This window comes from Harmonia axyridis, chromosome 4 (genome assembly GCF_914767665.1).
Source record: "Harmonia axyridis chromosome 4, icHarAxyr1.1, whole genome shotgun sequence".
Lineage (NCBI taxonomy): Eukaryota > Metazoa > Arthropoda > Insecta > Coleoptera > Coccinellidae > Harmonia > Harmonia axyridis.
Window position 1 is genome coordinate 23,419,601 of NC_059504.1, and position 288,358 is coordinate 23,707,958.

General features: G+C 33.2%; 32 protein-coding genes and 1 long non-coding RNA gene across 34 annotated transcripts; 28 read left to right on the forward strand and 5 right to left on the reverse strand.

Moving 5' to 3' along the window:
* The first annotated feature begins 1,823 nt into the window (after positions 1-1,823).
* Positions 1,824-13,497, forward strand: LOC123678174 (propionyl-CoA carboxylase beta chain, mitochondrial-like). Its single transcript, XM_045615043.1, has 9 exons — positions 1,824-2,284; positions 2,612-2,725; positions 5,582-5,854; positions 8,115-8,234; positions 8,821-9,008; positions 9,063-9,268; positions 9,375-9,583; positions 11,971-12,169; positions 13,336-13,497. The coding sequence occupies exons 1-9, from the start codon at positions 2,090-2,092 to the stop codon at positions 13,455-13,457; spliced, it is 1,626 nt and encodes a 541-aa protein (XP_045470999.1). The 5' UTR covers positions 1,824-2,089; the 3' UTR covers positions 13,458-13,497.
* Positions 13,498-17,976: 4,479 nt separating this feature from the next.
* Positions 17,977-26,095, forward strand: LOC123677592 (cubilin). Its single transcript, XM_045614213.1, has 6 exons — positions 17,977-19,322; positions 20,094-20,233; positions 23,026-23,309; positions 24,968-25,073; positions 25,130-25,237; positions 25,292-26,095. Exons 1-6 carry the CDS (start codon positions 18,025-18,027, stop codon positions 25,315-25,317), a joined length of 1,962 nt encoding a protein of 653 aa, XP_045470169.1. The 5' UTR covers positions 17,977-18,024; the 3' UTR covers positions 25,318-26,095.
* An 812-nt stretch (positions 26,096-26,907) lies between these two features.
* On the reverse strand, positions 26,908-35,298 carry LOC123677953. Of its 2 annotated transcripts, none has more exons than XM_045614703.1 (4): positions 34,685-35,298; positions 28,689-28,814; positions 28,333-28,570; positions 26,908-27,602 (listed from the first exon to the last, which is right to left on the reverse strand). In XM_045614703.1, the coding sequence occupies exons 2-4, from the start codon at positions 28,789-28,791 to the stop codon at positions 27,431-27,433; spliced, it is 513 nt and encodes a 170-aa protein (XP_045470659.1). In that variant the 5' UTR covers positions 28,792-28,814; positions 34,685-35,298; the 3' UTR covers positions 26,908-27,430. The 2 variants fall into 2 exon arrangements, with proteins under 2 accessions (XP_045470659.1, XP_045470661.1); XM_045614705.1 differs by lacking the exon at positions 34,685-35,298 and adding an exon at positions 29,126-30,731.
* Positions 35,299-40,054: 4,756 nt separating this feature from the next.
* On the reverse strand, positions 40,055-116,327 carry LOC123679228. Its single transcript, XM_045616687.1, has 5 exons — positions 115,983-116,327; positions 58,781-58,931; positions 58,551-58,691; positions 41,354-41,602; positions 40,055-40,291 (listed from the first exon to the last, which is right to left on the reverse strand). Exons 1-5 carry the CDS (start codon positions 116,216-116,218, stop codon positions 40,181-40,183), a joined length of 888 nt encoding a protein of 295 aa, XP_045472643.1. The 5' UTR covers positions 116,219-116,327; the 3' UTR covers positions 40,055-40,180.
* A 1,292-nt stretch (positions 116,328-117,619) lies between these two features.
* Positions 117,620-120,276, reverse strand: LOC123679229. The gene is made up of 2 exons (XR_006747369.1): positions 119,567-120,276; positions 117,620-117,853 (listed from the first exon to the last, which is right to left on the reverse strand). It is a non-coding gene; the product is annotated as an uncharacterized LOC123679229 (long non-coding RNA).
* Positions 120,277-121,519: 1,243 nt separating this feature from the next.
* LOC123679226 lies at positions 121,520-124,304 on the forward strand. Its single transcript, XM_045616685.1, has one exon. The coding sequence runs from the start codon at positions 122,056-122,058 to the stop codon at positions 123,364-123,366; it is 1,311 nt and encodes a 436-aa protein (XP_045472641.1). The 5' UTR covers positions 121,520-122,055; the 3' UTR covers positions 123,367-124,304.
* Positions 124,305-135,625: 11,321 nt separating this feature from the next.
* On the forward strand, positions 135,626-140,736 carry LOC123679227 (tyrosine aminotransferase). The gene is made up of 4 exons (XM_045616686.1): positions 135,626-135,907; positions 136,843-137,159; positions 139,268-139,945; positions 140,417-140,736. The coding sequence occupies exons 1-4, from the start codon at positions 135,733-135,735 to the stop codon at positions 140,528-140,530; spliced, it is 1,284 nt and encodes a 427-aa protein (XP_045472642.1). The 5' UTR covers positions 135,626-135,732; the 3' UTR covers positions 140,531-140,736.
* Positions 140,737-145,565: 4,829 nt separating this feature from the next.
* On the forward strand, positions 145,566-148,867 carry LOC123678599 (RE1-silencing transcription factor A-like). Its single transcript, XM_045615728.1, has 2 exons — positions 145,566-145,926; positions 148,035-148,867. Exons 1-2 carry the CDS (start codon positions 145,566-145,568, stop codon positions 148,865-148,867), a joined length of 1,194 nt encoding a protein of 397 aa, XP_045471684.1.
* A 1,511-nt stretch (positions 148,868-150,378) lies between these two features.
* On the forward strand, positions 150,379-151,188 carry LOC123678600 (RE1-silencing transcription factor-like). The gene has a single exon (XM_045615729.1). The coding sequence runs from the start codon at positions 150,379-150,381 to the stop codon at positions 151,186-151,188; it is 810 nt and encodes a 269-aa protein (XP_045471685.1).
* A 1,536-nt stretch (positions 151,189-152,724) lies between these two features.
* Positions 152,725-153,534, forward strand: LOC123678601 (RE1-silencing transcription factor-like). Its single transcript, XM_045615730.1, has one exon. It carries the CDS (start codon positions 152,725-152,727, stop codon positions 153,532-153,534), a length of 810 nt encoding a protein of 269 aa, XP_045471686.1.
* Positions 153,535-155,070: 1,536 nt separating this feature from the next.
* On the forward strand, positions 155,071-155,880 carry LOC123678603 (RE1-silencing transcription factor-like). Its single transcript, XM_045615732.1, has one exon. It carries the CDS (start codon positions 155,071-155,073, stop codon positions 155,878-155,880), a length of 810 nt encoding a protein of 269 aa, XP_045471688.1.
* A 1,943-nt stretch (positions 155,881-157,823) lies between these two features.
* Positions 157,824-158,633, forward strand: LOC123678604 (RE1-silencing transcription factor-like). The gene has a single exon (XM_045615733.1). The coding sequence runs from the start codon at positions 157,824-157,826 to the stop codon at positions 158,631-158,633; it is 810 nt and encodes a 269-aa protein (XP_045471689.1).
* A 1,944-nt stretch (positions 158,634-160,577) lies between these two features.
* LOC123678605 (RE1-silencing transcription factor-like) lies at positions 160,578-161,387 on the forward strand. Its single transcript, XM_045615734.1, has one exon. It carries the CDS (start codon positions 160,578-160,580, stop codon positions 161,385-161,387), a length of 810 nt encoding a protein of 269 aa, XP_045471690.1.
* Positions 161,388-162,919: 1,532 nt separating this feature from the next.
* LOC123678606 (RE1-silencing transcription factor-like) lies at positions 162,920-163,729 on the forward strand. The gene has a single exon (XM_045615736.1). The coding sequence runs from the start codon at positions 162,920-162,922 to the stop codon at positions 163,727-163,729; it is 810 nt and encodes a 269-aa protein (XP_045471692.1).
* A 4,237-nt stretch (positions 163,730-167,966) lies between these two features.
* LOC123678607 (RE1-silencing transcription factor-like) lies at positions 167,967-168,881 on the forward strand. The gene has a single exon (XM_045615737.1). It carries the CDS (start codon positions 168,072-168,074, stop codon positions 168,879-168,881), a length of 810 nt encoding a protein of 269 aa, XP_045471693.1. The 5' UTR covers positions 167,967-168,071.
* A 1,536-nt stretch (positions 168,882-170,417) lies between these two features.
* On the forward strand, positions 170,418-171,227 carry LOC123678608 (zinc finger protein 64-like). The gene has a single exon (XM_045615738.1). It carries the CDS (start codon positions 170,418-170,420, stop codon positions 171,225-171,227), a length of 810 nt encoding a protein of 269 aa, XP_045471694.1.
* A 1,535-nt stretch (positions 171,228-172,762) lies between these two features.
* LOC123678609 (RE1-silencing transcription factor-like) lies at positions 172,763-173,572 on the forward strand. Its single transcript, XM_045615739.1, has one exon. It carries the CDS (start codon positions 172,763-172,765, stop codon positions 173,570-173,572), a length of 810 nt encoding a protein of 269 aa, XP_045471695.1.
* A 1,531-nt stretch (positions 173,573-175,103) lies between these two features.
* On the forward strand, positions 175,104-175,913 carry LOC123678610 (RE1-silencing transcription factor-like). Its single transcript, XM_045615740.1, has one exon. It carries the CDS (start codon positions 175,104-175,106, stop codon positions 175,911-175,913), a length of 810 nt encoding a protein of 269 aa, XP_045471696.1.
* Positions 175,914-177,444: 1,531 nt separating this feature from the next.
* LOC123678611 (RE1-silencing transcription factor-like) lies at positions 177,445-178,254 on the forward strand. Its single transcript, XM_045615741.1, has one exon. The coding sequence runs from the start codon at positions 177,445-177,447 to the stop codon at positions 178,252-178,254; it is 810 nt and encodes a 269-aa protein (XP_045471697.1).
* A 1,534-nt stretch (positions 178,255-179,788) lies between these two features.
* On the forward strand, positions 179,789-180,598 carry LOC123678612 (RE1-silencing transcription factor-like). The gene has a single exon (XM_045615742.1). The coding sequence runs from the start codon at positions 179,789-179,791 to the stop codon at positions 180,596-180,598; it is 810 nt and encodes a 269-aa protein (XP_045471698.1).
* Positions 180,599-182,830: 2,232 nt separating this feature from the next.
* LOC123678613 (RE1-silencing transcription factor-like) lies at positions 182,831-183,640 on the forward strand. The gene has a single exon (XM_045615744.1). It carries the CDS (start codon positions 182,831-182,833, stop codon positions 183,638-183,640), a length of 810 nt encoding a protein of 269 aa, XP_045471700.1.
* Positions 183,641-185,175: 1,535 nt separating this feature from the next.
* Positions 185,176-185,985, forward strand: LOC123678614 (RE1-silencing transcription factor-like). The gene has a single exon (XM_045615745.1). It carries the CDS (start codon positions 185,176-185,178, stop codon positions 185,983-185,985), a length of 810 nt encoding a protein of 269 aa, XP_045471701.1.
* A 2,236-nt stretch (positions 185,986-188,221) lies between these two features.
* On the forward strand, positions 188,222-189,031 carry LOC123678615 (RE1-silencing transcription factor A-like). Its single transcript, XM_045615746.1, has one exon. It carries the CDS (start codon positions 188,222-188,224, stop codon positions 189,029-189,031), a length of 810 nt encoding a protein of 269 aa, XP_045471702.1.
* A 1,536-nt stretch (positions 189,032-190,567) lies between these two features.
* Positions 190,568-191,377, forward strand: LOC123678616 (RE1-silencing transcription factor-like). Its single transcript, XM_045615747.1, has one exon. It carries the CDS (start codon positions 190,568-190,570, stop codon positions 191,375-191,377), a length of 810 nt encoding a protein of 269 aa, XP_045471703.1.
* A 1,536-nt stretch (positions 191,378-192,913) lies between these two features.
* Positions 192,914-193,723, forward strand: LOC123678617 (RE1-silencing transcription factor-like). The gene has a single exon (XM_045615748.1). The coding sequence runs from the start codon at positions 192,914-192,916 to the stop codon at positions 193,721-193,723; it is 810 nt and encodes a 269-aa protein (XP_045471704.1).
* A 1,257-nt stretch (positions 193,724-194,980) lies between these two features.
* Positions 194,981-195,790, forward strand: LOC123678618 (RE1-silencing transcription factor-like). Its single transcript, XM_045615749.1, has one exon. The coding sequence runs from the start codon at positions 194,981-194,983 to the stop codon at positions 195,788-195,790; it is 810 nt and encodes a 269-aa protein (XP_045471705.1).
* A 1,536-nt stretch (positions 195,791-197,326) lies between these two features.
* On the forward strand, positions 197,327-198,136 carry LOC123678619 (zinc finger protein 64-like). The gene has a single exon (XM_045615750.1). It carries the CDS (start codon positions 197,327-197,329, stop codon positions 198,134-198,136), a length of 810 nt encoding a protein of 269 aa, XP_045471706.1.
* Positions 198,137-206,679: 8,543 nt separating this feature from the next.
* LOC123678621 (RE1-silencing transcription factor A-like) lies at positions 206,680-207,489 on the forward strand. The gene has a single exon (XM_045615751.1). It carries the CDS (start codon positions 206,680-206,682, stop codon positions 207,487-207,489), a length of 810 nt encoding a protein of 269 aa, XP_045471707.1.
* Positions 207,490-209,020: 1,531 nt separating this feature from the next.
* LOC123678622 (RE1-silencing transcription factor-like) lies at positions 209,021-209,830 on the forward strand. Its single transcript, XM_045615752.1, has one exon. The coding sequence runs from the start codon at positions 209,021-209,023 to the stop codon at positions 209,828-209,830; it is 810 nt and encodes a 269-aa protein (XP_045471708.1).
* Positions 209,831-236,250: 26,420 nt separating this feature from the next.
* Positions 236,251-242,092, forward strand: LOC123678623 (RE1-silencing transcription factor-like). The gene is made up of 6 exons (XM_045615754.1): positions 236,251-237,056; positions 240,098-240,308; positions 240,488-240,703; positions 241,149-241,319; positions 241,379-241,843; positions 241,886-242,092. Exons 1-6 carry the CDS (start codon positions 236,251-236,253, stop codon positions 242,090-242,092), a joined length of 2,076 nt encoding a protein of 691 aa, XP_045471710.1.
* A 189-nt stretch (positions 242,093-242,281) lies between these two features.
* Positions 242,282-243,456, forward strand: LOC123678624. Its single transcript, XM_045615755.1, has 3 exons — positions 242,282-242,292; positions 242,407-242,914; positions 243,073-243,456. The coding sequence occupies exons 1-3, from the start codon at positions 242,282-242,284 to the stop codon at positions 243,454-243,456; spliced, it is 903 nt and encodes a 300-aa protein (XP_045471711.1).
* A 9,245-nt stretch (positions 243,457-252,701) lies between these two features.
* Positions 252,702-270,623, reverse strand: LOC123679339 (Y+L amino acid transporter 2). The gene is made up of 6 exons (XM_045616897.1): positions 270,271-270,623; positions 263,185-263,449; positions 260,350-260,574; positions 257,284-257,608; positions 253,906-254,152; positions 252,702-253,523 (listed from the first exon to the last, which is right to left on the reverse strand). The coding sequence occupies exons 1-6, from the start codon at positions 270,515-270,517 to the stop codon at positions 253,375-253,377; spliced, it is 1,458 nt and encodes a 485-aa protein (XP_045472853.1). The 5' UTR covers positions 270,518-270,623; the 3' UTR covers positions 252,702-253,374.
* An 8,549-nt stretch (positions 270,624-279,172) lies between these two features.
* On the reverse strand, positions 279,173-287,036 carry LOC123679340 (dnaJ homolog subfamily B member 13-like). Its single transcript, XM_045616898.1, has 5 exons — positions 286,884-287,036; positions 286,611-286,832; positions 284,411-284,733; positions 280,196-280,367; positions 279,173-279,503 (listed from the first exon to the last, which is right to left on the reverse strand). The coding sequence occupies exons 1-5, from the start codon at positions 286,949-286,951 to the stop codon at positions 279,239-279,241; spliced, it is 1,050 nt and encodes a 349-aa protein (XP_045472854.1). The 5' UTR covers positions 286,952-287,036; the 3' UTR covers positions 279,173-279,238.
* Between the last annotated feature and the right edge of the window lie 1,322 nt (positions 287,037-288,358).

Here is a 288,358-nt window from a genome sequence, read left to right on the forward strand (position 1 = left end):
AGATCAGCCATACTCAACGTGCGGCCCGCGGCCCGCATGCGGCCCTTTGCCCATTTTTATGCGGCCCGAGCAACGGCCTAGTCCAGTATTACAATTTTCACAATAGTATTACAAATGAAGTTTCGAAATTACGCAAAAATAACGGTATCAATATTCACTCATTTACCTTTGTTTTCTCCCTTATTGCGTACATACAGAACACTTTATCCATAATAAAGGTTGTTTTTTTTAGAGCTATAGAACTTTAAATTGCAATAAAACAACGATGGATTATTCGATTGACATGAATTTTATTTATCCGCAAGATAATCTTGTGGCATTACATTTTAAATATGATTTCTGGCATATGACCGCCACGGCTGGCTCGGATGTAGTCCAATCTGGACGTCCAATTTTCGGTGACTTTTTCCAACATTTGTGGCCGTATATCGGCAATGACACGGCGAATGTTGTCTTCCAAATGGTCAAGGGTTTGTGGCTTATCCGCATATAGACCAATGACTTTACATAGCCCCACAGAAAGTAGTCTAGCGGTGTTAAATCACAAGATTTTGGAGGCCAATTCACAGGTCCGAAATGTGAAATTAGGCGGTCACCAAACTTGTCTTTCAATAAATCGATTGTGGCACGAGCTGTGTGACATGTTGCGCCGTCTTGTTGGAACCACAGCTCCTGGACGTAGTGCGCGATACCTATTCCGCACAGAACCATTATTTCCAAATAAAATTGCAGTTTTGTGCAGCAGAAGTGCGCTTCATCGCTAAACAAAATTTGCTTATGAAAATCGGGAACAACGGTAATCTCTTTTTTTTTTTGCACTATTTGCAAGCGTTATTCAGGCGTGAGTCTATTCATGATGAGTTGCCAAACCAAACTGAGAATAAATCCCTTGACAGCTGTTAAATCGGTCGCCATCTTGAACAGTAATGCCAACTTAAGTTATATACCTCGAAAAAAAACACCCGTTATAAACAATGGATTCTTTATGTACATACTATACCTAATCTTCTTAGCGAGAATACCTTATCTCGCGTTTTTGCTCTTGTAGTTTTCATTTCTATGGATTCTTGGGTGCGTTTTTTTAGCTGATTATACGGTTAAATTGTCATATTATTGGGTAATTTTTTTTCTGGTCAGTACCATGATTTTTAAAACCTCTTATTAGCATTATTGCGTGAATTATGCTAATAAAAGGGTTTAGAAATCATGGTACCTACCAAAATAAAAAATTGCAATAACAAAAATTATTCCAATTCTCTTAAAATCGTCAATAGTATCCCCTGTTTTCGGTGTTGGGAATGTTTCCCTAACACCCTGTATATTTTATTTTCGCATTCCCTACTAATATTACAAATGCAAAAAACGTAATCTGCCTGTCTGTTACGCTTTGACGCATAAACCACTGAATTGATTTTGATAAAATTTGGTTCACAGACAGGAACTACTAGTGCTTAGGAAAGGACTAAGGCTACTTTGTAACCAATTTAAAAAAAAGTTTTGATTATGCGCGATAAACGAAAACCTCGCGGGCTGAAGCTAGTTTTACAACTAGGTAAATTACTGCGGCCCGCAAGAATGAACAGTAGCAATTATGCGGCCCGAGATGAAAAAAGGTTGAGTATGGCTGTCCTAGATAATCAGAAATGTTCACACGGAAATTTCGAGTCTTCAGTACAATTTCAAAGGTTTATTATCGGAAATAATTTTACAACGTTAACTTCTTGAAATATTATCTACGCCTATGAATTCAGCCTGCAATGTCGTCATTTCTGGAAACCTTGCGTAAAGATAAATTGATAAAAAGAAATCTTCTTTCTTAAATAGAAGTAACAGCGCCGTAGTTTCATATTTCGAATAAAATTTTAGTGGTCATAATTTCTGAATATATCATAATAACTGATAAGAGCTCAAATAAGATTCCATTATTCTATTGGACTTAAACCGGTTCTGGACATTCTAAGCGAGTTTGCTCAGTTAGAAACGAACGTAAACATTTTCACTGAAAGACTGAATATATGAATAGTGTTGTGTGTTGTGAGAACTTCTTCAAATATTTTTTCATTTAAAAAACGTTAAAAAACAACATAAAATGCTCGTGAGGAGTTTAAATCCTCGCTTCTTTGTAGGAGGTAGATCATTGAAGATTGCTTCGTCAAGTTTGAGTTGTGATTCAGTAAGATGTAGTAGTAGTCATACTTTGAAAGTATCTGAGCAAATAAGAGAAAAAAGAAAAAACGCTCTGTTGGGAGGTGGAATAGACAGGATAAATACTCAACACAAAAAGGTAATTGAAGATACTTTTGAAAATTCTTTAAATAAAGGAGGTTTTACTGGGATTTAACAATACTCACACACATTGATTATCAAGCAATAATCTACGTAACAGCGAGTAAACTGATCGAGAATGAATGCGCCACACGTTAGGATATTGATGCGATATTTCGTAGGAATATACCTATCTGACTCTACTTGTACCTGTTAACAGCCCAGTGGCGTAACAGTAGCGTGGCAAGTAGGCTCGATCTTAGGGACGTAAGTATAATAATTATGCTTTAAATTTTATGATAATTATTATAAAATTAACCTGAAATAAATTTTTATTCTTCAACAGGGAAAACTAACAGCTAGAGAAAGAATCCATTTATTTTGTGACAATGATAGTTTTGTTGAGTATGACATGTTTGTTGAACATACTTGTACAGATTTTGGAATGGAGAAACAGACAGTGAGTAGTACCTATATCATAGATAGATATATACAGGGTGAGTCTTTGACTTGTACATATATTTTAACCGAAGGTTCTTGAGGTCAAAAGAAACACTTTTTTCATTTACCATTTTTTCCGATTCGGCCCTGTTACAAAGATATAGCCATTTTAAATTTTCAAAATGAGCTAATTCACCCCTGCAAACCGGAACACTGAAGTTTTCTCAAGCATAAGATATACCTCTTGAACCTTGGAAATAAGCTACTAAATTAGAAAAACCATCATAAACTCACATTTAACATTCCATTTGTTGAACAAAGTAGTGTTTATAATCAAATAAATGAGTTATTCCAATTTCGTTGACGCTAAAGATTAAATATTCTTCTCTTGATTTCTATTTCATTTTCGATAATTATAACGAATTGAGCTCGCTACCACCCATATTAGCTCTGATACTCATATCCATTCATTCATTATATTTCATTTATATGATATCGTTGTTTATTTTTCGTGCAAGAATTAACCTTAAAATCTCAAATAAATAATATTCATCTATGAAAGATCTAACACAGACTATAGTAATCTGTGGTTTTAAGTTTGAATTTCAAATTTCGAGTGATGCCAAATATAAACACAGCAGTTCGGTTCGAGTAATCTATGTTCTAAGTTCTAACCTAAAATTTTCATTTACAGTTTACACTGTTATTGTTATAAGATATTTGTTATGAAATGAAGCATTTGATTTGTTCCAACTATCTCATAAAAATATTGAAATGCATCAATATTTTTGAAACCATCAGTATGAAAATATGGAAATATGTAAAATATTCTGGCTCTGTAATCAATGGAAAATGTTAGACTCCACTTGTAATCAAATTTGTTGTTAATGTGTACCTACATTATAGCCAACTTTACTACTTAATTCATCTTGATTTTGGCATTGAAAATAAATGAGAAGTATTCAATGTAAATATCCACAATAGAATATTTGGTTTCTTTCAACTCACCTAATTTGTTTTCACATTAAAACAATTATGGCCCTCTTGGAAGTATGTCAATCATAAGCTCTTAGGATGAATTTATGGAATAGCAAAAGAATAAAAGTATTCAATCTCAATCACATGAAAATTTGTCTAGTATGTACCTAGTCCTAGTGATATGTTTTGATGTGAGTTTGAATGAGCCGAAGAAGAATACAGTATTGTTCGATAGCAGCAGTCTTTAGTGGGATATTGATTGTTGTCATTATAATGGGACTATTTTGTGAAAACTTTTTTAAACATGGGTTTTATGAATAATCTGGACTTTTCAAAAAGAATGTTGATTTTAGTGAAGTATCTTCTTATTATCAGAGCTGTGCCAAAGCTCAGTGATTTTTAATCAAATCGAGGAGTTGAGGTGAGCTTATTCAAATAACTTCATTTTCAAACTAAGTTGGCTAGTACTTCAATTCTTAAATCTGAGACATGACTTCATAGTAAATATTCATTTCTGTGGTTTTTTTTTCCACAATAGAACAGAGTTGCATTCAGCCAAAGTACCCAATTTTTTGAATTTCACAGATAATTTTTTTTTTTTAAGATCAAGTTATTCGAAAACGGCGCTTTGTACGAGAAAATATGAAGAATACTTTTATTTTTCAAATTAGCCAAATATTCTTCAATGAACGTTCAAATTACTATTAAGAGTTGGTTTCTTCGAATTTCTGGTATTTTTATGGTATGTTATGTTCATAACAAAGAAACAGAAGAATGTGTATGGAATCTGGTGTTCGGAGAAGATGTATCACATCAAAAAAAAGCTATATTTCAAAAATCATTTCCTTCGATACAACCATTTACGAGATATAGCCGAAAATCACATTTTTTTAACGATTTTCAACAGCCTGTATCTTTTTAACCGGGCCGAATCGGAAAAAATGGTAAAGGAAAAAAGTGTTTCTTTTGACCTCAGGAATCTTGGGTTAAAATATATGTACAAGTCAAAGACTCACCCTGTAGATAAACATAGATAGAGGGAGTAAACGCAAGTTTTACATGTCCCCAACACGGTTAGATTACGTTGTCGGATTGTGATATATTTTCAAATCCACAATTTTACTATATCATTATGAACGTATATTAAATTGAATGAAATATATTTATTTGAGTGATTCTCAATTAAATATCCAAATTTGAATATTTGGAATCCGATATTTTTAATAATTGTCGAATTTATAATAGGCAGAATATTTATTATTTGCTGTATTTATACCTACTGAAATCCAAGGTTTGGCAACTTTTGCTCTCCTAGTGTCATCTGTTGTTTCACGTCGTTTGGCGCGCTTGAAGTTTGTTCTCTGAATTTCTGATATATTAAGGTATTTATTTCAATATATTTTGAATTGATACGAGTATAAAACGTTGATTCACTATGGGACATAAGAAGTGCGTTCCTTGTGGAAAAACTCACTAATTGAGTGGAATATCGTATCACTGATATGTTTTCATTTCCGCGCTTAATGTCAAATTTGATAGTTCATGTTGGGGACAAAATTTGCTTACTGAAAATGACATATGCTCCCTCTATCTATGTTTATTACTCTGAGACCTATATCAAATCAACGAAAACCTACTGTAACTGGTGAACATAATTATTTCATCGGTACAGGTTGATTCTGTCTTGCAATATTAACTTTCACAGCAATATGTGATTATCTCGATCTTTGCTTGATATAAATTGATTTTGAGAGAATGAATATTATTTTTATCAGAAAATTTACAAAGATTTTCAATACAAAACACATTTACTCTTCATAAGATAATTATAATAGTAATAAAAAAATTATATATATGTCCCCTCATAGATAATCAATTTCTTCTCATTATTAAGTAGTTTCCAGGAGATTCCGTAATAACTGGTCACGGTCTAGTCAACGGTCGACCTGTCTATCTCTTTAGCCAAGATTTCACCGTTTTTGGTGGCAGTTTATCAACTGTACATGCCAAAAAAATATGTAAGATTATGGACCAAGCTATGCTGGTGGGAGCCCCAGTGGTAGGACTCAACGACTCTGGGGGCGCTAGGATTCAAGAGGGAGTTGATTCTCTAGCAGGTTACGCCGATATATTTCAACGTAATGTCTTAGCTTCAGGTGTTATACCACAGGTAAACATTGAATTATATCTTAAATTCATATATTAGGCCAATTGAAAAGTCCCCGGTCTGATGCACAGATGGCGGTGCTAGTATTAAATCCATATGATTTTTAGTTTGTACCAACCTTCAAACGCTACGTGTCAAAAATTGACACTGGTCCGACCATTAGTTTGTGAGATATTGCGTTGTGAGTGTAGCTACTTTTGTTATTTGAAAAAAGATGAAAAAAAGAATTTCGTGTGCTGATAAAATATTGCTTTTTGAAGGGAAAAAATACAGTTGAAGCAAAATCTTGACTTGATGAAGACTTTCCGGGGTCTGCACCAGGAAAATCAACCATCATTAGATTGGTATGCGTGTATAGTTTAAACGTGGTGAAATGAGCACCGAGAACGGCCGAACGCAGTGGCCGCCTAAAAGAGGCTGTCTCCGACGAAAAAATCAAAAAATAATTTTGAATGACCGTACAGTGAAGTTGATCGAGATAGCAGACATTGTGAAGTATCATCTGAACGTGTACATCATATCATTCACGAGTATTTGTACATGAAAAAGCTGTGTGCAAAATGGAATCCGCGCGAGCTCATAACCGAACGAAAGCAACAATTAGTTAATGATTCTGAGCAGTGTTTGAGTGCAATAAACCATAAACCTGAATTTTTGCTTCTATATGTGACAATGGATCATTTTTCATCCATTGTCACCTGAAAATCAACTTTGAATGACATTGTATGATATATCGTTGAATTCAGCGTTAAAAGTTAATTCGAAAAATGTCATAAAATATGCAGGTCCGTATTGAAAAAAATGAGGTTGAGGGTGGCCCAAAGAGAACGAAACGTTGGATACGAAATCTGATTACGTCAAATTGAGGATAATTTACTATCGAATAAAAAATTCCTGTAACATTTTTTGATAATATTTGAAATAAAATGGAAAAAAAAGAAAAATCAAAATGACATAATTTACTTTTCTTATGATATCTCAATAACCGGCCCTGATAATCTTGATTTGTTTGAACTGCTTGATAATGCTTCTATGCATGCATTCTCCATTTTACCGACCTTCTAACTCTTATGGTTTAAAAGTTACCAATACAATCCCATTAAAAAAGTGGCCACCCTATATTACTAGTCGATAAACATCAGAAGAAAATAATACCTATCGACGCAGCAATACCAAAAACAACATAAGTCAAAAGGAGGTCGAAAAAATTTCAAAATATAGAGACCTCGAATTTCAGATAGAGCGCCAGTGCGGAATTATATCAACGAGAATTATTCCACTTATGATCTCAACAAAATAATACCATTCCGTAAGCACCACCCATAGACAAACTTTATACTCGATTGAAGACTCAAAATATCAGCAACTCGACAACTTGACAAGTAAAGCTTCAAAAAATTCGCATAGGCCAAAGTCTTGCAACTAAGAGAGCATAGAAGTTATTTTATAAAGATGACAAACAATAATGGATCTGGATTAGAGCCTTGTGGAACGCCAGTTTGATCTCATACTCCTGAGACTTGAAGCCATAATTTACAGAATATATACTACACCCTCCACCTCGAGTAAGAACGCATTAGAACCAGAAAAGGAGCTAAGCCAAATGATGCAAGTTTGTTCAAGAGCAAGACATGATCAAAAGTATCAAAAGCACGTGGAAAATCTACATGACTTTCGTCATCCAGAGACTCAGCAAAATTTTGTGATAATGTGGCCAAGTTAGTTAGTTAATATTTTGTACGTTACCAGTATCGACGGTCAGGCCGGAAAGAACTTAATCTTCATTCAAGAAACTGTAAACGTATTGAATTATTCAAAAAGTAAAATAGGAAATGAGAGATTGAGTGAGCTCTCTGTTGAATACTATTTTTATGACTTTGAATTCAATATTGAGAATGTATTAGATATCCTAGAAACATCTAAAAGAAAACCGAATTTTTCAAATCATTTATATTTAGTATCTTTTGTACTGACACCTTCAGCTCAACCCCCGAATTATAGAATGACTTTTTTATATTCAATATTTTTTATACAACCTGCAGCCAAAAAAAGTTATTATTATTATCACATACTTTCAATTGTGATTTTATCAACTCGCTAATTCCTTCTATTCATAGCTTTATATTCATTATAGTTATATGTTGACTTAAAACTTTCAGTTCTTCAAATTTGTAATAGAGGTTTAATAGTTGGAAATCAATCGCTGTTCTTCCTCTATGTTTAGTGCATTTTCATCTAACTGATCTACAATAATATATTCCAGATTTCTGTCATTATGGGACCCTGTGCAGGAGGTGCAGTGTATTCTCCTGCTATGACTGATTTTACATTCATGGTTGAAGATACTTCTTATCTTTTTATTACTGGACCTGATGTTGTTAAGGTAGGGAGGCTTTATTCGCAGTTATATTTTCATTTACAAGTGGTTCCTAAAATGTAGGTACAAACGAAAATGATTTATCGGAAAATTTTAAGAAAAAAATCTTTTAAACATGTGGCGGCAAACGCTTTGTTTTCGAGATATATGGTGTTAAAGTTTAATTTCCCTATTATAAAGATCCGGAGAAAGATTCAGTTAGTAAGCTGTGATGAATAAATTGATTAAATAAAGCTTTTGCAGACCTATGTTTATAGGTTCAAACCATACATTTCTTGAGAGATCATCATTAATATCTGGCATTTAATTATGTATATGATGTTATATCGAAATATTTGAATGAAAAACGTCCAAGGGAGTTCAGTTGTTGGCTGAGGTACATTCTTGCCATTAGCTTCTATTATAGAATCAGATAGTTTGTCTCAGCAATGAGGTTTCAGTATCTATGATTCTATATAGTATTTGTGTTTTTAAATTTATTGTTCTCTTGAGTTTCTGCTCATTATACACCTTTTTCAATTATTCGAATCCAATGTATATTCAACGAAATGAAGTTATTTTTATTATTATACTACTTTTCTCTCTAAAATAGTCAGTTACCAATGTGGACGTAACACAAGAAGAGTTAGGGGGTGCCAATACGCACACATCAATATCAGGGGTGGCCCACAAATCTTTTGCAAATGACGTGGAGGCTCTACTTCAACTCAGAGATTTCATGGGTTTCCTACCACAATCAAACAGTCAAGCTGCCCCGATAAGAGCATGTGACGAAAGATGGTACGGTGGAAATATCCAATTTGAACTTTAACTTATAATTATGTTTTGTTCCAGTGATTTGGACGTGCGAATACTCGAAACTATAATTCCATCAGAAACAACAGCAGCTTACGATATGCTAGATATTATTATAAATATAGTGGATGAAAGAGAATTTTTCGAAATAATGCCGAAATACGCCAAAAATATAATTGTTGGTTTTGGAAGGATGAACGGAAGATCTGTTGGAATTGTTGGCAATCAGCCAAAAGTGGCAGCTGGTTAGTGCAAGTGCATAATTTAAATAATATACCTACTTATAGTTATTCTACGAATTATCAATTAGCCTTAAGATAAATGAATTATTCAATTCTTTATCCTTTTTAGGTGTATTGGACATAAATGCTTCGATAAAAGCAGCTCGTTTTGTTAGATTTTGCGATGCCTTCAATATTCCTATCATTACACTGGTAGACGTTCCTGGTTTTCTACCAGGAGTGAATCAAGAACACTCAGGAATAATCAGACATGGAGCAAAACTTTTATATGCATACGCAGAAGCTACTGTGCCAAAATTGACTGTGATAACAAGAAAGGTAAGAACTGTATATAAAAAATAATAATATACTTTCAATGCATTTCTCCGTTTTTAAAATGTTGATACCCAATATGATTATATGTATTTGCATTAAAGTTGATGAACGCAAGGTAACCATACGGGGTCTTGCTGTAGTTGAAAGACAAGAGCAAGGTCTCTCTTGGTTGATTTGCCGTCTAGCGTTTTCATCTGATCAGTAGATGTACTTAGATGGTAGATCCATCTTTCTCACAAAATCAACATTCCAACAGATCCAGCTAGCTCACAGATCTACCTTGTCCAAACATCTACCTTCAATTCAAACAAACTTATGTAATGAAAAAGAAGAATATCAAAAAAACATTTATAATAAAAAAACAGAAAAATCAATGCTAATTCCAACTGGTGGTATGAGTATAGAACCGAATTATGAAATGGTGGAATCAAATTGGACAAATCGTTAATAGTGTACCATACATATACTGAAGGTATACCATCAAAATACCAAGTGGATCGAAAATTATGATTAGGTGAATAATTGAAAATTCTTCCACCAATACTGAATGTAATGTAAAAAAGGTTTGAGGGGGAAATGAGTATTTAATGAGTTGGTATCTATTCAGAAATGAAAAAGAGGTATGTGATAGAGAAGGTGCGTTTTTCAAAAAGACGATGTCTAAACAGTAGTAAAATGAAATACAGGGTGTCCCAAACTCGATGGCCTATTAGACGTTTCTGGAAAACTAATCATAATTTTGAGCTGAAAATTTGCATATTGGGGTTTGAGACAATGATCTTTCTCCCTAAAATATTTTCAGATCTCTACAACTTCCGGTTATACCGGAAACATACTACTACGTTCTTATTTCAAATGGCACACCCAGTATATTATTGCATCATTAGATAGCTTTTTCGATGGGAATTTCGGCAATATGCCATACCTTGAGTAAAAATTCAACGGTTCATGAGTTATTGGGATTCTTATGAAAAAAAAGGTGGCGATGAGGACTCACATTTTTTTGAATATTTCAGCAGAAAAAGCCTTTTTCGAAAAAATATTGTTTTGTTTCGATTACGCAAATACGTAGTATTATAAGACTGTTTTCGGCTTGGACCAAAAATGTACAGGGTGTTTATAAGAGGATCATGAACTTGGACAACTCAAATTAATCAATACTCAAGATTTTCAAATTAGAACCTATATTTTTTATTATTTCAGTCGATTCTACGTACAAAAATAGTGGGGGTTACTTCAGCAAACCCTATACCTAAAATGAATACTTCAAGAGTTATCGGGGAAGAACTTTAAATGAGGAAAAACCGCTATTTATAACTGTGGGAATAACTGTCTGTTACTTCCGTAAAACACAGAAAGAAAATAAAATTCGATGTTTTCATAACTGAATTTGACATATCAAGAATCGTAATGAATTATTCGTAATTGAAAATTGTATTGGTTTATGGATTTCTCAACAATACCAACGAAAAATTAATTAAAATTCATGAAATGTAAAATTTAGTTATCCAAACATCGAATTTTATTTTCTTTCTTTGTTTTACGGAAGTAACAGACAGTTATTCCCACAGTTATAAATAGCGGTTTTTCCTCATTTGAAGTTCTTCCCCGATAACTCTTGAAGTATTCATTTTAGGTATAGGGTTTGCTGAAGTAACCCCCACTATCTTTGTACTTAGAATCGACTGAAATAATAAAAAATATAGGTTCTAATTTGGAAATCTTGAGTATTGATTAATTTGAGTTGTCGAAGTTCATGATCCTCTTATGAACACCCTGTACATTTTTTGTCCAAGCCGAAAACAGTCTTATAATACTTCGTATTTGCGTAATCGAAGCAAAACAAATTTTTTTCGAAAAAGGCTTTTTCGAAATATTCAAAAAAATGTGAGTCCTCATCGCCACCTTTTTTTTCATAAGAATCCCAATAACTCATGAACCGTTGAATTTTTACCCAAGGTATGGCATATTGCCAAAATTGCCATCAAAAAAGCTATTGGGTGTGTCATTTGAAATAGGGAAGTAGTAGTTTGTTTCCGGTATAACCGGAAGTTGTAGAGATCTGAAAATATTTTAGGGAGAAAGATCATTGTCTCAAACCCCAATATGCAAATTTTCAGCTCAAAATTATGATTAGTTTTCCAGAAACGTCTAATAGGCCATCGAGTTTGGGACATCCTGTATATAGAAATAATATTATTGCTTTATTATAACAATAGGTATGGTGAATTTTGGGACAAGGTAGATCTGTTGAATATGTAGATTGGAAGGCGAAGCGAAATTACGGTCTTGGTATGACTACCTACTTGATGGATCTAGCCGCCAGATAGATCTAACATTTAATAACAGAGTAGATCCAAGAGATTTTTAATTAATTATTAATTTTCTAGGGATATGGAGGTGCGTACGATGTGATGGCATCAAAACATCTCAGAGGGGATGTAAATTATGCTTGGCCAACTGCCGAAGTAGCCGTGATGGGTGCTAAAGGAGCAGTTGCCATTTTATACAGGGGAAAGTCTGATGTGCAGAAATATGAAGCTGAATACATTGAGAAATTCGGGAATCCGTTTCCAGCAGCGCAGAGAGGTAATTTATCTTCGGTCATCATTTTCAATCCTGTGGATTTGTTCGAATACAAAAAAATTTATAAATTTCTCATCCTCATCCTTTTGGATGATTTCCATCTATCTAAAGTTTATATATCTATATTAACACAAGATTTTTTCACATGCGTTGAGATATTTTAGCAAATAACAGTGATAAGACATAGTGTAAAATATGAAGTGTTTTGAAGTGCTGTTCGCTTAATAGATCGCTCTATCATATTAGAATTTTAAGCCAGGAATTGTCTCAATTCAAATGATAAGGCTCAGCTCGTTGATAACGAACTGTCCTAAATCTAATTCTGTCCGTCCGTCTATCCTTAAACACAAATCACGATAGATAGGTAACTCTCAAATGCAAATAACTAGTATCTTAAATTTTTCGGGTTAGCTTCGGATCTGGAATTCCGCGGTTAATTCCGATGATGGGCGAAATGTAAATCTTAAATAAGCTGTGCGAAATTTTGTTTTTTCTATAGCTTCAAAACAACGAACTAGATGGTTGTACAATAGGAATGTTGCGTCATATAATAAAATCAAATGAATTTAGGTTTTCCAAATTAAAGGCCGTTTTTAAAATAATGAAATAGCATTTTCATCACCTTATTTCTCGAATTCAATTTAATAAAATTGATTTAAATTGTGTTAATTCTTATCGACTAGCACGTGACTGCGAACGCCAATCAGGGCAATTTGACATAGACAAACTAATCTTATCTAGAACTAGTTTATCTATGGTTTAGAACGTCAGAGGATATAAATAAACTGACTTGACTGTCAGCTGATATTAGTTCAGTTTGACAGAGCGTTAGCACGTGATGCTTAGTTTGTCTATGGTGGTGACTCTTTTATGCAGTGACGTCACCATAACACCGTGACAGAATGGAGCGTTTCAGCGGAAATTTTGAAAAACTTTTTTATTTACGTATTTTTATTGAAACTTTCTATATTTTTCTATGAAAAAATTTTTTTCGTGTTTATATAGGGTTTATCTACAAATTAAAAGCAATTTCAAAATATAGGCAACATCCCTATTATGTATTAGCTACACCGCTGTTAATGAATGAGCGATCTGTCCCTAAATTCTAAGTTATTGCTTTCCTCATTGTTTTGCTTTAGATGAAGTTTGAAGAGTTCTCTTTTTTATAGGTTTCATTGATGATATAATAGAACCAAGGACAACTAGATGGAGATTATGCCGTGACTTGAATTTGCTGGAAACCAAAAATTTGAGGAACCCACCCAAGAAACATGGAAACATTCCACTGTGAAATATTGAAGGATTAAATGAATAAACCATATAGATCTAAATTTGAGTTGTTTTTATTACTTTACTAGCAATGTGTTCGAAAGTTCCAAAAATTTAGTGACATTTTCCCAATTGTCATGATAGCGTTAATTCTGAATTTGCATTCATTTTGATTTTGTGTGGAAATGGCTTGATCGATTTTTTCAATGTTTGAGAGAAACAATCGTATCTCAATAATTTCAATGACAAATTTCAAAATTTTTATATTCTGATGAAAAAATAAAGAAATAAGCCACTTAGAGCTTCGAAAAAAATTAGACGTTTTCGTGTATTTTAATATTATCAAATAAAAAAAGCGATAAATGAAAATTGGATGATGGTAGTGTTTCAGAAAAATTGTTAATTCCATGATAATGAAAAAATTCTGAAATTCATCATTGAAATAATTTTTTAATGACAGGGGGACATGATCTGGGATACAAAGCTTGTTTCTACTGGAAAGGGTTGCACTGCAACCCTATCAGGAATTTGAATAGGGAAAGTGGGTATTTTTGTAGCACAAATGTATGCATGGATTCAAATTTGTATGAATCTGCAGTTTGTGTTCTATGAAGTGAGTATTCCCAAAGTTACATGGTGTTTTTTATGGAATTATGGTACCGATATTGATCGTATAATTTCTATTGAGGGAAAAACATTTTTAACAAACAGTATTAGTAAAAATTTACCACAAATTATCAAATTTCTCACCATTAGATTGCATGCAGCGATGAACCGTGATTATCTTTTGTTTGAAGACGAAGCGAAAACAAACAAACAAAAGTATTAACTGTCTTTTTTCACTTCATGTTTATCTGAATCTGCACTGCCAAGTGTAGACAATACGCAAAGAGATTATTGCTTCCAGAAAATTTCGTTTCAGTATTCTGTATTGCAGAATTATTAGAGATGCGTTTTATCAGTTCTTAATAAAAATTACAATATAGTTTACACGTTGGGGGAGAGAAAGGAACTGTTGAAATTTGAGGTAACAGGATCAGTTGCAGATGTAGTTGGTCAACTAATGGCTGAACGGAAACAATGTGGAAGTTTTAGAAAGTTGTCACAGGAAGCTGGATATTCAAGGGCAAGTGGATACAGAATATTGAAGCTGGCTAAGTTCCATCCTTAAAAAATGACACTTTTTCATGAACTGAAAGAAGATGATGGTGATCCAATCCTGTGTTTTTGTACAACGTGTGCTTTTTGGATGAATGCACTTTTTTCTTAACGGAAACGCAAACAAACATAATTGCAGGTTTTGGTCCGATGAAAATCCTTACCTCTTTTGGGAGCAACCTTCTCAACTCTCAAAAAATCTCAACGTCTGGATGGGTATTTTGGGAGATCACTTGATTGGTCCTGTGGTCATTCCTGGAATCTCACTGGCGATGTGTATCTGGATTTGCTCGAAAACATGATTGATCTTCTAATCACCGAAGCTTTGGAGGCAGATGAAAACCTTTTAAGAGAAGTTATGCTTTCAGCAGGGTGGAGCTCCGCCGCACTTTGCAGCTCAAGTGAGACAGTACCTGAGCAGTGGTCGCCGGATCTAACACCGATTGATTTTTTTCTCTGGGGCCACTTGAATTCACAAGTTTATAAGACCCAAGTTGCAGATTTAGACGACCTTTGAGCACGAATTGTGGCATTATGTCATAACATAACTCCTAAATGCTACAGCATGTACGAAATAATTTGGAAAATGATTGTATCGCTGCATGCAATCTGATGGCGAGCATTCTGAGCATTTGCGGTCAATTTTTACTGATACTGTTCGTTAAAAATATTTTAAAATATTAAATGAGTTTCAGGGTATCCTATGTTATGAAGAATTGGATTTTTGTATAATCACACAGAAGGAATGTGGATGTTTTTTCCATATGGTCGTGTTTTGTTCTCTGCCTATTTCAATATACCTAATGTTGCTAGCTCTCCGAACCTAAATCACCACACACAGACTCTATGACATTCTATATACATTCTGGATTTTCCGAAAAACCCTCGTTCCCTAGCCATTTGAAAGTGTTAAGGAAGAAAAATCTGTTGCTGATCTTGGACGTCATTCAAGTCATGAATTTTTATTGGTTAATATTTTGTATTGACCCAATCTGTACCTGATAGAAATTTATTTTCCTCAGAATTGAATGAGAGTTATTCTCAAACTGTCATTTAAATTGGTTTAGATATTACAATAATACAAAAAAATATTGTTTTTTCTTTGTTCTCGAAGAACTGTGGACCCACCCTCGATAAATACAGTCCTCTCGAAAAGTTTAAAAATGGCATAGGTATATCAAAAAGGAAAATTCAAAATTTTTAAGGATGCATTTATAATATATCTTGGTTGCGTTGCTCAGTATCTTCATGAAGTGTAGAACAAATAACAATCATATTATTGACTCATAATAGTTCTCCAGGTAGGATATTACCACCTAGAAGTTTAGCAAGAGAAGAAATTGAGTTTCTCGAAAACACGGGCGTAGCCAGGTTTCAGTTTCGGGGGGGGTTTTACATATTATAAAAAAAATCTTATGTTTTTCTTTTTAAATATATCAACTTTAAGAGAGCCAACCCATTCAGTCTATTTTCACAAGTTTTATTTTTCAAGTATGTTTTGAGAAAAAAAAACATTTTCAAAATCAAATTTAGTTTATTTCTTTACATCGATTCCTATAAATATATTTAGGAAAAAAATACCGTCGTAGTCTTTATACAACATAGTACTCAAATTCAAATTTATGAGTAGAAAGTTTATATGCAAAAAACCGGTAAAAAATGATAGTTATCACCTTTTTTGCATTTTTTTCAATGTTTTATCATGAAATTTTGGTGGCAAATTTCAGATTCGAATTCTGTACCCCAGAAACAGAGATAATAAATCGAAGAAATTAAAACTACCCCATCAACTGAGTTTTAGCAGAGATAGATATAATACGCCAATTTTGAACTATCGTTTGAGCCAGGTTTTTCGGAAAAAAAACTTTATGGAATAAAACGTCAAAAGATTACATTTTTTTCGTATTTTTTTTAATGTTCTGTCACAAAATTTTGGTGCTAAACCTCAGATTCGGATTCAGAATCCAAAAAAATTCTTTTTCTTCTTCAGGTGCCATCTCCTCTCAGAAGGTTGGCTATCAAAATGGCTTTGACACTGCAGCCCAAAAAAATTAAGGATGTTTTTTAAGAGCTATATAACTTTAAATTGCAATAAAACAACGATGAATTATTCGATTGACATGAATTTTATTAATCCGCAAGATAATCTTGTGGCATTACATTTTAAGAATGATTTCTGGCATATGACCGCCACGGCTGGCTCGGATGTAGTCCAATCTGGACGTCCAATTTTCGATGACTTTGTCCAACATTTGTGGCCGTATATCGGCAATAACATGGCGAATGTTGTCTTCCAAATGGTCAAGGGTTTGTGGCTTATCCGCATAATCTAATGACTTTACATAGCCCCACAGAAAGTAATCTGGCGGTGTTAAATCACAAGATCTTGGAGGCCAATTAGCCCAAAACGTGAAATTAGGCGGTCACCAAACGTGTCTTCCAAAAAATCGATTGTGGCACGAGTTGTGTGACATGTTGCGCCGTCTTGTTGGAACCACAGCTCCTGGACATCATGGTTGTTCAATTCAGGAATGAAAAAGTTAGTAATCATGGCTCTATACCGATCACCATTGACTGCAACGTTCTGGCCATCATCGTTTTTGAAGAAGTACGGACCAATGATTCCACCAGCCCATAAAGCGCACCAAACAGTCAGTTTTTCTGGATGTAACGGTGTTTCGACATACACTTGAGGATTAGCTACACTCCAAATGCGGCAGTTTTGTTTGTTGACGTAGCCATTCAACCAGAAGTGCGCTTCATCGCTAATGGACGTAGTGCGCGATACGTATTCCGCACAGAACCATTATATTCGAAATAAAATTGCACTATTTTTAAGCGTTGTTCCGGCGTGAGTCTATTCATGATGAATTGCCAAACCGAACTGAGAATAAATCACTTGACAGCTGTTAAATCGGTCGCCATCTTGAACAGTAATGCCAACTTAAAGTTATATACCTCGAAAAAATACACCCGTTACATACGATCGAAAAAATCAAACTAACCCATAACTTTTCTTTGGGGGGCACATGTGAGCACAAATTGACTGGATTAAGTAGAGGTAATTTAATTCAAATTTCACATTACAAATTAATTGAACTGAGAGTGATAATTTCATTCACTTTTTACAAATTCCATTAAAAAATATTTTCGATATTTTGAAAAAAAATAAGTTTTTTGACATCTTTAACATTTCGGGGGGGGGGTTTGAACCCCCAAAACCCCCCCCCTGGCTACGCCCGTGCTCGAAAATGCTACAATGACATCAACATGAAGACTTATTTAATATTTGAATAGGATCGTCGGTTTGGATGTGAATTACTCATTTGTTTTAATATAAGATCAAACATTAACATCCTGGGTATATGTTGGATATTTAAGACCGTTCCATATAAATATTCCAGCATAATGACTCTAGCAAATTCAAGAAAATGTCAAGTATTCTTACGTACATTTGGTTGATAAGTATATTTATTGTTATAGATAGAGTGATAATAAGTAGTGCGAATTATGAAAATGAATTGAGAACATTTGAGTTTGGTGAATTGTGTGATGAAACAATAACAGAGCCACAATTTATAATTGAATCTTTTAAATACCCAAAGGCATATCCTCCGAATTTGGATTGTCAGTTGATCTTCAAAGGAAATAATTGTTCAGCACACTACAAATTTCAGTTCATTGATTTCAACATCGAACAATCAAGTGGTTGTGTGAAAGATAGATTGGAGGTTGGCCTCTTAGATGCTTTATGTGGAAGAAAGGATGGCATAAAATCCTATTTATCTCATGATGGGATCTTAACCTTACGATTCAAAACAGATAGCAACATTTCTGAAAATGGATTTAAAATATTAGTGACAAGAATTGAAGAATGTACCAAAGATGATTTTGATTCTCAAAGAAAAACGATTCTCAAAGGAAATGCTGTTGGAAATCGTGTGAATTCAAATCTGAGAGAATGTTGCCCGGGAAATTCACAAATATCCAACAGATTCATCTTGAAGTCTCCTAATTTCCCTGTGAGTTTGAGTTCATTTAATGATTGCGTTCTTCAAATTCACAAATCGAGTCCAGATGTCTGTAGATTGAGAATTATTTTCCAATTCTTCTGGTTTGGGAACTCTTTGGACTGCAGTGAAGGATTTCTTCAGATAGATGGAAAAATTATATGTGGATGCAAAAAGGATTTAAAACTTATTTCAACTTTCGATGAAAACGTCAAAGTTTTGAGGTTTAGAAGTGCAGGGATAATAAAAAACTCCTACAGCGGTTTTAGAGCTGAAGTTTTCCAAGATAATTGTCCTAAAAAATTAAAGACAGACCTAATTGCTATTAACAATTCCAACATATCCGAACAACTAGAAGAGAAGAGAGATCCAAAATTATTTGGATCATTTACTAGCAAAAGAGACGAAGGTTCAATATATCGTAATACGAGGGATAATATTGTTGGACACGAAAGAGAGCAAAGGGATTTTTTGACAACCGAAGAAATCGATGGTGTTTTAAGAAACAATGTTGATAATTTTCAAGAATGCTTAAAATGGAATCAAGCCCAATTTGAAAACATTTTTCATGATAGCAAAATAAAATTAGATCAATGTGAAAATGTTCAGAGGAACACCAATGATGAAAAGAAATGTTTGGGATTCTCTGATATTAGAGGATTTTTATTCAGTCCAGGATATCCGTTCTTTTATCCTGGACAATTGAGGATGTGTTACAGGTACATTGAAAAAAGTGATTGAATTCACAATGAAAATGGACAAAATATAAATGCAACACAATATTTGAAAAAAATGCAAAGTGCTATTGGAAAAGAAATCTAAAATTACATGAATACTGAATATATAGATACCTGCAGCATCCGAAATTATGATTGCTTTAAGCTTTCAGCTGCTAAAAAAGCTGAAATGAGGAAATCACTGATGCGAAGTCAGAAGCTTAATGCACTTGTTAATTCATGTTCAAATTCGAACTTCGTGCGAAATCACAATTATATAACATAACCATAAACAATTCGAGAAAAATATTGGATACGAGTTCATTGAATAATAATAATCTATATATTTCCGTTATAACAAATTCAAACTTTTTGTGATTTTGCGTGTATATACAAAATAAGTATATCAGGCTACCGAATTCAAGACAGTGTTAATTATTTCCAATATTCTTTATGAATCTTTGATTATGGGATAATCGGATTTCCGATATTCATCTTGAATTTTCTCTGGTTCTGCGCTATCCAATATATAAAATCACAATATTATCCGCATTGAGTTCATAATTTTGAAAATATGAGAAAAACAGATATATTCAAGATCCGAACAAGAGCCACCGTGTTTACAGTAGGGCAGACTTAAAGAAAATTTGAAATTTTTTCTCTTTTCATATTCGATATTATAATGTTTATTACTTTCACAATTCCTCCCTATCTTTGAAAAACTTTTTAATTTAATTGATTGTAATAGCATTATTTATATTATTATATTTTCAGGTTCAATAGATTACCAAAATCATGCGGAGTACGAGTACACTTTTTTGATTTCAGGATTGATCATAGTGAATTTTGTTCTAAAGATAGATTGGAAATAGAAGGTAGATCTTATTGTGGGGTAGCTTTATGGAGTAAATCAGGTAAGTAGAAATATGTTGCGATCTCCCCAATTCAATAATTTCATCCATTCCAATCAATTCGAGGATTTATTCAATGAAAAGTTCTTATGAAATAATTACTATTTTTCATACAATCATTCCTAACAGCATCACAATACCTACTAAATATAATGATATGCAGAGATTCTATTGTGATAGCTTTTAAATTTTACTAATCATTCTTCTTAATCATATCTCCAATATTTAATGTGAAGCCGATCTGGGCAAAAAGTATATACCGCTTGTGACTATGAAGTGGCAAATGTGTTAACTAGTTATGAATTAATTATCATTATCTTCGTGGCTGTAATAATATAAATAATTATGCATTACATTATACAGGAGGGCCGCTCATTTATAGTATCAGTGTGTCAATTAGAAAAAAGTAACTCCTTAATATCTCGGCCCCTAGGCAAAATCAGAAAAAATGCAAAAAGAGGTACCTAATCTTTGGTTTTTTACTGTTATTCCAATCAATTCGTATCAACTCTCTCAACCACTTAAATCTTAAGTAGTAATGGGTTTGAGTGGCACCTTCTTTTGAAGGTAGTTCAATGGGTTTTTCAAAAATGCCGTACATTTGACGTTTCAGGTTAGTACTTCCGAAAAAGTAACTTAATGAGGATAGAAATATGATTTTAAATTTGGTAAGGCAATGGTTAACAGATAATTCCTAAGAGAAATGGATTGGTAGAAAAAGGCCGATTGAGATGTAACCACGCTCCCCAGACTTAACACCTTTAGATTTTTTCCTTTCGTGGCATTCTGAGTCGGTTGTGTATTACACTGCCTTGCAATATATTAGACAGCGCCCCCTATTTTCTAAGATTTTTTCTCATCGATTATATATTTTTTCCATAATTTAAGTCATATATTTTCGTTAAAGTTTTCAAATAATACCGATATTATACAGAGTGTATATGAATAGTTGCGAAAATATTCAGGAAGTAATTCCTTGTCAAAAAATAGGGTGGGTCTTTCGTATAAACTTTTTTTTTGAGCCTTTCCCCTAAATATAGCGCACGAAAAGTAGTTTTTATTTGTAAAAAGTTCATAATTTTTTTCTGCCACAATTACTTTATATTTGTACCAATAAAAATCTCGATAAAAATATCGTTTTGACATGCGCCTATTGCAAAAATTTGAATTCAAAAATAATTTCAACCTCCACAGCTCAGACGTATTAATATGTTGATATTTCCTTTTCTCAAAAACCGTGAATTTAAGCAAAAGATTACACGAGACCTTATTTGTTAAGAATGGATCAGTCTATGCAAAATTGATTTTTTTATTGTAAAATTTCTATTCAATAAAAGTCCTTTATTATTATTATCATCATTAAATATGAATAATGAAAAAGTTATTGCGAAAAAAGTATGAGGGGTGGCCTTTCCTACTTCTTGCAATCATAGAGGAACACCACCAACAATTTTTTTGAATGCCTTTTCTCCCTCTCAAAATGTTAGTTTTATTTCATTTTTGTGAATTTTTTGGTTTTCAAGAAAAAAATTGAGAACTAATTTTCGGGCGCCGCGCGCCGTCTTTAGGGGACTATAACTAAGCGGGATCTGTCGAATTATTTCACCTGGTGCTCCAATATTTTTTTTTTGTTGACAGTTTTGGGCGCCCCTGCAGATTTTGCGCCTGTGGCAAGTGCAACCTTTGCCACGCCCTAGATACGGCTCTGCACAGCCTCGAGATATAGAAGAATTGAAAATAAGAATAAGCACAGCATGTAAATTTTGAAAATAGGTTAGATTTTTAACTACAAAATAATGGACATCATTCTGACGATCTTTTATCGTGAACATTTTTTATTATTTTCATGTTCCATGGCAACTCTTTCCGCTGCAGGTAACTATTCTACTCTTTCTTTTACTTTTCAGAAGTACTAAAAAAATAGTCAAGTGTATGGTATTTTTCAAAAGCCAATCGAATTACAAAATACTACTGAAATCCCTTTACATTCAAGATTTTAGTGACTGCTGTCATCACTCTCTAAGGCTTGATATAAACTGATTTGGAACAACCGCATAAAATATTGCCTACGAATCAAAGTTTATTCCTATTTTAATTTTTTCTAATTTTGCATGGGGCCGAGGTGGTACCTTTTTAAAATTGACACAATATACAGGGTTAGAACTATTAAGAGGAGCACTGCAGGGATATCGAAAACCGTTAGAAATACAGGGTGGCTTGAATTACAAAAAAGTGCGTAATTTAGGGATTCAAACAACAACAAATAACTTTGTTGACAGTTGTTATGTGATACCATCACTTGAGTTTTTTAAATTATATGGAACAATTTCTACGCATTGCCAGTTGTACACTATGTAGAGTATTGATATCAGAATGATTATGTAATTAATAGGACGTTACTTATCAAACAGGATTTAGGTTTTTACAAAAATTCTGTGATGGTTTCACATAACAACTGAACAAAGTAACAAGTTATTTGACAATTCTTGCTCCAGCCTACTACTCAAACAAAAATATAAAGGAAGTTCAAATTTGCGTAGCTAAACTCGATATTTTTCTAAATGTGATACATTGTTGAATTGGTAATTTTTTTTTTTTTAATCACCTCTTAAGGAGAACCAATATGGCGTCCACAACAAAAATATTTGGAATTTTCCTGGAATCTTGGAATTTTCCAATTCAATAATTTCTTTTCAATATTTCTGAAAAAAGTTGAGATCTAAGGAATCTACGATCATTCAAATAAGGAGCATTTCAGATAAAATAATTTCATACACAATATGATATTTTTTCAGTCGTTCTGGATCTTCGGAACAAGAATTTTGTAGATTTCAACTTCATAACATCTACCCCAAAATGTGCCTTAGGTTTCAAAGCTTATTATGAATATCTGCCATGTGAAGAAGTAGTAACCGAAAATCCCTTTCCACGTCCAATAACAAAAATATTTCCGGTGCCTCCATCTACAACCTTCAGACCAAACCAAAAGTGTGGGGGGGTTGTTAGAGAAGAAATGTTCACTCTGACAGAAGAGAGAGGAAGCCGAGAATGTGTTTTCATAATCGAAAAATTTATTGAGGTAAATCCAAAAGTTCGCCTAATCTGAAATTAACTAAGTTTTCTCAAATTCTTGTATGATATTATATTCGACATCATGGAAAATTTTAGTTGGATTATGAAGTAAGCTTTCACGTGATGCAGCATGATTTCGGGAAGTTAACTTATGCTTTAACACGTAAACATACAAGGTGGTCCAGTTAAACAGGCGAAAATCCCGGAGATGATTCGAGAATAATAATCAATTTTCTAAATGAAACTATATCCGAGAAATACCTTTTTCGTTTACAAAGTAGAACATCTTTCAGTGTTCCTGATATTTACTCTACGATAACTGAGCCTTAGATTTTCTTCAAAAGTAAAGAGAAAACTACTATGATTATCTATTATTGCCACGCTTCCTATTAACTTCGTTTTTTCCACAAAGGCCAAATCTAAGAAAATTCGATGTGTTCTAATAAAAACATGAGCATCGGGAATTCTTTTATTAGGAAAACTGTCACTTCCGTACTTCCATCACAAAATCCATAACAAACATAAATATCTGCATATTCTTCGTTTGATACTCAAACTAATAAATATTTTTTGGGACGAACAAAAGGCTGATATTATTAACTATCACGGAAATAACTTTGTCATACATTAACTTTCAATTAGAAATTAGACTGTAGGGTTTATTACTAAAAGCAATTATAATAAAGTCTTGAATCTGCACATGGAATAAATTACCAAATAAGGATAGAATAATACTTTGGCCTAGTGCCTACTACCATTGATGAATTGTTTGACATTTCGAGCCTCCTTTGATTATTTGGTTGCAAGTTTTCCAATATGCCTCTAATGATATACGGAATTATTTTTGAATTTCCATTCTTTATTAAAGGAAGGTGCTTAGTTGACAAAAAATCGAAAAATAAAATTTCTACTGAATAAGGAATTCCAAATTGATATTTATTTTCAAGAAAGGTAGTGTCGTAACAATTTTTTTTCACTAATGTCCAGTCACGTGCTCATACGGACTCCTCTGGAGAGAAAAAAATAGTTTGCATCACAAAATTTCTACTATACTCGACATCGATGCCTAAAAAATTTCATTCGAATTTATTCAGCCTTTTTGCAAAAATCCATTAATTTCATTTTTTCCACTTTGTAATCCGTAGTAGGTAGTATTTATCGGATATAGTTCCATCAACAAACTCATATTATTTTTCGATTCTCTATCATCTCCTGGATTTTCACAAACTGGACCATCCTTATATATTATCTTGAATAGCCAAAGTTTGAACTTTATGAAATTTCAATTAGTTTTCATCAATTTAATTCTCTTTTAACCCAACAGAATTTCTAAAGGCTCCTTATTTTTTATTCTTCAATCCTAAATCGATAGTTATCACTTCTGCATCGAAACCCTCCAAATACTGATTAATGAATTAAGATTCTCATTGTTATAAAATTTTATATGGCTGCATTTTCAAAATCATCAAACCTATTACCGAAATTCACAGGCTTACTCAGAACTCAAATCCAAATGAAAATCAATTTTCTGTATCAACCATTTCCATGAAAAGAGCTAAGAATCGAGGAATCGAATATGGAATTAATTGATTATTATAATCTTCACACTGCTTTTGATCATTTTCGTTCTCAAAACCACAATAAATACAGATTCGATTTTTGCAGTATGTTTGCCAGATAGTGTTGAAGTTTGAAAAATTCCCAATAGATTGTTCAGAGGAGGTTATTAAAATTAATGGAAAATCATACTGTGGTAACCCAGTTGAAACAGGTGAATCTGATATTCAAATTGATTAATTTCGATATACTAATTATAAATTTCTACAGTTATCATTGGTGGTGAAGATTTTCCAGTAGAGGTAGTTTACTTAAAATTTGGACCTGATGGAAATGGATTCAAAATAAAAGGTGTTCAAGATGCAACGAATTGTCGATGTATGTTGTTAAGTGAAAAAATTCGAAACATTATACTAAATAATTGTTTTTCAGTGCCTCCTGCTCAATTGACTAAATGAATTCCAGAGAAGCTATTCATTTCGGTTAATAAGAGTTTTATGAATACTACTCCATATTTTCAATTTTCAAAAAAAAGCAATCATCCTTGAAATCAATTGATAGGTACATTGAATTAATTCTGTTCTGCAAAATAATCTATTGATGAAAAGGGCTCAAAATTATTTCATTCTATGGAATCATGGATAATGCAGTATTATTCAAGATATTATGTTTTATTGAAGGTAAATAATAAATATGAGAGGTAGGAATAGTCAACCAATTAAAATACCTATTCAATATTCATTTATTTCTACTCTTTGGCTTGTTTATGTTTTATTCGATTGTAAAATAAACATCTTCTATTCTAATTTATTCTATACTATCTATTCTATACAACGTAATTTATATGATTTTCCCAGTAAGTTATGAACATCAACAATCAACAACATAATATCTTACGCTATAATAATATCAATTCTACAAAAGTTATTCTATTCTGTAAGATATGTAGTACATACTCATTAAAATCATTTAAAGTTACACATTGATACAATCATTTCGTTTATCATTTTTAAATAAGAGAAATTGAACTCAGATGTGTAAACCAACTTCAATCAAAATATTTCATAAATTTTTGAAATTTGATATGTTAAAAATGGAGATACAAAAATTCCCTCATGTTTTCTTAGAATATCTTATGTTGGAAATTCTCAATGTTATACATTGATATGATAATTTCGTTGATGATTTGTAGGGGAGAGGAATAAATTAGTGCTTCACAAACTCAGTGTAAACTCTCTTCAATTGAAATTGAACATAAAGTGTTTGAATTTTGATATGATTCGAAATGAGATAACATAAATTGAAAAACATATACGCTGTGTCCGTAGAGTATGGAACAAACTCATTTTTTAGCTAAACAGACCATTTTAAGAAATAATCCTGAAACACGTCGATTTTTAATTTTAATTTACCGTATTTTAAAATAATCATTTAATATACAGGGTTAATTACTTTCGAGTAATAACGTCACCGTCATTTTTTCAAATGGAACACCCCCATTTTGACTCAATTTTCCGATTACTCTAGCTGAGCTGATTCCAAAAATGTATCACATGTTGATTTCAATTGGTACAGGGTGGACAAAAATACAATAGTTATGTGTGTGCTCATAAAGTAACGCGTAATATTCTTTATTAGTTAAATTAACAATATTATCGAAAATACTTATTGTCTAGCGGCAATAAACAAATAATCACATTTCACAAAAAAACTAGACTACTATGTTTTTTTCAAATTGATAAGGAATAATTTCATTCATATTCTGTCTGCTAGACCAAAAGTACCACACATGTTTGGAAATAGCTCATTTTTATTAATCTAAAAATGTAACAAACTACAGGGTGTAACATTCAAACCAATTGCCGGTAGACAATAAGTATTTTTGATAATATTGTTAATTTAACTAATAAAGAATGTTACCCGTTACTTTATGAGCGCACACAAAACTATTGTATTTTTGTCCACCTTGTACCAATTGGAATCAACATGTGATACATTTTTGGAATCACCTCAGCTAGAGTAACCAGAAAATGAGACAAATGGGGGTGTTCCATTAAAAAAAAAATGACGGTGACGTCATCACTCGAAATTAATTCACCCTGCATATTAGATTATCATTTAAAAATACGGTAAATTAAAATAAAAAATCGACGTGTTTCAGGATTATTTCTTAAAATGGTCTGTTTAGCTAAAAATGAATTTGTTCCATACTTTACGGACATAGTGTATTACTAATATGTAGAAGTGAAAACTCAAAAGTATTTTCGAGTAGAAACATATACCATATTCAGTTTGGCACAAATTAAAGTATGGAAACATTACCAAAACATCTGTTTTTTTTAAATAACCTCTAAAATGTTCAATTAAAGTTAGAAAAAACATGCTTCTTTAAAATAAGGCGTTTAGATATTCACTGCAATATGATTATCTACGTTTCCAAATTCCAATTCAACTAATAATATTAATCGAAATTTTTTGTGCTAGATTTCAATTTTCTTATGAATAAAAATATGAATTATGTTCTTTTCTAGTTGTTCGATTCAAAATTTTTAATATCATAAGCGTTCATTCCTATTTACCCAAAAATCGTAAATTTGTGAAAACAGCTCCCGCCAGTCTCTTTCTGTTGCAAAAATTAACTCTTTGTCCTCTTTTTCCTTGTCGAGTTTTATGCAAGGCCACCAAAAGATTGAAAACTTCGTCTTTGGAAGGAAGGCACAAGTATCGGTTTTCTGCATCATATCTAGAAATGGAAAATGGGATGTTGTAGATTAATGTTGAAGCAATTTATGATTATATTTCTATTCGAGTTAAAGTAGTTAATCTATTTCAATTCTTAATATTGTATAGTTTTAGATCAATTCTGTACTGTACGCTCAATAGTTCAATGTTGCTTTAAGGCTAGGTGTTACACCTTGTTGTTAGTTTCTCAGTCTAGTTACAGTTAATAATGAATAAGTGATATTTATAATATAAAGAACGAGATACAAAAAGAGGTATTCCGACATTAGAAAGAGTCCAATCGAAGAGAGAGGAGCTGATGCAGAGTAATTACATGTGAAAAAAGAAAAATCCGATATGGAATGTCAAGAGGACAAACTCTTTGAAATTGCTGAAGTTGGATAATATGAAAATTATCGGATTAAACTACAGTAACAAAAAATTAAACCACCCAAGGAGCAGGAACTACTACTGAGAATCAAAATTATCCTCAAATCTTCAAGTTTGTTGCTTATTGTATATGGCAACATACCTCTGTTTGCGGCATCGATCTGTTTCCAAGCAATAAGTTTTCGAAATCTGTTATAAATTTTTTATTACTGCTGTGAATAAAATATCCTTAAATGTCTTATCAATATTGGAAGAGTATCTCCTTTTAGATTTCAGGTATATATTCTGAGTACAAAATTATTATTTGCTGTCAAACTAACTTAATATCAAGATTTAGGCACTAAAACTATCTTCATTCTCACCTTGAATATTTTTGTCGTTTCAGGGGAAATTTACGGTAATATTTTGAGCGTTTATCTTGTGATGAAGTAGAAGAAGAATCTGTGTATACCAGTTGTTCCCCATTTTGAAGAATTTGTTCTACATCTTTCTCTACATATAATAGGGGACTTATGCCAGATGGCCAAGACTTCATCAATATTGACGATAAAAATTGAATGTAGTTTTCTAGGCTGACATCATTTGTCGAAGAATTGTTTTCTGAAAAAATAATGAAAAAATGATAATGTTCATTGATTCCCTTATATATTCGGCTAGTCTATATGTATTATGGCGAGTGTGATTATGTAGGTATCTAAGGTATCTAAATCATTCTTACCATATGGGTCTATTGAGCTCTGCAATAAGGCATAAGTTGGTGGAATATTCTTCAGGTATAGTTGTGCTAGCAGCGTTATGAGTAGTTTTTCCATCCAATTCATGTTATTTCTTATTCAAGGCAACACTGAAAAATTGATTATAAAATAACTTTTGAATCAAATAATTGAAGTGTAAAATAGAGAGTTCGCAAATATTACACAGAAATCATTATTCTCAAAAAAATTGATTTCCAATTCATGTTTTATAAAATTGACGCCCAGAAGTCAGAGAATGATACAATATCTGAGATTTTCAGTTCAAGGTTAGAAATTTGAATTCTTATCAAGAGAACAAGCTACATTAATACTGTTTATGATTTATCACATCACCAAAAAAGCTCTTTCACGTTATAGTGCTGAAGAACAGTGTAAAAAACCGTCGAAAAATGTTTTTTACCTCTTTTGCATATTTTTCAATGATGTTGGTATCATCATCAATCCACCCACTGACGAGTTGAGGACCAATCTGATTTGACGTCTCATTAAAAGAAGATTTCACGCCTTCTGGAGCGTGTAGAAATGGGGGACTGTAAGCCATCACAGTTTCTTCGCCATTTACAGGGCCTGTTGAAATCCAAAAGATGAACCGTATGTCCAAGAGAGTCCAGGTTTCGTTGGACATCGTGAAAGACAGCAGAATAGGGACGCCAAGCTGCAGTATCTGGTCGACACAGGAGCAGATCACAGTGAACTTAGGACTACCCCGAGATTTCACCTGGAGGCTCGTCATAGCAGATATATCCAAACCCCTCCAATGATGGGTTTGGATACACCTGCTAGGACGAACCTCCAGGTGAAATCTCCTTACGTAAAAACTCAAGAAGTCGATACTGATATATCGACTTCTTGAGTTTCCACAACCTTCTAGTGGACGTAAGGAACCAAAAATTTCTGGACAGCACCACCCAACTCACTACCCGAGGAGAAGTGGCTGAGTGTAACATCCCAGAAGTCAAGGCTGTCAACGGATCCTTCAGATACCATGAGTTGATAAAATCTTTTTCAGGAATTACCAGGCTAGAAGGAGAACACAAGACATCATATCAAAATGACCCATGGATCCCCAGTTGCAGTGAGACCACGACGCTTGGCACCTGAGAAGTTCAAAGCAAACAAGAAGGAATTTGAAGCCATGCTCCGACTAGAGATCGCCCGTCCATCTAACAGTCCATGGTTGTCCCTGCTGCACCTCGCACCAAAGATGTATTCAGAAGAATGGATACCGTGTGGAGATTACTGAGCTTTGAACGCCCGGACTATCGTCGACCAGTATCTTGTGAGTTTGTGAGGCCCAGTCAGGACTACGCTCACATCCTGCAAGGAAAGAAAATCTTCCTACCCTCGACCTAGTGCGAGCGTACACCAGATTCCTCTAGACGAAGAACACATGAACAAGACAGTCATCACGACTCCATTCGAAATATTACAGTTCCTGCTCATGACGTTTGAACTCAGGAACGCTGCCCAGACCTTCCAGAGATTCATCGATGAAGTTCTACGAGCACTGGACTTCTTCTTCAGTTACATCGATGACTTGTTGATCGTCTCATCGTCCAAATAGGAGCATATGAATCACACACTTTTAAAAGGAAGGCTTGTGACTTGATGAAAAATCCCCTAGAAAGCATGAAAGACCGAAGATGGCACTTCCCTAGGAAGAGAGTGTTAAAGCCAAACTTTGACTGGCACAGAGATTGTGTCATGATTGCACAAACCTTCTGTGTGGCATAGTGCCACCTGCTAGAGCAGATCAAAATGGCTCACTAGAGGTGAATTATATTGAGATTGAGCAGTAAAAGGTTCAGTTATCTCAATTGTCAATTCCCAACTTGTGAGTGAATTTAAAATTGATATTTCTTTTGTGCTGACACTATTTTGTTTAAATGCTTGACTGCTGAGATTTTCCTCAAAATAAAGATTGTTTATTATTATTAAAGACTAATATAATAGTCTAATTGCAAAAGAGAAACAAGTTCCAAGTGAGAAACAATTTACACCGATCAAGAAAAATATTATCTTCATACTCTCTTAATAGGTTAAAAATAAACTGTTTAATTTTGTATCCCTTTTTCTATTTCCCTTATTTGTCCTTCACTGTATACTACTAGTTGATAACAGTACAAGGGCACATTCTTATTGTAAAGGCACATCAGAAGTTAGACATATACAGTTAACTCTCGTTAACTAGAACCTCGTTAACTCGAAATCCACGATAACTCGAAATCCTCGATATCTCGAAATCCTCGATAACTCGAATTATTTTCAATCCCCTTGGAAAAACCTGTCTAGGCCGAAAAAATTTCCATGCATAACTCGAAACAATTTCACGGATATATTTTACCTCTATAAGTCGAAGACGCACTAAATTTACCTCTATAACTCGAAGTCAGTGGTTAATTCCAAACTCTGCCGTACAAGTTGAAACGAGTCGATGAATTGAGCGTATTTAATGATGCAATAATTGTTTGTGAGGTTTTATAGAATTTTGTTTCATTTGTTCTTAGTTATGCGAAGGTTGTTGGAAATACATTTTTTGTTTAATGTTTTCATCCCGACTTTCCTAAGCCTCTGAGAGGCCTCTCGGTAGATTGGAATTTTCACGAAAAACTGAGAGTTTTCACTCTCAATTTCTGAAACAAGCTTAAAAAATTTGAATAAAATGCTCCTGCGCAATAACTGCAATAATTTGTCAGGATGAAAATTGTTACCAAAAAAGAAACGAACAATAACACTATGAATTAATTAACTCTTTTGACGTTTTAGAGTCTAAATCAGACTCCTTCGTCAGATAAACTCTTAAAATATTCAGAATTTGTCAATTGGCTTTTGTCAACACAAAGACACGTTGATCTATTTCATTGTGAAATTTTCTATTGTCAATTCATTTTTCAGTAAATTCATCAAATATGTACGATCTTTTCTTATTATAGGGAATAAATATCACTATTCTCTATAATCCGAATTACCATTTGGTTTACCTCTCGGCTTTACCTCTATATCTCATTACCTCTGTAAGTCGAATTTAATCAAAAATGACCTGTATAACTCGAACTACGCATATGTCGAACTATTCTTAACTCGACGAAAAATCTTGGTCCCGTGGTGTTTCGAGTTAACGAGAGTCCACTGTATTATCTTAATTAAAAAAAAAATTAAAAAGGGTTCAATGAATGAATGCATCAATAAAATGAAACAAAGTAATTTCCACAAATATTTTATTTTCTACGACAATGAAATATTTTTTTTTATATAATGAATGTCCGTCAAGTAAGGACCGAATCCATTGAATACTGCCCTGACTTTTTGAGAAGATAAATTATTCGAACTCTTTCAAAACTATAAATAATTAAGTCCGCTGACGTTATAAGTGAAAATCAGTGTCGATCAAAATCAATATTCGCCAAAGTTGAATAATTTTTCACATATGCTGAGAGTGAGAAGAACAAAGCAGACAAGATTATAAGATTATCCGTCTTCATGAGTGTTGTATCAGAAAATCCCCGATTCCTTATACCCAAACATAGAACTCACAAACTACAAAACTTTCCTCGTTATTCAATTATGAAGAAATTTAATCATCTACCATCTCCAAAATTTTACAATAAATTTTGTTCACGAAAGACATTAAGAATATGTTATTAATGAAATAATCTACTAAAGTGATTTGAATTCAGTTATTTTACATTTAATCAATATGAGATTAGAATTCACGAAGTTTCCAATTACTTCGATTTTCCTCAATCAACGAGTGCAGGCGACAGGCAGATAGAGTTATTGAAGTTTCAATAATTAAATATTGACTATCTCGCCATAGAGTTCACCTCGGAATCTGGATTATGAAATATTGTACAGGGTGTCCCAAATTCGATACTCACTGAAAGTATCTCGAGAACTATAACTATTTTGCTGTATCTATCTTAGTTTCTGTTCAAAATATTCGAAAATTTCTAAAACTTTTTTTTGATAATTTTTATAGTTTATATGATACTTACATAAGATCATAGAAATTAATTGTCGTTTCAGAGACATACAGCAGAGGAGAGTTGTTTATTTTTCATTTATTTTGAGATTCAATTCATTTTGTGTTCATTGTATAATTGTAATCCAATTATATACACGGTTAGATCTATTTAGAGGGACACTACAGGGATATCGAAAACCGTAAGAAAAACAGGACGGTTTGAATCAAGGGCGAAGACCTTTTTTTCTTGGGGTGGTAATCGAAAAAAACGTTTACTCATATCTCTAAATTGAGAAAAAGAAGTTTGAACATGGGAAATGAGAGATTCCTTGGATAATTTTAAGAATAAAAAGATCTATGAATATGTGTCCGCAAACGATTCGTTTTCGAGATACAGGGTGTTTCTATTGTGTCGTATTTTTTTGTAATGTTTATATCAGTTTATCAAATCTTTATTGATCTTCGCTACAGATTGAGTAAATAAGGATCAAAACTTATAATCAATTATAATATTATAATTAATTATAATATTATAATTCATTCATTCATTACACTCTCACTAGCTGGATCTTTATAATAATTCGGATTTTCCTGAGGATTACTAGAGAGCTATTTGAAACGACAACAAACCAAAAAGTGTAATACTGAACCAGAGATTCTTTTTAAATTTTTCTAAACTACCAGTGGTTCACAAAAAACTAATTCTGGAGGAAAGAAACGGACACCCTTTCAGAAAAAATTCTTGTAGATTTGCATTCAAAATGAGGATATCACATGATGAAAACTTCAAATTGGAATATTTATGCCAATTCAAATTGAATACCTTTTGAAGTGAAGGTGCTATGAGAGAAAAACTTGAACTTTAACACCAGTATCTCAAAAACAAAGCGTTTGCGGACTCATGTTATAGGACTTCCTTTCATGAAATGATCCGAGAAATCTGAAATTTTCATTTGTACCGTCAATTTACGAACACCCTGTAGATATGGTCAGTTCAAAACTGATGTCTTCACAAATAAATTGCAATTTGAATGAGACACAGAATAATAAATTGTACAATACAGCACAGACAATTTTTCGATGCGAATAACTCAGATCAGTTCTTTGATAACTACAGTATTGAAATTTTGTGAAAAGAATGATACAAAAAACCAAAAACAACGGGTAAGTGTAAACCGATGACGAATGCAAAAATCACAGATTACAAGTAAGGGGCGATGCCGAGAAAGCGGATAGATAAAGGAAAATAATAAACTTCGGACAAAGATGAGCTCGTAGTGCAATAAAAGTACTCATATTGAAACAGATAATAAACTCATAAACCGTAAAAGAATCTGATTTTTTAATGACGTGTTGATTTCAAAGGAAAGTGAAATGATCATTATTGGTTCATTTTATGGAGAAATTTTCGTTCTTCGTCTTCGCGAGATTTCTGAAATTGTATATCTGGAAAATCTTGGAGGGGGGGTAATTACCCCAGTACCTCCCTATTTCTACGCCCTTGCATTTCAAGATATCTATGAACTACTTTCTGAAATCTTATTATTTCGAAAGAAGAGATCGGATGTCTTTGAAGATTTTATAGTTATCGAGATGCTTTCAATGAGCAGCAATTTTTGGATACCCTGTACAAAAGGTAATCGCTCACATTAATTCATTATTTATCTCAATCTCAATGAATAACTTCGGGTTCAAACTACGCTATAGAGTATAGAGTACGTTTATCATAAGAACATATTACTAATAACGTGCAAAGATAATAAATCTTCTTGTGAAATTTTAATTTTTTTTTATATTTTGTTAGAAATTGATAAGATGAATGAGTGAATGAGGAATTATAGAAGGGTAGAAATATTTTATCATCAATCTTTTGATGATAATAAAGACGGTTATTATTATTATTATTATCTATCACAAAAAACTCTTGTTCCAAAATCATACGATAAATCAAACGAATCTCTCAAATTCTAAAAACTCATAGAATTACCTACTCACCTCTATCTAATTATTATTACTCGTCATTATTCATCACATTATTCACTGTGAGCGCAAAGTCCGGTAACACGATTTTACCGCGTTCAGTACGTAATTCCTAATTGTCAAACTTCTTCAGATCACACTTTTTATATGAGTTCAGAATTTGCGCAGCGATCTCTCCTTCAACTGGTGGGAGTGTTGTAATGTGTGCTTTTATGTTCCAGAAGCTGGAGCAACAAGTTCCTCTGATGAGGAATGGTGGGGAGAAACTCTTTATCCCATTTATCCTGGAGGAGAAAGATAGGTATTCTTATCTAGGACTAAGGCGTTCCAGTTGAAAACACGATTTACTCTGGCAGAAAACGTTTCCGTCAATAAAAAAGATGTATTTGATTGATTTTCAGAAGGAAATCTTTGTTTCCTGATTAATAGTTTTTGCCGCCCTTGTTTTATGCTTTCGCCCACTTTGAATTACCACAAAATTGTTGTTTATTTTGACTTGACTTGTAATTAACTCTATAGTTACATTCTTTGAATTTGATATTGTAGATATGAATACTAGATTACCAGGGAATATATTAATTATATTATCCATATTTCAAATCAGAATGAAAAATTGAAAAACCGTTAGCAACAAGAAACCATAACCAAAAAAATAAATCTGAATTCATTTTCAAACCAAAATTTTTTCCGGAATTTATTCAGTTATCAAATGTTAAATTCAATTCCAATGAAACAGAACTATTGAAAAAAGGATTTGAACATCATCTAAGGGACAACTCAAATAAAACTGTAGAATACTTATAAATGTGTCCGTCCACCCACTTTTTTGAAAATCGAACAAAAATTTTGTTGCATTCGTTAGTAACTCGATAGTTACTATTTGTAACACAAAAATTTTCGTTTGTATCACACTGGTAGAAAAACATCGCATTCCACCGGGGTGCTAACTTCACGTTTTTTTTTCGATTTTTTCGATTTTTCCGAAAAAAAATTTAGTTGGAAAGTCTATCGTTAGTAACTGTTTGTAACACAAAAATTTTCGTTTGTAATCCAATCTATAATGAAAAAAAATTTCCTACAATGCGAAGTTAGCACTCGAGCGGAATGCGATGTTTTCTACCAGTATCCTTGAGGTACAAACGAAAATTTTTGTGTTACAAATAGTTACTAACGATGGACTTTCAAACTAATTTTTTTTTTGAGAAAAGTCGAAAAAAAACGTGAAGTTAGCACCCTCGCGAAATGCGATGTTTTTCAACCAGTATCCTTGAGGTACAAACGAAAATTTGTGTGTTACAAAGAGTTACTAACGAATGCAAAAAAAAATTCTTAAACATCGAAAAAGGGGGTGCTAACTTCGCATTTTAGAAGTGACATTTTTTTCATTATAGGTTAGGTTACAAACGAACATTTTTGTGTTACAAAAAGTTACAAACGATAGAGTTCCAAACTAATTTTTTTTTTCGAAAAATCGAAAAAGTCGGAAAAAAAAGTGAAGTTTGCACCCCAGCGGAATGCGATGTTTTCTACCAGTATCCTTGAGGTACAAACGTAAATTTCTGTGTTACAAACAGTTACTAACGAATGCAAAAAAAAATTTCGAAAAAGTGGGTGCTAACTTCGCATTTTGCTTATAAATTGGTTTACAATTTGCTTTAAAATCATACTTAAACTCAAAAAATTCGGAATCAAATTAAGATAAACATAATGTTACATATATTTTGAAACAAAAATACAATACTACAATTGCCGAAAAATTTTCAATGCAATTACAACAAGAACCAACAAAAATGATTCAGATTCTACTCACGCCGATAGAGAAAATAGTATATTGCCGACATATCACTATCGGAATATATTGAAAAATTCAAAATTTTGTCCCTGCTAAGTGAGTAATCCATTTTCTCCATTTAAGTATCGTAATGAGTTCATTACATTTATAAAAACAGTGCTGTAATGAACTCATTACAGCAATGTTTTCAGTTATATTTTTGTGGTTGTCCTGGCTAACTTCTGATCCTATTAAATTTCAACACACGTTAATTGTAAATATAATAATTTCGATAAAATGAAATGATTTGCCACATTATTCGCAATTTCTATTAATTCTGGTGGTGTTAAATCGATTTCGTCAGACATAATTCACGAATTTGATGTGTAATTATAAATTATTTCAAAATTCGAAACGTAAGATTCAATTTCAAATAAGGTAATCTATCAATTTTAGTAACAGTCACACCAACTGCCAAGATACAATACAAAAGTCATTAAGATGTACAATCTGAATTTTTCATTGAATTTCGACCGTATTTCACAAAACTTGACTGAAATAGAGAAAATATCGTCTAATACTCGTTGCAGAAGGCAATTCCAATACACGTGTTTTCGAAAACTCGCTCCTTCGTCGCTTGTTTTAGAATTTCGCATTCGTGTTGGAATAGGAGCCCATTCTGCAACTTGTTTTAGAATATACTATTGTCCTTTTTTACAGGTATATCACACACGTCAAAAGAATAAGAATAAAAAACTACAATATTATAGTTATTCGACAAACATAGGTATTCTTTTATGTTTATTATCAGTAAAAATGTTGCGGGAAATAACGTTTTCCTACAACTGCTATGAAAAGTAGCGATTTCTTCATAGCTTACTCAATTTCAAAACTATGTATTGCTCATACTATGGGAAATATTATTTCTCACGGCACTTTGCTCACACCTCGCTTGGTTGACCAATGAAATTGGGCTTTTGAGTCGTTTCTATGGAAATGCAATAAATTAGCACATACTGTCAACGAAGGCCATTTTGATTTGAATCAAGTTCATTACTTGAATTATTGAAATTTGGGCAGTTGTAGGGAAAGTATAGTGTGCAACATGTGGAGAAAGTCCTTTTCTCGTTCGTGTGTTTGCGGCACTCGCCTTTCAGGCTCGTACCACAAACTTTCACACTCGCGAGAAAAGTTGGACTTTCCCCACTTGTTGCACAATATACTTTTATTTGCTCGAAGTATTATATCTATACCTATTTAACGTTATATCTAAACGTATGAATAAGGTTTTATCATGATATCAATAGAAACTTTGATCGAACACCTTAATATATAAACAATGGTCTATGTATAAGTATTTTACATAATAAAAATTAGGCTCGTATGAATTATTCTGGTTATATCACTGGTATATTCTGAATACAATACAATGCTTGGCGAGATGTACCCGACCCAAGCTAATTTTTTGAGGGGATTGCTTCGTTTCTGCCAAATACACCTTCCATTTCTAAAGCGGAGGACTTTGCCTGAAGGAAATAATTTTTAAGCTCACCGTACGCGGTGTTTTTAAGCGGTCCCCATAAAACTACCTACTGCTTGGCTTCAGTATTTAAACGTGACCAAACAATTTCAGAGTGTTATGGGCAACATTGCTGGATTAGCAAAGAGTGACTGAGCATTTTCATACGCTGATAGCTTCAGCTCCATTGTGGGTGGAATAGCTGACGCTGATTTTGCTTATTCTTAGATATTGAATAACTACCAAAATTAAATTTATCCGGTACAGAATTCCTAGTGAACTCATAACCTCATAACAACATTAAAGGTTCTCGATCAAGATAGTAGTATTAAATTTTTAAGGAGAAGAAATCATCATGAAAGTGGGGTATCGTAAGGCGATGTCAGACACTTTATTCGATTATGTATATATAAAATTCCTATTATTCAAAATGTAACACCGCCTTCTCTACTATAGGGAGTGGACGAATTTCCAATATTGTTATTTAAAAAACACCAATATGGTACCCAATTACTCCAAATATTAGAGTTAAAACTGTTGAATTCAGGTGGCTAATATTGAGCAATTCGCATGAGTCACTGAATACTTCTCCTAAAAATTCCGTACCTAGATCCGTAACAACTTCGAAGGGTATACTATATCCAGGTCATCAATTTTGACTTCAAGAGAACGACTACTTTGACCTATAGTATGAAAGGCAGCGTGTAACTCAATTGGTCGATTTGAAAAACGCTCAGATTAGATGAAACCAAACATACCAACTCCTTGGCTTCTGTTAGGTCGTATTGGAACAGCTTCAATCAGGAAATATTTTCAAGTCAAATAACCATTCACAAGATTCGTCTTAAATGGTTACAGAGGGAATATTAATATAAAATAATTACAGTTAGTTCCAAATTGTCTTTATTATTATCCAACAGAAATAAATCACATTATTCAATTTTTGTAAAGAATGTATAAATTTTTGTTTATGAAGGAATATTTTGGTTTTGGAAAATTATTGCAATCATGTGTATTACTTTTTTTGTATTATTTCATGTGGGGATAAATAAAGCATATTATTATTATTATTATTATATTCGTCACTGAATAGTTTATAGATATACAGTATTTTCGGAATCATTCAATCGTTCTCTTTCATTGATCTCAAATATTTTTTTTGTAGAGTATAATTAACATATACCTTCAAATTTCTTTGTTTGCTCTTCAAGTTGAGCCAGGTAGATTGAGTATAAGTATAATACTTTCGCATGTTGTATCCTGAATATTAATTTATCTATTTTGTCAAGAAAGAACCCATTTTTGTTGACCAACAAATTCGATATCCCAAATTCTATTTTGGAGTTTTGTTTGAAAAATAACAAAAATAAAAGTTCCTGACATCACAGGTCAACCTTTTTCACAATTTTATATTATATTATATATTGCTGCAGCCCCCTGATATTGGTTAATCATCTCACATAGATTGAAACTGAATGTTCTCCATTAAAAAAATATAAATTCAAAATGGCAATTCTTGACATTAGTCAAAACAATGTTCTGAGTATGGACGATAAAATGACTCTTATATATTATACAACAAAATAGTCTTTTTGAAATATTTACGCAGCTCTCCCAATTAAATGCTTTTCAGTTTTGGAAACAATGAATATCACTAATATTGTTTTATTTTCACTAAAAATCAACAAACACAAATTCTGCTGATTCCGTCATATCGATACAAACCTTCATATTCCAATGAAATATTTTCTCATCTCATTCCGATATTGATCAGAAAAATGCAATAGCTGTCAGCAATGACCAATTTTCCTTCCATCGTTAAATAAGATGATCAATCAAATCCTGTATCTCTTCCATAAGATAAATTAGTAATAATTGATGTTTTTATTGGCATTCTCTACTGATGTGAAAAATTATTAATCGGATGTATTGAGATGATACAATTGCTCAAATTCTGCGGCTTTAAGTTTGTTAGGATTCAATAGAATAGTACAAAAATATAATCCTATCATTAAAAATACTCAGTTTTTCAATCTAATCATACAACTTTTAGTGCCAATGGCCCTAATATTTTCGAAATAAAAAACATGTCGAGTCCTAGGCGGCATTATTGTTATTTCACGAATGACCATGAACAAACAAAATATTTTTACTCTTACATAAATTTTATGCCTAATGAAAATGAAAAACATTCACCACTTATATCTAATGTAGCGAAATTTTACGTTGTTTGTGTTGACATTTTCGATTCTGTCTCTTCTGTATATCTTGATTCCATCGTTTTCAAGTTTCCAACAACTTCATCGGATAGCTGATAGAGTTCTTCAACAGTCTGTGAACCAAAAATAATTTTCAAATATGGATATAAATTTACGGATTAGGTAGTGAAGAAAGAAATTGAAGAATGGGGGGATTTTCGCAATTATAAGTCACCACTAAAAAATAATTGATACCTATTCAAAAACTACAAAATATATATTTTGGAAACTAAGAAAATTTTGTAGTAAAACTAAGAAAGAATTTGCACACCATTTTGTAGTGAATAACTTCTATTCTTAGTTCCTGATGGAGAATCTGAAGAAGCAAATAAAAGAAATCCAGTGTGTGATCGTGGATAAAATTTACATAGAAGCAATTCCGATTACAACCAACGGATACAACGTTGAACTAGTACCACAATTCAAATATTTGGGTAGCTGGGTGAACTATGAAATAAATCAAATATATCAAAAATAAAGGCAAAACACATTGTACTGTAGTGACTCTCAGCCAATGTGGCTTTAAGAGGGATTACTACCACGTGGTTTATAGCGTATCAGTCAAACTTTGGTACCCATTCATTTCCCTTCTGGTGCTCCTGCGATGACTAAACTTTGTACGGTATACTAAGATGTGTATTCACTCCGTCTTCTTTCTTTTTTCGAAGCAAATAAGTAGAGAGCAGCACTGTACGACGACTTTCACGAAATCATGGTTTTAGCTCTTTTGTAATGATTTTTGGTAGTTTTTTTCATGAATATTCCAAAAATATATCAGTGCTTTGTATGAAGTACATATAATCAATTTTTTGCAAAAAATTAAAAGTTATCAATTTTTTTTTGATTCTCAAATTAAAAATATTTACTATATTCCATGTAGATTATTGTTCAAGGAAGTTATGTGAAACCCCATGACAATCGGTGATTTGTAAGAAGAAATATCGTTTTGAACTGAGCAGCCACGTGGTAGTGTTCCCTCTTAAGGGCTCAGAGTCATACGGCAACCAATCGCACTACGGCAGAGTCACCCCTCTGGGCCCTCTATGACACAGAGGGAAGGTGTCTCCCAAGCCCAAAGCTGCCGTACGAGAAGTGCTGGGATGAGTATCCCATAAAGAGCCTGCCGACAGAATTACCTGGCAATCTCTCAGCTTCCTTATATTGATATCTTCATATCTCAAGGTTTCAAATTCGGCACTGGTTAACATGTAACCTGACTCTATGTCTTCTTCGTCCTCCACGGACAAGAATCTTAAAGGTGGAATACAAACTCTGTCTAAAGAATCTCGGAACATGTGTCCCTTCTCTATAGATAGACCTGAAGGAGGATCTATCGTGTCGTCCCAGTAGAGATGGTTTGGAATGTTGACTTTAGGCACTTTGATCTGAAAAAAAATTGGTAATTAGAGAAATACAATAAGAAATGTTCGTTTGTCAATGAGAAATTCTTTTTATTTTTGTTATTCATTTGTATCATAGATCCAACCACCACGGGGGAAGTGCAATATTCAATTCGCAAGTCAAAGGAAGCAAAGTCCCCAGACGTTATGGTATCTAAAAAAAGCAATCCTACACATTTCCGTTGAAGTTATAGAGGTATATGTAAATAATAAAATTCTTCTTCTCCCTTCTTCCTCCTCAGCCATTCTTCATCCACTCCTGGACGTAGGCCTCCTTCAAATGACTCCACTCCGATCTGTTCTGTGCCACTCGATGCCAAATAATTTCAAATATTTTCCAGATAGATATGAGTTAGCAACCGTGATTTTCATCTCCAAGCCAGTAAAAAAAAAACAGAAATTCTTGCAAAAACAAAGTATGTTCAGCTTCTGTCATCAATTGAGAAAGTCACAGAAAGGATTACCCACTATTGCTTGGATAATATCAACAGGCTCAAGAACATTTTCCCAGAGTTTAGATTTTTTCACCTCACCACGCATCATCTGCTCAAGGTCATGGAATATGCATCAAACAGTTTCGAATAGAAGTAGAAATGGCACGATGGTCTCGTTTTCAAACTTAATGGACTAAAGTGCATCTTTCGCCAACGCATCCACTCTTTTCTCCAGATTCACTCCTTCAGAGAAGAATCTCCGAAAGAATCTCATACGGTAGAGCGGTGTGACTTTACCAACGGAGGTGACTTTGCCGAACTGCCTAATATTTTAAGTTTCACTTTTTTTTCGTAAAGTTGGTAACATCTTATAAAAATCACGAATCGGAACCTTTAACCACACTATATACCCACATGTTGCAAGCGTCGCAGTCGTCTTGCGTACTTTGAACGTTGTGCTACGGTATGTTATGTGAGCGGGTAATTTTTTAACGTGGGTATATATGCGAAATACTAAGAGTTGTGGAGAAAATATGGCGAAAGGTACTTCAAAATATATTTAGCAGCTTACTTTATATTCATTAAACGTCACGTTAAAAAAAAACCGAAAACATTTGGTTGAGAAGATTTCGACATGTCGGAAAATTTTTCTATTGTGGCCCATTGGCGGAAGACATTGCCACATACCAAATTTATTTAACCTGTTTCATTTTGAGGCACAATTATTGGTCGTCGATACAAAAAGAAGTTGGATGTAAGGAAATATAGTAATTATACGGAAACAACACTAATCCGAGCAACCAATGCAGTTCGAAATGAAAACATTTCAATACAGACAGCTTCCGAACTGTACAAGATTCCCAGAAGAACGCTTTGGAATAAAATCAACAGAGGATATATTGGCGAACCCGGAGGTTATGTTAGTGCACTAACATATACCGCCAGCACTTCATTTAATTGCCAAAAAACGAATTTTTAAGGCATTGGCAAGAACTACGAAAATTTTCAATACCTAACCCTTAAAAAAGAAGGAAAAATTTAAAGTTCCTACATGGGAAGTTTATAGCATTCTTTCGATTGATACGATAACGCAGATCGCGAAAAAGCCTGCAGTTAACCAATTAGTCCATTATTTCAGGATTTATAGGCTGTAAACTGAAATTTTCAAAGAAAATTTTAATAATATTCTCGAGGCTCTCAATTCTCCTAGAGGCAAGATACGGTCCTGAAACCCCAATATGTTGTAGATCTCATCTCGATCTATAAAAAACGTTTGTGTTTGAGGGGGCTATGACCAATATTTCGGGAGATATTACGGTTTTTGTGTAGAAATTCAATTTTACGGTTTTTTTCCAAATTTCGAGTTCAAAATTCTCATAAACTGTGAGCTCTACGAAGAATCGGTGAGCGGTGTTAGAATGAACGATCTCCAATTATCCGAATTTCGTACACACATTTTCAATACCTAACTCTTTTTCGTAGATCTTGATCAGTTTGACTTTTTTGCAGGGCCGTTGCTAGGGGGTAGGCGATCGCCTAGGACGGCAAAATTCAAGGGCGGCATTTCAAGCTTGATCAACAAATATGACATATGTAGAAATTGGAAGTATCAAATGATATTAAATTCAGTCAGCAACAACAGGAAGGAATACCGACAAATTCAATTAACATCAAAAACCATCAAAGGTGCCGCATTTTACATTATACTCATAAATATTCAGATGTGGCGTGATCCCCTCATAGTGCTGTTTACGGGTTATTGACTATAAAAAAATACATATGCACTCATCAGGCTTGTCGGCGTTCGCTTTACGTTGCCGAATTTTATTGCCACTTGGAGTTCTGGATTATTTTCTTTTCAATTATCTAATCAGAATGTTGGTTTCTTAAAATGGAATGCAAAATATAAGAAAACAATTCCATTTCATCACTTCCAAGTCCAAATGATCCTTCTTAAGAAATATAAGAAGTTTTATTATTTCACACCACATTCCATTCTTTTATATCATTCTTCATTTTTTATATCAAAATATTTAGTGTTGGACGTGGGCACATTCGAATTAAATAATGGTTAATCCGCATCATCCTATTATTTTACTCGATAATCTTAAACAAAAAATTAATTGTATTTTTTGCAGAGGCGGTAGAAACGCTCGAGCAGGCACTGGACCCCGATTATCCAATATTAATTTTTAGCATTCGGCATAGTAAGCTTCTGCCTAGGGCGGCAAAATGGGTCTTTGCCTAGGGCGGCAGTTTGGCTAGCGACGGCCCTGCTTTTTTGATATTTTACATGGACGTACAACTTTGCTTGGTTATACATTTATTATTAAAATATTGTCCATAGCTGCCCACTATTTTTTCCCATCTTTCGGGCATCGTACGAATCCCTCGTTGAAAAAACTGTCATCTTTTAAAGCGGTTCTCGGATGGATCCAATTTTTTACTTCTTCATAAGACCAGAAGTCCTGGTCGTGTGCTATTGATAGAAACAAGTGATAGTCGAGGGAACAATGTCTGTAGAATTCGGCGGGTGGGGTAGGACTTCCATTTCTACGTTTCCAAGTATGTCTTGACCACTTTTGCAACATGGGGTCGAGCATTGTCATGCTGTAAAATCAATTTATCATGTCTGTCGATGTATTGCGGCCGTTTGTCGTTCAATGCTCGGCTCAAACGCATTAATTGCATTCGATAACGATCGCCTATGATTGTTTCAGTCGGTTTTAATCAATCATAATACACTGGTCCCTTCTATACTGAATATGACCTTGGAACCTTGTATATTTGGTTGAGACGTCGACGTGGATGTAGGGCCGGGATATTCCCATGATTTTCTGCGCTTGGAATTATCGTAATGCGATGCAAAAATGTCTTTGCCTTGCAAGCAGCTGCTCACAAGCAAACAAACGTCGTTCAAAATCTCTCGGCTTCAACACGTACGGCACCCAATTTCCTCGTTTCTGTGTCATTCCCATGACTTTCAGACATTTTGATATGGCTTGTTGCTTCATTACCAATAATCCTGCCAATTCTTGTTGTGTGTGACACGAGTTTTGATCAAATGCTTCCAATTCTGTATCTTCTCACTTCTACCGCTATGCTGGTCTTCGATCGTTGAAATCACCGTTCTTGAAGCGTTGAAACCACTCTTCACCACGTTCTTTAACTAATAGAGGCCTCACCATAGGTATTTGAAAGCATTCCATGAGTCACAGCCGCAGATTGCTTCATATTGAATCAGAAAATTAAAACCTCTCGAAAATGACGAGAATTTGGCTCGTAAGTTGACATGTTTAATCGAGAATAACTTATTTAATGGATTCGGTCCTTACTTGGCGGAAATTCATTATAAATAAAATAAAACGAAGTAATTTCCACTATATTATTTAATTGTTAGTAACAATTGTTTCGCCACACTGTGGCTTCAGTTCAGAAATGTAGCCTGATGAAGCCACAGTGTGGCGAAACAATTGTTACTAACAATTAAATAATATAGTGGAAATTACTTCGTTTTATTTTATCGAGAATAACTTTATAATGCAGACACAAACCGACTAATATTTCGATGGCGTTATGTTTAAAAATACCTAAGCTTATTGTATGACATCTAATATCGATTTATTTCGACTACAGTCATGTATTGCTGAGCGGAAGAAGGAAAGTTGTACACCTAATACAATTTATTTAATGAATCATCGGGTTACTCTATAGAATATATCTCTTAGCACGTCAGTTCAATACATCCTGATTCAGTGAACCTATTCATCTCATAACTGGGTAGATGATAGCGATATCTCCCCTAAGTAGAACAGACAGCTCGAAAAATATATCCATCAGCCTAAATCCGAAGACGTGTTAATTTACACCTTGGAATTAATTTACACCTTAGAATTAATTTAATTATTCCAATATAATAGCATCCCCAGAGGTTCAAACAAAGACAGGTAGCTAACTAACCCTGCGATTCCACTTAATTGCTGAAATTATCAGCGTAAAGTTTCAAGGAAAAGTGAGGATGCGATGGTGATAGGATCCTGCTGTAAATCATATGTTCCCGCAGGATTCCTGGTAATTCTGTTAACGTTCCCACGCAATACGAACGAACAATGAGGGAATGATGATGTCGGGTGAGATTGATAATGACTAATGGTTAATTTTCCAAACAGTCATCGTTGTCCATGCATTCATCCAAATTAATTTGGCTTATTAAAATCGATTTCTCCGTTCTGAGAAGAGTTTTTAGGTCAGGGCCTCAAGGTGTCCTGTAGAAGGAAATTGATTTGAATTCGACAAGGACGAACGAAAGCTCTACACTCATTTGATATAAAAATTGTTAGTTGAATTATTGGATCGTATCAAATTGACCTACTTCAACAGAGGATATATACGTAGGTAACGTAGAAACTTGATATTACTGATTTTTTCAAGTGAATTTTGAGCCTAAATTTCATGAGATGATGAACTTTAATTATTTTTCGATTCTCCTCATCAATATTAGGTACTGCCAAAGTAAGTTCCGGTTATTTTACTAGCGTTTCGGAAGTATTACTTTCCGCACGCATATGCATGCGGAAAGTGAATAGCAAGGGTTTTTTCCGCACGCAAATATTAAAGAGTCGCATCAATCATAAAATTTTGGCATGTCTCTATGTGCCAATCATAAAATTCAAAAGTTTCTCTATGCAGCTAAGCGCACAAAAATATAATTTCTTATAATGTCAGTTGGTATCAACACGAAAACTCTTTGAAAGTGTTTCATTTTCGCTAAGTAGTAGGAAAAATATTGTTCCTTTCATGTGGAAAGTCCTTTTCCGCACTCGACCTCTTGACGGAACTCCGCCTGGGGCGTTTTGGTGGTGGATTGAGTAGCTATCAAGCGTCACTGCCGGTCCCAAGCCCGGATAAAGGAGGAGGGTTGTCAGGCGAGGGTAGCATCCTACCTGGCGTAAAAACTATCCTTGCTCACAGATCCAATAATCAGCCTCGGAATAGGACGGATGCAACGGTAATGAACATGGCTAGAAATAGGACAACGAATACGGTTTTGAGAGAAAAGAAGAGAAATTGGAGGAAGAGAATTTTAAGGGTTGCCTGCTGGAATATCATGTCCTGGAATAAGAGATGCCATGAGATACTTCTAGAGATGAGGCAACACAAAGTTGACATCTGCGCACTGTCTGAGACTAAGCGGAAAGGCAGGGGCACTATGAAGCTTCCTGGTTACATCTTCGTTTATAGCGGCGTAGACCATTGTAAGAGAGCATCAGCAGGTGTAGGAGTCTTGATTGCGGAAAAATACGAGCCATTCATCAACGATATCCGATACATTGATGAAAGAATCCTTGTGATGTCATTAAATGCAGAGTCCGGAAGGACACATATTATAAGTGTTTATGCCCCAGACAGTAGTCGGAAAAAAGAAGAAACAGATGCCTTTTACGAAGTTATTGAAGCGGAACTGAGAAAAATACCGCCAACCGAAAGAATAATAATTTTGGGAGATCTGAATGCACGAGTGGGCAACAATGTGCTGCCAGGGATAATGAATCGATTTAACGAAGATCAAATCAACGATAATGGTGAAATTCTTGTCGACTTCTGCGCACGTCACTCTCTGAGGATAAACAATACTTTTTATCCGCACAAACTTCAGCACAAAATAACATGGCAAAACTCCCGAGGTCAGCACTCTATGATAGATTATGTCATATCAAACAGAGCCATACATCCATCCCAGGTCTTAGATATCCGAAGCATAACATCAGCAAATATCGGCTCGGACCACAATCTTGTTTTGTGTAAACTACGAATGAACATGCAGAGAAAAAAACAGGATAAAAATAACATCATAAAAACTAAATTCAACATCGAATCTCTCACCAACGCATCAACAAAAAGCCTGTACCAAACACGTCTCCAACAGAAAATTGAGATAGATGGGATTGAGGAAATAGATGACGTAGAAACATGCTGGATAAAGATTAAGAATAACATCAAAGCAGCGGCGATAGAAGCAATGGGACAGAGACAAATAAAAACAGTACAGAAATCCAACAACAAAGAATGGTATTGCCCAGAAATAAAAGAGTTAGCGAACGAGAAAAGGTCAGCCTACGTCAGATACAGAAGCAAGAAAACATCAGAAGAGAGGAGTCGATATATAGAAGTCAGAAATCGGGTCAACGAGGAGATAAGAGACATAAAGCGGAAATACTGGGAACAATTCACTTCGGAGATGGAACACGACCTTTATGGAGCTCAGAAAAAAATCTGGAGCGTGCTGAGGAGAAGAAGGAAAGAGGTGGCGGAATACACTAGAACTGAGCAGATTGAGAAGAAAACGTGGGAAGAACACTTCAAAGGGTTGCACTGTGCGCATGAAGAGCAGGATGATAATCGCTACAGTGAAGATGCGGAAAATACTGGCATGTCTGAGATCACGAACCAGGCAGTGAATGAAGCGATTGAAAAATTGAAGAATCGTAAATCCCCAGGTCCAGACGAGATACCAAATGAACTCCTTAAGTATGGAGGGCCCGTACTTGGCAACGAATTAAGATCTCTCTTCAACAAAATACTCAACACAGGAAAGGTTCCAGAGGAATGGAAAAAGAGTGTAACAATACCCATTTTCAAGAAGGGGGACAAAAAGAAACCCGAAAACTATAGGGGAATCACCTTGCTGGATTCTACTATGAAGCTGTTTACCAGGATTCTGACGGATATGATACAGCGGCACATGGACATCTCTGAAGAGCAGCAGGGGTTTAGGAAAAACCGATCAACTCTGGACGCCATATATATAGTCCGACAGCTAATAGAAAAGTCCATAGAGTACAATAAGCCCATGTACATGTGTTTCATAGACCTGACGAAGGCTTTTGATCGCGTCCAACTGAGAGATGTCACTCGTATCATGAAGAAGAAACATGTTCCCAGTGATATTGTAAGGATTGTAGGGGAACTAAATCATGAAACATCCACTAGGATTATGACAAACAACGGTCTCACAAAAGAAATACCAACACCAACAGGAATAAGACAAGGAGATTCCTTGAGTCCCCAATTATTCAACATAATAATGGACGATATAATAGAAGATTTGAAGGATACAGCAAGAGGATACAAGCTAACAACCGGTGAAATAAAGATAATCTGCTACGCCGACGATGCAGTAATTGTGGCTGAGAGCGAAGACGATCTACAGAGGCTCTTGTTTAAATTCTACACAAAGGCAAAAAAATTGAACATGGAAATATCTACCACAAAAACCAAATCACTCGTCGTTTCAAAGGAACCAATTAGATGTAAACTTGTAGTTGAGGACCGACCAATAGAACAGGTTATGAGGGTTGCATATTTGGGCGTGCAGATCTCGTCCAATCAGGACAGAACTCGGGAAATTAAAGAACAAGCAAATAAGGCGGCAAGAATATCGGGTGCTCTTGGAGACATTGTGTGGAACAACAAACACATGCGCAATCAAACCAAGGTCAGAATATATAAAACTATTGTGAGACCAATTATGACATACGGTATCGAAACGAGAGCCGATACTAAAGTAATGAAGAACGCACTGCGAACTGCTGAGATGAAGGTGCTCAGAAACGTCCTGGGCCTCACATTACGAGACAAAAGAAGAAATGAAGATATTCGCAGCGAATGTGGGGTTCCGGATGTAGTCCGATGGGGTCGCAATAGGCGAAGATTATGGAATGCCCACGTGGAAAGAATGGGCGATGGAAGAATTGCGAAGATTGTGAGAGACGGAACACCGGGAACACGCAGACCGTTGGGGAGACCACCAAAACGATGGAGAGACTCATGGACTTCGATCTCACAGGAGGCATAATAATTGGAGAATACAAGCCACAGGCTTAAAATATGAAGAAGAAGAAGAAGAAGAAGACCTCTTGACGGTTTGAACTGCAGTCTCTTGCGGAAAAGTATCACTTCCCACACTTGTTAGGAAAATAACTATTTTCGTTCACCTATGATAGATAAGTGACATTTTTTGAATAACAATTCTGCTATAAGTTGAAGAACTTCAATCAGGATGTGAGAAGTTGATCTTGTAACCTTCTCATTAACCCAGATTCGTCTGTAATTCATCATTCCTCATAAAATGTTTTAATTGACAGAAATAGTCCTTTGAGGGAAAATTAACCAGTCCCACATAAAGAAAATAATATCCATGTTTAATACTCGCAATTAAATGGGTTTCCAGGTAATGAAAAACTTATTTTTATTAAGAGGTGGTCTGGTAATTCACGATTGTCGTAGTAAACGTGGGAAAGAATTTTATGGTCTTCGAATGTAATTTTATTTCACTCAGACCATGAACAAACCTTTCTCTCCTTCAGAAAAGACCTAGATTATAATGATATTTGCGTTAAGTGTAAATTGAAAATGCAAGACATATTGAAGAAAAAATAGTAATCGCACTTCAGTGGCGTCTTGTCCTATGAGGCAGCTGAGGTATTGTCATATAAATTACCAAATAATTTCTGGAAGTCACCCATATCAATCGAATATTTTATTAATTCATTTCAACCTCAATTTCACATCAATCGGTACTACGAAACTGGATTTCTGTTCCATACTATCCAACTTAATCAAATCAAATCAAACCAATCTCACGATTCTTGTATATTCATCTCACTTCCTCTTTAAGGAGTAGACGGTCTGCGGCATGCCTAACGCGCTTTCTTGTCTAGCGCTTTATCTACATGGAGAATATTCCTACGCCTTTGAAGGCGGCTTCTACAGGTGTCCCGGGAAGAATGAGATAAACGACTACCATGAATTAAGGTCATCATGGAGGACCCGTATCAAGAAGTTTCAATCGCCTGAGTGCCTTCGTTTGGGATATACAGGGTGATGTTCATCTTATGAGTGAAATTTCACTGTTGAATAACTCTTCAACTAATCGACTAAATAATTTAAAATTTTGAAGTTTTATCACCCTTTACTATCGTCTTTCTTCAATATTTCTGAATTCAAGTAAATCAGATACGGACTAGGAAAATTTCAGACTTTTCCTATTTTCGTGAATATTGGATCACCCTGTAAGTGAACATTATGATTTTTTCCATTTTCGTAACCACAAAGAATTAATTCATTATGAAAATTCTAAATATCTACTTGGCACGGTCATACAGTCAATAAACATTCCCTTATGCGTGAAATTTTGTTAGTTCAATAACTCCTACATAAATCCACCGAATAATTTCAAGTTTTGAAGTTTTGTCACATTTTACTATCGGCTATCTTCAATAATACTGAAATAGAAAAAATCAGGCCCGGATTAGGAAAATTTTAGACTTTTTCTATTTTTGTGAATATTGGATCACCCTGTGAGTCAATATCATAATTTTCTCCTTTTCGTAACCACAAAGAAATAATTCATAATCAAAATTCTAAAACTCTGTTTGCCACCGTCATACAGGGTTACCAATAAACATTCCCTCATAAAAAAAATTTCATAGTTCGATAAATCTTGAATTTATCGATAGAATTATTTCGAAAATTGCAGTTTTTTCACCCTTTCAGTGAATGCCTTACCTGAATTTTCCTCAAATTATTTAAGAACACTCTTAATCAACAAACTGGATAAAGAATAGAACAAAAATAGCAAATAAATTGAAAGTATTTGATCTTGAAATCAATGAATCAAAAATAAAATGAATAAAATATTGTCAGTTCAGCAGGTAATGTTCAAAATTGTATTCTTTCATTATAATACATTTTTGAGCACGTTGATATAGTTGTTTCACAGATTTCGCTATGGTATTCGGTTGAAATTCAATAATATCGCAAACATCAATAATTCTTTGTAGCAGTTGCTCATTACTGTCAGTCTGTACATCATAGACCTTTCCATAATAAACAATCCAAGGGTGTCAGATAAAGGGATCGAGGAGGTCAAGCCACATTTCCATTCTGCCAATCCATCTGTTTCTAAAAGTCTCAGCCAAAAATATTCGCGCACTTTTTTTTGGTTAGTGCGCATTTGCTCCATCATGTTGCAACAACAATGTTTCCATTATTAAATTATGTTCCAAAAATTTCCTTAAATATCTCCTGTTTACCTATTTTCAAAAATATTAGGGCAAATCAAACGATTGTTGTAGATATCGCACCAAATATTTATCGAGAATATAACTTGGGAATTTTTATGAATCACTGACAGAGGATATACGTGTTATGTGAGGAAAACATGGGCGATACACAGTTCGGGTTCCGACGTGCTACAGGTACTCGGGAGGCTCTTTTTTGTTCCCAGGTGCTGTTTCAGAGATGTAGAGATGTGAATGCAGACATATATGCCTGTTTCATAGATTACCAAAAGGCGTTTGATAGAGTGAAACATCAAAGGCTAGTTGAGATATTGAAGAAGATAGGAATAGATGATAAAGATCTATGCATCATTAAGAATCTATATTGGGGGCAGATAGCAAAGATCACCTTTAAAGGTGAAATGTCTGACAATATCCGCATAAAACGTGGCGTAAGACAGGGCTGCATTCTGTCACCATTGCTGTTTAATGTATATGCCGAAGAGATTCTCAGTTCTGCGCTTCGTGACGTTTCGAGTGGTATCAGTGTGAAAGAAAACTGAATAATATAAGATACGCAGATGACACCGTATTATTTTGCGATAATCTCTCGGATCTGCAAGGGCTTGTGAACAGATTGGTCCGGATAAGTCAGGAGTTTGGTATATCCATCAACATCACAAAGACGAAGTTCATGATAGTCAGCAAAAATTCCACATTACAAGGACAACTTAACATCGACAACAGAATGGTAGAGAGAGTCAAAACAATTTCGTACCTCGGCACTGCGCTGAATGATGAATGGGATCATTCGAGGGAAATCCGCTGTAGAATTGAAAAGGCAAGAGCAGCTTTCATTAAAATGAAAAAACTTTTCACGAATCACGACCTGAACAAGAAGACCAAAATACGACTTCTGAAGTGCTATGTCTTCCCTGTGCTTCTCTATGGGATGGAGTCATGGACGCTTACTGAAGCTTCGTGTAAGAGGCTTGAAGCATTCGAGATGTGGCTCTACAGAAGAATACTCCGAATCAGTTGGACAGAGCACATGACCAATGAGAGGGTGCTAATATTAGTCAACAAGAAAACTGAAATTGTTGACACCGTGAAGAGGAGGAACCTGGAATACTTGAGCCACATCATGCGGAATGAACAAAGATATGGCCTTCTCCAGCTAATACTGCAGGGCAAGGTTGAGGGAAAGAGAGGTCCCGGCAGGAGGAGAATTTCGTGGCTGAGAAATTTGAGAGTATGATTCTCGGAAACAACAATTGGACTGTTTCGTGCAGCAGTGAATAAGGTCACAATAGCCAGAATGGTCTCCAATATCCGATAACGGATTGGCACTATCAAGAAGAAGATTTTGGATTATCCTGAGCCCATATGGAAAATATCGCGAAGTGTTGATTTCATTCCTATTGAATGGCAAACTGCAAAATTCCACTAATAGGGAAATGTTTATTGATCATCCTGTATGACGGTACCAAGCCGGAGATTCAGAATTTTATAATGGATTAACATTTTGTGGTTACGAAAATAAAAAAAAATCATAATGTTCACGTACAGTGTGACCCAATATTCATGAGAATAAAAAAAGTCAATTTCAGAAGTATTGAAGGAAGGCGCAAAGAGTGAAAAAACTGCATTTTTCAAAATGATTCTACCGATAAATTCAAGATTTATCGAACTATGAAATGTTTATTGGTCACCCTGTATGACAGTGGCAAATAGAGTTTTAGGGTTTTGATTATGGATTAACTCTTTGTTCTTTTTTCGAAAACGAAAAAAAATTATAATATCGACTTACACGATGATCCAATATTCACGAAAATAGAAAAAGTCTAAATTTTCGTAGTCGAACTATTTTTTTTTCGATTTCAGAATTATTGAAGAAAGCCGATAGTAAAATATGTCAAAATTTGAAATTATTGGGTCGATTAGTTGAGGAGTTATTGAACTAAAAAAATTTCACTTATAAGGGAATGTTTATTGATCACCCCCTGTTCGACCGTGCCAAGTAGAGATTTAGAATTTTCATAATGAATTAATTCTTTGTGAATATACAGGTATGTGATTCTCAAGTGGACAATGATGTCTTAGAACCTAACCGTTAAAATTTGATCTTGAAAGAAAAAAGTTGAGAGACGTATTGGGACTGAATGTGTTGATACAACAGAAGATCCTTTCAATGGGAATGGTGATGAAAATGACGACGTTGCATGTATATACTGCAATGACATGTTTTCTTGATCTCGTTCCAGAAAAATATGGTTCAAATGTAATGGATGTGGTCAATGGTGACATGCAGAATGTGCAGGAGTTGACAAAAAGAGAAAAAATGTTTGCGAAATATGTAGCTAGGTCATAATTTATCATGTACCTATGCCATCCCATCCACAGTGTTGAAGGTGAGATGGCATATGAAGACCTTGTTTGATTGTTATTTTACACTTTCATATTGTTATTATATTCAATTTTGAACGAACCATTGAATAGATTATACATAATTACTATAATTTTGTCTTGTCCTAACCTTTTTAAGTGATTTATATTGATAGGTATGAACCCAGTTAAAAAAGTATGCCATCTCAGACACATTTCCCACTCGATACAGTGAAACTGTCATTTTGTTTTTTTTTTCTGGTTTCTTCGAATGAGTGGAATCGATAATTATTGCAGCGAAATTAATATAATTGTTGCCTCTATTATTATTATATTATATTTGTGAAACCCTCAAAAAAGGTTTTTTTCACTAAATTCCTGATTGGAGTTCCTGATAAAAGCTGAAAGTTTGATCATTACATTAAGAGTCCTTCGTCAAAAGAGAGCCCAACATCATTGGCAATTCTCAGCTTACAAGCTGAAGTATTTTACTCTACTTGCTATCGAAGAACTGCCGGACCAAAGTTCTTATCAACTTCGGTGGACGAACATTGGCTCAGTATAGAGCTAGGACTTATCTCTTCAGGGAAGTAATTTGTCAATTTGAAAAATTACATTCTTTATTCTTGTACATATAAAAATTTCGGATTCACTTGCTATTGAAGAACTGTCAGACCAAAGTTCTTATCAACTTCGGTGGAGGAAGATCGTCTCAGTATAGAGCAAAAAAGGGGTGAGTTGTATATTTTTCTTCTCGTCACTTCTATATTTTTTAATTGTATATATGTAATTGTTGGAGAATTGTATATTACTCACAATTCTCCAATATGTATTTTGGGTTGCCCACCCAAATACCTTCACTTTTCTCATTTGGATTTGTTTGCATAATTATTTAAGTTCATCTCATTTATCTGATACTATCACTTTGCGATATTTATTACAATTATTCATTTACTTTTATATAATTTTCTATAATAATATGCAAGAACAAGCATTGAGTATGAAACAGCTGAGTTTCTATGGCCAAACTTAACCTAGTTTAATATTCATGTCTTGTATATTGCTCGTATTCAACTAGTATTCAACTTGTATTCAACAAAAGTATTCAACCAACATATTTTTCCACCTCTCAGAAAATAAACCTTTTACCGAGTAAGTCGTTTTGCATTTATTACTGTTACCCTTTGAAATAATTCAAGTAGAAATTGTTGACATATAAAGTGTGTTGAATAGTCCATGATAGAGACTATTTCATTTGACAACTTACTTGGTGTTGAAGTCTAGACAAATAGGCACAAGTGTTGAGGAAAGGATAAGAATTTCCCCATCAGTAATATATATGAAAAATTTTGATATTCAGATATAATCTGAAAAAGCAATGCATGAAAAAAATATATGTGTAACCTTTTTGTTACAACTCAAAATGCCCGAGCCCAGTCTCTTATTTTGAGTCGTGGTTCTGATCTCTGAATTCACCACAATGAAAGGGATAAAAACCCAGAACGATCAACCATCTCTTATATTCACACAAATATTTTACAATCTGAATTTTTAAAATATCTGGTACCAGAAAAATTTACATACAAGTATTTCACAAAATGGAAAATATATATAAGTGAATCCCAAATTTTTATATGTACAAGAATAAAGAATGTAAATTTTCAAATTCACAAATTACTTCCCTGATGAGATAAGTCCTAGCTCTAAACTGAGTCAATGTTCCTCCACCCAACTTGATAAGAACTTTGGTCTGACAGTTCTCTCAATGGAATGATTAAACTTTCAACTTTTATCAGGAACTCCAATCAGGAATTTAGTAGCAAAAATAACAAAAAAAAACCTTTTTTGAAGGTTTCAAGAATATAATAGAGGAAACAATTATATGAATTTAACTGTGATGATTATCGATAGCACTCATTGAAAGAAAACAGGAAAAAAAATAAAATGACAGTTTTACTGTATCGGGTACACATGCACGAAGATACGCATTGGCGTACGCCCAGATTCTCATCAACTTTCTTGTTAAGTTGAAGATGCAATCATGCTACACACTCCTCATTCCTTCCAAAAAAAAAAGAAGTTCCTTGCTCACAATGAGCTTTTTTTTCTCAAAGTTAATCAAACGAGAAATTTATGGGCGCCAGTGATCCAGGGATCACAAGGTATATCAAGGAAATTGACTTCGAATAGAGACATAGAACTGTATCTGATAAGACACAAAAAGACTTTATTACTTCAAAACAACTAAACAGTTACACAAAAGATTCATGCAATACACGTTAGATACCGTAAAACTGCACGTAGATTCGAACAGAGGTAGAATCATATAATAAAAGCTGACAAGAAATTATACTAGAGCAGAAGATGAAGATAATTGCTATGGCAAAGACTACTTTCCATTACAAGAAGATAATTGCTCGTTGTACAAAGAGAAGTGAATAAAGATAGAGATAAATAAGAGAAAGAGATAAAGATAAATGCATCAAATGCTTCAATTTATAATTCTTGTCTCAATTCAAGTCAATCAAATACTAAAAGGGAAAGAGACACAGGATTCGTCATTCCAGGCGATAGAAACCAACACCTTATACAAACAAAACACAAAACATTCAGGTCATTATTCAGATTGAACATCTGAGAAATAATCAGGATCATTTACTCTACTTAAATCGGGCTTAATATTTTTGATATGAAAATTCCCAAGGTCTTTACAAGACAAATCAATGAGATACACTTATAATTAGTTGAGCATTAACAGGAGACAGAGAATGATGCAAACCTGCGGATTTCACAGGAGTTGAGGTCTACCTCAACCAGAAAAATGAGCTTCAGAAGGGGACACCTTTTCCGCTATATCAGACTTCAACATAAGGTCTTCTTCATAAAGATTCTGACTGATAGCAGATTCATCATCTTTATCAACCGATAGCCGTTGAATTCTACCAGTTACATGAGTTAAACGAGTGAGTATACTCTTGTGTCTAATTTGAGAGGAATTTGAATTGAACTAAGTGCAAATCTCCCTCAAATCAGTCAAACTCTTTTTAATGCCTTCGACATTTTCTTTGAAAGAAAAAGGATCAGATAAGAGAGTGAAACTACGATCCGAGGATTCTTGGGAAAGTAAACCTCTCAAAATTTTACGTTTGTCATCCACTGATGACAGGATCTCAATAACTCGAATAGCAATCTCATAAGTGAGTTCATTCTGTTTTAGAAAATTTGGGTTAAGAGACATTTTCCAGAAAATTCAAAGAAATTAGATAAGGTAAAAGGAAAAATTGAAAACTTAAAAAAAAATCCAATCTAAAAAATCAAAAATGATAATTTGAACTATCCGAACCAGGATAATGATCAACCCCGAATTAACAGTCACTTCCACCAGGAAAACTGAAAGATCTAGTGATCGAATGCCCAAAAAGACCTGAACTGCCCCACGCTGGGTGCCAAAATTGTGTAACCTCTTTGTTACAACTCAAAATGCCCGAGCCCAGTCGTTTATATTGAGGTGTGGTTCTGATCTCTAAATTCACCACAATGAAAGGGACAAAAATCGAGGTCGATCAACAACCTCTTATATTCACACAAGTATTTTACAACCTGATTTTTTGAAATATGTGGTACCAGAAAAATTTACATACAATATTTTACAAAATGGAAAATATGTATAAGTGCATCCGAAATTTTTATATGTACAAGAATAAAGTTTTACGAATATAATAGAGGGAACAACTATATGAATTCCGCTGCGATAATTATCGATACCTCTCATTCAAAAAAACCAGGAAAAGAAATAAATGACAATTTCACTGTATCGGGTACACATGCACGAAGATACGCATTGGCGTACGCCCAGATTTTCATCAACTTTCTTGTTTAGTTGAATATGCAATGTAGAATGCTACAAAATTTGTCCGTAAACTTAAAATAGATATGTTCATTACAATAATAATAATAATATTTTTTTTTTCTAATGTGCTTCTCCATCTTGGAATTTCATTTGCTGCCACTGTGACACTGAATTTCAGAACTTTCTAAAATACAGATACTCACCTTTGCTCTCCTTTCTGCAATTAATTTCTGACAATATCGCTCGATAACCATAACAGGATGATCAAACATTTCTGGTGGAGCTTTGGAAAATGGAACTTTTCCAGTTAGAACTAAATTTTTGACTCTCTCCATTTCGTCCATCTGAAATAAAATAAGTCGTCAATCATATAATGAAAACTCTTATCCAAAAAAAAAGAATAGAAAAAAAAAACGGAAGTCCGATCATTTACCTCTCTGGATCTGATCCTTTTCTCTGCGGAGTTTCCATATTCGATCAAAATCCTTTGCTGCAATTTTTGCATGAACTCTCTATCCGTGAGGCTCACGCAATTAGATCCCATCAATTTTTCTAATCTCGATGTAACCAGAGGATGGCGAAATCTTAAAATAAAAAGAAATATCCAACTCTAGTAGAAATCAATGGTTTCCAGCAATTTCTCGAGAAATAATGCAACTCGAAGCTATTTGAAAAATAATCTACTTTGCAACTTCTCAAATTAAATACATTATACGAGACATTCCCTAAAATTGCTCCAGTCATATGTCTATAAAACATAATTGTTTTTCACAGAAAATTTTGAAAAATTCGAAGTGAAAAGTTGCAAATCAGTTTAGTGTAATACACCTAAAGAATACCTAAAATTAGTTTTAGATAATTTCGATTAAAATTTTGCAATCATTGAAAAATTGTTGATAATCTAGTTTCAAAAGAATCATGGGACCGCGTTCTTGAATGTAAAAGTTTTTCCTCTTGGCTTTGAGGGTGTCTTTCAACTCGAACATGAAATAATTATGATTAATGATGATAAATGGGGGACTGAAATGGCTGAAGATTTCACGACTAGATCCTACAATATGTATATATCAGAGAGTGAAATGGAAATACTTTATTTTCAGATGATTTAGATCTTAATCGGAAGAAATTTAATTTACTTACTTTATACAACTGTGTAATATATTTAGATAGATAATGTTCCAACGATGCTTTATTAAGGCTAAAATTTATAATTTTTTTTTGACACAGTATCATTATGTTCCATCAGAAATACATTCCCTAATTATTTGGAAATACACAGGGTGTACCCAAAAAGTGTATATGACCAATTTTCTTAGGCTCTATATTGAATTTTCCGACGCATCTAATAAATGTACCCTAGTTTGTTTCAAGTTCCATATGCTTAAGAACTTATCGTTTTTGAGGTATTTAGATTTTCATAAGCTGGAGGGTCTTTGGAGAAACCTGATTACTCCCGAATGAATGAATTTATTCATTTTATTTTCAAAGTGGAAACTAGAAGAACGGAGGTGTGTGGGTAGGTACTGAATTTTTGATGAGCATTGTTAAAAATGGGAAAATTCATAAATGACCTATTCAAATGTTAATATCGGGCTTATTCCGAATATATATGTTTATACAGGGTGTCTCAAGTTTGATTTCCTATTAGACGTTTCTGGAGAACTGAACCTATTTTAAATCTGGAAATTGGGAGGATTATGATATTGTTCGACATCCTCTACCAAACTGAAATATTCTCGAAACCTGAGCACTTTCAGTTATACAGGAAATCTCAAAAAATTTTCATTTTTTCTTTTCTGATATGATCAAGTTATTGATTCTGAATATACAGGGTGATTCCGGGGGAGACCGTCAGATTATAGGAGAAGTTTACACTAGTCAAGGCAGTTTCGAAACAATGTTTGGTTTATGGTTTGGGGCCTTTATTGAGAGTCTACAGGGTGTTTTGTCCGATTCGAGCAATTTTTTTTCATTCATAACTTTGGTATGGCTTGATTAATATTGATGAAATTTTCAGTGTAGAACAATATGATTGTCTTCTTTCAATAATTCCAACACTTTATCGGAAATACAGGGTGGGAATTATTAAAAGTTCAGATTAAATTTGCAGATTGAAAAAACACCCTGCACATTCCGTTTTCGAAAATTCGCTACCTGCTTCAGATTCTACCATAAGTTTACATTACTGGAGCGTTTTTCTTTTTAGAATCGTTGCATTCATTTTAATGATTTTCAAAATATACACAAAAACCTTAGAAAAAAGGAAATATGCGTAGTGGGGATTATGTTCGTCATTCCTATTCTCAATATCTCAAGTATAAACCCTTTTCACATGTTAGAAGTAGAGGAATGTGGGAACATTGTGCCTCACCTGAATTTTGGAAAACTCGTCACAGGGTGTTTCAAATATTGTATCGAAAATTATGATCAAAATTAGCCCATAACTTCTGTTTTCATTTTTTCATGATAAAGTTAGATTCTGCAAAGAGAAAAAATGACAGTGTTCTAAACTTACATATGCTCTTAAATTCAACGATTTCTGAGTTGTTTTAGGATTTTCTGGATTTGTGTTGTACGTGGAGTCAAATTCATGAGATCTTTCATAATAACAATAAGCTGTGTTCCTAGAAGATAAATTGTTAATCAATATTCATATCACGGATCCTCACAAAACGAATGAGATCACTTTGATTAATTTTTTCGCTGGTCCTGCAAAGAAGCACAGGCCAACAAATCAATTAAATCATTTTTACGATGTTTATCCAACTCGTTTATCATGGAGTCTGTAGGTATTCTATGACACCTGGGAATGCAATGAATCAAGTTTATAAAACGATTTCACATTCCAAATACTGTTATGCTTCGGATAACGGGTCCTAATAAGTTATAAATTTTTGAGATATAAGACATGAAAAATCACCCCCTGCATCCCTTTGCGAAACGCTGATTTTCGATCTTCACTTGCCAATGGTTATTTTCTGGAGAACGGTTTCTGTGTAATAAAAATTTGAAATATAAGGGATTAAATGTCGATCTCTGTATCATTTTACGATTCGCTGTCTTTTATTCAAATTATTTTCAAATATGGTTTTGCTCCGACGAATTACCTACTTTTTGAAATACTGAAATATGGATAGTCAAAAATGAAACTTCTTCAATTCCCAGACATAAATTCGAAATTCAATTTTTCTGTATTGCATTCCATTCTTTCGCTTCAATTCCATCAACTCCGAGATCCCCATGTTTTTTATTGTATGCTGTAACGTTATTCTAAGATAAATTTTGGCTTCTATGAGTGCGCTTTAGAAAATTAAAGCGAAATATTGGAAAATATGAGCACTTCTGAATTACTGAATTCATGCTTCAATACTACTCTTAGTGGTGTTCAAAGTGATTCACTCCTTGAATTTTGGTGTCAAATTGTTTAGGGTATTTTGTGCTCATTTTGTGCTAATTTGTATCGTATGTTATGTATTTTGTTTCCATTCACTCTTCGAGATATTTCGAGTGTGAGTCATCAACTTGACACAGCGTCAAGTTGGTGACCACGGGAAAAAATCGAAATATCTCGAAAAGTGAATGGGCGCAAAATGAGCAACATTTTTTTGAAGAAGAAAATTTTCAAATTTGCTTATATGAGTCACAGCGTCAAGTTTGGGACTCACAGGAAAAACTCGAAATATTTCGAAAAGTGAATGGCACAAATGTCATAATATACGGCACAAAATGACAAATTGAGCTCAATTTATCGATAAAAAAAATTTTCATATGTCACAGCGTCAAATTGGCGACTCACTGGAAAAAACTCAAAATATCTCCAAAAGTGAATGGACACAAAGTTCATAATATACGGCACAAATTGGCACAAAATGAGCACAAAATACCCAAAATAATTTGATACCAAAGTACCTATAAAAGTTTTTGGTTGTTGAAGAATGGAAAGCTAGAGATTTCTGAGAATAATAACACCAATTCAAACGAATATCAATAAGATATTCAATTTGTTCAATGATTTGACAAACACAGTGATGATTATTATAACGCGTTTAGCATGCAATAATGTCTTCAAATTTTCAGATTCAATGATTTCCACTTCAGAATGACAACAATCAAATACTTCAACATAAATTTCATTTACATCACTGATTTCTATGACATTCACAATTTGTTCAAAAAGTTCAATCCCTAATTTAGTCGATGGAACAAATGAAACTTCCCATGAAAATAAATCTGAAATGGAAATCGAGGTGATTATTAAATCAACCTGCCTACTTCTAGATTGGGTGCCGGATATTAAAATATGATAATACCTGCAATTTACTTCTTATTCCAGGAGTGGAAGACGTACATTTTGTTTTCAGAAAGAAATCATAGCTGGGTTTTCCAACAGAAAAAATCACTGCTAAAAGAAGGTAACGTTCATGTTATTGCTGAACACTTGCTTTCAGCTACTTTCGTTTTCCATATTCGTATTCGAATCGACTAATGATATTGGTCTGGGGGTTTTCGTGTAGGATTTGGATTTCTGCGTAGCCTGTTTGTCATTTATTATATTGGTACATGAGGTGGTAGAATGCCAGGACAGGGTTGACTTAGTGAGATTCAAATTAAATTGGGTAAGCGGATATAAAACTGACCGAATAAGGGTGTCATATTGTATAGTTATTTTTCCTGAAAGAATTAAAATTCTTCCTCAAGCTTAAGTAAAGACGATATTTTGGGATTAGTCAGGTTAGTTTATTTTTTGGTTACTTTGAAAGGGTGATTGAATTGACCCAATGAACATTTTAAGATTTTGATTATTGGGAAGGAAGAAAACTACATTATATTCAAGGGATATTCACAGGTTTAGGACCAAGCAAAAAAAACAACTTCTTAAAACTTCATCAAGACTGAAAATGGAAACAGAAATAACAAAAACAAATCATAACAGTTATATCTTACCTAGTTCTGTTAGTTGTTTAAAACATGTATAAATGGCATATATGTAAGAAGTAGCAATGGTCAAAGAGTCAAGAAATATTTCATTCAATTCATTTAATATTATAATATTTCGTTCAATAGCATCTAGAATAACACAGAGCGTGAGAAAAAACACATGGGCGAAGAACAAACACAATGTCGCGCATTGGACGCACAAACTAACCAACAAAACAACTACTATAGTAGTTCACCTCAACGGTACTTGAATTGTCTGAACAAGGAAATCAAATAATTTCACGATTGATGTTATCCTTGAGTATCACTCCTATGATTCACGGTATTGTTCAAATTAATATGAATCATCTCGCTCAAATTTCTCTTCATCCAGTTTCTCTCCCAATCCAAAACTGAAATCTTTTGGAAGTCAAATTGATCTACTGTACTGAAAGAGTGTAAAGCCAGCCTTGTTTCAGCTTCTTTAGCTCTAAATTTCTCATGGCAATCATTTTTATGTTGTTGGGCTCTATTTGAAAGCAACTATTTCGTCTGTCCTATGTAGCATCTATCTGCGCAAGGAATTTTGTATATCACGTTACAACGATCATGAACGCTTGTTTTATCTTTCAAATTGGAAAAGAGTGATCTAACACTCTTTATATTGTAAAATACCAGCTTGGAATTTGTGGACACTTCACGGATCAAGTGGGAGGACAATTTCGGCACGAAAGGAAACCTGAAATAACTCCATGTCTTCTGTGGTTCACCCAACCGATCTCTACTAGGTGGAGGCTTGTACTCGTTGATGATCCTATTAACCAGAAGAGAGGGATAAGCATTAAGTTTCAAGATTTGCTTCATCTTCATCAAATTCTCATGGAATTCACTGCTGCTTAGATTGATAGCACTGTGTAACAATTTTTTTAGTAAGGAAATTTTATATTTTCTCCACTTAATGCTAATCCCTCTCTTCTGGTTAATAGGATCATCAACGAGTACAAGCCTCCACCTAGTAGAGATCGGTTGGGTGAACCACAGGAGACATGGAGTGAAAAATGTGGAAACGGTTAATGTTTATTTCCCTTTTTTTTAATTCTTAAATTTCAACGATTCGAATAGAAATAAATTCAAACTCGAATACTCGATCATATCAGAAACGAAAAAATTTCAAAAAAATGTTTGGAGAAATTTTTATCATTTCCTGTATAAAGTGAAAGTGATCAGGCTTCAAGAATATTTAAGCTCGGTAGAGAATGTCAACAATATCTAATAGGCACTCGAACTTGGGACACCCTGTATAGTGATGGCCCTCAAATACAACTTATCAAATTGGCACACCTGCGGATCCTATTTCATTTCTCACCACTATTCCACCCTTGATACAGTTCCATGTTCGGGAAGGGTGTCGTGACAAACAGTACTCGACGTCTAGAGTGCCAAGCGACGCCGTTCCTGGCGCCGAACGTCGCGGCGGTCCCTACCTTGTCAGCCATACAGGGGTGGAGTAGCTACTGCGAATTTTTTTTTGAAATTTCTATAAAGTAGATTTCGAATAGATAAGTTTTTTTCTGTTACGAGAATTAGGATTGACAAGTAACAAAATATCACTACCTAATTAAATACTTCTTTTCCCCCGGAAAAAGTGTTTTTCAATATTTATAATTCATATGCTGATATGGTTCTTAAGGCGCATTCAACATAAAGATTCTTGAAATCTCCATGTGGACTATTTCTTATTTCTCCAGTTATTACTCTCCGCCTGGAATTTACTCTCAATTTTTCGATGTATCGTCTATTCTAATGGTGTTAGAGCCGGACTTATCGCTGGTAACGGAAATCATTCAAAGTTGTAATCAAATTTAGACGTAGAAAAAATCAACGAAAAGGTGAGAAATCTTTTAAAAGGCACAAGTACTTAAATATCTCGTAAACTGTTGATTTTTGGTTATCACTAAATATGATTCAAACGACAGCCAATGAGTCATACTACATTGATAGAACATTAAAATATTTAAACATTTGTTTATTTATTCGAGTATGTTACATAACAAAAGATAGACACGTTGTTTTTAAACGTATTAATACGCTTTTATTATGATACCAACAGAAACATTGATAGAACATTAAAACATATAAACATTTGTTTATATATTTGAGTATGTTACATAATAAAAAATAGACACGTATGAAATATTCTTGTTATATTATTGGTTCATTCTGAATATTTCGAACACAATGTTTGGTGAGACATACTCGACGAAAGCTAATTTTTTGAGGGGATTGCGTTTTTTCATCCCGCGGTCACTGATAGAATAGTCAGTTCGGCATTCTGTGATCTCTGTCAAATACACCTTCCATTTCTGTAGCGAAGGAATTAATTTTCAAGTTCACAGTACGTGATGTTCCCAACACCGCTCGGTGCTGCTTCGCTTCAGTTATCTAACGTGAGCTGACAATTTCAGCGTGTTATGGACGACTTTGCTGGACTAGCTCAGAGTCACTACAAGTGTATATACAGGGTGTTTCCAAATTCGACGTGTTAGTATGACTCATTTGCTGTCGTGTAAGCTATATTTATTGATATCCGAGAATTAACAGTTTCCGAGATATTTGAGTTCTTGAGATTTTGAAAAAATTTTCCACCTTACTTCGTTTTTCGTCAATTTTTTTCTACGATGACTATATTTGATTATGATTTTGGATTATTTTCATCAGAAAAGGATTTGATATGTATGAAGAAAGCAAAACTATGCTGTATTTCATCTTGAAAAAGAATTTGTATGGTTTGAAAGTTGGTAAAAGAAAAAAAGAAAAATCAATTCCTAATATCAATTTGCCGGCAACTTTCGAAATTCACTATTAATGTATGACAAAATTATTCGAAAAAATTGCCAAATTCCTTCTTTATTACCTAAAAAGTTTTCGTTAGAATGCAGTCACTAGTTTTGTTTCAGCAGATTTTTTTTTAAATAATCTTCTGAATGTTCGGCATAATTATAGTGAATGTGGGTAATCAAATGGGATCAAGATCCCAATATACTGCTACTTATAAAGTATTCTATTATTTCGTACAAGATTATGTCTACGTTTATTAATGCTGAATATGCAGATAGTCTTTTTGTGTATCGATACAGCAAAGGAAATGCTTCCGAGGCTCAGAAAGATTACTCACGTAGATTCCCAAACAGGCGTATTTCCCACATGAGTGTCTTTTCAATCAAATACAAAAAAGTATGTTCGATCATGAAGAAAAACCGTTTGCATACCTATCACTACACTCCAGTACAAGGATTAGAAGATGGTGATTATGCTAGAAGACTTATTCTGAAATCTGACATAGAGAATGCTAGATTTTTTTAGAGGATCCTATGAATAGAAGAAGCAAGATGTAGTAGGGAAGGGGTGACTAATTTTCACAACCTACAATACTGGTTGAATGTAAATCCGCATTTGATAAGGAAACACCATTTCAAAGGAAATTGAGCGTTGATGTTTGGATATGAGCAATAGCTAATTTTTTGATAGGTCCTTATTATCTACCTGATAACTTAAACGGAGAAAATTATGAAGAATTTTTGAGAACGAATATGGACAGCTTTTTGGACGAGGTTTCTTTGATTGACAGACGTGAAATTATTTTTAAACAGGATAGGTGTCACACACAACATAGGATAAACGTTCGTACGTTTTTAAACGAATTGTTTCCTAATGGGTGGATAGGTAGGGGAACATGTATGAACACCCTGTATTATATAGTAAACAACCGCTTAAGTAAATTGTGTGAATGTTTGAAAATGATAGATAGATAAAAAGGAAAGATCATTCCTGTATTTCCAGGATACTTTACCGTAGTGCGGTCTGCAAGACTGCAAGAAAAGTTTGATTTGCTTTAACTAATACCCTCTTTAATCTTACTCCACCTACTCTTCAATACCTTCAAATGGTGTCATTTTCCGTCAGTATATGCAAGGAGTCAATTCTGTTAGTTATTTTCTGTGAAAAAATATGACTTGAAATTAAGAAGCGGTCTGTGAGATCGCACCACGGTGTTTGTGTCTCTATTCAGATTGTGTTCACTTTACATTCGAAAAGCAATTTTTGGAGATTATAGTGGGTACGTTCCAGACTTTTGAAATGAGCGAAATACCTCCCTCATCCAAAAGAGTCCAGTTTGGTGATCCAGACTTCGAAAGTGTCTTACTCCAATGGACAGAAGAGAAAGAAGTAATGACAGTTTTTGGGAGATGATACTGATGGAGAAAATGCTGATGAGAAAAATTAGACAAAAGAAATGAATGTTTCACTTGGTCATCCAGAATTTAAAAAAGACATAATATCATTGCAAAATTTGTTATAAACCGACTTCTGCTAGTATTCTACGATGGCCGATGGACATGTTTTTTTGTGTATTTGATATCAGTGGTTTTAATGCTCATGGTCTCCATTGAGCTTTCAAGAATAAACAGAGAATGAAGAAGACAGATTTTCTGAAAATACTTACGGACAAATTAGTGAGGACTAACTTGCAGAAACGTTTAGTGAATAGAAAGCTGAAACGTCACTCCGCTCTAAAAAACGTAGAATTTTATTCCTTCTCTATAAAGCTGGAGTTAGAAAAAAAAATGTTAAACTTGTCCAATCAGAATTAAAAGAAACACATATTCTATTCCTTCCTGAGTACGATGAAGCTGAAGTTACACCCCAGAGTGTTTCCAAATTAGCCAACACCTTTTTTGATCTCAAACCGCAGTACAAGTACACATTCTCCAATACCAGGACACACATCAACAGTTGATCATGTAGTCACCAACAGATCTATACATGCATGTCAGTAAGGAGACCTGACTAGGCGAGAAGGCGAAGAATGAACAGGCAACTTGCCTACATTGGAGAATGAAGAAGAAGCAGATTTTTTCATTTCTGGAGATCCTCGAATATATTCAATGAAAAAATCAACTCCCCCAGCAGAATAACGACTTTACAACTCTTCCCTGAGATCATTTAAATTTATTTGATGAGGGTTAACCATAACTCCAAAAACCTACTTGATAATTGGTGGATGCGCTTCAACTGAAGATAACTCGATGTACGAGTGTATATAATGTTAATTGTTTATAACATTTTATGGTGAATAAATTGAATTGAAATAAATTGAACTGAACGATTTCCTAGTCGATTGACTCCGTGAATCTTACTACGGTGGCAACCCCACTTCACACTTGCATTTGCCTACCTACGCTTATTCAGCGATCCCTCAGCACCTCAGAGCAATAAACATTATAGCGTATTCGACTGGCTGATGCACCAGTGCGAAATAAGTCGAGTTAATTATGTAATTTTTTTCTGTGAAGATAAGATGAAGGTTGAATAAGAAAAATCTGATTAATTTTAATATGTATTGTGTGTACAACTTTGCTTCCGCCCTTTTGCATTTGTGTGCTGCAGTGGTAAATGGTAGTTGAAATAAATAGATTGTAATACAATAAGCTTAGGTATGTGTAAGCTGGAAGAGATTTCTGCATTGCATCGTGACTGGATACGAAAAATGGGTTCATTACGATATCCCAAGCGCAGAAAATTATAGGGATATCCCAGACATGGTTCAAGGTCATACTAATACTTATGAGTTGTTAAAACCGACTGAAACAATCACAGGCGATCGTTTTTGAACGCAATTAATGCGTTTGAGCCAAGCATCCATAAATAAACGGCCTCAATACAACGAGAGACATGATGAAGTGATTTTGCTCGACCGCATATTGCGAAAGTGGTCAAGGCATACTTGGAACGTTGAAATTGGAACGTTGCTCCCTCGGACTATCACTTGTTTAGATCAATGGCACACGGCCTGACTGACCAGCACGTCCGGTCTTATGAAGAAGTAAACAATCGGATCGATTAGTGGATCGCTTCAAAAGATGACCAGTTTTTTCAACGCGGGATTCGTACCCGAAAGATGGGAGAAAGTAGTGCCCAGCGATGGAAAATACTTTGTATCATAAATGCATAACCAGTTTTTCAAAATGAAGCCTCGAATTTTGGAAAAAAAAACGACGAAAGCAAAGTTGTACGTATATGTATAAGACCACTAATGACCTACACTGCTAAAACTCGGCCAGATACTGCAAAGATTAGAAGATTACTAGAAACGGCAGAAATGCGGTTGTTCAGAAGAATAACTGGGAAGACATTGCTGGATAGGGAGCGAAGCGAGGCAATCAGGAGAACATGTAGAATGGAGAATTTAAACGAGTGGATAATGAAGAGAAAGGTCGAATGGAACAGGCACATCAACCGAATAGTGAAAATTGCTCGAAAGGAATGATGGAGCGACAAACTATGACCTAAGGAAGCGAAGAATGAACAGGCAACTTGCCTACATTGAATAATGAAGAAGAATTTTGTTGAAGAAGTTGAAATTTATGTATGGATTTGAAGACAGGTGGGCCTCATTGATGGAGTCTTACTTAGGCGAGAGAGTATGTTTTGTTGAGATCGAGCAATCTCGCTCATTTGAATTCTATGCTACATCTGGCGTTCCTCAGGGCTCTAACTTGGGACCTTTGCTCTTTCTCCTGTTCGTAAATGATATACTCAATGATAAAGACATTTCCATTTTGATGTTCGTTGATGATTTGAAGCTCTTCTGTAGGATATTCTCTATTGCTGATTGTGTTCGATTACAGGGGGCGCTTGATGCTCTCTTCAGATGGTGTAAAATGAATATTCTGTTGCTAAATGTTTCTAAGTGCTATGCAATGTCATATACCATAAAAAATAATATGATTCTTTATAATTATCGGGTTAATAATCATGTTTTATCCTGTGTAATTGAGTATAGAGATTTGGGGGTATTGTGTGACAGCCAATGTTCTTTTGTGCCACACTTGAATCAAATAATTTCCTCTCTCAGTAAAACTTATGGATTCATTATTCGTAATGGTGGGAGATTTTAAAATTTGTACTCGTTTACATTATTATTTAATAGTTTTATTCCTAGCAAGTTAGAATATTGTAGCATTATTTGAAGACCCATTTGTAATTGTCATAGAAAACGAGTTGAATCTGTACAAAGAAAGTTCTACAAGTATTTAGTTTGGAGAGAAGATGGCGTTTATCCTCTTGTAGGTTTTAATAATATTATGCTGATTAGTAGATTTGGAGCTGTGCCCATAGAGCATAGGGTCAATATAATAGCACCTATATTTCTTTATCAGATTGTATATATAGTTTAATTGATTGTAGTTCTTTATAAGATTGTATATAGTTTAATTGATTGTATAGAATTACTTGAACATATAATAATAATAATAATAATAATAAAAGTTTATTTTACCCAACAGGAAATTTCCCAATAACAGGGTAACATATTGGCAATATATATATATATATTCTTTTGAGAAAGAGCAATACAAAATATTAATTTCAAACAATCAAGCATATGTGTCGATGAATCTCAGTATTAGCAGAGGAAATGTAACGGGGCATCATACATTTCAACGTATGATACAAGAGAACAGATAAAAACCTCAGCAAAAACTCTGTCTCCCCGTAGTGACTGGTTTGTGTAAACGTTTACAGAATAAGCTGACAATGAATAATATGAACAATTATCCAAACAAAATTACACATTCAATGATACAACAATAAACAATAACCGCCCCGAACTAAAAAAACAAATTGAACTCAAGTTCATCAGCAGCCCTGCACAATCGATAGACTGGAGCCTGCTCAAGTATGTTAGTCCGAGGTTTAGGGAGTCGAAAAGTTGATGTGGTCCTCGCTTCAATTCTTGGTACACGAATGTCAACCCTGGACAGTAGATGAGGTGAATCAATTCTTCCAGTGACAAGCTTTTGCGCAAATTTAGCGCACTGTTGCTTCTGTCTCTCCTGTAACGTTGAAACTCGCATCTCCCGCATGATCTCCGACAAATCCGCACCACGTTCAGGATACCTGCCGGTCTTTCTATATTCAGCACACTTCAAGAATTTTCTATGAATGCGTTCAAGTGATGTTAGGTGGGAACTGTATACCTATCGGAAACCAAACCAAGTTGGCGTACTCTAACTTGCTGACGACAAGAGAAAAATAGAGAATTCTGAGTACTGAAACATCAGGGAACTCCCTGGAACACCGGAACACAAAGCCTAAAGATCGACTAGCCGAAGAACAAAGCTCCTCGATGTGAGGAACAAAGCTGAACGTCGAATCAAATAACACCCCCAAATCGCGAAACCGATCTCCACTAGCGATAAGACAATCACCAATAGAATAATTGAAGGTGAGAGGACGTAAGCTTCTCGTGAAAGTCAGCTTAAAACACTTTTGTATATTTAAAATGAGTCCATTGCGCGAGCACCAAACATTAACTAACTCCAAGCTGGACTGGAGCAGCTCCAAATCAGCAATTCCGCGTATCCTCAGGTAAAGTTTGAAGTCATCTGCATAGGCCAAGGCTAAGCAACTGAGACGAGCCAGAAGATCGTTGATAAAAACTATGAATAACAATGGTCCAAGATTAGATCCTTGCGGCACACCAGATGACAGACAAAATTCAAAAGACTTGAAGCCATTATAAAACACATGACTCATTCTTCCCTCCAAGTAAGATCTCATCAGGTCGACATATGCTGGACTGAGGCCAAAAAAAGAAAGTTTATTCAGCAACATACGGTCGAAGGCTCGTGATAAGTCTGTATAAATTACGTCGACCTTACCTCCATCATCCAGAGTCTCCGCGATAAACTGCGACAATGTTGCCAAATTCGTGACCGTAGACCTGCCCCGCATGAAACCATGTTGCATTGCTGATACATGTGGTCTAACATTATGACTGATATTAGCGTATAAAGCTTCTTCATATACTTTAGCAAAGTTACACAGCACAGAAATTGGTCTATAGTTCCCTACTTGTGATTTATCGCCTTTTTTGAAAATCGGAACTACTCGGGCTCTCTTCCAAAAGGTGGGAAAAATGGAAGTACGCAAGCTGACAGAGATGATTCGATGTAGAGGCTCAGCAAGCACAGTGCCACAGTTTCTGATGAAAAATGAGGGTAGCTGATCGTCACCAGCAGTTGTTTTATCAGGAAATTTATCCATAATAGATCTAATTTCATCTTCAGTTATAGAGGGCAAGACAACTGGAGGGAATTGGGAGAATGGAGTTTCGCTATAATCCCTGACTGCGTCCGGCATACGAACGTTTGAAAAATGCTTTGCGAACAAATCGACTATATCTCTTGGATCGTCATGTGATATTCCGTCGCTATGAAATACACCAGGAATTCTTATGCCACTCTTCCTATGGTTGATGTATTCCCAGAAAGAGGAAGGATTTGACTCCAAATCGCCTTGCACCTCAGCCAAGTAATCGTCGTACGCCGAAGAAATTCCAGACTTGACCAACGACCGCAAACGCCTGAAATCTCGGAGATATTTAGTTCTTCCTGTGGACCGCCATTTTGAACGATAATAATTCTTTAATCGGATGTTGCGCCTCAAGTCAGGAGTAAACCACACTGGAAAGCAGCGTTTCCCAGAGGCATAAGTTACAGTAGGTACATGATCTTTTATGACTTCGAACAATTTATCATAAAAATAGCGCAGAGCGTCATCAACATTATTGAATGTTCCAATCAACGGAACCGAGTGACGAACGCAAGGCCGGAAAATCAGCTTTCCTGAAGTTATAAAACGTATTGTTGCGTGTTGGAAAATTTATTTGGCGTTTAAAGGAGCTTCGGCTCACAATCATGCTCAGCGCGGGATGATACAGATCCTCCGGGACAAAGGGCGACTCAGAATGAACCACAGACACCTCGACAGTATCTCCTGCAAGGACCAAGTCAAGCAATTTTTGGTCTCTGTTGTAGATGAAGTTGAACTGCTGCAACTTGAGGAGGTCACAAAAATTTCTGAGCAGCACCGACTTAGGACAAGGAGGCCCAACACTAAAATTGGGAATATTAAGATCGCCGATTAATACGACCGTCTTTCCAAGAAAGCTCATCTCAAGGGCAGATGTGAAGGTCTCGAGCTGAAAGACAGAAACATCAGGAGGAACATAAACCACGCATATGATGAAATCGTAAGGACAAGTACACTGACACAAAACCACATCAATCAGCGGAACACGATCAGTCAAGAATTCAGTATTCAACGTTTTGTAAGAAATATTATCTGAAAGTGCAACCAGCACTCCTCCTCCACGAGATCTGCCGACCCTGAGAAACTGTCTGTCACAACGCACCACACTATATCCCGGCGGAACTATCTCGCAATCAGTCACCGAGTCACCAAGCCACGTCTCACCGATACAAATAATGTCATATGTATATTCACAGGCTGATTTGAAAAATTGAGGTAATTTAGAATTGAGCCCCCTGGAATTCTGGTAATAAATAGAAACACCAGGACGCTCACCGGCCGAAACAGAAGAAATATTCCTGTTGGAAGATACTAGTTTTTCGAGACAGAGCTCACTATCGTAGGAACACCCCTACATGTTTTATTTTGAGACCAGTCTCACCCTCGGCCACGCGCAGCTCCATCTCAGCCTTAACAGCCCTAAACATCCCCATCTGCTGTGGAGTCCTGTCCGGAGTTATGAATACTCCCGCATATTTATCCTTGACTTTCTGAAACCTGCGCAACACCATAGAAACCAACTCCGGGGAAGAGAAACGCACCTTCATGGGACGAGATCGTACCTGTTTGGTGGGATCGAATTTTCCGAGTCTAATGGGAGTAACAACTTGATCAGGAACATTACACTCCTTCAACAGCGACTGCACAAGCGCCACGTCCTCCCTTACCTGTTCCAGCCTGCTGGAGCCCCCCTCAGAGCTGCCATGAATTACTACATTACTAGCACGTTTTGTTCTTTCAACAACTTCCGCAATCACCTGCTCACTCGATGGTACCGATATATACATATATCTTTTTTGGTGCCTCGATACGGTTCAAGAAGTAATTCACGATAGATTTGTGGTGTAGGATCAGAGAAACAGGAAAATGATACTCTGTTAGTTAGCCGACGTTTCGAAAAAATTTATTTCCATCCTCAGGGCTCTACAAAATTTACGGAAAACATTATTTGTAACATTGATGAAGGTGTTTACAAGAATAAAGGAAAGATGAGCATTACCAAAAGTTATTGACTAGAAAATATCACAGAAAAGATGGTATAATTTAGATATACAAAGAAACATTATATAATTCAAAACATTTTTAGTTTAAAACAAGAATAAAAATAAAAAGTAATATACACACATATAGGTACAAACAAAGTACTTACAAGCTAGACAAATGTACCTTCCCATGTATCATTTTCCTATTTCTCTGATCCAACACCACCAATCTATCGTGAAGTAAAATTTTTGGATCACCACTTCAGATTTTGTCAAGAAGTAATGCTGTGTTCTACTGTAGGGCGGGTAGAACGAACGCCATTTTTAGATCACCGGTTAATTTCATGTGCAGATTGTTCAATTCCATAGCCAGCAGATGCGATATACATAATGATTCTCCCCGCTCTATAGTAGCTGCCTTTTTGGAAGAAATTGGTGATGTTCAGCCATGCTTAGGATAATTTTTTTTTCCTCACAATGTTTTTGTTAATTTCTAGTTCTCAATATTATGTTGGTATTTTTGAATTATATATTCCTGTAATTGGGTAATTGTTGGAAAATAAAATAAGTACTTATTATTAAGATTTTTTTTCATTTCTGGAGATCCTCGAATATATTTAATGGTAAGATCAGCTCCCCAGCAGAAAAACAACTTTACAATGCTTCCCTAAGATCATTCAAATTTCTTTGCTGAGGATTAACCAGAACTCCAAAAACATACTTGATAATTGGTGGATGCGCTTCGACAGAACGATCTCCTAGTCGATTGAGTCCGTGATAATTACTACGGCGGCAACCCACTAGCATCCGCCTTCCTATGCTCATTCAGCGATCCCTCAGGGCCTCGGCAATCTGAGTATTATTATAATATTTTTCCGGTAGCGTCTTCGATGGGCCATTTCTTGAAGAATCAACTTTACTAATGTTTTTGATCTTTGCTATCATTATAAATTTTCTCCTTCTTGAAGGATTCGATGGGAGTTCTGAAATCCGAAAGCTGGCCAAACTTTGCACTGTAATGAAATCACTTCATTTGGGGTGTTGTAAATCGATGAGCGGTGAGATCTTCTCTTATCGCTTTGCTCCTTATGCCTTCAGCTTACCCCTTTAATAGTTCTCAATATTTTCATCTCTGCTGCCCTCACCGTATTCTTCGTTTTTGTTATATACGGACTTTACTATCGGCGAACATGTATTTGTTTTTCCATATAAGTTCCTTCAGATAGCCAGAGATTCTTGAGGCTTTATTTACTTGGATACGTAGGTACTTCTTGTTGTAAGTTTTTGGAGCTTGTGATCTCGACTCCTAAGTATGTACAGGGTGGGCAAATAAGCGAGGTAAGCGGTTATCCACTCATCGTAGAGACGGTGGTAAAAATTTTTACCACTAAAGTGTACAAGAAACACACTGGAAATTGTTTTGAAGTTCACACCTCTACCGCTAGGGGGCGTAATAGCTAGCGTCGAGTAGAAAAATGAATTTTACTCGAAAATGTTTCATATAAAGTTGAAGAAAAAATATCATCACTGTAATCCTTCGAAAATTCTCTATCTTTTTGAATTGTCACTTTCGAATTTACGACATCAAATAAGGGTAGGGGAAAGGGAGAAATCTGACTGATTGAAATGCCTGTAACTTCAGTTTGGCTCAAAATTTTTGAGCATATTAGATCTCGTCTGAGAGGTAATAGCTTGTTGATTGAGGACAAAATATACTCATGATAAATTTGTTTTTGCTGCTTTCGATAGGGGGCGTTAAGTCCTAGGAGGTGATGGACAGATCCAAGGATCGGTAGGATCGCGAGGAATAGGACCAGAAACTCGACGAGGGCCAGAGGGACCATAAGGACCAGACACGACCGAGCTTTACCCTACTGATTCTGAATATCTGGGATTGAGTTAATGTTCCTCTCAGCGAGGAGTGAGAAAGCCAACGGCGAGGAGGGTTTTCTATCTTACTATTATAGGCTGAAGTCATAATGAGTCATTATTCGGGTGTTTTTAATTTGTTTGGCACACCGTTTTTTTGGGATTTTTTTTTTGAACAATATGAAAATTTCGTTTCCATGCAGTGAGAATATACTGACTTGAGTAATAAACCTCTATCGTCTAAGGATACAAATCTGTTTCTGAATTCTGAAATAGTGTTTCAAAATTTGGAATTCATATTCAATTACACATTTTCTGAATGAAAACATTAGCACATAAATCTACGCAAATAAAATTAAAATGAAAAAATGAAAAGTTATTTGGTAACCATCATAGTAAAAAACTGAATATGATTAATTTGCCACAAAAGTACCTATTACAACCTGCCACAATTATTTACTGCTGCGAATATGATACTTGTTCATGATTTTTGATTGAAGTTCGATTGTAGATTTGATAAAAAGGGTGCAATATGTATTCCAAAAAGGGAAAACCATTTCGAGAATTCATTGTAAATTTTCTGTTGATCCCTAGTTTCGCCTTTCATATATTTCATTTGCTTATTCAATATTTGTTTCCATTGAAAAAAAAAACTGTATTTCGAAAAAGTGTTGAATGTACTTATTCATATCGTACTACACTGAAAATTTAATCAGAATTGAAAGGGCCAAACAAAAGTTATTAATTAAAATTGAATCGGATGAATCAACCTGTCTCATTACTTATTGAGAGATGAATGACTAAATCTCTGGCTCCGTGGCTGACATATAATCTCAAATTATTAATGGAACAGAGGGACACAGCATTTCAAAAATTCAAAAGAATACGTTCATCAGGTGATTGGAAATTATAGAAACAAATTCGTAATCACACAGTATCTATGATTAGAAATGAGAAAAAATGACTTGGTCCTGCACTTTCGTTTTTCTTCGACGAAAATTGCTTCCAATACTTTTCCTACATTTGAGTTGTGTTGTCTTAACTCAACTTTTTCTTCAAAGGATGGTAATCAGATACAGTAAATTGTTCGAAAAACTGACAGACATCAGTCAGCAGAAATATATAGTCCTTTTCGTTTTCACATTTTTTTAATTTTTTGTGGAAATTTTCAGGAAATACCTTCTTTTACATGCGTGAAGCACAATATTTTTGATGTCTGTGAAGTTGCCCAAGAGTAGCCCAATATTTTGAACATGTTTCCTTTGGAAAAAAATGAAAGTACTGTGGTGGCTTTTTCTGATTTTCATAATTTTCTTGGAAATACGAAGAATTATCGTGGGAATTATTAACTACACAAGACAGCACAAATGTAGCACACATTTTTTCATCCATTTGTGAAAAAAAAACGTGCTGGGCTATCTTTTTCCAGTTTCGATTTTTCAGGATATTAGAGAAATTTTCGGAAAAATTCGACCAAAACAACTCAGTACATGTGTAGCACAAATTTTTTTTATCATTGTAATCCAAATTTCGAGAAGGCTTTTTCGATTTTTGGAATATTTCCAGGATAATGTGAAATTAAGAAAAAACATTCAACGGCACAACACAGCACAAACCTAGCACAATTGAGCATAACAAATTTTTCTCGAAAATCCAAAAGTGCTGGGTCAACTTCACACTCATAATTCTTGCTCAATTTTTCATGGAAAGACACGAAAATACTGAGCTGATATATATTTTTATTTTATCGATTTCCTGAGAAATCCGAGGAATTTTGTGAAAATATTAGCGGCACGAGTCAAACGAAAATGGAAAATGCCTTGAATAATTTTAAGAAAAAAAAGTCTTATGAAAAAAGAGCCGAAAACAATTCGTGATTGATCAACAAAAATCACTCATTAAGAAATTTGAAATAGGGCATGAAATTTAATTCGGTTATAAACAGGCAGGAATACCGACAAAGTTAATTCCTATCAAAAAGGTGCCGCATCATAGTCATAAATATCCAGATTGACGCTGAAAGACACGTGTCGGCACTCCTTTTGCCGACGAAGGAACAACATACAATTGGCAAACACGTTCGTGAGATACGAATATACGTCATACAATCCCCGTGAATAACAGAGTGAAATCAAAGGTCGCCTTCCACTACTACCCATGTCGATCTAGCTCAAATCTGAGGAATTAATTTGATTCTAACAAGACTCCCATATTGATATTTCTTATAATTTCAATAATTGAATTGAGAGAAAAACCAATGATTATTTCATCCTGACGTTGCTGTGAAATGAAATGAGGAAATCGGAGACCTTAGACCTTAAAACAATGCAACAAGTACGTCCCTCGATAAGAGAAGTGAATGGAACCTTGTCAACTGTACAATACCCCGTAATTTCAAAAAATTTTTATTTGACAGAATAATGCACACAGCTACACCGTTCATGTATGATATGTGATATTTATCAATTTTTTGGGAAAAGGGAAGGAAGTGATGTTTTTTTGTGTTATAGTTTTGTATTTATTAATTATTTGATACATAATTCATTTGAGTTTCGCAATTTTCAATTCTAGTTCGACGTTAATAATCTTCATCAGAAGAAATAAACTGAAAATAATAATTTTTTTCCTCATAAGTTGCCGAAATACAAAAATAATGATTATCTACTTATCAAGAACATCGAATTTTTTTTTGAACATTTTTTTTGTGAAATCTGATATCTTTCTCAATCAAATTCAACTGAATGGTCAAGTTCTTATTCGATTTTTTATGCAAATTCTTGAAATTTTGCTTTAATGATTCATTAGATGCACTCTTTTTCCTTCACAAAGAACGACTTGTTTTTTGACAGTTCTTAATGAACACAGACGATATAAGTGTTTATTCCAGAATCTCCTCATTAACACTTCATAAAAAGACCATAGGTTTATTTTTTTATTTATTTGTATTGTTTACAATGACCATACAATATTTAATCCATCATATCCTACATGGGTAGACAATATATTATGAAAAACAATAGCATAGAAGAAAATAAAAAAAAATAGATAAAATAATATAAACTACTAAATATTTAAGTACAGTCAAATAAATAAATAATATTTACACATATGTGTAGTAGTAGAAGGATGATAGATGACACGTTGGTTGACTTCTCATTGGTAGAATATTTCTCTTTTCCACTCTTTACACTCCAATTCATTGGCTTCCTCCATTTTATTATTATTTTTATTAGCCCTTTCGTTTTCGTCTTCCAAAATAAGGTTCTTTCAGTTTTTATCATCATTTTCTAATTCATAATGGCCCTTTCACATTTTTTATTCTTCTCCAAAATTCAATGCAGACTATCTGACTGGTATGAATCGCTTCCAGAAGAGTTGAGTTTTCTGATGCAATCGTCGAAATTCTTTGCTCATTCTCGTGGGATTTCTCCAATTATATTTCTCAAGCTCATCTTCTGCAGTTTCGGATATGCTTTCCATCGAAGTTATTGTGTTGTTCAAATAATTATTCTTTAATCTGGATATTTTCAACGCCCTGGTGAGTTAAAAAATTATCCGATCTGCCTCCTCCAAATTTCTGACAGCTCGCTGTAACTCAGTACTCCACACCAACGGTAGTCAGTACTGTTCTTAGACTAAAAGTCTCAAAGCTGTTAAATACCATATAATTTGAATATTTTGTGTTGTGGAACATAGAGAAAAATATGAAAGCATTAATAAGTTGATATTTTATGTAACTTCCTGAAGAATGGACTTTTGTTTCCGGTTGATGAGCATTAAATTCAACAAATATAATATATTCTACTGTGTTCTGTTCATACAAAAATTGACGAAATTTTTCGTTATACAAGGTGTTTCATAAATAACTGTACGTGCTAGCAGTGCAAATGCAGGATAATTGGAATAGTCCGAATCAGTGTTGAAACATGTCTATCCTTTCATGAGGTACAGGTTATTTTTTGCATTTCCTCAAAAATTTTCCACCGATGTAACTCTTAATGCGTTCATAGATATATTTTCATAGAATGATTATCAGTAGCGCAGGCCCGATCAAGGAAAAGAAAAAAGAACGAATCTACGGAATAGTAGACACAGATTTCTTGAAAAGAAAGGCTGAGAATATTCTTTTAGAAGCGAGTTGACATCCAAATGACGAGCTAAAAAGACTACAGCCCAGATGTGATTAGGACCAACTTTCACGAAAGTCATAGATCAACTATACGTGAGGGGAGAAATTGAGTAAAACTCAATTTCAAATACTTATCAGAAAGAAGAGATTCTTCTATGAAAGACAAAAATCACCCAATAGAAATCGTTATATAGTCACAAAAAAATAGAGTCAAGGATTTTGCAAGTTTTTAAAATGATTTTCAATATATAAATTGTGAAATTCGAAAGTTTATATTAAAAAAATACTATTCTTTTCTTCATATACCAACTTTCAAATTATATTAGTTATTTTTCAACATCTAATACAGCATACTTTTGCTTTTTCCATAAAATCATATCCTTTTCTGATGGAAATCCAAAATTTGAATCAAACTTAGTCAACGAATATGAAATTGACGAAAAGTGAAGTAAGGTTTTTAAAAAACACAAGAACTCAAATATTTCGGAAACTGTTGATTTTCGGTTATCAATCCTTCAAGGTTCACGTTTAATTTGGAAACACCCTGTATATTATATTTTGCTTCATATACTGTGAAATATGTCTCGATGAAAGGAGTAATGCCCCCTTCAATTCTATCAGTGATTGGATTTGATCAGGATAACTAAGCGAGTAGCTTCCGCAGACAGAGGATGACTGCTTCAGATAGCTGTTGAAAATCTTCTGTGCAGAACACGTTCTCAAGAGCCTGATTCAGTCAGACTGAATAATTCAATTTCACCACGTGCCTAAGACACCAATAACTAATTGGAAGAGACCTTCCTTACACTCCACCTCTTGAACGTATCCAGACGCTACTATTCCAGTTAACAGGGTCGATTATATAAGAAGAATTTTTTGGATGCACCTGGGGGACGAATTATTGACGTCATTTGAAAAAATCAACAGCAGAAGATATCCCCCATGAAGTCTCCTTGTACCAACATTAAAATAGTATTCGATATTATTTATTTGTTTGCCATCGGAAGGATTATTACATAGATGAAATGGTTACTTCAATATGACGATATAGTTGTTTATACTGCAAATATCAAATTTAGTTATGCATACGTCGAATTTTAGTTTCTTTTTGTGTTTTCCGGAAGTCGCAGACTACTCCACACAGTTATAAATTGTGGTTTTCCGTCATTTAAAGTTCTTTATCGATAACTCTTAAAATAATAGAAAATGTAGGTTCTAATTTGAAAAACTTGAGTTTTGATGAATTTTTTTAGTTCATGATATTTTTATAAACACATTTATATGTACATTTTTGATCCAAACAGCAAACAGTTTTATAATACTACGTATTTGCAGAATCGAGAGGAAAAAATTTTTCACTGGTATATTGCCGAAATTGTTGTCAAAAAAGCTATCTAATGATGCAATAATATACTGGGTGTTCCATTTGAATTGAGGAAGTAGTAGTCTGTTTTCGGTATAACCGGAATTGTAGATATCTGAAAAAATTTTAGGGAGAAAGATCATTTTCTCAAACCCCAATATGCAAATTTTCAGCTCAAAATTATGCCTATTAGACAAATGTCTAATAGGCCATCCCGGTGTATCACCCAGCATGATACCCTATTTATAAATTATTTTCTATAATTCACTGAATTGTTATAGGAATTAATTGAATGTTTCCATAAATATAGTTTAGTGATTTTTATATTGAAAAATTTTGGTTGGTATATCCGTTTTCTGTATCACGTGACAGGATCATTAGAACTTCAGTATAGGGAAAACCGATGACGGTGAATGAGGTTTTTTGATTTCATTCGAAGATGGTCTCCTCAAGAATAGGTTGAACCCGCTTATTTTGAGATCAAATTCAAGCTTTCCAAGAAGAAAAAGGATGGAAAGACTTTGTCGCAATGGTTTTTATATCAGATTACCTTCTGAAAAATCGAAAACTCCCGCTTGATATAAAATAAGAATTTGTTATTGCTAATAATCCTGACTCAACTACGATCATTACCAATAATTGAGTTTATGGAATTGTGATAAGATAACGAATCCCAATATATCTCTAACCTTATGACTCCAAAAATTTCCAGTTTATTGGGCATTGATACAATTATCAGTATAGTTATTCTAAACAACTTTGGCACTTATTTTTCAGGCAATAGATTCATAGTCAGGGTCGCCGCCAGACATTTTAGCGCTCTGCAAAATAAAATTTCGACTCCCAGCTTTGCCTAATTTATATGAATTTTCTTTGAAGCAGTCTGTGTTCTTCTTCTCAGGGACCTTTTCAATTTCATTAAAAATTATTATTATTATTATTTTTCAACTTGCAATCAACATTCCAAATGTCCTGCTTTGTTTGAAAGTTTGTATTTTCATAATACCTCAGTTCAGAGCGCCTATTCGATTTCAATAGAATTTGCTCTTGGCAATTTTTTATTTTTCTTCAAGTGCCATTTTCAGTAAGAAATTTTTTTCTGTAAAAAGGTCTTGTTTTATCAACTGACTTTGCGCCCCTAGAATTTGGCGCCCCGGCAAAAATGTCGGGTATGCCGGTCCTGGCGGCGGCTCTGTCCATAGTTGCTAATGTTGCTCTATTAGCTGTTTTCAAAACATCTTCTGGTTATTTCTTATCAGATAATACATTTTTAATCTTGTTTTTATGAATATTATTCGAAAAACAATTCAATAAGGATGAACAATTTTGGCGAATATTCGTTTTGAGTGTTTTGACACATTGATTAACTGTTTTCTATGGAAAATCGTAGACCATGACAGAAAAACACTCACAGATTCATTTATGCCAATCATAAATTTCAGATGTCAAGTTCTCTCAAAAAATGCAATCATTCTCAAACGAAAAATTGCATTAATTATTAGTTTGACATCAATGAAACTGCATAATTTGAAATATTCAATTAAAGACCTAAGTAGGTAGATCAAGAGATTTTATGTTGAGGGTACATATTATTAGTTACAGATTTAACAAATATTCAATTAGGAAAGTGAACACTTTCCGAATCAAAAACAATGCGGTTGTTTAGGAACAGTTGTAGAAAAAGTTTGCTTTTGAGCGTTCATCCCCGAGCAGAACTCTTTATCAATTCGTCACGTAAATAACTCTCGAACTGAACACAATAGAACCTTGAAATTTTAAGGGTAGGTTCAGATCTCGAATGCCACCGTTAATATTCGTTAATATGCAAAATCTGACCAGGGGTTCCGTGAGTGAAGCCGTTTGAAATTGAATAGTTTTTCTTGAGAATTTCACAATTTAGGATTCGTTCAAATCGAATCCTGCTTTTCGAAATATAATAACGATTTCAATTCTGACAGAAATGGAAAATTGCGGGGATTCAACCGATATTTCACCTAACGTTTCGCTTAGTATTAGGATTTCGCTGATATTATTGATGGTGGAATATTAAACTTCAATCTCTTTTGAAGTTAGTCCATCAGCCTTTTACAGCTCTATCTCAGTGTTATTCATCTCACGAGAAGTAATGAGTTCTGCTTTAGCAGGTGGCAATGTACGAATAAAAATTTGTCAAAGGACGTTTTGTCGATTGAAAAAAAAAACGTCCTGAATTGTTTCAAAGTACGACGCTCCATAAGTCGACGACGTAATTCTTAAAGGTGCATTTTAGTACCTATTTGTAATTCCATAACTACATATGTATTTTAGAGCGGCTATTTGATTTGAAAAAATTGACTTTTGAAAATTTTATTATTTTACTACTAAGAAAACATTTTTGTGTCAAAAAGTATGTCTTAATTTAATAACTGACTTTGCAAAATGTTCGGTTTGCCGGTCATGGCGTCGGCCCTGGTTGAAGGTCTTCACACTCAGTTCAATCAAATGATCGTCTAGGAATTGTATTTGAAGGGCTTCAGGTATCCTTACGTTGTTGACAACCCACGGTTCATTTACGGCTCTTCTGGTTTTGATGTCTGATAAGTTTGAAAGATTGCACGAAGATAAAATTGTTATTTTATATTTAAGTACACTCAAAATCTCAATTCCAACGGTGATGTGGTCACGAAGTTTTTTTTTCTTTATTAATCTTGAACTTTTTCTGTTTCTGGTGACGCGATAAAATGATATTTCGCATGAAACTTGCCATCGTTTACACGCAAAATATCAAATGTGTCGGATATAGTCTCTTCCGATAAAATCTGTAACCTCATGTTTTGAGAACATTCACGGCTTGAAATATGCCAATTACAGATATTTTGATGAAAGGATAGAGCGATCAGTTCAGGGGATGAGCGCTCAAATAGGAATTCAAGAAAAATATGCTAACGTCAATAAGGAGAACTTTCCTGTTTGTACAAATTCGTATTTATATAGGAATGCAATTATACATTTAACCTACAAAGTGAAAACATGAAAACACATAATTAGGTGATACATTCAGAATAAGGTTATACCTGAAATAATTTGAGTTCTCTTGTGGAGTTGGTTCTGAACTGAAAAGCTGAAGTGTGCTATCAGATCACTTAATACCTTAAAAGCACCTTGCATTTACGAGAAAATGGCGAAAAATTGGAAATTATGAATTTTTAAATTGTTTATTAATGAAGAAACCAGTTGCGCTGCCAATTCAGACTATGTTTTTTCGGGTAGACATATCAGCTACTTCTATACAGAAAAAAAAGTCAAATCTGGATTATACAGAGTGATCATAATTAATATTCAAACAATAACTACAAATGATGGCCGAAATCTTCCTTATTTCAAATGAGACACCCAGTTTTTTTATATCTGATTAAAAGTAAAAAGTAATTTCGAAACAATTCTTATTAGGTTTTCCTGAAATTAAACCTTATCACTCATATTTATGATTCTACGAATTCTATAAAGAAAAATATAATATGCATTGCCATAGTTATTATTTCTGTTGAGAAAACTTGAATTTCAGTTAGGTGGCATATTATTATTTCCTTATTTTCATGGGTATTCGGTTTCACATGCTGCCATTTTAATTGAATTTAATCAAGCAAAGCATAAATGAAAAAATGTAACTAACTTACGCAACTTATCAATCATAAAATGCTGTTCTTTCTGAAATGTTTTTTTGAACAAATTGTATCTTTTTTTCTTTTGCAACTTATCAATCATAAAATGCTGTTCTTTCTGAAATATTTTTTTGAATAAATTGTATCTTTTTTTCTTTTGCAGATTACAAGATAATCAAGATTACTACAATATCCGCAGAGGGTGTTCCTTAAAGAAAACTCAGTTTATCCGGAAGCTCTCGAATGAAGTTGAAACGTGTCAATTCCTTATATAACATGAGGTTTTGTCATGCCATGCTTTATGCGAAATTTGCCGGTCGAAAGTGTCTGTGATCGTCGATAGAAATCAGTTTAGATGCCGTAGAGTGATTCTTGTGCCTAGAAGAGGAAGTACTAAGTGTGATTCATGCGAGTGTTTAGTGGTACATTTTGTGATCATGTGCATCTGGATTTGGAAAAATTGTGTTTCTCACAGTGGACCACTCTGAAAATGTCGACGATTCTCAAATTGGTGCCTAGATGCCGACAATTGAAAGGCTCTGGGTGGAAGTTCTTCGACACGTCCTATCGGCTGGATTCAGGCCAGAAGCAATTTCTGGTTATCTAGCTGATATTCTTTTCAGACGTATGATATCCTGCTAGGGTCGTAAGAGGCACGCGTTGTGGAGGGCGGCAAGGTACATTTTTCACTTCTTTCTGTTTGCCTAACATATCTCTAAGGAAAATGCTCTGAGATATCCAACATTGCTCGGATAGAATTATTCCAATCCCGGATTCAAGTTCACCCATCTCGATAAGCTATGATAATTTTATGAATATTTTTCTTCTTTTTTTGACTAATGAAAACAGGTGCGTAGTTATTTGAGGTTAGGTAAGAAATGATTTTTGAGGGTTTTAATTATGGTTAACTAGTTTTTATGCAGATTGAGAATTACGTCATCAGCTTCTCAACTTCAGAAGCCTCAGCTTCTGAACTCTCCTCGTAGAACTTTTCCGATTCAGGGGCATCTGGCAACCTCAACATCTTCAGACAGGTCATATCCGTCACCATCACAAATCGATTCTCCAATAGAGATACAGGGTTCTTCGAAATAATTTAGATGTGACCGCATTGCACGCCACTGGTGTTGCCCCAAAATCGAAAATATCCTCATAAAATGGCCCTCAGGGAGTAGGGTAGGAATGCAAATTTTCGTTTGAATCCAAGCTTTTTTATGGAAGCTATTGCACAAAAACGATCTTTTCCTGTGAACTTCAACACCCTGTATCTCTCTTAGGGATCGAGATAGAGGTATATAATACACATTTTTCCGAATCAGGACAACGAGGAGACTATCCCTTTACATTTTCAAGGAGTAAAACTGATACACCCTGTATTTTCATAGCAAAGCAACCAACCATTCCAACAATTGCGGTTCATATCAAATTTCGTTTCAATTGATCACTACAGGAAAAATAAAAAGATTGTGGGAATGGTAATAATTTGCAAATACAATATCCTACATATATCAATATAAACAATCGAACAATCTAATACTTGCTGCCTAGTAAAACAAATAACTATTTCCTGGAAATGTTTTGACTGTATTGTGATAAATTCTTGAAATTTCATCTCGCATTAAGAAATTTTTATCATTTTGACACAAATTCTTCACTTATCGGTCGGTATTCAATTCGCAATGAAATTATTGAAATCGACTAGAGCCATAATTCCGCATGGAAACATTAGTTCTCGTGTAAACCATCCAAATCTTTTTGGAAAACAAAATAAATTCAAAGTTAACAGAAAATGAACAGATCAATTCTACACTACAAAATAATATGAATGATATAAATGGTAATTTCTGAGCAAGTCCGGAAAATAGGGTTTTTTTGGACAAACGGACAAAATTCCAGGACGAGCATAAGAGAGTCTAAAAAAACCATTTTGGGGCGTGTTGGGTACAATATTTTTTCGGCAACCGTGTAGAATAACACTTTCGCTGCTGCTTTCCATATTTTATTGCTATTGCGATCAAAAAACATGCAAATTTTTGACAACTAATTTCATATGAACTGTCAGCCGTTATCTCGGTTGCTATGGTAATGCTCAACTGCATTAATTTAAAATATACCTACCAAGATTTTCATAATCACAATGACACGAACGACGTGATTCTTTTCCGGCCTAGTCCGGGTAGTACGTACTTTCCGGATTAGGCCGGGAAATGCTACTTTCTCAGAGAAAAAGCGTCCAGGAAGTGAGCACTTCACGGACGGTTGCCGAAAAAATATATTTCTAGTTCTGACTTGGGGTTATTTTGAATTCTGATTAAAGTGGAATTAATGAAATATTATTCCAAAATATTTCTTGAGTTTTCTCTAGATCTGGTGACGTGACCAATATTACATTTTGCGAGAAGAATTGAACTGTCCCTTTATATCTCAATACAGAATTTAATATTCAGCCAATTTGTACATTGGAAATCAGCAGGGAAACTTAATTTCGAACTGCCATAATTACGGAACTACTAGTCAGATTTTATCTATCAATGAAATCATCCACGGCATTTAGGATCTGAAATTATTCTAAAATTTTCAAATTTCTAGAATTTCCTGTTCTGTAGAGTTACCGTTATTTCACATCGACGGCCGTCCGGATGTACAAAGTTCTGAATTTGATGGCGTATTCGTCATCACCTAATCGTTCACAGCTCAAAGTTTGGAAATTACAGACATTCAAAAGTAAACCATAACAATTTCTATGACAAATTTGAAGTCGCTTAATTTTTTCCTTTTCAAAATATATACCTAACATGATATATAAATTCCTTATCAAACTATAAAATTATCAGAAGTTTATGTTTCACACGACAAATCAACCAAGTGCCGATCTAAAAAGAATTGTGAACTTCAGCTCATTAACATATTCGGTGGCCACTAAGGTCTCCGAATTTAACACCGTTAGATTTTTTAAACATTTTCGAATTGATAAATGTTGTTCTTTAAATGTGACCAAAAGAAAAAATCTAACGATGTTAAATCCGGAGTCCTTGGTGGCCATGGCCACCGAATATTTTAATTATCAGAAGTTCACAGATTATCATCGATAGGCACTTGGTTGATTTGCCGTGTGAAACTGAAACTTTTGATGATTTTCATAGTTTGATGAAAAATGTATAAATAATGTTATATACTTTTGAAACTGAAAAAATTAAGCGACTTCATTTTTTACAGAAATTGATTTGGTTTGCATTAAAAAAGTACTAGTTTGTATTATAACTTCAAAACTAATGGCAATAAAAAATTGACTATCAAATCGACGGATTTAACTCAAAAAAGTGCCTGTAGGATGTTTTTGTTTCATGTTAATAGCACCAATAATACAGTCAGAGAACGTTTCATTTCGCAATTTTTTCCAATTTTTTTTTATAGCTTGAAAACAGTTGACTTCATGATTAATTCTCTCAACTAGACAATGAATTTGGGACACCCGATACAATGGTCTCTCAGAGGAAATAAACCGTGCCCCATCTTTGAGTACATTCTGTGAAAAAATTTACAGGGTGAGTTGATAGGTGCGCACCAAACTCCAGGTGTGTAGAGAAGTGTGTAAATCTCAACAGAGCGAATGAATCTCCCCATTCGACCTTTCGCGTTTCTCAAGTTTACTCCTGATTCCTGAACGGTTTTAAATTGATATTCTCAAATTCTATGGGCTCCATACCAAACACTACGATCTGCCAGTTGGTGACCCCCGACATAGAATGCTATTTTCAGAGCACTTAGTACTCATTTTTGGTCAAATTGAAAAGAAAAAGTAGTGAAGTGCCACAAGAATTTTTCACACATACATCCAACGACATATTCAAATTTTCATCAATTGATATTCGGAATGCCGAGTTAGCTTTTCATGAATATATTGTATCTGAATTATTCCAATAATTTAGAAAAAATGTTTAAAAAATTGAGTCAAATCCACTGCTAAAAATTTCAGATTTTACTTTTTTTCAAAACTAGAACAAACTTAAGACCAAATAATACCTGAAAATAAACAAATAATAGTAGCTGGTGATTTTAATAAAAAATTGCGAAAAAAGATAAATGTGTTCATGTCTGCGTTTGGAAATATATTCAATGAAATTTTCCGAAAAAACAATCCTTAAACAAGAAACATTCCCACAACCACAGAACACCTGAAATTGAAGAAATAAAAATTAAATCACATATCCTCTTAAGGTTGTAGACTACTTTGCGCTGAAACTGCAATTCCGCTAGATGGAGCTACCCGAAAATTTTTGGTAGATTTTTACCTGACACACCCATTCTATTTGAAGAACCGCCTGTTTGGTATTTATTACCCCTAATAAAATCTCAACTCTCGATGAAGCCCTGCAAAGACTAAATTTGTGTTTCTGTAAACTTTAGAAATTCAGTTCAGTTTAGATACAGTGGCGTATCCTAGGGGGGGGGGGTAAGGGGGATCTATACCCCCCAGGAGGAATATCCATTATATGTTACAACCTTATAATATATCACAATCTTATTATGAGTAAGCAGAATTCTTTGGAAAACTTCTTCAAAAGAAGGAAAATTTGAATCTTTTTTTCCTTTATCCCCCCTCCAAGGCTTATGTCTGGGTACGCCATTGTCTAGGTTTATAATACTAAATAAGAAAATCGCTGAAAATATTGTGAAGACAGAAATTACAAGGAACCACTGTCATGGACTCATTTTGAGTATGGATAATAGAAATAGCAATTTATTAGAATTGAGAAAAAATATATGATCATCTCTGGTTATAAGATTTCACAGAGAAAATCAGAAAAATTTGCATATTGAGATTTGTAGAATGAAAAATTCGAAAAGCTTTTGAGTTCTCATTTTATGCGCCTTTGGAGGCCACAACACTGTGTATAGGAATATAAGATATGTGATTTATTAGGTTATTGTTGTCGGTCTCTTTATCTAGATGAGAATTTTTTATATTCTCCTGAAATTCATAATGATTATTTGACATTTGACACGTATTATAAGTCGTAAAAAAAATTAGTGAGGGCAATAAGAAAAGGGTAACAGAATAGGAATAAAAAGTTGTATTTTGTTCTGTCTATCGGGTGTCACTTTGGGTTTTCACAGATATATTCAGCTCATCTAAGTTCAATATTCAAGCTTTGTTTCATCGAAATCGGATGAAAAGGGTTATTGTCAAATAAAATTCACACAATAATTTGTTTTACTAGGCGACAAAGTAGTGATTGACTTCCTTAGCGGAATTCCCAGCCACGATACGCTCAGCCATGTATTAGTGTTTTTTATAATATGACTCGGCTATGAACTATCAGCCGCGGCAATCTATCTACTACTTTGCTACCTATAGTGAAATAAATAACTATTGAAAGTATTTGTTATTTGAAAATAACTATTTTCATCCGATATTAGCTTGAATATTGATCTTTTCATTTATTTTGTAGTGATAAAATAAAATAAAATTTGATACAAATTGCAATTGTTGGTATGGTTGGTTGCTATGGAAATGTATATGTCCATAATAAATATAGTTTGACAACTTTTTGGAATGTTTTATTTTCATTAATCATTTCTGATGATGCCTATTCATGAAACTACTTACTTTGCTGTCTAGGCAGGAAAAGTAATGCTTTACTGATTGATATGTGTCTGCAAAATTAATATTTGCTGTCAATCGAAGAAAAAATATTTTACAAATCTCAAGAACTTTTTTTGGTGTGCAAGGGGAAGCCCTACGCGTTATGCAATCTTGATGAATAAGGGCGCTTCGCCATAATTGAGGTATAAAATAATAGTAATATAAAAAATATCACAATAAATGCACTGTTATTCACACGTTTTTCGAATAGCTTAAACTAATATTTTTTGTATCATCCATTCGAATATATAGGTACTCATCATATAGAAAATATACTAATTACACAGTTCCTTTTCATAAATGGAATAAGTTATGCCTTCAAAATTGAATTGTCTACAAATATCTTTTCTTATATATTCTAAGAAATAAAGTTTCATAAAGCTCTAGTTTGATTTATAGATTCATTGAAATTGAGTATATAGATAGTGAGAAAGGGCTGCATATCATATATTTGTCATGTATAGGACGGCCTGACGGGCTGACCAGAATCGAATTTGAGGACGGATTCGTCATCAGTGAGTCAAACACTATCGTTGGAGACCATAACCGTCACAAAATTCGAAAAGTACGGCTATCGTGACGAAGTGATATCTCGGAAACTATCAACATTTAAGAAATCTAAAGAAACGAAAAATATAATGTTGTGAATTTTTTTCAATTTAATATGTTATGATCCTTCCTTCATCAACGAAGGCATCTATTAACTCGAGAAAAAAATGACCGTAGGCTCATAAATTGTTTATGAAAAAATGGAATATTTCAATATTTTATATTATTGAAATTCAATTACACAAACAGCGGATTTTTTTTGGATTAAAAGATGTCATTCGCTAATGGAGAAACGGTATATGATGATGAAAAAGAAAAAACTCACATCACTTTACATGGCATTACATAAATTTATCATTTTTTGTTAACGAAAAATATTATTTTGAAAAAAATATTGCAATTTCTAAAACTTTTATGACATGAAATTTTCAAGAAGGTATGTATACAAGAATGGCTTCACGAAGCGAAAAATGTTTACTAAAATTTTTTTCAAGTTAATATTAATGAAGGAAGTACGAGAAAATTTTCTTAATCAAGAATTGCCTATTTTTAGCGTTAAATTAAAACGATAAATATTGTAGATATTTTTTTTTTGAGAATTTTTTTTCAGATTTCTCAAATATTAATAATTTTCCATATTTCGGCAAAAATCCAGATACCTTTTTTTCATCTTAATTTCTTTATGACTTTTGAAATTTTCTTTATGCTACTAAGCGCTCAAAATGTACTTCTCTAGATATCATTACGAATAAAATCAGCTAGCATATATATTTTTAGGAACAGTATCGTTTGTAATTCTAACAATAATTTCATCACAAGTTTTCTATCTATCCCTATCCTCATTGCAATATTGACATGAACTAGTAATGTCCACAATTTTAGCCAACCAGAGAAACCCTACCTTCATAAATCATAAAAGTGTCATTCATCTCGAGCCATAAAATACAGTTCAAGATTCTATTGGTGTTTATGCTGCAAAAAGGCGTAAACCTTTGGGAGGCGTTCCAAAAAGCATAATTCTATTTGAAAAACATCTACAATTAGAGCAAATCAAGCAATTTTAAAAAAATGCTTGCACCAATTCAAAACTCGTAATATCACTGAACATTTGTGGATGAGTTACTTGAAATGAGAAGTCTCTCTAAAGCTGAATAGTCATTTAAAGAAAGTGTTTGATTTCAAAGTTCAATTTTCGGAATACTATCGATTTTTTTTTGAAAATCGAGACGAGATCTTCAAGTTCACTATCACGTCATTGTTCACTCAAAAAATGAAATGAATCCGACCTGTACTTTGGAATTGGAATGCACTGAAATTAGCACTGAAATAGCAGTGGTATGAACAAGGTATTGAACACCCTTAAGAAAGAATATGAAAATGTACTAAAAAACCAGAGAACAAAAATCTGTGAGGAAAGAATAATCAGATCCGACAATAAAGACAAAACCATGTGACAAATATATAAAGAAATCACTGGTGCAACAACAACCACTGAAAATTATCGATTGGAAGGAACCCCAAAAGAGATAGCAAAAAATTTCAACGATGCAGTTACCAGTCTCTTTAATAATAGCCTCAACACCTTTAAATTATCCCCACATGGAGCGAATGAATAAGTCAATCTACCTAAGAACAACAACACTTTCCGAAATTGAGAACTTGAGCAATGATGAGATCCCTATTATGATAGTCAGGGTATCATTACCGGCAGACGGCAGTTAGTGAAGTATTTTCATAAGTAATAAATATTTCTTTCAAACACTCAACTATGGATCCATAAGTGTTTTGCCGGCATTCTCTAGAATTTTTGAAGTTCTTATCTCAAAAATTGATGGTATATTTTGAAGAAACAACCTTCTCAGCTATCTCAACATGGATTTCTACATGAACGATCACTGCAAACAGCAAATTTTCAGTTCGTAGAATACAGGGTGTTCCTAATTTGAACGTACAAACGAAAAGGGGAGATTCCTTAAGTGAGTTTAAGAAAAAAAGGTCCCATAAACATGGGGTCGCAAACGTTTCGTTTTCGAAATACAGAGTGTTGAAGTTTGAATTTTTTTCAAGTTTTTTTCTCATAGTATCTACACTTCACAAGATATTCAACTGAAATTTGGCATAGATATTAGATTTGAGAGTTCTCACCACGTGACATGGCAATTTCGATAAAAGATCTACAGGGTGATATTTTTTCTGGAACACTGCCACCTGTTCTTCCCATCATAATTTGGATTTTCACGAGGATTTCGAGAGAATCGTTCAGAATTTTTTTTCTCGAAATCGTTGGTAGATGCGACAAAACTACAAGATACCGAAAAATTTAGTATAAGAACAAAGCTTCTTTTTACATTTTTTTCAAATTAACAGTTGCTCACCAAAAAAAAAATCTGCAGCAGAACAGGTGACAGTGTTCCAGAAAAAATATCACCCTGTAGATCTTCTATCGAAATTGCCATGTCACGTGGTGAGAACTCTCAAACGTAATATCTATGTCAAATTTCAGTTGAATATCTTGTGAAGTGTAGATACTATGAGGAAAAAACTTGAAAAAAATTCAAACTTCAACACTCTGTATCTCGAAAACGAAACGTTTGCGACCCCATGTTTATGGGACTTTTTTTTCTTAAACTCTCCTAAGGAATCTCCCCTTTTCGTTTGTACGTTCAATTTAGGAACACCCTGTATATTTTAGAGTTACTCGAGGCAGGAAAAAATGACTTTGGGCGTATTCCTGGACATCTATAAGGCCTATACATTAAAAAAGGAATATCTTCTTGAGAAATTGGTGTTATATGGATTTAAAGAAAATACAATCAAATAGCTAGCTTCATTCATAACTAACGGAAAACAAAGAGTTACTATCACATCAAATAATAACCAATCAAAGTCAAAAATATTGAATAGAACCATAGGAATCGACCAAGGAATCGTCATCCAGCTCTTATTTTTTATTGACAACAACGACTTAAGTCTCATAGTGATGGAAGACGAGGGGAACACGGTCAACTTTGTTGACTACACAAATCTATTAACAGGTTCAGAGGATTTTGAAGAACTCACAAAAGGAGCAAACCACATTTTCTCAAAATCAAAAATATGGTTTGACCAAAACAATTTGGTCCTTAATGAGTACAAAACATAAGTTGTTCATTTTGATACAAATGGATCAAATAAAAAAAAAACAGATTTGGTAATCTTATTGCAGCGTAACTATCACCTATCGGACTGCGTCAGATTTCTCGGAGTTTACATTGATCAATCTCTGAATTCGCGTCAACAGAGTTGTTTCAATGAAAATGATTGAGACTTGTTTCGCACTGAGATCAATAAATTAGTATATGAATTCAAAACAGTATATTTCGGAAACTTTGAATCAACTTTTAAATATGGTATAATTTCCTGGGGAACAAACGAAAATTTGGAAAATATATTCTTAATTCAAAAAAGAGCAATTCGAATAATTCACAAATTGGGGTTCAAGAAATCATGTAGAGGAATGTTTAAATCCAATAAATTCTGCATAGTATGAGGTTTGTATCTATTTGAACTTTTTATGTTTTCACATAAAAAAATATAACTTCTCACCGGAAAATTTGAATAGTAAGAACACAACAAAATTTTAGATTGATATTTCCAACCCATAGGTTGACATTAACTTAGGAGTGTACTGCCAATATGACTATCAAAGCCTTCAATAAGTTACCTAATGATATCAAATATAAAAACAATTCTTCATGAATTACTTTCTCTTCTATATCTGCTTGAAGAATATATACATAAACATTTTCAATTGGGTGCAATCAGGTGAAACCTATTTATAAAAAAAGAATATTATTCACAAGTAATTATAATGGGACACCCTTCAAGCAATATCACCTATATACATACTTGCATTCTAATTTCGGTAAGTTAAGGCCTCCCAAAAATTCCTGAATTCTCTCATCTAGATCCTCAATCAAATTAGAATCGATTGAATTGTCTTCCACAAAAATGCAGTTATTCGTTTTTGGTTGAGACTCATCATCCTGTAGGAGAACGATAATATTTCTTTTGTTGAAAACATTTTCCAACCAGTCACTAACGATCCTATCTGATTTCTTTGGATCTTTTTCTACCAGTAAGTGCATCAATTCCCGAAAATTGGCCATTGCGAAAACTCAACTCGTGAACTCGCAAGAACTATATCAAATACATGCAAGGAGAAGTGTCGATCAGAAATATCAATTGCAAGTTGAGACTTTGATTGACGCTGTGTGCCAAGGCGGCATAACAAGAAAATTGGTTCGTTTCCAGTTCATGAAAACTAATTTTTTGCTATATCAGAGCTCGATTCAACAACTTTTCAAATCACTCACGATGATCGAAGTTGAATGGTTTATTACCATATCCTGATTTTAATACGATAGAAATGTCATGTATGTATGACCCATACGTTATTCCAAAGATAATATTATATTAATTAATCTTCTAATGAGAGTAGAAAAAACTTGTCGAGTGCCCAGAACCGGACTGTAAGGTTTGGAATTTCAATCAACCAGTCAGAGAAGAAAATTTCTGGCTGATTTAATTTTTTTTTTAAAGCACCAACTACCTTATAAGAAGTAGAACAGTATGGGACTCCGCGTTTGATGATCTCGACTGACCGCTCCAAATCTAACCTGCTGTTCTTAAGGTTCCGGGGTTTCTGTGGGCTAGGAAAAGCTGCAATATAAGGCAGCGGTCCAGCAATGGGAGTTGAATAACAGGTTAACCCACTGGACAAACACTCCTGGACTTATTCAGGCCAAAAAATTCGTGATAATTTCACCTACCTATGCCAGAAAACTCATAAAGCTATCACGAGCCGAGTTTCCAGTGATGGTGGGACTGGTGACGGGGCATTTTCGGTACAGACATAATTTGTACTGTATGGGAAAAACAGCAGATGAGATTTGCAGGCTCTGTGGATCAGAAGCAGAAACAGCTGAACACATGGTATGCAAGTGTCCAGAGCTGATTGGCTTAAGAACCATTCATATGGAAAAGCCGAGAGGTAACGGCCAAAACCCCTGAGGGGGTTGTCACTTTTTTCAACGCCATTGACGACCTCCTTGGGTTTCCATGAATGAGTAGAGTAGAGTGGAGAAAGAAAGATCTACATGATCGCAGTTTCCAGAAGGCTTACCGAGCCCCTACGACCCCAGTTCAAAATAATAATAATAAGGTTCCGGGCATCTGATTTCTCTAATTGAGTCATTTCGTTTGTAACTCTAACCACAATCTATGTAGAGAGGTTCTGTTGTTATCCAATGTCTTTTAATGTAGAGTATCTTATTTTTTTATTCAAAATTTACTTTAACTCAATTTCTATTCTCATAGTTGATATGTTGAATCACATCTTCAACAGATTTGCAGTCAACTAGTTTTTTAGCTTGTCATTTGGATGTTGAAGTGCTTTATCATAAACTTTTTCGGCCCTTCTCTTCAGGAAATTTATGACAGTAATCCATTCTATGTCTATGCATTTGTTGCTTTTTTATGAACCACTGCATATGCAGTTTATTTTTTGTAACTTGTATCTTCTTGATGTGGATTTTGACCGCATAGTCCCATACTGCCGATCCATAAATTAGTTGAGCTCTTACAATCCAATGCATTATCAATTTCGTATTTTTATTCATTCGGCTCTTTCTTCCTATTAGAGGATAACGTTTGCCCATTAGGAAGTTTATTTATCCGCTACTTATTTTATATGGGATTTCCATGTAACTATATGTGGAAAGAAATATCAAGAAGGCCAATCTAACCCTAATTTACAAGATAGAGCATGATCTTGTACCACGATATCTGAAAGATTTCTTAGAAAGAAGAGGAAATATTTATGACTACAATATTAGGTCAGCAAAAAACTTCAATATCTGCACAGTGAGTACAACTTTTTTACAGAAGTCCTTGTTCAATGAGGGTGTTCGTTTGTATAATGGTCTCCCAGAGGAAATTAAAACGGCACCATCTTTGGGTGCATTCTGCGGAAGATTGAATGACCACTTCAGAGAAATGTGAATGATTATATTATCGTTGTGTTGATTTTCTATTTTATATTTTTTTGTACTAGAATTTTATTATTATTATTATTATCTGGTGTAACACCTAGATACTTGACTTCATTTTCTCAGTTCATCTCATCTCCATCTATTTTTAGATTGGACTTTTCTGAAGGAGATCTGGAAGTTCATTAATTCTGGGTAGGCATGTTGGAATATCGGGTGCTAGTACTATAGTATTCTGCTTTACACTATACCTCTTGAGGTTCTCCCCATTAAGGTTTTCTGTTCTGCTGTTCCATGATCTTGATTGGCAGTTTTTATCAACAATAATGATGTATGAGAAGTTTTCCTGCAGCATCTTTCCAGATCTACTCCATTTAAATCATTTGCAGGTATGTTTACGTTATTTTCATGTGTCCTCGATTGTGATATTATTATAGTAGAGCCGATCACTCATTGAATCGTCAAATTAGTGCTCATCTCTACCTGCAGAAATTTCATGACGTTGCTCATTACTTTCTGTTTGATTTTCATTAGTTTCATCTTTTTGTTCTTTTTTCCATTTGTTGATTTTTTAGCAGACATTTATATTTTCTGTGTCTGTGGAGATACAGGGAGTTCTTTTTGTATCTTTTTTCTGGGCTTTATTCAGTACTTGTTTGGTCACTTTTTTCTTCATAGAAAATAGAAATGACGATTTTCCATTAGCTTTATCTTTTGTAGTTGGATGGGTGTCCGATCTTACCGCAAAGGGTACAAATAGCGTTCCGCTCTTATTTTTCTCTTTCTAATTTGCAATCTCTGTCATTTTGTGTCCTTGAGCACTTTACGCACCTCTATGGAAAGGTACATTTACTTTGCGCGTGACCATATCGTTGAAATCCGTATCATTGACCTGGTCCAACGTTCTTTCTTTTCGGTTCCACGATACACTTGATCCCATAAGGGGGTTGCACTTCAAAGATCTTGTTATTTTGGGTTTCGGCCCAAAATAAGGGTAGTCGCGAGTTAATTTTGTTTGATATCAATTTAAACACCTAAGCGACTTAGACGCCTTCTGCTGCTAGGTCCTATTGTATGGTTTTGATATCCGCATCTAGGGGCAGATATCTGATTATAGCGTAGATTTTCTCCTCTTCTCTTTGAAAAGTGTGATATACTTTTTCTGGGGCTTTTTAAACTTTTGTCAACTTCCTGTGCTATTGTGGAGTCTATGATATGACTCTGATCCCGTTTCTCATTGTCGTCGCCCTTGTTTATCACCTGCCTTTTGCTGATTTCTTCTCGCTGATGTCCGTTTCAGGGTAACTCGGGGAATTGGCCTTTCTTTTTCATTATTTCCATAAAAACAGATAATGTTCTTCACTAATTCCTTTGTGACAGCTTCTGATTTCTTCTGTAATAATCCATTTTGAGGGGGATTTTTCAGTTAATTCTCTTGTGGAATTGCTTCTCTCAGTTCCCTTGTAAGAAGTCATCTCTTCTGCGTCAGAGGATAAGTTGCTTTCTTTTCTTCAGATACGTTTTCGGGCTTCTTCAGGTTCCTTCTTCAAGTTCTGTAGTTCTCTGGTTAGCTTGTTGATACTGGCCGTCGAATCTTTAATTAGCTCTTTGAGTTTCTTATTGAAGAGTAGTCTGTTTTCTTTGCTCTTCTTCAGATATCTTTGATCCTATAATTTAAAATGAATTAAGGAGTTATAGCGTCTTCCTGTTGACTCAGCGATCTATTGATTCAGACTGTACGCAGTATTGGATTTAGATTTTCTTTTTCTGTCTTGCAGTAAATAACCACAATCGAAATATTTCGAGAAAAGCATGACCGCAGTTGTAGTCAGAAACTGAAGAATTTAAAATTGTAGTTTTTCTGAGAACGCATTGAAATTCCTTGGTTCGCTTCTTCACCGGTGCTCAGAGGTCTGAGGTGCCTCCTACTTCACTGATTATGAATGATGTTCCAGGCTGAAAAGTAACGGAGTTCATCTGTTTTAGTATTGCTGACTCTACAGTGGTGGTAGAACATAATAACAAAACCAGCACCAGAACTCAACCAGTTCTTCTAACACCCACAAGCTCTGAGCACCAAGATAATCTAAATGAAGAACTAAAACCTTGATAAATAAATTGATGTTGGTTTTTTTTTGGCATCGCATATGCCGTAAAACTGGAAGAAAACTAGTCAAACATAAGGCAGCAAACTTTGCCAATCTACTCGATTTTAATAATAATAATAGTACCTTTATTTCTAAGAAATATAAAACATAAGATGGGCGAAGTCTAGTTTGAGCTATCTACAGTGAAGCCTACACAAGGAAATTATAATTTACAATTTCTAAAGAATGCGGTTCAGGATCAATAATAAGTGTACTTCTTTTTTTTGAAATTTTTTATTAGTAAGTTTATAATGTTTGGGCAATTTTTTTAAAAAAGTGACTCACACGTATTCGACTTTTCACTGTGATAGAGTGAGAGCAAATTTCGGGAGATGGTATGAGCAGATTCGCCTGATAATATTCAACTTTAGATATTTTTCAAAATAAAGGAAGTTACTTCTGTGTATTTCGGTTTAAATATACAAGGTGATTCACGAAGACCATTGGTGAGAATATTTCAAATAATCGAAATACTTGAAATTTTATAGTTGATCATTGTTGGGAGGAATTAATTCTTATAAAATACTTCAGATTCATCAGACTTTCGATTTTCAGCTGATTCGATTTTCTTGGCACCAGTAAGTGATTATAGAAAATGTATGTCAAGTCAATCCTACATCTTCAGATACCTTAGAAGCTGCTACCAATTAATTGGCATCATCCGTATACATGGCTATATATTCGTTATTTTCTGTCCATGTTGCCTCCCGAATATTTGGGTTCAACAGCATGATATTCTCGAACGAAATAAACCCTGGCAAGTCGTTTATATAGAGCAGAAAATGTAAGGGTTCAGCAATACTCCCCTGAGGTACACCACTATGGTGTATTTCATCCCAAGACACAAAGACAATAGATGCCCTTTATACTCGACCCTCCTCATTTATAATTCCGAAGCTGTTTAGATTATCATGCATCATTTCGTGACTGACGCAGTCGAAAGCTCTAGGCAGTCAAGAAAGAGTCCCGCTGGAACCTCACCATCCTCCAAAATATTGAGAATTGAACGTGTCAGTTCAAATACCTCGGTTGTCATGCTCTCCTTGCCTTGGAATTGATCCATTGATCATTGTCATCGGTTTACTGTCATATCCGAAAGAACCCTTATTTTTCATGTCCTTCGCATCCCTGATGACCTTATCTATTTTTATTACAAGAAGGAAAGTTGACCTTTCATTGTATCGAATAGATGTTGTGTCTAGATCACTCTAATTGCATAAAGAAGATCGAGTATTCAGTGAGGTGAGGATATCGATGCTTATTGAGATCATCGGAGAGTTTTTGTTGTTCATCTGAGACCTCAGCATCTTGAAAAAATTCTTGTTCTTCTTGCCAGTCACCTAATCATATTTCGGAGCATCTTGGATTTACTTCTGGACTATTTCGCTCAAGATTTTTTTGGTATTTGATGAAACAGTCATCATATTTGTATTCTGGTAAATATTGTTTAATTCTGGACTGCAGTCCAATATTTTTTTGGGTTCTTGAACCTCAGCTGATTTATTACATCTAGAGCAGGGTTTAAAGCATTGCGCTATGGGCTTTCGAAAGTCTTTTTGTACTCTCGAGCACTCAGCTCCCTATCACTTTTCAAAATCAGGGCTTAGTATTTGAAACACATGTACAAAAGGCTTAATGCTTAGTAATCCTCACTATAGTGCACTAAGCCTTTCCGGAATCTTTTCATAACAGGAATATGCACCGACGCCACATAATCTGATTAGTTTTTGATCATGTATTGAATTCATTACAGTGATAAACATTTTGCTATTTTGTGAAATTTTTATGTATTTTACAACAACCAAAGGCTAAAATACCATAGACAGCGAAAATTTGATCAACCCTTCAGGTTGATATTTCTTTATATTAAGATGAGTTTGAGTTTCAAACCGATTCATTCTAAAAGAAAAAGGAGAATATGAAATCGAATTTTAATCATTTCACATGATATTCTTTATAAAATGAAGTATACAGGGCGTTATGTAATAAGTGTCCGATATTTTACAGGACGAATCCTCAGTTATTTATAAGGTGAAAAGTTCAAGCAAGGGTCCGCCTTCAATTTTGGGATGGAGGGTGTTGAAAATTTACTTTTATTTTGGTAAAGTTCACCATCAATTCAAATCAAAATATCACGCAAACGGCTGCTTGTAGCGACTTTTGACTTTTTCAAGTGAAAATGATAAAGAAATCCATTTTTTTTTATAGAAAATGTGATACATACATTCAGGACAAAGTTGTGATTCCCCAAAAGAGACAAAGACCTTTAGGGGACGCCCCCTACAATTAAGGGCCAAACTAAGATCATACTTGAATTTCCCATATTGAGAAATCCCCAAATACTAATTTTCGTCCAAATATCGACATTACTCTAAAAATGATATATACGAAAAACCAAAATGAAAGTAAATTTTTAACACCCTCTATCTCAAAAATGAAGGCTTTGCGAAACCTTGCTTATATGGACTTTCCACCTTATAAATAACTGAGGAATCATCCTGTAATATATCGGACACTTATTACATAATACCTTGTTATAGTACTATTATGATATTCTTATAAATCTTATAGGTTATGAAGACAATTATTACAATCACCATTCCCACATATTATTTTAACAGAAAGTACATGTTTCTGAGTGAAAAATTCAATTAAATTTTCATTTTGAAGTATAAAATTCTACGGAAATCATTTTAGGATGCTATTCTTCTCGATATTCCAACCAAATCTTTTTATTTGTGTTATCACACAGTAGGTAGCTCAATTTTTTCTGCCCAGTGGCGGATCGACGATTTTCGGGGCCCTATGCTTGAAAACTTTCGGGCCCCCCACCTGTACTTCCACATTTTCTTCAGAAACAATTTTTCAATCAGAATTAAGTTCTTAAAGAACAAATATAAATTTAATAGATGAAATATAAGATACATCAGTTCAAATACAACAAATTAATCGAAATTAACACGAATGTTAATAACTTCACAAGAGTAAATCAGGTAAAAAATACAAATCCATATTTCTTTCTAAAAAAAAACAAACAAATATGAGCATAAAAATTATTGAAAAATAAAAAAATCTATAATATGAAATGCCGAAAAACTAAGCAATTAATTTTTTTTCTCATTTTCATGTCTGCGAATTCTTTTATTGCAGCATCCTAATCCAGACTCTTCGTTATATCTCGTTCAATCGAAAATATGATAGATCTTTTCGGAGAAACATTCTCGAAATATCATTTTCATTATAATCGAATAGAATTTCATTGAACCAATCTAACATTCGATATGATTGTGGCTAAAATGCTAAATCCTGTTACTTATCAGTAAAGTATATCCAAAGTCACTTGGAGGAAGCCTGAATATTTCAATTATACAAGGGTTGTCCAAGTTTTCAGAAATTCCTTTGAAATTTATGAAAATATTGCTATCAATACTCTCAAATAAACCCCGGTATTCAGCAAATCGTCTTGGAAATAAGAATGTCCCGATTTGTTTGATCTTATTGGTTGAATATTTCCCCTCGTATTCCCCTTTTCACTTAGAGAGCGTTTTTGGTTACAATCATTGGCTGCATCTATCACTTCTTAATTACTTTCTAATAATTCGCATAGACCAGTGTGGTCCATAGGGGTATTATTGAAATGCATTTTTACGTAGTTTTAGTTCGTTGTGTGACTGATGCTTTCAATGATTTCGACTATGATGTTTGGCACAATTCTATGGCTTATGTAAAAAAAGATGAATATTTCGCAATCAAATCTATTCCTCCATTTACTTTCAAAGTCAGAATTGATATATGACGGGTTCTGAAGAAAATTATTTCGCATCCTAAATATCCTCATTCCACTGAAAGAAGAATTGATTAAAATGAGATTAACCAACAAAATTTTCATTACATTTTCTGATTTTAGCAATGTTATTACTGGTTTGAGAAATCATGTAGAATAGGCATATGATGTTGAGGCTCTTAGTACGTCAAATTAGCAGCTACGTAGCCAGATCGAAAAATCAATCAAGTATATTATAGAAAATAGAAATATTTCACCATTTTCTGCTATCTGTCGGGACAGTTTTAATAATAGGTTACATATATCTTTGAATATTTATTCTGATTCTGAATACGAAAAATTTAAGAGTTATCGAGGAAAACTTGAACTGAGGAAATACTACAATTTCTAACTGAGTGGAGTAGTCTATGACTTCCGGAAAACATAGAAACTAAAATCGAAATTTGGTAACTAAATTTGACATTTCATGAAATGTCATTAATTATTCGTAATTGAAAATTTTATTGGTTTATGGATTTTCAACCATCTAAACGAATAATTTATTACAATTCATGAAATTTCGACTTTTCGTTTCTTTTCATGTTTTCTGGAAGTCATAGACTTTTATATTCAATGAGAAATTGCAGTTTTTCTTAGTTCATGTTTTTCCTCGATAACTCTTTAAGTATAGGATTTGCTTGAGACCACTCTCTCTTTATACCTACGTAAAATTGACTGAATGAATAAAAATATAGGTTTTTTCCAAAAAACTTTTTGAGTGACTTGATGTCACTCAAGGTCATGCACCTATTCTACCCTAGTTTGTCTTATCTGTAGACAGAACATTTCCGAATTCATCTCAAAAATCGTGCTCTTCTAATTCTATGCAACTATCAGTTTATCATCGTTGATAACGTTCCTTGATAGTATATTACAGGTCGAGAATAAAAAATAATCAAATTATAACACCGTAGAATGACGAAGTATCATTTTTGATGTAACAGCGAAAGCTACTCACGTCACAAATTTTCTGAAAGAATCGACATCTGAGTCCCATACATACCTAGGCAAAAATATTCTTTTCAACTCAAGGGTTTGAAAAGTGTGCGCCTATGACTGTTTTGCAATTATCTCTGGCCAAGCGGTTTTATAGACTAGTTCAAGTGACTTTGGATATACTATACCTAATGTTATCGAATTTTAATTTTGTAATTATTTCACCGCTGTTTCACAACCTCCGTGTCAGTTTGAATGATATCATTGCTTTCGTTATCAATAGTGTATTCTTCCACAGTGACATTACAGAAGCATACCAAAGAACCGTTTTTTATTTCCTGAAAACCATGAGTTTTATTATTATTCTCAGGTCGTTGTACAAAACCAGGTTCCAAAGTTTGTTGAGATTTTCTATGATTTGAGGACTTTCAATGAGCCCTTTCGATTAATCTTTTGGATAAAAAAAGGGCCGTTTTGAATGCCCAGTTTTCTGATTCTCTCTACTTTAATTGCGCTTTCGTTTTTGATAGCCGCTCAGTTAACGTCGGTCAAACATGGTGCATACAGGGTGGCCACTTTTTCAATGGGATTGTATTGGTACCTTTTAAACCATAAGAGTTAGAAGGTCGGTCAAATGGAGAAAAAGTGGCATGCATAGAAGCATTATCAAGCAGTTCAAACAAATCGAAATTATCAGGGCCGGTAATTGAGATATCATAAGAAAAGTAAATTCTGTCATTATGATTTTTCTTTTTTTCCCACTTTATTTCAAATATTATCAAAAAATGTTACAGAAATTTTTTATTCGACAGTAAATTGTTCTCAATTTGACGTAATCAGATTTCGTATACAACGTTTCGTGCTCTCTGGGCCATCCTCAACCTCATTTTTTTCAATACGGACCTGTATATTTTTGACACTTTTCGAAATAACTTTCAACGCTAAATTCATCGATATATCATACAATGTCATTCAAACTTGATATTCAGGTGATTTTGACCCTTATCCAAATTTCCTTGGGTCGGATCTGTATTACATTTAGGTATCTACCTTTAGTTTAATTAACAACATGCAATACATTTCGATGAGAAAATCAACTTACTCATCTCGAACTAAATGAAACATATCAGAATCAAATCAAGAAACAAGTAAGAATTATTTACATATTTCAATTCATATTAATTAAACGAAATATCATTCAATGAAAGAAAAATCAAATGATTATTCGAAAGTGAATGAAAATGAATGAAGTAAGTGTTCGAAATGTCCACCATTTTGTAAAATGCACTTAACGGTTCTGGAACCCATACTTCTTATACATTTGCTTATTTCGTCTTCTTGAATACCTTCCAATACATTCTCAATCTTCTCGCGAGAAATCACTATTGTTGGATTTGTCATTTGTTCCGTTAAAACAAATTACAGAATCGAACTTTATTTTGATATCATTACGATATAAGTTTTGCAAGGCTTGGTATTCAAATTTAAAATCATTTTATTCGCGTCTCTTGACTATTTTATTAACATCAGTTTTTGATAAATTGCATTCACTACAGATCCGACCCAAAGAAAATTGGATAAGGGTCAAAATCACCTGAAAATCAACTTTGAATGACATTGTATGATATACCGTTGAATTCAGCGTTAAAAGTTATTTCGAAAAGTGTCATAAAATATACAGGTCCGTATTAAAAAAAATGAGGTTGAGGGTGCCCCAGAGAGAACGAAACGTTGGATACGAAATCTGATTACGTCAAATTGAGAACAATTTACTGTCGAATAAAAAATTCCTGTAACATTTTTTGACAATATTTGAAATAAAGTGGAAAAAAAAGAAAAATCAGAATGACAGAATTTACTTTTCTTATGATATCTCAATAACCGGCCCTGATAATCTCGATTTTGGACTGCTTGATAATGCTTCTATGCATGCAACTTTTTCTCCATTTGACCGACCTTCTAACTCTTATGGTTTAAAAGTTACCAATACAATTCCATTGAAAAAGTGGCCACCCTGTATACTCGTTAACTTCGGCAATGTAATTAATTATATGCATGGAGGACGGTAAGAAATCACAGCTCCTTAACGTCCTCCATCGACAAATGCAAATAACCTGAATCTCACCTGAATCCGACCTATATTTACAGTTGATCTGGATAAGACAGGCTCAGTCAGGCGATTATTTATCTGGCTGTTGAAAATGTCTCGAACATAAATTATAAGACCATCATTTTTATTGAATTCAGATTCATTGTAGAAAATATTAAAATTTGGAATATAAAAATCACCCACCTCCTTCACAGTCCACGTTTCAGATAATACTATAACGTTTATTTTTTCTTTCACTGTATCCAAGTAAACAAGCAACTCATCAAAATATTTCCGAATACTTTGGATATTAGTGTGCATAATATTTGAATAATTCAACGTTACATCCGATATAGCCTCAAATTACCAATGGTAATTCATAGTTAGCAATTACCATTGGTTCTTTGAATATTATAGTAAGTACTCATAGATATCGACTTTCTGAAACATAGGGAGGGGGAGGTTCCTTTGACTATTTCCCTCGTCGTAATTTTGCACCAATCAGAAACGCGCAATTTTGAATTACAAATGGTTTCTAGGTGGAAAAGCTGTTTGGCAGGACCTGTCAGCAGTTTATTCGCGTTTACCCGCGGCAAAACTTGACAGTTGTTGTCACCAAAAATTACAATACCTTTGAAAACAAACGTAATTATAATCTCCAAGGACACCAGAAACCTACGCTCAACAATTTTTTCTGATTTTATTGTCAAGTGGTAGTTAGTCAGCTTATATCGTGAAAATGAGTCGCTTTGGAAGCGATTCTTTGTCTAATATTGATCTGGCGATTGAGAAAAGTATACCGTATAATACCCTCAGAACTCATACTTCAATATGGAAACAGTTCATGACATTCTGCAAAGCAAAGAACTATGAGCTTATGGAAAACACAACTTTAGAACAACTAAACCTAATTCTGAAGGATTGGGCGTGGAATACGAAGAAGGAAAACGGTGAAAATTACAAAGAACTAGTTGTGAAGACAATGTGGAACACCGTTGCAAAAACATGCAAGAAATGTATTTTGTGAAGTGGAAAATAATTTTTGACCCATTTAAAGACATTATCTTTAAGTCTAGTAGGGAAGCTCGTAATGCGAAAAGAAGGAATTTGCAGACGTGTGCAAATAAAAGGAAGTGCAGCTCTGCTTCATTGAAATTGGATGATTATTATGCAATGGTTTCATTATGGGATGAAAACACTCCAGCAGGACTCCAATGGAAATTTAACCATATCGCTTCAGTGGAACTTGAAATAAAATTGAGTATCTGTTTTTCAGTTTTCAAATTAATACCTATACATAGGTAATGCATGCAGAATAATCTGTTACTCAGGAAATAGTCTTGTCAAATACCATTCGGGCATCTAAATTTTCCTGTGAAAAAAATCGAAAAAACACATTGCAAAGTAATATTTTTTGACAAAAAGCATTCGTGCAGGTGCAAAAATCCTCTTCTTCGACTCGGATTTTTGTTGCCACCAGCACTCATGCTTCTTGTCAAAATATTACTTAGCAACGTGTTTTCTCGATTCTTTTCGGATAAATTAGATGCCCTTATGATATTACTTACGACTAAAAACTTGTTTTTGTGGATTGTAGTTATTTCAACGTTATCGTGGCATGTTCTCAACTTACTGTGAATTCCTATCAACCCATATTTATTTTAACCTCAATAATCAGATCAGCTTTTTGGAATCAATAAATAATAACCATGAATTAATTGAAAAAACTATTGGAATACTAAATACAACAAAACAAGCATAAGTATACAATTTATGTATGAATACATGTTGGGGCCACAAAAAATCTGGAGCGCTTTAGGGTTGCTCAACCATCCTTGTCGTCGTAGTCCATGTTTTCGGGTTCCATGGGAATGTCTAGAACTGGTATAAAGGTGAGGTTTTCCACACTATCATAGTCAGTGTCAGGCTGTTTCCGCATGCTGTGCCCACGTAGTTCTTGAATACAGCTTACTATGCGGAGTAGTTCTAGGCAGCATTCATTGTTGTGGTGATGGGAACTTTACCCATAAACATATGAATTAACACTGGCGATTAGTGAATATAATCATACCCACCTCTTTTAGTAATCTCCCATCCCCAAACAGATGGCAGCTTTTCGTATTACCCTTGACTTTCCATCCAAGTTTGGACTTGTTTGTAAGTCTTGAATGAATGGTACTTAGCGGCATTTCTGATAGGTTGTAGTGTGGCAAGTTGGCATTTTGGCTTTGCCACAAGAATGGTGAAAATGCGGTATCTCAGGTCAACGAAGTTGTCACGTTCAATGTTCCCTCCATACAGTTTCAATAAGAACTTCTCTCTTACGTCAGCAATTTGAGCTGGAGGTGCCTCGGGAACCTTGAAAATCTCCAACATTGCAGAGAGGCTGATGATCATGTTATACATCTATATCACCATCTTTTTAACAACACAAAAGTCTTTGAGAGAGTGTGAAGAATAAAGGACGGTTGAGTTGTGACCCTTTCCACTTTTCTGGAAGTAAACTTCTTTCTTTGAAATTCCCAAAGCATTCAGCAGCACCAGAAGATCAATCTTTTATGACTTTATTGTCGTACTCCTCGGAAACTGAAGCAGCAGTATATACGTTCAAAATAACAGCGTCTTCTACTGCCTGCTTGACTTGGGTGCCCATGGTTTCCAGTTCACCCTCCAGCATAGTTATAAAATTCATATTGTTTGTGTCTGCGTAATGGTACGGTCTTAGGTTGACTTGGAAAGCACAAACTAAGTAGAAGGGTTCAGCGAGGAACGCCGATCACGTTCCACTTACTGCCTTGGTACTTTGGTAGTTCATCCCACTAGGACATCCATAAAAATGAAAAACCACTATGGTATTACTCTCAAAGTCCCTTTTGATGTAGTCCACGTAGTTTTGGCTGACTGGAATGTTGCTTCACTTGACATCGTCCGAACCACTCTTTGTAGCAGGAATCCTTCATCAATTACATTGCATTTTTGGGCTCCGAAGTGTACTTTATCGGCAATGGGATGGAATACATCGTACAACTGATTTTGATCGGCTGTATCTCGATACAAAATTGTAATGAATTTAATGCTCTTAAACTTGTTCTTATTCAAATCTCTTTTTTTTTTTTGAGAATTCATGGTTATTACTTATTGGTTTCAAATCGTTGCTCTGATTATTGAGGTAAAATAATTATGGGTTGATAGGAATATACATTAAGGTCATAACATCCCACGATAACATTGAAATAACTACATTTACAACAAAATAATCTCTAAGTCAGAGCTACCTCCTCCCTTCCTATGTTTTAGTATTTCGATATTGATGAGTGATTACTACAATCGCCAAAGAACCGAGGGTAATAGTTGAACGGCCAAAATCTTCGTTTTTTGCCATTGTGAGAAAATTCCTCTAATTTTGATCGGCTGTATCTCGGTTGATATAAGGTTTAGGAAGAAGTTTGTGGATATAAAATTGTAGAAAATCCAATGCTTTACAACTTTGAAACTGAACGTTTTGGTCGAATACTACTTATGAGAGAAAACTAAATTATGAGCAAAAAACTAAAGAAAGTCTGAAAATGTTGAGGTTCTTCGGCTCTCCTCAAGTTAGCACAGGGTCCTCGTTTTGGATAAATTGACAGAAATAAATTGACAATACCCCCGAACAACCTGTAGAAGTTTCATTAAGTTCGGAATTTTTTCTCGGTGAAATGTACCGGGTTTTTCACCATAATTTGACCCCCCCTTTGACTTTGTTACTGAAAGAGGTACAAAAAAATGTTTTCTACAAAAGTTTCACGAAATCGACTAGTGTTTTTTGAAATGATTTCATAAAACGGAATATATACAGGGTGGTCAACATATTGATTGCAACTTCATTTTTTCAAATGGAACACCCTGTATATTTTTCTATATTTGACTAGCTCTTCTTCCCCCTGTTTTCGAATATATAACATATGTTTGGCCTATATCTCTTATTCTGAGTTCCACAGAGTTTGAAATTTTAAGAACCTCCTGGCAAGCTAAGTAATAAGTTTTCAAGTGGAAGGGCTGCGATAATTCAAAATTCCCGTTTTGAGTTATCTCGTGGGCAACGATTTATGACATACGTTTGTCATTGAATGAAACTATTCATCGAATATGCACTACACAGAATCGGAAAAATTTCAAATATTTTCACTTTATATGAAGACCAATAGAAATAAGAAAGCTATAAGGAGAGAATATATGGAGTTGCATTCAAATCATCCAATTCCAATTTATAGTGAAAAATGTATGTCACATCGTTGCCAACGAGATAACTCAAAAAAGGGCATTTTGAGTTATCGCAGCCTTCCACTTGAAAACTGATTACTTAGCTTGACAGGTGGTTCCTTAAATTTGAAACTCTGTGGTACTCAGAATAAGAGAGATAGGCCAAACATATGTTATATATTCGAAAACAGGGGAAAAAGAGCTAGTCAAATAAAGCAAAATATACAGGGTGTTGACGATATTCATGTTTGTAAACTACACAACTCGTTGAAGGCGGAAATATTGTTTTCTACAACACTTGGAAGCGAACGGTTTTTCAGAAGTCAAGTGCAATAAACCAGATTCAAAAGATCGGACGAAAATTACTCTTTTGAAAATGTTGTCCCCATCAATGTACGGAATGTGATGTGTGAAAGAATTCAGATATTTGTCTAAAAGATACTGGAATTAATAATTTTTTCTTCACCTATCAAGGAGAACGAAAGTAGGTTAAATCTGGAAAGAATGAGTGTTCCTCAAATTTTCGAATGCTGCTCAGCGATTGAATTAAAAATAAATAGTCGCAATGTGGTCATTGTGTGTATTTATCGTCCTTGTACGCTGCCGTTTGCGAATAATGACGTTTTTTTGAGATAAGGTTGATAAATATTCCGAAAACTTTTAAATAAAAACTGAATTCGTTATAACGAGGAATTTCAATATTCATTTACTCATCTCGAATTGTGATTGTCAGATATTCATCTCGCTAGTAGAAGTCTATGGGGGAGGATTCATGGTTTGGGAAATCACAAGTATTAGGTATTGCGAATTTTACTCGCATTGATCATACAGGGTCTTGCAAAAGTGCGTTGCTCTTCTATAGTTGCCGAGCCAGACATCTTAGCAATTTAGTTGGAAAGCACGCTCCTTTTACATTCATTTCTGCATCTTAGGCAATTATTTTCTGATTAACAGGGTGTTCACAAGAATTAATTATTGATTATTCAACAATAGCGTTATTTTTTTATGTAACATGAGCCTTCTTTCCAACTAAATCGCTAAGATGTCTGGTTCGGCAACTATCGAAGCGCAACGCACTCTTGCAGAACCCTGTATAATAACGGACTCATTTATTTATTCAAACATTCTAAAGCCTAATCCAATTACAGAATGGGGAAAATACAAAATTACAATAAACAATACAAAAATAGAATACACAAATAGCATTTTATATAAATTGCCACTCTAAAACACCCCTTCTTCTATCAAATTGAGTACAGCAAAAAATGTCCAAAGCATTCTGAAAATTGCAAAAATCTTGAGACATTCTGAACAGTGGCAAAAATCGAAGTACGTTAGTATGCGGAAAATGTAAAACATTACGAACACCAGCCTCGGGACGTGGTTATCCACTGAGGCTAGCAAGAAGGGCAATAATAATAATAATAATAACATTTCTTTATTTCAAATGATTTGCAGTTACATAACATAAACTATACAAATTAAGTGAAATGACGTCACAATTTAAGTTTTACATTGCTTTTTCAAAATATTCCTGGAGACTATAAGGTTCTAATTGAATAAGTAGATTTTTCACTTTGATTTGGAATTTTTTATATTGTGAAATGCCTTTTAACTCGTTTGGTAGTTTATTGAAAGCTCTTATACTCATGTAGGTTGGACTTTTTTCAGTTAATGTTAATCTATGTGTTGGGAAAATTATGTCTGAAGTTCTTGTATTATATGAATTTATATTTTCGCTTGTGAATTTGCTCCTATTTTTATGTAAAAACATTAAACATTCGAACAAGTAAAGACCATGCACTGTTAGAATACTTTTTGATCTAAATTTTCCTCTGCATGATTCCCTAAATCCCAATTTGTATATTATTCGAATTGCTCTCTTCTGCAGTAAAAATATTCTTTCCAGATTCTCATTTGTTCCCCAGAAAATGATTCCATATTTGTAGGTGGCTTCAAAGTTCCCAAAATATACTACTCTTAAGGTGTTCTCATTCATATACTTGGTGATTGATCTCAGTGCATAACAATTTTTACTTAATCTTTTTGATATTATCTCTGTGTGTTGACGCCAATTCAGAAATTGATCGATGTAAACGCCAAGAAACTTGACATATTCCGATAGTTGAAAATTATTATTCGATAAGGTTACTGAATCTGATTTTAGTTTCTGTGATCTGTTTGTATCAAAAAGAACAAGTTTAGTTTTATTCTCATTGAGGATCAAATTGTTTTGGTCAAACCATGTCTTTGATTTTAAGAAAATTTGGTTTGCTCGTCTTGTTAGTTCTTCAAATTCTTCTGCACTAGTTAATAAATTTGTGTCATCAACGAAATTGACCATGCTACCTTCATTATCTTGGATTATGTTACCTAGATCATTAAGATATACTAGAAATAGTAAGGTACTAATGACACTTCCTTGATCAATTCCCATGTTTCTCATTAATAGGTTTGATTTAATCTGGATATTGTTTTGTGTGATGGAAACTCTCTGCTTTCTGTTGGAAATATAGGACTTGAGCCATTTGTTTGTATTTCCTCTAATACCATATAATTCCAATTTCCTAAGAAGATGTTTTCTGTCTAGTGAGTCATAGGCTTTAGAAAGGTCGAGGAATATACCTAAAGCCATATTCCTGTTTTCCAGTAATTCTAAAACATATTGTACAAACTGGAAGATTGCTGTTTGTGTAGAACGTCCATGCAGATATCCATGCTGGGTGTGGGAAAATAGATTATTTTCCTTGAAAAATTCCATCAATCGTACTGACATGAGCATTTCAAAAATTCTGCTGAATGCTGGTAACAAGCTTATTGGTCTATAGTTGTTTAATTCTTCTGGATTGCCTTCTTTTGAGATTGGTTTTATTAATGCAAGTTTCAGGGACTCTGGAAATATGCCATATCTAAAAGAGTTATTAATTATGTATGATAGTATTTCGCTGACTGCTGGTAATGATAGTTTAGTTATTATGATGGGGATTTCGTCATCGCCGCTGCTGAATTTATTTTTTATAGATTTACTCAGGTTTTTTATTTCAGAAGGTGTGGTTAGCTTTAAATAAAAAGATTTATCAATATTTCTAATGTGTGAATAATCTACTTGAGTTGGAGTTAGATTATTTAAGAGGGTGGTTACTACATTACTGAAGTGTATATTGAAATTTTCAACTATCTCTTCTGGTGTTCCTTGTATTTGACAATTTTCTATGTTTCTTGTTGTTCTAGTTAGCTCCTTACAGATTTGCCACATAGTTTTGCTTTTGTTATCCGATTTTCTCATTCTTTCTTCATAAGTTTTTACTCTTTGTTGCTTCAATGCGTTGTCATATTCCTTTTTGGTATTCTTATATAGTTCCATATGTTGTTGACTCTGTGTGCTTAAGATCAAAAGGATATCTAATTTATTTTTTATTTCATCAATTTCTGGCGTTCTGAAATTGTTTACATGTTTCCTATTGATAGATGGTTTTTTAGGAAAATTTTCATTGAATACATCGGTGAATATAGACATGAAGATATCCCATTGCTTATTTACATTTTTTTTCCTACTTCTCGTACAAGATCCCAATTTTGATCAGATAGTTGTTCCATAAATGAGGTTTTTTCCTTTTGTCCGTAGAATCTACGAAAACAGACGTTATTAGGTACTACATTATCAAGAGTGAAACTGATTTTCTGTGCTTTGTGATCAGATACATGTAAATCAAAAACATAACTTTCATAGTGTGGGATATTGGTGAAGATGTTATCAATACAAGAGCTTGACCTATTTGTGACTCTTGTATCTTGACTTATCGTTGGCCTGATGTTGAAAGATTTCATAAGGTTTGTTAGGTCTGATCCATCCTTGTTTGTTCTTAATAATTCAATATTAAAATCACCAGCTATAATTACTTCCTTTTTTTCCTGAAGAATCTTGATCAAAATTTGTTCCATTTTTGAAAAAAATGTTTGTAAGTTTCCATTTGGTGGTCTATATATTGATAAAATTATTATGTTGCCATTTTTTCTTATCCATTCTCCAGCTGCGCACTCGATTTCACCACATTCAGAGAGTTTCTGTAATTTTATTCTAGATTTGCCCTTGAGCGCTTTATGAAAATAAAGAGCTACTCCACCATGACTTTTTTCAGGTCTGCAGAAGCTTCCTATTATATTGAAATCCTTTATTGGTAAGCCCATTAGTTGTTCATGTGACTTCCAATGTTCTGTTATACACAATATTTTACATTCTTTATGTTCATTGAGGCCGTACTCTAGTTTGTTGATTGCATTTCCTATAGATTGTATGTTCTGGTGTATAACACTGATAATAAACACAATAAATTTGGGAACATATTGTATTATGTAGGAAAATAATTCTCGAATAAACCCGGCGTACCTTTAGGAAATTCACATAATAATAATAATATTTATTCATTCCTTTATATGTGGGAGAGAGTACAAAACATGATCGGGAGAATGCCAGCACAAAAGTTGTCCGTGCTCATATGACATTCTCTCGGCCCAGAAAAAGAAATTCATAATTACAATAAAAACTAAATGCAGTAGGGCAACAATTAGACGAGTGTTAATAGAATAATATTCTTGTGTATTACCACAACAAGTTGTTCAAAACTATAATAATAATAGTATTTTATTTTCATAAACTTTTAGAAGAGAAATGTATAGAAAACACTTCAAAAAATTGCAAAAGACAAATCATCTAACAAGCCTCAAACAAAAGATAATATCGATCATATATTATATGATCCATATTAATTTTTGTTTGAGGCTTGTTAGATGATCACCCCAGTTCAGAAAACTTATCAAAGGTAATCCGATATATCAAGTGCTAGTCGAATTTTTTAATGTTCGATCAATTGGCTTTTGGGACGCAGAAAAAAAAACATGTAATCGGTTTTGGTTGGATTAATTTTCAGATTTTTTCTAGTTTCCCTCGGGCACCGCCAAGGTGGCTAACTGATGTACAGATAAAATTGCAGAGTTAATATTTTACTCGGAAGCAATCATGTTCGTATTATCGGCGTATATAAATAATTCACTGTTTTTCTTTCTTTTATATGGATTTCCATAATACTTAGAGCTTCTGAATATAGAATTCACTTACGCGTAAATTATACTGGGTTTAATCCACCATCTGAAAAAGAGAGACTTGTCAATAGCTTTCTCGTCCTTCTTTTCTGTGTCACTCTCATCATCACCTTCCATTTTCCCCCTGTCTTCCACACTCGAGATCTCCAAGTCTTCCTCCTCATCATCATCATCGTCTTCCTCTTTTTCCTCTTCATCTTCTTCTTTTCTAGCCTGTTCTTCTTTCCTCAAAAACTCATCTGCAATACCCATTTTGACGATTCACAAGAATTTATCGAAATCGAAAAGGTAACGAAAATTTTGAAAAAATTTTGAGTTCGACGCACTATCTGTCTTACTGACGTTTTAGAAAGACTTAATGAAATTCAAGGGAGGGCTCCATATAAACCATAGACATATTGTATCTATTTCTTTTTCATTAAAAACAATCTCACCTATGATTCATAATAACAAGCGTTAATTTAAATTCGTAATCAAGAGTGCTGTGGAGAAATTAGAAAGGAATTTCCGTGATTGTAAGTAGCGCTTTGCTTGTACCATATTACTAACATTCGTTTACATACTTCGAATTTGGTAACTATATTGTACAAGCTAAGCGCTACTTGTAATCACAGAAAATCAACTCTGATTTCTCCACAGCACTCTTGACCACGATTTAAATGAAAGCTCTTTATAATGATCATGAGGATAATGGAGCTTTGATAATATGTAGATATTTATTTATATTTGGTTGGCTCAGTATTCACTTGATGGAATTTCATTTTACTCAAAATGTCAAATTCGAGGGAGATAGTGTAAAATGAAACAATAATTTATTTTTCGATATTTCTTCATCCTCTGCATCTGATGGAGAAAATATCTATCCTAATTAACATTACCATCATCCGCTATCTTTTAAGAAAAATCGCTCACTGAGCAAAAATTCGTTCTAAACCATCAGTTCATTGCCAAATTTGAAAAGCAGATATAGTATATCGTCGGCTAAGAGTGTAAATCTGCTATGTCCTTAATGAACAATTTCACAGGAGACAAAAAAAACGTACAGTAAGTGTTATAATAATAATAATAAGAGAGTTTATTCATGAAAATACATTCAATAGAGTTTATCCGTGAATTCATCTTTGACAATTTATTATATCAAGGTATAGCGATGTTTAATAGTAAAAATATGTAAATTTACTGTAAATAGAACAATGCAACCTTTTAAAATTGATGTTATATTTAAATGTGATGAAAAATTTTTCAATGCATATTTTTAATATTTTAGATGCATATTTACATGTATAAAGTTGCTGAAGTGAAACATAAACATAAAATAAAGAAATTCACGAGAACAGAATAACAAAAATATCACCGAAGGAAAATCATTTCAAAGTTTTGAGTTACAGAAGAGGAATTCATGGTAAAAATAAAAATATAACTCTAGGTAACTTGCTACACTGGAGGGTAGAGTAGTGATGAAAAATTATTTGAACAACAATGGAAAAAAACTAACTTCTCTAAAGAATAAGAAATAAAAATACTGAAATAGCTGCATTTGAATTGGGTATCTCTTGTGATGACGTTGATAGGATATTTGATGAAAACTTGTGGCTGTGTAGGAATTTTCAGGGGAGATAAGTGGCGAACATAACACAATAAAAAGAACATCTGCAATATCAACATATAATAATTCTTTTAATATTTTACATCAAAATATACAGAGCCTTGTTCAATAAAACTATAGAAGTCGAATTTCTTTAATAATCTGAAAAAAAATAATTTCAGGTCTTGACTTTCATGGAGCTCTGTTTGTGGTCTGAGACGACTTCGATGCCAAAAATAGCAGGATATGTAATGACATATCTTATTTCTGCAGGAAAATCATATTACATGGAGTTGAATTACCTGAAAGAAAAAAATATTGAATCAGTGGCGACTAATGACAATATAAGATGGTGAGGCACATCAAAAAATTATTATTATTATTATTGTCATCCTCGTAATATACATACCGGTTGGTTCGAAAGTCTGGAAACGGTGAATTTATTTCGCGCACAAGTGGAAAATCGGAATTCTGAGGATACTGAGGTTTTCAGTAATTTCGCCCGAGGAATCGAGATATGACGCCCAATTTTGAAATTTCAAATGCAAACCCATCTTTTTCATTGCAAATTCGGAGCAGCGGGAGATTTTACAGACCTCAGTATCAGAATTCCGATTTTCCATCTATGTGCGAAATAAATTCAGCGTTTCCAGACTTTGAATTCTAAGTTTACGGACAAAGTTTATCTAGCGAACTTTATCAGTTGCATAATAATTAGGTATTATGAATAATAATAATTAGTGATACCTAATTGATCATAATATGATGAAAATCCTGAAAAGCTGGAGAAAAAACTTCATTCTATCGAATTGAACTGTAAGCATTAATTAAAACCAAATTGAATAAGTGTGTATAGCAATGAGTAAACATCCCTTGTGGTGCTATAGTTTTAACTTTGCCTGTACATCGTTTATTTCTCTCGAATTCGCATCCCATTATATGTTTGAGTCACTCTTTTGGAATGTAAGTAAAATTTTCAGAATTTGGCAGATTCGAATTGAAATAAATCTTAAGCACAATGACAAGAACTTCGAACATAACATCCCATAAATCGCTCAACAACTTGATGATTTATCAAATAACGGAAAATGAAGGATAATTGTCAATGGCAGCTTATGTCAGTTGTTTTATCAACTTGTCAGGAAAAAAATATTTTGAAATTTCTTCTTTAATTTTTTTTGATGTATTGATAAAGTTGAAAAAAACGAGCCTTCTACTGTAAACCTAACCTCACCAGCGGATCTATGAGATTTTTAGGTGGCAAGGGTTAGGGGATTGCTGCGTTGGTGTGGTTGGTCATGTTGGCCATGTGTTAATGGAAATTTATAACCAGAGTTAAACTTTTTTTTATTTGAGACAAGTGAAGTGGGTCTTTTTGAGCGCTTCTTCCTCAAATAGAGTGCTATTAACTGGTTATTTTGTCAGGATTAAATAACTTTCATGATGCTGTTCCTCTGTAAACACGATAACTCTCGAACGAAAAAAACAGATATAAGGGTTCAGCATACATGGCTGTTCAAAATTCAGGTTAAATTGTGCGATCAGATTCAAAATAACAATTTCAAATTTCGAGCAGAATTTCATGTTAATCGCCTCACTAGAACCAGAAAAATTAAATTATTTCGAAAAAATAATGACAATACATTTGATAGAATTGAGATTTTCGGTGTACCTAGTTATAAGATGACAATTTCAAGCTTTGTACGAAATTTTGGTTGATGGAGTCATCAGCATAATCGATTGTTCTTAGAGAATATGGTAAAAAACTAATATTTCAGTGACAACAAATCCGTTCCAGCTGATGTTTGGGATTCATAAAAAGAATTATTCCAAGCCTGATGCAGCTAAATGTGGCGAATTATTTTCAGGATATCGAATATTTTGAATATATTTTTTTGAGCGCTCGTTCTCCGAACCGATCAGTAGGTATATACTGGTGAGCTTGTCAGTTATTTTCAAATTTTGAGTCGTGGATGGTCTAAATACTCTAAATAGATAGTTAAGGTTCGACTCACTGATGACGAATCCTATCTCTTGTTCTATTATTTCCAGCTGGCCTTATACGATAACTCTCGAATATTGTCGTGAAGACAAGTCCGATCTCTTTGGGATTTTGCATATATACAAGGTGATTCACCGCGATGGCCTATTAGAAGTTCATGAAGAATTAATAATAATTTTGTGTTGAAAATTTGCATTTTGGGGCTTCAAACAATGATCTTTCTCTGTTAAATATTTTCAGACCTCTACAACATCCGGTTATACCGGAAACAGACTACATCTTCCTTATTTCAAATGGCCCATAGGTATATTATTGCATCATCAGATAGGTTATATGATGAGAGATCCATAAGCCAATAAAATTTTCATTAACGAATAATTTAGTATAATTCTTGAAATGTCAAATTTAGTTATCCAAACATCAAATTTTAGTTTCATTCTGCGTTTTTTTCTGAAGTCATAGAATTATCCACACAATTAGAAATTGAATTTTTTCCTCGATAACTATTATTCATTTTAGATATAGGGTTTGCTAAAGTAACCCACCCCCTTTTTGTACGTAGATCGACTGAAAAAATAAAAAATATAGGTTCTAATTTGAAGATCTTGAGTTTTGATGAATTTCAGTTATCGAACTTACTGATGTTCTGATAAACAACCTGAACATTTTTGATACAAACATTCTTATAAAAATATGTATTTGCAGAATCGAAAATGAAGGAGGTTTTTTCGAAATAGTAATTTACGTAATAAGTCCGGAAAATAGGGTTTTTTTTGGACGAATAGACAAAGTCTGTGAGTCCAAAATAGTAATTTACGTAACAAGTCCGGAAAATAGGTTTTTTTTGTACGAATAGACAAAATTCCAGGACGAGCGTAAGCGAGTCCTGGAAGTCTGTGAGTCCAAAAAAACCATTTTCGGGCGTGTTGCGTACAATATTTTTTCGGCAACCATGTAAAATAATACTATAGCTGCTTTCCATATTTTATTGCGATTGCGATCAAAAAACATGCAAATTTTTGACAACTGATTTCATATGAACTGTCAGCCGTTATCTCAGTTGCCATGGATTCTATGATTCTTTTCCGGCCTAGTCCGGGAAGTACGTACTTTCCGGACTAGGCCGGGAAATGCTACTTTCTCAGAGAAAAGCGTCCGGGAAGTGAGCACTTTCCGGACGGTTGCCGAAAAAAAAACCATTTTCGGGCGTGTTGCGCACAATATTTTTTCGGCAACCGTGTAGAACCATATTCACAATGACACAAATGACGTGATTTTTTTCCGGCCTAGTCCGGGAAGTACGTACTTTCCGGACTAGGCCGGGAAATGCTACTTTCGCAGAGAAAAAGCGTCCGGGAAGTGAGCACTTCCCAGACGGTTGCCGAAAAATTCTTTTCTGCAGAAATATCGAAAAAAATGTGGGTCCACATCGCCACAATTTTTTTCATAAGAATCCCATTAACTCATGAACCGTTGAAGTTTTACCCAAGTATGGCATAACGCTGAAATTGTCACCAAAAAAGCTATCTAATGAGGCAATAATATACTTAGTGTCCCATTTGAAATAAGAAAGTAGTACATACGTTAACTCGTATATATACTGGGTGTGCCATTCGAAATAAGGGAGTAGTAGTCTGTTTCCGGTATAAACAGAAGTTGAAGAGATCAGAAAATATTTAAGGGAGAAAATTCTTTATGTCAAACCCCAACATGCAAAATTTCAGCTCAAAATTATGATTAGTTTTCCATGAACGTTTAATAAGCCATAGTGGTGAATTACCCTGTATTGTATTAATAACCTTCATCGCTAATGTAGGCATTGCTCTGGTTTTTTAGTGCAACTAATTGAATCCATTTACCGATTTAATTTTTTGCAATCTCATCGCTTCTTAAACTTGCGACTGTATGAATTTTTCGATTAAATCACAGGAACGAAATGTAACCACATCGAGAACAGTTGAGTTCCGTGTGAAAAAACTATTTTTGAATCGTCGAGTCGTAGGCATAACGAATATTGGAATGCTAGTGATCGGCATAGGCCTGTCTAACCAATAATAATATATGTTCACTGTACAAGAACGAAGTGAAGTACTTTTTAACAGGCCCAAATTAATATCAGACGACAAATCAATTAAACGAAGATGGAAAACATTGCATAATGACTCAAGTAGGTAGGTATCCGTTTCAGACAATGAAAAGTCTACGTGATGATTCTATTTATATCCGGTACATCACTCGTGTCTAAAACTAAATATATCTGCACCTCAGTCAAACGTTGGTTGAATGGAAGCAACAGTATTTTCTGTTTAGCGCGGAAAGATTGAAAACGGCGAAAATATTAGTTACTAGAATTCGTTGAAAACTCTCTCGAAAACTGGATGAATGACGAATATCGTCAACCTTGTTCATCCTTATTCGTAGAACGCGTGGTACGTCTCGTTAATACAAACATTCTCGACTTGCATTATGTCAGTGTTTAGTTAAATCGGACTAGGCGTCAACATGTCGGAAGACGGCACTCTAAAACGCAGTTCCAAGACGAATTTCACGGCTCTAATGAGGGAAAGGAGTTTTGTGAAGCCAAGTAAAGAACAGAAAAAAAGAAGTCAGACAATGGCTTCGATACGTGGAAAACCGACAATGGAGATTTATAGACCTCCCAACGTACGCAGTGATTTCTCAAACAATGCCAAGTTGAACGTACACGCCAAGGAATTCACCATGAATCATCAGGAACTTCCGTATGGTCTTCAGTCATCAAGAAGCAGCGGTGATATCCTTCTAGAACATCACTTACCACACTTACAACATTCAAAATCCAGCGGAAATGTGTTAAGACATCTGAATCACCCTGGAATTATTCCTCTGATACCAACAGCTTTGCCTATACCCTTGATGCACGCATCTTCTCAACTGTTGAACCATCACCTTTCAGGTATGAGTTTTCCGCAATTTAACAATGAACTCCTAACTCAGCATCCGATATTTACTGGATATAATCAAGCAAAACCTCTGAACTTCATCCCACAACAACCTCATACTCATCAACAGGTAGGCAGCAGTCAAAATTTGAAAAGATCAAAAAGTTTGGGCGCTGCAGATTCGCAGAATCTTGCTTCGAAGTTGATGGGATTATCTAAGGAAGGTACTGACCTTGGAGTATTCTCCACTGAAGATCAGAAGAATATAAAATTGGCAATCGTTGATCCCAACGAACTGCCATCCAGAATTCTAATGGATTTAGTCAAAGTCATAATGGAACGAGTCATAGAAGGTATAAAGTACTGTGAAGCAGGTGCCAAACTCTGTATAGCCATTATTGAGCGAGAGAAAAATCAAACTTTCTTAGAAAGTCTGCTGAACACTTGTCAACAATGGTATCAAGAAAGAGATAAACTGCTAAGAAACATCAAAGTCGGCGATGGTACCAAATTTACATCTTTTATGTGGTTTCTTACAGAAATGTGTGGTCAACTGAAGAGACACCAACTGAAGGAACAGTTCGAGAACTTGCAACCTGAAATAAGCTTATTATCTATAGTGGCTAAGTGTTGTCAAGCTTGTGTCACCCCTCCAATCAAATGTCTCCCGGAAACTGAATGTTTATTTTTTGTTTTGACTTCAATAGGGAGGGATTTAGAATCCGAGTTACCTCAGCAACTGGAACAGCTACTAGTCAGTGTAAGGGATGGGTTTTTGACGGCTAATTCTGCAGCTGTTAGAAGGACTTTACTGCAATTAATCGAGTTGCATGCGTCCAATTGGCAACTAGCTGGATCATCTGTTTTATATTATTATCCTAGGATCAAGTGATAAGTGAGTGAAAGCAGAAATGATTGAACCATTTTATTTTTATATTATAATCAATCGAGTTGTCACCTGATTTATTTAAATCTAGACTAATAATTTTACAATTATTATCAAAAATTTATTGAAAGGTACTTATAGTACGTAACTTAATTCGTTAGAAAGATTTTTGAGTCAGACTTGTATTATGATAAGATTGTTATTTCAAATCTGCGCGCAAATTTTAACTCGGTCGGATCTGTGGTACGGGTCTTTTTTTATATTTTGCTTATTATTTTTCATCAAAAAATTCCAACTAGGTGGGATCTTTATATGGAGATATTGGGTTATTTCTTTCAATCTTCTGTTTCAAGTTTCTAGGTTTTCCTTTCGAGAGTTATAGTGTTTACAGTTGGACCTTATCATTTGATACCATGTCCGGTATGAAATTAGGAAGATATATAAATTCTGACCAATTGGTCCTCTTTCATATGAAATGAATGTTCAAAATCACCTCTTTTCCAACAATACGAAGGCTAATGAACAATTTATCGCATAAGTATAATTTTTCGATTTAAAACGAAATATTATTAATGATGATACTGAGTAAGTTATTCATGTAAAGTTGTTCAAAATAAAATGTGGTTGGAAATAAAATATAATGCCGACAAATACTGAATGGATTTGTCATAATTATCATATCTACCATTTGAAAACGATTAGCGTACATTCAGTAAAGTAAGCAAATTCTAATTTAATTAAGTATTAAGTATTTTCATGGAATCATTCATTACTTGATGGATTTCATTATAAATAAAATTACACAAATTTTATTCACGAATATTTTATGTTTGCGATAATTGTTTCGTCATATTAGTTGAAATGTAATCTGAACACAGTGTCAGCTAAGCAATTGCCGCAAACATCAAAAAAATTTTGTAAATCAATTTGTTTTATATTCTTTATTATTTAACATATTTTTATATCCCATTTCCTCCTGAGATAGACGAAAGAAGTCAATACAATACTATTAAAAAAAAAATTTGTTTGCATATATCGAAAAGTATTTTCTCAGAATTTTTATGATTAGCTATAGTAATATACAGGGTGTTCGCATATATCGAAAAGTATTTTCTCAGAATTTTTATGATTAGCTCTAGTAATATATAGGGTGTTTCCAGTTAGACTGCCTTTATTAGACGTTTCTGGAGAACGAAGCTCTGTATATTTTGTTGTTCCCTATTCAGCTAAAATTTTTTCAAAGTGCCTTCAATTTCAATTTCGATTTTTTTTTAATTTTATTTTATAGATATTATCAAAATTATCATTCTCAATTACTCCTTCCTCATATTATGGCGTTAGTCTTAATAATTTCCAAAATATAAAAAAAAAACTGAAAAAAGGGAAATTTAGATAGTCATTCTTATATGATTTACTTTTATTACAAATATATTATGCATGAACGCAATTCACTTTTTTCGATTTGAATGATGTAGGAATATCGCAGATTTCTTGAATTTGAAAAATATCAACACATGATGTTTCAAATATTGCGCCAAAAATTTGTATTTTCAAATTGGAACCCTATTTTTATGATTGTTATTCATTTCATGAGAATAATATTCTACTAGCTTAAATAATGAATACTCGTACATCTGTTATTTGTGAAAAAATTGCATATTTTATTTTCTATGCTCAAAGAATATTGGTCTGAAACGAAATCTAGTAACAGATTGGATAAAACTGACCCTAAATAGGTATAACATAAATTCATGAAATCTCGAAATTTCTCTTGAATAATCGAATTTGAAAGCATAATCATTTTTGAACTCTACCCTTATTTTTCTCATAAGAATACAATGCAACCATAGTAAATAGTGTTTTAATTTGAAAATCAAAACTATGACCAAATTTTTATTCATAATATTTGGCACAAAATTTGAAACAGCCTGTGATCATATTCCTAACCAGAAGAAGAAGATCATATTTCTCAAATTTAACAGATGCACCATATTCCAACATCATTCTACTTCGAAAAATATAATGGTGTTAACGCATAGGATATTTACAGTAAAAATAATTCACATAATAGTGATTGTTTATCAAGTTTTACAGTTTTTTCAAATATTTTGACAATATTAGGACTGACGCTACTATTTGAGGAAGAAGTGATTGAGAATATAAATCATAATATTCAAGAAAAAAATAAGAAAATGGTTTTGTTTATTTCTTGTATAACCGGAGCTTTCGAAAATATTTTATCTGAATAGAAAATTACGAACAATATCATATGCCAAATTTCCAGATTTTAAGTAGGCCTCGTTCTCCAAAAACATCTTATAGGTAGTGTAATTTGAAACACCATGTCTACTACCCTCTATACCCTAATTAGCTCGAGAATCCTTGTCTAGGCGGGTGTGTCCAGAGAACTGAGAAGCCTCCTTATACTCACAACCGTGTCAATCAAAAAATTTTATATATGTACATGATGGACCAATAAGCGAGGTAAGCGGCTATATCTCAGGATCCACTCATCGTAGAGACTTGCGGTAAACATACCTCTACCGCTAGGGGGCGTAATAGCTACCGTCGAGTAGAAAAATTAATTTTACTCGAAAATGTTCCAAATGAAGTTGAAGAAAAAATATCATCACTGTAAACCTTGGAAAATTCTCTATCTTTTTGAACTGTCACTTTCGATTTTACGACATCGAATAAGGGTAGGTGAAAGGGAGAAATCTGACTGATTGAAATGCCTGTAACCTCAGTTTGGTTCAACATTTTTGAGCAAATTAGATCTCGTCTGAGAGGTAATATCTTGTTGATTGATGACAAAATATACTCATGGCAAATTTGTTTTTGCTGCTTTCGATAGGGGGCGCTAAGTCAGAAATTCATTGTTTTGTTCATTTTACTCCGAAATTTCAAATGTAATGATAGGATGATTCTCTTAACAGAAACAGAAATTCCATCAAATTTGCATGAAATACCCTGAAGGTCGCAAAGCGATAGTTTCAGGCGTTCTGAAGTTTTTCAATACAAATTGGATGGGATTTCTGTTTCTGTCAGAACTTAAGGGTGTTCAATACCTTGTTCATACCACTGCTATTTCAGTGCTAATTTCAGTGCATTCCAATTCCAAAGTACAGGTCGGATTCATTTCATTTTTTGAGTGAACAATGACGTGATATAGTGAACTTGAAGATCCCGTCTCGATTTCCAAAAAAAAATCGATAGTATTCCGCAAATCGAACTTTGAAATTGAACACTTTCTTTAAATGACTATTCAGCTTCAGAGAGACTTCTCATTTCAAGTAACTCATCCACAAATGTTCAGTGATATTATGTGTTTTGAATTGGTGCAAAAATTTTTTTAAAATTGCTTGATTTGTTTTAATTGTAGATGATTTTCATATGGAATTATGCTTTTTGGAACGCCTCCCAAAGGTTTACGCCTTTTTGCAACATGAACGCCAATAGAATCTTGGACTGTATTTTATGGCTCGAGATGAATGACACTTTTATGATTTACGAGGGTAGGGTTTCTCTGATTGGCTAAAATTGTGTACATTACTAGTTTATGACAATATTGCACTGAAGAATAGGGAAAGGTAGAAAACTTGTTATGAAATCATTGTTAGAATTAGAAACGATACTGTTCCTAAAATATATATGCTAGCTGATTTTATTCGTAATGATGTCTGGAGAATTACATTTTGAGCGCTTAGTATCATAAAGAAAATTTCAAAAGTCATAAAGAAATTAAGATGAAAAAAAGGTATCTGGATTTTTGCCGAAATGTGGAAAATTATTAATATTTCAGAAATCTGACAAAAAATTCTCAAAAAAAAAAATTTCTTTTGAAAAACTCCCTATTCCCGAAACTCTATCTACAATATTTACCATTTAAATTTAACCCTGAAAATAGGCAATTCTTGATTAAGAAAATTTTCTCGTACTTCCTTCATTAATATTAACTTGAAAAAATTTATAGTAAAAATTTTTCGCTTCGTGAAGCCATTCTTGTATACATACCTCCTTGAAAATTTCATGTCATAAAAGTTTAAGAAATTGCAATATTTTTTTTAAATAATCTTTTTCGTTAGTTGATTTGTTGCCCTAGAGAAAGAGAACAATATACATCTCTTTCAACTCGAAGAGTTGAACGTTAAATCGTTATTCCAAATTTGAATTTAAAGCAAAGAATTGTGAAAAATATTGAGAATTTTTCTACCTGAAGTAAAAGAAATATTACCAATTCAAAAGAAAGAATCGAATATTACTTATCTTCACCTATAGCCAATAAGAGTATTGCTGATTCCTATAAGCAATTATTTATATGTATATTATATTTCCTTGAGATATTAACGAGTCCAACTCATTGTTACATTAAATCCTGTTCTGTCCCCACAATGTCAGAAAGAAGTATGGTCTAAAATTTCTCAATTTTCCTGATTCACATGGTAGAAGTTCATCCAAATATATGCCATATTTTATTCCAACATTGAATTAGGCAAATCGAAATGATAAATATAAAAAAGTATGTAAATTTCATTCTATTCAGTTCATAAAACGTATAAAAAAATATCATGTCTTTATATCTTTCAATCAGATGATTTTGACATTTGACCATCTCAGTGTAATAAATCACCTTTTTTATTGCTTTTAGGTTCTTGACAGATTGCCCTCAGTAGCATCTTTGTTCGAATCAAGAGAAATCATATATTCTTCTCTCTGTAATGCTTTCTCCTCTACGAGCTTCTGAAAAATCACGTGACACTAGGTCCATGGATATTAGGTCTATGTGTATGACTCACTGATGACGAATCCGTCCTCAACTTCGATTCTGGTCAGTCCTATTTATGACAACTAGATGGATTTATGAGGTTATGAAAATAGTTTTATGATATGCAGCCCTTTCTCACTATCTATAAATCAAACTAAAACCTTATGAAACGTCATTTGTTAGAATATATAAGAACAGATATTTGTAGATAATTCAATTTTGAAGGCATAACTTATTCCATTTATGAAAAGGAGCTGTCTAATTAGTATATTTTCTATATGCTGAGTACCTACCTATATATTCGAATGGATGCAGCCCTTTCTCACTATCTATATTTTTTCTCCGATTGACAACAAATTTCAATTTTGCAGACACATATCAATCAGTAAAGTATTACTTTTCCTGCCTACGCAGCAAAGTAAGTACTTTCATGCTTAGGCATCATCAGAAATGATTAATGGAAAAAAAAAATTTCAAACTACAATTATTATGGACATATACATTTCCATAGCAACCAACCATCGAACAATTGCAATTTGTATGAAATTTCATTTCAATTTATCACTACAAAAAAAATTAAAAGATCAATACTTATACATGGCCGAGCGTAGCGTGACTAGGAATTCAGCTGAGGTAGTCAATTTACTGCTTTGCCGCCTAATAAAACAAATAACTATCAAAAGTGACTTTTATTTGACAATAACCTTTTTTATCCGATTTGAAAAAATTATTAAATATTGAACTTAGATGAGCTGAATATATCTGTAAAAACCCCAAGTGTTCCTTTTCTTATTGCCTTCACTCATTTTTTTACGTGTCAAATGTCAAATAATCATTTTGAATTTCAGTAGAATATCAGAAATTCTCATCTAGATAAACAAACCGACAACAATAACCTAATAAATCACATGTCTTATATTCCTATACCCACTTTTGTGGTCTCCAAAGGCGCATAAAATGAGAACTCAAAAGCTTCTCGAATTTTTCATTCTAGAAATCTCAATATGCACTCTTTATGATTTTCTCTGTGAAATCATACACTCAGAGATAATCATATATTTTTTTCTATTATCCATATTCGATATACGTCCATGACAGTGGTTCATTGTCATTTCTGTATTCACAATATTTACAGTAATTATCTTATTTAGTAATATATAACTAAACAAATATAACAAATTTTCCTTCTTTTGAAGAAGTTTTCCAAAGAATTTTGCTTACTCATAATAAGATTGTGATATATAAGGTTGTTACATATAATGGATATTCCTTCTGGGGGGTATATATCCCCCTTATCCCCCCCTAGGATACGCCACTGTATCTAAACTGAACTGAATTTCTAAAGTTTACAGAAACACAAATTTACTCTTTGCTGGGCTTCATCGAGAGTTGAGATTTTATTAGGGGCAATAAATACCAAACAGGCGGTTCTTCAAATTGAATGGGTGTGTCAGGTACAAATCTACCAAAAATTTTCGGGTAGCTCCATCTAGCGGAATTGCAGTTTCAGCGCAAAGTAGTCTACAACCTTAAAGACACAATTTGGTTTTTAGCAGTGCATCAGTTGAAGAATATCTTCTTTCGGCCATAACTTCAGAACGCCTGAAACTATCGCTTTGCGACCTTCAGGGTTTTTCATGCAAATTTGATGGAATTTCTGTTTCTGTTAAGAGAATCATCTTATCATTACATTTTAAATTTCGGAGTAAAATGAACAAAACAATGAACTTCTGACTTAGCGCCCCCTATCGAAAGCAGAAAAAACAAATTTATCATGAGTATATTTTGTCCTCGATCAACAAGATATTAAGTTTCAGACGAGATCTTTTTTGCTCAAAAATGTTGAGCCAAACTGAACTTATAGGCATTTCAATCAATCGGATTTCTCCCTTTCACCTACCCTCATTTGATGTCGTAAAATCGAAAGTAACAATTCAAAATGAGAGAGAATTTTTCAAGGATTACAGTGATGATATTTTTTCTTCAACTTCATATGAATTATTTTCGAGTAAAATTCATTTTTCTACTCGACGCCCCCTAGAGGTAGAGGTATGAACTTCATAACAATTTCCGGTGTGTTTTCTTGTACACTTTAGTAGTAATAATTTTAACTGCAAGTCTCTACGATGAGTGGATCCTGAGATATAGCCGCTCACCTCGCTTATTTGCCCATCCTGTACATATATGGGTGATATACTTAATTACTAACTAAAGCTAGCAATAGAAATGTATATTCATAGAAAATACTTTTCGATTCAAAATTGTCCGTCTGGCGACGCAGAATGTAACGGTAGGAGAAAGCAATTGATTTGATTTTATTTTTGGTGTGATCCGACCGATTCTTGTTTTTAAAATGCAGGGTATTTCGTGTGTATTCTGAAGATTTTACCACTTTTTTGTGATAGAGATTCGAAATAATTTTGATATTTGAGTAAAAGTTGATATGTGGTTTTTGTCCAATGACAAAATTATATGAGATTTTAGTTAATCTCTTTCGTGGAGATGCCACCAGCTACATGTCAGTTGTTTGAAATATAAAAACTTTCTTATGTACCTGTACCACGTTTCGTGAAGGAAAAATCGGTTTCTTCAACATACTTTTGTTTGTGTGTTGATCACTCTGAGCAGTTGTTTTCGAATTATCATGAAATTGAATTAATTCAGAACTAATTTAATGAATTGAAGAAATTATTTTATTTTAAAATATTAATCAGGTATTAACAATTTCTATGCTAAACTAGCCAATTGAGATATATATTAGTGTACCTATTTGACGGCTGGTTGTCATAAACCCATTTACTCGTTCCATGTTCTGTTATAATTGGTGTATTTCGGATAGCATCTCATACAGCAATTATTCTTCCATGAAATTAAATTTGGTTTCAATTGGTACCGTATAAACGAGGGCCATCATATCATTTCACAATAATAATCGATTGGATCCGGTACCTCGGAGGACAAAATCGATTGGGAACTTCAGCTGAATATTTATCCCAAAAAAACAAAAATTATAATTCGACTTTGATACTCTGTATCTCCGAAATGAATAATTTGCGGATATTGCTATTTTATCATTCTCCTAAATTATTCGAATGTACTCAAGAAATACTCTGTATAATTAAGTTCAAGTTCAAAGTTCATTGTCCATCATTTCATACATTTACTATAATAAAGTATAAAACATAAGTAGTTGTTTTATTATTGAAACATTTTGATTTTAACAATGTTCAAGATCAGATTTTTTCATTTAATTCACCTTATTCGAATAAATTTACATTAGGTCAGTGATGTTCGTCTCAATATGACATTATTTATCTATAATAAAATGTGAAGTTGTAGTTACCACACCCTTATTCACAGAATCTCCAAAAGCTATCAACGAACATTTCCACAACGATGTTGCCATCTGAGATACAAAAATTACTAACTAAATCCACCCTAAATTCAAACTGAGGGGTTCCAAACTACCCCACTACTTAATCCATCTATAACCAATCACATTATTCGATACATCTCTGCTTTGACTAGTGTAAAAGATAAAACACATTAAACAGCCTGTAGATCTTGAATATACTTAGGATATATTTCTATTATCCTGAAAGCCTGTACAGTTTTTAGTGAAACACTCTGTATAGAAAAATTCACAAAATTTATATAATTTTCCTCTCCAATTATTCTCAAAATGTGGAAGAATATTGTGTATTTTCTCAAAAAACAATAACTGTTTGATGGATATAATATACACATTCAAATAAACATAAAAATTTACACACTTTTTAGGTGTTGTACCTGCAACAAGATCAATTTGTAGATACATTAGGTTGACAATTGTTAAATTGTACAAAGAAAGACCTCATTATTTGAGACTAATCCTAGCTAAAATTCGAAAATTACAAAATGTTAGAGCAATTTGTAGGGTGCAAGATCGCTCAAAATATTCCATCAATTATTTCAGAAGAATATGTCGCATTATTATTGTTTATGAATGAATATATTTCACAAATTTACAGCCACAGCAAAATTATAGAAAACTATTGAAAAATATGTAATTGAGGTTTCGAAAAAATTGATCGTATCAGAATATTTTCCAAATTTGAAACAACAATAAGATTTCATAAGGCAAATAAAAGTAAACAAATTGAAAGAAATGAGTACTGTCTGCAAAACAATTTAATGAACTCGATATTGTAATCGATTATCAAATTTCGTAATCCGATTGAATTTATTTTCAAATCTTTCAACGGAAAAATACATACAATGTGGTTGAATATACAGGGTGGGCCAAGGTCGATGGTACGCTGGACTTTTACGAAAAACGAAAGGCACGATTTTATTATCTGAAACAATGTATTTTCATTGGGATGAAAATTCGCTTTCAATTAGAAAACCGTAAAATTCAGAAGCTGTTACATCATCTGAAAAGAAATTCCATTTTCTTTCGATATACAGCGTGATTCACCGGGATGGCCTATTAGATGTTTATGGAAAACTAATCATAATTTTGTGCTGACAATTTGCGTATTGGGGTTTGAGACAATGATCTTTCTCCCTCAAATATTTTTTGATCTCTACAACTTTCGGTTATACCGGAAACAGTCTACTACTTCCTTATTTCGAATGGAACACCCAGTATATTATTGTATCATTGGATATCTTTTTCGATGACAATTTCAGCAATATCACATACCTTGCGTAAAAAAATAAACAATTCATGAGTTAATGGGATTCTTATGGAAAAATGATGGCGATGACTTCCATTTTTTTTTTTGGCAGAAAAAGCTTTTTCGAAAAAATTTTTTTCTGTTACGATTCTGCAAGTACGTAGTATTATATGTTATTATGTTTGCGGTTTGGATCAAAAATGTTCATGGTGTTTATAAGAAGATGACTTGTACAATTCAAATTCATCAAAACTCAAGATTTTCAAACAAGAACCTATATTTTTTATTATTTCAATCGATTCTACGCACAACAATAGTGTCTAATTATGCAATAATATACTGATTGTGCCATTTGAAATAAGGAAGTAGTAGTCTATTTCCGGTATAATCGAAAGTTGTAGAGCTCTGAAAATATTTTAGAGAGAAAGATCATTGTCTCAAACCCCAATATGCAAATTTTCAGCTCAAAATTATGATTAGTTTTCCATAGACGTCTAATAGGCCATCCCGGTGATTCACCCTGTATGTTGTGATATAGGTACAGGTCATTTCATTTGAAAAAACATCATTTTAGTATGTCTCGTTGAAACCTGTGATTTTGAACAACCCTGTATGATAAGGGACGTATTTTATTTCACGTAAATGATACACGGGATATAAGTTACCCATACCCGAAATTTCAACTTTCTAGAATTACATGTACAGGGTGGGCAAATTTCGATGTTTTAGCACTACAACTTTTAAACCAGAGGTGATAGACAAAATCTGATACCCCATTCTCGGTCTCCTTTTCTGAGAAACTAATAAGGGTAGTATTAATTTTTGACCATCTACTTTTGTTTTCGAGTTATAAGCGAAAATTGTAAAAATGGCGATATCGAAAAACATTTATATCTCCGTTAATATTGATGATAGAGAGCTCTGAAGTTAAAACATTATACAGGCACTTTTTTACGTAGAATCCAGTGGCGTGCTCGTATTTTCATTAGGGTTTTCAACTACGAAGCTATGACCCAAAGTTATGTTTTTTCAAATGGAAACACTAGATTTCTGTGCCATTTTTCGAAAGCTTAATTTTTCCTGATTTAAAAAATATATAACATCGTACGGTTTTTATTAAAATAAATAACACAAAATGCTCAAAAACCTCTTTTCATCTAAGAAACTCAATATTTCTATGGTTTCAACTGTTGATGAGCACAGAAAAATTCGAGCTTTCTATAACAAGAGCAGTGTCCTTCCGTCTATGCTTTTCACTAAAAATTCGAATCATGATATGTTTTATAATTTTTTTATCTAAAAATTGATTTGGAAATAACAAAAAAATCCACAATATCGAATGTTTCAATCAAAAGAGTTTTATTTGGATGGATGTATCAGAAGATTTTTTACATAGGTCTCCAGAATGAATACGCACAGGTACCAATCCATTGTAAATAGCATATGAAACAACGCATATATGACTTAACTCAGCAATTTAATTATGAAGGGAACAAACAAGAAATAATATTAAACCTAATAATGACAACAATTGCACAATGCACAGTCGACACCTCTTCTCGATATTTCGCACCGAATTCAATAGATGAATATTTGAAACTGTGTTCAAGCTACCTAGGAAATTTTTTCCGAGTTCATTCATATTTTCGAAACTATTTTTATAAATTGAATCAAGATTCGCATTTTGTAGAAATTAGTGAAAAGCATAAAAATAATCAGATTGCGAGAAGAACACTGCTCTTGTTATAGAAAGCTCAATTTTTCTGTGCTCATCAACAGTTGAAATCATAGAGATATTAAGACTCTTAGTAAAAAAAGGTTTTTAAGCATTTTCTTATATTCATTTTAATACAAACCATACGATGTTATATATTTTTGAAATCAGGAAAAATTAAGCTTTCAAAAAATGTCACAGAAATATAGTGTTCCTATTTAAAAAAACATAACTTTGGGTCATAGCTTCGTAATTAAAAACCCTTTCGAAAAGACGAGTACTCCACTGGATTCTACGTAAAAAAGTGCCTGTATAATGTTTAAATTTCAGAGCTCTATCATCAATATCAACGGAGATATGAATGTTTTTCGATATCGCCATTTTTCCAATTTTCGCTTATAACTCGAAAACAAAAGAAGGTGGCCAAAAATGAATACTACCCTTTTTAGTTCCTCAGAAAAAGAGACCGAGAATGGGGTATCAGATTTTTTCTATCTCCTCTGGTTTAAAAGTTGTAGTGCTAAAACATCTAAATTTGCCCACCCTTACAAGTGATAAATGTTTAATTGGAGCTATGTTTCATCAAGAGACTACGACAAACCGAAAAAAATAATAAAACACAGTGTGTTCTATTTGAAACAATGAAGTTGTTAGTACTTTTTGATTTAAGTGACAACACCGCAGCGCTGAAAATATTTTAGATCTTTGGATCGATACAGCATTAGTCCCAATCCAAGAAACCAAATTTTCAATGAAATCATACCTTTTGTTCTCTATAAAAGTCCATCGATCGTAGCCCACCTCATATGTAAAAATTTTACAAATATGAATGAATATAAAACGTAATAATCATGAAATATGAATGAAAAAACTCATAATAAAAGAAAAATAAAATTTTCGAGTTACCGCCAGAAAAAATTATCGTTTGGAAACAAATATAAAACATAGTATACTAATGAGAGACCGAATGGAACTTTCACAACTGAGATTCCTACTGACGACAATGCTTTCCTGAGCTCGTTGTCTACTGTGATAAGAAGAGACGTACCAAACAGTCACCTGACCGCCATCAGCATCATAAATATTTCGAAACTCCTGACAGTCCTATATAAACCCCTGAGCTAGCATCAATCGCATCATAACGACAAGAGTTTATAGAAAGAAAACGAATTGGTCATTTCAATTCAAATTGTTATTGAGCGCAATAGAAAAACAAAAACGTTTTTGTGAGCATGTTAGATCAGATTTCGAAAAATAAGAAAGTTAAGGTTTCCCATCTGAAACGCGGTCCTTGGAAAGTAGAAGTTTCTTCAACTGCGAAAAACACCAGGAATTTCATAAGGGAAATTGTTGACAACATTAAAATCGAGCCTAACCCTAAAAAACAGCTGATTTCCTTATCCATTGGTAAGTTTAATGGAATTTTAGCAATTGAGTAATCATCTTCAAACTCTAAAGCTATATGTCATTTGAATTATATCGAAAAATCTTACCTTGAAACTAGATTTGAAATATTGTTAATTATTGTAGATCGAAAATAGATTTGTTATTTTCAATCAACCAATTTGAATTCTTTAATAACGTTTTTAAAACCATTTCAACGCAGAAAGAGTATAATTTCAAATTATGATATTTTCCGATTGATTCTTATTTTCAAGAAGTCTAAATAATAGTATATTCTGAAACAAGTTGCAGAATGGCCTTCTATATTCAAACACGAATACGAAATTCGAAAACGAATGACGAAGGAGCGAGTTCTCGAACGCATGAGTATTGGAATTGCCTTCTACAACGGGTGTTAGACGATATTTTCTCTATTTCAATCAAGTTTTATGAAATATGGTCGAAATTCAATGAAAAATTCAGATTATATATCCTAGTGACATTTTGCTGCATCTTGGCAGTTGGTGTTAATGTTACAGATTACAGAATTTGAATGTGAATCTCATTTTTCGAAATTTGAAACAAGTTAAAATTAAACATAAAATTCCTGAATTATGTCTGCCGAAATCGATTAAAAATCAACAAAATTGAGAGAAATTGCGAATAATGTCGCAAATCATTGCACTAAATCGAAATTATATATCATATCAACAATTGACGTGTGTTGAATTTTGATTGAAATTCTGTGTAGACAACCACAAAACGAAAAATATAACTGAAAACGGTGCTGTAATGAGTTCATTACAGCACTGTTCTTAGAACTGTAATGAATTCATTACGATACTGAAATAGAGAAATATTTTTTCTTCAATAATTCTTATCGAATATTCCTTGAATTTTTCAAATTATTCATATTATCTCAAATAATAAATCAATATTTATTAATTTGTTTTCATCAGGAGATCCTACAGTTTACGGCAATCTAAGAACATCAAATGAAACTATAGAAGCAGTAATTGAAGCAGCTAGAGAAGGTTCTTACAACGGTTACGCACCAGCAGTGGGCTATCAAAATGCAAGAGAAGCAGTGGCGGAATACCTGTCTTTCGATGGGGCAGAGTACAACTACCAAGACATCATACTGTGCAGTGGTTGTTCCTCATCTTTGGAGATGTGCATCACTGTATTGGCAGATTCTTTGAAAGGACAAAATATTCTGGTACCAAGGCCAGGATTTCCGATCTACAGAACCCTTGCTGAAAGCATCGGTGTTAAGGTAAATATTATACAAGTATTTTGATTATTCTTTCTTTCAGTAATGTTTAATTTATTGGATTGAAGAATATTACTAAATATCTTCTAATAAATAATAACACACACTTATGTTTCCAACATAAGTGTTATAAACATAAACCTTATTTATTATTATTAATTATTTTTTAATATATTGGTTAAATGTACATAAATAACCTAAACCATTGCATTAAAAAAATTATTTGCAAACAAAGAAGACCAAAAGACTAACATGTAAAAATATTCAGATCAGACTATTCTATAAATGTCAGAAATATCTCAGCTTTCGAGAAGTAGAACGATCATTTTTAGAGATCAATTTTGATTTAGGTTCGAGCTGAGAGAAACTATAGAAAATGCTCGAGATAAATTAGTCTTTTGTAGCCGTGCTATCTTTGTTTATAACAAGAAAAATTGCCATAACCTACCTTGACATTGAATAAAAACTGTTTTCATACGGTGATTCTGTATTGATGTTTTATTGTAAGAATTGCCTGAAACTCCTTTACAGTCTCTCAAGCACTCATTATCATGAGCGCAATATCATTTCTTCACTATGTACCTATGTATGGATTGCTAGCCGGGTGTGGTCTCAAACAATGAGGTTCGACTCAATAAACACAATTCTGTGCTCAAATTAAATTACGTCTAAAGATACATCGATAATGAATAACAATTTTAAGCCATATTAAAAAACTTTTTATTGATCGCGCCAATAGAACCATAACAAGTGTTGAAAATAAAATGTCAGTGATAGAAAAACTGGGAAAATTGAAGTTTTGGATGTAGATGTAATAAAATGATTTCAAGCTTTATGCGGAATTTCATGTTGATCGCGTCGTTAGAACTAGAAAAAAGAATTTTAAACAGAATATCGATCAAAATATCCAATATTTTCGTGAAAACAAATTCTATCGAAATGCGATTACAATAAAAAATATTGACGATTTGATTCTTATTGCGGAACCTGGAGTTTCTAGCTTACATTGTCCATCAACACTATTTCACATGGAAATTCGGTTTTTAGTGTATAGCTCCGGAACAGATTAATACAAATACAAATTGTCTTGAAATATTAGAAAACAGATATTCAAACAATGTTTTCAGATAACTGTCAATTTCTTCTTTGTTTTCGGCATCGAGAAGACCACTGAAAATTCTTCTAGTTTGCCCGTTCAACCGACATCGTAGCATCAATAATAACGGAGTTGGCAATGGTGCCGACTTAACTTGGAACACCCTGTATAGGTACTGTTCCTACAAAAAAGTCAATGCTTTCCTCATTATGGTTGAATTCTGATACTGACACCACTATTACCTCTTTTTCACGGAGACTGAAATGATCTTTCATATCTCAGAAAATATCAACTCGATCGAATTGGCGATAACGTAAATATTGAGTGTTTATTTTCTTGAATTTTATATGGTTCTGATAGTATGGTCAGTTTGGAATGTTGCACTGAGCTTGAAATTGTTATTGTGGTTTTTTCGATATTTTTCTTGAGTTTTCTTGAGTGTTCTGGTATGGTTATGGATTAATTTTGTTGCAAAATATAGGGAAAATTTTGACGATGAAGGCTTTCAAAGTCTAGACATTCCACTGGCCAATGTCTTTTTTCAATCTTGTAGTTCCACGATACCAAATGCTTCTTCCAACTGAATAACATATTCAGTTGCAAGAAGCAAAATTTTTGTATTATTGGACGGTCGGAAAGCTCCAGAAAATACAAACATTGTACCGAAATATGGTTGTACAGGAGAAAAGAAAATAGAAAATAACTATTCATAGAACTGAAGTTGGATATGTGATAGTGTTAAATGAGATATCTCAAAAGATCAACCATCACAATGATTTTAAAACTTTAGTTTCCTTGGCTTTGCTATAGGTTTAATCCTAAAGACTAATATTACCCTGATAATTCTATTGTGTTATCTTGTTTCAAAGTAATTAATAGAGGTTCTCTTCTTGGCGAAACATACTATGAGCTCATTTTTCTTGTTATTGTTTTTAAATGCCAATGTTTTCATGAATATTCAATTCAAGACGTCAAAATTTTCGATAGATCGCTATTTAATATTTCATTATTTCAGGTGAAGTATTATGATCTCATTCCTGAAAAAGAATGGGAGATCGATTTGGATCATCTAGAAAGTCTGATAGACAATAAAACAGCAGCCATTGTCGTCAATAATCCATCCAATCCATGTGGATCAGTTTACTCCGCATTGCATCTCGAGAAAGTACTGGCTGTAGCTTACAATTACCAGATACCAATAATAGCAGATGAAATTTACGATAGGCTAGTTTTTCCAGGAAACAAGTTTGTTTCTTTAGCCTCCTTGAATTCCTATGTACCAATCTTAGTATGTGGTGGACTAGCGAAGAGGTTTTTGGTACCCGGATGGCGTCTTGGTTGGGTTGCTATTCACGATCCCATTGGAGCATTCGACCATGGAGTTAGGCAGGGTATGGTGAAGCTAAGTCAAAGAACTATTGGAAGTAATACTCTAATACAAGGAGCTATACCGCGCATATTAAGAACATCACAACTGAAATTTTTCGACAATATTATTGATACATTGGTCGAGAATGCCAAAATATGCTATGAGATTCTGAAAACTGCAAAAGGAATCATACCATACAAACCTCAAGGGACCATGTATATGATGATTGAAATTGAGTTGGAGAAGTTTCCAGAATTTCAAAATGGAATGATGTTCGGTCAAAAGATGATTGAGGAAGAGTCAGTCTTTTGTTTACCAGGAGAGGTGGGTTTTAAATCAAATACCAGCTAAGGGGGATCTATACCGTTTCAGTCAGTCTAAAATAAATTTGCTATGTTTTACTTGAGGGACCATTGATTTATATGAGGTTTGCAATATTATTCATTTTAAAGGGTTTGTCATTGCGAAACGACCTAATTTTTTAAATTTTTTGGAATGGAAAAAAATTAAGTGACTTTTGTATTGAAGATTACAAGATATAAGAATGCATGTTATAAATTCCGAAGAAATATTTTTTTTTCAAAAATTTCCACATAAAAAAACCACACAAAAAGTCTCGTCAAAGGCTGAATATCCGATTTTTATAAAATTAAAAGTGGAGTTCAACTCTGCAGATCACTAGAATATGACGTGGTATAAACCCCTCTTAATCATTGTTGCATAACTAAATTTTCACTAATTTTTCTTGCGAATTCATGGAGCGCATACTAGGTTCTGATGAAAACTTTGTTTCAGTGTTTCGAAGTTCCTGGATTCATGAGATTGGTATTAACAGTTCCACAACACTTGATGGAAGAAGCCTGTGAACGTATTGTTGAATTTTGTAACCGTCATTATTTATTATCTTAATTTATTCATACTACTATTGGAAATAGATATATGCATTTTCTGTTCCGTACTAGAATACTCAAGATTTTTTGTGAGTATTCGAATTGAATGGCTACTCAATTTACGTTTAGTATTGTGAACTAAGACTTATTTTATTTATATCCATTTCTTTTTTAGTATTTTAGAAATTAGCAAGGATATTTTTTAATAAAGAAAATGAAAGATAATAGTTTAATTTTGGCAATGAACAAATTTCCATGCTCCTTTTGATTCAGGTTGAACATTTGAACTTATAATAGATTTAAACATTCCAGAATGTTTCTACGGTAATTGGTAATTCAATCTAATCAAATTATCAAAAATGTATACAGATAGAAAACTAACTAAACACTAGTCCGAAGAATAGAATTCGATTACCAAAGAACATGGAAAAAACACAGATAGAAAACTAACTAAACACTAGTCTGATGAAGGTTTGAAGAACCGAAATCGATTACCAGAGAACATGGAAAAAAAGGGTGCTTTTTATCATCATTTCATCTGTAATCGTTCAATTTCTTTTCAATGGAACACCCTGTGACCTTGTTTATATTTATTCATATATTAATTGTTATCATTAAGATATATAAACACAAAAAACAGAAAAAATAAAAATATTATTTCACAAAATGTTAGTTTCACCAAGTTTCTGAATGTGATGTCATAGGTGTTTCTCACTGTTTTTCTCCTTCCTGGATTCTTTTGTGGGTTAATTATTTAGTTTGATAATTGTTGAGTTGTCTTATATACAGTTGGGATGTTCGGTAACTGTGAGACGTTGTGTGGCATACAAGCACTAAGCTTAGGTTACATAGGGTCTCAAGATCAAATACCTTTATAATTGTGTATATATATATATATATATATATATATATATATATATATATATATGTATGTATTTCCGAATAAATATTATTATTATTATTATTATTAAAGAAAAATCCTTCAACTTGGATTCTCAGCAAGAATTGAGGGAAAGATTAGTGAAAACGACTAATTGTCAGTTTATTCCATATTTGGAACACATAGGTGCGTTTCTTCATCAGGAATTCTGAAGAATATACATTGAGGTATAATACAATGATTCAAAATACAAATATCCTAACTAGCATCTGACAAAAGTCAATGAGATAGCAAAAACGGCATAAGGAATAATGTATTGGTTATGGTTAGAATAATTAAAATTGAAATATCAGCAAAAGCAATATTTTATCACACCGAAAATTCGTCGAAATAGTCGATTATTTAAGATTAAGTCATAACAAAGAATATACAAAATCAAACATGAAATTAGAAAATTACATAAACAATGTTAAAATAATATTTGTCTTATTAATCTGGACTATCAACCAATCTAATCTATCTGACTTCAAAAGATAACTATAAATATTACTTAGGTTTTCTATATCAGTGTTTTATTTATATTATTAGGGGAGTTGTTAATTTGACATATCTCTGAGAAGTTTATTCATTTAATTGTATCTAATTGGAAACAGTTGAAAGAATTTCAGCTTCATTCAAGTTGATTGATGATCTGAAGACGATGCATGATTTGCAAGTGCACATCGCCGTAGATGTTATCTGATGTCACTATTATGAATTGCCAATCTTCTTTTCAAACACGTTGTTGTCTGACCAATATGACTTTTGACAATAATCACAATTCACCAGATAAAAGCAATCAGATTTAGATAATGTTGTAATTTTTTTGCTGAAAAGTTTGTAAACAGAAAATGGATAATGGAAAATCTTAATGTGAGGTATATCGTGAAGGATGTGGACTAGGTTTTGGAACAGTCCCCAGACAAAGAGCATTATTTGGTGGTAATAATGTCTTGAGAATTACCCTTAATAATTGGTGCAACATTAAGAAGGGGGGTTGAGATATCTAATTAGAGTAGAATCTTGAAAAAAACTTCGTTGTAAGACAGTGATCTTAAATATTCATTGTACAAAAAAATGTTGAAAAGTCTTGATTAGGCTGACCTGACATAATCAGAATGACAGACCTTACTCTGTGATAAGATGCGTAGAATCCTTGGTCTGTGTAATGATTCGATTCTTTTTCAGACTTTTTGAGATATCCACCTGTTGCTTTGGTATTCTGGTTCACCAGAGTTCGGTAAGGTTTCGTATCTAATTTTTTTGATTTCAGAGATAATTTTTCTTAGGATCAAATTACTCGAAAACGGCGCTTTGTACGAGAAAATATAAAGAATACTTTCAAATTAGCCAAATATTTATTGATGAGCACTTAAGTTTCATTTAAGAGTAGAGTCCTTTGAATTTCTGGTATTTTTATGGAATGTAATATGCATAATGAAGAAACTGAAAGGTTAGAATGGAATTTCGTGTTCGGAGAATATGCATTACATCAAGGAAAACAAACCACATTGGCAAAAAAGGCTAGAAGCAAAAGTACATGGCCTCCGACAAGATATAGGGAGGTTAACACAATTTGCAAAAGGTTCTCCGTCGAAAAAAACTACAAAAGATGGTGGATGTAATTATGGATCGACATAGGCGACATGCAAACTATGATGCCAACCATAAAAGTGCTCAAGAAACTTTGGACACACTCAAACAAAAATTGAGTGTATACTCTGAACGAAAGACAAGATACAACGAGAGCTATAAACCAAAAAAACTTGACAATATGCTTTTTGAAAACTCCGAAAATAAATTTTAGACGATGCTGAATGAACAAACGTCAATAGAATCGGGAAGTCCTCCCAGCGCCGAAGATATAGAGATTTTTTGGACCGATCAACTGTCAACACCGACCCCTTGTAACTTCTGAGCGAGTTGGATAAGAAAAGGGGAGGAATCATATGAGACCATAGAAAATATGCCGCATAGTGTAGTAATGTTTGAAGAACTACAGGAAATACTGAAGAGCACTCACAACTGGAAATCCAGAGGCCCAGATCGAATTCACAAATTCTGGTTGAAGAAGATTTGGTGTCTGCAAGGCAGACTAGTAAAATCCATAAACGACATAATACACAATTCAAGGGATATACCAACGTTTTTGACAATAGGTATCACTTACCTCGTACCGAAAGATTTTCAAAACACTATGGATCCATCAAAATACAGAGCTATAACATGTCTACCAACAATATACAAAACCATCACATCATGTTTAGCATCTCGTATCTATAAACATTGCGAGATAAATAATATCATGACTACACAGCAAAAAGGAAGTTCCAAAAACCCACTAGGATCAGAAAAACAGCTGTTAATAGATTCCGTCATATGCAACCAAGCCTTCAAGGAACGAACAAACCTTTTTATGGCATATTTTGATTATAAAAAGGCTGGCTGAAGAAAATTTTGGAAATATATAAGATCGATCCAATTATAACAAATTTTCTTAAGTTTACAATGGGCAATTGGAAACCGAACATCGAACTCTCCAGGGCAAACATAACAACCAGGCAGATCCCAATCAAGAGAGGAATTTTCCGAAGAGACTTATTGAGCCCTTCAAAAAAACTGCAGAAAAACATCTATTAAAATTGAAGAGAATGTGTGAAGCAATTTGAATATATTCCACCAGAATTATACATTTGTATATATGAAATAATTCATGTTTTATTTTATTTTTTTAATATAAATGAGCATGAGATTGAATTTATGTAGTTTTTCAAGCAATACAAATTAAGAGTGAGGTGAATCACCCAATTATCGACACAATAGCATGCTTGTGAGAATGACAAAGAGTATTCAATTAAAAAAACAATTGTTATGTAATTGCAATATCCATTTTCCCATTCTTTGAATCTTCATTTTTAATATACAGAAAAAAAATCATAAAATAGCAGAAATAATTCGAATGAAATTAATAAAATTCAGATTACCCTATGGTCGATACTAGGGCTGGGACTTTTTAGCCTTTTTGTATTCGAATATTCATTCATAAATTTATTCGATTATTCGAATAATTCATTCAAACAAATATTCATGCTTGATTATTCATGAATAGTCATGAATTTTCAACTATTCGTTGATTATTCACTGATTATTCAATGATTATTCAGTGATTATTCAGTGATTATTCAGTGATTATTCAATGATTATTCAATAATTATTCAGTGATTATTCAATGATTATTCAGTCAATATTCAGTGATTAAACTCATTTTTTAATGAACCAATAAAATCCGAGCGTTTTGATGAGTGAATATACCCTTTGCGACGTGGTATAATCGTTTTGGTGTTTTGCCTCTCGCCATATACGCTCTATTAGTGTGACGTCACACACCGTCATTTTTGGTTCTCCTGTCAGTGTTCGGAATCCAAACAAATAAATTGTCATTCAAATTAGTACGGTCTCGTTGAAGGAATTGGCTTATTTTCATAAATGAGAGTATTTGAGGAACGATTTCAGTATTAATTGATAGACAGAAGGAACACCAGTCGAGTTGCGTTCTCGTGACTCGGTGTGTAATCGAATATTTTCTGTGCTCTTATGATATAAATGTTTATTCAATGAATATTGAAAAATATTCAATGATTATTCAGTTAATACTTATTCGAATATTCTACTCAAAAAACCTAGTCACCCATGATTAGACTAGATCTTCTTTGAGATCTAGCAAAAAATATGCATAAATATTTAACAGATCTATTTAACGAACAGGTAATAACGAACAAAGTTTACAATTATCTGATGCATAAATGTAAAAACGTTCGTTATTCTTGGAAAGTCGGGGGTACTCTGGTTTTACCAAAAACATTGTCATATTTTTACAATCACATTGTCGTTTGGTAAATGCAGAAATTATTTTTATTACATGACAACGTACAAAATACAATAGATCCTTAAATAGACGCAGTAAAACCTTCGCTGGGACAATACAATCTACATAGACCCTTTACAGGTCTAGAGGTACAAAAAGAATGATCAAGCGGATTCTGAGAACATTAAATTCTTCAAGAATACACTTCGTGCTCAATTATACGGAATTTTCAAAAAACTTTGTTTCCTGATTCAGTTTTGTTAGGGAAGGATGTTACTTCAGTCGATGTGTGTACATTTTAAGACCATAGATTTAAAAGAATATAAAGATGTTATAGCTTGGATAAGCCATAATCAAACCAATGTCACATTGTCCACTTGTAGAGCCGAATACCTAGCCATGAGTTATGCCTATCAAGAATTAATATCTCTAGACAAGGTACTTAGAATTGTTATAGGAAAACTGATGTTTCCTATAACAGTCTGGTGTGATAACATATCCCCTGGAGACTGCACCAAAAAAGATGGTAGTCACAAACTAAAAGTATTTGATGATCATTTAGAGGAAATAAATGACGACCTACAACATAGAGAGAAATCTGGACTTAGAAGACATATGGTTGCAACACATGGTGATTTCATAAAACAATGTGTTGAAGAAAAGAAAATCACAGTGAGATGGATTCCAACCAAGGAGAATGTGGCTGACATAATGACAAAACCTTTACCATCAGACGGTCATAAGAGATTAACTCAAAAACTAATGATTTCATACTAACTCATTGAATTTTTGTTTTCAGAGTATTTCTAGAGACAAGAGTATAAACTAATTGAGTTCTGTTTATAGATTAGACTTGGAGTGGAGAATGCTGGTTGCAGTTCGATGAAGGGAGGGAGTGTTAGAATATTACTTCATCCGAACAGATTACGAGAGAGACAACCAACCCTACACTTGAAAGTATTATTTCATGTCGTACGGTGGCGCTACGAGTCTGCGTGTGGCGAGGCCATCGAGGGCCATCGAGAGAGAAAACAAGAATAGATCTTCGATGATCGAGAGCGAACGACAGGGACATAACCTTAGTGTTTTGAAGTCCTTTTTCGGTTCTGCCTTGTGAACTGTACTTGTTAGAGATAGAGTTAGACTTACTAGAGTGTCTTGAGAATAAACGATTAATATCATCATCTGTGTATTAGTGAATACTCTGTATTTTATATAACCCAAATATATATTCCAATAAAAACATCTATTAAAATTGGAGAGAATTTGTGAAGCAATTTGTTTATATTCAACTAGAATAATAAATTTGTATATATGTAAATATTTTATGTTTTATTTTATTTTTTTAATATAAATGAGAATGAAATTAAATTTATATCTTTTTTCAAGCAATACAAATTTAGAGTGAGGTAAATGTCCCAATTATCGACACAATAGCGTGAGTAAGAATGACAATGAGTCTTCAATTACGAAAACAATTTTTATGTAGTTGCAATATAGAATTTCCCATTCTTTGAACCTTCATTTTCAATATACAGAAAAAAAAATCGTAAAATAGTAGAAATAATTTGAATAAAATTCAGATGCCCCAATGGTCGACACCATTTAATTTTCCTGTGAAGAAATAAAAAAAACACACGAAGTAATACTTCTTCAACGAAAAGTATTCATGGAGGTGCAAAAATCCTCGTCTTTGAATCGGATTTTTGTTGCCCCAGCACTAATTCTTCATGTTAAAATATTATTTAGCAACGTGTTTTTTCGAAGAATTCAAATGCCCTTATATTACTTACGAAAAATAATAAAAAAGTGAAAAATATGAAGGGGTGGTTCTGTATTTTTTACTTGTACATTTACCCAATTCTTAACTAAAATACAGAAAACAAGTACCTGCATAGATTTTTGCCTCTAGTGTCATGAAAGTCAAAACCATTCACACCAATTATCTGCAATCTTTAAAGAGATAAGGGAGAAACTTTCTTATAATTGAAAACCTTATTTTGTTATACAGTAATTGCAATGTAATAGCTTTTAATTATATGCACATTTCCAATGGTTTTAATTTATTCTGAGGGGTCAAAGGAAACTCTTATGATATAATAAATTATCTTATCTCGCTTGAGGCAGTTAGAATTTTACCAATACTTCTCAGAAATATACGGTAGGGTGTAAATGTATGAAATCAATTCATTTCTTCTCAATTCTTGGTATTCCTGCGAAAGAGATTACGTTATTGGTATATCGTGACACTTTCATTTGAAGGTCTTTCAAGTATATATACAATGAAATAAATTATTGTAAGATCTAATTATACTGGGTGAATTGAAAGATTTTCATTCAATTCACACTCATAGTTTTTCATTACAGTAATATTATTTTTCATTGTCATTAAAATTACAATAACTACCCAAACGTATTACCTTCAGCGAAAATATTATATTACATTATTACCAGTTTGCGATTACGCAATTCCTTACCTACGTTCGATAGTTTGCCTTTATTAGAACTTCATCTTGCTGGTTATGCGCAGTGAGTTCGACATGGCCAAGCTTAAGCCAGTCAATCAAGAAGAAGAATACACAAGCCAGGTTCTCTCTGGATCATAGACCAGAATTAACTAACTACCTACATTTTTGTACAAGAGACAACCAGTTCATTTTCTGACCAAAAACAACGACCTCTACTACCGAAAGTTTATACACGTTGCTATAATTTTGATTTCATAATTTTTTTTTACAGTATTGAATTTATATATTGGAATAATGGCTTACGAACACGTAAATCCAGAAGTAGAATTGAAGGTGAAGGAGGAAGATTTAAAAATTACTGAGGAGTTTATTGAACCAAACGGAAATATTATTGCAAGAGAAACTGGCAGAACATATTACGAGGCCAATAATATGAAACTGGAAAGTGATGTTGGAGAGAAAGATAGAAATGAAAGTCAGGAAAAATTCGAGTGTTGTTTGTGTGAATTTTCGACAATCTGGATAGGCAATTTCAGGAGACATGTGAACATTGTGCATTTTAACAAAAAAGATTTCAAATGCCGACTTTGTGACTATATATCAAGTGACAGTAATACTGTTTTACAACATATGAGTGATGTACATTTCAAATTGAAAAAATTCCAATGCCATCTTTGTGGATATTCGACGAGTCGAAAAACTAATTTGAAACGTCACATAACAACTGTACATTTGAATTTGAAGAAATTTAAATGTGAAGAATGTGCTTATGCCACAAATTTGAGTAGTTCGTTGAAATATCACATACAGAAAGTACATTCAGATACGGAAACATATCCAAAACCTAGAAACTACAAATGTAATGTATGTGAATTGTCTACAACTTCAAAAAAAGATTTGAACAAACATATCAAAAGTGTTCATTTGAAGATTAAAGACTATCAATGTGATATATGTGAATATAAGGCGAGCAGAAAAACTCATTTAAAAAGTCATATGGAAAATATTCATTCGACTAAAAAGTTCAAATTATGCGATTTCAGTACAACTGAGCAATGGATTTTAAGAAGACATGTGAAAGACTTACATCCAGAAAAACTGTAGAAAAACATCTATTAAAATTGGAGAGAATTTGTGAAGCAATTTGTTTATATTCAACTAGAATAATAAATTTGTATATATGTAAATATTTTATGTTTTATTTTATTTTTTTAATATAAATGAGAATGAAATTAAATTCATATCTTTTTTCAAGCAATACAAATTTAGAGTAAGGTAAATGTCCCAATTATCGACACAATAGCGTGAGTACGAATGACAAAAAGTCTTCAATTACGAAAACAATTTTTATGTAGTTGCAATATAGAATTTCCCATTCTTTGAACCTTCATTTTCAATATACAGAAAAAAAAATCGTAAAATAGTAGAAATAATTTGAATAAAATGAATAAAATTCAGATGCCCCAATGGTCGACACAATTTAATTTTCCTGTGAAGAAATAAAAAAACACACGAAGTAATACTTCTTCAACAAAAAGTATTCGTGAAGGTGCAAAAATCCTCGTCTTTGAATCGGATTTTTGTTGCCCCAGCACTAATTCTTCATGTTAAAATATTATTTAGCAACGTGTTTTTTCGAAGAATTCAAATGCCCTTATATTACTTACGAAAAATATTAAAAAAGTGAAAAATATGAAGGGGTGGTTCTGTATTTTTTACTTGTACATTTACCCAATTCTTAACTAAAATACAGAAAACAAGTACCTGCATAGATTATTGCCACTAGTGTCATCAAAGTCAAAACCATTCACACCAATTATCTGCAATCTTTAAAGAGATAAGGGAGAAACTTTCTTATAATTGAAAACCTTATTTTGTTATACAGTAATTGCAATGTAATAGCTTTTAATTATATGCACATTTCCAATGGTTTTTATTTATTCTGAGGGGTCAAAGAAAACTCTTATGATATAAAAAATTATCTTATCTCGCTTGAGGCAGTTAGAATTTTACCAATACTTGTAAATGTATGAAATCAATTCATTTCTTCTCAATTCTTGGTATTCCTGCGAAAGAGATTACGTTATTGGTATATCGTGACACTTTCATTTGAAGGTCTTTCAAGTATATATTCAATGAAATAAATTATTGTAAGATCTAATTATACTGGGTGAATTGAAAGATTTTCATTCAATTCAGACTCATAGTTTTTCATTACGGTAATATTATTTTTCATTGTCATTGAAATTACAATAAATACCCAAACGTATTACCTTCAGCGAAAATATTATATTACATTGTTACCAGTTTGCGATTACGCAATTCCTTACCTACGTTCGATAGTTTGCCTTTATTAAAACTTCGCCTTGCTGGTTATGCGCAGTGAGTTCGACATGACCAAGCTTAATCCAGTCAATCAAGAAGAAGAATACACAAGCCAGGTTCTCTCTGGATCATAGACCAGAATTAACTAACTACCTACATTTTTGTACAAGAGACAACCAGTTCATTTTCTGACCAAAAACAACGACCTCTACTACCGAAAGTTTATACACTTTGCTATAATTTTGATTTCATAATTTTTTTTTACAGTATTGAATTTATATATTGGAATAATGGCTTACGAACACGTAAATCCAGAAGTAGAATTGAAGGTGAAGGAGGAAGATTTAGAAATTACTGAGGAGTTTATTGAACCAAACGGAAATATTATTGCAAGAGAAACTGGCAGAACATATTACGAGGCCAATAATATGAAACTGGAAAGTGATGTTGGAGAGAAAGATAGAAATGAAACTCAGGAAAAATTCGAGTGTTGTTTGTGTGAATTTTCGACAATCTGGATAGGCAATATTAGGAGACATGTGAACATTGTGCATTTTAACAAAAAAGATTTCAAATGCCGCCTTTGTGACTATATATCAAGTGATAGTAATACGGTTTTACAACATATGAGTGATGTACATTTCAAATTGAAAAAATTCCAATGCCATCTTTGTGAATATTCGACGAGTCGAAAAACTAATTTGAAACGTCACATAACAACTGTACATTTGAATTTGAAAAAATTTAAATGTGAAGAATGTGCTTATGCCACAAATTTGAGTAGTTCGTTGAAATATCACATACAGAAAGTACATTCAGATACGGAAACATATCCAAAACCTAGAAACTACAAATGTAATGTATGTGAATTGTCTACAACTTCGAAAAAAGATTTGAACAAACATATCAAAAGTGTTCATTTGAAGATTAAAGACTATCAATGTGATATATGTGAATATAAGGCGAGCAGAAAAACTCATTTAAAAAGTCATATGGAAAATATTCATTCGACTAAAAAGTGCAAATTATGCGATTTCAGTACAACTGAGCAATGGACTTTAAGAAGACATGTGAAAGACTTACATCCAGAAAAACTGTAGAAAAACATCTATTAAAATTGGAGAGAATTTGTGAAGCAATTTGTTCATATTCAACTAGAATAATAAATTTGTATATATGTAAATATTTTATGTTTTATTTTATTTTTTTGATATAAATGAGAATGAAATTGAATTTATATCTTTTTTCAAGCAATACAAATTTGGAGTAAGGTAAATGTCCCAATTATCGACACAATAGCGTGAGTAAGAATGACAAAGAGTCTTCAATTACGAAAACAATTTTTATGTAGTTGCAATATAGAATTTCCCATTCTTTGAACCTTCATTTTCAATATACAGAAAAAAAAATCGTAAAATAGTAGAAATAATTTGAATAAAATGAATAAAATTCAGATGCCCCAATGGTCGACACCATTTAATTTTCCTGTGAAGAAATAAAAAAACAAACGAAGTAATACTTCTTCAACAAAAAGTATTCGTGAAGGTGCAAAAATCCTCGTCTTTGAATCGGATTTTTGTTGCCCCAGCACTAATTCTTCATGTTAAAATATTATTTAGCAACGTGTTTTTTCGAAGAATTCAAATGCCCTTATATTACTTACGAAAAATATTAAAAAAGTGAAAAATATGAAGGGGTGGTTCTGTATTTTTTACTTGTACATTTACCCAATTCTTAACTAAAATACAGAAAACAAGTACCTGCATAGATTTTTGCCTCTAGTGTCATCAAAGTCAAAACCATTCACACCAATTATCTGCAATCTTTAAAGAGATAAGGGAGAAACTTTCTTATAATTGAAAACCTTATTTTGTTATACAGTAATTGCAATGTAATAGCTTTTAATTATATACACATTTCCAATGGTTTTTATTTATTCTGAGGGGTCAAAGAAAACTCTTATGATATAAAATATTATCTTATCTCGCTTGAGGCAGTTAGAATTTTACCAATACTTCTCAGAAATATACGGTAGGGTGTAAATGTATGAAATCAATTCATTTCTTCTCAATTCTTGGTATTCCTGCGAAAGAGATTACGTTATTGGTATATCGTGACACTTTCATTTGAACGTCTTTCAAGTATATATTCAATGAAATAAATTATTGTAAGATCTAGGTAATTATACTGGGTGAATTGAAAGATTTTCATTCAATTCAGACTCATAGTTTTTCATTACGGTAATATTATTTTTCATTGTCATTGAAATTACAATAAATACCCAAACGTATTACCTTCAGCGAAAATATTATATTACATTGTTACCAGTTTGCGATTACGCAATTCCTTACCTACGTTCGATAGTTTGCCTTTATTAAAACTTCGCCTTGCTGGTTATGCGCAGTGAGTTCGACATGGCCAAGCTTAAGCCAGTCAATCAAGAAGAAGAATACACAAGCCAGGTTCTCTCTGGATCATAGACCAGAATTAACTAACTACCTACATTTTTGTACAAGAGACAACCAGTTCATTTTCTGACCAAAAACAACGACCTCTACTACCGAAAGTTTATACACTTTGCTATAATTTTGATTTCATAATTTTTTTTTACAGTATTGAATTTATATATTGGAATAATGGCTTACGAACACGTAAATCCAGAAGTAGAATTGAAGGTGAAGGAGGAAGATTTAGAAATTACTGAGGAGTTTATTGAACCAAACGGAAATATTATTGCAAGAGAAACTGGCAGAACATATTACGAGGCCAATAATATGAAACTGGAAAATGATGTTGGAGAGAAAGATAGAAATGAAACTCAGGAAAAATTCGAGTGTTGTTTGTGTGAATTTTCGACAATCTGGATAGGCAATATCAGGAGACATGTGAACATTGTGCATTTTAACAAAAAAGATTTCAAATGCCGCCTTTGTGACTATATATCAAGTGATAGTAATACGGTTTTACAACATATGAGTGATGTACATTTCAAATTGAAAAAATTCCAATGCCATCTTTGTGAATATTCGACGAGTCGAAAAAGTAATTTGAAACGTCACATAACAACTGTACATTTGAATTTGAAAAAATTTAAATGTGAAGAATGTGCTTATGCCACAAATTTGAGTAGTTCGTTGAAATATCACATACAGAAAGTACATTCAGATACGGAAACATATCCAAAACCTAGAAACTACAAATGTAATGTATGTGAATTGTCTACAACTTCAAAAAAAGATTTGAACAAACATATCAAAAGTGTTCATTTGAAGATTAAAGACTATCAATGTGATATATGTGAATATAAGGCGAGCAGAAAAACTCATTTAAAAAGTCATATGGAAAATATTCATTCGACTAAAAAGTGCAAATTATGCGATTTCAGTACAACTGAGCAATGGACTTTAAGAAGACATGTGAAAGACTTACATCCAGAAAAACTGTAGAAAAACATCTATTAAAATTGGAGAGAATTTGTGAAGCAATTTGTTCATATTCAACTAGAATAATAAATTTGTATATATGTAAATATTTTATGTTTTATTTTATTTTTTTAATATAAATGAGAATGAAATTAAATTTATATCTTTTTTCAAGCAATAGAAATTTGGAGTAAGGTAAATGTCCCAATTATCGACACAATAGCGTGAGTAAGAATGACAAAGAGTCTTCAATTACGAAAACAATTTTTATGTAGTTGCAATATAGAATTTCCCATTCTTTGAACCTTCATTTTCAATATACAGGAAAAAAAATCGTAAAATAGTAGAAATAATTTGAATAAAATGAATAAAATTCAGATGCCCCAATGGTCGACACCATTTAATTTTCCTGTGAAGAAATAAAAAAACAAACGAAGTAATACTTCTTCAACAAAAAGTATTCGTGAAGGTGCAAAAATCCTCGTCTTTGAATCGGATTTTTGTTGCCCCAGCACTAATTCTTCATGTTAAAATATTATTTAGCAACGTGTTTTTTCGAAGAATTCAAATGCCCTTATATTACTTACGAAAAATATTAAAAAAGTGAAAAATATGAAGGGGTGGTTCTGTATTTTTTACTTGTACATTTACCCAATTCTTAACTAAAATACAGAAAACAAGTACCTGCATAGATTTTTGCCTCTAGTGTCATCAAAGTCAAAACCATTCACACCAATTATCTGCAATCTTTAAAGAGATAAGGGAGAAACTTTCTTATAATTGAAAACCTTATTTTGTTATACAGTAATTGCAATGTAATAGCTTTTAATTATATGCACATTTCCAATGGTTTTTATTTATTCTGAGGGGTCAAAGAAAACTCTTATGATATAAAAAATTATCTTATCTCGCTTGAGGCAGTTAGAATTTTACCAATACTTCTCAGAAATATACGGTAGGGTGTAAATGTATGAAATCAATTCATTTCTTCTCAATTCTTGGTATTCCTGCGAAAGAGATTACGTTATTGGTATATCGTGACACTTTCATTTGAAGGTCTTTCAAGTATATATTCAATGAAATAAATTATTGTAAGATCTAGGTAATTATACTGGGTGAATTGAAAGATTTTCATTCAATTCAGACTCATAGTTTTTCATTACGGTAATATTATTTTTCATTGTCATTGAAATTACAATAAATACCCAAACGTATTACCTTCAGCGAAAATATTATATTACATTGTTACCAGTTTGCGATTACGCAATTCCTTACCTACGTTCGATAGTTTGCCTTTATTAAAACTTCGCCTTGCTGGTTATGCGCAGTGAGTTCGACATGGCCAAGCTTAAGCCAGTCAATCAAGAAGAAGAATACACAAGCCAGGTTCTCTCTGGATCATAGACCAGAATTAACTAACTACCTACATTTTTGTACAAGAGACAACCAGTTCATTTTCTGACCAAAAACAACGACCTCTACTACCGAAAGTTTATACACTTTGCTATAATTTTGATTTCATAATTTTTTTTTACAGTATTGAATTTATATATTGGAATAATGGCTTACGAACACGTAAATCCAGAAGTAGAATTGAAGGTGAAGGAGGAAGATTTAGAAATTACTGAGGAGTTTATTGAACCAAACGGAAATATTATTGCAAGAGAAACTGGCAGAACATATTACGAGGCCAATAATATGAAACTGGAAAGTGATGTTGGAGAGAAAGATAGAAATGAAACTCAGGAAAAATTCGAGTGTTGTTTGTGTGAATTTTCGACAATCTGGATAGGCAATATCAGGAGACATGTGAACATTGTGCATTTTAACAAAAAAGATTTCAAATGCCGCCTTTGTGACTATATATCAAGTGATAGTAATACGGTTTTACAACATATGAGTGATGTACATTTCAAATTGAAAAAATTCCAATGCCATCTTTGTGAATATTCGACGAGTCGAAAAACTAATTTGAAACGTCACATAACAACTGTACATTTGAATTTGAAAAAATTTAAATGTGAAGAATGTGCTTATGCCACAAATTTGAGTAGTTCGTTGAAATATCACATACAGAAAGTACATTCAGATACGGAAACATATCCAAAACCTAGAAACTACAAATGTAATGTATGTGAATTGTCTACAACTTCAAAAAAAGATTTGAACATACATATCAAAAGTGTTCATTTGAAGATTAAAGACTATCAATGTGATATATGTGAATATAAGGCGAGCAGAAAAACTCATTTAAAAAGTCATATGGAAAATATTCATTCGACTAAAAAGTGCAAATTATGGGATTTCAGTACAACTGAGCAATGGACTTTAAGAAGACATGTGAAAGACTTACATCCAGAAAAACTGTAGAAAAACATCTATTAAAATTGGAGAGAATTTGTGAAGCAATTTGTTCATATTCAACTAGAATAATAAATTTGTATATATGTAAATATTTTATGTTTTATTTAATTTTTTTAATATAAATGAGAATGAAATTAAATTTATATCTTTTTTCAAGCAATAGAAATTTGGAGTAAGGTAAATGTCCCAATTATCGACACAATAGCGTGAGTAAGAATGACAAAGAGTCTTCAATTACGAAAACAATTTTTATGTAGTTGCAATATAGAATTTCCCATTCTTTGAACCTTCATTTTCAATATAAAGGAAAAAAAATCGTAAAATAGTAGAAATAATTTGAATAAAATGAATAAAATTCAGATGCCCCAATAGTCGACACCATTTAATTTTCCTGTGAAGAAATAAAAAAACAAACGAAGTAATACTTCTTCAACAAAAAGTATTCGTGAAGGTGCAAAAATCCTCGTCTTTAATCGGATTTTTGTTGCCCCAGCACTAATTCTTCATGTTAAAATATTATTTCTCTAATTCTGTGGTTATTCCGTTCATTCTTCCACATCTTGTAGAACAAAATCGTGCGAGAATATATCAGAAACGCACAGTTTTCATGGTTATATTTCATTATTCTATGTTGGTACTCCGAACTTTCCGCCACGGCTTTATCTGTCAATTCATCAATTTGCCTTAAAGAAATCAGTTCTGCCAACCAACATTTTTCAATGCAAAAATCACTAAATTATATTTATGGAAATATTTCATCAATTTCAATGAAAATGCAATGAATTAGAGAAAATAATGTATAATACTCGTACAGAAGGCTCATTCTACCACTCGTTCATTCCAAAACTCGCCACTTCGTGGCTCGTTTTTGAATTTTGAACTCGTGGAAGAATATTAATGCCTTCTGCACTTGTATTATAAATAACTATTAGCAACGTGTTTTTTCGAAGAATTCAAATGCCCTTATATTACTTACGAAAAATATTAAAAAAGTGAAAAATATGAAGGGGTGGTTCTGTATTTTTTACTTGTACATTTACCCAATTCTTAACTAAAATACAGAAAACAAGTACCTGCATAGATTTTTGCCTCTAGTGTCATCAAAGTCAAAACCATTCACACCAATTATCTGCAATCTTTAAAGAGATAAGGGAGAAACTTTCTTATAATTGAAAACCTTATTTTGTTATACAGTAATTGCAATGTAATAGCTTTTAATTATATGCACATTTCCAATGGTTTTTATTTATTCTGAGGGGTCAAAGAAAACTCTTATGATATAATAAATTATCTCATCTCGCTTGAGGCAGTTAGAATTTTACCAATACTTCTCAGAAATATACGGTAGGGTGTAAATGTATGAAATCAATTCATTTCTTCTCAATTCTTGGTATTCCTGCGAAAGAGATTACGTTATTGGTATATCGTGACACTTTCATTTGAAGGTCTTTCAAGTATATATTCAATGAAATAAATTATTGTAAGATCTAGGTAATTATACTGGGTGAATTGAAAGATTTTCATTCAATTCAGACTCATAGTTTTTCATTACGGTAATATTATTTTTCATTGTCATTGAAATTACAATAAATACCCAAACGTATTACCTTCAGCGAAAATATTATATTACATTGTTACCAGTTTGCGATTACGCAATTCCTTACCTACGTTCGATAGTTTGCCTTTATTAAAACTTCGCCTTGCTGGTTATGCGCAGTGAGTTCGACATGACCAAGCTTAATCCAGTCAATCAAGAAGAAGAATACACAAGCCAGGTTCTCTCTGGATTATAGACCAGAATTAACTAACTACCTACATTTTTGTACAAGAGACAACCAGTTCATTTTCTGACCAAAAACAACGACCTCTACTACCGAAAGTTTATACACTTTGCTATAATTTTGATTTCATAATTTTTTTTTACAGTATTGAATTTATATATTGGAATAATGGCTTACGAACACGTAAATCCAGAAGTAGAATTGAAGGTGAAGGAGGAAGATTTAGAAATTACTGAGGAGTTTATTGAACCAAACGGAAATATTATTGCAAGAGAAACTGGCAGAACATATTACGAGGCCAATAATATGAAACTGGAAAGTGATGTTGAAGAGAAAGATAGAAATGAAACTCAGGAAAAATTCGAGTGTTGTTTGTGTGAATTTTCGACAATCTGGATAGGCAATATCAGGAGACATGTGAACATTGTGCATTTTAACAAAAAAGATTTCAAATGCCGCCTTTGTGACTATATATCAAGTGATAGTAATACGGTTTTACAACATATGAGTGATGTACATTTCAAATTGAAAAAATTCCAATGCCATCTTTGTGAATATTCGACGAGTCGAAAAACTAATTTGAAACGTCACATAACAACTGTACATTTGAATTTGAAAAAATTTAAATGTGAAGAATGTGCTTATGCCACAAATTTGAGTAGTTCGTTGAAATATCACATACAGAAAGTACATTCAGATACGGAAACATATCCAAAACCTAGAAACTACGAATGTAATGTATGTGAATTGTCTACAACTTCAAAAAAAGATTTGAACATACATATCAAAAGTGTTCATTTGAAGATTAAAGACTATCAATGTGATATATGTGAATATAAGGCGAGCAGAAAAACTCATTTAAAAAGTCATATGGAAAATATTCATTCGACTAAAAAGTGCAAATTATGCGATTTCAGTACAACTGAGCAATGGACTTTAAGAAGACATGTGAAAGACTTACATCCAGAAAAACTGTAGAAAAACATCTATTAAAATTGGAGAGAATTTGTGAAGCAATTTGTTCATATTCAACTAGAATAATAAATTTGTATATATGTAAATATTTTATGTTTTATTTTATTTTTTTAATATAAATGAGAATGAAATTAAATTTATATCTTTTTTCAAGCAATAGAAATTTGGAGTAAGGTAAATGTCCCAATTATCGACACAATAGCGTGAGTAAGAATGACAAAGAGTCTTCAATTACGAAAACAATTTTTATGTAGTTGCAATATAGAATTTCCCATTCTTTGAACCTTCATTTTCAATATACAGGAAAAAAAATCGTAAAATAGTAGAAATAATTTGAATAAAATGAATAAAATTCAGATGCCCCAATGGTCGACACCATTTAATTTTCCTGTGAAGAAATAAAAAAACAAACGAAGTAATACTTCTTCAACAAAAAGTATTCGTGAAGGTGCAAAAATCCTCGTCTTTGAATCGGATTTTTGTTGCCCCAGCACTAATTCTTCATGTTAAAATATTATTTCTCTAATTCTGTGGTTATTCCGTTCATTCTTCCACATCTTGTAGAACAAAATCGTGCGAGAATATATCAGAAACGCACAGTTTTCATGGTTATATTTCATTATTCTATGTTGGTACTCCGAACTTTCCGCCACGGCTTTATCTGTCAATTCATCAATTTGCCTTAAAGAAATCAGTTCTGCCAACCAACATTTTTCAATGCAAAAATCACTAAATTATATTTATGGAAATATTTCATCAATTTCAATGAAAATGCAATGAATTAGAGAAAATAATGTATAATACTCGTACAGAAGGCTCATTCTACCACTCGTTCATTCCAAAACTCGCCACTTCGTGGCTCGTTTTTGAATTTTGAACTCGTGGAAGAATATTAATGCCTTCTGCACTTGTATTATAAATAACTATTAGCAACGTGTTTTTTCGAAGAATTCAAATGCCCTTATATTACTTACGAAAAATATTAAAAAAGTGAAAAATATGAAGGGGTGGTTCTGTATTTTTTACTTGTACATTTACCCAATTCTTAACTAAAATACAGAAAACAAGTACCTGCATAGATTTTTGCCTCTAGTGTCATCAAAGTCAAAACCATTCACACCAATTATCTGCAATCTTTAAAGAGATAAGGGAGAAACTTTCTTATAATTGAAAACCTTATTTTGTTATACAGTAATTGCAATGTAATAGCTTTTAATTATATGCACATTTCCAATGGTTTTTATTTATTCTGAGGGGTCAAAGAAAACTCTTATGATATAATAAATTATCTCATCTCGCTTGAGGCAGTTAGAATTTTACCAATACTTCTCAGAAATATACGGTAGGGTGTAAATGTATGAAATCAATTCATTTCTTCTCAATTCTTGGTATTCCTGCGAAAGAGATTACGTTATTGGTATATCGTGACACTTTCATTTGAAGGTCTTTCAAGTATATATTCAATGAAATAAATTATTGTAAGATCTAGGTAATTATACTGGGTGAATTGAAAGATTTTCATTCAATTCAGACTCATAGTTTTTCATTACGGTAATATTATTTTTCATTGTCATTGAAATTACAATAAATACCCAAACGTATTACCTTCAGCGAAAATATTATATTACATTGTTACCAGTTTGCGATTACGCAATTCCTTACCTACGTTCGATAGTTTGCCTTTATTAAAACTTCGCCTTGCTGGTTATGCGCAGTGAGTTCGACATGGCCAAGCTTAAGCCAGTCAATCAAGAAGAAGAATACACAAGCCAGGTTCTCTCTGGATCATAGACCAGAATTAACTAACTACCTACATTTTTGTACAAGAGACAACCAGTTCATTTTCTGACCAAAAACAACGACCTCTACTACCGAAAGTTTATACACTTTGCTATAATTTTGATTTCATAATTTTTTTTTACAGTATTGAATTTATATATTGGAATAATGGCTTACGAACACGTAAATCCAGAAGTAGAATTGAAGGTGAAGGAGGAAGATTTAGAAATTACTGAGGAGTTTATTGAACCAAACGGAAATATTATTGCAAGAGAAACTGGCAGAACATATTACGAGGCCAATAATATGAAACTGGAAAGTGATGTTGGAGAGAAAGATAGAAATGAAACTCAGGAAAAATTCGAGTGTTGTTTGTGTGAATTTTCGACAATCTGGATAGGCAATATCAGGAGACATGTGAACATTGTGCATTTTAACAAAAAAGATTTCAAATGCCGCCTTTGTGACTATATATCAAGTGATAGTAATACGGTTTTACAACATATGAGTGATGTACATTTCAAATTGAAAAAATTCCAATGCCATCTTTGTGAATATTCGACGAGTCGAAAAACTAATTTGAAACGTCACATAACAACTGTACATTTGAATTTGAAAAAATTTAAATGTGAAGAATGTGCTTATGCCACAAATTTGAGTAGTTCGTTGAAATATCACATACAGAAAGTACATTCAGATACGGAAACATATCCAAAACCTAGAAACTACAAATGTAATGTATGTGAATTGTCTACAACTTCAAAAAAAGATTTGAACAAACATATCAAAAGTGTTCATTTGAAGATTAAAGACTATCAATGTGATATATGTGAATATAAGGCGAGCAGAAAAACTCATTTAAAAAGTCATATGGAAAATATTCATTCGACTAAAAAGTGCAAATTATGCGATTTCAGTACAACTGAGCAATGGACTTTAAGAAGACATGTGAAAGACTTACATCCAGAAAAACTGTAGAAAAACATCTATTAAAATTGGAGAGAATTTGTGAAGCAATTTGTTCATATTCAACTAGAATAATAAATTTTTATATATGTCAATATTTTATGTTTTATTTTATTTTTTTAATATAAATGAGAATGAAATTAAATTTATATCTTTTTTCAAGCAATAGAAATTTGGAGTTAGGTAAATGTCCCAATTATCGACACAATAGCGTGAGTAAGAATGACAAAGAGTCTTCAATTACGAAAACAATTTTTATGTAGTTGCAATATAGAATTTCCCATTCTTTGAACCTTCATTTTCAATATACAGGAAAAAAAATCGTAAAATAGTAGAAATAATTTGAATAAAATGAATAAAATTCAGATGCCCCAATGGTCGACACCATTTAATTTTCCTGTGAAGAAATAAAAAAACAAACGAAGTAATACTTCTTCAACAAAAAGTATTCGTGAAGGTGCAAAAATCCTCGTCTTTGAATCGGATTTTTGTTGCCCCAGCACTAATTCTTCATGTTGAAATATTATTTAGCAACGTGTTTTTTCGAAGAATTCAAATGCCCTTATATTACTTACGAAAAATATTAAAAAAGTGAAAAATATGAAGGGGTGGTTCTGTATTTTTTACTTGTACATTTACCCAATTCTTAACTAAAATACAGAAAACAAGTACCTGCATAGATTTTTGCCTCTAGTGTCATCAAAGTCAAAACCATTCACACCAATTATCTGCAATCTTTAAAGAGATAAGGGAGAAACTTTCTTATAATTGAAAACCTTATTTTGTTATACAGTAATTGCAATGTAATAGCTTTTAATTATATGCACATTTCCAATGGTTTTTATTTATTCTGAGGGGTCAAAGAAAACTCTTATGATATAAAAAATTATCTTATCTCGCTTGAGGCAGTTAGAATTTTACCAATACTTCTCAGAAATATACGGTAGGGTGTAAATGTATGAAATCAATTCATTTCTTCTCAATTCTTGGTATTCCTGCGAAAGAGATTACGTTATTGGTATATCGTGACACTTTCATTCGAACGTCTTTCAAGTATATATTCAATGAAATAAATTATTGTAAGATCTAATTATACTGGGTGAATTGAAAGATTTTCATTCAATTCAGACTCATAGTTTTTCATTACGGTAATATTATTTTTCATTGTCATTGAAATTACAATAAATACCCAAACGTATTACCTTCAGCGAAAATATTATATTACATTGTTACCAGTTTGCGATTACGCAATTCCTTACCTACGTTCGATAGTTTGCCTTTATTAAAACTTCGCCTTGCTGGTTATGCGCAGTGAGTTCGACATGGCCAAGCTTAAGCCAGTCAATCAAGAAGAAGAATACACAAGCCAGGTTCTCTCTGGATCATAGACCAGAATTAACTAACTACCTACATTTTTGTACAAGAGACAACCAGTTCATTTTCTGACCAAAAACAACGACCTCTACTACCGAAAGTTTATACACTTTGCTATAATTTTGATTTCATAATTTTTTTTTACAGTATTGAATTTATATATTGGAATAATGGCTTACGAACACGTAAATCCAGAAGTAGAATTGAAGGTGAAGGAGGAAGATTTAGAAATTACTGAGGAGTTTATTGAACCAAACAGAAATATTATTGCAAGAGAAACTGGCAGAACATATTACGAGGCCAATAATATGAAACTGGAAAGTGATGTTGGAGAGAAAGATAGAAATGAAACTCAGGAAAAATTCGAGTGTTGTTTGTGTGAATTTTCGACAATCTGGATAGGCAATATCAGGAGACATGTGAACATTGTGCATTTTAACAAAAAAGATTTCAAATGCCGCCTTTGTGACTATATATCAAGTGATAGTAATACGGTTTTACAACATATGAGTGATGTACATTTCAAATTGAAAAACTTCCAATGCCATCTTTGTGAATATTCGACGAGTCGAAAAACTAATTTGAAACGTCACATAACAACTGTACATTTGAATTTGAAAAAATTTAAATGTGAAGAATGTGCTTATGCCACAAATTTGAGTAGTTCGTTGAAATATCACATACAGAAAGTACATTCAGATACGGAAACATATCCAAAACCTAGAAACTACAAATGTAATGTATGTGAATTGTCTACAACTTCGAAAAAAGATTTGAACAAACATATCAAAAGTGTTCATTTGAAGATTAAAGACTATCAATGTGATATATGTGAATATAAGGCGAGCAGAAAAACTCATTTAAAAAGTCATATGGAAAATATTCATTCGACTAAAAAGTGCAAATTATGCGATTTCAGTACAACTGAGCAATGGACTTTAAGAAGACATGTGAAAGACTTACATCCAGAAAAACTGTAGAAAAACATCTATTAAAATTGGAGAGAATTTGTGAAGCAATTTGTTCATATTCAACTAGAATAATAAATTTGTATATATGTAAATATTTTATGTTTTATTTTATTTTTTTAATATAAATGAGAATGAAAATAAATTTATATCTTTTTTCAAGCAATAGAAATTTGGAGTAAGGTAAATGTCCCAATTATCGACACAATAGCGTGAGTAAGAATGACAAAGAGTCTTCAATTACGAAAACAATTTTTATGTAGTTGCAATATAGAATTTCCCATTCTTTGAACCTTCATTTTCAATATACAGAAAAAAAAATCGTAAAATAGTAGAAATAATTTGAATAAAATGAATAAAATTCAGATGCCCCAATAGTCGACACCATTTAATTTTCCTGTGAAGAAATAAAAAAACAAACGAAGTAATACTTCTTCAACAAAAAGTATTCGTGAAGGTGCAAAAATCCTCGTCTTTGAATCGGATTTTTGTTGCCCCAGCACTAATTTTTCATGTTAAAATATTATTTAGCAACGTGTTTTTTCGAAGAATTCAAATGCCCTTATATTACTTACGAAAAATATTAAAAAAGTGAAAAATATGAAGGGGTGGTTCTGTATTTTTTACTTGTACATTTACCCAATTCTTAACTTAAATACAGAAAACAAGTACCTGCATAGATTTTTGCCTCTAGTGTCATCAAAGTCAAAACCATTCACACCAATTATCTGCAATCTTTAAAGAGATAAGGGAGAAACTTTCTTATAATTGAAAACCTTATTTTGTTATACAGTAATTGCAATGTAATAGCTTTTAATTATATGCACATTTCCAATGGTTTTTATTTATTCTGAGGGGTCAAAGAAAACTCTTATGATATAAAAAATTATCTTATCTCGCTTGAGGCAGTTAGAATTTTACCAATACTTCTCAGAAATATACGGTAGGGTGTAAATGTATGAAATCAATTCATTTCTTCTCAATTCTTGGTATTCCTGCGAAAGAGATTACGTTATTGGTACCGTAAAACCGGGTGTCTTGAGACAATTTTCAACTTTGAAAGCGCGTCAATCAAAAACTGTTAAGGTTATATTATTGAATCTGGCGTCAAATTTTGAGTCTTGGTTTATACAATAAGTAGCACCAACTTTCAATTCTCTCAGTGGCTCCAAAAAAATTTTTTTTTTGTTTAAGTGGGTGTCTCAAGTCACCAGCGGGGGTCGGGTGGCTTGAGACTTGCAAATTATCACATTTTAAAAGCATTTCACCCGTCTCAAAACGCCGATTTGAGACGTCTGAAATTGGGAGAGGCTGTTGTCATGTTTTTGGGAACATTTTTCGGAATAAATACAGCTTAGTTTATCAAAAATAGCATTTATTCAAGAAAATTGAGATCTATATGTTTGAGATCATTAAGAAAACATAATAAATTATTTAAAATAAAATAACAATTTCTAAACACTCAAATAAAATGAAAAATTTCAATGTAAAACTACAAAAAAAATGAATACAAATAGAATATTACTGGGAATACCATTCTAAGTTTCCACAGAAAAGGTGTACCTTCCCCTGCGGCTACTAATGGGAAAAAGTTTAGAAATAATCTGCTCCGCAGTAATTTCAGAGATATCTTCTACGTTAGGAAAAACGTAAACGTTTTTTCCCGTCGTTGCTTTCCTTAAAAAGGTACATTGGAAAGTTCTAAAATTGTTATCAATTTCTTTGATTTTCCCAATGAATCTCTTTGACTTGGATTTTTGATGAGGTGCGTTGTAATCAAATTCGGCTAGAACAAAGTCATCTACTAGAATATTGGATGGATTGACGAAGTCTACATCTTCGTCAAAATTTTCTGGAGTGTCTGAAGAGTCTTGACAGGAAAAGGATCCCTCAGAATCACTTGAGGCCTTCTCTGCTGGAACGATCTTATTTTTTTTCAGAATGGCGGATAAATTGGGGAGTTCTTCATCTTCAGATTGAAGTAAGCTGGAGTCATTTACAGGTTCTCCATCTGGCTGTGTGGTGGTGGAAGGTATTTCCGCTTGTTCTATGCTTCTACCAGGTTCCACTTGAAGTCTTTTCCGCCTATTTGAAGTCGTTGTGCTCTCTTTGGTATGAAGATTTCTCAAGAAAATTTCAAAGGCGTTGTCGATAATAACAAAATTATTGTCTTGAGGCTCCTCAGGTTCGTTTGGGAACTTGTTCAGTATTTTGGTCCGGTCGATGGGATATATACCTGTTGCAGAAAAACCAGCTATCAAATTCTTCGACGTTCTGTCATTTACGTTCATTCCATCCAAACACTTCTTTAAAAGTCTAGGAAAAATGTCTTTAGGAACTACACCTCGATTTTTCAATTTCCATTCGAGGAGAACCTCTCTCCATGCGCGCTTTAGAGGGCGAAAATATGCCACATCTAATGGTTGACACAAATGAGTGCTATTGGGTGGTAACAGAATGAACCTTATGTTATTATCCTTGCACAACTCTATCACTGTTTGGGAGACATGACTAGCCAGATTGTCACCAATCAATGCTTTTGGCTCATTCTTATCGAATTTCGCAAAATATCGCAGCACAACAGTATTAAACCAGTCCTCGAAAATGGCTTCATTAAACCAAGAAGTCTTTGACCTGTTGTATCTAGCACCTGCAGGTCCATTTTCAGTCCATGTCGTGTATAAATGTTCGGCTTTATATACTATATACGGGGGCAACAACAATCCAGAAGCAGTACCGGCAAACATAAGTGACTGGCTGGTCTTAGAGCTATCCAGAACTCGATGAGCGTGCTTGCATCCTCTTCTAACAATTACTTTCTGTTTGCCTGGATCGTCTGTCATATTTGTTTCGTCGTAATTGATTATTGCATCAGGCTGAATTCCTTCCAAACTCTTCTCTAATTCGTCGAAATACTTATTGATTGTTGAGCGATTTACGCCAGCTCTCACCCTTTTAATATTCTCACACCAGCGCTGGGTGAGAATTTGGCGATGTCTTTGTAGGAAATTCCTCATGAACTCCCTTCCTGGCAAATTGTTCTTGAATTTTTGAATAACCCGTCCACTGCTGTCCAGGTAGGCCTTAATAATATATCGCACATCAAGTGATGTGAAAGGAAATCCCCATTGCGATGCCAGGTGGAGATTATTGACGATTCTCTGCTCCTCATTAGAGGTGAGTATAGTTTGTCCACCCGGTTTTAATGTATGGAGATTTTTAACTCTTCTGTCAATCGTATCCTTTGGGATTCCATATTTTTTCGCCACTGCTCGTAGTGACATGCCTGCCTTTCTATCTCGCACGGCGCTTTGAAGGCTCTCCTCTGAATAGCGCCTGTAATTTGAAGCGACAAGGCGCTGATATTTTCCCATCTGCAAAAAAAAAGTGGAACGTAAAACTGAGGTCGACTTGCGACATTGTCTCAATTCACCGACAAAATTGGATTGTTTGCAAAAATAGTCAAAAAGACATAAATAAAAAAATATTTAGGGATCACCATGTACGGATTGAGAATCACTACGAATGTAGAAACACACTACTAACATCGAATAATAAAAATATATTACCTTAATGGAGATCCACTTGAAGTTTTCCAGCGATATCGTAAAAGCGCGAACAGGTGGTATCACGTTCACAGCCACTAACCGTAACCTTCCTCTTTTAAACCGCCAAATCGCTCTGTATCGTAAAGCCCTGACCACGTGCTTACCAACGCACCAATAACACTCATCAAACAATCGCGTTCAACAATGTTGCCACGTCTTTTAGGAAATCGAGAAGTTTTGTCTCAAGCCACCATACAGTCTCAAGTCACCCGGTTTTACGGTATATCGTGACACTTTCATTTGAAGGTCTTTCAAGTATATATTCAATGAAATAAATTATTGTAAGATCTAATTATACTGGGTGAATTGAAAGATTTTCATTCAATTCAGACTCATAGTTTTTCATAACAGTAATATTATTTTTCATTGTCATTAAAATTACAATAAATACCCAAACGTATTACCTTCAGCGAAAATATTATATTACATTATTATCAGTTTGCGATTACGCAATTCCTTACCTACGTTCGATAGTTTGCCTTTATTGAAACTTCATCTTGCTGGTTATGCGCAGTGAGTTCGACATGGCCAAGCTTAAGCCAGACAATCAAGAAGAAGAAAACACAAGCCAGGTTCTCTCTGGATCATAGACCAGAATTAACTAACTACCTACATTTTTGTACAAGAGATAACCAGTTCATTTTCTGACCAAAAACAACGACCTCTACTACCGAAAGTTTATACACTTTGCTATAATTTTGATTTCATAATTTTTTTTTACAGTATTGAATTTATATATTGGAATAATGGCTTACGAACACGTAAATCCAGAAGTAGAATTGAAGGTGAAGGAGGAAGATTTAGAAATTACTGAGGAGTTTATTGAACCAAACGGAAATATTATTGCAAGAGAAACTGGCAGAACATATTACGAGGCCAATAATATGAAACTGGAAAGTGATGTTGGAGAGAAAGATAGAAATGAAACTCAGGAAAAATTCGAGTGTTGTTTGTGTGAATTTTCGACAATCTGGATAGGCAATATCAGGAGACATGTGAACATTGTGCATTTTAACAAAAAAGATTTCAAATGCCGCCTTTGTGACTATATATCAAGTGATAGTAATACGGTTTTACAACATATGAGTGATGTACATTTCAAATTGAAAAAATTCCAATGCCATCTTTGTGAATATTCGACGAGTCGAAAAACTAATTTGAAACGTCACATAACAACTGTACATTTGAATTTGAAAAAATTTAAATGTGAAGAATGTGCTTATGCCACAAATTTGAGTAGTTCGTTGAAATATCACATACAGAAAGTACATTCAGATACGGAAACATATCCAAAACCTAGAAACTACAAATGTAATGTATGTGAATTGTCTACAACTTCAAAAAAAGATTTGAACAAACATATCAAAAGTGTTCATTTGAAGATTAAAGACTATCAATGTGATATATGTGAATATAAGGCGAGCAGAAAAACTCATTTAAAAAGTCATATGGAAAATATTCATTCGACTAAAAAGTGCAAACTATGCGATTTCAGTACAACTGAGCAATGGACTTTAAGAAGACATGTGAAAGACTTACATCCAGAAAAACTGTAGAAAAACATCTATTAAAATTGGAGAGAATTTGTGAAGCAATTTGTTCATATTCAACTAGAATAATAAATTTGTATATATGTAAATATTTTATGTTTTATTTTATTTTTTTAATATAAATGAGAATGAAATTAAATTTATATCTTTTTTCAAGCAATAGAAATTTGGAGTAAGGTAAATGTCCCAATTATCGACACAATAGCGTGAGTAAGAATGACAAAGAGTCTTCAATTACGAAAACAATTTTTATGTAGTTGCAATATAGAATTTCCCATTCTTTGAACCTTCATTTTCAATATACAGGAAAAAAAATCGTAAAATAGTAGAAATAATTTGAATAAAATGAATAAAATTCAGATGCCCCAATGGTCGACACCATTTAATTTTCCTGTGAAGAAATAAAAAAACAAACGAAGTAATACTTCTTCAACAAAAAGTATTCGTGAAGGTGCAAAAATCCTCGTCTTTGAATCGGATTTTTATTGCCCCAGCACTAATTCTTCATGTTGAAATATTATTTAGCAACGTGTTTTTTCGAAGAATTCAAATGCCCTTATATTACTTACGAAAAATATTAAAAAAGTGAAAAATATGAAGGGGTGGTTCTGTATTTTTTACTTGTACATTTACCCAATTCTTAACTAAAATACAGAAAACAAGTACCTGCATAGATTTTTGCCTCTAGTGTCATCAAAGTCAAAACCATTCACACCAATTATCTGCAATCTTTAAAGAGATAAGGGAGAAACTTTCTTATAATTGAAAACCTTATTTTGTTATACAGTAATTGCAATGTAATAGCTTTTAATTATATGCACATTTCCAATGATTTTTATTTATTCTGAGGGGTCAAAGAAAACTCTTATGATATAAAAAATTATCTTATCTCGCTTGAGGCAGTTAGAATTTTACCAATACTTCTCAGAAATATACGGTAGGGTGTAAATGTATGAAATCAATTCATTTCTTCTCAATTCTTGGTATTCCTGCGAAAGAGATTACGTTATTGGTATATCGTGACACTTTCATTTGAAGGTCTTTCAAGTATATATTCAATGAAATAAATTATTGTAAGATCTAGGTAATTATACTGGGTGAATTGAAAGATTTTCATTCAATTCAGACTCATAGTTTTTCATTACGGTAATATTATTTTTCATTGTCATTGAAATTACAATAAATACCCAAACGTATTACCTTCAGCGAAAATATTATATTACATTGTTACCAGTTTGCGATTACGCAATTCCTTACCTACGTTCGATAGTTTGCCTTTATTAAAACTTCGCCTTGCTGGTTATGCGCAGTGAGTTCGACATGGCCAAGCTTAAGCCAGTCAATCAAGAAGAAGAATACACAAGCCAGGTTCTCTCTGGATCATAGACCAGAATTAACTAACTACCTACATTTTTGTACAAGAGACAACCAGTTCATTTTCTGACCAAAAACAACGACCTCTACTACCGAAAGTTTATACACTTTGCTATAATTTTGATTTCATAATTTTTTTTTACAGTATTGAATTTATATATTGGAATAATGGCTTACGAACACGTAAATCCAGAAGTAGAATTGAAGGTGAAGGAGGAAGATTTAGAAATTACTGAGGAGTTTATTGAACCAAACGGAAATATTATTGCAAGAGAAACTGGCAGAACATATTACGAGGCCAATAATATGAAACTGGAAAGTGATGTTGGAGAGAAAGATAGAAATGAAACTCAGGAAAAATTCGAGTGTTGTTTGTGTGAATTTTCGACAATTTGGATAGGCAATATCAGGAGACATGTGAACATTGTGCATTTTAACAAAAAAGATTTCAAATGCCGCCTTTGTGACTATATATCAAGTGATAGTGATACGGTTTTACAACATATGAGTGATGTACATTTCAAATTGAAAAAATTCCAATGCCATCTTTGTGAATATTCGACGAGTCGAAAAACTAATTTGAAACGTCACATAACAACTGTACATTTGAATTTGAAAAAATTTAAATGTGAAGAATGTGCTTATGCCACAAATTTGAGTAGTTCGTTGAAATATCACATACAGAAAGTACATTCAGATACGGAAACATATCCAAAACCTAGAAACTACAAATGTAATGTATGTGAATTGTCTACAACTTCAGAAAAAGATTTGAACATACATATCAAAAGTGTTCATTTGAAGATTAAAGACTATCAATGTGATATATGTGAATATAAGGCGAGCAGAAAAACTCATTTAAAAAGTCATATGGAAAATATTCATTCGACTAAAAAGTGCAAATTATGCGATTTCAGTACAACTGAGCAATGGACTTTAAGAAGACATGTGAAAGACTTACATCCAGAAAAACTGTAGATAAACATCTATTAAAATTGCAGAGAATTTGTGAAGCAATTTGTTCATATTCAACTAGAATAATAAATTTGTATATATGTAAATATTTTATGTTTTATTTTATTTTTTTAATATAAATGAGAATGAAATTAAATTTATATCTTTTTTCAAGCAATAGAAATTTGGAGTAAGGTAAATGTCCCAATTATCGACACAATAGCGTGAGTAAGAATGACAAAGAGTCTTCAATTACGAAAACAATTTTTATGTAGTTGCAATATAGAATTTCCCATTCTTTGAACCTTCATTTTCAATATACAGGAAAAAAAATCGTAAAATAGTAGAAATAATTTGAATAAAATGAATAAAATTCAGATGCCCCAATGGTCGACACCATTTAATTTTCCTGTGAAGAAATAAAAAAACAAACGAAGTAATACTTCTTCAACAAAAAGTATTCGTGAAGGTGCAAAAATCCTCGTCTTTGAATCGGATTTTTGTTGCCCCAGCACTAATTCTTCATGTTAAAATATTATTTAGCAACGTGTTTTTTCGAAGAATTCAAATGCCCTTATATTACTTACGAAAAATATTAAAAAAGTGAAAAATATGAAGGGGTGGTTCTGTATTTTTTACTTGTACATTTACCCAATTCTTAACTAAAATACAGAAAACAAGTACCTGCATAGATTTTTGCCTCTAGTGTCATCAAAGTCAAAACCATTCACACCAATTATCTGCAATCTTTAAAGAGATAAGGGAGAAACTTTCTTATAATTGAAAACCTTATTTTGTTATACAGTAATTGCAATGTAATAGCTTTTAATTATATGCACATTTCCAATGGTTTTTATTTATTCTGAGGGGCCAAAGAAAACTCTTATGATATAAAAAATTATCTTATCTCGCTTGAGGCAGTTAGAATTTTACCAATACTTCTCAGAAATATACAGTAGGGTGTAAATGTATGAAATCAATTCATTTCTTCTCAATTCTTGGTATTCCTGCGAAAGAGATTACGTTATTGGTATATCGTGACACTTTCATTTGAAGGTCTTTCAAGTATATATTCAATGAAATAAATAATTGTAAGATCTAGGTAATTATACTGGGTGAATTGAAAGATTTTCATTCAATTCAGACTCATAGTTTTTATTACGGTAATATTATTTTTCATTGTCATTGAAATTACAATAAATACCCAAACGTATTACCTTCAGCGAAAATATTATACTACATTGTTACCAGTTTGCGATTACGCAATTCCTTACCTACGTTCGATAGTTTGCCTTTATTAAAACTTCGCCTTGCTGGTTATGCGCAGTGAGTTCGACATGGCCAAGCTTAAGCCAGTCAATCAAGAAGAAGAATACACAAGCCAGGTTCTCTCTGGATCATAGACCAGAATTAACTAACTACCTACATTTTTGTACAAGAGACAACCAGTTCATTTTCTGACCAAAAACAACGACCTCTACTACCGAAAGTTTATACACTTTGCTATAATTTTGATTTCATAATTTTTTTTTACAGTATTGAATTTATATATTGGAATAATGGCTTACGAACACGTAAATCCAGAAGTAGAATTGAAGGTGAAGGAGGAAGATTTAGAAATTACTGAGGAGTTTATTGAACCAAACGGAAATATTATTGCAAGAGAAACTGGCAGAACATATTACGAGGCCAATAATATGAAACTGGAAAGTGATGTTGGAGAGAAAGATAGAAATGAAACTCAGGAAAAATTCGAGTGTTGTTTGTGTGAATTTTCGACAATCTGGATAGGCAATATCAGGAGACATGTGAACATTGTGCATTTTAACAAAAAAGATTTCAAATGCCGCCTTTGTGACTATATATCAAGTGATAGTAATACGGTTTTACAACATATGAGTGATGTACATTTCAAATTGAAAAAATTCCAATGCCATCTTTGTGAATATTCGACGAGTCGAAAAACTAATTTGAAACGTCACATAACAACTGTACATTTGAATTTGAAAAAATTTAAATGTGAAGAATGTGCTTATGCCACAAATTTGAGTAGTTCGTTGAAATATCACATACAGAAAGTACATTCAGATACGGAAACATATCCAAAACCTAGAAACTACAAATGTAATGTATGTGAATTGTCTAAAACTTCGAAAAAAGATTTGAACAAACATATCAAAAGTGTTCATTTGAAGATTAAAGACTATCAATGTGATATATGTGAATATGAGGCGAGCAGAAAAACTCATTTAAAAAGTCATATGGAAAATATTCATTCGACTAAAAAGTGCAAATTATGCGATTTCAGTACAACTGAGCAATGGACTTTAAGAAGACATGTGAAAGACTTACATCCAGAAAAACTGTAGAAAAACATCTATTAAATTTGGAGAGAATTTGTGAAGCAATTTGTTCATATTCAATTAGAATAATAAATTTGTATATATGTAAATATTTTATGTTTTATTTTATTTTTTTAATATAAATGAGAATGAAATTAAATTTATATCTTTTTTCAAGCAATACAAATTTGGAGTAAGGTAAATGTCCCAATTATCGACACAATAGCGTGAGTAAGAATGACAAAGAGTCTTCAATTACGAAAACAATTTTTATGTAGTTGCAATATAGAATTTCCCATTCTTTGAACCTTCATTTTCAATATACAGAAAAAAAATCGTAAAATAGTAGAAATAATTTGAATAAAATGAATAAAATTCAGATGCCCCAATGGTCGACACCATTTAATTTTCCTGTGAAGAAATAAAAAAACAAACGAAGTAATACTTCTTCAACAAAAAGTATTCGTGAAGGTGCAAAAATCCTCGTCTTTGAATCGGATTTTTGTTGCCCCAGCACTAATTCTTCATGTTAAAATATTATTTAGCAACGTGTTTTTGCGAAGAATTCAAATGCCCTTATATTACTTACGAAAAATATTAAAAAAGTGAAAAATATGAAGGGGTGGTTCTGTATTTTTTACTTGTACATTTACCCAATTCTTAACTAAAATACAGAAAACAAGTACCTGCATAGATTTTTGCCTCTAGTGTCATCAAAGTCAAAACCATTCACACCAATTATCTGCAATCTTTAAAGAGATAAGGGAGAAACTTTCTTATAATTGAAAACCTTATTTTGTTATACAGTAATTGCAATGTAATAGCTTTTAATTATATGCACATTTCCAATGGTTTTTATTTATTCTGAGGGGTCAAAGAAAACTCTTATGATATAAAAAATTATCTTATCTCGCTTGAGGCAGTTAGAATTTTACCAATACTTCTCAGAAATATACGGTAGGGTGTAAATGTATGAAATCAATTCATTTCTTCTCAATTCTTGGTATTCCTGCGAAAGAGATTACGTTATTGGTATATCGTGACACTTTCATTTGAAGGTCTTTCAAGTATATATTCAATGAACTAAATTATTGTAAGATCTAATTATACTGGGTGAATTGAAAGATTTTCATTCAATTCAGACTCATAGTTTTTCATAACAGTAATATTATTTTTCATTGTCATTAAAATTACAATAAATACCCAAACGTATTACCTTCAGCGAAAATATTATATTACATTATTACCAGTTTGCTATTACGCAATTCCTTACCTACGTTCGATAGTTTGCCTTTATTGAAACTTCATCTTGCTGGTTATGCGCAGTGAGTTCGACATGGCCGAGCTTAAGCCAGACAATCAAGAAGAAGAAAACACAAGCCAGGTTCTCTCTGGATCATAGACCAGAATTAACTAACTACCTACATTTTTGTACAAGAGATAACCAGTTCATTTTCTGACCAAAAACAACGACCTCTACTACCGAAAGTTTATACACTTTGCTATAATTTTGATTTCATAATTTTTTTTTACAGTATTGAATTTATATATTGGAATAATGGCTTACGAACACGTAAATCCAGAAGTAGAATTGAAGGTGAAGGAGGAAGATTTAGAAATTACTGAGGAGTTTATTGAACCAAACGGAAATATTATTGCAAGAGAAACTGGCAGAACATATTACGAGGCCAATAATATGAAACTGGAAAGTGATGTTGGAGAGAAAGATAGAAATGAAACTCAGGAAAAATTCGAGTGTTGTTTGTGTGAATTTTCGACAATCTGGATAGGCAATTTCAGGAGACATGTGAACATTGTGCATTTTAACAAAAAAGATTTCAAATGCCGCCTTTGTGACTATATATCAAGTGATAGTAATACTGTTTTACAACATATGAGTGATGTACATTTCAAATTGAAAAAATTCCAATGCCATCTTTGTGAATATTCGACGAGTCGAAAAACTAATTTGAAACGTCACATAACAACTGTACATTTGAATTTGAAGAAATTTAAATGTGAAGAATGTGCTCATGCCACAAATTTGAGTAGTTCGTTGAAATATCACATACAGAAAGTACATTCAGATAGGGAAACATATCCAAGACCTAGAAACTACAAATGTAATGTATGTGAATTGTCTACAACTTCAAAAAAAGATTTGAACAAACATATCAAAAGTGTTCATTTGAAGATTAAAGACTATCAATGTGATATATGTGAATATAAGGCGAGCAGAAAAACTCATTTAAAAAGTCATATGGAAAATATTCATTCGACTAAAAAGTGCAAATTATGCGATTTCAGTACAACTGAGCAATGGACTTTAAGAAGACATGTGAAAGACTTACATCCAGAAAAACTGTAGAAAAACATCTATTAAAATTGGAGAGAATTTGTGAAGCAATTTGTTCATATTCAACTAGAATAATAAATTTGTATATATGTAAATATTTTATGTTTTATTTTATTTTTTTAATATAAATGAGAATGAAATTAAATTTATATCTTTTTTCAAGCAATACAAATTTGGAGTAAGGTAAATGTCCCAATTATCGACACAATAGCGTGAGTAAGAATGACAAAGAGTCTTCAATTACGAAAACAATTTTTATGTAGTTGCAATATAGAATTTCCCATTCTTTGAACCTTCATTTTCAATATACAGAAAAAAAATCGTAAAATAGTAGAAATAATTTGAATAAAATGAATAAAATTCAGATGCCCCAATGGTCGACACCATTTAATTTTCCTGTGAAGAAATAAAAAAACAAACGAAGTAATACTTCTTCAACAAAAAGTATTCGTGAAGATGCAAAAATCCTCGTCTTTGAATCGGATTTTTGTTGCCCCAGCACTAATTCTTCATGTTAAAATATTATTTAGCAACGTGTTTTTGCGAAGAATTCAAATGCCCTTATATTACTTACGAAAAATATTAAAAAAGTGAAAAATATGAAGGGGTGGTTCTGTATTTTTTACTTGTACATTTACCCAATTCTTAACTAAAATACAGAAAACAAGTACCTGCATAGATTTTTGCCTCTAGTGTCATCAAAGTCAAAACCATTCACACCAATTATCTGCAATCTTTAAAGAGATAAGGGAGAAACTTTCTTATAATTGAAAACCTTATTTTGTTATACAGTAATTGCAATGTAATAGCTTTTAATTATATGCACATTTCCAATGGTTTTTATTTATTCTGAGGGGTCAAAGAAAACTCTTATGATATAAAAAATTATCTTATCTCGCTTGAGGCAGTTAGAATTTTACCAATACTTCTCAGAAATATACGGTAGGGTGTAAATGTATGAAATCAATTCATTTCTTCTCAATTCTTGGTATTCCTGCGAAAGAGATTACGTTATTGGTATATCGTGACACTTTCATTTGAAGGTCTTTCAAGTATATATTCAATGAAATAAATTATTGTAAGATCTAATTATACTGGGTGAATTGAAAGATTTTCATTCAATTCAGACTCATAGTTTTTCATAACAGTAATATTATTTTTCATTGTCATTAAAATTACAATAAATACCCAAACGTATTACCTTCAGCGAAAATATTATATTACATTATTACCAGTTTGCTATTACGCAATTCCTTACCTACGTTCGATAGTTCGCCTTTATTGAAACTTCATCTTGCTGGTTATGCGCAGTGAGTTCGACATGGCCAAGCTTAAGCCAGACAATCAAGAAGAAGAAAACACAAGCCAGGTTCTCTCTGGATCATAGACCAGAATTAACTAACTACCTACATTTTTGTACAAGAGATAACCAGTTCATTTTCTGACCAAAAACAACGACCTCTACTACCGAAAGTTTATACACTTTGCTATAATTTTGATTTCATAATTTTTTTTTACAGTATTGAATTTATATATTGGAATAATGGCTTACGAACACGTAAATCCAGAAGTAGAATTGAAGGTGAAGGAGGAAGATTTAGAAATTACTAAGGAGTTTATTGAACCAAACGGAAATATTATTGCAAGAGAAACTGGCAGAACATATTACGAGGCCAATAATATGAAACTGGAAAGTGATGTTGGAGAGAAAGATAGAAATGAAACTCAGGAAAAATTCGAGTGTTGTTTGTGTGAATTTTCGACAATCTGGATAGGCAATTTCAGGAGACATGTGAACATTGTGCATTTTAACAAAAAAGATTTCAAATGCCGCCTTTGTGACTATATATCAAGTGATAGTAATACTGTTTTACAACATATGAGTGATGTACATTTCAAATTGAAAAAATTCCAATGCCATCTTTGTGAATATTCGACGAGTCGAAAAACTAATTTGAAACGTCACATAACAACTGTACATTTGAATTTGAAGAAATTTAAATGTGAAGAATGTGCTCATGCCACAAATTTGAGTAGTTCGTTGAAATATCACATACAGAAAGTACATTCAGATAGGGAAACATATCCAAAACCTAGAAACTACAAATGTAATGTATGTGAATTGTCTACAACTTCAAAAAAAGATTTGAACAAACATATCAAAAGTGTTCATTTGAAGATTAAAGACTATCAATGTGATATATGTGAATATAAGGCGAGCAGAAAAACTCATTTAAAAAGTCATATGGAAAATATTCATTCGACTAAAAAGTGCAAATTATGCGATTTCAGTACAACTGAGCAATGGACTTTAAGAAGACATGTGAAAGACTTACATCCAGAAAAACTGTAGAAAAACATCTATTAAAATTGGAGAGAATTTGTGAAGCAATTTGTTCATATTCAACTAGAATAATAAATTTGTATATATGTAAATATTTTATGTTTTATTTTATTTTTTTAATATAAATGAGAATGAAATTAAATTTATATCTTTTTTCAAGCAATACAAATTTAGAGTAAGGTAAATGTCCCAATTATCGACACAATAGCGTGAGTAAGAATGACAAAGAGTCTTCAATTACGAAAACAATTTTTATGTAGTTGCAATATAGAATTTCCCATTCTTTGAACCTTCATTTTCAATATACAGAAAAAAAAATCGTAAAATAGTAGAAATAATTTGAATAAAATGAATAAAATTCAGATGCCCCAATGGTCGACACCATTTAATTTTCCTGTGAAGAAATAAAAAAACACACGAAGTAATACTTCTTCAACAAAAAGTATTCGTGAAGGTGCAGAAATCCTCGTCTTTGAATCGGATTTTTGTTGCCCCAGCACTAATTCTTCATGTTAAAATATTATTTAGCAACGTGTTTTTTCGAAGAATTCAAATGCCTTTATATTACTTACGAAAAATAATAAAAAAGTGAAAAATATGAAGGGGTGGTTCTGTATTTTTTACTTGTACATTTACCCAATTCTTAACTAAAATACAGAAAACAAGTACCTGCATAGATTTTTGCCACAAGTGTCATCAAAGTCAAAACCATTCACACCAATTATCTGCAATCTTTAAAGAGATAAGGGAGAAACTTTCTTATAATTGAAAACCTTATTTTGTTATACAGTAATTGCAATGTAATAGCTTTTAATTATATGCACATTTCCAATGGTTTTTATTTATTCTGAGGGGTCAAAGAAAACTCTTATGATATAATAAATTATCTCATCTCGCTTGAGGCAGTTAGAATTTTACCAATACTTCTCAGAAATATACGGTAGGGTGTAAATGTATGAAATCAATTCATTTCTTCTCAATTCTTGGTATTCCTGCGAAAGAGATTACGTTATTGGTATATCGTGACACTTTCATTTGAAGGTCTTTCAAGTATATATTCAATGAAATAAATTATTGTAAGATCTAGGTAATTATACTGGGTGAATTGAAAGATTTTCATTCAATTCAGACTCATAGTTTTTCATTAGGTAATATTATTTTTCATTGTCATTGAAATTACAATAAATACCCTAACGTATTACCTTCAGCGAAAATATTATATTACATTGTTACCAGTTTGCGATTACGCAATTCCTTACCTACGTTCGATAGTTTGCCTTTATTAAAACTTCGCCTTGCTGGTTATGCGCAGTGAGTTCGACATGGCCAAGCTTAAGCCAGTCAATCAAGAAGAAGAATACACAAGCCAGGTTCTCTCTGGATCATAGACCAGAATTAACTAACTACCTACATTTTTGTACAAGAGACAACCAGTTCATTTTCTGACCAAAAACAACGACCTCTACTACCGAAAGTTTATACACTTTGCTATAATTTTGATTTCATAATTTTTTTTACAGTATTGAATTTATATATTGGAATAATGGCTTACGAACACGTAAATCCAGAAGTAGAATTGAAGGTGAAGGAGGAAGATTTAGAAATTACTGAGGAGTTTATTGAACCAAACGGAAATATTATTGCAAGAGAAACTGGCAGAACATATTACGAGGCCAATAATATGAAACTGGAAAGTGATGTTGGAGAGAAAGATAGAAATGAAACTCAGGAAAAATTCGAGTGTTGTTTGTGTGAATTTTCGACAATCTGGATAGGCAATATCAGGAGACATGTGAACATTGTGCATTTTAACAAAAAAGATTTCAAATGCCGCCTTTGTGACTATATATCAAGTGATAGTAATACTGTTTTACAACATATGAGTGATGTACATTTCAAATTGAAAAAATTCCAATGCCATCTTTGTGAATATTCGACGAGTCGAAAAACTAATTTGAAACGTCACATAACAACTGTACATTTGAATTTCAAAAAATTTAAATGTGAAGAATGTGCTCATGCCACAAATTTGAGTAGTTCGTTGAAATATCACATACAGAAAGTACATTCAGATAGGGAAACATATCCAAAACCTAGAAACTACAAATGTAATGTATGTGAATTGTCTACAACTTCAAAAAAAGATTTGAACAAACATATCAAAAGTGTTCATTTGAAGATTAAAGACTATCAATGTGATATATGTGAATATAAGGCGAGCAGAAAAACTCATTTAAAAAGTCATATGGAAAATATTCATTCGACTAAAAAGTGCAAATTATGCGATTTCAGTACAACTGAGCAATGGACTTTAAGAAGACATGTGAAAGACTTACATCCAGAAAAACTGTAGAAAAACATCTATTAAAATTGGAGAGAATTTGTGAAGCAATTTGTTCATATTCAACCAGAATAATAAATTTGTATATATGTAAATATTTTATGTTTTATTTTATTTTTTTAATATAAATGAGAATGAAATTGAATTTATATCTTTTTTCAAGCAATACAAATTTAGAGTAAGGTAAATGTCCCAATTATCGACACAATAGCGTGAGTAAGAATGACAAAGAGTCTTCAATTACGAAAACAATTTTTATGTAGTTGCAATATAGAATTTCCCATTCTTTGAACCTTCATTTTCAATATACAGAAAAAAAAATCGTAAAATAGTAGAAATAATTTGAATAAAATGAATAAAATTCAGATGCCCCAATGGTCGACACCATTTAATTTTCCTGTGAAGAAATAAAAAAACACACGAAGTAATACTTCTTCAACAAAAAGTATTCGTGAAGGTGCAAAAATCCTCGTCTTTGAATCGGATTTTTGTTGCCCCAGCACTAATTCTTCATGTTAAAATATTATTTAGCAACGTGTTTTTTCGAAGAATTCAAATGCCTTTATATTACTTACGAAAAATAATAAAAAAGTGAAAAATATGAAGGGGTGGTTCTGTATTTTTTACTTGTACATTTACCCAATTCTTAACTAAAATACAGAAAACAAGTACCTGCATAGATTTTTGCCACAAGTGTCATCAAAGTCAAAACCATTCACACCAATTATCTGCAATCTTTAAAGAGATAAGGGAGAAACTTTCTTATAATTGAAAACCTTATTTTGTTATACAGTAATTGCAATGTAATAGCTTTTAATTATATGCACATTTCCAATGGTTTTTATTTATTCTGAGGGGTCAAAGAAAACTCTTATGATATAATAAATTATCTCATCTCGCTTGAGGCAGTTAGAATTTTACCAATACTTCTCAGAAATATACGGTAGGGTGTAAATGTATGAAATCAATTCATTTCTTCTCAATTCTTGGTATTCCTGCGAAAGAGATGACGTTATTGGTATATCGTGACACTTTCATTTGAAGAAATAAAATGAATAAAATTCAGATGCCCCAATGGTCGACACCATTTAATTTTCCTGTGAAGAAATAAAAAAACAAACGGAGTAATACTTCTTCAACAAAAAGTATTCGTGAAGGTGCAAAAATCCTCGTCTTTGAATCGGATTTTTGTTGCCCCAGCACTAATTCTTCATGTTAAAATATTATTTAGCAACGTGTTTTTTCGAAGAATTCAAATGCCCTTATATTACTTACGAAAAATATTAAAAAAGTGAAAAATATGAAGGGGTGGTTCTGTATTTTTTACTTGTACATTTACCCAATTCTTAACTAAAATACAGAAAACAAGTACCTGCATAGATTTTTGCCTCTAGTGTCATCAAAGTCAAAACCATTCACACCAATTATCTGCAATCTTTAAAGAGATAAGGGAGAAACTTTCTTATAATTGAAAACCTTATTTTGTTATACAGTAATTGCAATGTAATAGCTTTTAATTATATGCACATTTCCAATGGTTTTTATTTATTCTGAGGGGTCAAAGAAAACTCTTATGATATAAAAAATTATCTTATCTCGCTTGAGGCAGTTAGAATTTTACCAATACTTCTCAGAAATATACGGTAGGGTTTAAATGTATGAAATCAATTCATTTCTTCTCAATTCTTGGTATTCCTGCGAAAGAGATTACGTTATTGGTATATCGTGACACTTTCATTTGAAGGTCTTTCAAGTATATATTCAATGAAATAAATTATTGTAAGATCTAATTATACTGGGTGAATTGAAAGATTTTCATTCAATTCAGACTCATAGTTTTTCATAACAGTAATATTATTTTTCATTGTCATTAAAATTACAATAAATACCCAAACGTATTACCTTCAGCGAAAATATTATATTACATTATTACCAGTTTGCTATTACGCAATTCCTTACCTACGTTCGATAGTTCGCCTTTATTGAAACTTCATCTTGCTGGTTATGCGCAGTGAGTTCGACATGGCCAAGCTTAAGCCAGACAATCAAGAAGAAGAAAACACAAGCCAGGTTCTCTCTGGATCATAGACCAGAATTAACTAACTACCTACATTTTTGTACAAGAGATAACCAGTTCATTTTCTGACCAAAAACAACGACCTCTACTACCGAAAGTTTATACACTTTGCTATAATTTTGATTTCATAATTTTTTTTTACAGTATTGAATTTATATATTGGAATAATGGCTTACGAACACGTAAATCCAGAAGTAGAATTGAAGGTGAAGGAGGAAGATTTAGAAATTACTAAGGAGTTTATTGAACCAAACGGAAATATTATTGCAAGAGAAACTGGCAGAACATATTACGAGGCCAATAATATGAAACTGGAAAGTGATGTTGGAGAGAAAGATAGAAATGAAACTCAGGAAAAATTCGAGTGTTGTTTGTGTGAATTTTCGACAATCTGGATAGGCAATTTCAGGAGACATGTGAACATTGTGCATTTTAACAAAAAAGATTTCAAATGCCGCCTTTGTGACTATATATCAAGTGATAGTAATACTGTTTTACAACATATGAGTGATGTACATTTCAAATTGAAAAAATTCCAATGCCATCTTTGTGAATATTCGACGAGTCGAAAAACTAATTTGAAACGTCACATAACAACTGTACATTTGAATTTGAAGAAATTTAAATGTGAAGAATGTGCTCATGCCACAAATTTGAGTAGTTCGTTGAAATATCACATACAGAAAGTACATTCAGATAGGGAAACATATCCAAAACCTAGAAACTACAAATGTAATGTATGTGAATTGTCTACAACTTCAAAAAAAGATTTGAACAAACATATCAAAAGTGTTCATTTGAAGATTAAAGACTATCAATGTGATATATGTGAATATAAGGCGAGCAGAAAAACTCATTTAAAAAGTCATATGGAAAATATTCATTCGACTAAAAAGTGCAAATTATGCGATTTCAGTACAACTGAGCAATGGACTTTAAGAAGACATGTGAAAGACTTACATCCAGAAAAACTGTAGAAAAACATCTATTAAAATTGGAGAGAATTTGTGAAGCAATTTGTTCATATTCAACTAGAATAATAAATTTGTATATATGTAAATATTTTATGTTTTATTTTATTTTTTTAATATAAATGAGAATGAAATTAAATTTATATCTTTTTTCAAGCAATACAAATTTAGAGTAAGGTAAATGTCCCAATTATCGACACAATAGCGTGAGTAAGAATGACAAAGAGTCTTCAATTACGAAAACAATTTTTATGTAGTTGCAATATAGAATTTCCCATTCTTTGAACCTTCATTTTCAATATACAGAAAAAAAAATCGTAAAATAGTAGAAATAATTTGAATAAAATGAATAAAATTCAGATGCCCCAATGGTCGACACCATTTAATTTTCCTGTGAAGAAATAAAAAAACAAACGGAGTAATACTTCTTCAACAAAAAGTATTCGTGAAGGTGCAAAAATCCTCGTCTTTGAATCGGATTTTTGTTGCCCCAGCACTAATTCTTCATGTTAAAATATTATTTAGCAACGTGTTTTTTCGAAGAATTCAAATGCCCTTATATTACTTACGAAAAATATTAAAAAAGTGAAAAATATGAAGGGGTGGTTCTGTATTTTTTACTTGTACATTTACCCAATTCTTAACTAAAATACAGAAAACAAGTACCTGCATAGATTTTTGCCACAAGTGTCATCAAAGTCAAAACCATTCACACCAATTATCTGCAATCTTTAAAGAGATAAGGGAGAAACTTTCTTATAATTGAAAACCTTATTTTGTTATACAGTAATTGCAATGTAATAGCTTTTAATTATATGCACATTTCCAATGGTTTTTATTTATTCTGAGGGGTCAAAGAAAACTCTTATGATATAATAAATTATCTCATCTCGCTTGAGGCAGTTAGAATTTTACCAATACTTCTCAGAAATATACGGTAGGGTGTAAATGTATGAAATCAATTCATTTCTTCTCAATTCTTGGTATTCCTGCGAAAGAGATTACGTTATTGGTATATCGTGACACTTTCATTTGAAGGTCTTTCAAGTATATATTCAATGAAATAAATTATTGTAAGATCTAGGTAATTATACTGGGTGAATTGAAAGATTTTCATTCAATTCAGACTCATAGTTTTTCATTAGGTAATATTATTTTTCATTGTCATTGAAATTACAATAAATACCCTAACGTATTACCTTCAGCGAAAATATTATATTACATTGTTACCAGTTTGCGATTACGCAATTCCTTACCTACGTTCGATAGTTTGCCTTTATTAAAACTTCGCCTTGCTGGTTATGCGCAGTGAGTTCGACATGGCCAAGCTTAAGCCAGTCAATCAAGAAGAAGAATACACAAGCCAGGTTCTCTCTGGATCATAGACCAGAATTAACTAACTACCTACATTTTTGTACAAGAGACAACCAGTTCATTTTCTGACCAAAAACAACGACCTCTACTACCGAAAGTTTATACACTTTGCTATAATTTTGATTTCATAATTTTTTTTTACAGTATTGAATTTATATATTGGAATAATGGCTTACGAACACGTAAATCCAGAAGTAGAATTGAAGGTGAAGGAGGAAGATTTAGAAATTACTGAGGAGTTTATTGAACCAAACGGAAATATTATTGCAAGAGAAACTGGCAGAACATATTACGAGGCCAATAATATGAAACTGGAAAGTGATGTTGGAGAGAAAGATAGAAATGAAACTCAGGAAAAATTCGAGTGTTGTTTGTGTGAATTTTCGACAATCTGGATAGGCAATATCAGGAGACATGTGAACATTGTGCATTTTAACAAAAAAGATTTCAAATGCCGCCTTTGTGACTATATATCAAGTGATAGTAATACTGTTTTACAACATATGAGTGATGTACATTTCAAATTGAAAAAATTCCAATGCCATCTTTGTGAATATTCGACGAGTCGAAAAACTAATTTGAAACGTCACATAACAACTGTACATTTGAATTTCAAAAAATTTAAATGTGAAGAATGTGCTCATGCCACAAATTTGAGTAGTTCGTTGAAATATCACATACAGAAAGTACATTCAGATAGGGAAACATATCCAAAACCTAGAAACTACAAATGTAATGTATGTGAATTGTCTACAACTTCAAAAAAAGATTTGAACAAACATATCAAAAGTGTTCATTTGAAGATTAAAGACTATCAATGTGATATATGTGAATATAAGGCGAGCAGAAAAACTCATTTAAAAAGTCATATGGAAAATATTCATTCGACTAAAAAGTGCAAATTATGCGATTTCAGTACAACTGAGCAATGGACTTTAAGAAGACATGTGAAAGACTTACATCCAGAAAAACTGTAGAAAAACATCTATTAAAATTGGAGAGAATTTGTGAAGCAATTTGTTCATATTCAACCAGAATAATAAATTTGTATATATGTAAATATTTTATGTTTTATTTTATTTTTTTAATATAAATGAGAATGAAATTGAATTTATATCTTTTTTCAAGCAATACAAATTTAGAGTAAGGTAAATGTCCCAATTATCGACACAATAGCGTGAGTAAGAATGACAAAGAGTCTTCAATTACGAAAACAATTTTTATGTAGTTGCAATATAGAATTTCCCATTCTTTGAACCTTCATTTTCAATATACAGAAAAAAAAATCGTAAAATAGTAGAAATAATTTGAATAAAATGAATAAAATTCAGATGCCCCAATGGTCGACACCATTTAATTTTCCTGTGAAGAAATAAAAAAACACACGAAGTAATACTTCTTCAACAAAAAGTATTCGTGAAGGTGCAAAAATCCTCGTCTTTGAATCGGATTTTTGTTGCCCCAGCACTAATTCTTCATGTTAAAATATTATTTAGCAACGTGTTTTTTCGAAGAATTCAAATGCCTTTATATTACTTACGAAAAATAATAAAAAAGTGAAAAATATGAAGGGGTGGTTCTGTATTTTTTACTTGTACATTTACCCAATTCTTAACTAAAATACAGAAAACAAGTACCTGCATAGATTTTTGCCACAAGTGTCATCAAAGTCAAAACCATTCACACCAATTATCTGCAATCTTTAAAGAGATAAGGGAGAAACTTTCTTATAATTGAAAACCTTATTTTGTTATACAGTAATTGCAATGTAATAGCTTTTAATTATATGCACATTTCCAATGGTTTTTATTTATTCTGAGGGGTCAAAGAAAACTCTTATGATATAATAAATTATCTCATCTCGCTTGAGGCAGTTAGAATTTTACCAATACTTCTCAGAAATATACGGTAGGGTGTAAATGTATGAAATCAATTCATTTCTTCTCAATTCTTGGTATTCCTGCGAAAGAGATGACGTAATTGGTATATCGTGACACTTTCATTTGAAGAAATAAAATGAATAAAATTCAGATGCCCCAATGGTCGACACCATTTAATTTTCCTGTGAAGAAATAAAAAAACAAACGGAGTAATACTTCTTCAACAAAAAGTATTCGTGAAGGTGCAAAAATCCTCGTCTTTGAATCGGATTTTTGTTGCCCCAGCACTAATTCTTCATGTTAAAATATTATTTAGCAACGTGTTTTTTCGAAGAATTCAAATGCCCTTATATTACTTACGAAAAATATTAAAAAAGTGAAAAATATGAAGGGGTGGTTCTGTATTTTTTACTTGTACATTTACCCAATTCTTAACTAAAATACAGAAAACAAGTACCTGCATAGATTTTTGCCTCTAGTGTCATCAAAGTCAAAACCATTCACACCAATTATCTGCAATCTTTAAAGAGATAAGGGAGAAACTTTCTTATAATTGAAAACCTTATTTTGTTATACAGTAATTGCAATGTAATAGCTTTTAATTATATGCACATTTCCAATGGTTTTTATTTATTCTGAGGGGTCAAAGAAAACTCTTATGATATAAAAAATTATCTTATCTCGCTTGAGGCAGTTAGAATTTTACCAATACTTCTCAGAAATATACGGTAGGGTTTAAATGTATGAAATCAATTCATTTCTTCTCAATTCTTGGTATTCCTGCGAAAGAGATTACGTTATTGGTATATCGTGACACTTTCATTTGAAGGTCTTTCAAGTATATATTCAATGAAATAAATAATTGTAAGATCTAGGTAATTATACTGGGTGAATTGAAAGATTTTCATTCAATTCAGACTCATAGTTTTTCATTACGGTAATATTATTTTTCATTGTCATTGAAATTACAATAAATACCCTAACGTATTACCTTCAGCGAAAATATTATATTACATTGTTACCAGTTTGCGATTACGCAATTCCTTACCTACGTTCGATAGTTTGCCTTTATTAAAACTTCGCCTTGCTGGTTATGCGCAGTGAGTTCGACATGGCCAAGCTTAAGCCAGTCAATCAAGAAGAAGAATACACAAGCCAGGTTCTCTCTGGATCATAGACCAGAATTAACTAACTACCTACATTTTTGTACAAGAGACAACCAGTTCATTTTCTGACCAAAAACAACGACCTCTACTACCGAAAGTTTATACACTTTGCTATAATTTTGATTTCATAATTTTTTTTTACAGTATTGAATTTATATATTGGAATAATGGCTTACGAACACGTAAATCCAGAAGTAGAATTGAAGGTGAAGGAGGAAGATTTAGAAATTACTGAGGAGTTTATTGAACCAAACGGAAATATTATTGCAAGAGAAACTGGCAGAACATATTACGAGGCCAATAATATGAAACTGGAAAGTGATGTTGGAGAGAAAGATAGAAATGAAACTCAGGAAAAATTCGAGTGTTGTTTGTGTGAATTTTCGACAATCTGGATAGGCAATATCAGGAGACATGTGAACATTGTGCATTTTAACAAAAAAGATTTCAAATGCCGCCTTTGTGACTATATATCAAGTGATAGTAATACGGTTTTACAACATATGAGTGATGTACATTTCAAATTGAAAAAATTCCAATGCCATCTTTGTGAATATTCGACGAGTCGAAAAACTAATTTGAAACGTCACATAACAACTGTACATTTGAATTTGAAAAAATTTAAATGTGAAGAATGTGCTTATGCCACAAATTTGAGTAGTTCGTTGAAATATCACATACAGAAAGTACATTCAGATACGGAAACATATCCAAAACCTAGAAACTACAAATGTAATGTATGTGAATTGTCTACAACTTCGAAAAAAGATTTGAACAAACATATCGAAAGTGTTCATTTGAAGATTAAAGACTATCAATGTGATATATGTGAATATAAGGCGAGCAGAAAAACTCATTTAAAAAGTCATATGGAAAATATTCATTCGACTAAAAAGTGCAAATTATGCGATTTCAGTACAACTGAGCAATGGACTTTAAGAAGACGTGTGAAAGACTTACATCCAGAAAAACTGTAGAAAAACATCTATTAAAATTGGAGAGAATTTGTGAAGCAATTTGTTCATATTCAACTAGAATAATAAATTTGTATATATGTAAATATTTTATGTTTTATTTTATTTTTTCAATATAAATGAGAATGAAATTAAATTTATATCTTTTTTCAAGCAATAGAAATTTGGAGTAAGGTAAATGTCCCAATTATCGACACAATAGCGTGAGTAAGAATGACAAAGAGTCTTCAATTACGAAAACAATTTTTATGTAGTTGCAATATAGAATTTCCCATTCTTTGAACCTTCATTTTCAATATACAGAAAAAAAAATCGTAAAATAGTAGAAATAATTTGAATAAAATGAATAAAATTCAGATGCCCCAATGGTCGACACCATTTAATTTTCCTGTGAAGAAATAAAAAAACAAACGGAGTAATACTTCTTCAACAAAAAGTATTCGTGAAGGTGCAAAAATCCTCGTCTTTGAATCGGATTTTTGTTGCCCCAGCACTAATTCTTCATGTTAAAATATTATTTAGCAACGTGTTTTTTCGAAGAATTCAAATGCCCTTATATTACTTACGAAAAATATTAAAAAAGTGAAAAATATGAAGGGGTGGTTCTGTATTTTTTACTTGTACATTTACCCAATTCTTAACTAAAATACAGAAAACAAGTACCTGCATAGATTTTTGCCTCTAGTGTCATCAAAGTCAAAACCATTCACACCAATTATCTGCAATCTTTAAAGAGATAAGGGAGAAACTTTCTTATAATTGAAAACCTTATTTTGTTATACAGTAATTGCAATGTAATAGCTTTTAATTATATGCACATTTCCAATGGTTTTTATTTATTCTGAGGGGTCAAAGAAAACTCTTATGATATAAAAAATTATCTTATCTCGCTTGAGGCAGTTAGAATTTTACCAATACTTCTCAGAAATATACGGTAGGGTGTAAATGTATGAAATCAATTCATTTCTTCTCAATTCTTGGTATTCCTGCGAAAGAGATTACGTTATTGGTATATCGTGACACTTTCATTTGAAGGTCTTTCAAGTATATATTCAATGAAATAAATTATTGTAAGATCTAGGTAATTATACTGGGTGAATTGAAAGATTTTCATTCAATTCAGACTCATAGTTTTTCATTACGGTAAGATTATTTTTCATTGTCATTGAAATTACAATAAATACCCTAACGTATTACCTTCAGCGAAAATATTATATTACATTGTTACCAGTTTGCGATTACGCAATTCCTTACCTACGTTCGATAGTTTGCCTTTATTAAAACTTCGCCTTGCTGGTTATGCGCAGTGAGTTCGACATGGCCAAGCTTAAGCCAGTCAATCAAGAAGAAGAATACACAAGCCAGGTTCTCTCTGGATCATAGACCAGAATTAACTAACTACCTACATTTTTGTACAAGAGACAACCAGTTCATTTTCTGACCAAAAACAACGACCTCTACTACCGAAAGTTTATACACTTTGCTATAATTTTGATTTCATAATTTTTTTTTACAGTATTGAATTTATATATTGGAATAATGGCTTACGAACACGTAAATCCAGAAGTAGAATTGAAGGTGAAGGAGGAAGATTTAGAAATTACTGAGGAGTTTATTGAACCAAACGGAAATATTATTGCAAGAGAAACTGGCAGAACATATTACGAGGCCAATAATATGAAATTGGAAAGTGATGTTGGAGAGAAAGATAGAAATGAAACTCAGGAAAAATTCGAGTGTTGTTTGTGTGAATTTTCGACAATCTGGATAGGCAATATCAGGAGACATGTGAACATTGTGCATTTTAACAAAAAAGATTTCAAATGCCGCCTTTGTGACTATATATCAAGTGATAGTAATACGGTTTTACAACATATGAGTGATGTACATTTCAAATTGAAAAAATTCCAATGCCATCTTTGTGAATATTCGACGAGTCGAAAAACTAATTTGAAACGTCACATAACAACTGTACATTTGAATTTGAAAAAATTTAAATGTGAAGAATGTGCTTATGCCACAAATTTGAGTAGTTCGTTGAAATATCACATACAGAAAGTACATTCAGATACGGAAACATATCCAAAACCTAGAAACTACAAATGTAATGTATGTGAATTGTCTACAACTTCGAAAAAAGATTTGAACAAACATATCAAAAGTGTTCATTTGAAGATTAAAGACTATCAATGTGATATATGTGAATATAAGGCGAGCAGAAAAACTCATTTAAAAAGTCATATGGAAAATATTCATTCGACTAAAAAGTGCAAATTATGCGATTTCAGTACAACTGAGCAATGGACTTTAAGAAGACATGTGAAAGACTTACATCCAGAAAAACTGTAGAAAAACATCTATTAAAATTGGAGAGAATTTGTGAAGCAATTTGTTCATATTCAACTAGAATAATAAATTTGTATATATGTAAATATTTTATGTTTTATTTTATTTTTTCAATATAAATGAGAATGAAATTAAATTTATATCTTTTTTCAAGCAATAGAAATTTGGAGTAAGGTAAATGTCCCAATTATCGACACAATAGCGTGAGTAAGAATGACAAAGAGTCTTCAATTACGAAAACAATTTTTATGTAGTTGCAATATAGAATTTCCCATTCTTTGAACCTTCATTTTCAATATACAGAAAAAAAAATCGTAAAATAGTAGAAATAATTTGAATAAAATGAATAAAATTCAGATGCCCCAATGGTCGACACCATTTAATTTTCCTGTGAAGAAATAAAAAAACAAACGAAGTAATACTTCTTCAACAAAAAGTATTCGTGAAGGTGCAAAAATCCTCGTCTTTGAATCGGATTTTTGTTGCCCCAGCACTAATTCTTCATGTTAAAATATTATTTAGCAACGTGTTTTTTCGAAGAATTCAAATGCCCTTATATTACTTACGAAAAATATTAAAAAAGTGAAAAATATGAAGGGGTGGTTCTGTATTTTTTACTTGTACATTTACCCAATTCTTAACTAAAATACAGAAAACAAGTACCTGCATAGATTTTTGCCTCTAGTGTCATCAAAGTCAAAACCATTCACACCAATTATCTGCAATCTTTAAAGAGATAAGGGAGAAACTTTCTTATAATTGAAAACCTTATTTTGTTATACAGTAATTGCAATGTAATAGCTTTTAATTATATGCACATTTCCAATGGTTTTTATTTATTCTGAGGGGTCAAAGAAAACTCTTATGATATAAAAAATTATCTTATCTCGCTTGAGGCAGTTAGAATTTTACCAATACTTCTCAGAAATATACGGTAGGGTGTAAATGTATGAAATCAATTCATTTCTTCTCAATTCTTGGTATTCCTGCGAAAGAGATTACGTTATTGGTATATCGTGACACTTTCATTTGAAGGTCTTTCTAGTATATATTCAATGAAATAAATTATTGTAAGATCTAGGTAATTATACTGGGTGAATTGAAAGATTTTCATTCAATTCAGACTCATAGTTTTTCATTACGGTAATATTATTTTTCATTGTCATTGAAATTACAATAAATACCCAAACGTATTACCTTCAGCGAAAATATTATATTACATTGTTACCAGTTTGCGATTACGCAATTCCTTACCTACGTTCGATAGTTTGCCTTTATTAAAACTTCGCCTTGCTGGTTATGCGCAGTGAGTTCGACATGGCCAAGCTTAAGCCAGTCAATCAAGAAGAAGAATACACAAGCCAGGTTCTCTCTGGATCATAGACCAGAATTAACTAACTACCTACATTTTTGTACAAGAGACAACCAGTTCATTTTCTGACCAAAAACAACGACCTCTACTACCGAAAGTTTATACACTTTGCTATAATTTTGATTTCATAATTTTTTTTTACAGTATTGAATTTATATATTGGAATAATGGCTTACGAACACGTAAATCCAGAAGTAGAATTGAAGGTGAAGGAGGAAGATTTAGAAATTACTGAGGAGTTTATTGAACCAAACGGAAATATTATTGCAAGAGAAACTGGCAGAACATATTACGAGGCCAATAATATGAAACTGGAAAGTGATGTTGGAGAGAAAGATAGAAATGAAACTCAGGAAAAATTCGAGTGTTGTTTGTGTGAATTTTCGACAATCTGGATAGGCAATATCAGGAGACATGTGAACATTGTGCATTTTAACAAAAAAGATTTCAAATGCCGCCTTTGTGACTATATATCAAGTGATAGTAATACGGTTTTACAACATATGAGTGATGTACATTTCAAATTGAAAAAATTCCAATGCCATCTTTGTGAATATTCGACGAGTCGAAAAACTAATTTGAAACGTCACATAACAACTGTACATTTGAATTTGAAAAAATTTAAATGTGAAGAATGTGCTTATGCCACAAATTTGAGTAGTTCGTTGAAATATCACATACAGAAAGTACATTCAGATACGGAAACATATCCAAAACCTAGAAACTACAAATGTAATGTATGTGAATTGTCTAAAACTTCGAAAAAAGATTTGAACAAAAATATCAAAAGTGTTCATTTGAAGATTAAAGACTATCAATGTGATATATGTGAATATAAGGCGAGCAGAAAAACTCATTTAAAAAGTCATATGGAAAATATTCATTCGACTAAAAAGTGCAAATTATGCGATTTCAGTACAACTGAGCAATGGACTTTAAGAAGACATGTGAAAGACTTACATCCAGAAAAACTGTAGAAAAACATCTATTAAAATTGGAGAGAATTTGTGAAGCAATTTGTTCATATTCAACTAGAATAATAAATTTGTATATATGTAAATATTTTATGTTTTATTTTATTTTTTTAATATAAATGAGAATGAAATTAAATTTATATCTTTTTTCAAGCAATACAAATTTGGAGTATGTGCAAAAATCCTCGTCTTTGAATCGGATTTTTGTTGCCCCAGCACTAATTCTTCATGTTAAAATATTATTTAGCAACGTGTTTTTGCGAAGAATTCAAATGCCCTTATATTACTTACGAAAAATATTAAAAAAGTGAAAAATATGAAGGGGTTGTTCTGTATTTTTTACTTGTACATTTACCCAATTCTTAACTAAAATACAGAAAACAAGTACCTGCATAGATTTTTGCCTCTAGTGTCATCAAAGTCAAAACCATTCACACCAATTATCTGCAATCTTTAAAGAGATAAGGGAGAAACTTTCTTATAATTGAAAACCTTATTTTGTTATACAGTAATTGCAATGTAATAGCTTTTAATTATATGCACATTTCCAATGGTTTTTATTTATTCTGAGGGGTCAAAGAAAACTCTTATGATATAAAAAATTATCTTATCTCGCTTGAGGCAGTTAGAATTTTACCAATACTTCTCAGAAATATACGGTAGGGTGTAAATGTATGAAATCAATTCATTTCTTCTCAATTCTTGGTATTCCTGCGAAAGAGATTACGTTATTGGTATATCGTGACACTTTCATTTGAAGGTCTTTCAAGTATATATTCAATGAAATAAATTATTGTAAGATCTAATTATACTGGGTGAATTGAAAGATTTTCATTCAATTCAGACTCATTGTTTTTCATAACAGTAATATTATTTTTCATTGTCATTAAAATTACAATAAATACCCAAACGTATTACCTTCAGCGAAAATATTATATTACATTATTACCAGTTTGCTATTACGCAATTCCTTACCTACGTTCGATAGTTTGCCTTTATTGAAACTTCATCTTGCTGGTTATGCGCAGTGAGTTCGACATGGCCAAGCTTAAGCCAGACAATCAAGAAGAAGAAAACACAAGCCAGGTTCTCTCTGGATCATAGACCAGAATTAACTAACTACCTACATTTTTGTACAAGAGATAACCAGTTCATTTTCTGACCAAAAACAACGACCTCTACTACCGAAAGTTTATACACTTTGCTATAATTTTGATTTCATAATTTTTTTTTACAGTATTGAATTTATATATTGGAATAATGGCTTACGAACACGTAAATCCAGAAGTAGAATTGAAGGTGAAGGAGGAAGATTTAGAAATTACTGAGGAGTTTATTGAACCAAACGGAAATATTATTGCAAGAGAAACTGGCAGAACATATTACGAGGCCAATAATATGAAACTGGAAAGTGATGTTGGAGAGAAAGATAGAAATGAAACTCAGGAAAAATTCGAGTGTTGTTTGTGTGAATTTTCGACAATCTGGATAGGCAATTTCAGGAGACATGTGAACATTGTGCATTTTAACAAAAAAGATTTCAAATGCCGCCTTTGTGACTATATATCAAGTGATAGTAATACTGTTTTACAACATATGAGTGATGTACATTTCAAATTGAAAAAATTCCAATGCCATCTTTGTGAATATTCGACGAGTCGAAAAACTAATTTGAAACGTCACATAACAACTGTACATTTGAATTTGAAGAAATTTAAATGTGAAGAATGTGCTCATGCCACAAATTTGAGTAGTTCGTTGAAATATCACATACAGAAAGTACATTCAGATAGGGAAACATATCCAAAACCTAGAAACTACAAATGTAATGTATGTGAATTGTCTACAACTTCAAAAAAAGATTTGAACAAACATATCAAAAGTGTTCATTTGAAGATTAAAGACTATCAATGTGATATATGTGAATATAAGGCGAGCAGAAAAACTCATTTAAAAAGTCATATGGAAAATATTCATTCGACTAAAAAGTGCAAATTATGCGATTTCAGTACAACTGAGCAATGGACTTTAAGAAGACATGTGAAAGACTTACATCCAGAAAAACTGTAGAAAAACATCTATTAAAATTGGAGAGAATTTGTGAAGCAATTTGTTCATATTCAACTAGAATAATAAATTTGTATATATGTAAATATTTTATGTTTTATTTTATTTTTTCAATATAAATGAGAATGAAATTAAATTTATATCTTTTTTCAAGCAATAGAAATTTGGAGTAAGGTAAATGTCCCAATTATCGACACAATAGCGTGAGTAAGAATGACAAAGAGTCTTCAATTACGAAAACAATTTTTATGTAGATGCAATATAGAATTTCCCATTCTTTGAACCTTCATTTTCAATATACAGAAAAAAAAATCGTAAAATAGTAGAAATAATTTGAATAAAATGAATAAAATTCAGATGCCCCAATGGTCGACACCATTTAATTTTCCTGTGAAGAAATAAAAAAACAAACGAAGTAATACTTCTTCAACAAAAAGTATTCGTGAAGGTGCAAAAATCCTCGTCTTTGAATCGGATTTTTGTTGCCCCAGCACTAATTCTTCATGTTAAAATATTATTTAGCAACGTGTTTTTTCGAAGAATTCAAATGCCCTTATATTACTTACGAAAAATATTAAAAAAGTGAAAAATATGAAGGGGTGGTTCTGTATTTTTTACTTGTACATTTACCCAATTCTTAACTAAAATACAGAAAACAAGTACCTGCATAGATTTTTGCCTCTAGTGTCATCAAAGTCAAAACCATTCACACCAATTATCTGCAATCTTTAAAGAGATAAGGGAGAAACTTTCTTATAATTGAAAACCTTATTTTGTTATACAGTAATTGCAATGTAATAGCTTTTAATTATATGCACATTTCCAATGGTTTTTATTTATTCTGAGGGGTCAAAGAAAACTCTTATGATATAAAAAATTATCTTATCTCGCTTGAGGCAGTTAGAATTTTACCAATACTTCTCAGAAATATACGGTAGGGTGTAAATGTATGAAATCAATTCATTTCTTCTCAATTCTTGGTATTCCTGCGAAAGAGATTACGTTATTGGTATATCGTGACACTTTCATTTGAAGGTCTTTCAAGTATATATTCAATGAAATAAATTATTGTAAGATCTAGGTAATTATACTGGGTGAATTGAAAGATTTTCATTCAATTCAGACTCATAGTTTTTCATTACGGTAATATTATTTTTCATTGTCATTGAAATTACAATAAATACCCAAACGTATTACCTTCAGCGAAAATATTATATTACATTGTTACCAGTTTGCGATTACGCAATTCCTTACCTACGTTCGATAGTTTGCCTTTATTAAAACTTCGCCTTGCTGGTTATGCGCAGTGAGTTCGACATGGCCAAGCTTAAGCCAGTCAATCAAGAAGAAGAATACACAAGCCAGGTTCTCTCTGGATCATAGACCAGAATTAACTAACTACCTACATTTTTGTACAAGAGACAACCAGTTCATTTTCTGACCAAAAACAACGACCTCTACTACCGAAAGTTTATACACTTTGCTATAATTTTGATTTCATAATTTTTTTTTACAGTATTGAATTTATATATTGGAATAATGGCTTACGAACACGTAAATCCAGAAGTTGAATTGAAGGTGAAGGAGGAAGATTTAGAAATTACTGAGGAGTTTATTGAACCAAACGGAAATATTATTGCAAGAGCAACTGGCAGAACATATTACGAGGCCAATAATATGAAACTGGAAAGTGATGTTGGAGAGAAAGATAGAAATGAAACTCAGGAAAAATTCGAGTGTTGTTTGTGTGAAATTTCGACAATCTGGATAGGCAATATCAGGAGACATGTGAACATTGTGCATTTTAACAAAAAAGATTTCAAATGCCGCCTTTGTGACTATATATCAAGTGATAGTAATACGGTTTTACAACATATGAGTGATGTACATTTCAAATTGAAAAAATTCCAATGCCATCTTTGTGAATATTCGACGAGTCGAAAAACTAATTTGAAACGTCACATAACAACTGTACATTTGAATTTGAAAAAATTTAAATGTGAAGAATGTGCTTATGCCACAAATTTGAGTAGTTCGTTGAAATATCACATACAGAAAGTACATTCAGATACGGAAACATATCCAAAACCTAGAAACTACAAATGTAATGTATGTGAATTGTCTACAACTTCAAAAAAAGATTTGAACATACATATCAAAAGTGTTCATTTGAAGATTAAAGACTATCAATGTGATATATGTGAATATAAGGCGAGCAGAAAAACTCATTTAAAAAGTCATATGGAAAATATTCATTCGACTAAAAAGTGCAAATTATGCGATTTCAGTACAACTGAGCAATGGACTTTAAGAAGACATGTGAAAGACTTACATCCAGAAAAACTGTAGAAAAACATCTATTAAAATTGGAGAGAATTTGTGAAGCAATTTGTTCATATTCAACTAGAATAATAAATTTGTATATATGTAAATATTTTATGTTTTATTTCATTTTTTTAATATAAATGAGAATGAAATTAAATTTATATCTTTTTTCAAGCAATACAAATTTGGAGTAAGGTAAATGTCCCAATTATCGACACAATAGCGTGAGTAAGAATGACAAAGAGTCTTCAATTACGAAAACAATTTTTATGTAGTTGCAATATAGAATTTCCCATTCTTTGAACCTTCATTTTCAATATACAGGAAAAAAAATCGTAAAATAGTAGAAATAATTTGAATAAAATGAATAAAATTCAGATGCCTCAATGGTCGACACCATTTAATTTTCTTGTGAAGAAATAAAAAAACAAACGAAGTAATACTTCTTCAACAAAAAGTATTCGTGAAGGTGCAAAAATCCTCGTCTTTGAATCGGATTTTTGTTGCCCCAGCACTAATTCTTCATGTTAAAATATTATTTAGCAACGTGTTTTTTCGAAGAATTCAAATGCCCTTATATTACTTACGAAAAATATTAAAAAAGTGAAAAATATGAAGGGGTGGTTCTGTATTTTTTACTTGTACATTTACCCAATTCTTAACTAAAATACAGAAAACAAGTACCTGCATAGATTTTGCCTCTAGTGTCATCAAAGTCAAAACCATTCACACCAATTATCTGCAATCTTTAAAGAGATAAGGGAGAAACTTTCTTATAATTGAAAACCTTATTTTGTTATACAGTAATTGCAATGTAATAGCTTTTAATTATATGCACATTTCCAATGGTTTTTATTTATTCTGAGGGGTCAAAGAAAACTCTTATGATATAAAAAATTATCTTATCTCGCTTGAGGCAGTTAGAATTTTACCAATACTTCTCAGAAATATACGGTAGGGTGTAAATGTATGAAATCAATTCATTTCTTCTCAATTCTTGGTATTCCTGCGAAAGAGATTACGTTATTGGTATATCGTGACACTTTCATTTGAAGGTCTTTCAAGTATATATTCAATGAAATAAATTATTGTAAGATCTAGGTAATTATACTGGGTGAATTGAAAGATTTTCATTCAATTCAGACTCATAGTTTTTCATTACGGTAATATTATTTTTCATTGTCATTGAAATTACAATAAATACCCAAACGTATTACCTTCAGCGAAAATATTATATTACATTGTTACCAGTTTGCGATTACGCAATTCCTTACCTACGTTCGATAGTTTGCCTTTATTAAAACTTCGCCTTGCTGGTTATGCGCAGTGAGTTCGACATGGCCAAGCTTAAGCCAGTCAATCAAGAAGAATAATACACAAGCCAGGTTCTCTCTGGATCATAGACCAGAATTAACTAACTACCTACATTTTTGTACAAGAGACAACCAGTTCATTTTCTGACCAAAAACAACGACCTCTACTACCGAAAGTTTATACACTTTGCTATAATTTTGATTTCATAATTTTTTTTTACAGTATTGAATTTATATATTGGAATAATGGCTTACGAACACGTAAATCCAGAAGTAGAATTGAAGGTGAAGGAGGAAGATTTAGAAATTACTGAGGAGTTTATTGAACCAAACGGAAATATTATTGCAAAAGAAACTGGCAGAACATATTACGAGGCCAATAATATGAAACTGGAAAGTGATGTTGGAGAGAAAGATAGAAATGAAACTCAGGAAAAATTCGAGTGTTGTTTGTGTGAATTTTCGACAATCTGGATAGGCAATATCAGGAGACATGTGAACATTGTGCATTTTAACAAAAAAGATTTCAAATGCCGCCTTTGTGACTATATATCAAGTGATAGTAATACGGTTTTACAACATATGAGTGATGTACATTTCAAATTGAAAAAATTCCAATGCCATCTTTGTGAATATTCGACGAGTCGAAAAACTAATTTGAAACGTCACATAACAACTGTACATTTGAATTTGAAAAAATTTAAATGTGAAGAATGTGCTTATTATTATTATTATTATTATTACAAGGTAAAGAGTTGAGGCCAAGCCTATAAACTCACAAAAATTGAAATATATGAAAAAAATACACCGAAACTTAAAAAAAATGCATTACAAAAGAAAAAGTAATTCACAGCTCCACAAGTAGCACTCACTCGCGACGAAACCAGGTGTCATAGTTGTTTTTAAAAGAGTTCACAGAAACTGAGTTCACCACCGATGAAGGTAAAGAGTTCCAAACGGTAAACACGCGGTTTGTGATGAAGAACTGTCTTTGGGATGTTTTGAAACTTTCCTTCCTCAGCTTGAAAGCGTGACCTCGCAGACGGTCGTCCAGGTTCAACTTGAAGAGACCACTGAGGTCAACTCCAAAAAAGTTGTGAAGAGCACGAAAAGTAATGATGGGATCACCACGCAGCCTCCCGTCATCAAACGTGGACAGATTCATGATGGACAGTCTTTCACCATAACTGGGACGTAAGATGCCGTAGGGCAAACGAGTTGCCCGTCGCTGGACGCTCTCCAATAACGCCGAGTCTCTACTCAATGATGGACTCCACACAGGGCCAGCAAACTCCAGTATGGGTCTCACGTAAAGTTTGTAAAGGATAGCACAGGTGGAGGGATCACATCTACCAAAAGCTTTCTGAACCATAAATAAAGTTCTCTTGGCCTTGTTTACCGCTTGAAGAATGTGGTCGGACCAGCTTAGATTCTCTGACATAATTACACCAAGGTCAGCATGACTACTACAAGTAGCGATGGGGTTGTTGTTTATATAGTACTGACGACGGGGATTGCGAGCACCCAAGTGCAGAACAACACACTTCTCGTAGTTCAGAGGCAACCTCCACTCCTGGCACCAATGGTTCAATTTCTCCATGTCTTCCTGAATCAGATGAGCTGCCACGTTGGGGTTACCGAATAATTTGGTATCGTCGGCAAATTGGGAACACTGAGAGTTGAAGATCTTGGGTAAATCAGAGATGTAGAGGAGAAAAAGTAGTGGACCCAAAACAGAACCCTGTGGAACTCCACTTCCAACAGGTCTCGCCGAAGAGAGAGATTTATCGACTCGAACCTGGAAGGTTCGATCGGTAAGAAATGCTTCAATCCAAGAAAGCAGGCGGCCGCGGACCCCAAGATGTTCGAGTTTATGTAAGAGAAGATCATGTGGTACACGGTCAAATGCCCGAGAAAAATCCAGATAAACAATGTCGACTGGACAGCCCTTATCAAGGGACTCGGACCAGGAGTTTACGCACTCAAGGAGGTTAGTAATGACTGATCTACCAGAAAGGAAGCCGTGTTGACATTCGGGAATAAGGTTACCGCTAAGTGCAAACTCAAGGACACCACTCAAGATGATCTTCTCGCACACCTTTGCCACAATCGGAACCAGACTAATTGGACGATAATTTTCTGCGTCACGTTTATCTCCCTTCTTGAAAATTGGCGTTACAAGTGCATTACGCCAAGCAGAGGGTAGGCTGGATGTTTGAAGTGAACGTTTGTACAAAATAGAAAGAGGATACGAAAGAGGTTGGGCACATTCCTTGAGTATTTTAGCAGTGATGCCATCCGCACCAGGAGGGGAGTTAACATTGAGTGCAGATAAATGGGCTTCAACGACTGCAGGGTCGAAAGAAGACTCTGTTATTTCAGAAGAATTCCTCTCAACGTTCAATCTTGGAAGTTGGTGGGCTCCTCTTGTAAAAGAGGCAGCAAAGGAATCAGCTAGGACGTTTGCCGTCTCCTCGGGACAGGAGCAAGGAGTATTGCTAGAATTGCGAACCAATGGTATGCCAACTTTAGAATTAAGGGTTGATCTGACGTATTTGAAAAACTTTTTGTTGTTCTTAGAATGTATTAGATTGGATTCAAATTCCCTTTTGGAATCGGCAATTAGTGATGAAAGTGAATTGGAGAAACGTCGATGGTCTTCGTAGTCTCTTACTTGCTTATGACGTAGGTAACGTTGCCATATGGACTTCTTGTGACGTATTAGTCTAAGGATATTTTGATCGATCCAGGGCTTAGCTGGTATGTAAACAATATTTCTCACAGATGAGCATTCATTGGTCAAGTTTAGAAGGGTTGTGGTAAAAACAGCCCACATCTCCTCAGTATCAGTATTGGGCGCAAGAAGTGTACTCCAATCGACGTCCCCCAGTCTCAGACAAAGTTGATGATAGTCTATGATTTTCAAATGTTTTCTTGACCTATTGGATGGTGTACGTGATCTCATATGAATGGTGGAGAGTAAGATAATGTGGTCTGATTTGCCTAAGGGTGGATATTGTTCAATCTTGGAAACAAGGTCAGTATCGTTCGTTAGCAATAGATCTAGAAGAGAAGGAGTCTGCAAATTGCGAAAGCGCGTAGGAAAGTCCACCAGTTGAAAGAGGTTGTAGTCGCGGATAGCGTCTACATAAACGCTAGATGCCGAATTATAGGTCTTTGATGTCATAGGCCATTCAACATCGGGCATGTTGAAATCACCAGCTATATATAGATTGCGCTTGGTCGTGGAAAGACTACCCAGATGAGCAGCCAGTGAAGTATCGGATTGGCAAGGGCGAGGTCGATAAATGCAGCCGATGGTGAAGAAGCAAGACTTCTCCTCCAACAGATCAAGGAATTTATTGTCAATTCCTGGGAGGTCAAGGTTAGTTACTTTCAGAGAAAAAGATAAAGAGATATTCGTGGCCACATACATGCAAACACCACCATGACCCACAGTTGTTGTACTGTCCTGCCTATAAATCGAATAACCGGGTATGGAAACCAGTGAATCTGGAATACCAGGATGAAGCCAGGATTCCGCGATCAAGATGAAAGTTGGATGATGGACGTCCACATAAGCTAACAATTCCAAGTACTTGGAGAACAGAGACTGTGCGTTGGTATAAAGGATGGTCCACTCATGGAGAATGTCTAGTTTTTTGCACTCTTAGAAGTGGAGATCTTTGTGATAGTAGGCTTACCGGAGATATATTTGATGTTGATGTTAGACTCGCCCGCGTCGATTCTGTGCTTTAGTTCGGCACGCAAATCATTGAGCTCTTTTACTTGTAAAGGTGTTTTATCGTCAGTAATGCTATATTTCCGCCAGTCGCGTACGCTGGCGATGACTCGCCTGTCTTTGAGAATTCTCGTGACTATCAGTGGGTTGTTGAAAGATACTTTGAGAATTCTTGGACGGTTGTTAGTCGATACTCCTATTCTAGAGATGGAGGTACGTTGCGAATTAGCATCTGGATTCACGCGGTCGAGAACTTGAGAAACACTCGCCTCGTCATCCGCGGGGCTAGCTTCAGGAATTCCGCGAATCAGTATGTTGTGGGACCTACGTAAGCGTTCCAACATTTCAGCCGGCTGAATCTCAATCTCGGATATTTTGGTGCTGGCGTTATCAATCGCCACAATTTTATGCCACAAATTTGAGTAGTTCGTTGAAATATCACATACAGAAAGTACATTCAGATACGGAAACATATCCAAAACCTAGAAACTACAAATGTAATGTATGTGAATTGTCTACAACTTCAAAAAAAGATTTGAACATACATATCAAAAGTGTTCATTTGAAGAATAAAGACTATCAATGTGATATATGTGAATATAAGGTGAGCAGAAAAACACATTTAAAAAGTCATATGGAAAATATTCATTCGACTAAAAAGTGCAAATTATGCGATTTCAGTACAACTGAGCAATGGACTTTAAGAAGACATGTGAAAGACTTACATCCAGAAAAACTGTAGAAAAACATCTATTAAAATTGGAGAGAATTTGTGAAGCAATTTGTTCATATTCAACTAGAATAATAAATTTGTATATATGTAAATATTTTATGTTTTATTTTATTTTTTTAATATAAATGAGAATGAAATTAAATTTATATCTTTTTTCAAGCAATACAAATTTGGAGTAAGGTAAATGTCCCAATTATCGACACAATAGCGTGAGTAAGAATGACAAAGAGTCTTCAATTACGAAAACAATTTTTATGTAGTTGCAATATAGAATTTCCCATTCTTTGAACCTTCATTTTCAATATACAGGAAAAAAAATCGTAAAATAGTAGAAATAATTTGAATAAAATGAATAAAATTCAGATGCCCCAATGGTCGACACCATTTAATTTTCCTGTGAAGAAATAAAAAAACAAACGAAGTAATACTTCTTCAACAAAAAGTATTCGTGAAGGTGCAAAAATCCTCGTCTTTGAATCGGATTTTTGTTGCCCCAGCACTAATTCTTCATGTTAAAATATTATTTAGCAACGTGTTTTTTCGAAGAATTCAAATGCCCTTATATTACTTACGAAAAATATTAAAAAAGTGAAAAATATGAAGGGGTGGTTCTGTATTTTTTACTTGTACATTTACCCAATTCTTAACTTAAATACAGAAAACAAGTACCTGCATAGATTTTTGCCTCTAGTGTCATCAAAGTCAAAACCATTCACACCAATTATCTGCAATCTTTAAAGAGATAAGGGAGAAACTTTCTTATAATTGAAAACCTTATTTTGTTATACAGTAATTGCAATGTAATAGCTTTTAATTATATGCACATTTCCAATGGTTTTTATTTATTCTGAGGGGTCAAAGAAAACTCTTATGATATAAAAAATTATCTTATCTCGCTTGAGGCAGTTAGAATTTTACCAATACTTCTCAGAAATATACGGTAGGGTGTAAATGTATGAAATCAATTCATTTCTTCTCAATTCTTGGTATTCCTGCGAAAGAGATGACGTTATTGGTATATCGTGACACTTTCATTTGAAGGTCTTTCAAGTATATATTCAATGAAATAAATTATTGTAAGATCTAGGTAATTATACTGGGTGAATTGAAAGATTTTCATTCAATTCAGACTCATAGTTTTTCATTACGGTAATATTATTTTTCATTGTCATTGAAATTACAATAAATACCCAAACGTATTACCTTCAGCGAAAATATTATATTACATTGTTACCAGTTTGCGATTACGCAATTCCTTACCTACGTTCGATAGTTTGCCTTTATTAAAACTTCGCCTTGCTGGTTATGCGCAGTGAGTTCGACATGGCCAAGCTTAAGCCAGTCAATCAAGAAGAATAATACACAAGCCAGGTTCTCTCTGGATCATAGACCAGAATTAACTAACTACCTACATTTTTGTACAAGAGACAACCAGTTCATTTTCTGACCAAAAACAACGACCTCTACTACCGAAAGTTTATACACTTTGCTATAATTTTGATTTCATAATTTTTTTTACAGTATTGAATTTATATATTGGAATAATGGCTTACGAACACGTAAAAATCGCAAAATAGTAGAAATAATTTGAATAAAATTCAGATGCCCCAATGGTCGACACCATTTAATTTTCCTGTGAAGAAATAAAAAAAACACACGAAGTAATACTTCTTCAACAAAAAGTATTCATGAAGGTGCAAAAATCCTCGTCTTTGAATCGGATTTTTGTTGCCAGCACTAATTCTTCATGTTAAAATATTATTTAGCAACGTGTTTTTTCGAAGAATTCAAATGCCCTTATATTACTTACGAAAAATATTAAAAAAGTGAAAAATATGAAGGGGTGATTCTGTATTTTTTACTTGTACATTTACCCAATTCTTAACAAAAATACAGAAAACAAGTACCTGCATAGATTTTTGCCTCTAGTGTCATAAAAGTCAAAACCATTCACACCAATTATCTGCAATCTTTAAAGAGATAAGGGAGAAACTTTCTTATAATTGAAAACCTTATTTTGTTCTACAGTAATTGCAATGTAATAGCTTTTAATTATATGCACATTTCCAATGGTTTTTATTTATTCTGAGGGGTCAAAGAAAACTCTTATGATATAATAAATTATCTCATCTGGCTTGAGGCAGTTAGAATTTTACCAATACTTCTCAGAAATATACGGTAGGGTGTAAATGTATGAAATCAATTCATTTCTTCTCAATTCTTGGTATTCCTGCGAAAGAGATTACGTTATTGGTATATCGTGACACTTTCATTTGAAGGTCTTTCAAGTATATATTCAATGAAATAAATTATTGTAAGATCTAATTATACTGGGTGAATTGAAAGATTTTCATTCAATTCAGACTCATAGTTTTTCATTACAGTAATATTATTTTTCATTGTCATTAAAATTACAATAAATACCCAAACGTATTACCTTCAGCGAAAATATTATATTACATTATTACCAGATTGCGATTACGCAATTCCTTACCTACGTTCGATAGTTTGCCTTTATTGAAACTTCATCTTGCTGGTTATGCGCAGTGAGTTCGACATGGCCAAGCTTAAGCCAGACAATCAAGAAGAAGAAAACACAAGCCAGGTTCTCTCTGGATCATAGACCAGAATAAACTAACTACCTACATTTTTGTACAAGAGACAACCAGTTCATTTTCTGACCAAAAACAACGACCTCTACTACCGAAAGTTTATACACTTTGCTATAATTTTGATTTCATAATTTTTTTTTACAGTATTGAATTTATATATTGGAATAATGGCTTACGAACACGTAAATCCAGAAGTAGAATTGAAGGTGAAGGAGGAAGATTTAGAAATTACTGAGGAGTTTATTGAACCAAACGGAAATATTATTGCAAGAGAAACTGGCAGAACATATTACGAGGCCAATAATATGAAACTGGAAAGTGATGTTGGAGAGAAAGATAGAAATGAAAGTCAGGAAAAATTCGAGTGTTGTTTGTGTGAATTTTCGACAATCTGGATAGGCAATTTCAGGAGACATGTGAACATTGTGCATTTTAACAAAAAAGATTTCAAATGCCGCCTTTGTGACTATATATCAAGTGATAGTAATACTGTTTTACAACATATGAGTGATGTACATTTCAAATTGAAAAAATTCCAATGCCATCTTTGTGAATATTCGACGAGTCGAAAAACTAATTTGAATCGTCATATAACAACTGTACATTTGAATTTGAAGAAATTTAAATGTGAAGAATGTGCTTATGCCACAAATTTGAGTAGTTCGTTGAAATATCACATACAGAAAGTACATTCAGATACGGAAACATATCCAAAACCTAGAAACTACAAATGTAATGTATGTGAATTGTCTACAACTTCGAAAAAAGATTTGAACAAACATATCAAAAGTGTTCATTTGAAGATTAAAGACTATCAATGTGATATATGTGAATATAAGGCGAGCAGAAAAACTCATTTAAAAAGTAATATGGAAAATATTCATTCGACTAAAAAGTGCAAATTATGCGATTTCAGTACAACTGAGCAATGGACTTTAAGAAGACATGTGAAAGACTTACATCCAGAAAAACTGTAGAAAAACATCTATTAAAATTGGAGAGAATTTGTGAAGCAATTTGTTCATATTCAACTAGAATAATAAATTTGTATATATGTAAATATTTTATGTTTTATTTTATTTTTTTAATATAAATGAGAATGAAATTAAATTTATATCTTTTTTCAAGCAATACAAATTTGGAGTAAGGTAAATGTCCCAATTATCGACACAATAGCGTGAGTAAGAATGACAAAGAGTCTTCAATTACGAAAACAATTTTTATGTAGTTGCAATATAGAATTTCCCATTCTTTGAACCTTCATTTTCAATATACAGAAAAAAAATCGCAAAATAGTAGAAATAATTTGAATAAAATGAATAAAATTCAGATGCCCCAATGGTCGACACCATTTAATTTTCCTGTGAAGAAATAAAAAAACAAACGAAGTAATACTTCTTCAACAAAAAGTATTCGTGAAGGTGCAAAAATCCTCGTCTTTGAATCGGATTTTTGTTGCCCCAGCACTAATTCTTCATGTTAAAATATTATTTAGCAACGTGTTTTTTCGAAGAATTCAAATGCCCTTATATTACTTACGAAAAATATTAAAAAAGTGAAAAATATGAAGGGGTGGTTCTGTATTTTTTACTTGTACATTTACCCAATTCTTAACTAAAATACAGAAAACAAGTACCTGCATAGATTTTTGCCTCTAGTGTCATCAAAGTCAAAACCATTCACACCAATTATCTGCAATCTTTAAAGAGATAAGGGAGAAACTTTCTTATAATTGAAAACCTTATTTTGTTATACAGTAATTGCAATGTAATAGCTTTTAATTATATGCACATTTCCAATGGTTTTTATTTATTCTGAGGGGTCAAAGAAAACTCTTATGATATAAAAAATTATCTTATCTCGCTTGAGGCAGTTAGAATTTTACCAATACTCCTCAGAAATATACGGTAGGGTGTAAATGTATGAAATCAATTCATTTCTTCTCAATTCTTGGTATTCCTGCGAAAGAGATTACGTTATTGGTATATCGTGACACTTTCATTTGAAGGTCTTTCAAGTATATATTCAATGAAATAAATTATTGTAAGATCTAATTATACTGGGTGAATTGAAAGATTTTCATTCAATTCAGACTCATAGTTTTTCATTACAGTAATATTATTTTTCATTGTCATTAAAATTACAATAAATACCCAAACGTATTACCTTCAGCGAAAATATTATATTACATTATTACCAGTTTGCGATTACGCAATTCCTTACCTACGTTCGATAGTTTGCCTTTATTGAAACTTCATCTTGCTGGTTATGCGCAGTGAGTTCGACATGGCCAAGCTTAAGCCAGACAATCAAGAAGAAGAAAACACAAGCCAGGTTCTCTCTGGATCATAGACCAGAATAAACTAACTACCTACATTTTTGTACAAGAGACAACCAGTTCATTTTCTGACCAAAAACAACGACCTCTACTACCGAAAGTTTATACACTTTGCTATAATTTTGATTTCATAATTTTTTTTTACAGTATTGAATTTATATATTGGAATAATGGCTTACGAACACGTAAATCCAGAAGTAGAATTGAAGGTGAAGGAGGAAGATTTAGAAATTACTGAGGAGTTTATTGAACCAAACGGAAATATTATTGCAAGAGAAACTGGCAGAACATATTACGAGGCCAATAATATGAAACTGGAAAGTGATGTTGGAGAGAAAGATAGAAATGAAACTCAGGAAAAATTCGAGTGTTGTTTGTGTGAATTTTCGACAATCTGGATAGGCAATATCAGGAGACATGTGAACATTGTGCATTTTAACAAAAAAGATTTCAAATGCCGCCTTTGTGACTATATATCAAGTGATAGTAATACGGTTTTACAACATATGAGTGATGTACATTTCAAATTGAAAAAATTCCAATGCCATCTTTGTGAATATTCGACGAGTCGAAAAACTAATTTGAAACGTCACATAACAACTGTACATTTGAATTTGAAAAAATTTAAATGTGAAGAATGTGCTTATGCCACAAATTTGAGTAGTTCGTTGAAATATCACATACAGAAAGTACATTCAGATACGGAAACATATCCAAAACCTAGAAACTACAAATGTAATGTATGTGAATTGTCTACAACTTCGAAAAAAGATTTGAACAAACATATCAAAAGTGTTCATTTGAAGATTAAAGACTATCAATGTGATATATGTGAATATAAGGCGAGCAGAAAAACTCATTTAAAAAGTCATATGGAAAATATTCATTCGACTAAAAAGTGCAAATTATGCGATTTCAGTACAACTGAGCAATGGACTTTAAGAAGACATGTGAAAGACTTACATCCAGAAAAACTGTAGAAAAACATCTATTAAAATTAGAGAGAATTTGTGAAGCAATTTGTTCATATTCAACTAGAATAATAAATTTGTATATATGTAAATATTTTATGTTTTATTTTATTTTTTCAATATAAATGAGAATGAAATTAAATTTATATCTTTTTTCAAGCAATACAAATTTGGAGTAAGGTAAATGTCCCAATTATCGACACAATAGCGTGAGTAAGAATGACAAAGAGTCTTCAATTACGAAAACAATTTTTATGTAGTTGCAATATAGAATTTCCCATTCTTTGAACCTTCATTTTCAATATACAGAAAAAAAAATCGTAAAATAGTAGAAATAATTTGAATAAAATGAATAAAATTCAGATGCCCCAATGGTCGACACCATTTAATTTTCCTGTGAAGAAATAAAAAAACAAACGAAGTAATACTTCTTCAACAAAAAGTATTCGTGAAGGTGCAAAAATCCTCGTCTTTGAATCGGATTTTTGTTGCCCCAGCACTAATTCTTCATGTTAAAATATTATTTAGCAAAGTGTTTTTTCGAAGAATTCAAATGCCCTCATATTACTTACGAAAAATATTAAAAAAGTGAAAAATATGAAGGGGTGGTTCTGTATTTTTTACTTGTACATTTACCCAATTCTTAACTAAAATACAGAAAACAAGTACCTGCATAGATTTTTGCCTCTAGTGTCATCAAAGTCAAAACCATTCACACCAATTATCTGCAATCTTTAAAGAGATAAGGGAGAAACTTTCTTATAATTGAAAACCTTATTTTGTTATACAGTAATTGCAATGTAATAGCTTTTAATTATATGCACATTTCCAATGGTTTTTATTTATTCTGAGGGGTCAAAGAAAACTCTTATGATATAAAAAATTATCTTATCTCGCTTGAGGCAGTTAGAATTTTACCAATACTTCTCAGAAATATACGGTAGGGTGTAAATGTATGAAATCAATTCATTTCTTCTCAATTCTTGGTATTCCTGCGAAAGAGATTACGTTATTGGTATATCGTGACACTTTCATTTGAAGGTCTTTCAAGTATATATTCAATGAAATAAATTATTGTAAGATCTAGGTAATTATACTGGGTGAATTGAAAGATTTTCATTCAATTCAGACTCATAGTTTTTCATTACGGTAATATTATTTTTCATTGTCATTGAAATTACAATAAATACCCAAACGTATTACCTTCAGCGAAAATATTATATTACATTGTTACCAGTTTGCGATTACGCAATTCCTTACCTACGTTCGATAGTTTGCCTTTATTAAAACTTCGCCTTGCTGGTTATGCGCAGTGAGTTCGACATGACCAAGCTTAATCCAGTCAATCAAGAAGAAGAATACACAAGCCAGGTTCTCTCTGGATCATAGACCAGAATTAACTAACTACCTACATTTTTGTACAAGAGACAACCAGTTCATTTTCTGACCAAAAACAACGACCTCTACTACCGAAAGTTTATACACTTTGCTATAATTTTGATTTCATAATTTTTTTTTACAGTATTGAATTTATATATTGGAATAATGGCTTACGAACACGTAAATCCAGAAGTAGAATTGAAGGTGAAGGAGGAAGATTTAGAAATTACTGAGGAGTTTATTGAACCAAACGGAAATATTATTGCAAGAGAAACTGGCAGAACATATTACGAGGCCAATAATATGAAACTGGAAAGTGATGTTGGAGAGAAAGATAGAAATGAAACTCAGGAAAAATTCGAGTGTTGTTTGTGTGAATTTTCGACAATCTGGATAGGCAATATCAGGAGACATGTGAACATTGTGCATTTTAACAAAAAAGATTTCAAATGCCGCCTTTGTGACTATATATCAAGTGATAGTAATACGGTTTTACAACATATGAGTGATGTACATTTCAAATTGAAAAAATTCCAATGCCATCTTTGTGAATATTCGACGAGTCGAAAAACTAATTTGAAACGTCATATAACAACTGTACATTTGAATTTGAAGAAATTTAAATGTGAAGAATGTGCTTATGCCACAAATTTGAGTAGTTCGTTGAAATATCACATACAGAAAGTGCATTCAGATACGGAAACATATCCAAAACCTAGAAATTACAAATGTTATGTATGTGAATTGTCTACAACTTCGAAAAAAGATTTGAACAAACATATCAAAAGTGTTCATTTGAAGATTAAAGACTATCAATGTGATATATGTGAATATAAGGCGAGCAGAAAAACTCATTTAAAAAGTCATATGGAAAATATTCATTCGACTAAAAAGTGCAAATTATGCGATTTCAGTACAACTGAGCAATGGACTTTAAGAAGACATGTGAAAGACTTACATCCAGAAAAACTGTAGAAAAACATCTATTAAAATTGGAGAGAATTTGTGAAGCAATTTGTTCATATTCAACTAGAATAATAAATTTGTATATATGTAAATATTTTATGTTTTATTTTATTTTTTCAATATAAATGAGAATGAAATTAAATTTATATCTTTTTTCAAGCAATACAAATTTGGAGTAAGGTAAATGTCCCAATTATCGACACAATAGCGTGAGTAAGAATGACAAAGAGTCTTCAATTACGAAAACAATTTTTATGTAGTTGCAATATAGAATTTCCCATTCTTTGAACCTTCATTTTCAATATACAGAAAAAAAAATCGTAAAATAGTAGAAATAATTTGAATAAAATGAATAAAATTCAGATGCCCCAATGGTCGACACCATTTAATTTTCCTGTGAAGAAATAAAAAAACAAACGAAGTAATACTTCTTCAACAAAAAGTATTCGTGAAGGTGCAAAAATCCTCGTCTTTGAATCGGATTTTTGTTGCCCCAGCACTAATTCTTCATGTTAAAATATTATTTAGCAACGTGTTTTTTTGAAGAATTCAAATGCCCTTATATTACTTACGAAAAATATTAAAAAAGTGAAAAATATGAAGGGGTGGTTCTGTATTTTTTACTTGTACATTTACCCAATTCTTAACTAAAATACAGAAAACAAGTACCTGCATAGTGTCATCAAAGTCAAAACCATTCACACCAATTATCTGCAATCTTTAAAGAGATAAGGGAGAAACTTTCTTATAATTGAAAACCTTATTTTGTTATACAGTAATTGCAATGTAATAGCTTTTAATTATATGCACATTTCCAATGGTTTTTATTTATTCTGAGGGGTCAAAGAAAACTCTTATGATATAAAAAATTATCTTATCTCGCTTGAGGCAGTTAGAATTTTACCAATACTTCTCAGAAATATACGGTAGGGTGTAAATGTATGAAATCAATTCATTTCTTCTCAATTCTTGGTATTCCTGCGAAAGAGATTACGTTATTGGTATATCGTGACACTTTCATTTGAAGGTCTTTCAAGTATATATTCAATGAAATAAATTATTGTAAGATCTAATTATACTGGGTGAATTGAAAGATTTTCATTCAATTCAGACTCATAGTTTTTCATTACGGTAATATTATTTTTCATTGTCATTGAAATTACAATAAATACCCTAACGTATTACCTTCAGCGAAAATATTATATTACATTGTTACCAGTTTGCGATTACGCAATTCCTTACCTACGTTCGATAGTTTGCCTTTATTAAAACTTCGCCTTGCTGGTTATGCGCAGTGAGTTCGACATGGCCAAGCTTAAGCCAGTCAATCAAGAAGAAGAATACACAAGCCAGGTTCTCTCTGGATCATAGACCAGAATTAACTAACTACCTACATTTTTGTACAAGAGACAACCAGTTCATTTTCTGACAAAAAACAACGACCTCTACTACCGAAAGTTTATACACTTTGCTATAATTTTGATTTCATAATTTTTTTTTACAGTATTGAATTTATATATTGGAATAATGGCTTACGAACACGTAAATCCAGAAGTAGAATTGAAGGTGAAGGAGGAAGATTTAGAAATTACTGAGGAGTTTATTGAACCAAACGGAAATATTATTGCAAGAGAAACTGGCAGAACATATTACGAGGCCAATAATATGAAACTGGAAAGTGATGTTGGAGAGAAAGATAGAAATGAAACTCAGGAAAAATTCGAGTGTTGTTTGTGTGAATTTTCGACAATCTGGATAGGCAATATCAGGAGACATGTGAACATTGTGCATTTTAACAAAAAAGATTTCAAATGCCGCCTTTGTGACTATATATCAAGTGATAGTAATACGGTTTTACAACATATGAGTGATGTACATTTCAAATTGAAAAAATTCCAATGCCATCTTTGTGAATATTCGACGAGTCGAAAAACTAATTTGAAACGTCACATAACAACTGTACATTTGAATTTGAAAAAATTTAAATGTGAAGAATGTGCTTATGCCACAAATTTGAGTAGTTCGTTGAAATATCACATACAGAAAGTACATTCAGATACGGAAACATATCCAAAACCTAGAAACTACAAATGTAATGTATGTGAATTGTCTACAACTTCAAAAAAGATTTGAACATACATATCAAAAGTGTTCATTTGAAGATTAAAGACTATCAATGTGATATATGTGAATATAAGGCGAGCAGAAAAACTCATTTAAAAAGTCATATGGAAAATATTCATTCGACTAAAAAGTGCAAATTATGCGATTTCAGTACAACTGAGCAATGGACTTTAAGAAGACATGTGAAAGACTTACATCCAGAAAAACTGTAGAAAAACATCTATTAAAATTGGAGAGAATTTGTGAAGCAATTTGTTCATATTCAACTAGAATAATAAATTTGTATATATGTAAATATTTTATGTTTTATTTTATTTTTTCAATATAAATGAGAATGAAATTAAATTTATATCTTTTTTCAAGCAATACAAATTTGGAGTAATGTAAATGTCCCAATTATCGACACAATAGCGTGAGTAAGAATGACAAAGAGTCTTCAATTACGAAAACAATTTTTATGTAGTTGCAATATAGAATTTCCCATTCTTTGAACCTTCATTTTCAATATACAGAAAAAAAAATCGTAAAATAGTAGAAATAATTTGAATAAAATGAATAAAATTCAGATGCCCCAATGGTCGACACCATTTAATTTTCCTGTGAAGAAATAAAAAAACAAACGAAATAATACTTCTTCAACAAAAAGTATTCGTGAAGGTGCAAAAATCCTCGTCTTTGAATCGGATTTTTGTTGCCCCAGCACTAATTCTTCATGTTAAAATATTATTTAGCAACGTGTTTTTTCGAAGAATTCAAATGCCCTTATATTACTCACGAAAAATATTAAAAAAGTGAAAAATATGAAGGGGTGGTTCTGTATTTTTTACTTGTACATTTACCCAATTCTTAACTAAAATACAGAAAACAAGTACCTGCATAGATTTTTGCCTCTAGTGTCATCAAAGTCAAAACCATTCACACCAATTATCTGCAATCTTTAAAGAGATAAGGGAGAAACTTTCTTATAATTGAAAACCTTATTTTGTTATACAGTAATTGCAATGTAATAGCTTTTAATTATATGCACATTTCCAATGGTTTTTATTTATTCTGAGGGGTCAAAGAAAACTCTTATGATATAAAAAATTATCTTATCTCGCTTGAGGCAGTTAGAATTTTACCAATACTTGTAAATGTATGAAATCAATTCATTTCTTCTCAATTCTTGGTATTCCTGCGAAAGAGATTACGTTATTGGTATATCGTGACACTTTCATTTGAAGGTCTTTCAAGTATATATTCAATGAAATAAATTATTGTAAGATCTAGGTAATTATACTGGGTGAATTGAAAGATTTTCATTCAATTCAGACTCATAGTTTTTCATTACGGTAATATTATTTTTCATTGTCATTGAAATTACAATAAATACCCAAACGTATTACCTTCAGCGAAAATATTATATTACATTGTTACCAGTTTGCGATTACGCAATTCCTTACCTACGTTCGATAGTTTGCCTTTATTAAAACTTCGCCTTGCTGGTTATGCGCAGTGAGTTCGACATGGCCAAGCTTAAGCCAGTCAATCAAGAAGAAGAATACACAAGCCAGGCTCTCTGGATCATAGACCAGAATTAACTAACTACCTACATTTTTGTTCAAGAGACAACCAGTTCATTTTCTGACCAAAAACAACGACCTCTACTACCGAAAGTTTATACACTTTGCTATAATTTTGATTTCATAATTTTTTTTTACAGTATTGAATTTATATATTGGAATAATGGCTTACGAACACGTAAATCCAGAAGTAGAATTGAAGGTGAAGGAGGAAGATTTAGAAATTACTGAGGAGTTTATTGAACCAAACGGAAATATTATTGCAAGAGAAACTGGCAGAACATATTACGAGGCCAATAATATGAAACTGGAAAGTGATGTTGGAGAGAAAGATAGAAATGAAACTCAGGAAAAATTCGAGTGTTGTTTGTGTGAATTTTCGACAATCTGGATAGGCAATATCAGGAGACATGTGAACATTGTGCATTTTAACAAAAAAGATTTCAAATGCCGCCTTTGTGACTATATATCAAGTGATAGTAATACGGTTTTACAACATATGAGTGATGTACATTTCAAATTGAAAAAATTCCAATGCCATCTTTGTGAATATTCGACGAGTCGAAAAACTAATTTGAAACGTCACATAACAACTGTACATTTGAATTTGAAAAAATTTAAATGTGAAGAATGTGCTTATGCCACAAATTTGAGTAGTTCGTTGAAATATCACATACAGAAAGTACATTCAGATACGGAAACATATCCAAAACCTAGAAACTACAAATGTAATGTATGTGAATTGTCTACAACTTCAAGAAAAGATTTGAACAAACAAGATTAAAGACTATCAATGTGATATATGTGAATATAAGGCGAGCAGAAAAACTCATTTAAAAAGTCATATGGAAAATATTCATTCGACTAAAAAGTGCAAATTATGCGATTTCAGTACAACTGAGCAATGGACTTTAAGAAGACAGGTGAAAGACTTACATCCAGAAAAACTGTAGAAAAACATCTATTAAAATTGGAGAGAATTTGTGAAGCAATTTGTTCATATTCAACTAGAATAATAAATTTGTATATATGTAAATATTTTATGTTTTATTTTATTTTTTTAATATAAATGAGAATGAAATTAAATTTATATCTTTTTTCAAGCAATACAAATTTGGAGTAAGGTAAATGTCCCAATTATCGACACAATAGCGTGAGTAAGAATGACAAAGAGTCTTCAATTACTAAAACAATTTTTATGTAGTTGCAATATAGAATTTCCCATTCTTTGAACCTTCATTTTCAATATACAGAAAAAAAAATCGTAAAATAGTAGAAATAATTTGAATAAAATGAATAAAATTCAGATGCCCCAATGGTCGACACCATTTAATTTTCCTGTGAAGAAATAAAAAAACAAACGAAGTAATACTTCTTCAACAAAAAGTATTCGTGAAGGTGCAAAAATCCTCGTCTTTGAATAGGATTTTTGTTGCCCCAGCACTAATTATTCATGTTAAAATATTATTTAGTAACGTGTTTTTTCGAAGAATTCAAATGCCCTTATATTACTTACGAAAAATATTAAAAAAGTGAAAAATATGAAGGGGTGGTTCTGTATTTTTTACTTGTACATTTACCCAATTCTTAACTAAAATACAGAAAACAAGTACCTGCATAGATTTTTGCCTCTAGTGTCATCAAAGTCAAAACCATTCACACCAATTATCTGCAATCTTTAAAGAGATAAGGGAGAAACTTTCTTATAATTGAAAACCTTATTTTGTTATACAGTAATTGCAATGTAATAGCTTTTAATTATATGCACATTTCCAATGGTTTTTATTTATTCTGAGGGGTCAAAGAAAACTCTTATGATATAAAAAATTATCTTATCTCGCTTGAGGCAGTTAGAATTTTACCAATACTTGTAAATGTATGAAATCAATTCATTTCTTCTCAATTCTTGGTATTCCTGCGAAAGAGATTACGTTATTGGTATATCGTGACACTTTCATTTGAAGGTCTTTCAAGTATATATTCAATGAAATAAATTATTGTAAGATCTAATTATACTGGGTGAATTGAAAGATTTTCATTCAATTCAGACTCATAGTTTTTCATTACGGTAATATTATTTTTCATTGTCATTGAAATTACAATAAATACCCAAACGTATTACCTTCAGCAAAAATATTATATTACATTGTTACCAGTTTGCGATTACGCAATTCCTTACCTACGTTCGATAGTTTGCCTTTATTAAAACTTCGCCTTGCTGGTTATGCGCAGTGAGTTCGACATGACCAAGCTTAATCCAGTCAATCAAGAAGAAGAATACACAAGCCAGGTTCTCTCTGGATCATAGACCAGAATTAACTAACTACCTACATTTTTGTACAAGAGACAACCAGTTCATTTTCTGACCAAAAACAACGACCTCTACTACCGAAAGTTTATACACTTTGCTATAATTTTGATTTCATAATTATTTTTTACAGTATTGAATTTATATATTGGAATAATGGCTTACGAACACGTAAATCCAGAAGTAGAATTGAAGGTGAAGGAGGAAGATTTAGAAATTACTGAGGAGTTTATTGAACCAAACGGAAATATTATTGCAAGAGAAACTGGCAGAACATATTACGAGGCCAATAATATGAAACTGGAAAGTGATGTTGGAGAGAAAGATAGAAATGAAACTCAGGAAAAATTCGAGTGTTGTTTGTGTGAATTTTCGACAATCTGGATAGGCAATATCAGGAGACATGTGAACATTGTACATTTTAACAAAAAAGATTTCAAATGCCGCCTTTGTGACTATATATCAAGTGATAGTAATACGGTTTTACAACATATGAGTGATGTACATTTCAAATTGAAAAAATTCCAATGCCATCTTTGTGAATATTCGACGAGTCGAAAAACTAATTTGAAACGTCACATAACAACTGTACATTTGAATTTGAAAAAATTTAAATGTGAAGAATGTGCTTATGCCACAAATTTGAGTAGTTCGTTGAAATATCACATACAGAAAGTACATTCAGATACGGAAACATATCCAAAACCTAGAAACTACAAATGTAATGTATGTGAATTGTCTACAACTTCAAAAAAAGATTTGAACAAACATATCAAAAGTGTTCATTTGAAGATTAAAGACTATCAATGTGATATATGTGAATATAAGGCGAGCAGAAAAACTCATTTAAAAAGTCATATGGAAAATATTCATTCGACTAAAAAGTGCAAATTATGCGATTTCAGTACAACTGAGCAATGGACTTTAAGAAGACATGTGAAAGACTTACATCCAGAAAAACTGTAGAAAAACATCTATTAAAATTGGAGAGAATTTGTGAAGCAATTTGTTCATATTCAACTAGAATAATAAATTTGTATATATGTAAATATTTTATGTTTTATTTTATTTTTTTAATATAAATGAGAATGAAATTAAATTTATATCTTTTTTCAAGCAATACAAATTTGGAGTAATGTAAATGTCCCAATTATCGACACAATAGCGTGAGTAAGAATGACAAAGAGTCTTCAATTACGAAAACAATTTTTATGTAGTTGCAATAAAGAATTTCCCATTCTTTGAACCTTCATTTTCAATATACAGAAAAAAAAATCGTAAAATAGTAGAAATAATTTGAATAAAATGAATAAAATTCAGATGCCCCAATGGTCGACACCATTTAATTTTCCTGTGAAGAAATAAAAAAACAAACGAAGTAATACTTCTTCAACAAAAAGTATTCGTGAAGGTGCAAAAATCCTCGTCTTTGAATCGGATTTTTGTTGCCCCAGCACTAATTCTTCATGTTAAAATATTATTTAGCAACGTGTTTTTTCGAAGAATTCAAATGCCCTTATATTACTCACGAAAAATATTAAAAAAGTGAAAAATATGAAGGGGTGGTTCTGTATTTTTTACTTGTACATTTACCCAATTCTTAACTAAAATACAGAAAACAAGTACCTGCATAGATTTTTGCCTCTAGTGTCATCAAAGTCAAAACCATTCACACCAATTATCTGCAATCTTTAAAGAGATAAGGGAGAAACTTTCTTATAATTGAAAACCTTATTTTGTTATACAGTAATTGCAATGTAATAGCTTTTAATTATATGCACATTTCCAATGGTTTTTATTTATTCTGAGGGGTCAAAGAAAACTCTTATGATATAAAAAATTATCTTATCTCGCTTGAGGCAGTTAGAATTTTACCAATACTTGTAAATGTATGAAATCAATTCATTTCTTCTCAATTCTTGGTATTCCTGCGAAAGAGATTACGTTATTGGTATATCGTGACACTTTCATTTGAAGGTCTTTCAAGTATATATTCAATGAAATAAATTATTGTAAGATCTAGGTAATTATACTGGGTGAATTGAAAGATTTTCATTCAATTCAGACTCATGGTTTTTCATTACGGTAATATTATTTTTCATTGTCATTGAAATTACAATAAATACCCAAACGTATTACCTTCAGCGAAAATATTATATTACATTGTTACCAGTTTGCGATTACGCAATTCCTTACCTACGTTCGATAGTTTGCCTTTATTAAAACTTCGCCTTGCTGGTTATGCGCAGTGAGTTCGACATGGCCAAGCTTAAGCCAGTCAATCAAGAAGAAGAATACACAAGCCAGGTTCTCTCTGGATCATAGACCAGAATTAACTAACTACCTACATTTTTGTACAAGAGACAACCAGTTCCTTTTCTGACCAAAAACAACGACCTCTACTACCGAAAGTTTATACACTTTGCTATAATTTTGATTTCATAATTTTTTTTTACAGTATTGAATTTATATATTGGAATAATGGCTTACGAACACGTAAATCCAGAAGTAGAATTGAAGGTGAAGGAGGAAGATTTAGAAATTACTGAGGAGTTTATTGAACCAAACGGAAATATTATTGCAAGAGAAACTGGCAGAACATATTACGAGGCCAATAATATGAAACTGGAAAGTGATGTTGGAGAGAAAGATAGAAATGAAACTCAGGAAAAATTCGAGTGTTGTTTGTGTGAATTTTCGACAATCTGGATAGGCAATATCAGGAGACATGTGAACATTGTGCATTTTAACAAAAAAGATTTCAAATGCCGCCTTTGTGACTATATATCAAGTGATAGTAATACGGTTTTACAACATATGAGTGATGTACATTTCAAATTGAAAAAATTCCAATGCCATCTTTGTGAATATTCGACGAGTCGAAAAACTAATTTGAAACGTCACATAACAACTGTACATTTGAATTTGAAAAAATTTAAATGTGAAGAATGTGCTTATGCCACAAATTTGAGTAGTTCGTTGAAATATCACATACAGAAAGTACATTCAGATACGGAAACATATCCAAAACCTAGAAACTACAAATGTAATGTATGTGAATTGTCTACAACTTCAAAAAAGATTTGAACATACATATCAAAAGTGTTCATTTGAAGATTAAAGACTATCAATGTGATATATGTGAATATAAGGCGAGCAGAAAAACTCATTTAAAAAGTCATATGGAAAATATTCATTCGACTAAAAAGTGCAAATTATGCGATTTCAGTACAACTGAGCAATGGACTTTAAGAAGACATGTGAAAGACTTACATCCAGAAAAACTGTAGAAAAACATCTATTAAAATTGGAGAGAATTTGTGAAGCAATTTGTTCATATTCAACTAGAATAATAAATTTGTATATATGTAAATATTTTATGTTTTATTTTATTTTTTTAATATAAATGAGAATGAAATTAAATTTATATCTTTTTTCAAGCAATACAAATTTGGAGTAAGGTAAATGTCCCAATTATCGACACAATAGCGTGAGTAAGAATGACAAAGAGTCTTCAATTACGAAAACAATTTTTATGTAGTTGCAATATAGAATTTCCCATTCTTTGAACCTTCATTTTCAATATACAGAAAAAAAAATCGTAAAATAGTAGAAATAATTTGAATAAAATGAATAAAATTCAGATGCCCCAATGGTCGACACCATTTAATTTTCCTGTGAAGAAATAAAAAAACAAACGAAGTAATACTTCTTCAACAATAAGTATTCGTGAAGGTGCAAAAATCCTCGTCTTTGAATCGGATTTTTGTTGCCCCAGCACTAATTCTTCATGTTAAAATATTATTTAGCAACGTGTTTTTTCGAAGAATTCAAATGCCCTTATATTACTTACGAAAAATATTAAAAAAGTGAAAAATATGAAGGGGTGGTTCTGTATTTTTTACTTGTACATTTACCCAATTCTTAACTTAAATACAGAAAACAAGTACCTGCATAGATTTTTGCCTCTAGTGTCATCAAAGTCAAAACCATTCACACCAATTATCTGCAATCTTTAAAGAGATAAGGGAGAAACTTTCTTATAATTGAAAACCTTATTTTGTTATACAGTAATTGCAATGTAATAGCTTTTAATTATATGCACATTTCCAATGGTTTTTATTTATTCTGAGGGGTCAAAGAAAACTCTTATGATATAAAAAATTATCTTATCTCGCTTGAGGCAGTTAGAATTTTACCAATACTTCTCAGAAATATACGGTAGGGTGTAAATGTATGAAATCAATTCATTTCTTCTCAATTCTTGGTATTCCTGCGAAAGAGCTTACGTTATTGGTATATCGTGACACTTTCATTTGAAGGTCTTTCAAGTATATATTCAATGAAATAAATTATTGTAAGATCTAATTATACTGGGTGAATTGAAACATTTTCATTCAATTCAGACTCATAGTTTTTCATTACGGTAATATTATTTTTCATTGTCATTGAAATTACAATAAATACCCTAACGTATTACCTTCAGCGAAAATATTATATTACATTGTTACCAGTTTGCGATTACGCAATTCCTTACCTACGTTCGATAGTTTGCCTTTATTAAAACTTCGCCTTGCTGGTTATGCGCAGTGAGTTCGACATGGCCAAGCTTAAGCCAGTCAATCAAGAAGAAGAATACACAAGCCAGGTTCTCTCTGGATCATAGACCAGAATTAACTAACTACCTACATTTTTGTACAAGAGACAACCAGTTCATTTTCTGACCAAAAACAACGACCTCTACTACCGAAAGTTTATACACTTTGCTATAATTTTGATTTCATAATTTTTTTTTACAGTATTGAATTTATATATTGGAATAATGGCTTACGAACACGTAAATCCAGAAGTAGAATTGAAGGTGAAGGAGGAAGATTTAGAAATTACTGAGGAGTTTATTGAACCAAACGGAAATATTATTGCAAGAGAAACTGGCAGAACATATTACGAGGCCAATAATATGAAACTGGAAAGTGATGTTGGAGAGAAAGATAGAAATGAAACTCAGGAAAAATTCGAGTGTTGTTTGTGTGAATTTTCGACAATCTGGATAGGCAATATCAGGAGACATGTGAACATTGTGCATTTTAACAAAAAAGATTTCAAATGCCGCCTTTGTGACTATATATCAAGTGATAGTAATACGGTTTTACAACATATGAGTGATGTACATTTCAAATTGAAAAAATTCCAATGCCATCTTTGTGAATATTCGACGAGTCGAAAAACTAATTTGAAACGTCATATAACAACTGTACATTTGAATTTGAAGAAATTTAAATGTGAAGAATGTGCTTATGCCACAAATTTGAGTAGTTCGTTGAAATATCACATACAGAAAGTACATTCAGATACGGAAACATATCCAAAACCTAGAAACTACAAATGTAATGTATGTGAATTGTCTACAACTTCGAAAAAAGATTTGAACAAACATATCAAAAGTGTTCATTTGAAGATTAAAGACTATCAATGTGATATATGTGCATATAAGGCGAGCAGAAAAACTCATTTAAAAAGTCATATGGAAAATATTCATTCGACTAAAAAGTGCAAATTATGCGATTTCAGTACAACTGAGCAATGGATTTTGAGAAGACATGTGAAAGACTTACATCCAGAAAAACTGTAGAAAAACATGTATTAAAATTGGAGAGAATTTGTGAAGCAATTTGTTCATATTCAACTAGAATAATAAATTTGTATATATGTAAATATTTTATGTTTTATTTTATTTTTTTAATATAAATGAGAATGAAATTAAATTTATATCTTTTTTCAAGCAATACAAATTTGGAGTAAGGTAAATGTCCCAATTATCGACACAATAGCGTGAGTAAGAATGACAAAGAGTCTTCAATTACGAAAACAATTTTTATGTAGTTGCAATATAGAATTTCCCATTCTTTGAACCTTCATTTTCAATATACAGAAAAAAAAATCGTAAAATAGTAGAAATAATTTGAATAAAATGAATAAAATTCAGATGCCCCAATGGTCGACACCATTTAATTTTCCTGTGAAGTAATAAAAAAACAAACGAAGTAATACTTCTTCAACAAAAAGTATTCGTGAAGGTGCAAAAATCCTCGTCTTTGAATCGGATTTTTGTTGCCCCAGCACTAATTCTTCATGTTAAAATATTATTTAGCAACGTGTTTTTTCGAAGAATTCAAATGCCCTTATATTACTTACGAAAAATATTAAAAAAGTGAAAAATATGAAGGGGTGGTTCTGTATTTTTTACTTGTACATTTACCCAATTCTTAACTAAAATACAGAAAACAAGTACCTGCATAGATTTTTGCCTCTAGTGTCATCAAAGTCAAAACCATTCACACCAATTATCTGCAATCTTTAAAGAGATAAGGGAGAAACTTTCTTATAATTGAAAACCTTATTTTGTTATACAGTAATTGCAATGTAATAGCTTTTAATTATATGCACATTTCCAATGGTTTTTATTTATTCTGAGGGGTCAAAGAAAACTCTTATGATATAAAAAATTATCTTATCTCGCTTGAGGCAGTTAGAATTTTACCAATACTTCTCAGAAATATACGGTAGGGTGTAAATGTATGAAATCAATTCATTTCTTCTCAATTCTTGGTATTCCTGCGAAAGAGATTACGTTATTGGTATATCGTGACACTTTCATTTGAAGGTCTTTCAAGTATATATTCAATGAAATAAATTATTGTAAGATCTAGGTAATTATACTGGGTGAATTGAAAGATTTTCATTCAATTCAGACTCATAGTTTTTCATTACGGTAATATTATTTTTCATTGTCATTGAAATTACAATAAATACCCAAACGTATTACCTTCAGCGAAAATATTATATTACATTGTTACCAGTTTGCGATTACGCAATTCCTTACCTACGTTCGATAGTTTGCCTTTATTAAAACTTCGCCTTGCTGGTTATGCACAGTGAGTTCGACATGGCCAAGCTTAAGCCAGTCAATCAAGAAGAAGAATACACAAGCCAGGTTCTCTCTGGATCATAGACCAGAATTAACTAACTACCTACATTTTTGTACAAGAGACAACCAGTTCATTTTCTGACCAAAAACAACGACCTCTACTACCGAAAGTTTATACACTTTGCTATAAATTTGATTTCATAATTTTTTTTTACAGTATTGAATTTATTTATTGGAATAATGGCTTACGAACACGTAAATCCAGAAGTAGAATTGAAGGTGAAGGAGGAAGATTTAGAAATTACTGAGGAGTTTATTGAACCAAACGGAAATATTATTGCAAGAGAAACTGGCAGAACATATTACGAGGCCAATAATATGAAACTGGAAAGTGATGTTGGAGAGAAAGATAGAAATGAAACTCTGGAAAAATTCGAGTGTTGTTTGTGTGAATTTTCGACAATCTGGATAGGCAATATCAGGAGACATGTGAACATTGTGCATTTTAACAAAAAAGATTTCAAATGCCGCCTTTGTGACTATATATCAAGTGATAGTAATACGGTTTTACAACATATGAGTGATGTACATTTCAAATTGAAAAAATTCCAATGCCATCTTTGTGAATATTCGACGAGTCGAAAAACTAATTTGAAACGTCACATAACAACTGTACATATGAATTTGAAAAAATTTAAATGTGAAGAATGTGCTTATGCCACAAATTTGAGTAGTTCTTTGAAATATCACATACAGAAAGTACATTCAGATACGGAAACATATCCAAAACCTAGAAACTACAAATGTAATGTATGTGAATTGTCTACAACTTCAAAAAAAGATTTGAACATACATATCAAAAGTGTTCATTTGAAGATTAAAGACTATCAATGTGATATATGTGAATATAAGGCGAGCAGAAAAACTCATTTAAAAAGTCATATGGAAAATATTCATTCGACTAAAAAGTGCAAATTATGCGATTTCAGTACAACTGAGCAATGGACTTTAAGAAGACATGTGAAAGACTTACATCCAGAAAAACTGTAGAAAAACATCTATTAAAATTGGAGAGAATTTGTGAAGCAATTTGTTCATATTCAACTAGAATAATAAATTTGTATATATGTAAATATTTTATGTTTTATTTTATTTTTTAATATAAATGAGAATGAAATTAAATTTATATCTTTTTTCAAGCAATAGAAATTTGGAGTAAGGTAAATATCCCAATTATCGACACAATAGCGTGAGTAAGAATGACAAAGAGTCTTCAATTACGAAAACAATTTTTATGTAGTTGCAATATAGAATTTCCCATTCTTTGAACCTTCATTTTCAATATACAGAAAAAAAAATCGTAAAATAGTAGAAATAATTTGAATAAAATGAATAAAATTCAGATGCCCCAATGGTCGACACCATTTAATTTTCCTGTGAAGAAATAAAAAAACAAACGAAGTAATACTTCTTCAACAAAAAGTATTCGTGAAGGTGCAAAAATCCTCGTCTTTGAATCGGATTTTTGTTGCCCCAGCACTAATTCTTCATGTTAAAATATTATTTAGCAACGTGTTTTTTCGAAGAATTCAAATGCCCTTATATTACTTACGAAAAATATTAAAAAAGTGAAAAATATGAAGGGGTGGTTCTGTATTTTTTACTTGTACATTTACCCAATTCTTAACTTAAATACAGAAAACAAGTACCTGCATAGATTTTTGCCTCTAGTGTCATCAAAGTCAAAACCATTCACACCAATTATCTGCAATCTTTAAAGAGATAAGGGAGAAACTTTCTTATAATTGAAAACCTTATTTTGTTATACAGTAATTGCAATGTAATAGCTTTTAATTATATGCACATTTCCAATGGTTTTTATTTATTCTGAGGGGTCAAAGAAAACTCTTATGATATAAAAAATTATCTTATCTCGCTTGAGGCAGTTAGAATTTTACCAATACTTCTCAGAAATATACGGTAGGGTGTAAATGTATGAAATCAATTCATTTCTTCTCAATTCTTGGTATTCCTGCGAAAGAGATTACGTTATTGGTATATCGTGACACTTTCATTTGAAGGTCTTTCAAGTATATATTCAATGAAATAAATTATTGTAAGATCTAGGTAATTATACTGGGTGAATTGAAAGATTTTCATTCAATTCAGACTCATAGTTTTTCATTACGGTAATATTATTTTTCATTGTCATTGAAATTACAATAAATACCCAAACGTATTACCTTCAGCGAAAATATTATATTACATTGTTACCAGTTTGCGATTACGCAATTCCTTACCTACGTTCGATAGTTTGCCTTTATTAAAACTTCGCCTTGCTGGTTATGCGCAGTGAGTTCGACATGGCCAAGCTTAAGCCAGTGAATCAAGAAGAAGAATACACAAGCCAGGTTCTCTCTGGATCATAGACCAGAATTAACTAACTACCTACATTTTTGTACAAGAGACAACCAGTTCATTTTCTGACCAAAAACAACGACCTCTACTACCGAAAGTTAATACACTTTGCTATAAATTTGATTTCATAATTTTTTTTTACAGTATTGAATTTATTTATTGGAATAATGGCTTACGAACACGTAAATCCAGAAGTAGAATTGAAGGTGAAGGAGGAAGATTTAGAAATTACTGAGGAGTTTATTGAACCAAACGGAAATATTATTGCAAGAGAAACTGGCAGAACATATTACGAGGCCAATAATATGAAACTGGAAAGTGATGTTGGAGAGAAAGATAGAAATGAAACTCAGGAAAAATTCGAGTGTTGTTTGTGTGAATTTTCGACAATCTGGATAGGCAATATCAGGAGACATGTGAACATTGTGCATTTTAACAAAAAAGATTTCAAATGCCGCCTTTGTGACTATATATCAAGTGATAGTAATACGGTTTTACAACATATGAGTGATGTACATTTCAAATTGAAAAAATTCCAATGCCACCTTTGTGAATATTCGACGAGTCGAAAAACTAATTTGAAACGTCACATAACAACTGTACAGGGTGGGCAAATTTCGATGTTTTAGCACTACAACTTTTGAACCAGAGGAGATAGACAAAATCTGATACCCACTTCTCGATCTCTTTTTCTGAGAAACTAACAAGGGTAGTATTCATTTTTGGCCACCTTCTTTTGTTTTCGAGTTATAAGCGAAAATTGGAAAAATGGCGATATCGAAAAACATTTATATCTCCGCTAATAGTGATGATAGAGCTCTGAAATTGAAACATTATACAGGCACTTTTTTACGTAGAATCCAGTGGCGTGCTCGTATTTCCAAAAGGGTTTTTAATTACGAAGCTATGACCCAAAGTTATGTTTTTTCAAATGGGAACACTAGATTTTTGTGTCATTTTCTGAAAGCTTGATTTCTCCTGATTTCAAAAATATATAACATCGTATGATTCAGATCAATATAAATAATAGAAAATAGCCAAAAACCTCTTTTCACCTAAGAGTCTCAATATTTCTATGGTTTCAACTGTTGATGAACACAGAAAAATTGAGCATTCTATAACAAGAGCAGTGTCCTTCCGTCAATCTGATTATTTCTATGCTTTTCACTTATTTCTACAAAATTCGAATCTAGATATGTTTTATAAATTTTTTATCTAAAAATGGATTTGGAAATAACGGAGAAACCACAAGATCGAATTTTTCAATCGGAAGAGTTGTATTGAGATGCATGTATCAGGAGATTATTTACATAGGTCTCCAGAATCAATACGCACAAGTACCAATCCATTTTAAACAGCATATGAAACAATGCATATATGATTGAACTCAACATTTTAATTATGAAGGGACAAACAAGAAATAATATTTAACCTAATAATGACAACAATTGCACAATGCACAGTCGACACCTCTTCTCGATATTTCAATAGATGAATATTTGAAACTGTGTTCAAGCTACCTAGGAAACTTTTTCCAAGTTCGTTTATCTTTTCGAAACTATTTGTATAAAATAAATATAGATTTGAATTTTGTAGAAATAAGTGAAAAGAATAGAAATAATCAGATTGACGGAAGGACACTGCTCTTGTTATAGAAAGGCTCATCAACAGTTGAAACCATAGAAATATTGAGACTCTTGAGTGAAAAAAGGTTTTTGACCATTTTCTGTTATTTATTTTGATACGAATCATACGATGTTATATATTTTTGAAATCAGGAAAAATTAAGCTTTCAGAAAATGGCACAAAAATCTAGTGTTCCCATTTGAAAAAACATAACTTTGGGTCATAGCTTCGTAATTAAAAACCCTTTTGGAAATACGAGCACGCCACTGACTTCTACGTAAAAAAGTGCCTGTATAATGTTTTAATTTCAGAGCTCTATCATCAGTATTAGCGGAGATATAAATGTTTTTCGATATCGCCATTTTTCCAATTTTCGCTTATAACTCGAAAACAAAAGAAGGTGTCCAAAAATTAATACTACCCTTGTTAGTTTCTCAGAAAAAGAGATCGAGAAGTGGGTATCAGATTTTGTCTATCTCCTCTGGTTCAAAAGTTGTAGTGCTAAAACATCGAAATTTGCCCACCCTGTACATATGAATTTGAAAAAATTTAAATGTGAAGAATGTGCTTATGCCACAAATTTGAGTAGTTCGTTGAAATATCACATACAGAAAGTACATTCAGATACGGAAACATATCCAAAACCTAGAAACTACAAATGTAATGTATGTGAATTGTCTACAACTTCAAAAAAAGATTTGAACAAACATATCAAAAGTGTTCATTTGAAGATTAAAGACTATCAATGTGATATATGTGAATATAAGGCGAGCAGAAAAACTCATTTAAAAAGTCATATGGAAAATATTCATTCGACTAAAAAGTGCAAATTATGCGATTTCAGTACAACTGAGCAATGGACTTTAAGAAGACATGTGAAAGACTTACATCCAGAAAAACTGTAGAAAAACATCTATTAAAATTGGAGAGAATTTGTGAAGCAATTTGTTCATATTCAACTAGAATAATAAATTTGTATATATGTAAATATTTTATGTTTTATTTTATTTTTTAATATAAATGAGAATGAAATTAAATTTATATCTTTTTTCAAGCAATAGAAATTCGGAGTAAGGTAAATGTCCCAATTATCGACACAATAGCGTGAGTAAGAATGACAAAGAGTCTTCAATTACGAAAACAATTTTTATGTAGTTGCAATATAGAATTTCCCATTCTTTGAACCTTCATTTTCAATATACAGAAAAAAAAATCGCAAAATAGTAGAAATAATTTGAATAAAATGAATAAAATTCAGATGCCCCAATGGTCGACACCATTTAATTTTCCTGTGAAGTAATAAAAAAACAAACGAAGTAATACTTCTTCAACAAAAAGTATTCGTGAAGGTGCAAAAATCCTCGTCTTTGAATCGGATTTTTGTTGCCCCAGCACTAATTCTTCATGTTAAAATATTATTTAGCAACGTGTTTTTTCGAAGAATTCAAATGCCCTTATATTACTTACGAAAAATATTAAAAAAGTGAAAAATATGAAGGGGTGGTTCTGTATTTTTTACTTGTACATTTACCCAATTCTTAACTAAAATACAGAAAACAAGTACCTGCATAGATTTTTGCCTCTAGTGTCATCAAAGTCAAAACCATTCACACCAATTATCTGCAATCTTTAAAGAGATAAGGGAGAAACTTTCTTATAATTGAAAACCTTATTTTGTTATACAGTAATTGCAATGTAATAGCTTTTAATTATATGCACATTTCCAATGGTTTTTATTTATTCTGAGGGGTCAAAGAAAACTCTTATGATATAAAAAATTATCTTATCTCGCTTGAGGCAGTTAGAATTTTACCAATACTTCTCAGAAATATACGGTAGGGTGTAAATGTATGAAATCAATTCATTTCTTCTCAATTCTTGGTATTCCTGCGAAAGAGCTTACGTTATTGGTATATCGTGACACTTTCATTTGAAGGTCTTTCAAGTATATATTCAATGAAATAAATTATTGTAAGATCTAATTATACTGGGTGAATTGAAAGATTTTCATTCAATTCAGACTCATAGTTTTTCATTACGGTAATATTATTTTTCATTGTCATTGAAATTACAATAAATACCCTAACGTATTACCTTCAGCGAAAATATTATATTACATTGTTACCAGTTTGCGATTACGCAATTCCTTACCTACGTTCGATAGTTTGCCTTTATTAAAACTTCGCCTTGCTGGTTATGCGCAGTGAGTTCGACATGGCCAAGCTTTAGCCAGTCAATCAAGAAGAAGAATACACAAGCCAGGTTCTCTCTGGATCATAGACCAGAATTAACTAACTACCTACATTTTTGTACAAGAGACAACCAGTTCATTTTCTGACCAAAAACAACGACCTCTACTACCGAAAGTTTATACACTTTGCTATAATTTTGATTTCATAATTTTTTTTTACAGTATTGAATTTATATATTGGAATAATGGCTTACGAACACGTAAATCCAGAAGTAGAATTGAAGGTGAAGGAGGAAGATTTAGAAATTACTGAGGAGTTTATTGAACCAAACGGAAATATTATTGCAAGAGAAACTGGCAGAACATATTACGAGGCCAATAATATGAAACTGGAAAGTGATGTTGGAGAGAAAGATAGAAATGAAACTCAGGAAAAATTCGAGTGTTGTTTGTGTGAATTTTCGACAATCTGGATAGGCAATATCAGGAGACATGTGAACATTGTGCATTTTAACAAAAAAGATTTCAAATGCCGCCTTTGTGACTATATATCAAGTGATATATATATGATTACAACATATGAGTGATGTACATTTCAAATTGAAAAAATTCCAATGCCATCTTTGTGAATATTCGACGAGTCGAAAAACTAATTTGAAACGTCATATAACAACTGTACATTTGAATTTGAAGAAATTTAAATGTGAAGAATGTGCTTATGCCACAAATTTGAGTAGTTCGTTGAAATATCACATACAGAAAGTACATTCAGATACGGAAACATATCCAAAACCTAGAAACTACAAATGTAATGTATGTGAATTGTCTACAACTTCGAAAAAAGATTTGAACAAACATATCAAAAGTGTTCATTTGAAGATTAAAGACTATCAATGTGATATATGTGCATATAAGGCGAGCAGAAAAACTCATTTAAAAAGTCATATGGAAAATATTCATTCGACTAAAAAGTGCAAATTATGCGATTTCAGTACAACTGAGCAATGGACTTTAAGAAGACATGTGAAAGACTTACATCCAGAAAAACTGTAGAAAAACATCTATTAAAATTGGAGAGAATTTGTGAAGCAATTTGTTCATATTCAACTAGAATAATAAATTTGTATATATGTAAATATTTTATGTTTTATTTTATTTTTTTAATATAAATGAGAATGAAATTAAATTTATATCTTTTTTCAAGCAATACAAATTTGGAGTAAGGTAAATGTCCCAATTATCGACACAATAGCGTGAGTAAGAATGACAAAGAGTCTTCAATTACGAAAACAATTTTTATGTAGTTGCAATATAGAATTTCCCATTCTTTGAACCTTCATTTTCAATATACAGAAAAAAAAATCGCAAAATAGTAGAAATAATTTGAATAAAATGAATAAAATTCAGATGCCCCAATGGTCGACACCATTTAATTTTCCTGTGAAGAAATAAAAAAACAAACGAAGTAATACTTCTTCAACAAAAAGTATTCGTGAAGGTGCAAAAATCCTCGTCTTTGAATCGGATTTTTGTTGCCCCAGCACTAATTCTTCATGTTAAAATATTATTTAGCAACGTGTTTTTTCGAAGAATTCAAATGCCCTTATATTACTTACGAAAAATATTAAAAAAGTGAAAAATATGAAGGGGTGGTTCTGTATTTTTTACTTGTACATTTACCCAATTCTTAACTAAAATACAGAAAACAAGTACCTGCATAGATTTTTGCCTCTAGTGTCATCAAAGTCAAAACCATTCACACCAATTATCTGCAATCTTTAAAGAGATAAGGGAGAAACTTTCTTATAATTGAAAACCTTATTTTGTTATACAGTAATTGCAATGTAATAGCTTTTAATTATATGCACATTTCCAATGGTTTTTATTTATTCTGAGGGGTCAAAGAAAACTCTTATGATATAAAAAATTATCTTATCTCGCTTGAGGCAGTTAGAATTTTACCAATACTTCTCAGAAATATACGGTAGGGTGTAAATGTATGAAATCAATTCATTTCTTCTCAATTCTTGGTATTCCTGCGAAAGAGATTACGTTATTGGTATATCGTGACACTTTCATTTGAAGGTCTTTCAAGTATATATTCAATGAAATAAATTATTGTAAGATCTAATTATACTGGGTGAATTGAAAGATTTTCATTCAATTCAGACTCATAGTTTTTCATTACGGTAATATTATTTTTCATTGTCATTGAAATTACAATAAATACCCTAACGTATTACCTTCAGCGAAAATATTATATTACATTGTTACCAGTTTGCGATTACGCAATTCCTTACCTACGTTCGATAGTTTGCCTTTATTAAAACTTCGCCTTGCTGGTTATGCGCAGTGAGTTCGACATGGCCAAGCTTAAGCCAGTCAATCAAGAAGAAGAATACACAAGCCAGGTTCTCTCTGGATCATAGACCAGAATTAACTAACTACCTACATTTTTGTACAAGAGACAACCAGTTCATTTTCTGACCAAAAACAACGACCTCTACTACCGAAAGTTTATACACTTTGCTATAATTTTGATTTCATAATTTTTTTTTACAGTATTGAATTTATATATTGGAATAATGGCTTACGAACACGTAAATCCAGAAGTAGAATTGAAGGTGAAGGAGGAAGATTTAGAAATTACTGAGGAGTTTATCGAACCAAACGGAAATATTATTGCAAGAGAAACTGGCAGAACATATTACGAGGCCAATAATATGAAACTGGAAAGTGATGTTGGAGAGAAAGATAGAAATGAAACTCAGGAAAAATTCGAGTGTTGTTTGTGTGAATTTTCGACAATCTGGATAGGCAATATCAGGAGACATGTGAACATTGTGCATTTTAACAAAAAAGATTTCAAATGCCGCCTTTGTGACTATATATCAAGTGATAGTAATACGGTTTTACAACATATGAGTGATGTACATTTCAAATTGAAAAAATTCCAATGCCATCTTTGTGAATATTCGACGAGTCGAAAAACTAATTTGAAACGTCATATAACAACTGTACATTTGAATTTGAAGAAATTTAAATGTGAAGAATGTGCTTATGCCACAAATTTGAGTAGTTCGTTGAAATATCACATACAGAAAGTACATTCAGATACGGAAACATATCCAAAACCTAGAAACTACAAATGTAATGTATGTGAATTGTCTACAACTTCGAAAAAAGATTTGAACAAACATATCAAAAGTGTTCATTTGAAGATTAAAGACTATCAATGTGATATATGTGAATATAAGGCGAGCAGAAAAACTCATTTAAAAAGTCATATGGAAAATATTCATTCGACTAAAAAGTGCAAATTATGCGATTTCAGTACAACTGAGCAATGGACTTTAAGAAGACATGTGAAAGACTTACATCCAGAAAAACTGTAGAAAAACATCTATTAAAATTGGAGAGAATTTGTGAAGCAATTTGTTCAGTTTCAACTAGAATAATAAATTTGTATATATGTAAATATTTTATGTTTTATTTTATTTTTTCAATATAAATGAGAATGAAATTAAATTTATATCTTTTTTCAAGCAATAGAAATTTGGAGTAAGGTAAATGTCCCAATTATCGACACAATAGCGTGAGTAAGAATGACAAAGAGTCTTCAATTACGAAAACAATTTTTATGTAGTTGCAATATAGAATTTCCCATTCTTTGAACCTTCATTTTCAATATACAGAAAAAAAATCGTAAAATAGTAGAAATAATTTGAATAAAATGAATAAAATTCAGATGCCCCAATGGTCGACACCATTTAATTTTCCTGTGAAGAAATAAAAAAACAAACGAAGTAATACTTCTTCAACAAAAAGTATTCGTGAAGGTGCAAAAATCCTCGTCTTTGAATCGGATTTTTGTTGCCCCAGCACTAATTCTTCATGTTAAAATATTATTTAGCAACGTGTTTTTTCGAAGAATTCAAATGCCCTTATATTACTTACGAAAAATATTAAAAAAGTGAAAAATATGAAGGGGTGGTTCTGTATTTTTTACTTGTACATTTACCCAATTCTTAACTAAAATACAGAAAACAAGTACCTGCATAGATTTTTGCCTCTAGTGTCATCAAAGTCAAAACCATTCACACCAATTATTTGCAATCTTTAAAGAGATAAGGAAGAAACTTTCTTATAATTGAAAACCTTATTTTGTTATACAGTAATTGCAATGTAATAGCTTTTAATTATATGCACATTTCCAATGGTTTTTATTTATTCTGAGGGGTCAAAGAAAACTCTTATGATATAAAAAATTATCTTATCTCGCTTGAGGCAGTTAGAATTTTACCAATACTTCTCAGAAATATACGGTAGGGTGTAAATGTATGAAATCAATTCATTTCTTCTCAATTCTTGGTATTCCTGCGAAAGAGATTACGTTATTGGTATATCGTGACACTTTCATTTGAAGGTCTTTCAAGTATATATTCAATGAAATAAATTATTGTAAGATCTAATTATACTGGGTGAATTGAAAGATTTTCATTCAATTCAGACTCATAGTTTTTCATTACAGTAATATTATTTTTCATTGTCATTAAAATTACAATAAATACCCAAACGTATTACCTTCAGCGAAAATATTATATTACATTATTACCAGTTTGCGATTACGCAATTCCTTACCTACGTTCGATAGTTTGCCTTTATTGAAACTTCATCTTGCTGGTTATGCGCAGTGAGTTCGACATGGCCAAGCTTAAGCCAGACAATCAAGAAGAAGAAAACACAAGCCAGGTTCTCTCTGGATCATAGACCAGAATTAACTAACTACCTACATTTTTGTACAAGAGACAACCAGTTCATTTTCTGACCAAAAACAACGACCTCTACTACCGAAAGTTTATACACTTTGCTATAATTTTGATTTCATAATTTTTTTTTACAGTATTGAATTTATATATTGGAATAATGGCTTACGAACACGTAAATCCAGAAGTAGAATTGAAGGTGAAGGAGGAAGATTTAGAAATTACTGAGGAGTTTATTGAACCAAACGGAAATATTATTGCAAGAGAAACTGGCAGAACATATTACGAGGCCAATAATATGAAACTGGAAAGTGATGTTGGAGAGAAAGATAGAAATGAAACTCAGGAAAAATTCGAGTGTTGTTTGTGTGAATTTTCGACAATCTGGATAGGCAATTTCAGGAGCCATGTGAACATTGTGCATTTTAACAAAAAAGATTTCAAATGCCGCCTTTGTGACTATATATCAAGTTATAGTAATACTGTTTTACAACATATGAGTGATGTACATTTCAAATTGAAAAAATTCCAATGCCATCTTTGTGAATATTCGACGAGTCGAAAAACTAATTTGAAACGTCACATAACAACTGTACATTTGAATTTGAAGAAATTTAAATGTGAAGAATGTGCTTATGCCACAAATTTGAGTAGTTCGTTGAAATATCACATACAGAAAGTACATTCAGATACGGAAACATATCCAAAACCTAGAAACTACAAATGTAATGTATGTGAATTGTCTACAACTTCAAAAAAAGATTTGAACAAACATATCAAAAGTGTTCATTTGAAGATTAAAGACTATCAATGTGATATATGTGAATATAAGGCGAGCAGAAAAACTCATTTAAAAAGTCATATGGAAAATATTCATTCGACTAAAAAGTGCAAATTATGCGATTTCAGTACAACTGAGCAATGGACTTTAAGAAGACATGTGAAAGACTTACATCCAGAAAAACTGTAGAAAAACATCTATTAAAATTGGAGAGAATTTGTGAAGCAATTTGTTTATATTCAACTAGAATAATAAATTGGTATATATGTAAATATTTTATGTTTTATTTTATTTTTTTAATATAAATGAGAATGAAATTAAATTTATATCTTTTTTCAAGCAATACAATTTAGAGTTAGGTAAATGTCCCAATTATCGACACAATAGCGTGAGTAAGAATGACAAAGAGTCTTCAATTACGAAAACAATTTTTATGTAGTTGCAATATAGAATTTCCCATTCTTTGAACCTTCATTTTCAATATACAGAAAAAAAAATCGTAAAATAGTAGAAATAATTTGAATAAAATGAATAAAATTCAGATGCCCCAATGGTCGACACCATTTAATTTTCCTGTGAAGAAATAAAAAAACACACGAAGTAATACTTCTTCAACAAAAAGTATTCGTGAAGGTGCAAAAATCCTCGTCCTTGAATCGGATTTTTGTTGCCCCAGCACTAATTCTTCATGTTAAAATATTATTTAGCAACGTGTTTTTTCAAAGAATTCAAATGCCCTTATATTACTTACGAAAAATAATAAAAAAGTGAAAAATATGTATTTTTTACTTGTACATTTACCCAATTCTTAACTAAAATACAGAAAAAAAGGTAAAAACTTTCATTTTTCCGCGGTTTTTTTTGCATACCCGAAAAATATATCATAATTTAATTGGAATTACCTTTCCATACAAATATAAAGCATATAAAAAATCATACAAATTGTTTTCATTAAGTTTTTGTCCGATGAACCGTTATTCTAGCTCGAACGATCGTTGACAACTGTCGTATTTTTCTGTCTCTGCAGAACCCATTTATTGAGGTAGTTTTGATTTCTTCGAATTTATATGTTTTTGGGATGCTGAAAATGAGTCTGAGGTTTGCACCAAACGTGACAGATCATTGAAGAAATTGCAAGATAAACTTAAAAAAAACATTTTTTGGCGGTTTTTTGCATATAACTCAGAAAGTATCAATTTTTCGTGAATGACCTTTCCATATAAAAACAAAGTGAACAAATTTTCTACAAATTTCTCTTATCAAGGTTTTTCGTCCGATAAACCGTTCTGGCACAAACGATAGTTGAAAGTTTTATCTGTCTCTATAGAAACCCAGTTTTTCCACTCCAAAACCTTAATTTATCATTAATGATTTGTCTTCTACCCAGTAATTTCTTCTTCTAATACAATCCATGGGTTTAAACTATAAAGCCATCATTCACTTTAGAGAAAAAGCATTTTAAAGATCATTGTTTGAAATTTAGTTTATTTCTTTACATCGATTCCTATGAATATTTTCAGGACATAAAAACCATTGTAGTATTTATACCATAGAGTACTAAAATTCTTATTTCTGTGTGGAACGTTTAAATGCTAAAAAACCGGCAAAAATGAAAATTTTCACCTTTTTGGAATTTTTTCAATCTTTCATCATGAAATTTTGGTGGCCAACCCCAGATTCGAATTCCGTAATCTGTACCACACAAAACAAAATAAAATGAATTGAAGAAATAAAACCTATAACAACAACAACTGGGTTTTAGCAGAGATAGATAAAATATGCCAACTATCGTTTGAGACAAGTTTATCGTACAAAATACTTGATGGCAGAAAACGCCAAAAGATCAATTTTTTTTGAACCTGAGATTCGGATTCAGCGCCCAAAAAATACATAAGATCGAAGAATTCAAAACTACCCCATAACTTTCCCTTGAGGGGCGCATGTGAACACAAATTGACAGGACTACGTAAAGGTAATTTAATTCAGATTTCAGATTACAAATGAATTAAATTGAGAGTGATAATTTCATTCACTTTTTACAAATTCCATTAAAAAGATATTTTCGAGATTTTGAAAAAAAAATAAGTTCCAAAGTAAACGATCTGAAGTAGTACATATGTTGAATTAGATACTCGAATAAAATTCGTTAAATTGTGCATGTTCAGAAATCAGAATTGATAGAAAATAGAAAATCTCATTACTATTTACTTACGAATATATACTCCTGTTAACTTGATGTCGGTTCCCACAAATTATAAGAAAACTATTCACTTTCACTGTAACTACAATATGTTTTTATACACAATACTACAATAAGTTCAATAAAGTCGTTCGATAATCGGATATGATTTATAACACAAACCAGTGCGCATGTCAGACAACAGCATCTAGCGTCTAGTCTGTATAATCAAAGGTCTAGACGAATGCGTATATTTTCGTGACGTATCGTAGGAACGAAAATATACGAAGGTTATCGACTGCGTCTGTGCGAAGGTTGGTCGACAGTTAATCTGCTCGTCAGTTGGCTCCTTTTTTTGATTAATTTTGATATCTTAAACATTTCGGGGGGGGGGTTTGAACCCCCAAAACCCCCCCCCTGGCTACGTCCGTGATTCAGGGTAAAGATATTTAATTTTTTTTTAAAATTGTTGTTTGATTTTCGATGAAGGTAGAAAAGATTTACCAAACAGTATAGTCCAAGGTTGTTTGATTATTATTCTTCTTATTTATTTTTGAGGTTGTTTCCCATATAGGCTAGTAGTGTGTCAATTTGATAGACAATTTGTGTTTTTGTATTCTTCTCATAAATCATTTTCATTAATTATTAAATCTTGTCATTTATGAACACTTGTTCTTATTTAATGAAACACCTAGAAAAAGATCAAATATAAGACTTATCCTAGGGCATAAGCCGGACGCACGAAATCTTCTTTCGGAGAGTTCTCTATTTCATAAGAGAAAATTGTGTGAATTTCAAAATAATTATACTGGCTATAATTACTGTACGTACTGGAACTATAGAAAGTCGCTCTTCTAATAAGTTCCTTTTTAAACATCAACACCTAACTACAGGCCAGTTTATTACAACTTGATGGTCCTGATTCTTAGAGATCTAAAAGAGGAGAAATTGTTGACATTAGAGTTATGAAAATATTTTTTGAGGTTAAATTTTAGAGATTTAGAGTATGAGAAAACCCAGGTATATAAAAATTAATCTACGTTACAGAGAAGAATACAAATTTGGGTTCTGGAACGACAGTCTAAGATATGAGCTTTTGACAAATGATTTGTTGGTCGTCATAGAGCCAAGTACGAGTAACCAAACTTTGTCAGAGGCCAACAAATTCAAGAGAAGTAATTGGGTACGAGACATTATCATAAACAGAATTGACGAGAATTATTACAAGAAAATTATCAATATCCGAGACCCTGTTGAGGTAATTAGAGTTTTGAGGTTATCCAGTAAGAGCTAGTCAAATGTGACACAGACTTCAGTACGAGCTCGCTTGTACTACGTCAAAACGGAGAAACGCGAATAGGTCGATAATTTCAGTGAAAGATTCGACTCGATAGTATGAAAATATGAAGCTTGATTGATCTAACTGCTCTTGAGCAGATCTCATCTCTTGAGATGAGATCTGCATTTTATCAGGCTGTATCACGAGTCATACCCGAGTTACGAAATGCAGATCTGATCAAGAGACAGACCTCAAACCAAATAATGATTATAGTCGAGATCAAGACCTTCATCTCTCGATTAGAGGCTGAGAAGAGGTCTGAAATTAAAGAGGAGACTGCTCTCGGGGGATTAGTCGACCCCAGCCATGCCAAGGTCTGTGCTGGCATGGTTCACCACAGCCTCCTCGGGGCGAGAGTTGGACAGTGATCGACTGTCACTGACCAATGCGGTACGACTCCCCATACCCTGCTGTAGTGTCGTGGCTTGAGGTATTGCACGGGGTAAACGATGCCAGGTATGCAAGGGATCAGCACCTTCATGCCTGATATACCGACATGTGGAATCTGATGTCTGTGGTCATGTCTCGCGAGCAGAGGACACATGCCGGGGGCTTTGGCTTAACCGCCTGAACCGAGTATATGAAAGACACAATAAAAACTTTCCCGAAGACAAGGTGGAACAGCATATGCCGAAGTCTGCGTGGCTAGTGGGAGGATCTAGTCCTGAATATGCGAACTCCAGATACCGGGCGACCTCTGGTTTAATTGGCCTTCCAGGGGCATGCGGGGCTCTGCCTTTGGTGACTGAAATTCCCTAGCTGCACGTGGGCCTTCATATGGACCAAATAGAAGCAAAAATTAAAGAAGGGCCTAGCAATAGCCCTAATGTACTAATGGAGGAAGAACAAAGCCTCGCTCAGCCTGAGAAACAGGGCGCAAGTCCTGGCCCCATGGCGAAGGAAATGATGCTGAAGAGCAGCGATGAAGAGGTCGTAGCAGGCCGCGAAAAGCTGGCAGTCAGGAGACCTAGACTCTCCGGGACCGCCAGAAAGAGGATGAAGTTCTTCATAAAGAAAGGGACGATGCCAGGAAAGAAGCCTCCAAACCAATTGGTCCAAGCCAGACAACAGGTTGCGCGACCAAGAGAACTAGGTCGGAGGACAGCACACCTAAAGGCAAGAAGCCTAAGAGTGCCAAATATGAGGCTTCAAAAGCCGCACGGTCTTCAGGAGTTACCGGGGCTCAGGCCTCGGGTGCCTACAAAGTTCAATCCTCGGGAGCTTCCAGGGCTCAGCCCTCGAGAACACCCAAGGTTCCTGCACCAGGTGGGCCCACCTACAGCCAGGTTACCGCTGGTCTGAAGGTGGGGATAATGTATAAAAAGTTTCCAGAGGTGATTTTGGAAATGGACCAACTGAAGGCCATCAAAAAATTCCTGATCATAACGCCTAAGTTCCAGCAACTGCACATGAGGCCAAGCTGGCTTGAGCTGACATGCTCTGACAAAGCCACTGTGGAGTGGCTCCAAAGCATACAGCCGAAACTCAAACCCTAGGAGGGATCTGACCTGAGGATAGCCGAAGAGGCAGAACTGCCTCACCCAGAGATCCTGGTCGGCTATCTCCCCGACAGTCATGATCTCTCCACCGAGGAAATTCTCAAGGTGGTTGAGAATCAGAATGCAGGGCTCAAAACCTCCAGCTGGAGAGTCTTTCTAAGGGGACCATCAGGACCCATGCTCGAGATTGTCATCTCGAGCTGATAGAGCATCGGTCGAGAGACTCAGGCAGTTCCTTCCGAAGAGCCTAGCGGACATCCAACCTCATAAGGGGCAGATGTCTGACATGCCTTCAGATAAACCTCCAGCACCCCAAGGCAGCCTCTTGTGCCTTATGCTGGAGAACATCTAGAAGGCATGTTGATATAGGGCTGATACAAGAGCCCTGGATCAATGGAGGCCAAGTAAGAGGCCTACCAAACAAAGTATATCAGACGATATACTGTGATAAGTCAGTAAGTACAAGAGCCCTAATAATACTCAGAAGGGGAGTAACCTGTCTTCCACTTCCTGACAAGGGATCTTGCTGCGACATTGGTTGAGGTGCGAACTGAGAGCATCAAGAGGCAGCTGGTTATCGCCTCAGGATATTTTGCAGGAGACGCCATCAGCCCACCATCGGAGGAAGTACAACGCCTCATCGAATGGTGCCGCAGGGAGAAGAAACAACTGATTCTGGGCTGCGATGCGAACGCACACCACAAAGTATGGGGCAGCACAGATATAAATCATAGAGGTGAGGATTTCCTTGATTTTCTATTTTCTTCTAACATAGAGATAGAGAATGTGGGTAATAGTCCAACCTTCATGAATGCGATCAGAAGGGAAGTAATTGACCTGACACTGGCGATACCTTTTATTGCTGGGATGGTCAAGAACTGGAGGGTCTCAGAAGAACCATCCATTTTAGACCATATGGCAATTGAATTCAACGTTGAAGCAACTGCTTCAGCTGATGTTGAGTGCAGGATACCCAGGAAGACAGACTGGGAACTTTATATAGCCCACCTAAGTTCTGATCTGAAGGCCTGAAATACAACATCAGTTCCAATGAGGATCTGGAGAACGCCTCTGTTCACTTCACATCATGTCTGAAGAGGGCATTTGAAAACAGTTGTCCACTCAGGAAGAACACGATCTCCAGAGACGTCCCCTGATGGAACAATCATCTTGAAAACCTCAAGAAAACTGCTAGGAAAGCCTTCAATAAGGCTAAGCGAGAAGGCAGCTGGAATGCCTACAGACTGGCCCTGACCAACTACAACAAAGAGGTCAGGAAAGCCAAAAGGCAGTCCTGGAGAAGCTTCTGCGAGGGAATAGATAAAACAGCCCCAGCAGCTAGACTTCAAAAGGTACTATCTAAGGATCACTCCAACCCAATTGGCCAAATAAAGAAGCCATGTGGCCTAAAAAAGAGCCTAAGAGCTCTCTTAGAGACTCACTTTCCTGGCTCCAGGCAGATAACCAGTGAAGATGGGGCCCCCGCTGGGGAAGTATACAACCCCACCAGGTGGGATTCTCAGAAAATTGGTAGACTATTCACACCAGAAAGAATTGATGGGCGATAAAGAGCTTTCAGTCCTTCAAATCAGCAGGCATGGATGGTATTTTTACAGCCATGCTTCAGAAAGGTGTTGAAGTCCTTATAGCCCCGATAACTGAGCTCTTTAGGGCCAGCTTTACAAGGGGCTGTATCCCAAAATCATGGAGGGAGGCGAGGGTAGTATTCATACCCAAAGAGGGTCCAAAAGGCTCCCCGGAGCCTAAATCCTATCGACCCATATGCCTCACCTCTTTTCTCCTGAAGACCATGGAGAAAATAATGGATAATAATATAAGGGGAAGTTTAAAGCTCCAAAGCAAACAGTTTGCTTATAGGGCGGGCAGATCTACTGTAGACGCCCTTCATCATCTTCTCAGAGAGGTGGAAGGCACCCTCAACGCAAAGGAGATTCTGCTTGCAATGTTTGGTGATATCGGAGGGGCCTTTGACAATACCCTACATACCTCCATATGCAATGCAGCCGAAAATAAAGGGATAGAACCCTCCACTGTTAAGTGGATATCAGCTATGTTGAAAGGACGAACCGTTACAGCCTATCTGGGAGAAACCGAAGTGACCATGCTGACGTGCAGAGGATGCCCTCAGGGAGGGGTTCTCTCACCATTGATGTGGAGCTTGGTCATGAATGGCCTCTTGGAGAGGCTTACAGCATGTGGCTTTAACGTCCAGGCTTACGCCGACGACATAGTGGTGACTGTTAGAGGTAAGCATGGGGGCCCACTAAGTAGCCGAATGCAACTTGATCTCAGAATTATTGAAAATTGGTGCGGGGAAGAGGGGCTTACTCTCAACCCCTCGAAAACATCAATAATTCCGTTCACTAGAAGAAGGAATCTCGACCTCAGAGCTCTGGTCTCAAATGGTCAGACTCTGCACTTCTCTAGTGAGTGTAAATATCTAGGTGTTATCCTGGACAGTGAACTGAACTGGGGGAAACATATAGATAAGACTCTTTCCATAGCCACGGCGGCTATGTGGGCTTGCAAAAGACTCTTTGGAAAGACATGAAAAATTAGAGGCCCAGTAAAATATAATTGACTAGGATTGGATGAAAAACTCCAAAGTTGGTCTCTTTGGAGGAACAACAAGAGGTAGAGAAAACTAAGCCGAGGAAACGAGACAGGCCTAGAAAAGAAACTGAATCGAATGTTAGGGTAAATATCACAAAACCGTATACGAGGAGTCAAAATAAGGGAATTGCCGATAAAAAGGCAAGTACCCTGCTACACTTAGAGAAAACCGTAGAGGACGTAAGCTATGCAAGGAAGAATAAATTGATTCCATGATACAAAATAAGGTTTGGATATTGGTAGGTAAAGAGAATCTTCGAATATCTGGAAAACAGGCCAATATTATAGACTCGTAATGGGTATTTAAGAGAAAATTAGAGGCAAATGGTCTTACACGATACAAGGCAAGATTAGTCATACGAGGCTTTAAGGACAAAAATATTTATGACTTTAAAGATACATATGCACCAGTATCTAGACTTCCTGTAATTAGAGCTACACTTGCAATAATTAATAAGTATGATTTACATGCTTATCAATTAGAAGTAAAAAAAACCGCTCTTCTAAATGGTACTATAGAGGAGGAAATCTATATGGAGATTCTTGATGGAGTAGATATCTACAATGGGATCAAACGATCTCATGTATGTAAACTCCAGAAAGCCCTCTATGGACTGAAGATAAGTCCGAAGAGATGTAATAAGAGATCAAGAAACTTGGTTCAGAGAATGATCTACATGAACCTTGTTTATATACTTGGAAGAGAAATGGTAAAGAGGCACTACTAGTCATATATGTAGATGATATATTGCTAGCTTGTAATGACATACAAAAGCTGCAAGAAATAAAAGGCCACTTGAGAACAGCATTTGAATTGAAGGATCATGGAAAACCTAAAAACTTTCTAAGTATAAATATGGAGAGAAACCGAGAAAAGAGGAATATAAAAAATCGATCAATAAAATTATACCATTAATATATTAGAGAGATTCAATATGAATGACTGCAATGCCCAAAATACTCCTATGGTAACCAGACAGGTTGAAAATAGGATTAAGAGAAATCAATCACAGAATCTACAAGATGACTCAGATAAACAAGAGATGAAAAGAGTTCCTTATAGAGAAGCGATTGGTAGCTTAATGTATCTCTCAAACGGTACCATTACCAGACATTACGTTTGCCGTTAACTATTCAGCGAAGATGCTCTTCGAGAGAGTGGTCCGCCCGAAATAACAGGAAGCTGTGATACAGTTTGGGATAGAACCGAAAAATGGATTGTTGAAGCAGCAAGTAAAGTTCAAAAAACTGATAAAACAACGAAACGCCAACATTGGATGTCAGACAAAACATTGGAATTAATCGATAAAAGACTGACCATACGACAAACAGTTACAGATGCAGAGCAGCAGAAACTTATGCTTAGAGAAATAAACAATGAAATAAAACAAGCTTGCCGAAGAGATAAAAACGAGCACATAAACAAAATATGCGGAGATCTAGAAATGCATGCGACTGCGAATCACTCTAAAGAACTATACAACAAAGTGAAATATTTATCTCGAGAATTCAAAGCTAAGACTCAGATCATCAAGGACAAGCAAGGAAATATTATCACAGATGTGGAAGGTATAGCCAAAGTATGGAGGGATTACTGCGTCCAATTGTTCCAGGATACTCCGGATACCGTACCGGAAGACCATTTGAAAGACCTTGAACCTGAGATTCTAAGGGAAGAGGTAGAACGCGCAGTGAGAAGGCTACGAAATCAAAAGTCACCAGGATCCGATAGAATAACTGCTGAGGTTTTAAAAGGCATGGGAGAACTGGGCATTGACATTCTTCACGTTCTGTGTCGGAAAATTTGGGAATCGGGATACTGGCCGAAGAAATGGTGTCAATCCACATTCATACCATTGTACAAAAAGGGTTCACCACTAGAATGTGAAAACTACCGAACCATCGCACTCATCTCACACGCAAGCAAAGTCATGCTCACAATATTGAACGAAAGACTGAAAGCTTTCATTTTACCGCAAATACCCAATGAACAGACGGGATTTGTTCCAGGGAAAGGGACTCGAGAGCAGATTTTGAATGTACGACAACTGATTGAGAAAGCAAGAGAATTCAACGTAAAAATGATATTATGTTTTGTGGATTTCAAAAAAGCTTTCGATAGGGTGAGGTGGCCGAAACTGTGGAGGATTCTGTTGGAAATGGGAACACCAAGACATCTGGTGCGCCTCATTCGGCAATTATACTCTTCAGGCACAGCGACGGTAAGAGTCAATGATATCCACTCAGACGAGTTTTCAACAGCTTCTGGAGTGAGACAGGGTTGCATTCTGTCTCCTCTTCTCTTTAACATTTACAGCGAGTACATCATGAGGGAGATCCTCGAGAACTGGAATGGAGGCATTGCAATTGGTGGTAAGAAGATTAGCAATCTACGATACGCTGACGACACATTGATAATAGTCCAAGACGAGGGTGAACTGCGGATTTTAATGCAAAGATTAGAGAACAAAAGCTCAGTATATGGTCTCGAAATCAACAAATCTAAGACCAAGGTGATGATAGTAGATCGTCTTAATAATAACAGTCCAGACATCACAAGGATTGCTGACCTCGAGGTTGTCAACCGCTTCGAGTATCTGGGATCTATTGTGACGAACACCGGCGAATGTGAGCCCGAAATTCGAAAGCGCATAGCGATGGCGAGAAACTCTACAGCGAAATTGGCCCGTATCTGGAGGGATACCGCAATAACTGCAAGAACCAAGGTTAGGCTAGTCCAATCACTCATTTTTCCTATCGCAACATATGCAGCAGAGACTTGGACATTAAAGATGGCAGATCGACGAAGAATTGATGCATTGGAAATGTGGTGTTATAGACGCCTCCTTAGAATACCATGGACTGCTCGTCGCACCAATGAGTCGATTCTGAGACAACTGGGCATACAAACAAGATTGTCGACTAAGGTTAGTCAGCAGTACCTTAGATATTTTGGACACATTGCCAGGAGATCGGATGGAATGGAAAAGTTGATCATCGAAGGAAAAATCGAGGGAAAAAGACCTAGGGGACGCTCACCATCACGATGGATAGACCAACTTAAAACTCTAGCTGGGGAGAATATGCACGAAGCCGTTCATCATGCCCAAGATAGGGAGTCCTGGAAGCAGCTCGTTCAAAGAGTCGCGACATGATGTCACTACACCCTTACGAGGGTTAGATTAAGAGAGAGATTCAGCGGGAAAACAAATAAAGCCCACCGAAGCTGATTGGAAAGGTGTAAAGAGAATCTTCAGGTATTTGAAAGGTACTCTGAATTTAGACCTAAATTCACTGTTCAAACTAAAGACATAAAGGCATTTACTGATGTAACCTTTAGAAACCATATAAACTCTTCATCAACTGGAGGGTATGTTATTAGATTGTTTGGAAATGTAATAGCTTGAAGAAGCCTTAAACAAACCTAAGTCACTCTGTCCACTTGTCAAGCCGAATACCTAGCCATGAGTGATGCCTGTCTGTCAAGAATTAATACCTCTTGATAAGGCACTTAGATTTGTGATAGGAAAAACGATGTTTCCTATAACAATCTGGTGTGATAACAAATCCACCGGAGACTGCACCAAGAGAGATGGTAGTCACAAACTAAAGTTATTCAATGATCGTTTAGAGGTCATAAATGACGATCTACTACATAGAGAGAAGTCTGGACTTAGACGACATAAGGCTGAAGCACATGGTGATTTAAAAAACAATGTGTTGAAATTAAGAGAACCACAGTGAGATGGATTCCAACCAAAGAGAATGTGGCAGATATAATGACAAAACCTTTACCATCAGACGGTCATAAGAGATTAACTCAAAAACTTATGATTCAATAATCTTAGAATACAAACTCATTGAATCTTTGTTTTCCGATTATTCTTAGAGACTAGTACAAACTAATTGAGTCCTGTTTATAGATTAATCTTACAGTGGATAATGCTGGTTGTAGTTCGATGAAGAAGGGAGTATTACTTCATCTGAACAAATTACGAAAGAGGCAACCAACATTACATCCCACCTACTCTTAGCATTACTTCATCTTACCACCGCGGCGCTCTAAGCGCTTAGAGTTAGAAAGCCATCGAGGGCTATCGGGAGAAGGAACAAGAATCGATCTTCAATGATCTTGAGCGAATGACAGATGTCTAACCTTAGATATCAGTCCCTTCGAAAAACGAGCTCGCTCGGAGATATTCTAGAGACTATGTTAAACTATAAAACTTAAACTGTGTATTAGTGAATACTCTACAAAACCAAGCAAAACCAGAAATCCAACAGTGGACATCGTGATGAAATTTTCGATCGTCGAAAATCGCCGGGCATCACATGCCCTGGCATATAATAATAATAAAAATGTTTATTTCCTATATACTGGAAGAAATTTAACAATTTGAAATCATCTTTGTTTGCTAAAAAATAACAATCAATACCCGATGGGTTTTTCGGAGGTTTTCTTGCATCTCAGGCAGCGGACCTGCATTTTACTATCGAAATGTAAGGGGTTTAAGATCGAAATTGCATAGGCTATTTATGATAGAATTTCTCAATATGATTACAATTTTATATGTTTAACCTGGGACCTGGCTCTCTCCTGATATTTCAAGCTCGGAAATCTGTAAGAATCAGTATATTTTGTATAGAAAGGATCTTAGCTTTGGCCTCACAACCGCGACAATTGGTGGTGGAGTTCTGATTGCGGTGAGTTCTGATTTAAAGGTTAATTTTGATCTCAGTTGCATAACCGAAGTATTTCATAATATTGATATTGTTGGTTTGAAGGTGAAAGAGCGAGGTTCTAGTTCATATATTTTCACTATTCATTTGCCCCCCAGTTCCAGATTTGAGCCATATGAAGATCTCTTCGATGCTGTCTCAAGCTTACCATATTTGCTTCTAGATGATGGCAATCTAGTTATTCTTGGAGATTTTAATATTCCTGAATATGTGGATTGTCAGTTATCTTCTTCTTATGTTGTAGGTAGAGTTGAAGCTTTCCGGGGGCCGGGTACTTTTGAACAACATCAATTCAATGATATTGTGAATATAAACGGAAAACTTTTGTATCTTGCTTGTTGTCGACATCAAGTCCTCGTTGCGAAGTCTAAAAGTCTAATTCCCTTCTCGTTATCCTCATCATCCTCTTCTAGAGTTTTCTCTTACTTTGTCATCAAGACAGCCAAAAGATAATATAAAGGATTCAATTTCAGAAGAGCTAACTGATGAAAGCTAATTAATTTGGCTCGTGTAGGATTCTATGAAAACCTGAATTACATTCTAGCAGCATGTGTTCTCAAAACATCGGGTAAAAGGTCCCTATACCCACCTTGGTTCACTAATGAAATTATTTTTAGGTTAAAAGCCAAAGATAGATGTCGACGTAGATATCAATCTACAGGTTGCATTTCATTCCTGGAGGAGTTTGGAAGGATTCGCAGGGATCTAAAAAATTATATATTGGTTGCCCCAGCCAGTTTCTCTCGTGAGGCTGAGGATGATTTGTCTAGGGATCCATCTAAGTTTTGGGCTTATTTGAATAAAATTAGAGGAAGTTCTTCTATTCCAGGGTCGATGAAATTTAATGGTTCCGTTTTATCTGCGCCTCAAAATGTTGCTGATGCTTTTGGCGACTTTTTTTAAGTCTGCTTTTGTAAGCTCTTCTAGGCATCAACAAAACCATGTTGGCCGGGGCTGTTTTGAGCAAACTCTTCCTTGTCCCATAGACAATATCATGTCGTCGGCAAATAATTATTGTGATCGGAGTTGCCCGATCTGTAAAGATAATTTCATCGTTAATAATAAGTTCATAAAATGCGAATTGTGCTCGTCCCAATCGCATGTACAGTATTTGCGTATCAAAGATCCGGTGGTGAAAACATTGACAGAGTCCAGAAATCTGAGATTTTACTGCGATACTTGTATTCTGGTCGTTGATTCCAAATTATCGGGACCATTTCAAAAAGTCGACAATCAAGCCCTTATTGCAGATCTGGAGAATTTGATATCCAAGGCAACAGAATCGATGTTACAAAAAATGGTTACTGAAATATCTGAGTTACGGTTTTGAAGGAAAACAACATCGATTTGGTTCGGCTACTAACTTTCGACGAGAAACATAAGACATTAGGGAAAGAAGATGTTGTTTGGTTGAGCATACCGAAAGAGATATGTCACCTCTAGAACCTAAAAAGAAAGTACCAGAGGTAAACTGCTTGTTGAAGAACAGAGTAAGGACCACATCGATCAAGCTGGATAGGGGCCTTTTGAAGCTATCACTCTCTAAACTCTGCTTTCCGGGTATTTGGAAGGAGGGGAAAGTGTGCCCTGTTTTCAAGAATGGCTGCAAGGAAGTCGTTGAGAACTATAAACCCATTGTCATTCTGAGCAATTTTAGTAAGGTTTTCGAAAGAGTATTTTGCGAAATAATTTATACACACGTAAAATATAGAATAAATGATAGTCAGCACGGTTTTATTAGAGGTCGGTCCACTGTAATGAACTTGACTTGTTTGACTCGGTCTGTGCATAGCTTTGGCTGAGTCCTCCCAAGTGGAAGTTATATATACGGACTTTTCCAAAGCGTTTCACAGGCTAGATCATGGATGAGTTATCCTGAAAAAGTTGTCTTCTTGTGGCTTAACAACGAATTTCGTCCTTTTTCTGGAATCTTACCTTACAAATCGAAAATTGTTAGTTCAATGTTCCGGATCAGGTCATTTGAGTTCTTAGCATCATCTGGAGTTCCGCAGGGTTCTAATTTGGGGCCTCTGCTGTTCATGTTATTTATGAATGATTTGAATTTATTTTTGCTCTGCCGATTTCTTTTGTATGTTGATGATTGTAAGTTGTTTCGCCAAATTGGTTCCATCCAGGATTGTTGGGATCTTCAGACTGACATTGATAAACTGATTGATTGGTGTAGAAGAAACTTGCTTTCATTAAATATAAATATCACCTAATGTGATATCCTTTGATCGTGGGAAATCTGAAATTTATTTCCTGTACAACATTGGAGGCAGTGTTTTAAACATAGTGCCTGAATGTAGAGATCTGGCAGTTTTATTTGATCAAGGGCTGACTTTGGCGCAACATGTGAGTACAGTTGTTTCGGAGGGACTCAGGACTCTCTGTTTCATACTTAGAAACTCCAAATACTTATTTGAGTCTTGAACCCTTTTTCACCTTTTTACGACGCTTGTGAGGTCAAATAAGCTAGAGTATGGATATGTGTAGTGTGGAGCCCTGGTTATGAAGTTCACATTGATAGTTTGGAGAAAATCCAGAGGCGATTTCTGAAGTGTGTTTTTTCCAAAATTGATGGCATGTATCCAAATCGTGACATACCACGGGAATATTTATTTAATAGATTTCATGTGTACTCCCTAGAAGTACGCCGGGTTTACTTGAGAATTCTTTTCCTACATAATATTATAAGTTCTCAAATTGATTGCCCTTTCTTGCCAGCCTCAGTGGATTGGCTCGTTCCGAGGCTACCTGTTCGAAATGTAACAACGTTCTACCTTCTTTTTCCGCGTACTAACGTACTTCGATTTTCGCCTGTGTTCAGAATGTGTCAAAATTTTTGCAATGTTCAGAATATTTTAGACATTTTTTGCTGTACTTATTTTGATATAAAAAAGGATGTTTTAGCGTCGCAATTTCTATAAGAAGCTATCTGTGTATTCTATTTTGTATTGTTTATTGTAATTTTGTGTTTTTTCCCCATTCTGTAATTGGCTTAGGCTGTAGATGGGTGGAGTAATTAAATAAATCAATAAATAAATAATTTTATCCTCAGAATACGCAGTGAAGTCTAGTATGAACGTCACTAATAAGACACATCACAAAACTCACTACCAAGCTAGAAATATAGGCGTAGAAAATTTCATTCAAATATCTTCAGCAGTTTGATAAAAATTGAAAGAAACTTTGATTTTTATAATCAACATTGGTAAATGAAGTATTCATCAAATATAGTTCATGGAGCAAATTCATATTATTTTTTGATTACATATCGTTTTCTGGATTGTCCGACCTTCAAACTGCCATGTAGGATTCTTATAAAGGTTTTTTGTTTGTGGTTTTGAATATTTTTATATAGAGAAATGAAGTGAAAGGCATTACAGCGAGATTTGTAGTACATATAATATATAAAATTTGTGAACAAAAATATCTAACTGCCAAAAAAGATCTATTAAACCATTGTATATTATTCAAAAATTACAAACCAAACATAATCGATATTGTACATGATAAAAAACTTATATCCAATGAACTTGAGTATTTCTCAAAATGTTCATAGCATTCCTTCGCCTTTTTCATCGACGAAATGAATAACAGCGGAAATTATTTCAAAATATTTTCACAGCCAGCTCTGCTCAAACCGTAATTGAAAAATAAGAATCTTCCACATAAACAGGAAGAACTGAATATTAACATTTTGAAGAGTGAATATAACTCTAGATAAATGCTGATTTTTGTGAATAGAGATTAATTGACATAAATGTGATGTTGTTATGAACAAAAAAAAATCAATAGATCAAAACATAAATAAAAAATAAATATGCTACTATAAGTTACTACGAAATAATAAAACAAAAATACTGTGGCAATAGGAATAACATGACCTTAAAGCGATCGAAAATAATACATTTATAATGAACCTAATCAAATTCTACTTAAATTATTATGTTGATCATTGATTACCTAAGGCACATTTCGAATTTCATCGTCATATATTGACGAAATATACATTTCAGAGTCGTAGTATGAAATAAATAATTTCTTAGAAAAATAGTGTCAGAACACTCATTGTATCCTGATATGCACCAATAAGCTTGTCAGCCATTTCATTGGTCCTTGTAATCCTCTTCAGGAACGCACATAAACAATTTGGCGCATCCATCGTTAAATTTTTTAAAGGCCATCTTCAGCCAGTTTGGTTGGCCTTTCCACCAAACAGTCACTATATAGACTGGAATTCCACATAGGATGAAAGCTAAAAAGAAATAGGATAGGTATAAATGGAATTTTCCTCCTGAATTGTATAACTCAAATTGACATTGAAATTGCAACATTAAAGAATTGTTGACCAAACTTGTGTCTCATTTCTTTCAAAATAAAAAATTATAGTCGTCTTTTTGATATGAAATCAAACTTCAGATGACAATTAATGAAATAAAAATTAATTTCGTGAGATTGATATCTCATTAATTGAAAAGCATTCAAATATCTTCCAATGATCTTTCGCCCATTGCTAAATTGCAAGTATTACAGCAAAATAAAACCATGTTGCTTGATCAACATATACGAAGGACCAGTATTACAAAAATTGGGTAAGCTATTGCAATTACAATCACTCAATATATTAATTTCCTTACCAATAGCTATACCCACAACCATATGTTCTTTGTAACAGGGAAGAGTTACCAAGAAGGCACATATCACGAAGAAGAGACAGGGTAATATCAAATTAACTTTAATTGGCCTCTTCAAATCTGGTTTAGATCGTCTCATATACAGAAGACCAACAATACTTATCGTTATGAATAGGGCTTCTACAAACGACACAAAGTTAATCAGAACATACACATCAGGAATCGTGATTAAGATCAAAGTGATGAGGCACTGTGGAAAAAAATATATAATTATTTTCGAATCATTCAAATGCACGCACTACAAAGAACAATAAAGTTAATATTCTTATTTTATCTATTTTCTATACATGTGGCACAGATTTTGACTGAAAATTTCGACAATAGTTTTATATACTGTTAAAAAACTTCAGCAAAACTTCGGTTGTCCCAGTCTTTTAATGATCAAGATTGTAGGCGCGGTGGGTTCGAGTGGGTTTGGACAACCTTCTCCAAAATTTATCAGTAATATATTTCGTTGGAAGAGCATGACTAAAATGTTTGTTGTGAAAAACCGCTCAATTTTGAGATGATTTGATATTGAGTAGAAATATGAAAAGTGTTTGTATAAGAGTTCATTGAATTGTGAATTAGATCTTTTGAAAATAAGATGGCTAAAACAGTTTCATCTAACCAGGAACTGTTTAAAACCTATACATACAAAACATACATTTTCAACAATTTTGGTAACATAACTACTACAGTATGTATCTACTTGTTAGAGATTATTTTCCTCGGCTGATATGCCTCGAAACCTATTTCGGAAAATTCACAGGTGAGCTGATGATGAATTGGCTTCTAGATCATTAATGAGTAGTGTGAACTTTGATTCACATTAATTAATGGTACATTTATGCAACGTTTCTAAGAACAAAGAAATGAACTATTACTAGAACGTTGACCAACTTTGTATACCTAAACACCACATAACTCAGAGTTCTTAATTTTTATTTCTTAGGAACGTTGCATAAATATACCCTAAACTTAAATAAACTTTAAATCGTTTATTCAATTCGATATTTCATACAACATTAACTACTAATTTTCAGGTTAGAATCCTAAACCAGATAAACGAACTATTCATCTTTCTCCTACCCTCAACACCCCTTCACAATTTGACAAATTTTTCCCTCCTTTACGATTAAGTAACCTAATAGATCAATTAATTATTCAAATTGAGTTCGACCAATTCGATTTAGTTAGATAGTAAATCTGCTTCTTGTTCCCATGAACTAACTTATGCAGGGTGGTCCAGATTTTAGTTCAATAACTTTGACATTGGATTAAACAACTACCCTTGGCATTTTAGTCTACTAAACTAAAAAGCACTAAAAAGCCAATTACAGTAAATCACTTTTCTAACGTGGGTTTACCATGGCCCACGTTTGATTTATTTCCATTGATTGCTTCAGTCCATTTTTCTTTTTCTAGGTGATTTTCAATATCAGGTATCGTTACAGGTATATGTTATTCAACGTACTGTATTGCATTCAATATGTAAACCATTAAAGTGTTTCCATTGTCATTATTAGAATCATAGTTATATATTTTTTTCCATACAAAAGACCTTTCTCTGTGTTCCAACATTTCTACCTTATTGAACCAAAATATTTTTGTCGTCACTATAATTATTATCAATTACATCTTCAACTTCTTGTGGTTTTCCATTATCGTATGTTATAATTCCATTTTCTGGTCTGATGTTAGTATCCTCATCAAATATTATATTTCTTGAAACTACGATTGAATGAGTATTTGGATACCACAATCTATATCCGTTGGTACTATAACCAACCATTATCATCATCCCAGATTTATCATCTAGTTTTCCCCTTTTGATGTCAGGTATACGATGATATGCTATTTTTCAGATTTGACGTTTTATCATATTAATACCTGGCGTCTTATACTCTTCTACGAATGCACATCGGTCATCGGTTCATCAGATATGCAGTATTAAGTACAGACTCGCTCAAAAATGACTCGATAAATTACTATCTGGGATCATAACTCTGGTTCTTTCTTTATGAACATTTCCCTTGCATCCGACACTCAAAACTTTATTATTTGAATTATGGAACAAATACCCATGATATGAACTCCAGTCGAGCTCAACAGCTCGACGAGTACTGTAGTGTCAGCTACAGCTTGGAGTAACTTGGTACATTTTGCTTAAATTCCTTCATTTCCTTCTCTAGATTATCTAGATCTAGATTCAGAAACCTCCCCCCAGAACACCAACTTCTCTGGAAAATCAAATAGCAATCGAACCAACACTTTGTGAGATGCAGAGCATCCAATATTAATCTTTACAGTTAAGAACAGTAGGTGACAAACCGCATTTGCGTTTTGTATGTTCGCTCCAGAATCTTTCAACTTCAACTTATAAATAAATTTATGTTTAATATGTTCCAGCTGATCGTTTGAGAAATGATCAATTTCAATTGCCTTGCATTTCTTTTCTTGGAGTTCAGAAATCAGTCATTTCTTAAGCTTTGTCCATGTCATTATCCGTGATATTTTAAGATCATGCGGTACAAGCATTACATCCAATCCCAATTTTAAAATTTTTTACCATCGAATTGGCATATTCTGTATTTCCGCTTCCATCTTTTTCTGTCGTGTGCTTTTCAATTTATATAGTGTTTCTTTTTCAACTTGCAATATTCCAAAAAAATATTTCCACAACTTGTTTTCCTTGATCTGACCCTATTACCTGAAGAGCAATGTGAATTTTGTTGGAGCTTGATTGTTGAAATCAAACTTAAATAAAATGTTATACCATTTATTCCATAAACTTGACATTCGATTCGTCGTACAACATCAACTACTAATTTTCAGTTTTGAATCCTAAACCACAAAACGAAAAGAACATTCAACAAAATGTTCTATTTTTTTTTCCTACTCTCAGCTATCATCGATTAACTTTCAGCAAAACAATCCAAAATCAGTAGATATGTTTTGGTTATTAAGAAATTACGTTTTTCGCTAGAAAATATTAGGTACTGTTAAGCAGTGGTTAATATTAATTGATGAATAAATTTGGAAAATTCAAACTGGGTTCATACCGACTATACAATGTGAAGAAGGTGTTGATTGATCATATGATATTTCCTTGAAAAATTAAAAAACTTTCGAACATACAAATCATTGGTACTACGTTTGATGACATTCAGTCCGCACATTTTTCTTTAGATTAAATCAACAGACCATCCCCTATTATTTGCTTTGAAAATAATTTAGCTGCTGATCACTTGGATGCTCCTCACCGCCGTAGGTCATAAGAAGAATATTTATATTGTGAAAATCGCATAATCAAGTCCTGCAAGACTGTAGTCAACTCACCATGAAGACCAAGGAAGGCACGGGTGTCAACCTTTTAACATCTATTAGCGCAATAGCTCTAGGTAGATGACCATTCCTAGCGCCAACAAAAAATAACCTTGCAGAGGCAAATATTGCACCATTCAGAGAACCAAAAGTTGACATCGCCACAAAGATAGGCACACAGAAGGAGAATATGCCCAGCATCTTGTCTCCAAATGTAACTGCAACTGCATCTGATGAAAGAATTTCTTCACGACTCAAAACGACAAAATAAGCTATATTTGTTACCACATAAATTGTGGTCACTACTGGCATCGAAATTATAATAGCTCTTGGAAGGTTCCTAAAAAATAAAGAGCATTCCATAAGAATTAGAAAATGAAAGATTGTCGAATAAACGGTCGATTCTAAAATCACTTTACTCTTCAGAAAAATCATCAAACTATGGAAAATACTAACACAATCTCAACTATACGCTACATATTCTCTTGAAAGGAACTGTTGAGCACACAAAACAACACATGCTTCAAATTTTTCACCGTACTGATGAGGGCCGGAAGCCCGAAACACGTGTTTACGATTAGCACTCGCCTTGAGGGATGTGGCCTTATAAATTTTTTTTGTTTTGAAACAATACCGCTCATTATTTCCTCTACATGTTTATTTCTGGACTCGAATGTCATGCAGGTAGCTTATAGCTGCCTACCTCGTGACGTTGGTTGTTGGATTGTAGCCTGTCTACCGAAATCACAAAAGAACGGTTGGCTTATGTTGTTGACTCCGGTTGTTTGTTGTTTTCCACCAAGTATTGCTCATCCCAAAACTGTACTGATGAGGGCCGAAAGAACGAAATACGTCTCTACGGCTAACGCTTCTCCTTGAGGAATGTGTCCTTCTACTTTTTCTGTGCTTTTAAATAATTCTCCTCTACATAAAAAATATGTTGCTTCATACCGAAATAACGCAAATTTCCATTAAATAAAAAATAGTCAAAAATAAAAAATAGTTCATACCTTCGGAAAATTTTCTACCTCAGTTCGATTCTCAATTTTATGAAACTTTCGTTCTATAATTTTTTTTCCAAAGTGAATAATAGAGGTTTTTCATAAATGATTGTACCAACGACGTGGCTTTAAAATGTTCTTTACTGAAAACTATTCTACTGGCTGATTCAAAAGTCCTTTGAAAAACTATACATATATGTCTGAAAACTCTTCGTTTCCAAGATACAAAAATCTAAGTCTTATTTTTATTTCGGTTTTTTTAATAACTTACTGACCTCAATGAAACGAAAATTAGTATCTAGAGGTTTTTTCTGACGTAGAATTCGAACCTGATGTTATTATTGCTCTCATTCGTAGGGGGCACCATCTACATCTCTTTATGGGGATCCATAACTTTTTGAGCGCACTACTAGTACATTTTTCAGTAGTTTTGGTTTTTTTGGTAGGGGGCGCCACCTATTCTATTACTGTTTCCTCTTTTCAAGAGGTTATTACTGTTGGGTACGTCCATGTATGACTTTAACAGCTTATTGTATCTTTGGAAACGAAGTGTTCCCGGTATATATTCATTTGGACAATTCATATTAGAACATTGTGAGGAATCGCCTCCTGAAATTTGTCAAGGTGCTTTTGAATCACCCTGTATATGATAACTTTTTTGAATTGACAATTGTGGTAGTATCGATTCATTGATAGACTTTCTATTCATGATCAAGCGATAAGTAAATTGAAAATAATTTTAGAGCCACTAAGATTTTTCAATCCTTTATAAAGACCCTGAATTAGCCAATTTATGAGAGAAACCGCCTTCGATAGAGAACGTTGTATTCATTTTGAATAAGATATACATACTGCTTCAGTGAAGATCAATTCAATTGAACCATTATCTGAATGACAAATTGATGATTGAAAAATATAACAATCAAAAAAATAACATGTTCCTACAAAAAAAAAATTATGTGAGGAAAACTCAAAATGAAGTAACATAAGCCTCTTAAGTTCTGTGAATTTAAATATCAAAAAGCATAAAATATTATTAATAATAATAAAATGAAAAGTGAATATAAAAACGAAATAGTTACGACAGAGAATATTTTTAATTGGGAAATTTCATCTAAATTTTGGCTATAGCTATTGTGAATGGGAATTTTAATTCTGACTCGGTCGTCGTTTTTGAAAAGATTGGTATGTATTTAGAAACAAAATCCCAACTTTCGTTCATTCCTGGATCCTTTTTGGTACCTAACATGTTTCTCAAAATAGTTTAGTACTAGTCTTTTCTGCTCTCAAGACAATATTTGGCGATTTTATTCCAACTTTAAATCTTTAATACTGTTGGAAGCTTTCCTTTTCCAATCGGAGTCAGCATCATTTTTTTTTATTCTTCCGATAGCTCAGCTGCTGTATATGATTCTTCCCAATCTATTTCATCCATTATATCACAATTATCTTCCGTCGTCCTCTTTGATGATCCTTTCATTTCCATGTTATAATTATTCTCTTTTTTTTCTTCGAGTTCAATTAAATCTTCCGTAATATAATGCAAAAAGGTTCCCTTTTAGGAACAGCAAGGAGAGTGAGAAAATTCCTAGGAGGCGACAGACAGGCCCAAAGACTAGCGGAATCGCGAGGACAAGGACCAGAGGGGCCAAGAGGTCCGTATACGAGCGACCTCTATCCTTCTAATATTTCAAACATCTGAGTATGAGAGAGTTCCTCTTAACGGGAAGTGAGAAAACCGACTGCGAGGAGAGTTTTCTTTCCTACACTGGTAGTCCTATGTCGAGATAATAATATGTTTCAAGAATAATTTTAGTTACATGTAATATAATACGAGACCTCATGTGATATAATTTTTATTTGTTTCTGAAGTAGGTATATTTTGTAATGGTAAGAAAATTATCCTCAGGTTTGAAAATAGAAAAATACCCGAAACACCATAATATTTTATTTAAAACTGTGGAATGTGTTTTCCTTATTTACCTTAATGATTTGATATGTTCAAAAATCAATTACGAGAAATCAATATTTTTATATTATTATATTTATATTAAGCATAAATTTCATCATGTTCACTTACTTATAAGGATCTTTCAGCTCTTCGGTAACATAGTTCAAATAATTCCATCCAGAATAAGAGAACAGTCCAGAATAGAATGCGAGGGCAATATCTCCTGGTTCCCACTTAGTATCAGCCATGGGCGATTGTAAATATTCCGTATGCCCTTTACACAAGTGATAAATACCAGCACCCACAATGATGCACAGGGCAAATATTTTCGTACAAGTGAATATTTCTTGAACCCTGAAAAATTATGTATATAGATATCAAACACTGCTTGCAGAAATTCAAGAAAACATGGTTTGTTTTCTCTACACTCAATGAGAGATTCTTAACAAAATGAGTCAAAAACTGTACTGGTGCCTCAAAAGAAGGTCTAGTTGAAGGATAGGTAAAACACTGCGAAATTAATGGTACTTTTGTAAACCGGGGCCCAAGGTTATCGTAAACTGAAGAAAACGTGGAACGGGTTAATCGGTCTGTTCGTGATGATCCCGACCTCTCTATTCGGAAGCGTGCAAGTGCTTTGAATGTTCATAGATCACCGTTTTAGCGCATTCTGCACAAATATTCAAAGCTATAAAATTCAATTCTTTAGTTTTAGCATCTTAAGGGTCAATCTTTTTCCAGTCATAACTCTCGAAATCTATTTACCAATCAGGGGAAAGTGTAAATTCAAGATCTTGGCCTCTCCATACCAATTGGTTGAATAATTGAAACCCTAAGCTCCTATTCAGAGGTTAGAATTTGTAAACAAGGCAATTGAGCGTTTACAATAGTAAAATATCTAGCTAACTTTTGCATTTGTTTATTTTCGTATTTGAAGGTATTTGTCTATTCACTTTTTGTTCAAACTTCTTCATTGGAAAACATTAATAGATAATAGTTGAGAACGTTGTCGGAAAGAATGCCACTTTGAATCAATGTTACTATTTCCGTCCTTCTTCAAATATAATTGAACAGTTCTCTATTTATCTATCATATCAAGACATATGTATCTTTTCCAAAACTGTCTAGCATCCAGTTTTAAGTTCGCTTCTGGAGGAGTGTAGGCAGATGATTGTCATTTAAATACACTTGAAAATACTTATTATACTGAAAAAAATGCTTTTAAATCATTCCAAAGCATGCCGACAAATGAATTAAGTACACTTTGATAAACCCAAATCTTTTATTGGTCGTTGGTATATTCCCAAATCTGCGTACTTTATCAGCTATCAGGATGCAATATGACAGTTTCTGTTACCAGCTCTTATCGTCTATCTCCTAGGATTTAGATTATTCGTGAAATATTGCGATTGAGCTCAAGCAGAGGAGGGTTGCGAGGATATCTGATCTTGACACTAAATTCGTAAAAGGTAAACACTATAATATCCACTATCGAGATTTCAAAAACTGAATACCGAACTCACAGAATGGACTGCAATCTTAACTACTGGAACTTTCTTTATATAAACTAGTAGTGTTATCGTTCAATCAAAATTTTCGTTTCCTTCAAGAAATGTTAAATATCTTCATAACAAATAAAATGTAATATATTTAATATTAGGCCAATTGAAAAGTTCCCGGCCTGATGCACAGATGGCGGTGCTTGTATTTAATCCATATGATTTTTGGTTGAACCTTCAAACGATACGTGTCAAAATTTGACAGCAGTCCGACCATTAATTTGTGAGTTGTGTTGTGTATGTAGCTACTTTTGTTATTTGAAAAAAGATGGAAAAAAAAGAATTTCGTGTGCTGATTAGTTATTGCTTTTTGAAGGGAAAAATATAGTTGAAGCAAAATCTTGACTTGATGAAGAGTTTCCGGGGTCTGCAACGGGAAAATCAACCATCATTGATTGGTATGCTAAGTTTAAACGTGGTGAAATGAGCACCGAAGACGGCGAACGCTGTGGACGCCAAAAGAGGCTTTCACCGACGAAAAAATAAAAAAGTTACAAAATAATTTTGAATTTCCGTAAAGTGAAGTTGATCGAGATAGCAGACATTGTAAAGATATCATCTGAACGTGTACCTCATATCATTCACAAATATTTGTACATGAGAAAGCTGTGTGCAAAATGGGTGCCGCGCGAGCTTACAATCGATCAAAAGCAACATCGTGCTACTGATTCTAAGCAATGTTTGAAGCTGTTTAAGTGCAATAAACCTGAATTTTTGCGTCGATATGTGACAGAGGATGAAACATGGATCCATCATTTCACTCCGGAGTTCAATCGACAGTCAGCTGAGTGGACTGCACACGATGAACCGAATCCAAAGCGAGGAAAAACACAACAGTCAGCTGGCAAGGTTATGGAATTAGTAGTAGTAAATTCACTGATTACCTCCAAAAGGGCCAGATCATCAACATCGATTATTATATAGGGTCGTTTGAAGGAAGAAATCGTTAAAAAACGGCATGATTTGAAGATGCTGTTTCTTCAAGACAAGCCGTGTCACAAATCAATGAAAATAATGGCAAAATTGCATGAATTGGGCTTCGAATTGCTTCTGTATTCACCGTATTCGCCAGATCTGGCCCCCAGCGGCTTTTTCCTTTTCTCAGACCTCAAAAGTATGCTCGCTGGAAAGAAATTTAGAGCCAATAAAGAAGTAATCGCCGAAACTGAGGCCTATTTTGAAGCAAAAGACAAATCGTACGACAAAAATGGTATCGAAAAGTTGGAAGATCGCTATAATCGCTGTGTCGCCCTCGAAGGCAACTATGTTGAATAATGAAATCGAATTTTGCCATAAAAATGTGTTTTAATATGGTAGACCGGGGACTTTTCGATTGGCCTATTAATACAGTAGCGAAAGAACTCAACGCAATCAGACTAATACTTTAATGGATTTTACTACCCACCTGGCAACCAATTTAACATTATAGCAATTGATAACAGTCAAAAGACAAATGGTTACGGCTGCGATAAGTCTGACTGCGAGGAATGGTGCTTCACATGTACCCCAAAAGGGTTGGAAAATATACTGAGCGAACGTGATGGCAGTAATGGCATTTCCAGTAGGTACAAGGATGAACAGAGCCACCCACATGTACAGGAAAGCAGGCAGTGGACCAAAAGCTTCACCTATGTAGGCATAATCTCCACCAGATTTTGGTATCATGGTTCCTGAAACAAATATATGGGGGTAAATTAATCGTATAATTGTGCTCTAAATCGATTGTTTTTGATCTGGTCATTATTTTACAACTAATTCGATCAACGAGGGATAGTAAAATGGTGAAAAGTTCGTTTTTGAATGGAATGATGACCTGCATATCATAAGATGGTGTATTGAAATAAAATTAAAGTTCCTTTCAGGCTATATAATATGTTCCTTTATCTAAATTGTAAGGTTTCCTAATTTAAAGCAAAATTTCATCCCAATCCTTCAAATTATGAAACATTTGATTTGTTTTAGATATCCATGAAATGCCATAGAACTAGTAAACTAATTAAACATTTTTGACCGGGTCATTCTCAAAAATTTCGAAAAATTCACGAGTGTAAACTACCCCTTAGACGGCCTGCAAATCAATGTGCTTCGGATATGTTATTCTCTAGCTATTTAGGAGTAATAATACCGAATATCAACTTGACTAAACATTTTTGACAGGGTCATTCTTGAAAATTTCGAAAAATTCACATGTGCAAACTGCCCCTTAGACGGCCTGAAAATCAATGTGCTTCGGATATGTTATTCTGTAGCTATCTAAGAGTAATAATACCGAATATCAACTCGGCTGAAAATTTTTGACTGGCTCATTTGCGAAAATTTCGAAAAATTCACAAGTGTAAACTACTCCTTAGACGACCTGCAAATCAATGTGCTTCGGATATGTTATTCTGTAGCTATATCAACTCGGCTAAACATTTTTGACAGGGTCATTTCTGAAAATTTCGAAAAATTTATAAGTGTAAACTACCCCTTATACGGCCTGCAAATCAATGTGCTTCGGATATGTTATTCTCTAGCTATTTAGGAGTAATAATACCGAATATCAACTTGGCTAACCATTTTTGACAGGGTCATTCTCAAAAGTTTCGAAAAATTCACAAGTGAAAACTACCGCTTAGACGGCCTGCAAATCAATGTGCTTCGGATATGTTATTCTCTAGCTATTTAGGATTAATAATACTGAATATCAACTTGGCTAAACATTTTTGACAGGGTCATTCTCAAAAATTTCGAAAAATTCATAACTGTAAACTTCCCCTTAGACGGCTTGCAAATCAATGTGCTTCGGATATGTTATTCTGTGGCTATTGAAAAGTAAGTATTCCAAATATCAACTTGGCTAAACATTTTTCAATGTTTCATTCGTGAAAATACTTGTACAATATGTTCCTCGTCGTTTCATTGATCAGCATGATTCACGTTCATCTATAATATTATTTTATGCATTGAAATGTCATAATTACTTGATTGAAGTCGTTCAAGTGTACTCAAAAATCAAATTCTTGCGTTGCACCCCAAAAACAGATCGATTCGTTAGTTCCAATTTCTACCGACGGCGACGCCACTGATCGTTTGGCTGCTGGAATGAATTCGGCTGCTGAAAAGTGGCTGCCAAGTTCACGCCGGTTAATGGGAACCTGTGGAATCGGCCCTTAGAAAACAAAAATTTAGCCTTGGGTCTTTTTATAAAGATCTAAGAAAAGCTTATAATTGTGTATATCATGATATTTTACTGCTGAAACTTGATAGATATGACGTTAAGAATAGGGCTAATGAGTGGATAAGGTCGTTCCTCTCAGATAGGCGGCAACAGGTTGGTGTTGATAATAATGTAAAATCTGAAGTTCCTTTTATTGATATGTGTTTAGTTCAGGGAAGTCTTGCTGTCCCGATCCTGTTTATATCTTCATAAATGATTTGCCATTGTCATTGCATTAATATCTCATCCCTAATAACGTAGATGACACCAACATCTTATTACACGGAAATAGTTCAACTGAAATAATTGAGCATAAAGGGATTGCTACTATGAGGGAGTTGGTTTTCTATGAATAGGCTAGTAATAAATACTTCAAAAACAAGTTTAGTGTTATTTCGTACTAAAGAATCTTAAACATCAACCAGTATAACTCCTAAAAATAAAATAATAAAACCTGTATCAAGTACAAAATTCCTTGGCATTCGAATAAATGAATTTCTTGATGAGGAGATACATATAAATGAAATATGTTTAAGATTAGCTAGTATTGGTTATGGAATCAGGCTTGGAATCAAGGAATTAGTATATGAATGATGGTACTTGGAAAATATTACATCATGCGAAGTGTGAATCAGTCATTAGATTTGAAATCATTTCCTGGGGTAGCAACTCTAGAGTCCAATCAGTATTTATAGGTTAAAACTCAGAAAAGAATTATTAGGACTACATATATATGCAAAATGAAGTAAGTACATGGATTCATAATTCAGAAATATGGATATAATGACTGTATACATATATTTATTAATTTTAGTTAGTCATAATTATTATACAGGGTTAGAACTATTAAGAGGAGCACTACAGGATTATCGAAAATCGTTAGAGATGCAGGGTGGCTTAAATTACAAAAAAGTTGCGTTATTTAGGGATTAGTGTGTTGGTGTTAACAGATCACGAATATCTCCATTGGTTGAAAATCGAGAAATTCTTTTTTTCTATATAACTCATTTGTTTCTGTTTATAATGGAAAACAGAAACAAATGAGTTATACAGAAAAAAGAAAATCTCAACTTTCAGTTTTTTCGAGATATCTAGGGAACCAAAGGAGATATTTGTGATCTGTTGAAACCAACACACTAATCCCTAAATAACGCAACTTCGGAGACGCGATAATCATATTTTTTTCTTATGGACGCCATATTGGTTTTCCTTATGAGGTGATAAAGAAAATTCAACAATGTATCACAAAAAAAATCTACAAAAATATCAAGTCTAGGTACGCAAATTTGAAGTGTTGTAATGTGAAATCATCACTTGACTATCGCGTCTCTGAAACAATGGAAAACAGAAAAATCTGAAGACACCATTAGTATCTCTATATTGGATGATGGCTATAAATAGAAATTTGTGAATTTATCTCCAGAATCAAATAAGTTATACATAAAAAAAAGAAAATCTCGATTTTTCAGTTTTTCGAGATATCTCGGAAACAATAGAGATATTTCGGATCTGTTCACACTCATCCCTAAATAACGCAACTTTTTTGTAATGTAAGACACCCTGTCTTTCTAACCGTTTTCGATATCCCTGTAGAGGCCCTCTAAATAGTTCTTACCTTGTATGTACATACAAGAATTCAAGATGTATTTTATCCCTATCATAGGTTAGCCTTGAATGAAAAAGGTCCTAATTAAATGTGTTTTAAAATATTCAATAAGCTATCTTATTATATTAAATTCTGTGATACGTTCACATAGATTTAAAAAAATTGTTGAGAAAATGTTCATCGGGAACCTCACAACTATTGGTATTTCTCTAATTCTGAATAATTTGCTAGTTTGAGTTCTTTATCCTGACGTCATACAGCTAATGTTGTTTAAAACTTAAAATAAATTATCTATCTATCGATCTATCCAAGGAATCTCTCATTTTCCTTCGAACCTCCAATTAAGGAACACCCTGTATTTATAAGTTAAGAATAATCTAATCGGTAATCAAAAAAATGCTACTATTTCGAGTAATTTGGTTCAAAATTCGTTATCAAACCTCTTTTTCTCACATTACAGATAATAATAATAAAAATAGGTATTTATTTCCAGAATTGTATGTACATTACAAAATGAAAACAAGTCACAAATTCTTTACAAAAAAATTAATCAATGAACTAATATATCTATGATATTTGTACATGACAAAAGTCTATAAATTCATTTAAAGAATATGGTTCACATTTAATTAACAGTTGGAATAATTGTCTTTTGAAGAGTTTAATTTCTTTAATGGATCTTATTTTTCTAGGTAAATGATTGAACAGTTTCATACTCATATAGTAATTATTACGCTCTGTACTCGTTAGTCTGTGAATAGGTAATAGATATTCAATCATTCTCCTGGTAGGATTCACATTTTTACAATCCTGAAAATAGGAATTGTTCTCAAACAGAAATAACAAGAGTTTATAGATATATAAACCAGGGGCAGTCAGTATATTATGTCTTCTGAATATACCCCTACATGATGCTCTGTATTTCATACAAAACATTATTCTTATAGCTAGCTTCTGAGTGATGAACACACGTTCAGCCTGAGTACTTCCCCCCCAGAAAATAATTCCGTATGACATAATTGATTGAAAGTTTGCAAAATACACAATCCTCAAGGTGTCTATATCTACTCTATTTCTAATAGCTCTCAATGTGTATATTAGTCCGGTCAATTTAGACATTCGAAGTTACATAAAGTCCCAACAAGCTGAATTTCTGTGAAGTTCTTCAAAACATAATTATAAACAATGTCTAGAAGTTCCCCATCATTCCCCTGTAAGGAAAAAATTTAATTCTAGGTCAAAGGTCAAAAAAATAAGTTTTTTGCGATTTTCAGCAAAACGGTAAGTTTTATCATAAAAGTACCCCCGACAAAAATTGTCTATAAAAAATGTATCAATACTTTTTTTCTTGCGAGCCACCGTTTCTGAGATATAACGATTCAAAAAGTTATAAAAGTTTTTATCGTCATAATATGCACACGTTTCCACCTATGAGGTAGTGTACTTAGCGCGTTTTTTTTAACGTGGTTTCCCCAGTAGGCCTTCTCCACGGGTCAGAAGAAGAAGAATTTGAATAAGACGAATAAACTTCAACACTTTTTTTTCATTTACATCGCTTTTATCTTTCCCAATCTTTGAAAATTTCCGTTATTTTGCAATAGTTTTACATTAAACAGGATCACAACTGACCCGTGGAGAAGGCCTACTGGGAAAACCACGTTAAAAAAAACGCGCTAAGTACACTACCTTATAGGTGGCGTGGAAATGTGTGCATATTATGACGATAACAACTTTTATAACTTTTTGAATCGTTATATCTCAGAAACGGTGGCTCGTAAGAAAAAAAGTATTGTTACATTTTTATAGATAATTTTATGATATACAATTTTTGTCTGAGGTACTTTTATGATAAAACTTACCGTTTTGCTGAAAATCGCGAAAAACTCATTTTTTTGACCTTTGACCTTGAATTAAATTTTTTCCTTACAGGGGAATGATGGGGAACTTCTAGACATCGTTTATAATTATATTTTAAACAATTTCACAGAAATTCAGCTTGTTGGGACTTTATGTAACTTCACTCTCATTTTTTGGTCTAAATTGACCGGACTATATGATTGTATGGAGTCTTTTCGTTACTGATTCACAATGCAACCCCCAACTAAGATTGTTCTCAATAAATACACCTAATAATTTAGTGTGAGATCTCATTTGAACTATTCCATTGTCAAAATTAATAGTCTCTGGAAATGTTAGGTTTGAGCGATTAGTTGAGAACGTTAAAACATTGGTTTTGTTCCCATTCAGAACTAAACCATTTTCAACACACCATTTCTCAATCACTGTCATTGATGTTCTTAAAGTGTTCATGACATCTTCAATATTCTGGCCTGATATTAAAACATTAGCGTCATTGGCATATAAATATGTTTCTATATGTTCTTCTCTAGGTGTTACTATTGCAATATTTTGTTGTGGTGAATTTGTTGAAAGGGTAGTGGATGGCGAAGTTATAAAAGCATTTTCAGAATCGAGAACTTTATAGAAAATTTCGGGTAAATCATAAATCGTAAATATATACTACGAATAGTATGGGTCCCACTATGGTTCCTTGCGGTACTCCCTTGTGTATGATTCTTTCAGATGATAAAATTCGTGTTCCTTTATGATATAAAAAAGTTATTTGTTTTCTATTGGTGAGGTAACTCTCGAAAAGTTTGAGTGGAATCCCTCTTATGCCGTACATTTTCAGTTTTTCCAATAGAATATTGTGATATGAGTACTAATGATCGTATCATATAACTGTCAAATTCTCGAATAAATAAAATTTATTGCACTATCGATTACAAAGTAACATTGTTCGAATACATTAAAAATATAAATAAATAATCATGTTTGTTTAACAGTTTCACGACGTGAAGAATACAATGAAAGCGTTTATAGTTTAACTAAGCAAGCAAAAGGATTTTTCTTTTGAATAATGTTTAGATATTATTTCAAAATATGTATCTTGAAATCAGAAGTGTATTCGAAGTATAATAAAATTCGAAATATAGCCAAATAAATATTGATTAATTCAAATGAAAACAAAATATCATTGTTAACATTTCACTGAAAGCATTAGCATGTATTTTCTCTTTCAAACTGATATTTTCATAACATTTCATTAAATTAATAACTGTATCAAAAAAAAAACTTGAAACATTCTAACCAAAGAAAGGCAACTTTTCAAATACACAATGTGAACTGAACTCAGATGGTGGACCCTAAGGAATAATTCGATTACCTTTTTCCTGTAATTATTACATCAGCCGCAAACATAGAGACGCCAATGTATGAACCTAGATTCGGCGTGTCAAGCAAGCAACCGAAGTCAGGTAAGTACTAACTCAAAGGAAAGATAGCTCAACTGCCCTACAGGTAAACAAAAATTCAATGCAATCTTATTAGACTGTCAATTCCGTCTGATGCAACAAGTCTCATTCAAAACTCAGATAGATTTAGGGGTGAATATCGGTGGGAAGAATTATAAAGTATAGGAACCACTATCGTTAATTCATTTTGAATTTGATATTTTCTCGGAATAATTGTTTTGAAGTTGTTCATTTGCGTGAAAACTATGAATAATTATCAGGAATAATGTTGACTGTCACTGCAAGTTGAATAGATTTTAAGTACAGGAAGCCATATGTTGTGTTATTAGAAAACAAATTATATTTATAACAAATTCAATCGGAAAAACTTACCCAATTCAGCATAACATAACGCTCCTATCATAGACAAGACACCTGACATGATCCATACTAAAATACTCTGTCCAACACTTCCGGAATATCTCAAAACTCCTTTGGGGGACACGAAAATTCCTGCCCCGATTATAACCCCGACAATTATAGCGATTCCATCAATTAAACCAAGCTCCTTTTTCAACTTGATCGCACCATTTTCTTTTGAAACTTGGCTGTCGTTTGAATTTTGGTTTTGCGCGCCCATTTTCAGTTTTCACGAAAAACTACCGAATCCCACGTGCTTACAACTGTCAACCGTCAACCATGCGTTATACTCTCCGAACACCAGAGTAGCGTCTGCGGAATGCGGGGAATGAAAAGTTTTAGTAGGAACGGAAACTATAGTAAGCGCTTGCGTACGCGTCGTGTTAAGTATGTTAAATTTCAAAAGTATCGTGACCGTGAAACATGTATTATAATAATAAAAAATTTTTACGGGTGATGTTATCAGTTGAGTTTGGGTTTCTACCATGATTTTCTGTATTAGTTTGAAACATATACAGGGTGTTTATTTTATACCGGACAAACCTATATAGTCATGTAGATGACACCGGGAGAATCATTTTTGCCTTATGACATATTCCTCGTTTTCGGAGCATAAGCGAGATGCAAGGTGTACAACGTCATTTCTGACCAATATTCTATTGATTGTGGTCAGTTATGTATAACTTTTGAAGTTACGATTTTTGGTCAAATCATAGTATTTTTGAGTGATCAATTCAGAAAAGGTAAAGAACCTTGAAAGAAAAATTAGAATAGTGGTAAACCTGCAACGTTTGTAATTTTTTTCTCGGTGATCAAATTGAATTTCATTTTTTGAATCGACTCATTCTTCTTATTATTTCGGTGAAAAAATTTTTTCAAAAATCGAACAAAAATTTTTTTTACAGGTCTACAGCGAAACAAAAAATTTCAAAAAATTTCACCCGAAATTGATGAAATTTCTCACTTTTTTGTATACCTGACATGGATATGAAAACAGAATCCAAAAATATCAAACGGTTCCTTCATAACGACGATCCAAATTTCTCTTTCGGTCCTCTAACATAATTGAAAAAAACAACTGGTTGTGGCGGTTGTGCTATGAGGGGTAAAATTTTGAAATTGCCTTGTCGACACATTCCAGATGGTAGTATAAAATTATCAAAAAGCAAAAAAAAATTTCGCTGTAATTTCAATGAATCACTGTGGGGTAGTCGAACTCTCACCTCTCAAGGTATTCCCCAGAATGTAAATTTTAACTGATGCAAAAATATTAATTTTCGTAACCAAGCACAGAATTTAACAGTGTAATCGCATTTCACTGAATACTATTTTGCAAGTTCCTTGAAACGAATTTTAAATTGAAGCGAATTCCTCAGTTAGGAAATTGAGGGATATTTGCAGCTGTTGGGTACTTCAATAATTTTCCATATATTAATGTTATTTCACTATTGGAGAAATTTTCAAAAATAATTGCATATTTCGCAAACGTGAGAATTAACAGCACATCAGCAGAACAATTGCAGAATAATATTCAAATGCGAATACACTGTCAAATTCTCTGAATTGTTGGTAACGAAAATGGATATTGTTGCATCAGTTCAAATTTACATTCTGGGTAATACCTCGAGAGGTCGAGAGTTCGACTCCCCTACAGAGATTCGTTGAACTTACAGCGAAATTTTTTTTCGCTTTTTGATAATTTTATACTATCATCTGGAATGTTTCGACAAGGCAATTTCGAAATTTTGCCCCTCATAACCCAATCAGTTGTTTTTTTCAATTATGTTAGAGGACACAAGGGGAAATTTGGATGGCCGTTATGAACGAACCGTTTGATATTTTTGAATTCTGTTTTCATATTCATGTAAGGTATAAAAAAAGTATAATCGTGAAAAATTTCATCAATTTCGGGTGAAATTTATTGAATTTTTTTTTTCGTTGTAGACATGTAAAAAAAAATTGTTGTTCGATTTTCGAAAAATTTTTTCACAAAAATTCTTAGAAAAATGAGTTGATTCAAAAAATGAAAGTCAATTTGACCACCGAGAAAAAAATTGCAAACGTTGCTGGTTTTCCGCCATTTTGAATTTTTTGCTTCAAGGTTCTCTACCTTTTCTGAATTGAGCACTCAAAAATACTATGATTTGACCAAAAATCGTAAATTCAAAAGTTATGCATTACTGACCACACTCAATAGAATATTGGTCAGAAATGACGTTGCACACGGTGTATCCCGCTTATGCTTCAAAAACGAGGTATATGTCATAAGGCAAATTGATTCTCCCGGTGCCATCTATATGATTATATATGTTTGTCCGGTATAAAATGAAACACCCTGTATATGGATTTATTCCTTGAAAACTAGGAGGATTTATAAAAAACTATTTCTCTATAATTAGGTATACAGGGTGAGTCGTGAGGAACGCACCAAACTCCAGGTGTGTTTTATACACTTGAACATAATTTTACAATAATTCATGTCTTTATACGATTCTCATTTATTTTCAAAATATAGCGTAATTCGAAACAAACAAAATTTCCTACATTAATATGGTTTCAATAATAGCGGTGTTTCAACAAATGTTCAAAAATACAGCCATTAACCTCTAAACACATTCCGTCTGCGAAGTGTTCACGTTGCTTTTTTGCAACATCCCATTACAAAAGCCATAAACAAAAACCATATTTGCATATTCTAAATAAAAAAAAGATGTGTGGCGTTTTATAACAGTAATCGCACAAACTCGAAAATAAACGCCACAAACCAAACACCCTGCCAGGTAATAATAATAATATTAAAATAATAATAGTATTCTAACACATGTCAGAACAACAAAACGGGCCAAGCAATCCTTACCTACAGCATTTGTGATAAGAAGCGGTAAACTATTTAAAACATTTTAATTACGCTATAATGTGAAAACAAATTAGAATCGGATAAGAACATATGAGTTTTTTTTTAATTATTTTAACGTGTAGGTATATATACTCCACCTGGAGTTTGGTGCGTTCCTCCCGACTCACCCTGTATACACACCGTAAAAATCAGAGGAACGGACAACATCTCAACGAAGTTTGATCATTTTCTCTTGAATCCTTCGTACGATTTTAGCAATTATTTTTTGCATTGTAGCTTGATTTCGCGGGAACATAACTCTTCAGATGACGTCCTCAGTTACTCCATTATACACTGTGTGAATTACTTTTGGGTAATGACGTCACCGTATTTTTTTTAATTGGAACACTCCCATTTTGTCTCTATTTCCCGATTACTCTAGCTGAGCTGATTTCAAAAATCTATCACATGTTTATTCCAATTGCTACAGGGTGGACAAAAATACAATAGTTTTGTGTGTGCTCATAAAGTAACGCGTAACATTTTTTATTTGTTAAATTAACAATATTATCAAAAATACTTATCGTCTAGCGGCAATTGGTTTGAATGTAACACCCTGTAGTATGTTACATTCTTAGATTAATAAAAATGAGAAGTTTCCAAACATGTTCGGTACTTGTGGTCTAGCAGACAGAATATGAAAAAAATTATGTCTTATTTTTATACATTTTTATTGATCTAAAAATGTAACAAACTACAGGGTGTCACATTAAAACCAATTGCCGCTAGACAATAAGTATTTTTGATAATATTGTTAATTTAACTAATAAAGAATGTTACGCGTTACTTTATGAGCACACACAAAACTATTGTATTTTTGTCCACCCTGTACCAATTAGAATGTGATACATTTTTTAAATCAGCTCAGCTAGAAAAATCGGATAATTGAGACAAAATGGTGGTGTTCGACTTAAAAGATGACGGTGACGTCATTACTCGAAAGTAATTCACCCTGTATATTAGATTATTATTTTAAAATACGGTAAATTAAAATAAAAAATTGACGTGTTTCAGGATTATTTCTTAAAATGGTCTGTTAAGCTGAAAATGAGACCTACGTTTACTCATTTCATTAATGTGAGAAAAAGATGTTTGATAACGAAGTTTGAACCAAATTACTTGAAATAGTAGCATTTTTTCGATCACCGATTCGATTGTTCTTGCCTTATACAGGGTGTTCCTGAATTGGGGTTACGAAGGAAAATGAGGAAATCCTGAAATAATTTAAAGAATAAAAAGGGTTATAAACGGTTTGTTCTCGAGATACAGGGTGTTTCTTGTAGTCATCACTTTTTCGTGATGCTTATACCAGTTCATCGAAAATAATTTGGATTTTCCTGAGAGCTGTTTGAAATTTTTTTCCCGAAATCGGTAGCAGCTAGATACGACAAAACAATAAGAAACCAAAAAGTGTAATACTGGACCAGAGTTTCTTCTTAAAAGCTTCTGAAGGAAAGAAGCGGGCACTCTTATAGAAAAAATATCACCCTAGTTTTTAATTCAAAATTAGCATATCACATGATGAAATCTTCAAATTGAAATAGCCAAATTCAAATTAAATATCTTGTGAAGCTTGCTATGAAAAAAAACAGAAAAAATCGAACTATAACACCCTGCATCTCGAAAACAAAGTGCTTGCGAGCCCATTTTATATAGGATTTTTTCTTGAAATAATCCGAGGAATCTGTCCTTTTCGTTTATACCTCCAATTTAGGAACACCCTGCATAGTCAATTCAAAACTGATGTCTTCAAAAATAAATTGCAATTTAAATGAAACAAACAACAAAGACAATTCAAGATGCGAATAATTCAGTTCAGTTCTTTGATAACTCCAGTATTGAAATTTTGTGACCATAATGATACAAAAAACCGAAAACAACGGGTAAGTGTTTACCAATAACGAATGCAAAAATTGCAGATGGCGAAACTAAGGGCAACGCCGACAAAACGGATAGATAAAGGAAAACAATAAAACTTGGACATAGATGTGCTCGAAGCCCGTAGCGCAATGAAAGTAATCATATTAAAAATGATAATTAACTCATAAAACTCGTAAAAGGGTGCGATTTTTCACTGCTTTGTCAATTTCAAAGAAAAGTAAAATGATTTTAGTTAATTTCGTTCTTCGTCTTTGCGAGAATTCAGAAATTTTATATTTTGGAAATCTAGCGGTGGACTTACCTCCAGTACCTCCGCTCATTTCTTTTGTTGTACGAAAAATTATAATGTTTCGAATCGCAAATAGTTGATTCTAATTTATACACGGAACCAAAATTGTATATAAATTTGATGAAAAATGTATTTGCATTGATAAATGCAACTATCACTTTTCAGCCGATATGAACGCAGACATTAACAATGAAAAGTCATTCATCATTTTGATGAATTTGTATCAAGTGACAACTTCCCAAACAACAAAATATTCTCAACGGACATGTGGAATTTCCCACTTTTCGAAGTTTTTTGAGACTGCAATCCAAACTCAACCATTTAAATACCAAACGCAAATTGTATTACACCCAGTTTGAGAATATAGCAAAACTACGAAACTCGGGTCACTGTACCTTAACCATAATACAATTAAGATAGTAAACTAAGTTATACGAATCTATTGTCGGTGAATCAACTTATAAAAAGGGGCAACTGTTACAGTATTCAGACAATGGTGGGTAATATATTCACACAGTATTCAGAGACCATATATATATAAAGGGAGAAATCAATATCCTACAAACCCATATACCTACACATTGACCTCCACCCTTGACCTCTATCAATTAGTTACATTTGTGAATTTGTGATAATAATAAACAAAAAAACATAAATATAACATGCCTTCAAAGTAATGACTCAAATACAATTGTTATGAAATGTAAACAAAATCATTTACTCATAATATAGTTTGTCCATTGTGTTTTTTATAATACCAATTCCAATCCAAGGATCTCCTTTTCGTATTCGCAAACCTTTCTATCTATCTATCGAGTTAGTTCAATTTCCCTATGGATGTAAAATAAGACAAAACCTGCCAATCTTTCCTGATCTTTTGTTGATCTGAGTCAAGTTTTCAACCTCTTCAATGTTGAAAAACTCCCCTTAGAGCGCGCCACACTTACAGTTATTACAGAGATCAAATATAGTACCAAATAAACATTCAAATATATTGACTTATCGTCAAGGGCGTAGATCTTTTTTTTTCTTGGGGGGGGGGCTTTTTAATCGAAAAAACTTTATGACTACATTGTTTACTCATATCTATAATGAAAAAGAGCTTTGATAACGAAGTTTGAATCAAATTACTTGAAAATATTTTTTTTATTACAAATTCGATTGTTCTTATCTTATACTGGGTGTTCCTGAATTGCAGTTACGAAGGAAAATGGGAGATTCCTTGGATAATTTTAAAAATAAAATGGCCCGTAAACATGAGCCCGCAAACGCTTTGTTTGTAGTCCTATTTTTATTGTGATGCCTAACCAGTTTATCGAATCTTTATTAATCTTCGCTACAGAGTTGGTATATAAGTACCAGAAATTATAATTCATTTATTCATCACAGCTACCTAACTGGATCTTTATAATAATTTGGATTTTCCTGAGAATAACTATAGAGACCTGTTCTCGAAATCGATTGCAGATACGGCAACACTATAACAAACCAAAAAGTAGTACTACTGTACCAGAGTTTCTTTTTAAATTTTTTTAAACTACCAGTGGTTCACAAAAAAATAATTCTGGAGGAAAGAAGCAGGCACCCTTCCAGAAAAAATTCACCCTGTAGATTTGGATTTGAAATGAAGATATCACATGATGAAAACCTTAAATTATATCTATGCCAATTCAAGTTAAATATCTTGTGAAGGGAAGGCACTATGAAAGAAAAACTTGAACTCTAACATCTGTATCCCAAAAACAAAGCGTTTGCGGACTAATTTTATAGAACTTTTCTCTTTAAATGATCCGAGAAATCTGTTATTTTCATTTGTACCCTGTAGATATAGTCAATTCAAAACTGAAGTCTTCTAAAATAAATTTTCGTTCTTCGTCTTTACGAGTTTTCTGAAATTTTATATTTTGAAAATCTTGAGGGGGTATTTACCCCCAGTACCCCCCGCCATTTCTACGCCCTTGCTCATCGCAAAATGTTAGTGCCGTCAATGCTGTATCTGGCAAATTTTCAGTCTCACACTAGTGAGGCAGAATTATGCTCTAGCATAATTCTGCCTAAAACCAGAATCATATTTCCCTTCTCATTCAAAATTCAAATTGCTATTTGACTGAAGCACATTATTGTACAGGGTGGGCAAATTTCGATGTTTTAGCACTACAACTTTTAAACCAGAGGAGATGGACAAAATCTGATACCCTATTCTCGGTCCCTTTTTCTGAGAAACTAACAAGGGTAGTATTCATTTTTGACCACCTTCTTTTAGTCCGGGAGCCAGTAACAGATATACATGACCAAGTTCCTCTCAAACGGTAATTAGTAGAATGCATCAGGTAATAGTAATAAAAAGCCTCGTGAACGTCAGCTGCGACTCTGCTGGGGGAGGAGAGCGGCGGCAGCCCCCCAAACACGAAGAAAAAAAAATAAATTCAGTCATTTCCTCCCAACTGAAAATTTGTCAAATTGTAGCTAACCCAGAAACGAAAAAAATCAATCAGCTGGCTATAGCATGGTGGATTATGCGTCAGCTGGTGCCTCAAACATGAAAAAAAAGACATATATTTTCAATGACAGCTCTGACAGCGACTCTGATAATGAATCAGAGAGTGCCACACTCGCGAGAAAAGGACTTTCTCCACATGTTGCACAATAATATTTAGTTACTTCCACTCTCTGATTCAGTATCAGAGTCGCTGTCAGAGCTGTCATTGAAAATATAATTTTTTTTTCATGTTTGAGGCACCATCTGACGTATAATCCACCGTGCTATAGCCAACTGATTGTATTTTTTCGTCTAGATATTGGGTTAGCTACAATTTGACAAATTTTCAGTTGGGAGGAAATGACTGAATGTATTTTTTTTTCTTCGTGTTTGGGGGGGCTGCCGCCGCTCTCCCCCCCAACCGAGTCGTAGCTGACGTTCACAAGGCTTTTTATTACTATTATCTGATGCATCTCACCAAGTATCTCTCGAGAGGAAATAATCAACCAAATTTGCACCTGGCTCCCGGACTATTTTGTTTTCGAGTTATAAGCGAAAATTGGAAAAATGGCGATATCGAAAGACATTTATATCTTCTTTGGTTTAAATGTTGTAGTGCTAAAACATCGAAATTTGCCCACCCTGTACAATACAATTTTCGAACGAATACTCAGTTCAGTTCTTTGACAGCAGTATTGAAATTGCTTGACGAGAATAATAGAAAAAAAAAACGAAAACATCAAGTAAGTGTATATACATATAGTCTATATACCGATGATAAATGGAAAAATCATAGATGGCAAAACAAGGGACGACAAAACAAAACGCCAAAGCGAATAGATGAAGAAAAATAATAAATTTCGGATGTAGACGAACTCGTAAAGCAATAAACGTAATTATCTTAAAAGCTCTTCATAAACTGTTACTTCCGTGCCGATTTCAGTGAAAATTAAATTTTCGTTCTTCGTTTTGGTAAGAATAAATTAAGTAGTAGGATCCCACCGCAGAGAGCATATTATTTCTATATTATTATCTTCTCGCTACAAAACCATCTTGTGGATTTTGTAAAGGTGTATACTTGTTTCATTGCGGCAAAATCGCTATGGAAACTATCCTATTATAAATATCGCATGAAGTGATTAGTCATTCAAAATCTCAAATTCTAGACTAGCCTAAATACAAGTCTTGTAAATTATTAATTCTGATGCTTAGTGAGACTCTTTCTTCCAAATGATTGATTATAGGGTTTTTGTTGGTCTGAATTGGAAAGAAATTGAATTCGAAAAATAGGGCTACACAAGCATGTGAAACTCTGAAGAACAAAATTAAATAAGTTGCAATATAAAATTAGTTTATTTCTCTATATAATAATCTATAATAGGTAATTGTCAATCATTCATATTTGTGAAATTGGAGGAAACCTCTCGTCGGGTCCAACTCTCAAAATTTTATCGGCTAATATCAACTTGTTGATGGTTTCATGTTGCCTACAGCCTCCTCCCAATTTCGCTAAATGAAAACCTTTCGACAATAATTCTCTGCTTGCTTTCGGAAGGTAAGTCGGAAAGCAAATCTTAAATCTTATTCTCAAATTTCCTTTTTCTGGGTACTTCTCCAATATGGGCATTCCTTCCCCTTCGATTATTTTTTCGTAATCGTTGCTGCAAATAAGGAATAAATTTCAAACGAATTAATATTAATATCATATATACAGGGAGGTTCACAATGAAGTCCTATATTTGCGAGGCTTATAACTTTTGATAGGAGAGCTATAGAGTGCTCAAACTTTTTGCATAATATTCCTTACATCCTTAAGTTTTTTCGGAGATAAGCTCTATCTTATAAAAAAATCTATAGGATAATTCAAATTTTCGACCAGAGTGTGCTTTTTCTTTAAAAAAAACCTTTTTTGAGATTATAACGTAATTGCTAGCTCCTATTTCTATAATTCTTACTTATTCACAGTTTTTAACTGTCTATCGAGCGTTAAGCAATTTTTTTCCAATGTATTCACAATTTTTTTTTGCTTATTCACATTAATAACCTCTTTCATATTGGACGCTCTCTTCAACGATTTTCACGACTTCTTGAATTCTTTCTTTGATATTCGAGCATACATTTGATATCTCCACCGTGTCGAGTCTTTCAAAGGCTGCTTCAATCATCACTTTTAATTCGCTTCGTTCTTTGAATACCTTATCTTTGACTTCATCCCAGAGGTAGTAGTCACAAGGATTTAATCATCATATGTTTGCTCCAGTATCAAAGAAAGACTTCAAGACGTCGATAAAACCGGTGGAGAGTGCGTCCAATATTTACTTCTTCATGAAGAAACTAAAATCTAAATACTTACTCAATCACATCCGTTATCGGTATTCTCATTGTTCTATGATCAATGGTATTGACGGTTACAATTGTCCCCAATAAAGCTTCCTCTAATGTGATCTCGACTACCATTATCAAGTCGTTGTCGTCCCGAATGAAGGTTTCATGTTCCTTGTCTTCTGTTATGAAGATCACATCGGCTAATGAAAAAAAAAATTACTATTCTCACACCATTTTTTGATTTATTATTATGAATAACCAGTTTTTGTTCACGTAGGTAGTTAGGGCTCAGGCGTGTTTGGGCCACTATTGGTAAGCGGGGCAGGTTTGTGGCGTCATTTAGATTCAAGAAGTGAAGAAGTGGAAGTTTTCTTCTCACGCTTTACCGTAAGTAGTGTAAGTTTCCTTTTACAGAAGCTATAGCCGTGACAATACGTCATAAAAGAAAAGCTTTCGAAATAAAAGTTACAGTGTATTTTATCTTATACAATACAGGGTGTCCCATAAGTGGCACGTCACAGTGACACCGGAGGTAGGTCAGCTAAAGAGGGACCTAACCAGCCTAACATGACCCCAGTAAAAGTTGCATGGTTTTCGAGTTATTACCAAATTACGTTTTTTAGTGAATTTTCACCTTTTTTAACATTGTCAGGGTCAGAATTCTGCTGGAAAGCTCTCGAAGCTTATTTTTTTTTGTTGTAATGGAATCTTAAATAGTTATTTAAGATGACATGAGTATGATTCTGTCAAAAAGTTATGTGGATTTCCGTAAATTAATGGATAAATCTTGATTTCAATTGCTAGCAAAACGAGAACTTCGGCTTTGGACACCTGCTGTGAAAAAAAAATCCTTGAAACAAAACGAGCAAGTAACATCAAAAAATTGGGCATTTTAGACAGGATTAGAAATGGTACAATACACGAATCTTATGCCCATAAAACTAGGTATTTTCATCATTTTACCGATGCCCTATTTAACTAAGTTGAAACTAGAAACCCCGCTATCAGGTAATTTTGCCGCTTGCTATGACAATACATTTGATACCGGGCTTTGTTATTATTTGTTAAAGTCACAATAGGGAAAAAGGAATATTATTGAAAAAAAAGGTAAATTAATTAAAAACAGACTTAACTTTCGATTATTCATTTAATTCGTAAATCTAACTTACAGTAAATGTTCAAACTGTTTCCCTCGGACTCTAATGCATAAATGACACCATTTTATAAAATTACGATTCAATTTTCTTAAACTAAGTGTATGCAAAACCAATAAGAAGCGAGGAAGAATTGCGTGAACGCGTATTCGACGCAGCCCGGACCATATCGGAAATTAGTTTAAGAAAATTGAATCGTAATTTTATAAAACGGTGTCATTTATGCATTAGAGTCCGAGGGAAACAGTTTGAACATTTACTGTAAGTTAGATTTAAGAATTAAATAAATAATCGAAAGTTAAGTCTGTTTTTAATTAATTTACCTTTTTTTTCAATAATATTCCTTTTTCGCTTCCCCTAATCCATCTTTTTCCCTATTGTGACTTTAACAAATAATAACAAAGCCCGGTATCAAATGTAATGTCATAGCAAGCGGCAAAATTACCTGATAGCGGGGTTCCTAGTTTCAACTTAGTTAAATAGGGCATCGGTAAAATGATGAAAATACCTAGTTTTATGGGCATAAGATTCGTGTATGGTACCATTTCTAAATCTGTCTAAAATGCCCAATTTTTTGATGGTACTTGCTCGTTTTGTTTCAAGGATTTTTTTTTCACAGCAGGTGTCCAAAGTCGAAGTTCTCGTTTTGCTAGCAATTGAAATCAAGATTTATCCATTAATTTACGGAAATCCACATAACTTTTTGACAGAATCATACTCATGTCATCTTAAATAACTATTTAAGATTCCATTACAACAAAAAAATAAGCTTCGAGAGCTTTCCAGCAGAATTCTGACCCTGACAATGTTAAAAAAGGTGAAAATTCACTAAAAAACGTAATTTGGTAATAACTCGAAAACCATGCAACTTTTACTGGGGTCATGTTAGGCTGGTTAGGTCCCTCTTTAGCTGACCTACCTCCGGTGTCACTGTGACGTGCCACTTATGGGACACCCTGTATAACAAATAACAAAAAAAACCTAAAAACGAGATATTTGCAAAAGAAGGCCAAAAACCGATTTTGTGAACTTTGACCTTAGATTTTAACAGTCGCGGACACACTACCATTTATGTACGGTTTAAAGACAACTTTTAGGAGGTTTAAATACAAGTTTATAAAAGTTTATAGCTGGGTATAGATTAGTACCTGCTTTTTACTAATTTTACTGGACTAATTTCTTGAAATGAGAAAATATATTAGGTGTACAACTTTATTTCCGCCGTTTTGCAATGGTTGGCTGTAGCGGTAAGTGGTAGTCGAAATAACTAGATCGTAGATGTCATGCAATAAACTTAGGTATTTTTAAATATAACGTCATCAAAATATTAGTCGATTTGTGTCTGCATCATGAAGTTATTCTTGATTAAACATGTCAGCTTACGAGCCGAATTCTTGTCATTTGCGGGATGTTTTGATTTTCTGCTTCAATATGAAGAAATATGCGGCTGAGGCTCGTCGAATGCTCTCAAATACCTATAATTTTCAAGAAAAATTTTTCTTGAAAATTTCTGCACGCCTGTAAAGGAGATACTAAGACCTTACCAAAAAAGTACCACATGACCCACTTTCTTCTTCTTGGCGTGCCCTATCCGTTCCGGACGTTGGCAATCAACATGGCAAGTTTTATCTTGTTCGCTGCGTTTCTAAAAAGTTGACCCACTTTATGACTTTTATGACCCACTTTACCTACTCAAAAAATTTAGAGGGTTGATGGGGATGGCACAGGGTGCAACAAAAATCCTTCCAAAATGCATAAAAATTTGGTGAAAGTGAAACAAAAATTGACCTGTTTCAGGATTTTGTTGCCAAATATTTTTCTTCTGAGAAAATGAATTTGTTCCATAATTTTGACGCGCACTGTACAGTGCATCCCATTTTGGGTGAGACAGCCAGGTTTCTAGCTTGTTATTTAAGATAGAGCCTTGCGGTTTTCACGTTCCTGTCCTACTTTTTCGTGAAACTCAAGTTGATCTAATCAGATTTTGCGTAACTGTTTCCGTTCAAGAGATACAGGGCGATTTTGGAAATTGATACTTTTCGGACCCCTCCTTTATCTCCGAAATTATTAGAAATAATGCTGAGGTGAAAACTACGTCTGAATCAGAATTCTGCGTAGAATCCAGTGGCGTACTCAATTTTTTTTTCGGGGTATGGTTGTGAAGATTCAACACAAACCTATATTTTTTTTAATGGAACACCCTATATACCATTACTTCGTTGAATTCGTTATTTTTTTCCCTTCAAAATGATGTATGATACTATGTAGGTAGGTTGTTCAGAAATGTTGAAAAAACATCAAATAATGATGATTTTTTTGTAAATGGGCCATGAATTTTCGATGTTTCAATAAGAGGATTATTACTTTCGTTTTTTAAAAGTAGAAGGTCATTGATGACACAAATATCCTTGTTGTTATTATGGCTACTATGCATTTGGGAGCATTGTTTTATCAAGTAGGCATTGGAGGGAAAAAACTAATCTGATCTAGCTGTCATCACTATTGATTATTGTTATTATTATTGATTCTTCATTTATATGGGAAATACATCGCCCATTAACGAAAAATCATCATTATTTGATGTTTTAGTGTTTTTTTCAACATTTCTGAACATCTGACCTACATAGTTTCATACATCATTTTGAAGGGAAAAAAATTACGAATTCAACGAAGTAATGATATACAGGGTGTTCCATTAGAAAAAATATAGGTTTGTGTTGAATCTTCAAAACCATACCCCGAAAAAAAAAATTGAGTACGCCACTGGATTCTACGCAGAATTCTGATTCATACGTAGTTTTCACCTCAGCATTATTTCTAATAACTTCGGAGATAAAGGAGGGGTCCGAAAAGTATCAATTTCCAAAATCGCCCTGTATCTCTTGAACGGAAAAAGTTATGCAAAATCTGATTAGACCAACTTGAGTTTCACGAAAAAGTAGGACAGGAACATGAAAACCGCAAGGCTCTATCTAAAATAACAAGCGAGAAACCTGGCAGTCTCATCCAAAATGGGATGCACTGTACATTAACTTTTCATTTGGAACTATTTACTGAATAATAATAATATCTCATAAATAGAGACATACCCGGTTCATAAGCGGGATGCTGGTCTCCCTCCTCGAAAAACACAATCTCTGTACCAGGTCTCATGCCAGGCTTGATAGGAATCGATAGTATTTTCTCAGTCACCTCCGTTCTGGTTCGCTTTTCATCAACAAAGGTCAACCTATGAATTTTCATTTTCTTCACGCCACCGAAAAATATCTCGTGCAGGCTCAGAACCAATGGGTGTTTTATGGGAGGCTTCTTCTCTTTCACCGCCTTGTTCTCGGTTGTCTCGTATATAGCCGGAGGATTTTTCAAATAGTCCAGCAGGTCAGCGTAGGGCGAATCAGTGCCGAAGAACTCTCTGAAATTATTTAAAAGACGATAGGTAGTTAGATAATAATTGATGATAAGTGAATTTGTTGAGACTACAAGGCAGATCAAAATTAACTTAATTTCTTTATTTGATACTGAAAATAAAGAAAACTACTTTCACACGCAGTAGCGGGTCGACGATTTCCAGGGACTTACGCTTGAAAACTTTCACCCCCAGCTCTACTTTTAAAATTTCTTTCGAAACAATTTTCAATAAGAATTCAGTTTTTATACAACAAACATAAATTCAATTGATTCAAATATAAAAAATGAATCGAAATTAACACGAATGTGAACAACTTCACAAGAGTAAATCAGGTACAAAATAAAAATCAATATTTCTTTCTACAAAAAACAAATGAACATGAGCATGAAAAATAAAAAAGAAATATTATATGAAATGCCGAAAAACTAACCAATTAAACTTTTTTCTATAATTTTTATGTCTGCAAATTCTTTTATTGCAGCATCATAATCCAGTACCTATACTTAATTCGGAGATGGCCGAAAATTGATAAAATTGGGATCATTGGTATCATCAATATACATATAAACGAAAAAATCCATATTATTATATTCAAACGCAAATATCGATATATTTTAACTGAAGTTATTTGTTTGGTTCTCAATTAATTATTCATATCAAGTTCGTTAAAATTCGGTCAAAAATTAATTTCTCCTAGAGATCTGGACATTAGTCAGAATATTGAAATATAACGCTGAAAACCCTCCAAACCTCGGATTCGAACACTTAGTGTTAGGTTTACAATAGTGAATATCTTGTAGAAACTAAAAATGAATAGTGGAAAGACTATAAAATTTTCTCCCATCTTAGAAAATAATTCAATGATTGGAAAATGAACAATTATTTTTGAAATATCGGAGAAGCCTGGAATTTAAAACGATATGAAAGAATGAGATTTCACAAATATGAAACCGAAACAATAAAGCTTAGCTTTTATAGTGCAGAAAAAAAAATGATATAACTCGAATTGTAAGCTCAAAGTTGAAAAGAAATTGGTCATTTACACCAACACTGTTCAGTTAAAATAAATATGATTAATATTCAGAACTAGGAAATGCCAAAAAAGTGTATTGCACTTCGCATTTCAAAGGGATGCCACTTTATTGGATGACTTTATTGCCACTGTTGCGGAAATTCATTACAGACAGATAAAAATAATTGTAGGCAACATGCAGAAGCGGAAGCAGGAAAAAATAATATAACTCGAATTATAAGTTCAAAGTTGAAAAGAAATTGGTCATTTACACTAACACTGTTCAGTTAAAATAAATATGATTAATATTCAGAACTAGGAAATGCCAAAAAAGTGTATTGCACTTCGCATTTCAAAGGGATGCCACTTTATTGGATGACTATATTGCCACTGTTGCGGAAATTTATTGCAGATAGATAAAAATCATTGGAGGCAACATGCATAAGCGGAACCTTTTTGATTTGATGTAATTTTTTTACTGACAGCAGAATTTTTGCAATGGGTCTGGTTGCGATTCGTGTGATTGTGGCAATTTACAGGTTATTCTTCCTTATTTCATTATTTTTCATTTTCAATTGTAGGACAAATTTTCATTGTGAAGAAACGTTGATTCGATCAGGGGCCCCTGTGGATCTCTGAACAATATGCTTCAGCCTTCAGCGTACAAAGCACTATTCACACATCTATTTTAATTGAAGTAGCTGGAAACTGGATTCAGACGGCACAAGACCGAAAAAGATGGCTAGAGTTAAGGGAGGCTATCGTTCAGCAGTGGACGGGATGAGCTTTATGATGATGATGATGATGAATATCTTGCACTTTCCTGGCGAGAAAATCTGAATGTTATCAAAGATGACCAAAAACGTACCGATACGTCAGAAGGGGATCACCATGATAATGATAAGGGTGGATAAATTCATCTTTTGTGGGAACCCCTGACTTCAACCCTTCTTCGCCATACTGATCAAATATAGCACGTCGATATGGGTCACCCAAGACGTCATACGCTTCACAAATCAAACTGAAAACCTCTTTGGCGTTTGGTTGTTTAAGACGTTCAGGGTGAAACTCTAGGGCTAATCCCCTATACCTGAAAATTGATCATTTAAACACTTCAATAAAATGTTTCAGTATCATTTACGCTTTTTTTATATCCAGACTTGTGCTTGTACGAGGTATTTGTAGAATCCCGTAATAATCGATACCCATCTCGATATTCTATTCATTAACTTTGACAATAAGGCTGACAGTAAGTACAAAAATTAGGAGCACTGACGTGAAGTTAGAAGATGCATAGAATCCCTGGTGTGTGTACTAAATCGATTTTGTTTCAGACTTTTTGAGATAGTCCACCTGTTGCTTTGGTGTTCTGCTTACAAGAGTTCTGTAAGGTGGCGCTCTTCAGAAATTTTCGAATTCCCGCTATCTGTATAGGTACCATGATAATATTTCATTTTATCATGACGTTCAACTACTGAACTACTACCAGATGGCAATCAAATTCTAATTTCATGATTATCGTCGAGAAGCCACCCGAATAAAGTTGATCTGTCTATATTGAAGTTGCAGATCGAAGGAATTATAGCAGTGAGCAAGTTCACATGACAAGCGCGTTTTGACAACGCGCGTTTACTAGTACATACATGAATTTTCTTCGAAGCGTACACATGTAAACGCGCGTTTTTATGGAGCGCGCGTTGGACGCTGTGCCAGCGCTCGACCGTTGTAAGCGCGCGTTGGCTCGCGCTTTGAGATCATAGGTTTCTAATAGTGATGGGACGAGTCGTATTATTCTTAACTCGATCTACTCGAGTTGAATCGATGGCCAACTCGGTTTCAAAGTCGAGTTGACTCGAGTCGGCCGCATCCGGGCCCAACTCGAATAACTCGCTGCGTTCACCGCACCGAGTGAAGTATTATCGCGTCGACTTCGACTGCAGCCGCACATAGGTCAATTTTAACCATCTACGCGGCCAAAATTGGATTTTAAAAACTAACGATAATCATTTAAAACAAATTATCGTCGATTAGAAAACATTCCAGGTAATCCTAAATTAATCATTATAACCACCCCAGGTACATCCTGAGCGTGCACAGATGGTTGGAACTTGACCAATCAACCAGTGCGCTCTTCTTCGAGATCACAGAGTTTGAAACAACAACAAATTTGAACATAAATATTTCATTACCGGTGTCAGTTTTTGGAGTGAAAGTGATGGATTTCGATAACCCTGTTAATATTCTTCATTTCTAATATAATTTACTTAGTCTCAATGCAAAATTAGTATATTTACGTAGTATATAACAAAGAGTGTTTTCTTAAACAAATTTTGAAGTAACTTTAAGCTTCAAAAGTTAATTTGTTGCAGTCCTCCTTTAAACCCCGTGATTATTCTTTTGTTATCATGAAGTACCATCCTTTCCTTAGTAAATGTCACCAAAATTTCCGGAACATCGGGTGTGAAAACTGTTACCCGGATTTACCTTTATGGAATAATGAAAGACCAAAATTTACCAAATTTTGAAGCAAAACTCGATTATCTGGAAAATCACTTACTATCGAACTATGGCACTAGTGATGACAATTTAAAAACAATTAAACCACGATTTTAATAC

Excerpts from the sequence above, each read along its gene's own strand:
- LOC123678174 (XM_045615043.1), top strand. The coding sequence starts at position 2,090 with ATGCTCGTGAGGAGTTTAAATCCTCGCTTCTTTGTAGGAGGTAGATCA. Across the intron at positions 9,009-9,062 it reads AGAGCATGTGACGAAAGATG|TGATTTGGACGTGCGAATAC; the intron begins GTACGGTGGAAA and ends GTTTTGTTCCAG. Across the intron at positions 9,269-9,374 it reads TCAGCCAAAAGTGGCAGCTG|GTGTATTGGACATAAATGCT; the intron begins GTTAGTGCAAGT and ends TATCCTTTTTAG.
- LOC123677592 (XM_045614213.1), top strand. The coding sequence starts at position 18,025 with ATGTCAAGTATTCTTACGTACATTTGGTTGATAAGTATATTTATTGTT. Across the intron at positions 19,323-20,093 it reads CAATTGAGGATGTGTTACAG|GTTCAATAGATTACCAAAAT; the intron begins GTACATTGAAAA and ends TTATATTTTCAG. Across the intron at positions 25,238-25,291 it reads AGATGCAACGAATTGTCGAT|TGCCTCCTGCTCAATTGACT; the intron begins GTATGTTGTTAA and ends ATTGTTTTTCAG.
- LOC123677953 (XM_045614703.1), bottom strand. The coding sequence starts at position 28,791 with ATGAATTGGATGGAAAAACTACTCATAACGCTGCTAGCACAACTATAC. Across the intron at positions 28,571-28,688 it reads GAGCTCAATAGACCCATATG|AAAACAATTCTTCGACAAAT; the intron begins GTAAGAATGATT and ends TTATTTTTTCAG. Across the intron at positions 27,603-28,332 it reads AAACGACAAAAATATTCAAG|ATATGATGCAGAAAACCGAT; the intron begins GTGAGAATGAAG and ends TTCCATTTCTAG.
- LOC123679228 (XM_045616687.1), bottom strand. The coding sequence starts at position 116,218 with ATGGGTATTGCAGATGAGTTTTTGAGGAAAGAAGAACAGGCTAGAAAA. Across the intron at positions 58,932-115,982 it reads AAACCCAGTATAATTTACGC|ATTTCGCCATCCTCTGGTTA; the intron begins GTAAGTGAATTC and ends TTTTATTTTAAG. Across the intron at positions 41,603-58,550 it reads TTGCAGAAAGGAGAGCAAAG|ATCAAAGTGCCTAAAGTCAA; the intron begins GTGAGTATCTGT and ends ATTTTTTTTCAG.
- LOC123679226 (XM_045616685.1), top strand. The coding sequence starts at position 122,056 with ATGTCGGAAGACGGCACTCTAAAACGCAGTTCCAAGACGAATTTCACG.
- LOC123679227 (XM_045616686.1), top strand. The coding sequence starts at position 135,733 with ATGTTAGATCAGATTTCGAAAAATAAGAAAGTTAAGGTTTCCCATCTG. Across the intron at positions 135,908-136,842 it reads GCTGATTTCCTTATCCATTG|GAGATCCTACAGTTTACGGC; the intron begins GTAAGTTTAATG and ends TGTTTTCATCAG. Across the intron at positions 139,946-140,416 it reads TCTTTTGTTTACCAGGAGAG|TGTTTCGAAGTTCCTGGATT; the intron begins GTGGGTTTTAAA and ends ACTTTGTTTCAG.
- LOC123678599 (XM_045615728.1), top strand. The coding sequence starts at position 145,566 with ATGTTACTTCAGTCGATGTGTGTACATTTTAAGACCATAGATTTAAAA. Across the intron at positions 145,927-148,034 it reads ACATATGGTTGCAACACATG|TATTGAATTTATATATTGGA; the intron begins GTGATTTCATAA and ends TTTTTTTTACAG.
- LOC123678600 (XM_045615729.1), top strand. The coding sequence starts at position 150,379 with ATGGCTTACGAACACGTAAATCCAGAAGTAGAATTGAAGGTGAAGGAG.
- LOC123678601 (XM_045615730.1), top strand. The coding sequence starts at position 152,725 with ATGGCTTACGAACACGTAAATCCAGAAGTAGAATTGAAGGTGAAGGAG.
- LOC123678603 (XM_045615732.1), top strand. The coding sequence starts at position 155,071 with ATGGCTTACGAACACGTAAATCCAGAAGTAGAATTGAAGGTGAAGGAG.
- LOC123678604 (XM_045615733.1), top strand. The coding sequence starts at position 157,824 with ATGGCTTACGAACACGTAAATCCAGAAGTAGAATTGAAGGTGAAGGAG.
- LOC123678605 (XM_045615734.1), top strand. The coding sequence starts at position 160,578 with ATGGCTTACGAACACGTAAATCCAGAAGTAGAATTGAAGGTGAAGGAG.
- LOC123678606 (XM_045615736.1), top strand. The coding sequence starts at position 162,920 with ATGGCTTACGAACACGTAAATCCAGAAGTAGAATTGAAGGTGAAGGAG.
- LOC123678607 (XM_045615737.1), top strand. The coding sequence starts at position 168,072 with ATGGCTTACGAACACGTAAATCCAGAAGTAGAATTGAAGGTGAAGGAG.
- LOC123678608 (XM_045615738.1), top strand. The coding sequence starts at position 170,418 with ATGGCTTACGAACACGTAAATCCAGAAGTAGAATTGAAGGTGAAGGAG.
- LOC123678609 (XM_045615739.1), top strand. The coding sequence starts at position 172,763 with ATGGCTTACGAACACGTAAATCCAGAAGTAGAATTGAAGGTGAAGGAG.
- LOC123678610 (XM_045615740.1), top strand. The coding sequence starts at position 175,104 with ATGGCTTACGAACACGTAAATCCAGAAGTAGAATTGAAGGTGAAGGAG.
- LOC123678611 (XM_045615741.1), top strand. The coding sequence starts at position 177,445 with ATGGCTTACGAACACGTAAATCCAGAAGTAGAATTGAAGGTGAAGGAG.
- LOC123678612 (XM_045615742.1), top strand. The coding sequence starts at position 179,789 with ATGGCTTACGAACACGTAAATCCAGAAGTAGAATTGAAGGTGAAGGAG.
- LOC123678613 (XM_045615744.1), top strand. The coding sequence starts at position 182,831 with ATGGCTTACGAACACGTAAATCCAGAAGTAGAATTGAAGGTGAAGGAG.
- LOC123678614 (XM_045615745.1), top strand. The coding sequence starts at position 185,176 with ATGGCTTACGAACACGTAAATCCAGAAGTAGAATTGAAGGTGAAGGAG.
- LOC123678615 (XM_045615746.1), top strand. The coding sequence starts at position 188,222 with ATGGCTTACGAACACGTAAATCCAGAAGTAGAATTGAAGGTGAAGGAG.
- LOC123678616 (XM_045615747.1), top strand. The coding sequence starts at position 190,568 with ATGGCTTACGAACACGTAAATCCAGAAGTAGAATTGAAGGTGAAGGAG.
- LOC123678617 (XM_045615748.1), top strand. The coding sequence starts at position 192,914 with ATGGCTTACGAACACGTAAATCCAGAAGTAGAATTGAAGGTGAAGGAG.
- LOC123678618 (XM_045615749.1), top strand. The coding sequence starts at position 194,981 with ATGGCTTACGAACACGTAAATCCAGAAGTAGAATTGAAGGTGAAGGAG.
- LOC123678619 (XM_045615750.1), top strand. The coding sequence starts at position 197,327 with ATGGCTTACGAACACGTAAATCCAGAAGTTGAATTGAAGGTGAAGGAG.
- LOC123678621 (XM_045615751.1), top strand. The coding sequence starts at position 206,680 with ATGGCTTACGAACACGTAAATCCAGAAGTAGAATTGAAGGTGAAGGAG.
- LOC123678622 (XM_045615752.1), top strand. The coding sequence starts at position 209,021 with ATGGCTTACGAACACGTAAATCCAGAAGTAGAATTGAAGGTGAAGGAG.
- LOC123678623 (XM_045615754.1), top strand. The coding sequence starts at position 236,251 with ATGGCTTACGAACACGTAAATCCAGAAGTAGAATTGAAGGTGAAGGAG. Across the intron at positions 240,704-241,148 it reads TCGACCCCAGCCATGCCAAG|CTGCACGTGGGCCTTCATAT; the intron begins GTCTGTGCTGGC and ends GAAATTCCCTAG. Across the intron at positions 241,844-241,885 it reads CATGCTCTGACAAAGCCACT|GAGGGATCTGACCTGAGGAT; the intron begins GTGGAGTGGCTC and ends CTCAAACCCTAG.
- LOC123678624 (XM_045615755.1), top strand. Across the intron at positions 242,915-243,072 it reads ACCTAAGTTCTGATCTGAAG|AAAACTGCTAGGAAAGCCTT; the intron begins GCCTGAAATACA and ends GAAAACCTCAAG.
- LOC123679339 (XM_045616897.1), bottom strand. The coding sequence starts at position 270,517 with ATGGGCGCGCAAAACCAAAATTCAAACGACAGCCAAGTTTCAAAAGAA. Across the intron at positions 254,153-257,283 it reads TGCCTTCCTTGGTCTTCATG|TGCCTCATCACTTTGATCTT; the intron begins GTGAGTTGACTA and ends TTTTTTCCACAG. Across the intron at positions 253,524-253,905 it reads GGTTGTGGGTATAGCTATTG|CTTTCATCCTATGTGGAATT; the intron begins GTAAGGAAATTA and ends ATTTCTTTTTAG.
- LOC123679340 (XM_045616898.1), bottom strand. The coding sequence starts at position 286,951 with ATGGGTATCGATTATTACGGGATTCTACAAATACCTCGTACAAGCACA. Across the intron at positions 284,734-286,610 it reads GATCCCCTTCTGACGTATCG|AGAGTTCTTCGGCACTGATT; the intron begins GTACGTTTTTGG and ends AAATAATTTCAG. Across the intron at positions 279,504-280,195 it reads CCGATAACGGATGTGATTGA|CAACGATTACGAAAAAATAA; the intron begins GTAAGTATTTAG and ends CCTTATTTGCAG.